The following is a 261,949-nucleotide window of genomic DNA, read 5'->3' on the forward strand; positions in this document are numbered from 1 at the left end:
GACTAATTTCTTCTTCAAGGCTGTCTAGATCTCCCCATCCTGCTTCTAGCCCAGTCAGAGTGGTTACTGCTGTAGAGCTGAAGCCATCACAAGGACGAATGTCCCAGGGGGTCTTGTGTCCTACCTTTTATTCACTTGTGGAGAGCAACACTTACCTGCCTCTGCTTGACTTCCTAAGCCGAGTGAAGTGCACAGTCATAGATTAAAAAGTCTACTGGATAGAAGACAAGCCCATCTTAAACATGTGAGCATCCCCCTCATCAATCTCACATGGAAGAAATGAAATAATTTTGTAGTATTTTTTTGAAATTACAATATGACATTTTCCAATGATCAGAAAAGGGATAAAAAGTTAGGAAGTAACTGCAGGTATGGGGTATTATGGTCTGCCACACTTGGGGAAGCAGTTGAATATCTTTGATGTTTTATTATATGTGGTAGAAATAGTGCTGAAAATTAATTCCTTATAGGAAATAATGAAGAAAAAATATTAAGAAATTCTTCCAGCCAGGAGCAGTGGTGTATGTCTGTAAATCCCAGTACTCAGGGAGACAGAGGCAGGCAGAGCTCTGAGTTCAAGGCCAACCTGGTCTAGAAACTAAGTCCAGGACAGTCAAGGCTACACACTGAAAGCTGTCTCAAAAAACAAAAACAAAACAAAAAAGAAAGAAAGAAAGAAAGCCTTCCAAGTGCTTACTTCTAAGGAAAACTTAAACCAGAAACTTGCAGTAAAATGAAAAGGAGCCTTTATTGCAAAGTGAAACAAGGAAGATATGCTCCAAAGAAAAAGCTACAGCTTTGGAGATACTCTTTTCCAGCTATAGAGTTTTGCTGTGTAGACAAGGCTGGCTTTCCACCCGTGATTCTGCTGACAAATGGACCACCAGGATTAGAGGTAAGTGCCACCAAGGCCAGCTGTACAGCTTCTGTTCTCCTTGAAACTAATACGTATTTTCTAGTCATCTTGCTTATACATACTTAAGTATCACCAGGTAAGTGGTGGTACACGGGCTTAAGCCCGTGGTTGTTTGTGCCCATTCAATGGCTGAAGCGAGGACAGCTTCATATTAATTAGTACTCTGTGGCTAGTGGGTTACCCCAGTCTTCAGTAGCAATCGGCTAGGCAGACAGAATGGGTACCTGCAAAGCTGAAGACCATAGGATAAGCATTAGTGAACTTAAAGATTCCTTTCATGCACCCTGAAGTTAATCTTGGGTCACAGCTTTTTCTGTGACACCCTGCCCTTCTTTTTTTAGGATCTCCACAGAAGTAGAACTCAGGAAAGACCTCCCAGGACTGCTCACGGGACATGTGCACAACTTCATAGCTGGTAGCCAACCTTGTCATTGCATCGTCAGAGAAGTTCACGTAGTGTAGAGTACAATTTGTGCTGTGCACAGCCATGGAGGGCAGACTAACACAAGGTGTTCAAAGGAAGACTAGACGTCAGCACTGTACCAGTGGCCACCAGAGACACAGCATATGCCACCTAGAAATCAGCCAACTTGGGAACGGATCCAGTCAGGATGGCTAGTGATGAGGCATTGATGTCTGCAGGGTGTCCACTGACCAGCAAGCTGCCTGAATTTTCCTCCAGGTGGTATTCCGAGATAAGATACAGATGGCAACATGGTTCCTCCTCTAGAGACACTTGGTCCACCTGGACATCAGAATTAGCCTCTATACACACGCCAGGAGTAAGTATACCTGTACCCCATCCATCCCATACACTGTTACACCCCCATCCCCCACACACTGTTACACCCCCATCCCCCCCACACACAAAAGAAAAACTCTACATAATTAGGACTAGGAAAAAGAAAGATCACCTTAGCAAACACAGAAGAGATGAAATATAAAAATTATATAACACGTTCATCTCCATTAACACATTTGAATATCTAGAGAAAATGGTAATTTCCTAGAAAAATATTCTACCAATTAAAGAAATTTTTGCATAAACTGATTCCACAGGTAGTTAAAAGGATAATAAAAAACGCTCTCAATAACAAGAACTAAAATCAGATGTGTCTGGCTTGAATTTATCCAGTCCTGGAAAAACTGATAAATTTAGTTTTTAATTATTCAAGGCTGTATTAAAGTATGTGTAAGCCTCTCCCAACTCTTTAATAAAGATGACTTTGCCATTACTAAGTGTTGAGAAAGGAATTTGAAAGCAAGCCTATAGCTCATTTTATATTGTCATGTATCATTCCCTGTGCATACTGCTCAACATTGCTAGATCTGACCTATTAACATTTTGTTTAGAATGGCTGTATTTGTATTCTGATAAACACACAATGGATGAGAATACTGGACACTTGCTATTCAGATGGAAGGGTCTTCGTAGAAGAAAGCTCATTAGGATGGTCTTTGATGCCACCTCACGTGGAATCGAGGAATCGAAGAGCAGAGGGCAGAGTGCTAATGCACTCAGCACCATCTCAGCGAGAAGCTAGGATCCCTTATCCTTGGCCAAGATGTGGGAGGAAGTTGCGCAAACACGAACACCTTAAGAACTTCTGTCGTTAATTTGGTTGTCCTGACTCAGCCTCTCCACAGGTTTGCATTAACCCTTTAAAATAAAAATGGCTTGGGCACTAGTCCTTTGAAACAGCAAAACAATGGAGATGTGGAGGCCAGTACCACAGGAGTAAGCTTTGGAGATGCTTGAGGGGGGGGGGGGTGGCAGTGCTGAGAAGTACACAGAAGGACAGCACCATGGCCTCAGCCAGAAGAGTGAGTATGGGGTACCAGGTGAGGGTCTGGTCAGGTCACATAATTTGCGGCCCTTAAGCAAGTACCCATAATTTGCTGGTACCTTACCTTCCTTCTTGCCCAAATAACCCTTCAGTCCCAGAACTGATTTCTTCAACTAGCCCCTGTTCATCTGTTACCATTACTTTTCAACGTGGTCTCTCTAACTCATTATTTTATTTCCAACAAAGCATAACTTTTGCTTACCTCCCCATCAGCCTACTTACACTCCTAATTCTCAAACTTGCTAAGTGTATTAAAATCCTTATTTCAGCTGGGCATGGGGACACACACCTGTAATCTCAGCCCCCTGGAGGACAGGTAGGAGGACGGAGAGTTAGATGTCTGTCTGAGCTTTGCAGAGACCTTGTGTTATAAACACACACACACACACACACACACACACACACACACACACACATCTTAGCCACAACTGGCTTTCAGCCATTTCCACTTCCCAATGCTTACTGCCCTTGAGCGCCTCTCTCTCTCTCTCTCTCTCTCTCTCTCTCTCTCTCCTCTCGTTCAGGACTTATCACAATCCAGGCCCAGAAGACCCAAATCTCTGATTCCCTCATCTATTAGGTTAAAGAATTGCATTAGATAATTTGTTTGTGCAGCTCAAAAAATTAGACTTTTAAGCCTTCCCTGGCCCTGCTCATCTGAAACCACTCTCCTCTAACACAGATCAAAGTTTATTTGTGCCTGCCATGTGTTGCACCACCTGACTCGCCCAATCACTTGAGCCTCCACTCAGTGTCAAGAGCTGTCAGCAAGGCAAGCACAGCCCCTACTCCCAAGAGCAACACTACCGGTATGCACAGAGGGTCAACCTCTCAATAGATAGGTTCTGCAAGAGCAGAAGCCAGCTGTGCATTCTCATCATGCATTGGCACAGAACACATACAACAAATACTGAGCCTTGCAAACTACCTACCCATAGCACTGCCCTTACGCAGAGACCAGGAGCTCAAGGCCTGGGAGAGGACTGGCCAGTGCTTCCCAGACCGCTGCCTGCCTGAGTTAGGATTCTAAATCAAATAGGAGAGTGTGCAAAAGATGCACTGGATTGTTATGGTTTAAAAAAAGAAAAGTACCCTTCACTCTAGATCGAGGAGAATTCGTATTTATTTATTTTTCTTCTTTTACTTAACTAAATCCAGATGCTCTGCTAGGTTTGACTCGTGCACAGAGCTCTATAAGGTGGTGAGGACAAATGATCATTTTTGTTTGGATCGCTAAATTACTCAAAGAATGCTCAAGTTAAGGTGTCAGGATTGCAGGCATGACAAAGCTAAAAGGTACTCTTGGATGAAACATTTAAAATGGCAACAAGGGTGTAGTGGCCAGGTTCTGTGAGGACTGTTGGACTGTGGCTTCCCACCAAAGTGACTCCTGGAATGTCAGCGTGGCCCTGAAGCTGAAAAACCTCCTGACGCCCAGACATTTGTCTCACTGAGGCTTGCGTTCCCGTTGCATACCTGACCTCTCTGTGTCCATTTGGCATGGAGGACACTCTAGGGACAGTGCTTTTGGCATTTTATTTTCCTGCTTTTTTTTCTCACTTGCTTATTCATTCATTTATATAATGTTGGGCCCGCAGAAACCAGGGTCCTATGCAAGGCAAGTGCTCTACAGCTGAATGAGATTCCTAGCTCTGAGATCCCATTTTTCAAGCCACCAAGTCAAGGGCTATGGGCTCTGCAGAGACTAGTTCTGTCAGCAAAGAAAATCATAGTGCGGATTCAACAGAGCCCACATCCTTAGGTACTAGCATAAACCTACCAGTTTATTGGAAATACTGGAAAGTCTATGGTTGGAAGGAAGATATAAGAAGACACACAGGTTGTTGCAATACACAAAAGTTTATTTATTTATTTTTTTTTTATTTTTTCATCAGTTTTGAAGGCAAAATAAAATAGAACTGAACATTGATAAATTTTGTACACCCAAACCAGCTTTTAATAAGGAACTGATAGTCCATGAACAGTTTAAAATTTCAGAATGGTTTCCCTTTTTCGAAGTCATGCTTTCTTGTGGTCCATGAGAGGTTGGCACGGAAGAGATGGCAGGTGGTGAGGAGAGTGAAGGATGGGGGCTCCCCTCAGATCCGCGTCAGCTGATGCCACAGGCTGGAGGGAAGGATGCTTTCCACTTTCTCCATAACAAAGTTCAAGGGGGCAAACAAAGTGCTGAGGAACTGCAGGGAAATGAAAAAAGCAGCAGTCAGGAGAAACCCTGTCCAGGACTAAGACCAGAGTTCAGTGCATCCCTGCATCTTATGATGGTGCATTCTGAAAGCCTCACAAGAGCACAGCCCTCTTCATGTTTACAGGAAATGTCTGGAGAAAGTGGAAGATGCATTCCAATCCCACCCCCCAGCATGACAGATAAGAAGGAAGTGTCTGCTGACAGCCTCCCTTGGCCCTCTGACAGCTGCCGCAGTTCCTAGAATCCTAGTAGTGTTCATAGTTTACCCCCGAGTATCATCCAAGAGGATGGTGGGTAGGTAGCAAGTGGGCATAGGAGCCACACAATGCAGACAACCTAGGCTACTTGATTGACTGGTTCTATGGCTTACTTTAAATGAAGAAGGCAATATAAAGGATCAAGTTTGTAATGTCAGATGCTTTGGTTTCCTTCCCAAGTATATGTCCAGCCCAAACAGCATGCTTTGTGTCATGTATCAGGGACCTGGGGAGAGGGCATCAGGCTGGCACACTGGGAACCTTGTCCTCCAGGAAGGGCTGTTGAATGGAACTCTGGGTGCTTTCTCACCTGGTTCCTAAGTACTTCTCTGTTTTTCATACACCAAGAGGAATAAAGATGTGTCTTTTAAAAGAAATACAATTTGCTTTATCAGACACTAATCATGATTTCAATTTTATTCTGATGATGTTCTTGTGAGCAACCAACTTCAATCCACAAATTTGTATTGTGCGAGCAGCTGTAGAAGAGGTTTGCATCCAGGGAGTAGACCAGTGTTGAGAAGGGCTCTGCTTTCTGTCTGCTGAGAACCAAGGCCTGGTCTTGCTAAGGTTTAACACCTGGTTCTTTATCGTGGAGTCTTTTGCCCTAATCTGTATCCGTGGCACAGTACTGCCAATACCAACACAGAGTCCACTAATAAGTTTAGTTCAGTGAATTTAAGTTTAGGGAGTAAATATAAAGATGGAGTGAGAACATGGTTCTGAGGTCAAACAAATTTAATAGATAATAGTAGACTTATAGCATTACACTTACTGGTCACATGTTTTATGGCTGTGAATCAAGTAAAGGGCATGGAAGCCAAGTGGTCCAAATTCGAGGACCTCAGATGGTGTTTGTGTGTGCACTCACAGGTTTAAATATACATATATATACATATATATGTGTGTGTGTGTGTATGTTGTGTGCATATATACATGTGTCTGTGTGTTTAATGAGTACAAAACATACTGAGAAGGCTGATAACACACATCGTTGCTACATTAACAAAGAGAAACTTGGTAAAGTTTTGCTATTTTGCTTTTTAAATCAATTACATACATTCACTTGGTAAGGCAATTAAGTGCTACATGAGAGAAAAGGACCCTAGGACAAAACTTCCCCTCCTGAGGACTTACAGCTGAGGAGGAGAGGGGGCAAGGACATGAAGATGTGGACAGAGTAAAGTAATACATACAGGTCATGGCAGCAGTCAGGGTAGCCACCCGGAGTGGGGGTCAGGAAAGGGAGAGAAGCCAGGCTAGACTAGAGGAGAGAAGTGTTGAGAAGATCATGAAGAACTCTGTAAATAAAGGAACTTAAATAGACGCCAACAGATGGGAGAAATGTCACCAGGCTTGACTATAGCACTAAGGATGGAGCCATGAGCAAAGTGGGCACTTTAGATCTAATAGTCAGAATATGAAAAGAAAGCCATAAGTTGGCGGATAGTTCAGTTTCACTGGAATACACGCACAGTTCAGACTGGCTGGCAGCCTTGAGCCAGGCTGAATATGCAGTTAAGAAATAGGCAACCACATGTGTGGTGGTTCCCCATTCAGTGGGTGTTAGCTTCACAGTAGTTCGTGATGATCTGAAAGAATCCTTTTGTGAGTGTACCAAAATGCTTGTGAGAGTTACCCTACAGCAGTGGTTCTGAATCTGTGGGATGTTACCCTTTCACAGGGTCACCTAAGACCATCAGAAAACGCAGATATATACATTACAATTCATAACAGTAGTAAAAATACAGTTATAAAGTAGCAACAGAAATAATGTTATGGTTAGGGTCACCACAGCGGTAGGAACTGTATTAAAGAGTCACAGCTCTGCAGAGCTTGAGAACCTACAGGATGGATGACTTGTTTCGCCCAGGTTAGGCATGGATGTGCTCCATCATGAAGAAGGCATTGAGGAAACACTGCCAGGCTGCCTCTAACAGCTCTCCCAAACTCCTGGTTATAAAAGGAACTGTCCTTCTATAGACCAAATACACTGATCTCACTAACACTATAAGACCGCATTTACAAAACCATATGGGTATGCGTATGCTGGGCACTATGAGAGGAACTCTACACAAAGGATGAGCAAGGCTGCAAAGGTGACAGCTTCATAAAGAGGATCCAAGTGATAAAACAGTGGATAAATTAGACATTCTAGCAGGCATTGGAAGGCACAGCTCAACAAGAAAGGCACTTTCTTCTGGTTATACTGAGCAGATACAGGAAGGCCACAGTTGGAAAGGCATACTGGAGGTTGAAAGGGCACAGAGGAGGAACTTCTCATCGGCCCCTGAGCAATGGAGGAAAGGGATTCTCAAAGGCGGTAGCATGAACAATTCTACAGCCTAAATTGTGGGCATCAGGGTCTCAACCAGAGTGCAGAATGGCGACAACTTGTCACAAAGTAGCTGTAAGCAAGGACCAGCATTGTTTGCTTCTTTGTGTCTGGGAAGCATTAACCTGGTTTAGGTCAAAGGCTTTACTCTAAGGTCTATAATTGCTTCCTATTCTCTACTGCATGCCAAGACACAGTGGTCTTCCTTGCTATTTTGTGTTTGTCCTTCACAGAGGTTCCATGGGGAATTGACACTCCAACCTTCCAATGTACGTAATAAACTACTCTTTCTTCTTCATTTCCCAGATGGGTGACTGAGAACGGCCTCCTTTGAGCATTTATTTCCCTGGATAGCCTCATTTATTTACTTACAGGACCTCGACTGAGATCTGCTCCTCTCATACCCAAGCCACCTTCCTTCTCAGCACCCTTCCTCTCCCCCTCCTCCCTGTCCACACCCACAAAGAAGAAGCTGTATAGAAGAGAGGCCACTGAAGTGACTAAGCCCTTCCACTTACTACCAGACCAAGGCTTTCATCAGGAGTTACAGTTTGCAGGAGCATGCCTTACTCCTCTGGATGCCTTAGGAGAGTCAGCTGTTTGTTTAGATGTATGGAAACCAATCAATACCTTTGACTTGAAACCCACTATACATGAAGAGAAATAGCAGTTTCATTTCTAGACTAAAAGGAAAATTTACTGCCTGAAGAGTTAAACCTAAATGAGCAAAACCAGGCAACTTGGATCAACTCATCTATTTCAACATCCAAAACCTCTATGCTGAGGGCAGAGAGACATGGTCAAATTTCTAACGCAAATACCCCATAACTCAATTAATGTCCACTGGTGAGAAAAAGCAACTGAGCTCATAAAAAGGAGAGAGTGGCACTTCAATCGCCTGATCTTCCTTTTCCTGAGACACCGTTACTTAGAGGAAGGTCACAGTTTGCTGCTCACTGGGTTCACCGTGGAAACCTCTTGCTTGTCTGAATAGGTTCCAGGTGCCCTGTCGCAAGCAGACAATTGACATCCCACTGTAATCAATATCAGACTTCAAAGAGCCCAGGCCTATAAATGAAGATGAGGCAGAAGTCAGGGGGTGCAGTCTCAGGGAAGCAGCAAAGGCAGGGGAGGAAAGCCAGGCCCTCAAGAGCAGAAGGGGTCATAGCGCTGACCTTCCCACGTTCTGGCCATAGCAGGCTCTGTATGATAGCTTACTCATATCAGCAGCCTTATCTTAAGAGCCAAACGCTCTAGGAAGAGCCAGCCCTAAGTCATCGAGGTAGATTAGATTGCAGGCAGCCAGTCTCGGCCTCTCTCCTCACGCCTCTCCAGTGACTCACTGTCTATGGGTGTTGGGACTGGCTGCGTTAGTGAACAAATATGCTAGGGTTCCCACGCTGTGGAGCCTGGCGGGTGGCAGTGCAATCTCTCTGCATCTACTAAAAGTCATCACACCCGGGGCATTATCTCAGAGGAGGACTGAAAAAAATCACTTTCTCAAGCTGCAAATGGCTGCAGACAGCCCTTGGGGCAGCTGTGATAACCCCCGGGTGTTGGGCAGATGCTTTAGGGGCCTGATGGACTGAGATGGACGTGAAAAGACTGCTGAGCACACATCGGGCTTGCCTTCTGATGCCACCCATCTTCCTTCCTTCCTAAACCTCTGCAGACTTGGACAATGCTAGATCTACATAAAGCATAAGACGGCTTTGATTCTCTGAGTGGAGGTTTAAAGGCACACTTGTTAAAACTAGGAGTAGTTGACCAAACAACCACACTGGGGTACAGAGCAGGAACACTGTAAAGCCAAACCTATTTCATTCAATCATTTGATTCTAGATGTAAGGCCAATGCTTTGTAAATAGAAATAAGGAGAATAGCCAGTGTTGAATGCCAATTTTTCTGAAGAGACTACTGTATGACCCTTCTAGAAAATCTGTTTGCTATCTGCTATCCTTCTGATCCTTTTAATAAATGACCTCAAGCAACTAGTTGTCACTCCATTTAGTACTGTGGTTCTCAGCCCTGACTGTATCTGAATCCCCAGGGGACAACTAGAAACCCCACATCTATGCTGCATGGGATTAAGTAGGCAAGAGGCCTATAGAGGTATTCATCAGTAATCTTTAAGCTTCCTTGGCTGTTCCAAGGTACAGGAAGGTTGAAACTACTAATTCTGGACAGCTATCACTGGAATGACTATGACAGGCTATGGAATAGCCTCAAATGACTTCTCAAAACTTTACCTTTACCTAAGAAGGGAATATAATCTGCGACTCCCACCATCAAATGCTTGTGGAGTCACTGCTAAAAATACAGACTCCTAGTGTGAATATCAAGATTCTGGAGTTTGATGGTATGGCTAGAAGCATTCCTGGCCCACCAGAGGCTAAGAGTCTCTGAGATCACATACCCCTACCAAGGGTTATCTGTTAGCTTAATAATGAACACTGGAACAATGTGGTGCTTTTGTACATGTTTTAAGAATGTTAAGGGGAAACAGAAAAGTGGGAAGAGTAATTGTCTACTTCCAGAGCTATATCCTGACTACACATTTTAACTATATCATAATCTGAAAAATTTGGCAACTACTGTCTCTCTGAGGCTAGCCAAAGAGAAGAAGGGAACATGAATAGCACAGGCCCTGGGACCAGAGGCATCCAGGGCAGCAGTTTGGGTAATGCTGATTTTAGAAAATATGTAGAAGATGTAAGAAAATGTTATTTCCCCAAAGCAAGAAGAGAGTTAGAAGTTGAAAGTTGCCTTTGCACAGAGAAACTGTCCTGAGAATTTGAGAGAAAAGCAATTTCTTTGGTATGCTCCCAGAATGTAAAAGGATCACAAGTAGAAGAGTGTGAAAGGATCACAAGTAGAAGAGTGTGAAAGGAACACAAGTAGAAGAGTGTGAAAGGAACACAAGTAGAAGAGTGTGAAAGGAACACAAGTAGAAGAGTGTGAAAGGAACACAAGTAGAAGAGTGTGAAAGGATCACAAGTAGAAGAGTGTGAAAGGATCACAGGTAGAAGACTGTGAAAGGATCACAAGTAGAAGAGTGTGAAAGGATCACAAGTAGAAGAGTGTGAAAGGAACACAAGTAGAAGAGTGTGAAAGGAACACAAGTAGAAGAGTGTGAAAGGAACACAAGTAGAAGAGTGTGAAAGGAACACAAGTAGAAGAGTGTGAAAGGATCACAGGTAGAAGAATGTGAAAGGAACACAGGTAGAAGAGTGTGAAAGGATCACAGGTAGAAGAGTGTGAAAGGAACACAGGTAGAAGAGTGTGAAAGGATCACAAGTAGAAGAGTGTGAAAGGATCACAAGTAGAAGAGTGTGAAAGGAACACAGGTAGAAGAGTGTGAAAGGATCACAGGTAGAAGAGTGTGAAAGGAACACAAGTAGAAGAGTGTGAAAGGAACACAAGTAGAAGAGTGTGAAAGGATCACAAGTAGAGGAGTGTGAAAGGATCACAAGTAGAAGAGTGTGAAAGGAACACAGGTAGAAGAGTGTGAAAGGATCACAGGTAGAAGAGTGTGAAAGGAACACAACTAGAAGAGTGTGAAAGGAACACAAGTAGAAGTGGCAGAAAGTAGCGTAAGCGGTACATGAAGGCGCTCTGAATGACTCCTGGTGCAATGGGCACCACGTTAACCAGGGGAAGCCCACGTACAACTGGCCCCCATGGACAGCAGTGCTTATGATGCACACAGATGTCCTCCTTTCCCACCACAGTTGAAGGCTTTGTGTGAGGCCCCTTCACCTCTAAGAGCTGATGACTACAAGAGAAGGGAAGAAACGCTAACAAGTATCTGACTTTTGTGCTGTTTGTTTTTTTCTGCAGAGGTTGCAGTTGTTCGGCTTTTCATTCATTTAACAATCATCTATTGAGAACCATAGTGATCAAGGCTCTGCCCACAGGGTTGGAGCTGTAGATGTGAGAAAGGCACGAACCTGCTTTTAAAGACTGCACAGGCTAACGGAGCATAGACAATTCCTCATCGACTACATGTGGCCTTCATGGAGCTCTATGAGAACATGCAGACACCCCTCTCAACTTAGGAGAGATAAGTATAATATTAAATAAGAAGTAGGTCTTTAGTAGACAAGTGGGGTGCTGGTCATACGAGGCATTCCATGCAGAACAAACAGCACGCATAAAGGCACTGGGGTACACAGGCCTGATATATCTAGGCACTGTGAGCACTTCATCATGGCTGAAAAGTGCGGTCTGTGTAATAACTGTGAGGGATGCGGCTAACAAGGCAATCAATGGGCCATTAGAAGATAAATAGCTCCCTTAGGCCAATCAACTGAGATTTTTGTCCTGAAGTCATTGGGAGCCAGTGGGTGAAAGCTGGGAGAAGACATGCCTATTGGAAACTTAGAAAGCTCTTTCTTCTGTTAATGTAAGAGACAGAGTGACAAAGATAAACCCTGAACCGAGACCAGCTGAGACAGTTTCGGGGCTTTGGCAGGAACAGGGAGGATGCAAACTAAGGGGGAGGTTATAAAGAGGGACAGGAAGGCAGGGTGGGGCGGGGCAGGCAGGTTTATAGCCTGTGGGCACCGAGGAGGCCAGAGAGCACTAGGAAGCTGCCTCAGACCACGTACAAGGCAGGGAGGGCCCTGAGTGAGCAGGGAGTTTGTGGCCTGAAGGACTGACTCAGGACCTGGCAGGGCCACTGTAGAGCAAGCACAGAGAGACCATCCTTCCTGAGCCCGCGCATCTTGAAATCAGATGGCCCAGAAGCAACAGTTGCTTGTCTCTCTATTGCTTCTGTTTGACAGCCAGCTGTAGCAAAATTAGGACACTGACCCTCGTGGTCTGACAGAAATGATCAGGCTCCTCCAGGGAACCAGTTCATAGCAAGCAGGGCAGATCGCTTTCTTATAGGGTCCCATTTCCCACTCTCTCATGAGGCGTTTAATGGGTTTTCCCATTTCTAAATGTCATGTTGGTACACTTCCACCACAAGCTTTCACACTTTCTCACAGTTCATTACTCACACAAGCCAAGGGTTTGCAAGCCATTTAAAGCATCACATTAATAATCTTTGGAAACAAAACTCTCATCTTTGATGAATGAAAGATTCACAATATCCAAAGACTAGAAAGTGTCATTCAGTACACACAAAGTTGAATCACGCCCCGCCCACCTCTCATTTGTGAGGCTTCCCCACATTACTTCATCCTTTTGGACTTCCTGCACTTTCCTTGGGAAACAAGGGGAGGCACGCACTAACAAGCTGCACTCTCACTTGGCCCTTCAGCCATCCACTGCTCTGATGATAATGGAACCTAGAGGACTTTTCAGCCTTTCACCCACTCTGCAAGCAGCCCCTTCCCCTCCGCCTCCTTCCTTTGGGCTTCTCCGTCCACTTGTCCACTGCCCAAGGCTCTCCCCTCTCAGTGAGCACTCACGGCTTTTGCGAAGACCCCCATAAGTTCTGGGAACTGATGTGTCAGGAGGGCCAGCATGGCTGTGAAGGAACACAATCCAGCAGTGAAGAGGATGAAGAAGGGAAGTTCCTTCTTTGGGTAAACTGAGACTTCATGGAAAGCTGAGGGGAGAAGCAGAAAGGGACTGTTAGGACTCAGGGGGGAAGCACTTGGGGAGTCTGGCTCCCCTTGGCTGCAGCATGTTGGAGATGAACTGAGGAGGACACTGGACATCCCCCAGCCACAGTTGCCCCTGCTGCCTTTGCTGCCTGGCTGCTTCTCCCAAATCCAAGTTCCACTGCAGCCCCTCAGCTAGAGCCACTCACATTCATGGGCACCATCTGTGTTTAATATATAGCGTTGTCTTCTCAAAAGCAAATACAAACCAGCAAAACCCTATCCAAATTACAACACATATTGCCAACGGGAACTCCCAAATCAAATGCGAGTTTGTACATGAGTATATACATACCTGTCCCATTTTTATTTTACTGCATTTTAAAATCATTATAGTAAGGCAATATGATTTTTTTCTTGTTTTTTCCCCCCTGACATCTCAGGATGTCAGTGGAGGATGCTATCCCAATAGCATTCAGTGAGGACCTCACCTACAGCCCTATTCAACCCACAGGATCGAGGGTCGAATTTACTAGGGTTATCTGACACAACTGTAGGAAACTCCTGATGGTAAATATACTTAAACCAATCATGAGGGTAGGCAGACTGATTGCCTTTAGAGTGTCCTCCATTGCATCCAAACATTAAACACTGGGTCCTTGCACACAGTCTGATTGGATAATAGCTTTGGTATTAAAACATAGAGAATGCAGTTAACAGCCTCGAGGGCATGGGGCTGTGTGCACAGAGGGTTAAACAACTGCTGCCAAGACCTTGACAGAAGGGGCTGTGAAGCTGCAGGTTTATAATATTGCTACAGCAACCCATAGTATCTAAGTGGCCTATTCACCATTGGAGATCCCTCAATAAGGATTTGTTACATCCATTAAGCTTTGTCACTCAGAGCATTAATCAACAGGGCTGGAAAGAAAAGAGAACAGAAACTATCATGGGGCATAGGACACATGTTAGCATGCTCCTTTGCACATCCCAGGACGTCAGACTGCTGAGGAGCACATCTGCAGCAGAGCACACATAGGGACTACCATGCCAACAATTATACTTTCAACGTGTAAAATATGAGTGGTGTTTACGATGGCTAAACCTCTTTATACCTCACTCTCAAAATCCAACCTACTTGAATCATGGCATCCATTTCAATAAATCCGAGCCATGCTTTTCTTTTTTCTTTTTTGAGGCTTATGGAGACTGTAGTTATAATGTTTCTTTAAAGAGCTGTGGTATTGTTCTAATAGCTAACCGATACTCATGGAAACTTAATTTGATTCAATTTAAACATTTTTGAAACACTGAATTTTTCAGAAAACTACCTTTCAAGCAGAAAACTGGAACTTTAATAAGGAACTCCACGAAGGGCGCATCAAAAGGTGCATTATGGGTGCATGTGGACATTTCTGAAGTCCAACTGATGTCATGTGATGCCACCAGATGCTGCAAAATGAAGCTCTGACAACAGCACAGAGCTCTCCAGGTCTTTTAAACAACAAGCCATAGGCTGGGCTGACTAGCAAGGACACAGGTGAGGCACTGCCCAGTGTGATGGCAGCGGTGACTTCTGTATCCAGGTGCCACCATGTTGAAGATTTATGACTGCAACAGGAATGCTGGTGTCTGGGATTTTAATATGTGCCAGCTCTCCAAAGTTAAGGGGAAATTCTTCTCTATGCTATAGATATTAGATATTGATATACCTCTGGCTAGTAAAAGGAAAAGAGGGTGATGGGAAGGAAGAGGGAAAAGAGCCAAAGGAGGATTAGTATGTGAGGGAGGGAACTATTCCCCAAGTCAGGGCCACATGAAGAGCTTGGATACGATCCTTGCACACAGTCTGATTGGATAATAGCTATTTAGCCTGGATTGTCAAAACAATGTTGTATTACAGTAAACCAAAATAATACTTTCCACATGTGGTATGACCATTAGGCTGCGAGCTCCTAAGGCACTCTAGGGCAGGGTTCTCCTGCACTCCCTGACACAGCGCTCAGGCTGCACGTGTGCTCTGCACATGTCAGCCAACTCACTAGGTGCAACCCACGAGCTGCTCACAGGAACTGTCTGGCCAAGAGCATTGCATCACCATGGACAGCACACCGCCCTTCTTCACCCAGGACTCTGCCTCTGGCCATGATGCCAGTGGCCTGGTCCTGCCCTCCTGCCCTCCCACCCATGACTCAACTGCAGCTTCCTCTGACAGCGACACTTCCTTTTCCAACCCCAGCTCGTACAGACCACGTCGGACGTGCAGGAGAGCCCAAGTAGAACCTTCCATGATGAACCGGCCTGAAGAGAAGCCACTCTACGTCAGGGCTCTGTATACACATGCCAGTCTATACATGATGCCTCTGATAAATTTCAGGCCGTTGGCATCTTTCCCTCTGACAAATGTGGAATGACTTGGAGAAGGAGGAGGTCCAAGCCATTTTCATAATTCCTTTCTATACATATACTATCCAATAAGGCAAAAGGGTTGGGAGAAACTTGTCACGTAATGTCACTGTCCCTAGACAAGGGGGAGGGGGGCTGTGGAGGAGTGACACTTACAGGGAAGCAGCTCCCGGTCTGCTGTTTCTGTACAGATTGGATATGGATAAAACAGGTGTCCCTTCTCCAGGGGGTAAGGGATCATCCGGAAAGCTACAAAGGAAAGACAACACACTAAATAAAGGCTTATATTTATCCCCTAACTTCCCAACCTGAAAACAGAACTTTTGAGCATTTTTCTAATGGAACACACAGCTCTAAGAGAGGCAAGACTTACCCGAACTCTGAGGCATGTGCCAGACAAAATGTCAGGGGTGCATTATGATGCATCACTCACACATTAATCTCACACTGCATATTCTGGGCTCACAAAACTGGGTGGGGAGAGAGGTGCAGAAGGGCAGGGAAACCATCAATATCAATGCCTAGGGTTTCATCATGTATAAAATATTATAGAAATGTTTTAAGCACTAATGCAATAAAGCCCAGCCAACGGTAATAACGCAAACCTGGACTGAAGGGTTTTCCCCAGAAGTGACTGTGGATTGGCTTATTGGAGCTTGCTGCAGATTGTGCAAATATGAAAGGCATTCTGCTGTGTCTAGTTTAAAAATATTTCTAAGTAGATTAGAACTCCAACCAGGATGGACAAATACAAGAACCTAAAAAACACATGATTTGAGAGGTATTTCTAAACTTTATGAAACTTTTAAATCTTTCAATATCATGCCGGGGAAATGGCTAGGAGAGATTGATTGTCTACATTTTGATGATGTCAGGCCACCTAAATTCTGTGTCTGTGGCATCAGATGACGTTAGGCTTTACACTGAATTATGGCTTTCCAATCAATCCATCTGTCCCCATTATCGCGTGTGTTTTTCTCCCTGTTCCAATGTCAGCAGCATGTTAGTCTCACTGTTCCTATGAGCAGTGTTCACGGAGTTAATTTTTCTTCAACAGATGTCCTTTAACGGCTGCACATTGTAGATACAGAATGGAAAAGCCATATACTACCATGGGAACATCAGTTAATAGCCCTGGCCTGTATTGCGTGTTCATAGGGATGGTGTCAATGAGCAACAGCATCTATAAGTTTTAAGTTTTGAATGCTGCATGCTAAGGAATCATGCTACATCCATAGCCCTATAATTAGTAAAGTCTTTACAAAATGCTGTTAATGTGCACATTTGTCTTTTGCATACTTATTTCAAATAAGAATCAGAAACAAAGAATGTTCTCCCTCACAAGAAATGACAAGGTCCTATTGTAACCAGCATCAGTGCACATATGGTATTTATTCTGGTGTCTGAATATTATTTAAAAGTAAAAACAGTATGTATGTGATTCCCAGCATTTGGAATGCAGTCAATCTCCACCACAGTGGTATCGCTGTGAGGTTATAGCACATTGCCATGGAGAATATAAATCACGATAAACGTGGGATTAGAGCAGAGCCAGTTTGCTGGCAGTTTGCTGAGGTAAAAATGTTACCAATTTTCTTTTTGTAACAGAAACCTCTTAAACAGATTAAAACATTAAAAACACCCCAGATTTTAGCTCTTCTTATAATGGAAGTTTCAGTCAGACCCTTTAACACAAACAAAGATGACTTTTGCCAGTTAGCACAAGTGACAGAAGAGTTGTGTCATGGGTCGTTAAGTCATGAAGAGGTTGAAGAGGAAGCTAACATCCCTTCCATCAGAACCAGGCTTGCAAAAGAATGAAAACAAACAAAACATCGGACAAAAAGGTTGTAGCGAATGTTTGGCATCCACTACTGAAATCTCATCTGGAGAACACCCATTCTTATATTTGAGCTGCAGTACTGCGGGTTTTCAATGCACCTTTTTACAGATGATGGTTTCTCTAAAAGCATCCCCCACTTCTACTCTGCGTGCATGTCTCAGATTCTCCACATGTAACTAGACTATTGCTTTGTAATCTATTTAGGTTCGTGAGATACAAAATGAAAAAGAGCCCCTCGTTTTCATAATGGCTACTAATTTTGAAAAGTAAACTTTATTCAAAATTGAAGTCAGTTTGAACTTCAGAAAACGATTTTAAAAAGAGAAATATAGAAGGAGCAAGCCCTTGAGAGTGCTTGACAATAGAAATATAATGGTTGACTTGCACCTTCAAATGAGAATTTTTCCTTCCATATTTGCTATGCATAGAGAACTTTATGCACCAATTTAGCCTTTTTTTTTTTTACTCAGTTCTCATCTTTTCAGAAAGGGTGGAAAGTTTGCTAGTATGCAATTTTAAATATATATATAGATATGCGTTCTGCATGTTTATGGTACCCTACAGATATGCGTTCTGCATGTTTATGGTACCCTTAAGTTCTCTTTTCCTCATGTCAGATATCATTTACATTAAGTTCACACAAATACTATTAAGATTTGGCTTCACTAAACAAAAGAAAATACAATTTCTACTTGCAATTCTATCCTTCACCCACCCTGCTGTGCAGGGTCCAACAAAGACTGAGATAGGAACGGGCAGCTGGATAAGGGGAAGAGACATTACACATGCCTTGCCAGATTCCCCTCCCACCTGTGGTTTTTTTTTTTTTTTTAACACAAATAATATGAACTGGTTTAATGGAACATTAAGTAAAAAACTTAAATAAATAATATTTTACTAAAACATTCTTTTAAAATTTTATTTTATTATGTTTCTTTTTTAACATATACATTTATATTATTACACATGAATAAAATAAACTACATACATCAGGAAGAATCATGAGACAATAATGAGTCTCGTCTTCAACCCCCATCAGAGACTTGGGAAGGATTAAGCACTTAATTGTTACTCACAAAGAAGGTTATTTTTAATTCATTGGTATAGAATTTTGTATATTGATGCAAATCATGGTCATGTCAAATACTAGCCTAATTTTATCACAAGAATATATATCCTAGGTCTAACAGAAAGATATGATTCTATAGATACATAAGGTAAAATAGTTAAATAAGAACTTCAAAAGACTCAGAGATCTATAGAATTTGGCATTTAAAGATATTTTTATTATTCTAAAGATTCTTTGACAACAAGATGAGTTAACTCCTGGTAACACACAGCAGACCTCAAAGATAATGATCAACATTAAAGAACCTCCTTATGGAGTTGGCTTCAAATGTGGCAAACAAGCCACTGGGCAAAATGTCCTAGTTTCTGCCACATACAGAATTCTGCCAAAAAATGGGCAAGCATGGATGCAGGCAGAGTTGATGGCCAAACTCTGCCAAGACAGGGTAAGCAAGTCTTCAGTAGTTCCTGCCTCGCAAATATGTCTGGTAGAGACATTGGGCCAGAAGACCGAAGATGATGCTCTAACATAAACAGAGTGTTGGGTGACCATGCAGGCAGTGAACTGTCTCAGTCATTTTTTTTTTTTTTCATTTTGGAAGGTGCTAAGATGCACTTGCAGTTCACTCACGCATTTAAGATTTATCCCCTCCTATCTCTTGTCCCTTTCACTGAGACAGGCACTGGCGTCATGAGCCTTGAAGCCTTCTTCAAATGTCCAGAGATTTTTGTCAGTGTAAATCCTGAGACCACATTTGTTTTGTGGTTCAAAAAAGTATAGAAATAGATGACTTGAAGATACTATTTTCAAATGACTATGAACTTCCTGAAAGTCTTTGGGAAACATGTTTTAGATAAAATAAAAATGTACAGATATCTTGTTCAAGACTAAGCAAGAAATCTAGGCTGCCTGTGGTATACACACACACACACACACACACACACACACACACACACGTGGCATTTCCACTTCTTCCTTCATGTGCAGCCTTCCTGACTTGATGTTGTCTGTGCCTTTGTTCAGAAGTGTAACTAAAATCCCAAGTTACCTAAGGAGTACACAAAAACATCCTGTCTGAGGCATGTACCTGTCTTGTTCCCTTGCTAGTCAAAATCACTTCCCAGGCTCCAAGATGCCCAGTGCAGTATAGCTTTCACAAGCATCCACGAGGGTATCAACAAACCACAGATAGACAGAAAGGGGGAGACATGAGAAAATTAACGAACTGTCACCCTGCCCATTATACAGACAGATAGAAGATACTTCTTGATATTTATCTGACATTTGTTTAGTATTTTTTCTTTCAAATAGAACATTAGTGAGATTATTTGTAATACAGAGAACTGAGAGGGAATCCCAGACATGCCTCTTATCATCAGACTCTTGTCAAAAGTGTATCTTTTCAACAGTGCTGCTAGGTGCGCTAAGGGCACACTGTCTCTCCACTGGTGGAGTTCAGACCTGAGTGCCAAGCTGCCCTGAACTGCTCAGGCTTCTCTTTACCTTCCTTCCTTCTAAAGTCTTCACCGTCTCCATCACAGCATACTCTCAGTGAAAATACTGCTGCACACTAACAAATAGACCTGCAATTGCTACAACAGAAAATTATCATCAAATACAAGTTTTACGTCCCATGTTGGGCTTCAGTGCAAGTAAGGGTCATGAAGGCCACATGTCTTTCATTAGTTATTACAGCGCAGAAATAAGAAAATGACACAGATCAAAGCCCGGCTTTTGATTTCTATTCTTTCAACTATAACAATGAAGTAAACTGACCTTGAAAACCTCATTTTCCTTTGGTTGTATTTAAGCATGGTTTGTCCTAATTTTGAGAAAGGACTCTGGGGTTTTACAGTGAACTTCCTGTCTTATTAGTGACCCCAGCACTTTAATTTTCTGTTCCCATTGCTATGCTAGCACTGCTTGTACTGTCTACCTATATATACAAATACACGTATAGTTGCTTATGTAGATACATGCATAGACATGTATGTGTAAAATGTATGTATACACACACAAATGCTTCCTACAAAGCATTTTCACCTTGGTATCTGCAAACATAAAGCCTGCTATAATGGAAGGATCAATAAATGTTTGCTCAGGAAAGTATATGTAATGTGGAAGACAAGAACTTCTCTCTAAGAACTCAGGTAAAGTCACAATATTGCAGGAACTCGCCTGTTGCACTATTCTGGAGACTGAAGCAGGATTATCACTGTGAGACCTGCAAGTGTGGGCCATCCCTAGAATCACAGGAAGATCTTGGAAAACCAAAATCTTCAGGTACTCCAAATTATGGTTTGTTACCAAAACAGAGCCAATTTAGGATCAGGCTGGCTCACTATCATGCCGCATCTGAAGGCTGGTTTTCAGTATGTCAGCTTGGGTCTTTACCCAACCACTTCCTTCTCCAAAATAATAAAGTGTATCCTTAGATCTGTTAGGGCCAGGGGTAGAGGTTAGCTAGAAGTTCAAACTCATCAGCCTTATGGAGAGAAGGTTTGGCTTGCGGAAATGTCCTAAGAACCACATCTTACAGTGAAGGGCATTTACCATTAGGTTCAAAGAGAATAAATTAGAATCATAATCTCACCCTATACTTCAACAATGGGCCATTTTCCCCTCTCAATGGAAACACTCTGCTTAGTTCCTTCTAAAAAACACCACCTTCAAATCTTATACATTATTTAGTGGATTCTTGGGGGGCGCTCCAAAAAGAAAATAAAGAATTCTATTTGGGTGAGTAGAAAAACATAGGCACAAAGAAAAGCTAAGTGGTTTACCCCATGGCATAGTCATCTTCTGATGTATAGAACAAGAAAATTAAAGTTCGCAATTGTGGTCAACAAACAACCATGCTTTCTAAGTAAATACTGTCAAAGTAGAGCCTTGGACAGATCAAGGTGGGAGTGAGATAAGGATGCATCAATGTTAAATATAGGTAAAACAGAAGATTTACCACTTAAAACAGACTGCATAAAGTGCATTACCAGTGCAAAGTCAGCTGAAATGAAACCTTTCTGTCATTCATTTGTGATCTTTGTATCCAGCTCACACTTGCAGTGCTGCATGTGTGTGAAGGTAACCAGAGCCAGCAGTATTTAAAGCAAATATAATCCTGATAAGGTGGCAGCTGTGCAATAATCCAAGAAACATACAAAGTCTAAAAGTTGAAGCTCGCCCCCCTTTCTTAATTATCTGGACTTTGAGGAACATATTGTGTAATTTTGGGGGCTGGGACAGTGATGAATCAAACATTTTGGAAACCTTTGAAATGCTGATGTATTTCTGGTTGAGAATTCAAGGATTTTTTTTTCCCCCTTAAACTACCATATGTTTCAAACACAATCTCTGTTATGTATCAGCCAGATTTTGGAGTTCATAAAAAGGAGGGAGGGTTAAACCTAATTGATGGAAAACTCATTTGATTCTGCAGAATGAATAATTCTCTAACATGATAAATTCATTGAAAGAGGGAAAAATGCCTTCTAGTTCTACCTCCTAATCAACACTTAAGATAGAACCAAGGTTGTTGTGTTTTGCGTTTAAGGATTTCTAAAACACAACATTTTTAACATGGGACCTGGTAAGAGCAGGTTCTATTATCTTCTCTCATGAGTTATCTTTCTACTAAAATTGAGATGTTGGGTGGAGTTAGGGAATGGCCTTACATTTCAGAATGAAGAAAATGAATGACTCAGAAAAAAACTGAATTCTGAGGCTGGAGATGTCAAAAGGCGCCACCAAGTGACATATTGGAGGAAGTGCAGTCTCTTTTGACCAAGCAACTTGGATGGCCTGCCATTGTACTAGAGGCATCACCACAAAGGCTTTAAGGACACCAATACAGTACAGTCAAGGTATGACATTTCATTTCGTTGTGGTTTACAATTTCCAAAGCTAGGTAAGAAGATACCACTATCAACAGCTGAGCCAGAATTCTACTCCAAGTCCTGTGATGCGAAAAACAGCTGTGGGGCTGGAGAGACATCTCCGTGGTTAAGAGTATACACTGTACTTCCAGAGGACCTGAGTTGGTTCTCAGCACCCGCGTTGGGCAGCTTGTTGGCACAGAACCCCCAATAACTCCAGATGTAGGGAATTCAATCAGCTCCTCTGGCCTCTGTGTGTACCTTTCCATCCCCACCCCATGTACATAATTTAAAAACAATAAAAATATTTGAAATAAGGAGCTGTGAATCTCTAATTTTAAAGTTGCAGATCTAGAAGAAATGTCAAAATATTGCAAACTAACGCTTGAAGCTGTCTTGATGATGCTTCTAAATGGCATGGAAGACTGCTTTTTTAAAAAGAAAGAATAGCTGAAAACACTTATCATGAAAGATTTTTCTAGATATGTGTATATGAATGCATTATTATATACACATAAATTCATATACATCTTTTGCTTATTGAAAACACATCTGAAAGTTGTCCAACCCATGAAGAATACAAACATCAAGAACAAAATGAAAGCACATCCACAGCTCAGCAGTGGCACCTAACGTGAGGAGTATTCCTTTCTGTTTCTATTTTTATACATATGTATTATTTATTGACTTATTTCTATTAAAATGTTTAAATCAATATTAAATAACTAGCAAATGTTAATTTTATCCAGGATGAGTAACTTTCTAAACTATAAAAGTACCAAGTATACTGCATATACCCTAGCTTATATGCAGTGATAGGTATCTATATTGTGACCTTCACTGCAGAGGACTAAATATGGATGTGCAACCCTCCTAGCTGTCTGAGCAGTGGCTATAAACCAACCAACCACTTACCCGCATCTTCCTTCTCCTGGAGAATGGAGGTAGCAATCTTTTTTCTGCCTAATCTAGAACCTTATCAGGGCAGCAAGCGAAAAGATGCAAATGAAAGGCCACTGGACACCACTGGGGTGTGAAAACGCTCTTCAGGACTCCGGTTCTCAGATTTTCTCATGTACTTCCTACGCAGTGAGCACACTCAAGCCTGCCTTTCTTTCTTTCTTTCTTTCTTTCTTTCTTTCTTTCTTTCTTTCTTTCTTTCTTATTTAGTCAATTTATTTATCATATACACACAGTGTTTTGCATGCATAGACACCAGAAGAGGGCACCAGATCACATTATAGATGGTTGTGAGCCACCATGTGGTTGCTGGGAATTGAACTCAGGACTTTTGGAAGAGCAGACAGTGCTCTTAACCTCTGAGCTGTCTCTCCAGCCCCCAATACCTTTCTATTCTAAGTTGGTTAACTTGCTTTCTCTGGAGACTGAATGACAGTGCAACTGATTTCGGCTGGGATCACAGCTATCTGATTGTTACAGGAAACAATCATCTGTAAGTATCAAATTCTCTGTTGATGCTTTCTATAGGCATATGGTTTCCTTGCCTTACTATTTTACTATAGAACTTCACCCCCTTAATCTCAATACTGTATTCTATCCATGTGGCTTGAGGTAATCCCTCAACACTCCTGCTCTGCTTGCTCTGGCAGTTTACCACATCACTCCATGCTTCTCCCTGCCTCACGAGCCTTCCCAGTTGGTTCAGAGAAACCCGATGCTGCTAGCTGATTACTCCCTTCCTGACGCTTCTAGTTATTCTCCAAAGCATTTTAATTTTATGGCAATATCACACCTAATACGATGTATTTATCACCCTCTGCCTTGTGCCACTTTGGGTCCTTTCCAAGCGGTTGGATCTTATCAATCAGGTCCAACTGATGAGCTCCCACTATTATTCCCAGGATGCCAGCCTATAGGTAGGTTTTTAGTTGCTAGGCTCATTGACCTCTTTAGCTTTTGACATAGATATGACATCTCATATTTGACTCTGTTGGACTTTTAGGAATCTTTCTCATGTTTAGTTAACATGTTCTCTTGTCTTTTTACCAAAGCACTGATCATCACAAGCTGAGGAGACTGTGCCCAGGCCCCTAGGCTTCTGAGAGGGGCTACTGACTGGGCCACCCAACTATATTGCTATACTTACCGAGCAGAGTGAGAGGCATTGGCAAGTCATATCTTTCAAGTTATAAGCAGAAAATTATACAAAGAAAGCCTTCTGTTCTCAGTAGTTCCTGCCTCACAAATATGTCTGTCAGATATATTGGGCCAGAAGGCTGAAGATGATGCCCCAACATTATAGTTTTGGGTGACTGTTCAGGCAGCAAACTGTCTCTATAATTTTCTCATTTTGAAAGCTCTTAACCTGCACTTCCTGTCTACTCCGATGATTAATTTTACTCTCTCTCAAGTCTCTGATGGGGTTGAAGAAAGATAGTTTAGTTTTACAATTAAGCTTAGTTGTTTAGGGGTTAAGATGTTTTTAGGTCTAGATAGATGTTTTAAGTTGATAATGATGAGATATGATAAATATTGATTTACATCCAGAATTTTAGACGCAGCAAGATAGGAAAGATGTTCTCTTCAAGGCTGCCAAATACAAATAGCCAAATCACTAAGACTGTATGTAACGTTTATATAATTCCTGATTTTGTGATTCTTCTTGCTGTAGGTAGCTTATTGTATATATGTATAATAATATAAATGTATATGTTAAAAAAAAGAAAAATACCTGTATGAAATAAAGAGGGAAGAAGAGAAAAAAAGAAAGCTTGGTAATTATCTGAGAAAATGTTCAAAGCAACAAAACAAAAGTTCCCAATCATCTTTGTAACTTGTTTCTCTCAACTTACTCCCACCCTGTATCACTTCCTGAACCAAGTTACATTCTTACCGGTCACAAAGGGCAGGGACAGGAAAGAACAGAAGCTTACCAAAGTGAAAATGGAAGCAGAAAAAAAAAAAAAAAAAAAACAAAAAAACAAAGAACAAAGGGAATTAAAAAGGTTTGTTTATGAGCCCAATCAAGGTAAAGGTAAGCTAGGAAAAAACTACCAGAGTCTCCAACATTTTTGGTATTCGTTATCCATGAGAAAAAAATGCTATATGTTGTGTTTGTTTTGCTTAAGTTGGCATTAGCCGTGTATCAATGTACACATTGTCCAATAGCATAGTGTTGGTTATTTTTCCTTAATTTACCACCTCCCAACAATCCTACATCTTGCCATTTCTTTACACGCCATCCTTGCTTATACTACTGCCCTGGTTTTCAGAGCTTGTTCACCTATCAGCTGACTCCTGCAGTTACTCTTGGTGTTTTACCCCCACCCACAGACCTCTCCCTTCTGAAAATAAAATCACCAGAAAGCTGGCACAGACAGCTCTCTACTCCTTCTCAGCAGAGAATAGGGAGAAGCAGGAGAGGAGCACACGGCACCTGACGCTGGAGCTTGCTTTCCTTACGCAGAAGGATGACAGCGGGAGAGAGCATGCCATGCTATCCTGTGAGCATTGAGCATTCACTTGGGTGCCACGTCTCCAATAAGACACCCCCACCATGGGTACCGCTGCTGTTTTCAAACATACCTAGGGTGCTTTTGGAGCTGGTCAGTCTTACTTTAGTGTGAGATGACTGTATCTTTCATCCAGCTCTACAGCTGAAGCTGTAATGAACTGTAAGCTGAGTCCAGGCAAGGCCTAATCCTAAGGCAACGGTTACTATGATGTGAATGGGGCTGTGCAGATTTCCAGAGAGGGTTTTCGAGGGGGTAAATTATTCCTCTAGAGGCCCAGATTCACCTATCTGCTGCATGGAGGTATGTCTCTAATCTAGAGATGGCACCAGCACAGCAACACCCCTATATCTAGGGATATGGAGCATCAAGTAACTAATCGCCCTGATGCTGGGCCATCACTGGAAACAACAAGAACAAGAAGCAGAAATTCTCATCGCTCATCATGAACTGTTGTGGCATTAATAGTTCTAGCACTCTATGTTCTTAAAGAATGTTTAAAGAAAAAATTACTTACTGCCTTCCCACGTACAATGCAAGAGATTCAAGGCCCCTTCTACCCGCTTCCAGTGTGCAAGATGAAAGAATGCATATGCTATTGCTTCACTGTCTCCTCTCTTCAGGATGTGTTCTGGTGGGAGGATTAAGCTTTTCATTTCTAGTAGATACTGAAATGTAAAAAGCAGAAGACAGATGCGTTAGTATACAGTGGTTAGGAATCTGACACTGAATTAGGCTGATTTCCCGAAAACCATCATTCGCAAACATTTTATCAAGCCTGCAACTCCATGGCTCCATTTGAAGGCAATTACTAAAACACCCAGCAATAGTCAGCTTGTCGACAGTTGATTAGCTTTGTGCTAGTTTCCTTCTAAGAAGACCAGAGACTTGTAGGATAAAATACTCTAACCAAAGAAATAAATATAGGCTCAAACAGCAAAAGTGAAAATGTAGGAGACACAGTAACTTGGTATAATTTTATAACCACAATGAAAATACATAATGCGGTCATATAAAACCAAACAGTTACATGGCTAAAGCACCTGCACTAAAAAGACCTGACATTGAGTGGCACTCTCCATGTATTTTTTCTATACATGTGTATGAAGAAGTAGCTTGCTTTGTGAAAAGAACTAGTGATAGAGTTTTCAGATGTGGGAACTATGAAAAGTGTCAGCTTACATGTAGGAAAAGCCAAGATGGAACAAACTGCGAGGACCTTTTAGACCTTTCCCACAGACTGAAGGGACTGAAGTTTACATCGCTCACTCCTATTCAATAGAAGTAATCTGTGGGTATGGGGAAAGAACAGGCGTCCCTTTCCTGGGGAGCACGGGAGGCCTAAATGTCCATTTCTATCCCTTTGTACTTCCTATAAGACAGAGAGGCAGGCTGATGTAGGACAGTTTCTTGGCACTACGTTCCTCACTTCCTTTTGTAATCGATCCCCAAACATTTCAGGTGCACACATCGCCATTACCACCACTCCGCACCACTACCACTTCTACTATCGTGGACAGCAAACAGTAGGCCTTGCAGTGGTATGTTTAATTACCATGACGTGAGTACAACAACAACAAAAATGCTATGACAAGTTTAAATAACGTTTAATTTTAAAAAAGAACTGTCTGGTTTCTTTCTGTCAAAGGAAATTTGTGAAGGAGCAAATTGTAGAAGATTCCTCATGTACACAATAAAGGCCAAGACACAGCTATTGCTATTTCATTGTCCTCTATGGCCCACGGAAGGTGTTTATCATGATGATTTGAACATGAATTCCCAAAGAACTTTTTGTCATTTGCTTTTTGCAATCCTACAAGCCACAGATTTTTCCTACATTTTATCTGAAAACAGTGTAGGACAAAAATCTGTGAAAAAGTAATGCTATTTTTGCAACCGGTACTATAGTTATAATAAAAATACAATTAAATTAACTATAATATAAATACAAAGGACACACTTTGTGCTCAGAGATAGCTGGTTATCCCCTCATGATTTTGTTACATTAATAAACTCCATTGTGAATTATATAATGGCAACAATAGTCTGATAAGCCGCCAAGGCTATGAATCATCACAAAGACCTAAAACTCTCATACAGTGTTAAGCCATATAGTTTTAGAGTAAAAAAGCATAGGAAGATCATTTTGTGGCCATCAGCAATCTTCAACAAAATTAATCAGGAGCAAATTTTACTTAATGAGAGTCTAAGAATAAGATCTTGATCTGAGTTTTTAGTAATGATTCATAAATACCCTGCCAATTAATCAAAATCAGCAAGATGCTATATGAATTTTGAAACTAAATAGAAATAAACTGGCTTAATTAACCCATGTGGAGAAAAAAATCTCTCAGGTTGCATAGATTCGGATGGTGCCTAAAGGAAAAGTATAAAGCACTTTCTTTTTTTTATTTCTAGGACTAAGAAAATCTCTTAAGACTGCTTCATTACAAATTTCTCTTGGGACCTTAAGAAATAGGGAGACATAAGAAAATATGTAAGTGGGTATTTCCCTATTTGTGGGTCAAAAGCAAAGTAGGATACAGAGAAGAGAAACCCTGGGTTCAGAAAGTTATCAACTGCCCTGTCAACTGTCCTATGTGGTGATTATGTAGTTACTTTAATTAATATTAAACAACATAAAAATTCAGTTAAAACCACTATTCATATTCCAAGTCCTCAAGTGCTGCATGTGGTTAACGACTACTGCACTGTTAATTTTAAAGACATATGCATAGTTGTAGAATAGGCTTTTGGCCAGAACTGCTGGAGTCAGGGGCTTCCGGTCTTCAGTGAACTAAGCTAGCTTTCAGATGGAACTCATGCCTACCACTGTCATCAGTGCTAAGAACTTGTGGCTAAATAGGACATAGGCCCAGGGGAGAATCTACCACTATTATTCTACTAAATGAATATATTATTAAATTGACTCATGATGACTTATCCTTAGACCAATAAATTAGTGCAGCTCCCAACCCTCAACAGATAACCTTCTCTTATCATTAATGGCAATTCACAGAAAGACTCACAATTGATCAACATTCAGCAATTAATACTGCAACAACAGTGCCTTTAGGACATAACAGGGCAGTTGGACACATAAATGCACAATAGTTGTAAGCACACAAGATACATACAACAATCACAACATGGAGGTGGGAGGTGATCACAAAGCCTAACCCCTCGCCATGGAACTACTAGAAATTGATCACTGGTAGGTGAGAGAGTTAGTTTTCTTCAAGGATATGGCTCCTGAGAGGCCATCCAGGCTTCAGTAGATGGCCTTTGACCCATAAACATACTGACTACATGAATAGATTCAGTGGGAGGGGAAGAAAGACATGATGTTGGGAGAAGATCATTGGGAGGAAGTGAGAAAGAAACTGAAGAAGAGGGAATGGAAGTGACTTTGATCAAACCACATATAACTCAATGAACATGGAGAAGTCGAGCTGGTGCCCACTTATAGTCTCTAATCATACTGTCTAGTGTTCATGGTGCTAGAAGGCACTTTATGCACTATCAGAAGATAAAGGTAAACACTAACCCAGCTACCAAGTCTTTTTGATCCATGTGCAATTGTGGCTCAAAAGTTGTTGGGGTAACCAACCACTGTGTGATTGGATTAAAGGCACACTTCATGAGATGAACCCATAGACGCTGGACAATGTGCAGAGAGTAAGAGACCTTGGAACACTCAGTCCTAAATGCTATGTCTCCATCAAATCCCTCTCTTTGTGGCTCAGGGAACTTTGCAGAAGAGGAAGTAGAAGGATTGTAAGAGCCAGTAGGGATGGAAGACACCAAGAAAAGAAGGCTTTTTAGAAAGAGACACAATAGGGCTGATGCACATGTGAACTCAGAGTGTGTTAACAGCACGCACAGAGCCTGCATAGACATAAGCCAGATGGGGTCCCTGTGCTGAGATGCTGAAGTTGACACAAGTCTCCATTCTTAGCCAAGAAGCTATCTCCAGCTGACAACCACTTGTAAAAGAAAAACTAGTTTTCTCTAATGTAGTCTCACTTGGAATTTACAAACCATACTTAAAGGCAGGATCCATGCTCAAATGGTCAACATGGAAAACAAATTCAAAGCTTAGTTTGGAGAGATTTTAGCTTATAATGTCTTATCTGGGCATATTTTGATCTTATAGATATTTTGCTTACATATAATAGTTTCTAATTTTGTGATTTTTAATGGAATTTCTGGGTGTGTGTGTATGTATGTCTGTGTGAGTGTATCCATGTGTCAGCATCTGCATGAGTTTTTTTATGCTTTGTATTTGGCTCTTTTCTGTTTGTTTTGTCCTATTCTGTTTTTGCCTATTTGTTTTCTAACGAGAGGGAGGAAAAACATGGCATGGATTTGAGTGGGTGAGAAGGATCTGGGAGGAGCTGAGAGAGAAATCATGAGCAGAATACATTGTATAAAAAATCTATTTTTTTGTCCTTTTTTTTTTTTTGTCTTTTTAAAAGTAATTTACTCAAATTACATCTCAATTGTTATCCCCTCACTTGTATCTTCCTATCCCTCTCCCTCTTTTACCCTATTCCCCTGCCCTAGGTATGTGACAGAAGGGGACCTCCTCCCCTACCATATGATCACAGGCTATCAGGTCTCATCCTAGTAGTCTGCATACCCTTCCTCTGAGTGCCACCAGGTCTCCCCATCAAGGGGAAGTGGTCAAATAGGGGGCACCAGAGTTCATGTCAGAGTCAGTCCCCACTCTCCACACAACTGTGGAGAATGTTTTGTCCATTAGCTAGATCTGAATAGGGGTTCTAGGTTTACTGCATGCATTGTCCTTGAAAAAAATCTATATTCGATAAAAATTAAAATTATATTTAAAAAAGCCACACTGTATACATATACAGAAACCTCAAACAATAAGAAAAAGATCTACAGATACCCATGGTAGGAACATATATTCATTGAAAATGAACACAAACTATAATAAAACTATAATAAATAAAGTAAAACAAAATTTTGTTTAAAAGCATGGTTGACCACCAGGACATCTACATGCACTTGAAAAATGATAGTGAATTTGAGTGAACATGAGTGAGACAGATGCTTATTTATTTGGAAAACTGAATGGAATGCATGCATGTGGCTTCTAGGACATCACCCATCGTCCAAAATGTAGGTTCTGAGATGATGTTCTGCCCCTGGAAGCTACCTCTGACCCTGATATATGGGGACGTCAAGCACATCTAAGGCAACTTGCTTACATGTGTCCCTTTCTCTGCTCAATGACAAAATCCTCAGGGATTGAATTTTGCCATGCGCATGTCACTTTCTCCTACTGCTCCCTGTAAAGCACCTTGCACATACATGTGACAACCTAAACTCAACCCTTGCTTCCCAAAAACACCCTCAAAAGGAGCACTCCTGACCTCGTCAGACTAATGAAGTTACCAAAAGCAATTCACCAAGGAGACTTAGCTCTGCCTTCTTACTTATCTATTTAGGGCAGGAATAGTTTATGTCTATAAAGCAGATTTATACTCCTGTACAGTTCAAGTATGTTGGCTGTAACCAACCAATGAAGGCTAATAACAACAATGTGCTATGTTTTGGGCCAAGCATAAAATGGCTGGCAATATCAGGTCTCAACACGTGCAACATTTAAATTAGAAAGGCATGGAACAACATTTCACATCCTACTTGTCAAGAGAAAAATAAATGAAAGAGGGCAGATCCCTATCCACAAGTATGCAGAAATCAATTAGGCTAACTCTACTTTGCAAATCAGAGAACATGCTCTGCCTGTCTGTTTTAGCAACTTGACTTCTATTAGCTAAGTCAGCATTCTGTGTTATCTTGCCTGCATCCTACCTCTAACTTCCTTCCCAAGTTCTCAACCACACTAGTTGAAGAGCAGCACTTGTAAAGGTTTCGGAAGCAACTTTTCAAAGTCAATTTGTGTCAGATTGTGTTCCTTATGCCCGATACATTAGCATGTAAATCCAGAGCATACACAGGGAAGTAGACAGTTCTGCTCTGTGAGTGAGTGAACGGGGCCTGCTCCTGCATGCATGGAGCAGAGGAATGCTGCACAGATACTACTCCAAGTGACGGACTGCCAAGGTTTCCCTTTTCAAGGTATAAAACTTTCCAGTAATTTGAAGAAAAATTATTCCCAAGTTATCCTTCACATAGATATTAACACAAAGGAATTAATTTGTCTATATTTCTGGAATGTTCAATACAAATGATACCATTAATCATACAAAAACCATCAGCAAAATACAGGAAATAATATGAATCAACAAGGTAATTAAATTACAGCACATTTACAAGACAAATCTCAAGTTACTCTTCAAAGCCCAACAGTGGAAGAATATTTATTAGCAAAAATATTATGATATATTGCTAAATGAAAAAAGTCTGTCATACTATATATATGTATGTGCATGTGTGTGTATGTGTGTGTGTGTGTGTGTATGTGTAGCAGATCGTTTTGATATTAAAATATGTGTTTGATATTAAAATATTAAAAAGTATTAGATGGGTTAAAAGTTAAGAGTAGCTAAATATTATTATGGAAGATTTCTTTCTTTTGTGTTAAAATTTCCATTATTGTTTTCTTTCATCTATGCATGTGGTTCAGCAGTTAAGAGCACTTACTGCTCTTGCAGGGGACCTCAGTTTGGCTCCCAGAGGCCACACTGTGGCTTACAACTACCTGGAACTCCAGTTCCAGGGAAACTGACACCCTCTTCTGCTTTGTGCCAGCCAAGTACAGGCTGCACATAAACAAATCTAGTCAAACACACATATGCATTAAACAAATAAATAAGTGAATAAACCTGGGGAACAGGGGAGTTCAAGGGGAAAGCGAGAAATGATGTAGACATAGCAGACTCGTTTATGAAATCTTCCTCAAATAAAAATACATAGTCACATTAGAAGAAAAAAAAAACCTAGTGACATGTGGAAGAGAAACAGTATATGCTGAAGTTCACTGGTGAGTCCTCCCCGGCCTCAGTGCCACACGTGAAATAGGATAAAACATCCCACGTAACTGCAGCTCATTCAGTTCTACTGTCCCGCAGAAGGAAGTGTCCACACCAGAGATCCTGTATGTCTGCCTCCTTCTGCCTGCCACCTGCTACTATGAACTGCTGTTTGGAATCCTGCTCGACCATATTGCTATGTCCTTGGATATGTTATCTAATTTCTTTGCTTTTCAGTTTATTCATCTGTAAAAACTGAGCAGCAAAAGCATGTTATTGGTGTCTGTCTTAGCTAGGGTTTTATTACTGTGAAGAGATACCCATGACCACAGCAACTCCTATAAAGGAAAACATTTAATTGAGGCTATCTTACAGTTTTAGAGTTTGGTCATGGCAGGAAACACGGTGCTAGAGGAGCTAAGATTTCTACATCTTCATCCGCACATAGCAGGAGACTGTGTGCCTTCTAAGCATATAAGACCTCAAAGCCAGCCCCAACAGTGACAAATTTCCTCCAACAAGGCCACACCTCCTAAAAGTGCCACTCCCTATGGCCAAGCATTCACACACAAGAATCCATTGGGGCCATTCGTCCTCAGACCACCACAGTGTCAGAGTTTAGAAATGACATATGATAATACAGGAAGTATTTACAAAGTACCAATGAATAAGTACCTGTGCATACACATTAACTGAAGAGAGGATTATTTTACTACAGTAAAGTTGAAATTCTCACGTAATTGTAAAGGTGAGTTCCAATTTGTAGGGGGATTCTCCATGTATAGCTGAGTTTGTTTCTAGGTGGAACACAAGAGCAGTTTTATCGCAGTAGCAGATCTGACTACTGGAGGCACCAATTGACCAACAAAGATATGAGCATGAAGCAAGGCTGAATGAAAAATGGATGCTGATTTACAGTCACCGGTACCCGCCTCTCCCTGGTTTGCTTGTCTATTCAGCAGTGAATTTCTTTCCCTTGAAAACTTGTAATTCCCACAGTATATCCTAAGAAAAAAAATATGAAAGTGCCAAACTAGGCCCTAGGGACAGAGCTGTGCATAGCCAAGTTCATACACATGGGAGCTTATGCAAAGACAGAAGGACACACTGAGTACTCCAAAAACATAGACATGAAAGTATGTAAAGGGGCAAGGAGAGATATAAGAGTATCACAGTGTGTCTTAAACACATGGATCTTGTAGTATGTACAGGGCGCCCCAAAGACAAAGTATTGGAGTCTCCAAAAACTGCCCCAAGGGTATGAATGTGAATCACGTGGTGTCTCTGCCTTGATACTCCATAACCTTTGTGAGGGAGAGAAGGAGGGAAAGCAAGGTCATGCACAGGCAAAGAAAGTAGAACACATTTATTAACAAAGAAACGAAGAGAACTGTGTGAGGAGGTTCACAGAAGAGGGGAGGGATGACAAGGCCAGAAACAAGGCTCAACAATGGCTGTGACACATTAAGGGAAACAGGTGGCACTTAGGGCCTGGGGCAGTGTGAGCAATGTCATGAGAGCAGCTGTCTACACTGACACATGACCCTGGAGACTCAGAGGGAAACTGGGGGCTCAGGAGCTTCAGGAGCTTGCCTAAGGCTTTACAAGCTGCATGAGACAGAACTGGCATTAAGAATTCAGCCTTTCTCCAGGTGGTGGTGGCACATACCTTTAATCCTAACACTCAGGAAGCAGAGACAGGTGGATTGTTGTGAGTTCAAGGCCAGCCTGGTTTACAAAGTGAGTCCAGGACAGCTAAGGCTACACAAAGAGACCCTTTCCTGAAAAACAAACAAACAAACAAACAGAATTCAGCCTTTCTACTACTATCTGAGGAAGAGAAACAAGAAATGGCACTCAAGACATCCTGCCGAATGTGACCTTTACTGTAGAGTTACCATATGTTTTTCAAACTTTCGGACACAGACTAGTATGTTCAAAGGTAAAACAAACACAAATGTGTTGAATATGTGATGAAAAAGAGACCTGGGACATGTGGAAAAAGACCTGAAATAGGTGTGAGGACATGTTACAACTTCTAAAATAATCAAAAGCAAACCAAAACAAACAAAAAACAAAAAATAAAAGACCCTACTGCAACAGACTCTAGGGAATAAGCCTGTGAGAGAAATGGGGAAAGGAAACGATGTGCCAGGCCAACAGGTGGGGTAGAGGCAAAGAAGCAGAAGTTAGAAAACCTCTAGAAAGTTCTTGTCATGGCCATGGGGAAACTAACTGGAGAGAAAACCACGTCCCTAGGACGGAAGTGTCTGACAGAACATGAGACAGGAAGAAGGAATGTAGTATGATCGTGAGTGCTGCCACTCAGGAACATGGGCTAACATAAGGTCCTTAGCTGGGGTGTCAACACCAGTGGAAGAAGTGTGTTAGCAGTGGGAAGGTGACAAGTAGAGTTTTAAAGTATCTGCATAACTTTCCTGGGCAGATGGCCTGTGGGATTCAGGTGCTAGGTCTAAAATCTGTGAAAGGAGTAGGAGACAGAGTCAGGTGTTTGGGAACACGGGCAAGAGCAGAGCCCTGTCTCCCATGAAATTCCACAGAAGACTCTGAAGCACAAGAAGAGAGGGGCTCCTTAGAGACTTTCTACTCTTGAGAAAGTAACTTTAAAACTGTTTTCTGTTCATTTTCCTTTGGGTTGTGCTTCTATAACATATCTCCTTACTCCCTTGCAAAAAGAGTTTGGAACAAAATGTGGCTCAAAGAAACGTATATTGAAATAATATTTCTGCAATATACCATTGATATACAATATCATAGACAATCTGCCAGGGTATTTTGAATTTCTGCTTCCATGCTTCCAGTATCTTGAAATGCTAAAACTCGCTACACGTTGTTTCCTAAATTGGATTAAAAAGCAATTTTATTCTCTGTCAATCAGCTTTACCAAGATACTGAGAGGATTGCTTTAGTGCATGCAGGAGTTTACATCGGTCTAACAGTGTCCTGCAGACACCTCATTAGCATATGCAGACACCTCATTAGCATATGCAATTACCGGAACATTCCCCTTCACGGGTCTTTTAAAATTGCTGTGAAATGAATTTTTAAATTGGCAATAGATGGTTTTTGAAAGGAAAACCAAAAGTAAATTTTGAAGGGACTGCATTTCCACCATAATTTTAATTCTTTTCTCTGTTTTCTCATGTTTTTATATTCAAGACAATGATTGAAAAATTTAGTCATCAATTAGGTGAAGTCCTTATGTTAATATTCTGAGCAGCACAGGCTATCCTGTGTGCTAACTCAGTTCTAGTGAACTCCTAAGGGAATGAATGCCAGGGATACCTCCTTGCCCCAGGATGGGCCTAGTGAGAAGAGAATATGGCTCTGTGGTTTGGGACTTCAGGAAAAATTAAGACAAAAGCTTTCTCCTATGGTTGATTGTGATTTCTCTCAAATATTGTATACACAACATTTTGGCAGCACAGGGTGCTAGGCATGGCCCCTCAGTCCTGTCTACGCTGTTCAGGGCAGGCGTGGAGCCTCCAGTTCTACACACGGGATTACAATCACTGGGAACGTTCTGTGACTGTGGTGACCTTTGGACATCTGTTGTTTCTTTTCTAGACTAGACGTGTACTAGATGTGAGCTGCTGGGTACTGTAGTCTAGCTATGAAATGCTCCCTTGCTATGTGTGAAAAGTATGGCCCCTAGCCCACAGAAATAGTGGAAGATGGTTGAACCTTTAAAAGCAGAGTTAAGGACAAAGGAATTTACACCACTCAGGTGTGACCTGGAAGGGTTACTAGGATCTCAGCTCCTTTCTGTCTTTGTTTCCCTGTGCCCATCAGATGGGCCGCACTTTCTTGTCATCCAAGGCTCAATTCTGGGGTTCAACAAGCTTGAGGGTTTCAGAGCTGAGCAGATGACTTACTTCTGCACATTCTGGGGCTGGGTTGTAGAGCACCACCCCAACACTCCAGCTCAGCAGTTCTCAACCTGTGCATCATGACCCCTGTGGGGGTCAATGACCCTTTCACGGGGGTCACAGATCAGAAATCTTGCATATCAGATTTTTACATTATGATTCACAACAGTAGCAAAATTATAGTTATGAAGTAGCAATGAAATAATTTCATGGTTGAGGGTCACCACAATATGAAGAACTGTATTAAAGGGTCACAGCATCAGGAGGGTTGAAAACTGCTGCTCTAACTCATTTCCTTGGGAATGAAGCATGCGCAGTAGCATAAAGACTTGGGAAAGAGTCTAAACTTAGCAGAAACTGGGAATATTTTGTTGGGGCAGTCAATAATGAAAGGGTTGTTTTCTGTCTCCCCTCCCCCCATGTAAATTAGGGACTTATTAAAGTATCTTCCAATCTTCCACTTAGTAAGACAGATGAATTTGAAATTAATCGTGGGAACAAAGAAGAGGTCAGTGCTGTGAGTTGAGGTAGTTCTGGAACATTCCCCAAAAGCACATGTCTTAAGGGCTTGGGACCACCAGGAAAAATTGCAACAAAAACAGGATATGTAGTGCTTAGTGAGGGGCCTCCAAACGACCCTCTGTATGTACAAGCACATTGGCTCAAATATCTGTATAGTAGCTCGCTCGTTATCCTTTCCATTGAAAGGATATCCCACTTTATTACTGCAGGAGTAATGAAGGTAGAAAAATGATACTTTATGAGGCAATGCACAAATGCTTAGAAAACCCTGTCTACCCTACAAGATATGGGGGACAAAGAGAAAAGAAAAGTCCTAAGTATGGAGAAATTTCATCCTAAACAAAGTATTATGCTAGTGGGACTAAGATAGTGAGGGACAGGGATGGTCCTATGTACAGAAAAAGAATATAAACCCAGATGAGTGACTATTGAGCCATGGACCCTAGGCTTCCAAATCCCTAGGGAACAACAGCTGTTTAAGGAAAACAACAGCTGGAGCCAGAGCATGTTAGCGCCTATATGAAGCCTGGAGCCTGAGGTCAGAGGTGCTGGAGGTACTGCTGCACTGTTTGGTTGTCCTTCTCTGGCTTAAGGTGGCTCCAAAAGTACCTGTGGCTTTTTGTTGGCTGTATTATTTTTATATTATTATTGTTGTTGTTGTTAACTTCATGGGCCCCAGGGTAAAATAGGAGGCAGCATTTATACCCCATTGTATTGTCTGCAGATGAAGAAAAATTTGAAGAGTTAGTTACTCCCCTCATGCCCGAAAACTAATAGTCTTTATTAGATAAGGGAATACTGACACTGTACTTTGCTTACTGGAAGACTAGAGGAACCTACTCTGCAAACAAAAAGGCAGTTCTCATATCCTGAGTAAATTGTAATTATGTAAAACCATGAACACAGACTAAGGATACTCATGGACATCCAATGACAACTTCTTGTGACAAATAAAAAGAAGCCATCAAAGTGACTAAGCATAATGTCTTCTAGAACTCTGAACTATCTAGAAGGAATGACTGTCTTGTGAGGTAAAGTGCCACCATCAACTGGAGGGTTGAAGACCCTCTGAACCCTCTGGGATTTGGGAGGTAATGGAAGATTACATTGAAGTGTGTGTAATCTGGAATCAGTTCAGGCTATCATTTCTCCAGGGAGTCACCATGAATAAACTACTGAGTTTTTTGAAATACTTAGTTTGCTCATCTGAGTAACAGATAATAATATGTACATTTATCAGTATTGTTATAGAAAATAAATGAGAAGGGTATACATATATTTGGTATACAAATAAGTAATAAAATTAGCATAAATAATTTTGAAGAAACTGTCAAGAATATGGTGGTGATTTAGAGGATCTTCAAGTATCCTTCAAATGAGTTGAAGGACTTATAGGAAGTAAGCTAGTGTTTGCTCATAAAGATACCAATGTGTGTGCATGTATGTTTGCTACAGGAAGTAGAGCATATATAAAAAATGTCTGGAGTGTCCTTCATATAGTATGCATACCAGAATTTGGTGGCTAATTCTAAACAGAAACCTTAGCTTGTGAAATGTGAAATATTACAGATGGAGTCATCCTGACAGTACAATCACCAATCAGGTGAGACTGATGGAAAACAAATGACCCTAGGTGCTCTAGCTATGATGGCAATGCTGATGCCAATTTGACTGAGTTGGGAAGCACTTAGGTAGGCAATTACTAAAACAGAACTCTGAGCATTCCAGAGAGGATTAACTAAATGAAGACCTACCCTGACAGTGGCCGCAACATCACACAGGCTAGGGACCCTGATGAAATAAAAGCAGAAAAGAAGAAAGCTGAGCAGCAGGGGCATATTCATTTCTCTGCCTGTTTCTCTCCTACTTTCCCTTCCTTCTCCCCCTCCCCGTCTGTACTTTTGCTTTTCTTTTCCTTCTCTTGGCTGCCAGGACGCAAGCTGCTCCATTCTGCTTGCTCTTCCTCTCATGATCCCCAGAACCCACGCAAATAAATGAATAAATAGATAGATGGATGGATGAATAGATAGATAACTAGATAGATAGATGATAGGGAGATAGATAGATAGATAGATGATAGGTAGGTAGATAGATAGATAGATAGATAGATAGATAGATAGATAGATAGATAGGTAGGTAGGTAGGTAGGTAGATATAGAGCACTGAGTGTGGCCATATGCACTTACATTTCCAACGGAAACAGTTGGATCCTTGGAGCTTACTGACCAGCCAGGTTAGCCCTACTTGGCTCCCTCCAGGCTACTGAGACCTGGTCTCAAAAACAAAAACCAAACAACAACATGAAGGTAATGGTCCGTGAGGAACAGTAATTGAGATTGTCCTTTAGCTTCCTTTAGCTTCTGCACAAATGTGCACTCACATTTGTATACACATACACATGTGAACATTTACACTCATACTTAAAAGAAAAAGATGGATATGAGCATTTGGGGAACCAAAGGTGACTGCTTTGATTTAAGAGATGTTTGTAAGTGTGAGTAAAGGCTCGTCTTGTTAGTCAACTTTACTGGGGAAGTACCTAGGAGACTGGATAAGGTTTAAGTGTGTCTTTCAGGGAAGTTTCAGAGAAAATGGTAACACCCTTTCATAGACTGCTGGCCCAGATGGATGAAAAGGAGGAAGACACTACACTACATAGGCGTATTTCCTTCCATCTCTGAGCATTTCCCTCTCACCCTCCCTCCTACCCTTGTTCCCTCTATCTGTGTCTCTTCTTCCTGAATTCCATGGTCTTCCATTATAATAGACTGAAACTTTGAACCAAAATCAGTAAATCCTGACCATGTAGGGGTTAAAAGTATAATAAACTCTCTTCTCTTGTTTTCATGATTAGAAAATGAAGCGGGATTAAATAATTGAAATACTCCTAAAGAAATGCTGTATGCCTGAGATGACAGATAGGACAATTTCCTTATAGTGACCATTATGCAATATATATATATATTCCATATATATAGAAATACCACATTCCATCTCATAGCTAGACATATGCAATTACCATGGAGCAATTAAAGCAACATTTGAAACATTTCCACTTTTAGAATAATTATAATTGGCAGGAGAGTGAACTGACTGTTAAATTCTTCTACAGCTATTTTTAACTATTTCTAAGAACTTTAATTATTTTTCAGGAGCTTAATTAACCGTTTCAGCCCATTATCACAGAATTAAATGACAACACCATCAAAATATTTAAAGAAGAACTGTAAAAATTTGCTACCCAGAATTATAGGGCTCTTAGTAGGGTAACTAGAAAAATCGGGACCTGTCTCCTAGTCTTAAGGGGCCTTTAACAAGTTAATATCAATTACCTTAAGCATTTATAAATATATAGGGTTCAAGTGTTTTGGTGGTTTTAATTAGAATGGCCTCCATAGCCTTATATATTTGAATACTTAGTCACTAAGGAGTGTAACTCTTTGATGGTATTAAAAAGAATAAGAGGTGTGCTTGATACCTAAACCTTACAAAGACCCAACAAAGAAAGAGAATTTCAGACCAATTTCTCTTATGAACATTGATGTAAAAATACTCAATAAAATATTCGCAAACTGAATCCAAGAGCACAGCAAAGATATCATTCACCATGACCAAGAAGGCTTCATCCCAGGCATGCAGGGATGGTTCTATACATGGAAATCCATCAAAGTAATCCATCATATAAACAAACAGAAAGAAAAAAAACACATGATCATCTCCTTAGATGTGGAAAAGCATTTGAGAAAATCCCACACCAACTCATGCTTAAAGTCTTAGAGAGATAAGGGATACAAGGCACATACTAAACATAATAAAGGTTATATACAGCAAACCAATAGGCAACATCAAATTAGATGGAGGAAATTCCTCTAAAATCAGGGACTAGACAAGGCTGCCCACTCTCTCCATATCTCTTCAATATACTACTTGAAGACAAAAAAGAAGATCAAGGGGATCCACTTCGGAAAGGAGGAGGTCAAATTATCCCTATCCAGAGATGATATGATAGTGTATATAACTGACACCCAAAATTCCACCACAGAACTCCTACATTTGATAAACATCTTAAGCAAAGTGGCTGGATACAAAAATCAACTCTAAAAGGTCAGGAGCCCTCCTGTATACAAAAATGACAATCGTGCTGAGCAAGAAATTAGGGAAACTACACCCTTCACAATAGCCACAAATAATATAAAGTATATTGGTGTAACTCTAACCAAGCAAGTGAAAGACTTATGAAAAAAACTTCAAGTCTCTAAAGAAGGAAATTGAAGATGATATCAGAAGATGTAAAGAGGTCCCTTGTTTGTGGATCAGGAAAATTAAGATAGTAAAAATGGCCATCTTTCATAGTCACATTGATACCTAAACCTCACAAAGACCCAACAAAGAAAGAGAATTTCAGACCAATTTCTCTTATGAACATCGATGCAAAAATACTAAATAAAATACTTGCAAAATGAATATAAGAACATATCAAAGATATCGTTCACCATGACCAGGTAGGCTTCATTCCAGGCATGCAGGGATGGTTTAATATACGGAAATCCATCAATGTAATCCACCATATAAACAAACTGAAAATAAAAAAACCACATGATCATCTCCTTAGATGCAGAGAAAGCATTTGATAAAATCTAACACCCATTCATGTTTAAGGTTTTGGAGAGATCGGGGATACAAGGCACTTTCCTCAACATAATAAAGGCTATATACAGCAAGCCAATAGCCAAAATCAAAGTAAATGGTGAGATACTCAAAGAAATTCCTCTAAAATCGGGAACAAGGCAAGACTGCCCACTCTCTCCATATCTCTTCAATATAGTACTCGAAGTTCTAGCCAGAGCAATAAGACAACAAAAGGAGATCAAGGGTATCCAAATGGGAAAGGAGGAAGTCAAATTATCCCTATTTGCAGATGATATGGTAGTCTACATAAGTGATCCTCAAAATTCCACCAGAGAACTAGTACAGCTGATAAACACCTTCAGCAAATTGGCTGGATAAAAAATTAACTCAAAAAAGTCTGTAGCCTTCCTATACACAAATGACAAGCTTGCAGAGGAAGAAATTAGGAAAACCACACCCTTCACATTAGCCACAAGTAATATAAAATATTTAGGAGTTACTCTAACCAAGCAAGTGAAGGACTTGTTTGAAAAAAATTTCAAAACTCTGAAGAAAGAGATTAAAGATGACCTGAGAAGATGGAATGATCTTCCTTGCTCATGGATTGGGAGAATTAACATAGTAAAAATGGCCATCTTACCAAAAGCAATCTACAGATTCAATGCAATCCCTATCAAAATACCTACACAATTTTTTAAAGACATGGAAAGTTCAATTCTGAACTTCATATGGAAAAACAAAAAACCCAGAATAGCTAAAACAATCTTGTACAATAAAAGATCCTCCGGAGGAATCTCCATATCTCAAGCTGTACTATAAAGCAACAGTAATTAAAACAGCATGGTACTGGCACAGCAACAGGCTGGTTCATCAGTGGAATCAAATCAAAGACCCAAATATGAATCCACACACATATGGTCACTTGATTTTTGACAAAGAAGCCAAATTCATTCAATGGAAAAAGGATAGCATCTTCAACAAATGGTGCTGGTCTAACTGGATGTCTATGTATAAAAAAATGCAACTGGACCCATATTTGTCACCTTGCACAAAACTTAAATCCAAGTGAATCAAAGACCTCAACATAAAACCAGAGACACTAAGTCAGATAGAAGAAAAAGTGGGGAAGAGCCTGGAATACATTGGCACAGGAGACAACTTCCTGAACAGGGCACCAACAGCCCAGGCCTTAAGGTCAACAATTAATAAATGGGACCTCATGAGGCTGAGAAGCTTCTGTAAGGCAGGAGACACTGTCAAGAGAACAAAGCGACAGCCTACAGACTGTGAAAAGGTCTTCACCAATCCTACATTTGACAAAGGTCTAATATCCAAAATATATAAAGAACTCAAGAAATTAAACACCACCAAACCAAATAACCCAATTGAGAAATGGGGCTTGGAACTAAACAGAGAATTCTCAACAGAGGAATATCAAATGGCTGAGAAACACTTAAAGAAATGCTCAACCTCCTTAGTCATCAGGGAAATGCAAATCAAAACAACTCTGAGATTTCATCTTACACCCATCAGAATGGCTAAGATCAAAAACTCAAGCGACACCACATGCTGGCGAGGATGTGGAGAGAGAGGAACACTCCTTCATTGCTGGTGGGAATGCAAACTAGTACAGCCACTTTGGAAATCTATCTGGTGCTATCTCAGAAAACTGGGAATAAGGCTTCCTCAAGACCCAGCTATTCCACTCCTTGGAATATACCCAGAAGATACACAACAAGGAAATTTGCTCAACCATGTTCATAGCAGCCTTATTCATAATAGCCAGAACATGGAAACAGCCTAAGTGTCCCTCAGTAGAAGAATGGATAAAGAAACTGTGGTACATTTACATTACGGAATACTATGCAGATATTAAAAACAAGGAATTCCCAAAGTTTGTGGACAAATGGATTGAGCTAGAAATGATCATAATGAGTGAGTTAACCCAGAAGCAGAAAGACTCAAATGGTATATACTCACTTATATCTGCATACTAGCCCAAGGGGCATGTCCCATGAAAGTCTTCACTTACCAGGAAACTGGGACAGAGGGGAGAACATCCTATTGGGACTCTAGATGAGAGAAGCATGGGAGAATGGCAAAGTTCAAGGATCCAGAGGATCCTAGAAATCTACAAGAAGAAAATTATGATAGGCAGATTTGGGCCCAGGGGTCCCACTCAAACTATGGAACCAGCTGAGGACAATACAGGCCATAAACTTCAAACCCCTACCCAGGTCTAGCCAATGGACAAGACATTCTCCACAGTTGAGTAGAGAGTAGGGTCTAACTTTCACACGTACTCTGATGCCTTATATTTGACTACGTCCCCTGAATGGGGAGACCTGGTGGCACTCAGAGGAAGGATAGCAGGCTACCAAGAAGAGACTTGATACCCTATGAGCATATACAGGGGGAGGAAGCCCCCCTCAGTCACAGTCAAAGGGGAGGAAAGTAAGGAAAAAATGGGAGGGAGGGAGGAATGGGAGGATACAAGGGCAGGGATAACCATTGAGATGTAACAAGAATAAATTAATAAAAGAAATTAAAAAACACTTCAGGCAGCAAATAAATAAATAAATAAATAATAAATAAATAAAATATAAAAATGGCCATCTTACCAAAAGCAATTTACGGATTCAATGCAATCTCTATCAAAATACCTACACAATTTTTCTAAGAACTTGAAAGACCAATTCTCAGCTTCAAATGGAAAAACATAAAACCCAGAATAGCTAAAACAATCCTGTACAATAAAAGATCCTCCAGAGGAATCTCCATACCTGATCTCAAGCTGTACTATAGAGCAACGGTAATTAAAACAGCATGGTACTGGCATAGCAATAGGCTGGTTAATCACTGGAATTGAATCGAAGACCCAGAAATAAGTCCACACTCCTATGGGCATTTGATTTTTGACAAAGAAACTAAATCTATACAATGGAAAAAGGATAGCATCTTTAACAAGTGGTACTAGTCTAGTGGTACATGTCAGCACGTAGAAAAATGCAAATAGATCGATATTTATCACCATGCACAAAACTGAAGTCCAAGTGGATTAAAGATAAACATAAAACCAGACACACTAAAAATTGTTAGAAGAAAAAGTGGGGAAGAGCCTTGAACTCACTGGCACAGGAGACAACTTCCTGAACAGAATACCAACATCCCATTATCTAAGGACAACAATTAATAAATAGGACCTCATGAAACTGAGAAGCTTCTGTAAGGCAGGAGACACTGTCAAGAGAACAAAGTGACAGCCTACAGACTGGGAAACGATCTTCACCAACCCTACTTCTGACAAAGGGCTAGTATGCAACTAACGAACTCAAGAAATTAAACACTACCAAACCAAATAATACAATTAAAAAATGAGGCACAGAACTAAACAGAGAATTCTCAACAGAGGAACACTGAATGGCTGAGAAACACTTTAGGAAATACTCAAGATCCTTAGTCATCAGGGAAATGCAAATGAAAACAACCTTGAGATTCCATCTTACACCCATCAGAGTGGCTAGGATCAAAAACACAAGTGACAGCACATGCTGGCGATGACATGAAGAAAGAGAAACACTCCTTCATTGCTGGTGGGAGTGTAAACTTGTACAACCACTTTGGAAATCACTCTGGTGCTTTCTCAGAAAATTGGGAATAGTGCTACTTCAAGACCCAGCTATTCTACTCCTTGGCATATACCCAGAAGATGCTCTACCACACAACAAGGACATTTGATCAACTATGTTCATAGAAGCTTTATTCATGATAGCCAGGATCTGGAAAAGAGCCTAGATCTCCCTTAGTCGAAGAATGGATAAAGAAACTGTGGTACATTTACTGTATGGAATATTACTCAGCTATTAAAAACAAGGAAATCTTGAAATTTGCAAGACAAATGGATGGAACTAGAACTGATCATCCTGAGTGAGATAACGCAGACCCGGAAAGACACACATGGTATATACTCACTCACAATTGGATATTAGCCCAACATGGATGTCCTCTGCAAGTCTTCACTCAGCAGGGGATCAGGACAGATGCTGGGACTTGCTATTGGACTCTAGGTGTGAGTGGTATGGAAGAATGGGGAGGTAGAGGGACCCAGAAGGTCCAGGAACCCCACAGGAAGATCATCAAGGCTGGCAGATCTAGACCCAGGGGGCTGTACAAACTACTGTACCAACCTAGAACAATGCATGCAGTAAACCTAGAGCCCCTGTTCAGATCTAGGCAATGGACAGCTCATTATCCATAGTTGTCCATAGAACAGGGACTGTTTCTGACATGAACTCTGGTGCCCCTAATTGACCACTTCCCCTTGGTGGGGAGGCATGGTGGGACACAGAGGAAAGGGAAGCCGACTATCCGGATGAGATCTGATAGACTATGATCATCTCGTGGGGGAGGAGGTCCCCTTCTGTCACAGGTCTAGGGGAGGGGAATAGGGTGAAAGAGGAAGGGAAGAATGGGAAGATACAAATGAGGGGATAACAATTGGGATGTAATCTGAATAAATTATTTTTAAAAAGATTAGGAGGTGTCACTTTGTTGGAGTAGGCGTGGCCTTGTTAGAGGAAGTGTGTTACTTGTCACTCGGGCTTTGAGGTTTCAAAAGCCCACGCCAGCCTAGGAGTTAGTACTAGTGCTCTACACCCCCTCCTGCTCCAAGCTCTGCCTATGGATCAGGCTGTATCTCTCAGCTACTGCTGCTCCCACCTGTGTGTCATCACACTCCCTGCCATGATAATGGACTAACCCTCTGACACTGCAAATAAGGCTCCAATTAAATCATTTCTTTAATAGTACCTTGGTCATGGTGTCTCTTCACAACAATAGAACAGTGACTATGACAAATATTTTGTAAGAATTATTACATGTTTTATCTCATTTGAGTCTTATCTCAAAAGATAGGCAATACTTAATTCTTATCTTCATTTGGAAGATGAATTCAGAGGCACTCAGTCCAGGGTTCTGTGGCCCAAGTTTTCACCTCAGAATCCTGGGCTCTGTTATTCAGTAATTCTTATGAATAAGCCTTATTTATGCTTACAGAACAGTTCTGTAGTTTGAGGGAGTATCCAGTAAATATTAATATATGACTTCAGTTTACTATAATTGAGAACAACTTTTATGCCTAGTTTTACATTTTAATCAGAGTTCAATCAACATTTTGGCTTAGACTCAAAATATTGTATAAAGATTCATGCTTATAGCATCCTATATATAACCCTTAAGCCTCTGTAAATATTTTGCTGATTAACCACTAGCACTGGAGTGCTTAAATACATCCTTATGCAAAAATGCCACTCTGGACCAGTCTTCTATTTTCCATTAAGTAAAAACATAACCTAGACTTAAGTAAAGCTTCAGGAATGATATTAGATCACTTATCTCTACCATTTTCAATATCAACAAAATAAATTAAAGTAGGTAACTCCATGCATCACCACTCCTCTCTCCCCTCCCTCTCTCCTTTTTCTTCTCCTTTCCCTCACCCCCTCTCCATATCCCTCTCCCCCTCTCCTTCTCCCTCACCCTTTCCTTCTCCCTCCACATTCTAGCTATGGCACTGCAACAATGCAAGCAAGATTTCTTTGTCATTTGCACCAGGAGGTCTTCTACAGATATTTTATTAAAACTTTATACCACGTAACATCAGATGTGAATGGCAGGATTAGGTTCTTAGAGGCTAAATGTGCTTAATATCAGACTGAAATGGATCCACAGCTGAATACCTACCACAGAGCAGATAATTTCAAGGCAGCCCTAAATATACATTCAGCTCATGAATAAAACATTCTAGAAATATCTTTTGCCTTTGTTTGATTTAGTTATATTCCACTTCAGAAACAATATGTGAGAAATATGAAGCATTTACTAACTGTACCACGGGGTTTAACAGCTAAGACAATCCTTTCCCTATGTGTATTAAAATGAAATACACAAAGCAAAACCTTACGTTCTCTGGGGTTCACCCTGTTTTTCTCTAGCCAGTACTGATTGCCTACATTTATCTGTAGAGACTTGGAATGTCACGTTAGTTGGTGTTTTCATGAGTTTTGCGCATAAGATTTATTTTCAGAATTTGCCTCATTCAAGACTAAAACTGATGTGAAAGATCTTATTAAACTCCCAGGATCTTTACTTCAGCTTATTTTAAACTTTCAGAACCCAGTTGCCTAAACAAAGTCCATCCATTTATTTTATTATATTTACCCTGAAAACCAGGCCCCTCCCCCAAGTTCCCTTGCATGTAGTTTTTGTTCAAAATTGAGGCTATAAATGCCTATAGACTGTACAAGTCCTAAAGTTCGTTGATTGCAGTTCACTGTTTTATAACTAGGGATCCTGGGGACAGAGCATGGTGGTTAGCACATGCTTTCTCTGCTATCATGATGAGCTAGCTCCTGGGGGATCCAGACTCACTTTTGGCACGTGCGGATTGAATTCCACAGCTCTGTGAATGGCTTCTACTGCGTTCATCTCTGCTGTGCTCAGCCCTCGCCGAGATGCAGCCTCTGGAGAGAATCTGAAAAGCACAAAGACAAACATCATGCAGTTGGGACCACTGCTTGGGCGGCTACCCAGGGAGCAAGTATACACGAAGGGCCCCTATGAGCACAGTGAGGCACTGGCACAAGCTCTCCAAACCTCCTCTGCAGGGGACCTCTGCGCTACCCCTTCCACCAAGGCCAACAAAAACCCCAGCGAAAGCAGAAAGGCTGCTTACACTGAATGACGGCAGGAATTCTATTCATCTGTCAACTCACTGTCTAAATAGCTAATGTAAATGTTCTGCGAGATACCTGCTTAAGTGGGAGCAGAGGGAAAACTGACAAGGGCAGACAGTGTAGGAAAAAGAGAAAACCAGGTTACAGAAGAGCGCACTTGGTTAAAAACAGAACTGGGGAGAATTTTAAGGGAGGTTCCCAACCCAATGTCAGTGCTGCCATGGAGGCTAAGTGGCAGCAGCTTCAGCAGCAGGCAAGCCTGCGTAGACTGTTCCAGCACAGGGGTGTGCATGCCCAAACTGTGGGCAAGACACCTCCCCAAGGGAGTGAAAAAAAACCAGACCATGCAATCTCTTTCTCACCTCACACCCAGGGCTAACTCCAGAGCTGTGCTTGGCAGGCAGACACCACAGGGGAAGCTGTGACAACCCTGGCCCTGCCCTCCCAAGCTGGAGTCGCTGTGTAGGGAGAAAAGATGTTGCAGTAGGTACTGGCGATCTACAGGATAAAAAAGAATGAAAGAAAATTACTCCAGTTTTGAAGTGCACACACACTTAACAGCAAACCTGTCTGATACCGCAGAGGCTATTACCAGCTCTCTGCTTTTAGATGCTGCAAAGAGGCTGGACTGTCTCAGGGAAATGTACTTATGAATTCAAAAACAATTACTCTGTCTGTTCTCTTTAACCTGCCCAGTCATCCCTTGGATACTTGTGGAATGTCTATGTGCCAGTCACCTGCCTGAGTACAATGGGCAAATGCCCCACTGAGGAGGCATCTCAAAGTAAACAGACTTATTGGAGCAGTGAGGCAAAGAATGGGAGAGGGCCACCCCACTGCCACTGTAGGGCCCAGCAACAGCTAGCAGAATAGAAGGGGACACACACACACACACACACACACACACACACACACACACACGAAAACCAGTAGTCACTGATTTTTTTGTGTAAATCCCAAGCAGTCCTTTTGTTTCTACTGTCTGACAAAATGTAGTATTATCAGTAGTAATAATAGTAGTAGTAGTAATAATAATAATAATAATAATAATAATAATAGTAGTAGTAGTAGTAGTAGTAGTAGTCACCCAGGGGAATGTAGTGTAATGTAAATCCATATTAGGGACCCATACCCCCTTAGAGTAGGTGAGGACAGATCCTCCTTCTAGTAGTGAAATAGAAGATCAGCAGGGAAATGCATGCTTTTAAGCAGGGTCAAAGGATCAAAGGAAGCTTCTGGAGAACACCCTCAAAGGTGACAAAAGTGTCCTTACATCTGGCCAGCATTGGAAGCCACACAAGCAACTGCTTACTTACTTGTCAGAGACAGCTCTTGCTTTGAGCAGGGCTGCTGTGTAGCATATTGTTGCCGACTTTGGTAAGCTTATATCTGCCAGAGAAAAACAAAGCAAGAATACTTGTAAGTTTGCAGTAAAAGGGACAATGCTCTAAAAACACAAGACTAAATAATATGAGTCCTAGACAGTACAAATTAATATTTAAACTATTACATAAGAACCCCAATTCTTTCTTACTGTGTCAAAAATGCTATGCATTATTTTGTCAATAATTCATGCTTAAAATTAGCCAGGCTCACTCTTCATAAATAATCTATTTTAAAATATGCATTTAAACCTTGAATTTAAGTAGAGAATATACATATTAATATATAAATTTAGTTATTACACAAATACCTTCATATAAAATATAAATGGGACCTTTTTGCCAGCTATAAAAATTACCCAAGAATTACATAAAGTATTAATGCAAGGAAAAATTAATCTGAGTTTAAAATACCTACAAAGGTAAACAAGGTATATTTTGTAATAGCTAGATTAATTTAAGACAAGTTTCTTCTGTATTAAGATTCAGAAATTCAAACACATTTTTTAAATAGGACTTTTCACAAATACAAAAGCTAAGGCCAAGCAGATACAGGTTCTCTCTGATATATTTTGTTAATTTATAATTTGTAAAGAGTCCATGGATCAAATATTCTGAAAAACATCAAAGTTTTCGCATCCAAATTCATGATCAGTCTCCTTTCATATTAAAGCCTAATTTGTCAGAAAACTACAAATGGGGCAGGGGTGGAGAAGCTGTGAGATACAGATAATCAGGTTACACACAGGTACAGGGCATGACTAAATGCAAATGAACTGAAGGGAGTGGTCTGTGTGTGGGGGGGGAGTATATATTTAAATTGGAATTCCATTCTTTTCAAAATAGACAGTTGGCTTTTTTTTTCTTTTCTTTTTTTTTTTTTTTTAGGACTTGTTAAACCAAATTTTCACTCTGACACAGAAACAATTTCTTTGTAAAAAATAACATTTATCTGCAAGGGGCATGTATGGAGGTCAGAGTGCAGCTTGCAGGTGTCGGTTTCCTCTCACTGACCTTACTCTAGTAGCTCAGCTTGGCAGTTAGTACCTCACCCACTGAACCATCTTTCCATTTCCCAAAATATTTTCTTATTTCAACATCAACTAGGGTTGCAGAGAATGCTTAGCCACTAAAGGCAATTACAACTATGCTTCCTTCCATATCCCTCAAAATTCATCCTTTATATCTGGAATGTCCCAGCTATCTCTTCACAGGGCTGTTTGTGACTTGAAAGGACTGCCCTATAGGAAAGCTGTAAAGGACTCTCATGACTGGCCAATGGCCACAGAAGAAAGTAATTCCTTGAAAGAACCGTTTCCTCTCCCACAACAGTATCAATTCCAGTGAGAGATTCCTCTTTGAGAGGAACACTCAGGACACTGGCAAATCAGTCAGTCATTGAAAACCAGAAGGCACACACTAGGTATCTGACTCCTGCTCTGCTACAGCTGACATTGTGCTTTCAATTCCATGGCTAAAACGTCTCTTTTATACCAGTTTCCCAGGGTACAAGGCTCCAGTGTCTCAACTTTTCACTCAGTTTTGTTCCTGATGGGTCCCAACGGGGGGTTTAAAGTAAGCATTGGGAATGGCAACAAGCCTCCCAGTGCCCCGAACCTGCCCAGGAGGCACCTCAAGGGACACATGCTGTTCAAGGAGCCACCGCCAACATTCCATCCAATACCAGCCAGGCCTAGTACTGAGCACCGGGGATCTCATTTGTTCCTATGATGGTGTGGCCAACCAAACACATCTCCAGGGTCTATCCAAATTGATTTCAGCCAAAGTTTTGTTTTCCCCTTGTCCACAGAGGCCACAAAATTTTTCTGAAAGTTTAAAAACCTCCAGGCAGGATATGATTTCACATATGACTCCATTAAATATTTCATCTTATTAGATATGCAGCATTAATTTTAGTGCTTTCACCATAGCAATCCAGCTTATTAGTCATCTTCCTGATTCAAGCTGTCATCCACAGCTTCACTCCATCCATGTAGTTCATAAGCACACCTTTCTCTCCACATCACTGCCTCCATCAAAGTTACTACAAACAGTTATTGAGGGCTAATAAGCAGAAGGCTTTGGTATTAGCTAATCCTTAGATTAACAATATATATTAGATGTTGTTTAAAAAGTGGAATGTAGAAATATGCCAATATCACAGCTGAAAAAAATACAAATCATCTGACATGACTGTTAACTGTACCATCTTGTCTCTAAGATGACTGTAGAAATACTGGCAGATGGGTATAGGGTGCAGGCCTATAGTCCTTGCACTCTGGAGGCTGAGGCAGAAGGATTGTGAGCCCAGGTCTTCTTGGCTACACAGAAAAGTCTTGTCAAAAAAAGTTAACATGTGACAATGGCAGTACTGAGAAGGAAATCTGGAACTATGTATGTTTCTAGTGATCATCATAATTTGCAACTGGCTGCATTGATGCATATACACAATATTGTTCCAGATTAGCTAAAATAATAGTATTTAAAACATTGACAAATGCTTTGTTTCAAGATATAACTATGTCTATGGCATCCCTCCAATTCAGAAACATGAAAGAAATTGGCCACTTACACTAATAAGATAAACATTTAAAAATTATTGTATACACTATAAATAGTTTCACAGCCACTATCTCATGTGTGTTTATTTGCTACAAATATCTCTAGTATACACATCCTGGAATTTCAGTCATCTCTATCTCTGCTAAATGCTCATAAAACACATAATTATGATTTTTAGAATTTTGCTGAGATTTATTTATTTGCTGAATTCTTTGAAAAAGAACAAAAAGTATTAAAGGACACAGATAACCAAATGAGTAGCTGTGGCTTTTTACTAACATTAACACAACACTCCCTGCTCCAAACAGTACTGCCATGAAATAGAGCCAAAGAATTAGACAACAGTTTAGGACTGTTATGGTCAATCTGCCCAAGTAATTTTCTTTTAAATTTGAAAACAACAACAACAATGTAGGCCAAAACAGGCAACTGTAATCTCAGTAGTGTGGGAAGTTGAAGACAAGCCTAAACTATATATAGTTAAGACTCAACTAAGAGAGATAAATAAAGTGAAGAGAAAAGAAGGCAGAAAGTCTGGCTAACCAAACTCTTGAGAGTTACCAACAAATTATCGAAAAAAAAATCAACCTTTAGGCCACATCTCTGTCATTATCCAAAACTACCAGTTGTGATATTCGCTTTTATTTTTCCTCTCATGTTATCTTGTACTTTATTTACTGTTTTGCATAGACCATGATGTCACAGAAGAGGGAAGGAGGGTGGGAATGGGAAGAAACAAGCCAGGAGAGAACAATCTGGATGTAATGTGAATAAATTATAATAAATAAATAAAAAATTAAGAAAAAAAAAGATTAGAGAAGTAACTGCTTAAAAGGGGAGGCAAAAGTGATTGTCTTAAAGACATCTTTTCGAGGATCCTCTGTTAAAACATTTATTCTTTTTTTTTTTAATTAATTTATTCTTGTTACATCTCAATGTTTATCCCATCCCTTGTATCCTCCCATTCTTCCCTCCCCCCCCCCCCCATTTCCCCTTATTCCCCTCCCCTATGACTGTTCCTGAGGGGGATTTCCTCCCCCTGTATATGCTCATAGGGTATCAAGTCTCTTCTTGGCTACCTGCTGTCCTTCCTCTGAGTGCCACCAGGTCTCCCCCTCCAGGGGACATGGTCAAATGTGAGGCACCAGAGTATGTGAGAAAGTCATATCCCACTCTCCACTCAACTGTGGAGAATGTTCTGACCGTTGGCTAGATCTGGGTAGGGGCTTAAAGTTTACCGCCTGTATTGTCCTTGGCTGGTGCCTTAGTTTGAGTGGGACCCCTGGGCCCAAATCTGCCTATCATAATGTTCTACTTGTAGGTTTCTAGGACCCTCTGGATCCTTCTACTTTGCTATTCTCCCATGCTTCTCTCATTTAGAGTCCCAATAGGATGTTCTTATTTGACCTAAGGCTCCATCTAGCATGCTACCTAAAATACCCAAAGGTTTATTAGGGTAGCATCATCTCTCAGCCTAGTTCTATCACATCAAACATATAAACTCCTTTCATTTCTGTCAAATCTATAAAATAAAACTGTTTTCTTCAAAAAACAAAACCAGACCTTTTCTCCCCTCAAATCTGCACTATCCTAAGCACTAGCTTACTGGAAATGCCTGATTTGTAGGTACTTTGTTATTTGTCACTTGATATGTTCATTATGTTTCTTTTTCTGTACCTCTCTGTAGGTTTATGTGCATGCACCCATGGACACCCACAGGGGCCAAAAGGAAGGCATTGTGGGTACTGTTTCATCAGTGCACACCTGATTCCTTTGATATGACGCTTCTTACTAACCTAAAGACCAGCGGCCACCACATCCCGCTGACTCCCCCATCTAGCTCTCCAGAGCAGGGCAGCCATGCTGACCTTTTCACAGGCTTCAACAGTTTGTATTTCCTTTGCACTTCCACTGGGAGTAACTATAATTTCATCATTCAGAGTCACCCATACTTTTAAAATATTTTCCTGCAAAAGAAATTGTTTCATGTACTCTACCCTAAATCCATCAACATCAGGTCAGTTATATTCAATGAATCTCCATTTGTGAGTGAACATTTATCTTTCCTCTGAGCTAAAGAAAAGACATGTGGCTTTGGCTTTTTGCTGTTATTTGTTTTAAATTCAAGGAACATTTCTATCCCTTATGTTCCTTTCTTGAACTTATGATACAGTTTCTTCTTTTAAGAATTGACCATTTGATTAAGCAGAATATCATTCTTGTGTTTTGAGTACTAGCAGTAACTAGAGTACCAGCAATGGTTTGATTAGCAAACAGAACTCATAGAACTACCTATGCATTCACTTCATTGTCATAAGTTCTGGCGTTGGGGTGTTTTACCAGTTCTCTGCCTCCCGTCACCACCCATGTGCTTGTCCTCGTGTTGTCATATAGCCCAGCAAAAGTAGATGGGTGTTGATGGACTGTGTCGCCAGGTAGCCTCCCTGTGTCTTAAGCACATTCCCTAGATGAGAATCTGAGGTTGCAAGTGTCTTTATAAGCCAATTTCCCAGAGGTAGGAGATTAGCAGAGAGCAAATGTGACAGTATCTTACAAGAAGAAGATTTGCATACCTAGAAAACAGAAGCGCATCTACACTAGGCCTGCCACTTCGCACAGACTTCAGTTGATGTTTACAAAGTCCTCCAAGTGCCCCTGGGGATCACATGGTGCTCAACTGTAGTGTTGGGAAGTTATTTCTTTTCAGATTATTTCACTCTCAGGCCTAAATTGCCTTAGTGTTCATTTACTGTCTTAGTTTGGATTTTATTGCTATGAAGAGATACCATGACTATGGCAACTCTTACAAAGGAAAACATTCAACTAGGGATGGCTTACAGTTTCAGAGGTTTAGTCCATTATCATCATGGCAGAACATGGCAATATGCAGCCAGACATGGTGCTGAAGAAGGAGCTGAGAGTTCTACATCTGGATCCACAGGCAGACAAAGGAGACTGCATGCCATAAGGGGTGTAGCTTGAGCACAGGAAACCTCAAAGTTTACCCCCACATGACATACTTACTCCAACAAGGCACGCCTACACCAACAAGGCCATGCCTCCTAATGGTACTGCTCGCTACCATGGGCCAAGCATTCAAACACATGAATCTCTGGGGGCCATGTACCTATTCAAACCACCATACTTCCCAACCACCTCAAGTCACTACGGCGAAGTGTGATCCCATTATTCTACGCTCTGCACACTAAGGGCAGATGGAAACTTTCCTTTGTGGTTGCCTCTAGATCTCTCACAGCCCTTTAGAACAAAATCCCAGCCAGACTCAAGGCCTTTGAGATCTGTTCTCTATGCATTTCACCCCATGTATCTTCTGCCACTTGCTGTGCATCTTGTCCATCCCTCTGCAGTGTGGAAAATGGGGAAATTCTCACACAAGTCATGCTGGTCATGCCCCCAGCTTCCATATGCTCTGTTTTGCACAACACATTCACTGCCCACATCAGTTCAGACCCTCCTCTGAGAAGGGTCTCCTCACTTCTCCTTGCTGGGAGAAAGAGCCCTTCACCTTAGGTTAAAAGATACTACCTTAGTCCTTATCCTTTCCAGTGCCTGGTTCTTCCCTTATTTGCTTCAACTGATGTTCTGTGAAAAGTAAATGCTGTGTATCTTGAGCTCTTTGTAACCACAACACCAAGCAAAGTCTGAAATGTACCTGGTTGTCAGTGTATGCTGAATAAAATTTAAGTTAATGTATCTATATCTCAAATTTCTCAATCTTAGCCTCATCTGATATGACACCATCCAGATTTAATTTATCTCCTGAAAGACAAAAGTAATCAGTGTTGATGGGAATTTTAAGAGGGGGCCATGAATGAGCTATTTCTCAAGATGTGTGCCTTGCAACTATATTTGCTTCTAGAGTTCCAATAGGAGATACAACAACTTGCTAGTGCTCTCATCCAGATGCCTGATTGAAACAGCGGTGGGAAGAAAACAGGCAGGGTGGAGGAAGCAGGGAGATGAAATAGGGATGAAGAGAAGAAGAATCTCCATCTTGCAACGAGGAAGGCAAAGCACATCTCTTCTGGCTCCTCCTAGAGCCTGCCCTGGAACACTGCTGAGGAAGGTCATCTTGGGGGGACGACTTGAATTTTCCAAAGTTATAAACGGCCCATGAGAACAAAAATTCAATGCAATAATCTTGAAGAGGAATTTATGGAACGAAACTTCAGATAAGATAAAACAGTTTAAGAGGCCAATCACTTTGATCTCATTTTCTTTTGTTCATCTAGCAATGATAATGATCAAGATGTGGTTTAATGGACCATTACTGTTCTTATGCCTGAGACAGGTCAGTTGGGGGTGAAGTCTCATATCTGTGGTTCTAAAGAGCTTTGAAGGGTAGCATCCAGCAGATAAATAAACCCCAAACTACCTCACAAATGACACTACCCTATAATGGCATCTGCACTTCTGATTCATTCACTAACAACAGATGTTCTGAATAACTACTCCGTTATACAGGAGCCACCCCCCCCAAAAAAACAAAACAAAACAAAACAGGAAACAGCTTGATCTCAAAGACATTCTTTGTCTACACATCTTATGGTATATTTAAAATATATACCAAGTTCTGATTCACCTTCATCAAATATATCATTTATTGAGGGGGGTGCGCACACACATTCATATGCATTATATAACATTTTTCTATACTACAGTAGAAACAAAGTTTCACAGAATAGATCACATTAAGCCCTGAACCCAGATGTACCTAAAAGCATCTTCTTTTTTTTTTTCCTGAAAGCATCTTCTATATATTGTTTTAATAGATCCTTGATGAAATTATTTGAAAAAGTTATCCTAACTACTCTCTGCAATCCAGAACCAAGCAAAGGTTGAGCATCTGTGCTTGCTCCAAAGTCCAAAACTTTAAGCACAATTCAAATAGCTTTAGATTTTTAGAAATGTTCAGATTAGGAACACTCAATTATGCAAAAATGACAAGCTTCAAAATAAACACCTCCAAATGTAAAACACATCCGGTTCCAAGCATTTCAGATATGGTATTCTGTGTCCCTCTTCTTGTGTTGGCAACATTGACATCACCTCTGCCAGACACACTTGAAGTTTGCACTAACTCAACAAAGGTAGTGCTCACAGACTCTCCTGGAGCCGTGAATCAAACAAACAGAAACAAAAGATGAAGGAACAAGAGCAGTTGCCTCTTTCATAACCTTTTATGGACTGTTAAGTGCTATTACTGCTACATTACGCTTTCACCTACTCAGGAGTACACAAAAAATGTCCTACTCTTACGCCTAGTCAGGATTCGATGAAAACAACAGCAATGTAGAAATCTATCTTTAAATCCTCGCTGTTAGTTCCAGGCAGTGTGAGGTCTTTTTGCCCCACCTTCTAGAAAGCTAATCCAAGGTCCCCTTTCAACCATACAGGAAAATTCACCAAAGAAATAAAAAGGATTGATATACAAAAACCTCAAAAAAAAAAATATGCCGTCTGGGATTTCAGTGATTCAATCGGGAAATTCTACATGGCCTTAGTAATTCTGGGCAGGGGGACGAGCAAAGAACATGCGCTCAGCTACACCCAGAAAAATTCATCTTCTGCTGCAAAGCCAAACACCAGATGTGATTTGCAACTTTTGGACTCGATTACCCCAGAAGTTCTGTCAAAAGGCCCTTCTGTGGCTGGTGCTTTGGAGCCAAACACGGCAGTTTCAGTGATGGTAATGGCTGGCTGGGGAGGAATGTTACCTTGGTAAATTATGATAACTGGGCAATAAGAATTACCAAAGCCAACATAAATTCAGGGGGTTTGTGAGTGTGCCAACTATGTGCATTACAGATGTATGTACTCACGAACAGTCTTCTCCATCATCAGAGACAGAAGTTCCTCATGCATGCAGTTCTTGTTGAAATGACATCCATTATCAGAACTCATGCTTGCTATGTGCACTGGCCATCATCTGACAGCCGATCATTTGGGATCTCAAAGGCCTAGACTTCTTGGCAGACCTGCTTCTGGTGTCCAAATCAGGAAGGCACCTAGTCTAGAGCTTGGCAGGCTATCACTCACAGTGGTTCATGCTTACAAACCTGAAGCCACAGCTCATGGTATCAGTGGTGATGATCATTTCCTTGTCTGAAGAACTAACTAGTTCATTGGCCCATCTTTTATACTAAAATTATATTTAATCACTTGCCTAATATACTTGACTTTTTCCATAGCAGCTAGTCCAAGGAATGGAGGTTAAGCATCACTAAATGGGAATGACAACCCTTCAAACCTTCATTTGCTAAAGCAGCCTAACTTTGTGGTAAATGTTTAAGAAGTTACTTGTGCCTGTGGTATTAAAACTTGTGTTCGCTGTTTCGCTAAAATGTACCATTTTTAAGGTCTGAATGATTTGATTGTGATGAATATGGATCTTACTCACTGGTCCTTCTGACACCTTGAATACTTCTTATTCCTGGCTTCTTCTAAGGAAGAGAGAAAACAGACTGACCACAAAGGCAGGGTGTCCAGTGACCATTTCACACAAACTGTGATGATAGATAATATGATCTTGCTGGGGGGAGGGTTTGGGCAGTCCCCCAAGATGTGAGAAGTAGGAGCAGAAAGCCTGCACCCCCACAGACCAAGCAGTTGTGCTGTACCTCCCCACATGGCAGACTGCAACTGTGAGCCAAACTAAATGCTTTCTCCCATCAACTGTCTCTGTTAAATGAATCCAGAGGAACACGTTGTCTTTGTACTAGGAGCAAAACCCATAATGCTTCTGTTTACAGCTTCCCAAAGTGTTACGAATTATTTTCAGATAAACCTAAGCAACTCTGTTTTTATAATCAAATATCTGTACATAAGTTATATTATTTCTATAATTAATTACCATAATAGGGCATACACTGGCTTTGTGGGTGAACAGGACTGACTCTTTATATTTCAGCTCACATTTTATATATAGCTTTCTATTTATATAAGATTGATCAAGGCTAAAAAAAAAAAAACCCAAGGAGCAGCAAACTGGGCTCTGTAAAACAGCTAATAGTTTCTCAACCCCTACTTTGTGCCCCAGAGCTCTCAATACTAAGAATGAATTACATTTCTCTAACCCTCACAGCAAATCACCTGCCATGTTATCTTAAGCAAGTTATTTCCACATAAGGAATGGAGGCTTAGAAGGCTAAGTACTCCACCCATGATGCTTTTTGGATCCCAAGGGTCATTAACTAAAAACAGCAGATACAAATACCTCTAATTACACTGTGTGTTCAGCACAGGCACATTCATTGGTGCTGTGAGAGTCTTCTAAAATTGAAATGCACAGGTTATAATAAATAAGATACATGGATTCTTTTCCACTCTACCATCTTAAGCTTTGAGACTAAAGTTTTCAACCTAGGTAGCCTAAAAACTTCTTTGAAGGGTGATTCAAATACTCAGTCATATATGAAAGCTTAGACAATGTCTGACACCAGCATATTCTAAGAACTTGCTTTGTTATCTGTTGCTCCTGTTGTTGCTTTAGTCATTGTGTGAAAGGTGTTGTGGTGGTCAATAAACTGAAAACTGAAATGGATGAAACCCTCTCAGAAAGGACAGGGCAGCATTTCAGATAAACATGTGACAAAATTAAAACTAGATTGTATGGGTTTTCACAATGCTTCTAAAAGAAGTTTCTGATTACATCATAATAGTAAAAATATTCCATGCATAACAAACACATGGCTGGAAAAAATATGATAAATCTCAAATGAATGCTATACATCAAATCATTTTTGACAAAAATAAACAGGTGCATAGAAGGTAGAAAGCCATACTTTGAAGATAGCATCAGAAAGCCAAGCAAATTTAGATAGAACTCTTCCCTGACAAATGGTTAAAAGGCAATTTAGGATCACTGAAACTCGGCACCGCTGTCCCAGCCCACATATTTCATGCCTTTGTACAAGAAGCAGAGTCCATCAATGCAGCAAGATTCACATTTATGGAAAACACATGACTAGAGCTAACCCTACATGAATTTGAATCCCAGCTCTGCAAGTTATCTAGGAATGTGTGATGATGCAAGTTACATACATTCACAACACCTCAGTTTGTGCATCTGCTGAAATGGAGTAGCCGCCTCCTTGCAGGGTTACTGTGAGGGGATAGCTAACATATATAACATGTGACGGTGAAGAGGATAGGCCTGGAGCGGACAACCATGGCTTTAATCACTGACTTTTTCTTTCTTATAAGATCAAATCATTTTAAGCAATGATTGCTCACAGCTGATCTCTTTTGTATCTATGTGGCTTTACTTTGACAACTTGGGGATTACTGTGAACAACATACTTCTCAGACATCGCACAATCCAAAACGAAGCTATGAGCAATACCTGCCAAATACTCAGTCATATATGAAAGCTTAGACAATGTCTGACACCAGCATATTCTAAGAACTTGCTTTGCTAGCTGTTGCTCCTGTTGTTGCTTTAGTCATTGTGTGAAAGGTGTTGTGGTGGTCAATAAACTGAAAACTGAAATGGATGAAACCCTCTCAGAAAGGACAGGGCAGCATTTCAGACAAACGTGTAGTGTAGCAAAGCGTGAGATGATTCTCAGTGACAAAATTAAAACTAGAGTGCAATGACAAAAGGTGACCAACTGATCCGTAATCCTAGGAAAGGAGTTCTCACAGGGTCCATTGGGAGAAAAATTTGTTAATATCAAGAATTTTCAACCTCAAAAATTTCGAAGCTAAATTTCTCCTTCTTTTTATAATAGTAACGAAGAATGAGGCAAGGGGAAATACATTTTGTTTTCCTCTTCTTTCCAAAGCATGTTATGTTTCAGGGTTTTTTTCCTCTCCATTCTTGCCATTTTTCTAAATCCTTTTTACAAAGGTCAGAAAAGCATCGCTGATCCCTTCATGTCACTTCCCAGAAGACGACTTATAAAACCGAGCCACTTACCAAACATTAAAGGCCTGCTGTACCCATAAACCATCCCAGAAACAGCCACCCAACCACAGCATTCCAACTGGGAGAGATAACATAATCCTGTTGTTTTGGGCGTGACGCTGAGAGGGATGGAGGGCTCCAATTCAAAATGCTGTCTCTAGCAACTTAGATAAGAATGATTGAACTTGAACCAGGGCAAAACACAGGGTGCCTCATAAGCTGTGTACTCCAAGAGCTCCAAGATACTCACTTCCTTGTACAGGGCAGATAAAGGGCTAGCAGCTCAGTCAAGACCCTTTCGGTCTTCAAGAACAGCATCAGGGATGAAATTGAAAGAACCAAGCCGTTGGAGGCACTAAAGAATAGGAGACATGTTTTGCCAGTCTTAAGGGGCTGCAGCTCACCCCCAAGAAGAGTAACTTCAGCAGGCAGCTCATTATATTTCTACTGTAAGCAATGCAAGCACGAGCAAGTCAGCACCAAGACTCAGCTCAGAGTTCAGTGGGGGTTAGGTCATCTGCACTCTATTGACAACTGCTGGACTCAAAGCCTCTAATGAGGCAGCTCAGCAACACTGTGTCCTGCCACCAGTGAGACTCTTTTTTCCATGAATAATGAACAAGAACATCATTTCTGTTGCCAGGTACACAACATAAACAAAGCTCAACACGGGCCTTGATAGGGTGAGCTTGTCCATTTGAAATAAAGGAATTTTTCAAAGTGTAAGCCAAGTTTTAGTGGAGGGTGGGACGGGCTGTTGTAACAAGCAATACGAACATATGTTATCAGAATTTAATAAATACGCTTTTGATTGTTGAGGAATGGAGGCTATGCAATGGGATACATCGAGACAATGAAAAAATCCAAGTGAGTTCATTTCTTTACTTGGCAATCGGTTTTATAGCACAAGGCTGATGATTTCTGTAATAAACTGAGATCCTCATGAAAGGAGTCTTGAGACTTGAGATCTCAAAGGCTTTTCTGGTTAAATCCTTACTTCTTAAAGCTCATCAAGCTAAGTGCAGATCAGCTCTGATGATGAGAACATGAACCCTGTGTTGGGCAAAATGCATTGCCAGGTAACTCATGGCATGAGACTAATGCCTTTGCTATAAAAGACACTCACTATATGAACACCGTGCCCACAGTGATGTAGACCTTACATCTCCAAGCTTCAACTGAAGAGTGAGATTCTAGAGAATAAACAGAGAATAAAAATGAGCTGATGTGAAGGCCAAACACTCTTCAGTATGTTTACTGTAAAGTGCTCCCCAGACACTTTAAAATCAGCTCCATCCTAAGCAGTGTGCATCTTGTTCCACAGTGTGTGCTTCTCTATACAGGCAACCTGAAGCCATCACTGGCTGAATGGAGGCTTCTAGTTTCCATCAATCTGAGCAAGACTTTGAGAAAAAACAAACAGGAACATGTACACAAAAGCTCAGTTTCCTTAACAGCACGGGATAACAACACCGTTCTCCCTTAGGAAGAATTCTTGTGTCAAAAATAAAATCCAAATGATATCGTTTGTTCTCTATGTTTGAAGAACTACAAGAAATCTGTAATCTGAATAGTTCTTAAGTGGACTAATAAAGCTTACTAAAGAAAGCATATTCTACAATGCAAAGAGATTATTATGTTTAAGTAACAATGCCATAATGTCAAATCTATAAGCAAACACATTCTATAGAGAGAATTACTGAAATAAGTCAAAAGAATGGGGAGTTTTATAGAGCCTAAGCATGGTAAGAAATTATATATATAATTTTGTACTATTAAGCAAATACTACATTCACAGATATCACTGTAAATAGACCAGTTTTTAATTCTCTAGACTGTAGCGGTTCATTTCCCTAACTCATTAGTAACAGGTAAAGTAGAATAAGCTTATGAGGAAGCAACCACAATGGTGAAGGGCTTTGAAGACATCATGTAAAGAAATGGGGTGTCGGTTATTAAAGAAGATCTACAGCAAGGGAACATAATTTGCTCTTTAAACAGTTACTGCACTGTCATATGTGCCAAGGCAATTAGTTCTACATTGCTCTAGAATATTTACAAGGCCACCAGACAGTGATCATAGTGAACCTGCAAGGTATCATGGGAAGATCTCTTGGTGCTGCTTGATCTCACATGTGCTGTGAGATTGATCAGGAGGGAATCAAGCAGAGAGCACACAGCTGCCTGGCTGTGCAAGAGTCTGTGCCAAGTTCTGGTAAAAGTGGAGCACAAGCTACATAATGGTTCTGCCCTGGTAAGTTCTAAATTGAAGGCGCTAAAGACTAACCACCATAAAACCATAGGTGACAATTCTTAGAGTATTATTAAAGTCCTGCTTGAAATTGTCTTTCCTATCTAATCACTGGATTATGTCAAGAAGAATGGAGTTCTCAAATGCATAAAAATACCCAAGAACTTACCATCATACTTTGCTAAGACTGCCTGGACATCAGCATAAGCTTGGAGTTCCAGAAGGGCTTCTAGAAGGTTCTCATGGATATTGAACATGCTTAAGAGGGGGAACTCCTTCATTAACTAGGAAAGAAGAGAGCAAGGGAATAATTAATAATATGTCTTATACTTTCACATTTATATTTATGGAATAAACCGTGTAGTAGGATGATTCTTATAGTCAAGTATTTTAAGAAATAGTTCTTGAGGCTCAGGAAATGGCTCAGTCAGAAAAGTGCTTCACATGTACTCATAAGGACCTGAGTGCAGTCTCCAGAAACCTTACTAAGAACAAAAATAAACAAATAAAACCCTCCAGTATGTGCCTGTAATCTCCATGCTCTGCTGGAGAGCTCAAGGCAAATGAGTCCTTGGGGCAGCTAGTTTAGCTGAATCACTGAGCTTGACATTCAGTGAAAACCCTTATCTCAAAAAAAGCAGCAGGGAGGAGAAAAAGAAAGGGAGAAAGGAAGAAAGGAGGTGGGGGGGGAAGAACTGGAAACCAAGATAGATGCTAGACATTGTCCTCTGGCCTCCACATGCACATGTGCACACACATAAAAGGTAATATTTATTTTTATAGTATAACTGATACAGAATTGTCACATATTTGTATAATATAAATATATAGGGACCGAGAAGATGGCTGTGCTGGTAAATCACTTACCACATAAATACGAGCACTTCAGTTTGAGTCCTAGCACGCATGTTAAAAAGAAATGTGGGTACAAGGACTTGTTTCTGTAGTTTCCAGACTGTGGAGGCAGAGAGAGAAGCACCCTGGAGCTTGCTGCTAGCCAGCCTAGCCCAGCCTTCAAACCTCAGCTTTCATTGAGAGATGCTAGGTAAAAGCCAATGTGTGTTAATATATGCAGCTGTCCTGTTATGTCAGCACAACATGGTGCAAGACTAAGTCAGACAAAACCCCAGCCTGGAGGCAGGAGGTGGGCATGAACTCCCCACCCCCAGGGGCAAGCTGGACGATGAACATGCAAAAGATCAAGAAAAAAATCTGTTTAGAATAAGTCCATCTTGAGGGGCTAACAAAGTGGAGACTGAATGAATAGAGGCCATATTGCCAAGGTTGTTGCATTTCAGAGAACAGTGGACAGTTAGGCACATCATCAAGTTACTCTGTAGTCAGGTTGAGTCTGGCAGACTGGATGAAGTTCTCTGAATAGGCAAAGAGCAAGAGCTGTGCTTATAACAGGAAAATAGATTAAAGGAACATGCATTACTTTCCAACTAGATACAGAGGACTGGACCAAAGGGATTAAAACATAATAGTGCTCAACTTCATGAGGAAGTAAGAGAAAGAAAGACAAAGCAAGAATTTCCTAGTAAATCCTCTCTTACAGAACGGTTAAATTGCATCTTGAAGGGGAGAGGACCAGACTATAAAGTAAATTCATGGTGATCTTTTTCAGTGGTTCTTAACCTTTTGGTCATATATGACCTAAAACCTTTGGGGCTCAAATGACCCTTTTAAGAGGAGTCACATGTCAGATATCCTGCATATCAGATATTTACATTATTATTTATAACAGTAGCAAAATTGTGGTTATGAAATAGTAACTAAAATAATATTATGGCTGAGTCACCACAACATGAGGCACTGCATTTAATGATCACAGCCTAAGGAAGGCTGTAAACAACTGATCTACTCAGTCTTCTATGTGGACAACTACTTTCAGTTATAATATGATGCACTTTAAGATGTTAATAAATCTTTTTTTTTTTTTTTTTTTTTTTGGTCATCATCCATGGTAGAAACAATGTTGGGATAAATAATAATGAAGTATAGGTGTGCTAGCTAGTTTTACGACAATTTGACACAAGCTAGAGTCATTAGAGAGTAGAAAGTCTCAACTGGGGTCACCACCAGGCCAGTGACCAACCTTGGGTTCTATAGGCTGAGCAAGCCATGATGAACAGTAAGCCGCAGCCCTCTACGGCCTCGCACGAGTCCTTCCCTCCAAGTTCCATACCTGCTTCATTTCTTATCCTGGCTTCCTTCAGTGATCAGCTATGATGTGGAAGTGTAAGCCAAGTAAGCCCTTTCCTCCGACTTGCCTTAGGTCACAGTGCTCCATCGTAGCAATAGTGACCCTAAGACAATAGGCTAATTTACAACTGAACAGGAAACCAGCAGACACATGGAGTTGACTGTCCACTTCCTTTGATAAGAACATTTTCAATATTCTTTAGGTTTTTTTTTTAAGCCATGACTCATTTAGCACATCTTTTAATTTTTTTTGTAAACCTAATAGAACATCATTTTACTGCTAAAAACACCTATCAAAACCATGCTGTGTCCAAAAAGACCAAATGTCTGAACTCCCTGAAAAAGGCCTGCAATATTTTCATTGCTATAAAGGAAGCCAACAAGACAACCTCACACACTGTGGATGTTCTGTAACTAATAAAAGTATTTCTTGTTCTGGTTCACTTTGATTCTGGCTGACATCATCCTTTGATTTTTTTTTTCATTTTTTTCTAATTAAAGTTTGTTAGAACTTAAGTTCTCTGTCATAAAGCAGCTGGAAACACATTAAAGACATTTTTTGAACTGTAACATTTAAACATTTATCACTTTTGACCAATTTTTCAAGTAATAATCAAATTTCAAGGACACAAGTCATATTATGTAATTTTAAAATGTAATTCCAAATATTAGTTGATAAAGCTTAAATGCTGATTTGGAATAAAAGCCTAAGGACACATGTGTACATCTGATCCCGAAAACTACTTTAGTGTAGCCGGGCATGGGGATGCACACCATCATCCCAGTATTTGGAGAGGCAGAGGCAGGCGGATCTCTGTGAGTTCGAGGCCAGCCTGGCCTACAAAGTGAGTCCAGGAAAGCCAAGGCTACACAGAGAAACCCTGTCTCAAAGGAAAAAAGAAAAAGAAAAGAGAAGACTACTTGAGTATGTAGGGCCCCAGTGCTGTCATCTCCATGTGAGGAGCTCCCATAGCAAACACCTGTTCTGCCCTCTGACCTAAGAGATCAGATCAATTTATAAACTATATTTCTGGCAATTTTACCTTGTGTCCATAAAATATGACACCTAATACTCAGATAAAAGTTTCCCTCTCCTAGACCAACCTTTCAAAGCTTTCCCTTATCCTTGGTATCTCCTGTATTGGAGCACAGTACTATCTTCCATTAATATCTGGTCCCTACCACTACTGACACCTTAGAAATTCCTGGTGGCTTTAATATTTAAAATGTATAGATAGCATTCAAATTGTCACAAATCTGTTAGGAAAATAAGTACATTAAGAATAAGTACAATCACCAGTGGTAAACTGAAAAATAAGTACAATTTTTTTATCTTGGTGTCATAATTTTACTTATACCCTCATACTTTGAGCTAAAGTGTACCATGAGAAACCTTATTTTTACCTCGGTATCAGCTCTTTCCAACTCAACCTCTGCAACCATGCTGGAAAGTTTTTTTAAACACACATTAAGATCATCTTTCATGACTCTATACGACTAGACTTTTCCTGTAGACCACTGACATGCTCATCTGTGTTTCTTCTAAAACACTAGTCAGATGTGAATATAAGTTTACAAAGAAGATGTTTACGATATCACATTATTTGTTACAGTAAAGAAAAATGCAATCACCTTAAATGTGATCCATTATAAAACAGTAATATATACTATGTGTCACTGTCTTTTGTCTATTATGTATAGTTATTAGAAATTAAGTTCTCCTTGGAGGTAAAATCCTATTGGAGGAACCAGCATACACTATGATCACAGGACATAGAGAAGTCAAATTGATACTGACATTTTCTCCCTGCTGACTAATTTTCATAGAACTTGAGGGTGCTTTGTAGGCTACTGGGGTAAGAAGTGGGAAGTCATTGACAATCTTACCAGCTGTGAATCCTGTGAACTACAATAAAACCCCATTTGGCAAACTGTGTCCATGGGTGTACTAGTGGTATGAATGTTCTGAGTGTACCAGATTTAAGGGGTGTTCCACAGGAGGAAACACGTGCATGCTACTTACTATAAATATGGCTGAGCACTCACAGTTGGGAAGCTCAAAGATGCCAAGGGTGAACCTACTATCATTACTCTGCCAAAGAGAAAAGTATCAAACTGCTGTCTAAATTTGTATTTCTATACCCACAGCTCTCAACCTGCATCAGAGTAGTGTTCTTGTGTGGTAGATGGTAGTTTACCTCAGAAATCTAGAACTGGTCAAAGTTCAAAAATGGGTATCAATGGAGTGCTCAGTCACAAACAATACATCTATAATACACACACACACACACACACACACACACACACACACACACACATTAGTTAAAATTAATTGTAAGAAAAAGTACTGGCTTCTTATTAAGCTCAGGCTCACACAGGCCATGTTCTACTCTGAGGTCTTTCAGTTGCTTTCATCCACTCATACCTTTGTCGCCTAGCCCTCTTCCTTGAGCATTCTTCGGTCCTAGCCACTCTGACCAACTCCTAAAACTTTAGGACTCCGTCTCTCTCATCCACCAGCTGCCAGAGTCCTTGTTACAACAGCCTGCTGTTCCAGCCTCCCTGCGAGCAGTAACACCATCTTGTTGCTTCATGCTAACTGACCCGACATGGATGCACAGTACTTTTCTATGAATGGACTGCTTTTAAAATCTGTTCCTTTGTGAAGAGGCATAGAATTTCATCATGTCCTGGGTCTGTGTCAGGCCTTTGAGTTACACAGCCCATAACACGTTCTGCTGTTTATGATCTCCCGTTATCTACATGCTAGAAGAGCTACAAGTAGACGCTGGAAGTTTTGACTCAATGTTCTGAAGACTTTTCTTACAGTAAGAGCTGCTCAGTCATGCAATAGATGATGCAGAGGTCTCTATCCCCAGGGCCAATTTTAGGAGAAGCCAATCACAGGACTAGTCATTACTGGACCTCTAAAATTCTACAGCTGCAGGAAGGAATTTCCAGACCCTAAACCTAACTTAAGGTGCTGTCTCAGTTCCATGCCCGATCCCATTAGGCTTTCCGGTTTGCTGCAAGGTTAAACCCTGGCCCTGTCAGAAAGCACTAGTATACACCATTCCTAGAATTCCTTCTACAGTTGCTAGTCACTGTGTTTTTGCTCAAACTGTTTTCACCACCTGGAATACCTTGCCTCTTCATTTACAAGGCAGCCTGTCAAAATCACCCCACACTCCGAAGCCCAGATCAACTGCCACCTCCTAAAGCCATGGCATCACAGAGAGCGAGAGGCAAAGGAGCCCACAGAGATCCTCAGACACCCTCCTCACTTTTCAGATGAGCTCCCTCCCACCGCCATTCCACGGCGACACAATGAAGGCTGGAAATTCAAGTGACTCAGCCAAGGTTAATGCTGGGACTATGATTCAAACCCAGTCATCAGTACTGAGTCCAAATTTCAACACATCACAGCTCCAGTCTCAGGACTGCCAAGTCTGGAGACCTGACCGACTTAGCTTCTGAAACAATGCTTATATTTCTCCTCTGCATTGTGTGTACACGGGTTTAAAGGAACAGCCGTACCACAGAGGGAAAAACCATTATTTTGGAGTTGTTTCTGAGTTGAAATCCAGCCCCACTGCCACTCACAGCCTGCTGTGTTTTATGCAGTTAGCCCCCTGAGCCTTGGTTGTCTTCTGTCTTGGGTCTCCATTCGCTTGGCATCTTCTCCAGTTTTCTACCATCTCCCTAACTCACTGGCCCCTCACACCCTATTTTCTACTACCTCTATCACCTTCTGCAGTCATTTATTTATGGGGATTCCTAACAGACAATTTAAAAAGGAGAACAAAAGGATTAAATAGTGATAACAGAGAATAGTATAACAGTAGGATAAGCCAAGAAGCTGCCATTGGAGGTGTTTCAAGACATATGGTCTCTATGGCAACTACTCAATACTTACAACCTGAAAAACAGCTGTGGGCAATATGTAAATGAGTAAGAAATCCTGTGTTCTCATAAAACTTTATTTAGAGAAGCAGGTAACAGGCTGTGTGTGTACCACAGTCTTTCATTTGCCAACCCACGGTTAATAACCCAAAAGGTTTTTCTAAAAAGTGTTTCTCAATGATATCATACTTTCAAAGCCCAACAACTCTCACCCACAGCTGACTTAGCAGACTGCCTTCCCTACAACCTACCACTTCCTCTTCTGGCTCAGGTCCCAGAGGCCATTCACCTCATCATCAGAGGGGTCATCACCAGCTGAGGTGCATACTACAGGAGAGGGAGCTGTGCTGAAATAAGGACTGCACGGACTCAATGACGCCAACTCACATGACAAAATGCTGTTCAGCAGACAGAAGGAATGAGCTGGGATCTAAGGTCTTAATGCGAACAAAAATCAAGCAGTTTTGAGTAAATAAGTAGCATGGAAAAATGTGCTCTAAAATACAGAATCATGAAAATGAGCTTAAAATTCACTCAACTCCAGGTAGTGTACACATGTTGTTTATATATTATTCTGTATTGCAAATTTCTCCAAGATGTTCAATATTTTTCATATATAACTTCTCAAAATCTGAAGGGTTAATTTCTATTAGGTTTATTTTGTTTTCTTATATTCTAATTGACCTTCTGTTATTATTTTTAAATCATTTTTTATTTTTTAAGATTTTAATATACTTACACTGTTTCCCCTTTCCTTTCTTTACTCCAAAGCCTTCCATTTGCTCTTCTTGCTCTCTTCCAAATGTACAGCCTCTTTTTTCATTAACTTGTTATATGCATATATGTATATACATATATATTTCTAAATACAGCCTATTTGGTCTGTATAATATTACTTGTATGCGTGTTTTCAGGGCCAACCATTTGTTATTGGATAACTAACTGGCATGTCTTCAGTCATGGACGTTATCTATTTCTTGCACTCCCAGCACTCCTTAGTTGTCTGTAGTTCTTTGTAGAGAGCTCAGGTTTCATGGTCCCTGACCCTAACCCAGCCAGCCACACATATTTTCATGTGTCCTATTGTCTAATTCACTTTGGAGGCAAAATTGTTCCTTTACATTAAGGGTTTGATTTGGTAGCTCCTTAAAGTGTTCTGAATGTGTTAAGAAGGTGCCTCAGTTAGGAGTGGTGGTTCACACCTTTAGTCCCTTGCACTTAAAGAGGCAGAGGCAGTTAGATCTTTGTGAATCCAAGGCCAGCCTGGTCTACACAGTGAGATACTGTCTTTAAAAAAAGTTGTATCTGAATAAATACTTAGAAACTTTCCTCCTGAAATAATTTGATCCTATAGAGTGTGATACACTGTACAATGACATCTTTACAATGACATCAAATAAGTGCTAAGCTCATATGACCACCACCTATAATCCTAAGTCTTCGGTTTTGACCTATGCTGAGAAAGTAAGTTTACTGACAGATCTTCTATGAGGAAGTACATAAATCATTAACTCATCCTGAAAGGGATTTGGGAGGCAAGCTTACTATAGCATAAGTCCCTTCTCTATTTGACTCTTGGGGGTGAAGTTGGGGTTAGGCTTAAATAAGACTGGTTAATTAATTCCTTTGTGGGTGTGTCGTAAAAGTTCTATCATTTCCAGACACACACGCACACGCACACACGCACACGCACACACACACACACACACACACACACACACACACACACACCTATTCATTTCTCATAGCCCATTGTTTTCCAAATAAAAGGATTCATCCAACGTGGAGAGAAGGCACATTATAGAAATCAAAAGTATGGCCATCGGGCACCAGATAAAAATATGAGTTGGAATTCAGAAGCAGTGGACCTTCTAGGGTGAGTTATCTTTTCACCAACAAGAGAGGAGTAGCGCCTAGTTCACAAGGCATACACATCATCCCAGCACACACTCCCAGACAAGCATGAGGCCATCATCTTTATACAATGTTGACATGGCTATATTGAATTTCTGATGTGCTATTTGTTTAGCTCTGGTATAACTGGTTTCCTTTTGAGTTTAGTTGCAGAACATAGCATACTCTATCTCTATTTACTTATTTATTTAGAAATAGAGTACAAAAAACGGCTTGGTGACATAATTTGCCTATTAAAAAAAGACCACAGCTCCCATTCAAGCTTGAATGAAAGCATATGATAAATGCTGAGGCCTGTTTTCTATAAGCCAAGTCATTCTAAATAAATCCTTGAATTTACTATCTAGCACAGTTCTGTTTATTTATTTCCCTCTGTCTTCTCCTCACTGCTAATTGCTTTTTCCTGGCAGCAAGAAATTTATATGTCCTGCTTTGCCTAAATATTACAGTTTCTGTAGAATGAAAACACTAACTTTCCTATGAGTCCTCCAGTACTGATGAGGAAGAACATGGGATGGGCCATGGATAGAGTTTCAGTTCCAATTTTACATCATCTGGCTATTGTCAGTTTAAGTTTATTTCAATGGAAGAATCTGAAACACTTCTGAAGTTAACATTTATGAGCTCAAATGGACGAAGGAGGAGAGTTAATTCACTGGATTTGAAATGCTCTGTGGACATAATTTAGAACTACAGTCTGTATGCTTTTTCTCAGCTGACTTACAGAATGAAAACAACAGTTTAAACTTTTCAAGTTTGATTTGCATCTATTTAAACACTTTATTAGTTTAGCTATCCATGGATTGTTTCTCAAGTGGGAAAACTTACATATTTTAAGGCAAAGGTAATTAACATAGAGCCTCAGCCAGATTCCTACTGAGGTCAGCCCAAGCTTAGCCTAATTAAGGTTTAAACAATTTGGCCTGTATTACATTTTAAAAGCAGACATTATTTTGTCAGTGTTGCATGTTTGACATTTTTAATCAGTTTCAAGTACAGGCATAAATAGAAAATAGAAAAGACATTTTACATTGCATGACTGTTATTTTGTCATTTATTTTTACTGACACTATGGGCCATGACAGGAAAGAATGAATTACTTATTAGAGTCCTCAGAGGCACAGGAGCATTCCATTTACACAGATACTATAAAATGCACCCTGCAGAGGCTCAAACATACACTAATAAGAATATGACACTTTTACAACTAATTAAAAGGCAAATATTGAACTGCACCTACTGAAAAGTCACATGTTCAAGTCTGATGTGCACAGATGCTGGTTAAAGAACTGGATCCCACACTGGAGTTGTACGTATCCATATGGAGAACCAGTTGCAGGCATGACCAGGGTCTGACAATAAAACTGGTATCTCACGCACTCCAAGGGCTAAAGGGCTACATGATTATTGATGCTTCCTGTCAAATGCACTGTTCATTCCATAGAAGGAACGTTTTCTTAAAATTTTCAGTATCTATATAAGCTGTGCGTTCATACAGTCCTAACAAAAATCCTTTCAGAATAGAATTTCCCTCTGTGTTTGCTCCTTGTGTAGAACTACCACCACTCAGATTCTCCGGTGAGGATTTTTTTTTTCATTTACTGTAAGACATTTAAGAACTCTCCTTCCCAAATCCAAAGTTCTGACAGCACCACTGTTCCATCTGTTACTACAGAAGGTATCTCCCAGAGATGGACTCCCCAGTCTCAGGAGCCTCTAGGATTGATACCTTTCTCAAAATTCCAGGTAATTCTTGGAGAAAATTTTTTCTGTATCATCTTGAACAACTTAAATCTTGTGTGGCATCACTCTGAGATAAGAAAGAAGCCTGGAATAGTCAACGCACACTTTGGATGACTGGAAGTAGGCCCAAGGGAAAGAGGACCTTGTGCATCCTTCCTTCTGAAATGGCATGGCACTGCTTTTCTGTTCCAAGAATGGTCCCAATGAGCAGCTAAACATACTAACTAGAAATGTCTGTTGGAAAGAGCTTTTCATGCCAAAACCACAATCACTGCTTTTGGCAGACAGTCTTCCACATTCATATGGGCAACAGTAAATAGCATGACTCGGGAGATTAACTTATTTGGTTACCTGGGGCTGAGTTAACAAATACTCTGGCAGGCAATTCACAAGGTATATGGAAAGTAACTACAACGGGAGGTTCTTTTAGGACAACAGGCATACAGAGCTATACTCCAAACTATTACATTCATCTACACGCTGCTCTGCAATCTCCTCGCCCTCTAGAACTCTCTTTCCTCCCCTTATCTTTCCACTGAACCTCCCTGTGACCTATGCCCATCCATGCCTATATATTCCCAATCATATGCATAGATACTAAGTACATTCATTAACAACTGGTAGCTAGTTAACCCCTGGTCTGAGTTTACTGTTTCATCTGCAGCTAATTGCTCCCACAACTATGGAAGAAAGTAGCACTGGCTTCTAGTTCTCCACAGTGCACAGTGATTTCCATTTAGCTGTTGGATGGTAGTACCTGCTCCTTGGAAGCTCATGCCATAATTACCCTAGCACCTGTTGTTACCTTTTCTAATAATTAGGGTTTCTGTTGCTGTAATTAAGCACCTTGATCAAAAGCAACTTGGAAAATAAATGGTTTACTTCAGCTTACATGTTTGAATCACAATCCACCATGAAGATAAAACAGGACAGGAACTCAAAGCAAGAAGCTAGAGGCAGGAAGTGAAGCAAAAGCTATGGAGGAATGTAGCTTACTGGCTTGCTCCCCACTGCATACTCAGCTATCTTTCTCATAGAACCCAGGACCAGCTGCCCAGGAGTGACACTGCCTCAAGTGAGCTGTGCCCTTGACATCACTAATCAAGAAATGCACTACAGCCTTGCTACAGGCAAGTCTTACAGAGGCATTTCAATGGAGAGGCCCCTCTTCCCAAATGACTCCAGCTTGTTTCAAGCTGATATGTTTCAAGTTGATATGTTTTATACTAGCTACAAACATCAACACTGAAGAGTTTGGTTTCTCAATGCATAGTCTACTTTTGACCTCACCGTATCCTTTATACAGATATCATGAAAGCCTGAGGACCTGGGGTAGTATCCTGGGCAGAGTCCAAACAAGAAGCAAGTTTGGCATAAAGAGCAACCCAATGTGGTTAACATTTTAACCAGTGAGGAAAATATAGTAATATAGTTTTACTTTGGAAGAATATGCAGCCATACTAAGAGTTTGAGTCTTCTTCTTCTGTCTTCTTCTTCCTCTTCATTTTCTTCTTCTTCTTTTTTTTTTTTTTTTTTTTTTTTTTTTTTGGTTTTTCAACCATTTACAGCTTCTAGGTATAATAATGACTAATTCTGATAAAAGTGTGAAAACTTGTTTGGGTTACATGCAGATAGCTACATCATGAGGGAACAAATGGCAGGTATTTGTAAGCTTAATAGTTGATTAAAAATGTAAATGTAGATTTTAATAAATTCTGGACACTAGAAGAATAAAATAAAAATTCCAAATGTTAGACATACAGAAGACATTTTTTCTGGAAGGAATAAAAGGGAAGAGTACGACAGACACAGAATGATGAAAGTAAGTGAAAACAATCAGTAATTATTCTGTTGCTTTCCACACAATAATAATTAAAAGTCAATAAGGAGAAATGGGATAAAAGTCTAAAACCTTCATTTCGGAGTGAAATAGTACTCAACAAAGTTTACAGAGCTGCATGACCCTTTGACGTGAGAGGAAGTTTGACAACATCGGGAAACCAGACCCACAGCTGGGACATCTGACTGCAAGAGGTAAATTGAGCGAACACACAAGACTGAAATCAGCACTGAGTGACAGAGGTAAGACTTAAGTGGCACAGACACATCAGCACACGTGCCACCATACTACACAGTTTAAAGATGGAGTAGTGAGGCTTCTCAGGAACTGGTCATGCAGCATCACCCAGGCACCATAGGAACAAGTGGAGCATCTCGCCAGCGGCACTTACAAGGCCTCTAGAAATTCAAATGCCATTACTTCATTCTATTTAGTAGGTTCTTTACTTCAAAAAATCCAGAGTTATTACAGGCTACAAAATGTCATGCCGTTATTTAAGGTAAAATTTTACAGGTGATTTCTCACTGTAACTATTCAAGACAGAATTCTTAACCTCCTTTTGGCTGTGTTCTTAGTTTCTACACTGTGGCTGACAGGACTGCTTTTCTGAAGGCAAGATCCTTAGATCATCCTGACTTCCACTTTTCCATACTGCACATTTGGTTAATTAGCAAGTTCTCTTGGTTATGCCTTTCAAATGTACAGACTAATAATTTTACACTCTCCTCTGCTACCATGACAGTCTAAGCTGCCCTGACTGCTTTTCCCTCTGCACACAGTTCTATAAAAATTAAGGCTTATCATGTCACGCCTCTGCTCAAATCCTTGCAAGGCTTTCCAATTCACTTATAGTAAAAGTGGAATTTGCCATCATCTGCACGTCTATATGACCTCCAAGGCCCTCTTTTTCTGCCCTGCACCTACTCTGACCTATTCACCCAGGACTTCTTTGCTGTTACTAGTACCTTCCAGGGACTCTCCTGTCTTGGGTTAGACATATAATAACCTCTTCTACTCACATGTTGAAGGCCTAGACCTCAACACAATTTTCATAGATGAGGATATTGGGGAAATGGATGAATCATGAGGGCTTTGGTATAGCAAATGGATTCATATATGCGTGAATCAATTTATAATTGAATGATCTATTGAGAGAGGGTGGAAGGTGTGGGAGGTAGAGCAGACTAGAGGAGGAACACCCCTCATGACATGCTTTTGAGGTTCTATCTTGTCCCTGGCGTTCACCCATCTACCTCTTCTTCCTGACTGCCAAAACCTCGAATACATCCTTCTGCCATAAGGAACTACCTTAACCACACTGAGAGACAACAGAGCCAGCTGACCATGAATTAAAACCTTTAAAGCTATGAGTCAGCATCAATTCTCCTCCTTTATGCTATCTCATGTATTTGTCATGGCAACTAGAGACTAGCACAGCATGGCTTTCTAAAATTGAGAGTATAAAACTTTCAGAAAGAGTATGACATCTGTGTCACTTGGGAGGTCAGGATATGAAAAGAGAAGTAATACTGCAGAGATAGTAAAACAACAATGGAAGAAAATAACTCAGAAACTTGAAGAAAACTACAGAGCGCAAGGCAAACACGTGGAGCTCTAGAGGCTGCAGATAAGGGGAAAGAATATAAACTCTGATCTGAAGGCGTGGACAAGGAACACAGAAGACCTCTCACCAGGGCCTCACAAAAGCTTCCAACTTATGTTATTCTTCCTGTTCTTGATCTCTCCTCCAGGAATTCTATCTGGACCAAACAGCCCTCCAAACAAAGCTGGTCAAGTCTAGGGGTGCTCTGGAGGCTCGTCCTCAAATAGAATTCAAGCTACAAGTAAAACGCATGAAGTCTTTATGGAAACAACTCTCCTCAGCCTCGGATTCTCTAGCCTGATACTCCTTAGTGAAGAATGGTTAGCCACTGTTCCTGTCACCACCACAGCCTAGGTGCATTTAGCAGTGTCCGTAGACAACCAGAGACTGATGGGACACAGGTCACTACAATACGCAGTCTCCCTCATTCTGCAATGCACAGGACAGCTCCTCACAACAGATGGTTATATGGCCCAGAATGTTCATAGAACAGAGCTTTGGAAAACCTGTTCTACGCAGAGGATCATGGGAGCTTTTAGGTTTTGCCAGAGAGGCAGATTATCCCAATCTTATTAATTACTCATGTCCAGCTTGACAAGTGTGATTAAGGAGTCAAACCAGACCACATCTGCCTTGTGAATTCCATTTCAAATGCATGAAAATAGGACCAGGGAAGACAAGTAGATGTTAAAAGGAAAAACAAAACAAAAGAAGAAGCAGTGTCATGCACCAAATACTACAGAGAAGAACCAGCACAATGGCTTTTCCTTTCATTTAAGACACAAGAACATGCAACATTATTCATTCTGAAAACGCACCACATCGGCCAACAGCCAGCATGCTCCCTGCGCACCACCCATTTCTAAACACGCTTTTGGCACTAAGGTGCTTCTGCATTATCGGTTGCAAAAGAGTTCTATGTAAAAGGAACTTTGGCTCTTAGGGGAAAAAAAATCCTTCAATACACAATAATAGTTAGCAGGTTGGTTTAAGAATGGAGACTCTCGGGACTGGGGCGATGGCTCAGTGGTTATGAGCACTGTCTGCTCTTCCAGAGGTCCTGAGTTCAATTCCCAGCAACCACATGGTGGCCATACCTATGTGTAATGAGATCTGTTTTCCCATTCTGATGTGTGTGAAGACAGAGCAACTCTATACATAAAACACATGAATAAAAAATAAAATAAAATAAAAAGAATGGAGACTCTCAATCTTGACAGCAGAAGGTCAAATGTGCATATACTTCATCAATATTTCATGACAAAATCCAATATTGTATCTGCACAATTGTATAATCTTGAGTAATGGGAATAAAGAAATTCTATTCAGCCACCTTCCCAGAACCCCTTTCATGTTCTTGCAATGACAGTGCAACAGGTAACAGTTTGCCCTTCCTTAAGGCTTCCCCAGAAAAACTTCTTCAAATGGTCCTGCATTCAATGTGGATGGCATTCTAAGCCTGGCATTCCAATTTCTACTTTAAAATCTCCTCAAGGAAAATTTAAATCCTGCATAAAAAGAAGAGTTAGTCATATCTCAGTGAAAAAGTAGATCCTCCAGTCTTTATCAGCTGGCTTCCTGGAACCCACTGTGCTATCTTATCAGAGGAAGTTTTATGGAGAGATGGTTTATGCATATGCTATTAAAAAAGTTAATTCTCAGAGATATATGACTCACCCAATTGAGTGGAGTGAGAGAGTCAGGCCTGTGTTGCAAGGCCCAGCATCAGCATTAACAAAAGAAATGTCAACCTCTGTCCTCTGTGTGGGGTGCAAGGGCACTTAATAGAGTTTCTGAAACCATCCCTTCAATATTCCCCTTAAAAACACATTTCTCCATTCTTCTACTGAGGGACACTTAGGCTGTTTCCGTGTTCTGGCTATTATGAATAAGGCCACTATGAACATGGTTGAGCATATGTCCCTGTTGTATGCTGGAGCATCTTCTGGGTATATTCCAAGGAGTGGAATAGCTGGGTCTTGAGGAAGCCCTATTTTCTGAGTTTTCTGAGATAGCACCAGATAGATTTCCAAAGTGGCTGTACTAGTTTGCATTCCCACCAGCAATGAAGGAGTGTTCCTCTCTCCCCACATCCTCGCCAGCATGTGGTGTCGCTTGAATTTTTGATCTTGGCCATTCCGATGGGTGTAAGATGGAATCTCAGAGTTGTTTTGATTTGCATTTCTCTGATGACTAAAGACGTTGAGCATTTCTTTAAGTGTTTCTCAGCCATTTGATATTCCTCTGTTGAGAATTCTCTGTTTAATTCTGAGCCCCATTTCTCAATTGGATTATTTGGTTTGGTGGTGTTTAATTTCATGAGTTCTTTATATATTTTGGATAGTAGACCTTTGTCAGATATAGGGTCGGTGAAGATCTTTTCCCAGTCTGTAGGCTGTTGCTTTGTTCTCTTGACAGTGTCTCCTGCCTTACAGAAGCTTCTCAGCCTCATGTGGTCCCATTTATTAATTGGAGGATGCATGGGATAGCAATTGAAATGTAATATGAAGGGTTTTATTTTTCAATAAAAAATTAAAAAAAAAAACATTCCCCTTCCCTATGACTGTGACTGATATGGATCGCCTCCCCTTGAATATGATGCTAGGGTATCAAGTTTCTTCTTGGTAGTCTGCTATCCTTCCTCCGAGTGCCATCGGGCCTCCCCATCAAAGAAAAAAACAAAACAAACAAACAAACAAACAAAACCCACATTTCTCCCAAGACTTGCAGTGTTCCTCACAGGAATATGGTCAGTGCCCTATTGATGGACATTTCAAAAACTGAGAGCCAATGTGTGTCAGTATTTTAAGAAATGAAAGGTTTTGTATAAAATACAAAAGTCTCTTTCTCTCCTCTCTCTCTCTCTCTCCCTCTCTCTCTCTCTCTCTCTCTCACACACACACACACACACACACACACATACATATATATCATATAATATGTAGGTTTATATGCATATATAAATAGAGAGAACCCAAAATAGATTATTTGATTGATTGATTAATTCACTCAAGAAAATGAAATTGAGTTGAGGTGATGAATGACCAATTTCTGTAATCTAATCAGTAAACAGTGAAGGAATGAAATGTTATGCTCTATCCAGTAAATATGCATAGTTATATGACAATTTCCAAATATGAATACTTAAATTTTAATTTGAAAATTGGAATTATCTCAAGATGTGCTCCAGCACAACTGGCAAGAATAGCATATGCATAACTTAAGTAATGGAAAACATGAAGAAAATTATAAGCACGCATATTACATACCAGTGTGCTCATATTATTTCACTGAATTCTCCTCACCAAGTAGTTTTCATAATGTAGGAAGCATCAGTCCCTAGCAATACAGTCTAAGTGGGGAGCCCACAGGAAAAAGTGAGCTGTCTTGAGTCAGCTGCATGGAAATAGCAGAGCCAGCTTCTTGGCAGCTCACTAGTGTCTCTCCCTCTGTGTCCTAGACTTTCTCTCTAAACCTATATTTGGGATAGATCAGTAAGTAGAATTGTAGATATAAAGAAATACAAAGCCAAAGGCCAGTCATACTAAACACATTATGGATATGTTGATTTTAAGCATATGAAATTTTATATGTATACACTGAAAATACACAGAAAAAGACCAAGGGAAATGGAATTTAAATAGCCAGCTTTTCCTATGGAAATGGGTAAGCACATATTAAGACCACTGAAATATGAGAGGAGGAAGAGGGGAAGGAAGGGAGGAGGAGAGGGACAACACTAACAATGCCAATGACAACAATAAGAAAAGAGAAGTTAAAGGCTTAATACAACTGAACCAGATTAAAATGGATAAAAAATACCCCAGTTCTGTTCAGCTGAGTAACTGGCAGAGTTTCCTTGCTGTGTCAGGAAATAGACAAGATTATTGTGAAAACTGTTGTTGCCTGAGAGATAAGGAAAGCAGAGCACAGAAATTAATTGCCCCAGACTGCTCACTCCGTCAGTTGGTCAGTTGGGAGCTGGCTTTGCCATCCAAGGACTATTCTGTCAGGTACATTGTGCTACCCATCCCAAGCAGGAATGTAAACTCACATCTCTCATCATTTTCACTGCCTCTCTGGTCCTCCCAAGTCTTCGGGCACACATTGCCAGCCTTCTTTTGATATAGACCAAGACATTGGTATCTCTTCCTGAGAAAGGAGAGATAAAACGTCAACAGTTACAAAATCAATAAAACCCAAGAGCTTTAATGCAGAGGATCACTTGCTCTACCCTTCAGGAAAACCCAAGAGAGAACAGTATGCTCCTTTGGCCTTCCTACTGCCAAGAGCACAGAGAACTCACTTTGTTAATAATAGAATGAGAGCAGAGTAAAGCAAAAGCACTGAGATGCCCAAAGGCCAATGTCGTGACTGATTACCTAATGCTTTTGAATTAAGCGTGTTGAATATTTGATAATAAATAAAATCTCTGTCACACAGAGCTAAGCAAGTGAACACACCAACATTGCATGCAGTTTACAAGCAAGCATCCCATATTCCATAAGTGTGCATGCTTTTGGTAAAGATGCAGAGAGGTGAATCTCAGGTTGCATCCTGATGAGCTATTTTTTTCCTGTTCTTGACATTAACTCTGGAGAAGCCTCATCTTGAACTTCTGGTTCATATTATTCTTTCTCTAACACTAGTGACATCATAATCATCTCCAGGTCCCAAAAGCAGTTGGTTTTAGATGGCAATATAACACATTCCAGATATGACAACAGAGTATGCAACAAAATGAAAAACTACCCTAGTGTTAGGGAAAGCACTGACAAGCTAAACAGTTATAACAATAGTCACGAAGACGGCCTTTAAAAAGTGTATTAGCAACTTCTTATCTTAATCTTTTATTTAATTATGTCTTTTGGATATGTTTCCAGACCAGTGAGAACATGCATATGCTTAATCCTCAATAAAATTACTGTGTTTGAGAAAAATATGACACACCTGTTATGGATTAAGTACATGTATGATACTCAGCTATTAGAAGATGTTGAGACCAAAGTCTGAACATTTCAAGTTTTAAACAATGAGAACAAGATGTGTGCTGAAAAACTGCCAAGTACCTACAAATTATTTTAAAGATGTGATTATATTTTTAGATAGATTTAAGCAACAGGTTGAAAGGATTTAATTTAGAGAAGAAAAGAAAGAAAATGTTTTAAGTTATATTACAGGTTGTGTAGTTTATGTATTAATTTTCATTTAGTTCACAAAATGGACATTTACAACACAACTTCAAAATACACTACTATATTTTTTTATAATGATCACAGGTCTTATTGCTATATATAACTCACTGTAGAATAAAAATGAAAACATGTATATAGATGGCTTGTATGGACATAGTCCCCACACATGTGGACTAAAATGTAATGATATTGTTGGCACCTGAGACCTAGAGTCTGGTTCAGTCAGATTCTATACCAAATCCAAGTTTAATATTAAAATTTAATTATGTAATATCAAGTATTAAGGACATATACCCCTATTTTTCAAACTAAAGGAGAGAGAGATGAAGTGAGAGAAATTCTACCTAAAAGAAACAACCCACATTTTTGTCAGACCATGAAAACACTTTTGTCCCACAAGGATCACTGGATTTCTGTTTAAATAACCAACCAAGATGAGTCAAGGAGCTCAGGGAACTCCAGTAATTACTTTGTCTTACTTCTATACTGTTCCCACAAAGTATCATGGGTTCTCAGTTTAGGGAACTGAATTAAAGAGTCTCAGCCTTTATGGCATTATTTTACAAAAAAAAAAGGTATTATTTTAATAAAATATCAACAAATAAGACCCGTGGTCCTTTCTCTCCCAAAGACAATACTAATGTTTCTTAAATAATAACTAAATGCTGTTACAATATAGCCAATAAAAAGTTTTATTCTAAATCATTCTCTTTCCACCATGCTTTTACTCATGCACTGCAAGGTTTAGAAGATAACATTTTTATGGTATTAAAAATCAATTTATGTTCAGTTACCAAACTCGGACTTAAAGCTACAAGATAGAGAAGCTGATAAGATGGAACTTTTGAACAGAAGAAGTCTCTAGAAACTCAGCAGAGAAGTTACTACTAAAAGTTACTGTGGTGGGAGGTGCCTAGGACAGTTGAGAGGAAGGACAGGGAAAGAGGAAACAATGGCAATGAAACTTGTGGGCATGAATAAGAGTGTGCGCATGCTGACAACCAAGTTGACTGTGCACTAAGAGCTTCATCTGACAGAATCTGGTTCTGAGCTGCACTGAACCTTTGTTCCAGTTAGCATTTGCCATTCTGATTTCCCAGTGCACCACCCTGGAGGAAACCTTACTGTGTTGAGCTTCATACTGGGAGCCATGATGTTGTAGCTGCTGAGAACGCCGGTAACAACCATCTCCAGCCTTCAGGGCCTGCTTAAAGAGTTTTTCTGCTTCAGCAATAGTTGTTGCTTCTTCTTCAGCCAAGAGAATATAAGCAGTTGCACACCTGTCCATTCAGACATTACAAATTACAAATCTAAGGACATTGCAATTGACTGTGGGAGTTCATGCAGAAGGACAGGGAGTTACGCCAAACATGCAGCATGGCCAACTGTTTCATGCACCTGTTTGTAGCTGTTGACACAGTAATGGTTCAGAAAAAAATACCTATAGTTTCTCTTGAGAGGAAGGGTGTGTAGTGTTAGAAGCATGGGGCAAATATATGACTTGGCTCCTTATTAATGTGTCACCTGGGGCAAGGTGTCACTCTGCCTCCCTGATGGAAAACATGGGACCTATTGCCTGTCTTCGTAAAGTCTCAATGAGATGCGTTCTGTGATATGCTTGGTGCAGCAGTCAGCATTGAGGGCATGCTAGCTCCGTGGATGTCAGCTAATGAGGATGAACAGAACAGCTGCTAAGGAATGTCTCCACCCAACACTTAGAGAGTTACATAGAAGTTTCCTTTTGCTTAACAGATAAAGATTGTTTTCAATGCAAGAATCCCATAACAATGCTGATTTTCTGCATCAGAAAACACAAGAAGAACCTGTGGAAATAGTTTCTGGAAAGGTCAAACTCTGACACAGCCACACTACCTAGGAAGAGTCCAACCTCATGCCTCTAACAACAAGCCATCATTTGCTGTTGAGTGTACACTAAGCACTGTGCCAGGTGCTAAAAGTGTCATCTCTCATAATCCTTTCTTTCAACAACCCTCTGAGGCAGGAAGCCAAGAAGGATATGCAGCTAACTAACCAGCACAGGAGGAGATACAAACCTCTCCAATCATACAAAGACCAGCCCACTGTCAGAGGAAGGGAGGGCCTGTGGGGGAGCTGGGGGCGGGGGGAACGAGGAGACCAGAACAGACCACTTGGGTGCTGATCTGCCCTCATCCCTTGTGTCTTCTTCACTGCTTCTCTGTGCCCCTCAGATCATAAGAAAGGAAATAAACAGAAATCAAAATGAAGTGCTACTGTTTGCAAACTGCAAGGCCAGCTAGGAGAAAGCATGAGCTTCACCGATAGTTAGGTTTAGGGCCACCTGATCCTTAGAGGAGAAAAGTCTTCTGGATTCTCCTTCCCGTCCCTCTAACTTCAAGTGAGGCTTTCATTAAATATGATGAGGCAGGGAGAGTAAAAGCTGAAGTCAGTCACTACGGAGGGCAGAATATATGACTCAGAAAGAACAATAGTGGAGCTAAAACTGCCTCATGAGTTACTGGAGGGAACTACTGGGGTAGGCATCCGAGAAAATATGTAAGGTTCAGACACCCACGTATAAATATAGGTTTAAAGCAATGAACTGAATATGGAGATAATCGTAACTGTAGACACAGCATCGGAGGAATTAGCAGTGAGGTCCAGCTGCTGGGATGGGAGCTCAAGAATAGTTAGGGCGAGGCTTCTTGCACTATGTGTTCTTATTTCAAGTGCTGTTCTTAGGAGAGGGAGAGTAGCAGTACTAGCCAAGAAACGTGTCTATGTGGAAACTCATGAGTTTTGGGTAGAAACATGCTAACAGCTTGTGCATGAGAGAGAGAGAGAGAGAGAGAGAGAGAGAGAGAGAGAGAGAGAGAGCAGTAGAATTACTTATGGTCAGGGGCAGAGCATGGTTCTCAGCTTGGGGGAAGATGGATAGGATGCATCTTTGTCACAACACAATACACACACACAGAAGCAAGAAGTGTGGTGATGGGGTGTCAACCATCCTGATGTCTGCTGTAAGTCTTGTTTGGTTAGAAGTAGTGTGCCCGACAGGTTCTTGACTTACTTTGGTAACAATTTTATCTCCCAGATGGTAGAGGAAGCAATTAGGGGAACTTCAACTCTGGACCTAATTCTGACCAAGAAGAAAAAAATAGTTGGTGAAATGAAAACTGATAGGAACATTCAGAGAGAGTTACTATGTCATCCCAGAGTTCAGGGCAGTCAGAGAGGAGGGGGTAGACTTTGAAAACTCATAGGAAAGAGGCATGACTCGATGGCACGAGATGTAGTATGGAAAATGGATCAAGAGGACAGAACAGCTTCCACATGTGCTCATGTAATCATAATGACAAATAACCTCTCAGGAAGGGTAGTAGGGTGGCCCTGAAAGAACCAGCATGGCTTCATGGATATCTAGCACAGGTCGTAGTCTTAAAGGACATGCAAACAAAACAAAAGAGGAAAAGAAGGTGTGTGATGGGCTGGAGGAAGTTCAATGGACTCATAAGAGTAACGTCAGGAGAGATGAAATTCTAAATTAACAAGGGTTGTCTAAAATAAATCCATAGAAAGAGAAAACATAAAAAAACCACTAAAGACAACTACTATCTATCCTCTGGTTAAAATGATATTTAAGGTCCTATTCCTCCCTCCTCCCAATTTCTACAAAATACCACAAAAACAAATAACCAAAAAGACCACACAACAACATTAAAACAAAGAAGGCTTATGGTTAATAGTGGGTGATAACAAAGAGAAAAGAAAATTCTCTCACTCCCATCTTATTCCTGGTCTCTTTATCAAGGAGAATGACTATCAGACTAAAAAGGAGAGAAGACATTAAACTCTAAAATGGGTTTAAAAAAAAGATGTAAGACAGCACATCAGTGATACATTCTGAGTGAACTACCCTTCTGGGAAGGGCAACTTCTTGGAAGCCAACTGCCCTTGCACGCAGCACATGAAACTGTACTCTATGGATAGCTGTGGGATCACAAAGAATAGAGACTACAAGATGAGATGACAAATGCGCCATAAATTTTCACAACAGCAAAGAGGGTTGACCTCCCAAATGACAGAACAGTGATTCAGAAAGAAATTCCAGTGACTATTAGAGAAATGATATCTAAGCACATTAAAAAAAAAAAAAAAAGCAGAAGCTAACTTAAATGGCTAAGAATAAATAACACAGGGTTACTGGCTGTGTTTTCCCTAATAGACTTACTATAAATTAAAACTCTCTATAAACCTGACATCGTAAGATCAAAATGGAGAGAATCACAGTGTAACTGTGGGCCTGGTAACTGCCTGAATAATAGGAAAAAAAGGGGGTGCATGCAGACATGTGCTACAGGGCAGTTTTTACATGCCACCGCCCAGAGTTCTGCTTTTGGCCCTGACACTTTTCTCAGAATCATAAATGACACACAAGGCAGGCATATTAAACTTGTATATGACAAGAAAGAGAAAGGCATGTTGCACGACAGAGTCAGAAACCGTGCAGAGTCAGCGTTAAGGTGAGAGGACTTGAAACTTAGTGACTTTTTTTTTTTTTTAACCATATTCATAACCCCTCTGGAGAAGATTCTGTAAGCTTCTTGAGAAAATCATAAAATAGTTTAACCATGACCATTTGGCAAGGGCCCTGTTGAGGTATTCAAGCACCAGATGGGTGGTTGAGATAAGTGACCTTTAAGGTCTCTGCCAACCCTAGGCTTTAATGACTCCAATATTAAGAATCTCATTTTTTGAAATCTCCCAAAGACATTTTCCAGTCTTCCTTGGTAACCCGTAGAATATTTAGCAACAGTAAAAACAGCATTTCCTCTTATTTTCATCCTAACATTTTAAAAGTTTAATGCTTTTTTCACCATTTATCTTTTTTGCAGTTGCTGTTTCTCCCATTAGCAGAAGTTACTTCTGGAAACGGGGATGCATAGATTGGCATTCTACATATAGAAAGATGGGCCCCTGTCAAAATGTTCTAGGTATCCCAAGAACTGTACTTAGCTTATGTTCTCATAATATGCCAAGTATCTCCTTGAATGGTTTAATCTGGGGTCACAGTAAAGGCACTGAACTTTGTTCTAAAGGAGCTACCACCACCACCTACCTATACACACACAAGGTTGTCCTTCATGGAAACAAAGCTTTAGAAAGCAATGCCTTCAAACATAGCCGTGCAGCTCGAATGCACAGCTTAACAGAAGTATCCCATCATTAGTGACTAAAAACACTTAATGTGAGATGTGACTTCATTTTAATAGCAAATCTGTTTCCTACTTACTCATTTATCTCCAAGGCTTCATGAGCTGCAGAAATCCTGGCTTGAGGGTTCCTCTCTCTCCAAGCTTTTTGCATTACTAGTTAGTAAAAAAAGGAACAACACAAGTCAACTAGTACATATAATTACAATGACAGGGGTGTCAGACAATAAGTAGCTGGCCGCTTTAATTGTAAACTTTTATTACCAAGAAAGCCAGCCCATATCCCCAAAGTCATACAAGCATTTGGAATTGCAATTTCATTGTTCTTGAGTTGCCGATAACAAACGTTTTGTGTGTGAGGATTAAATTACAAGCATAAATATCATACACTAAAAATGTCAAGAAAATGTATAATAGAGATTTCATGTCTTTTGACTTTAATAAGCATTTGCTGTTAGAAAATATATTTAACAGATTTTGAAATTACTATTTTATGGCTATACCATCCTGAATGTACCTGCTCCCATCTGAAGTGACACTCTCAGTAATTTATTCAGTCTATATTTCATGATTTCTATTCAATATGTTCCAAAGCAGTTGCCTCAAACACTGGATATTTTATTGTTGGAATTACATGGAGCATGTGAATTGAGTTAAAGTGCTGTAGAATTTTGCTTGACATGGATATTTGTGACTTAGATTTCCCTGAAAATCAAATTTTTTGTGTATCAGAAAAGTTTGTGAATATATTGGAAGAATCTTAGTGCTCAGGAATATTAATCACATTATGATATTCCATAATAGCAACAAGACTTTAAAAAAATAGCAATACCATTATATAATTTGATAATTCACATTTTATAAGTCAGTTTCTTAAAGGTATGTATAAACTGATTTTTTTAAAGGTATTGTTCTGTCTAGTTTTATGTCATCAGCTAGAGTATTTTGGGAAGAGGGATTATCAACTGAGAATATGTGTCTATAAAATTAGGCTGTGCGAGCCTGTGGGGCATTTTCTTAGTCCTGACAGAGGAGGGTCCAGCCCACTGTGGGTGATATTAACCCTGGGCTGGTGGTCCTAGCTCACTCTATAAGAAAGTAGGCTGAGCAAGCCATATGGAGTAAGCCAGTAAAGAGCACCCCTCCACAACCTTGGCATCAGCTCCTGCCTCCAGGTACTGGCCCAGTTTGAGTTCCTGCCTCAACTTCCTTCAGTGAACTGGGATTTAGGATATGTAAGCCAAATAAATCCTTTCTTCTCCAAGTTGCTTTTAGTTATGGTGTTTTAATATAGTAACAGTAACCCTAACTAAGCCAAGAATTTTCAGATATTTACTTTTGGCCAATTTAATAATATAAAATTTACCAATAGAAAAGTATTGAGTGTGAAATGCATGCTAAACAAAGTCTGCTCTGAGATAGAGAACACATATGGACTCCCATAGCCAAAGTAATGGGCCCTTGCAATGGTAGGAAGCCAATATATTAAGTATAATAGGCTGGCCATTTATATTTCCAGAATTCCAACTTGAGACAAACACTTCTCTATGTATCCCTGGCTGTACTGGAACTCACTCTGTAGACCAGACTGGCCTGGAACTCAGAAATTTGCCTGCCTCTGCCCCCAAGTGCTGGGATTAAAGCTGTGGACCACCATTACCACCCCAAATCCCGATTTCTAATTAAAATGTGATAAAGGAGACCCTTAAGCCCACCTCTCCTTGGTGTCTAATGTTGTATGAGATGCATGCCTTCAATACACATAAAGCTTACTTTGATGTTTTACAATCATGTTTTAGATAATAATAAGCCTCATTTCTATATGGATAATCGTTGTGAATAAATTTCATATAGGTATTCTTTAAGGATTCTGGGTTTTACTAGTCAGTTTAATATTGTATTTATTGGAGAGAAGAAGAGGTGTATGTGTGAGGGCAAGCCCCATGGGAGCCTATTTCTGTCTTCTCAGTCCTGAGATTACAGATATATTACCAAATCTGGATTTTGTTTCTTTTTACATGGGTTCAAGGGACACAAATCAGATCCTCTTGCTTACAAGGCAAGGGCTCTCCCCGCCCCCAGCATCTATCTCCCTAGCCATCCTTGTTCTTTTAATATAGCCCAGGCTGGCCTGGGACTCACTATCTAGGCCAACTGGTCCCAAACTAGAGAGCCTCCTGCCTCTACGTCCTGAGTGTGCCACCCAACCGAGCTGTAGAGCTGTAGACCATGATCTGGAACAAGCTGCAAAGCTTTCCCACGCGGAAGTATCTGGAAGGGTTTTCCATACTTGCATCTGCAGGACGAAGATGGTCCGAGTCACAAGTAAAGAATGTCTGGTGATCCTGGGCAGAGAGATTCATGTCATAGTATGTCAGAGGTTCTCGTCCTGTGACCCAAGTGTACCTGTCACGGGCATATATGATGGTTAGACAGTTTTGAGTAAGAAAAGACACCTATAAAAGAGGAAGCAGCAGAGCAATTGAGATGCAAACCACTACTGAGCATTAAAATAACTCTGCTCATGAATACCAAAGTATATTTTTAAAGCATCCTGCTCAGGCCTGGAGAGATGGCTCAGTGGTTAAGGACACTGACTGCTCTTCCGGAGGACTGCTATTGGATTCCCAGCAGCCACTTGGCAACTAACAGCACTCTGTAACTCCAGTTCCAGAAGGATGCAATGCCCTCTTCTGGCCTCCCTTGGCTTTGCAAACACATGATACAGATATATATCAGGCAAACTACCCACATATATAAAATAAACATAAATCTCAAAAAACCATTCTGTTCTTCCTTCAGGAATTATACAGCATCAAATAAATACATATTTTCTCTTCTATTTTTGCCTTAACATTTTAGCAGCCCTTGCTAATGAAAAACTTCTCTAATTAATATTACAAATAAGCATTTCTCCTCCCCCAACAGTTTGAGGGGAGAACTCCCACATGCAACATACACATATACACACACACACACACATATACATACATACATAAATAATTTTTTAAAGAGTAAGTGCAATAAAAACAATTATAACCCATAGTTTTGTATATTCTTCACAACTAGAATGTCAAAATGTCTATAAAACAGAAAAAATCAAAACATGTGAAGATAGTATCCCAAAGTCCTGTTGGACATAGTGACAGCCTACAATCTTAGCACTCACCTGTGCAGCAAAAGGATCAGGAGCAAAGGCTCACAGCCGCACAGCAGTTCTGGAGTATAAAAACCCCCGTCTCAGACAAAAGAAAAAAAAGAAGAAGCAGAAGAGAAAGAAAGAGGAGGAGAAGAGAGGGAAAAGAGGGGGAATGAGGAAGGGAAAAGAAGAAAAGAGGAGGGAGAGGAAGGAGCATCGAGGAGAGGGTAAAATACACGATTACATGACCCCTAAATGAACCAGCAATAACACTTGCTATTTTTGCTCTCTAAACCACTCATTTATTTCCTGGACCAACAAAAGACTCACCGATTGTATTCAGCACCCCTAAACAAATTTAGTGGATTTCGCCATACTTTGCACTCTGTAACAAAGAGAAATATGAAAATGACACGTAAGTCCACTGATATTAAGAACTAATTAATTCAGCAAAACACCCTTCCTGACCATTTGATAAGATAATTTTATTTTCTGTCATTTACATAGGAAACTGGAAGGCAAAACGCAACCCTTGAGCTTAATCAAGCACTTAAGGCTAATCAGGCACTGGGGCAGAGGAAACGTCACCCAAGTTTCCTCATTTTTCAAATCATAGTGCATGCCAATGTCAGATACTGTGGAACTTTCTGTGACTGTTCTAAGAGATTGGAGCAGATTTTACAAATTAACCTCCAACAAAACAGGTAAAAGGTACACACAAAGGGAAGGCAAACAGCACTCGGTGACATCATCCTCCACACACAGAAGCTCTGCAGTGTAATATAGAGAAGACAAATTTAGTCGATTAGGGATGATGCTAGGTTTTATTTGGAGGTAATTCACTAGACTGATACTGTTTTTCTGGAAAGGGATAAGAAAATTAATAAAGTTATGACAATTGCAGAAAGAAGTTCTATAAAGATAAATTGTTTTGGAACATTTATGAAAATGTCCTTTTACTTATGCTGACACATAAATGAGCCATCACCCTAATGTCACAATGTTAATTAATAATATGATGCCTTTTTGTTATATCAGGAACCCAGAACCTAAGACCACAGGCCTCCTTCTTAGAGAAGTCCATCAGTACTAGGTTTAGGGTCATGTGATAGTAAGCATGTGATTAACAAGATACAATGGCTTTCAAACATTCCGTTGATTAAGACTTTCTAATAATTCATAATACTAGATCTCTTTGGATAAATACAGTTTTTATTAGAAAATAAAACTCATTTAGCAACAATAAAGACATTAGTCCTAAAGGACCACATCTACTGGTATGTCCAATCACAACTATGACAGAAACACAAGAGACATTGAAGGCCAGATGATGATCACTGGGTGTGTCCATTGAACAGCCATGCCTCCACCCGTTTATCTAGCCATCTATCCAATAGCCATGGCTTTTAACCGTGGAGAAAACATGGAGGCCATTATTATGATATTCTCTAGGTAGTAAAGCATCCTTCTGTGTGATCACAGTAGTTAGCTGCTGAAATATAAAAGTCTATACTTCATAATGGAATATATGCTTTCTTCCAAAAGAGATGAACTTTTCTTTAAATTAAGCCAGTGTCTCATTTTAAATTTACTCAGTGCTTATAATGGCCCTAAATGTTTGTCATTTAACATAACTTATCATTCAATGCAACATCTCTGAATTCTGTTCTTAGGAAACAGAGATTAGATATCATTTCATATGACATTACCTTTAGTTCACTATCTGGTGTCCAAACAAAAAGCCCATAATTTTTAAGCCTGATGCACTGGCACATACCTATAATCCCAGTATTCAGGGAGGCAGAGGCAGGCAGATCTCTGTGAATTTAAGGCTAACCTTGTCTACAAAGCTAGTCCAGGATAGCCAAGGCTACAGAGAGAAGCACTGTCTCAAAACACAAACAAACAAACAGAAATATGATTTTTTAAAATTCTGGCAAATATTTTCCCAATCAAGTACATTAGTGTAGTGCCTGAGGAAATAATTAGTGTTCAAAACCCAATCGATGAATCAGGAAGAAAATTATCTTAGCTAAAATTTTAACTCTATTACATCACTTGAAACAAAATATTTCTAGAGAAGAAATATTTGGTATACTTCAAAAGTAGTATCTAATGACCACTTTATTTAGGAATTTCCACAAAACAGCCAGCAGGGGGTGCTGCAAACGTTCTAAAAAAAACGTTAACATGTATCACTTAGCTAAATCCTAGTTAACTTGATGTTGCAAAACAGTTCTCTATTCACTTCTAAATTATCCCTGAAACTCAGAAATTAAGATGCAATTAACTGCAACAGATATAAAGGGGTAAAGATGACTGAGAAATACAAAGAAATACAAAATATCTTCCAGAGTTGCATTTTTTTAAAACTGAGGGCACAGGACAGATTATTTTTCCTTAAGAAATAAGCAATATAGAGGTTGTCTATGTGCACACATCAAATTCCTGCCTTCACTAATGTGATTTATCTGTGCTGGTCTGTTCTATAATCTTTCCTATAGAAAATTCTTTTAGCATGTTATTAGCTCCAGAGAACACACACCATAAATATCAGTTGCCTCATGTGGCTTGGTGTAACATGGACAAACGACGTAAGTGCCAAACATGAAGATTCCAGAGAAACAGACCTCCACAGAGTGAGAGAGTTTTCACATAAATTCTTGTGTGTACTCTTGAGGAATAAACTTAGTTCAGATCATATTTCAAATTTTTCCTTCAAAAAGAATGTTCCATTCTTCATTATCTTGCAGTGTAGGGGCCATTGGCAAGCACTAAAAGTCAACTGGGACTCCATTAAGCTTTTGGTCACATCATTAAGAGTCTACTTATAAATATGTCCTTAATACAAGCACACTCTCTCTGCTTCAGTCTTCACTGTCCATAACAGAGTCGCCACTCAGCTCTGATGGAAACTCAGGATGTGTGAAAGGACATCAAAGCTCAAGACAAAGGGCCCCGGCCACCATTAAGACAACACCTGATATCCCCCAGCCTTCACAGCACAGACACTTCTTTGTCAAAGTGGGACAGTTGGAAGTTTCTATGTGGAAAACAAAGAACATAAAATTTAATCCATTAAGGATTTCTGAAGCAAGCTCTAAATGTTTCTGAAGCCTTCCTTGTCCCCAGGTCCTACTAAAACCCTCCATCAGCATTATCATTACTTTGTACCTTCTGACCCAGTTACTGTGCTGGCTAGGTTTATGTCAACTTGACACAAGCTATAGGCATCTGAGGAGAGGGAATCTCAACTGAGAAAATTCCTGCAGAAGAATGGGCTGTAGTCAGACAAGCCTGTAGGGCATCCCCTTAGCTCGTGGTTGCTGTGGGAGGCCCCCAGCCCTTCATGGGTGGGGACATACCCGGTTCTGAGTGCTGAGACACTGGGTTTGAGTGCAGCACACTGACCTCCAGCCCATTAGGTTCTTCATAACAGCAGCAGAAATAGCAGCTTTTATCATATTGTAAGCTTAGCTTTCATTGATCCTTTCTAAAGGTTACTATCTACAACCCTCATATAAATTAGTGAGAGGCATATATTAGACCTTCTTCTCCAGGGCCGTTGTAAATGAGGTTAAGGCCTCATGTCCAGACTCTTCTATTACCTACAACAGGCAACAAACCTGTTCCTACCAAAAGCATCCTGTAACTTCATCAAGTCAATTGTCCAATGGACGGACAGATTTCAAATTTCCTCTAGGGAAATGTCAGCTACTTCAAAGTAATACTTCCCAAGTAGCCAAAGCACTAAGAATGTAACATTCATATAATTCCTGATTGTGTCATGGGTATTCTTGCTATAGGTAGTTTACTGTATATATGTGAAATAATATAAATGTATATATAAGCAATTAAAAAAATTAAAAACTTAAAAATAAAATAAAATCCTTCGAGAAAAAAAGAATTCATGGATATTATTATTATTATTATTATTATTATTATTATTATTATTATTATTACTATTACTACTACTACTACTACTACTACCACCCTATGTGAATCCATCTTTGATGTGATTTGCCTTCAGTTACTAGCTTTGATACTTCAGAAAGTAATACCTAATCTTCTATACCATAGTGATCCATTTAGGCAATTAGAAGCACTCCTTAAAAAAACAAAAAACAAAAAACAAAAAACAAAAAAAACCTCAACCATAGCTACCTCATAGCTTTTCAAAATCGCTATTTTGAGAAAAAGTGACATAACAGCTGACTGTTGTGCCAGGCCTGCCGGGCCTGCGGCCTGCAAGAGAGAGCGCCACAACACCAGCGGAAGCTTCCTCCGAGCTGGACGGCAGGGGCTTTGGCTACCTGAGCTTTTAACCAACTTGCCCAGGAGAAGAAGACGGAGCCTCGAGCAAAGATCGCCTGCCCAGATTTGTGGCTGTCAGGACAGAACCCCAGGGCCAGGAAACACCTAAAGAACTGCCAGGGAGCCACGTGGGGAGTAGACACTGAGAGGGAGCGGCCTGTTCAAACCGCCATGCTGCTGGGAGTTGACCAGCCTGGTCCCACCACCCCAAGCGCCAGAACAGGACTGCGAACCTCCGGCCGCCGCGCGCTTGTCCCTCCAGAGGAGCCAGCCTGGGCTGGACACCATGATCCCACGGAGAGGAGGAGGGATGCGAGCCTGGAGCCCAACCACAGGCCCATGCCCGCAGCCGAGCCTGTGCAGAAGCCAGAGTGGCCCAGCGCGAGGCAGGCGGGAGGCTGACCCGGTGGACGAGCCCCCCCCCCCCAGCACCCCAGCACCCCAGCAGCACTGGCTTGGCCTGACCTTGCTTACAGCCTTTGACTAGTCGGAGCCGGTCCGCACCGGTCCCTGGCGCCACCGCTGCCGAGGGCTGGGTGGGCGCCATCTTCCACCTCAGCACAGGTGCAGCTCTTCACAGACTCGCCCGGTTTCTCAATCAGGGCTGCCTCCTTAAGTCTTCTGGGATTTTTTTTATCGGTATGTAACGTTGAACTCCATTTCAGCTTGGGTGTCAGTATTTCGGCAGGAGTGAAAATGAAACGCGTTTGTACTCGAGTAGATCCTTAGCGATCTACGTGTGTGCTTCAAGCTCCCCCAAAGCCTTGAGTGTCCGTCTGTCCCTTAGTGTCGTAGGCTTGTCCCTTCCTCCCCACACTCCGCGTCTCTGGGACCTGAGCTTTTGCTTATGCGCCTCAGATCCAAAGCCTTTATGGGTTTTGTGGCACTTTGTAAGCATCATAATTTAGAGTAAACAAACTGCTCGTGTAAAGAAAAGAGTAATTTTATTTTTTAAAACATTGGCAAAGGAAACATGGATAGTTTTCATTCAGCAAATTTTGCTACTACAAATTCTTGCATGTAATAAAAATAGGCATTAGTAAGTGTGAGGTTGTAAGACCACTTTTACTGCTTTGCTTTATTCAAAATAGTACTACTTTTGTCAAAATATGATGAGATCGCTAAATCTTTCTAACTGGCCATTTCTGATTAAATGAACTGCACCAAATAATGTGTTAGCTCTACGGCAAGTTATAAATACATTCACTAGAAACTAAAGCCATTTCAGGCTTTTTCACCATGTAACTAGAGATCCCTTTTGTACTTGAATATAAATGTTAATGGCAAATGATTTTGAAAAGATGGCTAGGAAAATCACTTATAGACTATGCATTAAATTTTGGCATGCACATACCTAGTTTACCATCACTGAGACTATTAACAAGCAATCCCAAAGATCCCTAGTGAATAAAAGTTCACAATTTTGCAAAGGGAAACATCTGAGCTGAAGGCTCTGAAAGGCTTGGGTGTAAAAGAGTCCCTGACCACGCAGGCATATCCTCAAGTGTGGTGGCATTCTCCCAAGTCTATTTATAAAGTCAGTTCGTCTGGGAGGCACTCTGCGTAAGAAGCTGTCCTCTGACTTGGTATTTCCGCATGGCCTCATTTAATTTCCAAAATACTCTATGAAGCTCTTATGGCTATTTTTCTCATGTTTTCAGATTAAGATACTAAGGCTTAATTAGGAAAGTTAAATGGCAAGCCTTAAGTCACTGACTGTCAAAGTCAGAGATACAGTTAGAGAGCCTGGGCTGCCAGTCACTGCCACTGCACTGCTTTTGAAGACATTTAATGTCATGTCACAAACTGTGTCATGCATTGTGTTACAGAGTATTAATACTATTGTTGTCAAGGGTTTCCAGGCAAGGTCTCACGCCATAGATTAAACTGGCCTCACAATTTTCCCTTTTCCTGGCTTTGCCTACCTAACAGTGATTACAGGTGTGAGCCAAGAAGGCCAACAAATAGTCCTTTAGTTGTTTAATACCTATACTAACTTTAGCTCGATTGACCTTACAGAGGGTCTGGGGAAGTCACTTACAGTATCCAGTGAAGCCTTAAGGGCTTGGGCTCATAAGGTGGTGGTGCACACCTACCTGTAATCTCCAACCTCTGGAGGAAAAGCCTGGAGGATTCAGAGTTGGAGGTTACCCTGAGCTATAGAGGAAAACACTGCTCAGGAGGAGAGAGAAAAAGGGGGTCTAGAGAGAAGACTACCCAGGTTGTGACTCATGTGACTTCTGTTTCCCGTACCTCAGCTTCCTCAAGCTTAAAATGGACATAATAGTTATCTGCTCAGTGGAGTTATTATAAGGATTAAATGTGGCAATAATACTTAAAACTGAGAGCAAATATTGAACATGTTAAACATTACTAGAACTGAATGGACTTCTATCGGGAGAATTGTTTAATTGTGACAATTGCCATCGATGACGGTTTTAGGGTTTATTATTTTAACTTTTCCCAAGATTGTTATTTCCATTGCTTCTTTAAACTGATTTTTTAAAATCAGTGCTTGAACTGCCCCTAATGATCCAATGAGCATTAATTTAGAATATAGAATATATATTTATATAGCATGATTAGAATTAGAAATTTAAATTTTTATAATTATCTAGAATTTAAAATATATTATGAAAATTAGTAAGGTAAAAATGAGGTGGCTTGGATAGGAAACCATGTGGCTGTGTCAGGGGTGTTTAGAGGCCCCGTTCTCCCAGGGGCTGTTAGAGCATCTCAGCAGCTAAGGGTAACTTTGGCACCACTGCTTATATGTTGGAGCAACTTGCACAGTTCCCAGTATCTATCTGGCAAAAGACAAAGGCTGCAAGCCTTGTCTTTATGATATTTTATTTGAGAACAAGAATAAATTATCAAAACAATGTTCTACTAAAGCCAAATTCTAGTTCTCAGTGCGCTGTGAGAATCCCCTCTCAGGGGAAAGTTGGCCACATTTTAAACCTTGTGCATCACCAACTCATACACTGCACTGAATTAAGAAATGGCAGCAGGACTCATAGTGATGTGGTGAAATACAGCCGCAGAGTTTATCAAAAAACATACACTTGGCAGCAACACAGCAGTTTCATTCCCAAATAAAATAAAACACAACAAAAATATCCACACACATGACCTTTGGCCAAATAAGCTGAAGTTTGGCTAAAGTAAGAAAGTATATAATCAACAACATTTCTCCACTGATCCACAGATAAGAATCATAGAACAACTTGAACAAGCCTGTGTTCCATCCATTATACACATCAGAGCTTTAAAATGCATTCATAACCTGCCCTGTTTTCTCATTCCTCAGCTAGTACCTTCATTCCAAGTCATTTGGACCACATCTGACAGATTTTGATCAAAACAAATACTACTTTAAGGACTCTAATGAGTTTTCATGTGACCGATGTTTATATCTATTGTTTATTTTATTTTTAACATTGTCAATTATTTTATTTTCCAAATAATGCCATTAAAACTTCCTTTGCATAAGTCCATGAGCTATACTTGCCAAGTTATATTTAATGTTAAAATCGGTGAAGATGTTTATGGTATTTAAAGAAAATCAACAGATTTCACCCTTCTGTTATGAGTTCAATAGCTTTTCTATTAGTTTAAAGAAAGTAAGAATTTTAACGCAGATCCATCTACTTTAAGAAAATACATAAATTATATTCAGATGTGGATATTTTGCCCCTTTATACAAAACTCAAATCAGACTATAAACAGAAAGTGATTAATAGTAGAAATAATTTCAGGCCAGGTGGTGTGGCTTTGGCCTATAATCCCAGCACTCTGGGAGGCAGAGACAAACAGATCTGTGAGTTTGAGGGCAGCCTGTTCTACAAAGTGAGTCTAGAACAGCCAAGGCTATACAGAGAAATCCTGTCTCAAAAAAGAAAGAAAGAAAGAAGGAAAGAAAGAAAGAAAAAAAGAAAGAAAGAAAGACAGGCAGATTATGTATCTCTTTAGTACTTTCCTTATTTAGAAATAAAAATCAGCTAGGCACAATGGCTCTTGCCATTTCAGAGAAATTGCCACTCAGCATTTCAGAGAAAGGAGGATTATAGTGAGCTAAAGGCCATCCTTGGCTACATAGCAGATATCAGGACAGCCTAGTAAGAATCTGTCTCAAACAAGCAAAATTGTCACACACACACACACACACACACACACACACACACACACACACACTGATAACATCAAGATTCACATAATAGTCATACATCTACTAAGAAAGACGTATCATCCAGCAGGATTGTCTGTTCCACAAGCCTGGTAACCTGAGTTTGACCCATCCCTAGACCCCACTGAAAGGTGGAAGGAGAAATCTGACCACAGGCTGTTCTCTGACCTTCGCTCATAAGCTGTGCACATATCCTTCCACTCCTGTTATACCAAAAAAAAAAAAATCTAAAACAGTGTTACTAAGGAAAGCATGGACTTTTCATTGCATTAAGTAATGTCAAGATCTTTAAATTGGATAAGGAGGAAGCTGGAGGAATTGCTCAGAGGTTAAGAGCACTGACTGCTCTTCCAGAGGTCCTGAGTTCAGTTCCCAGTGTGATCTGATGCCCTTTTCTGGCATGCAGGCATACATGCAGGCAGAGTACTATACACATAATAATATATAAATAACTCTTTTTTTTTTTTTAAGTTGGGTGAGGAGAAAGGAGGGTTTTCATGCAACTACAAATGCAATCATTTTAAAGAATGCCTTAAAGGGCCATGCTTTCTATTTACCATCTGCTAATTTTCTGCACCATGTAAGTATAACAGAAATTTGAGTCAGACAGCAATACAGTTAATTTCTGAAATCTTCAGAACAGACACAATGTGACAGCAATTATCTGCCCCTCCTTATGTGATAATGACTAAATGACCAATATTTCTCATTAGAGCAATGAGCCACAATTCTTTGCATTTCAGGTTAATGCAATGTTTTTCTGTGCTCAGGTCTCATTTTCTTCTCACAAGGTAATTAATTTACAAAGTCTCAAGCATTTTATTACCTACATGGTGCAAATCCTCATGGGTGTGCCATCATAGTAAGCACATGGTATGAGCTGCCCACTACAATTCATGTCAGGCTGAAAAAGCATGGACTGAAAACGACTGCCTCAATATAAGAAACAAAATGCTCCTTGGTGTTTACAGTCTGATTCAGTTGTGAAGAATAAAAATCTAAGTTGGGTCCCTAATCCCTTCCTTTCATCCTTCAAGTCTCAGAACTATTAGAACCTTTGGTTTGGTCAAGGATCTCCTCCCCTACCCCCACCTTGCTTCCTAGTGTGTTTCTCCAGCACAATCAGAACACTTAGCACTTTGTTTCCTCAAATAGTCCAATGGAGATGAAGACAAGACACTGATTTTTTATTCAAAAGAATCAGCAGAAACCAGGGGCAATTCACTGAGCTGACCTAGGAAATTAGATTCTTTCCTCTTCTTTGCACTCATCTGCTTATTGACTCTCCAAAAATACAGCAGTCCACTACAGATGCTACAGAGAAACACCCCCACCAATCACAATGCTATTTGATAATGTTGCTAAAGGTAAAATTATCACAGATCAATAAGGTAGAGAGGGCATGTATGTCTGTTAGAAAAGGCATTTGACTTTGGCCATGACAGATGAACAAACACAGGAACAAAAGAAACATTTGTAGTTCAGGTCTTAAGAAACATGCCAAAAAGTTGGAAAGAAATTCAAGGACAATACTATGGGTAGAGTCGTGAACAGATGTGGGCATCTGCAGGGAAAGGAATGCAGCACAGTGTAGGGAGGAGGGAGGAAGTAAAACAGCACAACCAGGAAGAAGTCCAGATTAGAGGTGAAGGAATATTCATCCAGCTTGGGAGGATCCTGATGCTCTTGGCAGAGCCTCCCATTGTGGTCCTGCAGGTTAATTTTCAAAGTCCTTTCTGCTAGAAGAATGGAGGCAGTAAAGAACCACTACCCCAGGATGCACCTGAGTCAGGACGTGCCATCTTGCTTGCCCATAATTGCGACTGAGTAACTGTTTGTTGATGAGCAGCTGAGTGAGTGAATGTGTAAATGCAGATGAAGAATGACAGCACTGTCATCCTTAGCACACCACATACAAAAAAGCTGTTTGGACAGAGGGGAAAAAGAAAGAACACATGTCAAGTACAAGCAGTGAAAAGCAAACTGTGACAGAAGTTGATGAGCTGAGCTGAGGTTAAAAGCAGCTTGTGCTGTGTTAAGGAACCCAGAATGTGGGCTTCACCTTCAATGAAACAGGTCAAGTAGGGCATTTAAAACAAATTAGCAGCGCAATCAGATCAAGTAAGACTCAACCTTCAGCCATCACTGTGGAAGGAAATGTGCTTAATGAGTACTCTATGAGATAGATAGATATATATATATAGTTTTAAATCTAAAACATTTTGCTGTGGTTATTTCACAAAAACATTGGAAGAGACGTTTCATACCTGAGACACTTTGCCTGTTGGAATCTGAGTCCCCACTACTGGAAGTAGAATTGTTGGAAGAGTTGTTGTCAACCCCTCCCAGAAGGGGGCGCAAGTGGCTTACTGAGACTTGTTCAATGAAAGATGTTCCATACTTTCGAAAATACCACCATTCAAATATCTAGAACAGAAAAATAATGCATATTTATGACCTCAGCTTCTATTTGTAATTTCAAGACACATTCCCTAAATATATGTTGGCTATCTCTGTCTACCTTTCAAAAAAAGTTTAATTTGGTCTAACTGTAATAGATTTAACTAACTAAATTCCCATACTACTTTGTTAAAATCGTTTTTCTCTGCTGAGGAGTGGTTTTAAAAAATAATCAGTAACTACAATGATAGACAAACGAATATTGTTAAGGTATATTTCTGATTGTTTTTCTCTAAGTTGATATAATATTCAAATAACAATGAGTACCAGTCTCCCCAGAATACACCCTATGAAATGTTTCAATTCTTGGCATTATATATTTTTGTAAAATCATCTCACAATCTTAAGTAATTTTAAGTAAAACAATGTTTTAATTGTAAAACTAAGACTTCTTTCAAGAAATGCAAACAAAAGAATGAAGGGAGACCTAGTGGCGTGCTGCTTGAGCGACTGAGGCAAGAGGAGCACCTGAGCCCAGGGATCAAGGCCAGCCTGAGCAATATGGTGACACCTAGGCTTTAAAGATGAAAGAATTAACAAACAGTACTCATTTCACGTATGGATGTCACTCAGGTCCCCTTCCTGCTGTGTGCCATACAACCAGCTTGGGTTATACAGCATCGATGCTTCTTATTCCAAAAGCTTACTGATTATTATGCACTTTTAATTCCAAAAGAGAATGGAAGTCACTTTTCTTAATAAAAGAATAAACAGACATACTTGTAAAACTAGCTGAAGTCCGCGCTCCCGAGCCCTGGGAACCAAGTGCCCTCCCATCCCCTCCGCAGTGACACTTCCACCACTGCCTGGTGTTGCTCGCCCATCCTCTCCTCCCTGCCCTATCTAATTACAATTTGTTCTTCCCCAGTCATACATCATTCAAGAGAAGAAATTTAAGAATCGCTACTAACCAAACATGGTAGCCTAGGCCTCAATTGCAGCCCTCACTCAGGAGGCTGAGGTCAGCGGGTCATAAGCTCAAGAACGGCGAGACCCCGACTCAAACAAACAAGCAAAAGGCCAAGTATGGTGGGCAGCTCACATTTATAATTTCAGCAATAAATAGAGAAGCTGAGGAAGAGGGCTGCCATGAGTTCTAGGACAGCTTGGCTACAGAGAGGAAAACAAAAACAAAGCAGAACAATGAGAAGCCAGAGTAAGTACACGCCTGAGTCTCAAAGGATAGCTGTACTATTCTTTAACCGCCAATGTACAATCAATGTGGAATTAAATATGTGCCCTTGTTTATTTCATCTGAAAGTTTCATTGTCGGCTCTGAAATAGACATTGGGCTTTTATTTAAAAACTAATTTTTTTTCTCTCTCTTATTTTCTGCTTGGTTAAAACAGCAACAGGAAGAGCATTTATAAATACCAGCCAAGTCTGACATTCCCAGTCGTATGTGGAATACACTGATTTAATTACAGTGAGTTCCTTCTCACATTGCAGTGTTTAATGAAAACATAGTTTGAAAGTTACGTGGATATGAGACTAATTTGTGTGAAAAAGAAAGTTTGGGAATAGTAAATGCCGGGAGCATGAAGATCCTTGTGCCCACATGTCTCCAGGGAAAACAGGGATGCTAAGCATGCAGGGCTGTTCTCCTGAGGGAAAGTATGTAAGACCTGTTTTCCACACAGAAGGCTGGGAATTGGAAGGGATTAACAACCTAATTATCTGTGTTATCTGAAGGGCCAGGCCATATCCAGTTCCACAACCAGGACCAGAGGTGGCTAGTTGTCTAAATGACCTTAACATTATCTGCATAGTCGGGGGCTTCCCCAAGTTCCCAAAACCAGGACCAGAGGTAGGTGGTACCCCAAATGACCTCTACGCTATCTGTACGAACCATGCCAGATCTGTCCCTATGCCCTTAATCTATACAGGTAATCTATGCCCAGAACTTATCTTCTTGAAAGAAATGACATATGCCTTGGGTTGAAGTTGAGTTTCAATGTAGTTATATCTCCTCTTGCACCAGGGATTCTAGTTTAACCAGGAAACTTTTTTTCTAATAGTTCTGTGTTTAAATATGGCGGTAATGCACCACCTTGCATCAAACGCTCTAGAAGTGTGATCTAGCCTGATGAAGTCAAGTCGAACCAAGTTTTCTTTTTTTTATTAATTTATTCATATTACATCTCGATTGTTAGCCCTTCCCCTGTTTCCTCCCATTCTTCCCTCCCTCCCACTTCCCCCCTTCTCCCCTCCCCTATGTCTGTGATTGAGGGAGACCTCCTCCCCCTATATATGCTCTTAGAATATCCAGTCTCTTCTTGGTAACTTGCTATCTTTCCTCTGAGTGCTGCCAGGCCTCCCCATCCAGGGGACGTGGTCAGAAAAGGGGCACCAGAGTTCGTGTGAGAGTCAAATCTCACTCTCCACTCCACGGTGGAGAATATCCTGTTCGTTCGCTAGGTCTTGGTAAGGGTTCGAAGTTTACTGCCTATATTCTCCTTGGCTGGTGCCTTAGTTTGAGGAGGACCCCAGGACCCAGATCTGCCTGTGATAAAGTTCTTCTTGTAGGTTTCCAGGACCCTGTGGGTCCTACTATTTCCCCATTCTTCCATGCTACTCTCGCCTAAAGTCTCAATAGGATGTCCTCTCCTCTGACCCACTTTCTTGGTAAGTAAAGTTCTTCATGATACGTATCCCTTGGACTAGTGTTTTGATATAAGTGAGTATATACCATTTGTCTCTTTTTGCTTCTGGGTGAACTCACTCATTATGATAATTTCTAGATCAATCCATTTGTCCACAAATTTCGGGAATTCCTTGTTTTTAATAGCTGAGTAGTATTCCATAGTATAAATGTACCACAGTTTCTTAGTCCATTCTTCTACTGAAGGACACTTAGGTTGTTTCCATGTTCTGGCTATTATGTATAAAGCAGCTATGAACATGGTTGAGCATATGTCCCTGTTGTGTGGTAGGGCATTTTCTGGGTATATTCCAAGGAGTGGGATAGCTGGGTCTTGAGGAAGCCCTATTCCCATTTTTCTGAGATAGCGCCAGATAGCTTTCCAAAGTGGTTGTACTAGTTTGCATTCCCACCAACAATGAAGGAGTGTTCCTCTCTCTCCACATCCTTGCCAACATGTGGTGTCATTTGAGTTTTTGATCTTAGCCATTCTGATGGGTGTAAGATGGAATCTCAGTGTCGTTTTGATTTGCATTTCTCTGATGACTAACGAGGACGAGCATTTCTTTAAGTGTTTCTCAGCCATTTGATATTCCTCTGTTGAGAATTCTCTGTTAAGTTCCAAGCCGCATTTCGCAATTGGGTTGTTTGGTTTTGTGGTGTTTAATTTCTTGAGTTCTTTATATATTTTGGATATTAAACCTTTGTCAGATGAAGGGTTGGTGAAGATCTTTTCCCAGTCTGTAGGGTGTCGCTTTGTTCTACTGACAGTGTCTCCTGCCTTACAGAAGCTTCTCAGCCTCATGAGGTCCCATTTATTAATTCTGAACCAAGTTTTCATTCTCACCTTTTCATGAACCATCTCGCTGCCAGCTGTAACACCTGCAGGGACCCCCACAGGTAAACACACAACTTATGGAGCCATAAAGATGTCTATAGCTCCAAGTGAGTTATTTCATTTATTTGGATACTGGTACCTTTAAAGTAAAAATTATATTTATCTTCAGAGGCCCTCTGTTTTCATAGCAGCTAAGTGTAGAGCACCAATTTCAGTGTCAGTTTTCAAAAAGTGCTAACATTTATGATGTGAATGCCTTGTGTACCGTCCTACTTATGGACACCATACCCCTGAGTCCTACCCTGAGGTACTCCTCTTTTGCTATTTGTTGGGTAGCAATTTCCTCTAAAATGAAACATAGGATGTTCTGATGGAAAGAGATGTGAAACAATCCATTCTTTCAGGACGTAAAATGACTCAGGGGTGACCAGTATCACTTAGCCTTCATTCCTCATGCTTAAATAAGCAGTAATAAGTGCTGAGAATCACCACCAGGCCAGTGATTCTCTCCCATCTGTCAAGCTGCCTGCAAGGTGTGCAATGTGCTTCAGGCATCCAGCTTTAGTGAGCCATGAACCATACTTCTGTAAGTGACCACAGAAAGCTCATTAGTTTGGCAAGCTTGACTTAGGTAGTATCCTTATCACTCTGTCATTGGGTCCACAACTGGGGTGAGCAGATGTTCTCCCCAAGAACAATGTTCTCCAATACCACTGCACAGTTCAGATTAGTCCAGCATCTTCCCTAGCACTAGGATGTTAACATAAAACATTGTGACAAGGTCCTACTCAGCTACAGCCCTGAGCAGCCAACTCTCAAGAAGTCAACAAAGGCTCTTTCTTCAATTACAAGAGGAAGAAGGTTCCAAAAAGTCCCTTATTATTGGTCACAGAATTGACAGTGGTTCTCAATCAGTAGCAGTGAGGTTTTTGTCCTGATTTCTTTCCTGTTTTGTGCTATTAGAGCATCCACTATGCCAAGGACTCATTCCATCACACAGTGCCACATGTTATCACCCACAAGTGATATCCCTGCAGGGCCACTAGAGTCACATCCCTACACTAGAAGTTAGAGCCATGGTACCCCTGACATGCCAGGATCCATCACATGCACAAACCTTGAGATTTCAGACTCCTTAGTTCCTCTAGAAGAACCATAGATCAACACTAAAATGGACCTTAAGGAACTATGTAGGCAAGATCACCTCTCTATACCTCCCTACCTAGTGCAGAAAGAACAGACAAGTAAGGACAGCTTAGGGAGCAGGGCACTCCTGTTTGGGAGCAGGAGATGTGTCTTCCCAGACTTGTCCTAGAACATCTGTGTAGAGGGGGCACTAGTACAAAGAATTGCTCCTGTCCTTGCAGTACGCATCAAAAGAAAAGGAAGTCTGAAGTAGTAGCATAACAATCTTTTGCATATTCCAAAACTCATCAGACTTTGAGGGAACACTTCACAATATTTTTAAAGTGTTGAATGCATCCAAACGGACAGATGGTGTTATTAATGCATACATATTTGGTGTCACTTTGAATACATTTCCCTGGTGCATACCTGCAGTGTAAACAGTAAAGCACTCATAAACAAATTTATATTTAAAAATAGATCTTACATATAATACTTTATTGGCCCCAACATACTGGGAGTCGGGGGTGCAGGGACTCTCTCTAGTCTGCCAAATTATATAGAATTTAAAATGCAAAGTTATACGTTTCTTAATTTTAAAACTTTAATCTCTCTACTATTCTTTCTCCTACCCATGTACCATTGCTAGAATAATACAGATTAAGTAGGATGGGAATTCAAACAATCAACAGAGTATGACATTTAGAAACCCAACATTGACTCTATCTAGTTTAAGGGCAAAATAACTTAACCAGAGAGCCAGGATGAGTGACCTTGGCTGGTTTGCTGGATTCTCTGGGGCTATTTTCAAGTCAAGGTGAACACTCAGTTAGAATGGGAAGAGGAAGAATGATACAGTGATTATAATGCTGGATGGATAGCTGATAGTGATGGACCAGTGGATTCATTGCATGGAACCTAAATAAACAGCATAATCAAAGTTTTTGGGAAGGGTGGGGGTTTTGGGCTTATTTTTAAAAAGAAATACTCACACACACTTTTGAAATGGAAAAACACCATTAAAAGAGAAAATCTGAAGATACAAAAGCACAAATGACCAAGAAAATGATGTCAAGATCCCAGGAAGCACACTCCCTGGAGAGGTTATATACCATGTGTGCATGTGTGCCTGTGCATGTGTTGTACACCTGTGCATGTGGGTGCACTCACTCATGTGTGTGCACATTATTTTCCTTAGCAAAAGAAGATTACAGAGCATATGAGATAAACCAAGGCAATTGACAATCATGGAGTGACATCCATAACTATTTTTTAGGATCCCTCTGCATCCTTCAGTGTGACCTCTCCTTCACACCAACTGGCCTTTTCAAAGCCCCTTATTCACAACTCCTCAAGACTGACACTAACTGAAAAGAAAGAAGAAAGGAGGAATGAAGGACTGAGGGAGGGAGGGAAGGATAGAGGAAAGGAAGGAAAAGAAATAAGAGCAAGCAGGTGTTTGTTACTGTGTGCTTTGTTTATAAATACTGTATAGCTAAGATGTGGGGTTTGGCCTCCTGCTTCCTAACTCTCAGCCAATTCTCATTAGCCACCTGTTTCCCTAAACAGCTGTGGCAGCTATGTGTGGAACACACCCCACACCCCCATTTCTGGGCAACGGCTGCAAAGATGAAAAGAGGCAGGAAGATGAGGCATTCTTCAAGGTCAAAGGCCACCTACATGCATATCTACATTGACCTGGTGGGGTTTTCATTATTACGGCCTGGAGATGAGGGGGCTAAAGAGTAGCCATGGAGATCTCTAAGAATAGGATGAATTTGGAATGCAACACCTGTCCCAAGCCCAGCAGTTCATGATGCTACCTGTCCTTAAAACTCTACAGATTCTGACTGAAGCAGTCCTCAGAATCCAAAGCAAGCTCCTCAGATAATTCTGACACAGCTAATTCATGCACTCACTGTATGATCAGGGACGTCAACTGCTATTCATTAAGCATCAACCATGGTGTTCAGGACACAGACACATACATAAAAACACAAATATGGGATCTGAAGAGATGGCTCAGTGACTAAGAGCATTTATCCCTCTTGAAGAGGACTCAGGCTTGGTCCCCAGCACACACAGTGTGGCCCACACCCATCCATAACCCAATTCCAGGGAATTCAACTTGTTTTCCTGGCTTCCAAAGGCACTAGGCACATACATAGTAAACATACATTAAAAAGTTCTGACAACATACATACATACATACATACATACATACATACATACATACGGAAATAAATCTTTAAAAAAAAAAACCTAAGTAACCCAATTCCAGTTTAGGGAAGAAGGAAGAGGACAATAAATGATTACAAAAATAAAATACAGTGAGTTATGCTAAGTGTTCTAGCCTAATATTCATATCCAAATAGGAAAAGAAAAAACTGTCTCCTCCTGAAAACCTCCCACTCTTTCACCCTACCTCTGGCCTTTCTCCTCTCCACATTTTTCTTCTTTCCCATTCTCCCTACTTATCTCTTTCATATGTACTTGGTGCATTTCTGTGAGTCTCTGAAAATGAGAAATATCATTTTCCCACACCTGCTGGTAACCACCTTCCCAAGCAGCAGCACTTTTGTGAATGCAGAATGACATGGCAAAGCGATGGACAGCTAAACCCTAGTTGCCGCCCCAACTACACTCAGCACAAATGGCTGAGCAAGCCCTCTCTGGAGGGCTGCCCCACAGGCCTTACTGCCTGCGTTCACAGCTTACTTCCTTACTGGTTGTGCTTTAATGCACATTAGAAAAGACAAGTTGGTTGAGTCTGTCTTTTTATCTATTGCTAGTTTGTTCATCTTGTCCAGCTTAGCTGTATCTAATTGTTGATCCAATGAAATGCTCTTGTTCACAGATCATGACAAGCTTCTGCTTATCCTGGTTGCCTGGCCCTTGCACTCCCTCAGAGGATGATGAGTTTCCATGGTGAGCCCAAGACATTGTAAGTTGGTAAGGCTCATCTTCCTTTCAGTCTCTGCAGAGATCCCTGCAATCTGGGCCCCACAACATCTCTCATTCTATGTGCCAGAGACAAGAGATGGGTTGCTTCATTCCTGACACAACCTCACAACCTGGCACCTATGTGCTACTCTGCACCATCTAGAAGCCCTTCTAGTCAAATGTCCCCAAGTTTTTTTTTTCTTTTCACCCTGAGCTCCAGCATTGTCATCATTTGATCTATATGAATAATAGGTCAAGCTCTTTAGGCGGACAAAGGGTTGAAAAGAGGCAAACCAGCTGCCTTATTCTGTTACTTTGAACATGGATAAATGGGAAACATAGAGAGATCAGGATCTGAATCTTACCATTTGTCTGCTCTGTAACCTTGAGACGAATTACTAACTAACTAAATCGTTGTGTCTGTTCACACTCAGTCCACCACTTTGAATTTCAATGAGCACTAAATAAAACAACGCATGCAAGATGCTTATTCAGTACCTGGTCCAATGGGAACTCAACTACTGGTGTGTGTGTGTGTGTGTGTGTGTGTGTGTGTGTGTGTGTGTGTGTGTGTGTGTGTGCGCACATACACTTGTGCACATGTGTGTGTGTTTAACTGATTGACAAGATTTTTTAAATTAAAATATGACTACGTCATTTCTCTCCTTGCTTTCCTTCCCTCCAATCACTCTCACACCCATCCTGCTTCCTCTCAAATTTGTGGCTTTTTAAAAATCAATTGCTATTACACACACAAGCATAAATATATAAGTACAACTTGTTTAGTCGATTTAACATTTTTGTATGTGTATGATTTCAGGGCTGATCAATTACTGTTAGATAGCCACATAGGGGGCTCATCCCTGGGGAAGACTCGCTTCCCAATAATCTTTTGTTTAGGGGTGGGGTCCCTTTCATCTCTCATCAAAGAAACTTTTCTTTAAAACAGAAAAGAGACCATTAAGAAAACCATAACTGATCAAAATTCAGAGAGCAACCCATCATGGGGAGTCTAGGCCCAGTTGATGCACTTGCAACACCTAAGGCTCAGGGAACAATCACAGAAGAGGGATCAGAAAGATTGCATGAGCCAGGAGACCAGAAAATCAGCTAAACAATATCTCCACAATGTGGCTTCCAAAACAAGCTCTAAACGAGGGGACCACCAGCAGACATGGTTCATTTCCTACACCCCAGTTCTTCCCAGTGCCATCTCTTCTACCAACCACTTTCCAAAAAGATGCTTCTTTTGCATCCAACCAGGACCAGTGTTTTAAATTTACTATTCTAATTTACTTAACTTTGTTACTTATTCTGACTTCTAAAAGTATGCTTTGTGCCAAGTACAAGTAGCCGAAAAACTATGAATGTAACATTCATATAATTCCTGATTGTTTCGTGGTTCTTCTTGCTGTAGGTAGTTTATTGTATATGTGTGTGATAATATAGATGTATATGTAAAAATAATTTTAATTCTGAAAAAAATGAAGACAAAAGTATGCCTTGCATGCCCTTTGTATACCCTACCACATAACATGTCCTCATGCTGTATATGCCTAAGTATAGGCTCAAGAGCACTCACACACAAGCTAATAGGGATGTAAGGATCCAGTTTCTCTACCAACATTTTGATTAAATTAAGTGGATCATTTTCTCTCCATGCCCACCTTTCTATATTCAAAGCAAAAACAAACCCCAATATGTTCTCCTTCAAAATAAGCCCTGCGTGAAGTGGCTACTTGGGAAGATTGTATGACTCTTTGATAGTAGATAGAGGGTGGACAGGTTTGGGGACAGGTGAGAGGACAGGGGCCTTTCCTGTGGCATGAGCAGCCTATGGTGGGGAAGCTCATGCCAGGCAGGCAAAGAGGCACCAGGATGTTAAACATAAGGAGGCTGTCTGCATGGGTGTGGCCACAGGAACCAGAGAAGAGTGAGATAGGTAGCTTGCAAATTCAATGCCAGTCTCAACTGGTGAAGAAAAACTGCCAGCAACATCTAGTCAAATATGACATTCTATTTTTAAAGAAATTTAGGTAAAAGATGGTAGATTTTATCAACTTAATTTTATTTCTCTACTTATGTGTTCAGTTAATTGACTTTTTCTTCACAATGGAAATACTAGGCTTTTATTTCTGCATCTCTTCTTAAACATCAAATGACATGGTGATTTCTGGTTCTAGCATAGGAATCTTAAGGTTCTCAGCCAATTCCCCCCCCCCCCCCCCGAGTAGCCCTGTACTCTCAGAGGTAGTGGCAGGCACGCAGAACATTGTAGGGCAGAGCAGTTAGCTATTGTGTGTCCGAGGCCTGAACGCAGACTGCTAAGCATTGCATGCACACAGCCATTTTTCAAAGCACATGATTCTGTACTCCTCCTGGAAATGCACGCAGAGGAGAAAGCAGTGGCAGCATAGAAGCCCAGCCCTGAATTCAGATTTACAGCCTAGCAAAGCTGAGGCCCTAGAGGAAATGTCAAACATCTGTAAGGCAGGAGCCTGGGGGTATGCATACCTATCACTGCACACTACCATGGGTTTGCCCTCAGAAAAGGCCAATGTTTTTTAGAAAGGCCATTCACATCATTTCTACAAGACAGGTTCTATTCTAAGCATTCCAACCATCAGAAAGAGTTTCTTCTTTTAAAATGTAGCCCAGCAGTGACTGTGCAGTTTTAGTAACTGCATGCCAAACACAGGAAAAAGCATGGGAGCCCAGATCTGCAAAGGCAGCTGAGGCCCAGGGAAATCCCTTTACTGAAGGGTCTTCAACCACCCCTGAGTTACAGGAGTGACAACCACTGAGCTGACTTACCAGAATGAAAGGAAATATCCTACAGTGTGGTAATTAATTTATTTCCTGCAAACCCACAGCAAGACACTCCCAGAATGAAATCCAGAACTGCCTTTGTGCAGCAGGCTAGAAAAGTAGCTGGCAACTTAACTGGAATAGCAGTGAGATGAGTGGTGAAAGATGGAATGCCTGGGTAAGACAGCCTGGGTCCCACTTCTGTTCTGCCCTTTGGCAACTATGTAGCCTAAAGGCAGGTTACTGGCTTTCCTTATTTGAAGTACAAAGAAAGAAGAGCAGCCAATTGTGCTGCTGAGGGAGAAAACGGGTAGCTGGAATCAGTGCCAGGCACATCCAGCATCATGCAAGCAGGCTGGGCTCTCAACGAGACCATCTGAGAACAGGAGTGCTTGAGCAAAGCTGACCTCTCCCCAGTCTGTACTACTGTATGATCCATGGTACAGTACAAATAATATCTCCCCAAAGTCTGTCTTTTCCTGTTGATTTAGGTAAAAGTAGTTAAAGTGTAAATAGTAACTATCAGATATTTAAAATACCTGTCCCTTCTTTCCCCAAAATATACATTGTACGTGTGTGTGTGTGAGTGTGATGTGTGTGTGTGATGTAAGTATGATATGTGTGTGATGTGTGTGTGTGATGTGTGTGTGAGTGATCTGTGTGTGAGTGTGATGTGTGTGTGAGTGTGATGTGTGTGTGATGTGTGTGTGTGATGTGTGTGAGTGTGATCTGTGTGTGAGTGTGATGTGTGTGAGTGTGATGTGTGTGAGTGTGATGTGTGTGTGAGTGTGATGTGTGTGAGTGTGATGTGTGTGAGTGTGATGTGTGTGTGTGATGTGTGTGAGTGTGATGTGTGTGAGTGTGATGTGTGTGTGAGTATGATGTGTGTGAGTGTGATGTGTGTGTGAGTGTGATGTGTGTGAGTGTGATGTGTGTGTGAGTGTGATGTGTGTGAGTGTGATGTGTGTGTGAGTGTGATGTGTTGTGTGTGTGTGATGTGTGTGAGTATGATGTGTGTGAGTGTGATGTGTGTGTGAGTGTGATGTGTTGTGTGTGTTTGAGTGCAATGTGTGTGAGTGTTATAAAATATGTTTTAGAATGTACTCAGCTGGAATTTATCAAGCCAGTGAAAGCATTTTCCTCGTGTGCAACTTCCTTAATCAACTTGTAAGCACCTCAGTGGGAACTTGTAACTATAGGTTGGAGGCCTGACTACTCTGCCACAAAGTAATTACATGTGCTGAATCCCAGTAGTTCCTTTTCTTTCCTTGAGAAGTCTCAAATTTCCTACCTGAAAAATAAAACCATTAGACCTAATGACCCTGGAGTCCTAGGAAGTTCACAGTGCTTGTTCCCTTGTGGCCTTCCTCCTTGGTGACTGGGTGGCTGGACATACCTCCCTCCCTGTTACTTCACACTACCATCCATGAATTGTCTTCTCCTGACTATTGAACAGGTCCCAGCAAGCTAATAGAATGTCTTACCTAGCGCTAAGTAGCAAGCATGCAGCCTCTTAATGAAAATCTTCCATTTAATCAATAAAAGTAGAAGCTTTTGGAGTGATTCATTCTCACACCTTTGCTATTTAGCTGAATTTTTCTGGGGTTTCCCAGCAATGCTTTATTCTGGCTTTATTCAATGGAGTCTTTTGGTCATTTTTCTCTGTACTATGTTTCTTACCTTGGAAAATATTTAGAGATATCACAGTATTTTTCTCTGTATTTTTTGTCTTAGTCATCATAAAATTATTTTTAGTTAATTATTTTCTCTTTTCATTGATGTTTTGTGTTACCCTACAAGTTCGGTTGTCCTTGGAGTTGGTGATCTCTCACCACAGTGGTTTTCAGGTTTCGTGTTCTTTTCAAATCTCCTCAGTTCTCCAATCACCTGACAAAGGCTGAAGATAAATGTGGAATTGCTACAATTTCTCCCATGTATTTATAGTAAAATAATACCATACTATTGTTTCACAAGAGAATTTTTAACATTAAAACCAGGAGGAAGTAAATATTAGAATAAAATACAGTCCCTGGACAGAATAACTTAATAACTAACCTGATGGCTTTATGAGCAACCCTGTGTAACAGTGCCCCTGCTTTTCTCAAATTTCCTGAGCAGAGACGAGATGTCAGAGACGCATGTGTGGGCAGTGGATGTTTAAGGGGCCGCACGCTAGCAGCGACAGCACCTCCCTTTTGTGCGTGAGTTGCACTATATGGTACCTTGCTTCGGGTTGAAGCTTGCATTCAGTTCTGAGCTTCCTATATAGATTTCTATCTTGGGATGGTTCCTGTTGATTTTATTCACATAAAACCTGACTACATAAAACCAACTGTGCCCATGTCACATGACCCAAGTGATAGAGTGTAACAAGCTAAACCTCGACATGCTCTCACAGATGTTCCCCACACTGCCATTTTCTACTTCCATCTGTTTGAAGGACTTGCCTTTCTCCACCTTTTAAGATCAGGCTTCTGAAATCTTCATTATTCCAAGTAACTACATTCTCTTTGTTCAACGTGTTTGTACCTACCACCCCTTAAATTTTTTCTACCGATAATTCATTTTCTTAATAATAATAACTATGTAATCGTTTACTTATGCCTACCTCTAAAATAATTAGTAATCACAAGATTATTAATCTTGCATACATAATTTTTAAAAAGTTCCCTCCCTTAAAGATTATTAAACTGAGCCAGACACAGTAGCACATTCGTGTAATCTCAGCACTCAGGGAGGCAAAACAGGTGGATCTCTGTGAGTTCGAGGCCAGCCTGGTTTACATAGTGAGTCCAGGACAGCCATGGCTACACAGAGAAACCCTGTCTTGAAAACCCAAAACCAAATAAACAAAGATTATAAAATTGTGTGAAAATGGTCTCACTGAGTTTAGACAGTCCCATACTGTTCACTAAAGTGAACTATAACAGGTAATATAACCCTGCATGTCTACAACACTATAACAGGTAATATAATCCTGCATGTCTACAACTATTACAGAATATAAGGTAATGAAGTTGTAAGATGATTTTATTTATCTGATTTTTTTTTAATGAAGCAATAAAGAAGTAGATGTAAACATTGAGAGAAAAGAAGATAAAGGAAGGAAAAGTTTAGGACTTCCGCAATCCATACCAACGCATTTAAGAACAATAAGCAATATTACTATTGATATTAAGTCCAGTAATCCATTATGATGAATACATGAAAAACATCCTTACTTGAAGTGGGCCACCTTTATACATCAGCTATATCTATCTGCCTGTCTAATTTTTGTGGTTATGGGGATTGAATCCAGGACTTTAAAAATAAGAGGCAAGTCCGTTACCACTGAGCTATGGCTCTAGCATATTTTATATGTTTGGATTCTAGAATTTGGCCTAGAAACACCATCTCTTATTTTCCTATATGTTAAGAGCTTTTTTTTTTTAACCAAACAAAGGATTGTGTAAATGTTTTAAAATATCCAGAGCATGTAGCATGGACAAGCACAGTCCTTACCCATCAGGAACACATGCAAAGTGAGTTTTGAAACCTGCTGATTTATACTCCCAGACTTCTTCCTTGAAATCATACTTAACACACATGTTAAATTTTAAATTAGAAGAATTCGATCACTTACCAAAATAAGTCCTGATATTAGTGAGGAAGTGCCTGTCAGGGCCACGTAGAACTTTGGGGTTAACGTATTCAAAAACATGCTCACTGGAAAAAAAGACAAGGGAGAAGATTGAGAAAGGCATGACTGTATCAGTGAAACTCTGTTTATTTCTTAAGATGTGTTTGTGTATTAAACATGATGTATGTATGTGCAGTACATGTATTCAACATCCAAGGGGGGAGGAAGCAACAAAACCCCTAGAACTGCAATTACAGAGGATGGTTGCAGCCATCATGTTGGTGCCAGGAACTCAACCCCTGCGCTCTGCAAGAACACTGAATTCTCTTAACTACTTCGTCTCCTTGATAACTCATTTATTTTTATTCCTTGTAAAATCACTTGTTTCTTATAACCATAATTCCGAGAACCACAGCAAAGTCCCAATAAAATGAAGACCTGGTATAATGATTCAGAAAGGCAGGAATCAAGTTATACCCTAAATGCTAAAACACCTGCCAAGTAAAGTACAATGACTGTCAGGCGTATAACCAATGGTTTTCTGCTTGGATCTGAGGCCTGTTCCACAGAAAAGAATTTATGTGTAGCAATATAAACCTGGCTAAAAGCCTGTGACTGATGAAGGTGTAGGTCTGAGTTATCTACTGCTATTAACTTGCTCAAAAGAAATGTTGTCAAATTGCCTTCTAATATACTAATGTTTGTGCCCATATATTAATGCTACTCCCAACATTACTCGGAGAAACTTCTTTTTGCAATAGATATCCAGCAATGCAGAGACTCATAACTTGTCAACATCGTGAGAATAAATGGCAATTGAGTGTTTAACCCTAAATCAGACAGTTATTGTACCTTCAAAGTTCAGGGACCATCACAGAAGAAGGGGAGGAAAGAGAATAAGGACAAGATAACAGGGGAGAGTGCTGTCAAATGTTTTCTTCTGGACAAGACATGGCCATTGCACTTATGAGCCCACAGTGGCTATGGTCACCTGCACAGGACCCATAGGCTAGCCAGTGGTCAGTATCCCTGTCCAGTTGGAAGCAGGGTTCATGAGGCTTCCACCCTCATTGAAGTGCTACTGGCAGTTGAGAGATATTCCGGGAGGATGAAATTTGTGAAATTTCAGAGGGAAGTTTAAAGACTCCATTAGGGTCAATTGCTACTTTGAATTAAGATTATGTACTTCTGCTTAGCTGGGGTTGAAAAATCATCTGTAATTAACAAGATACCAGAACCACTAAATGAAATCTTTTTTGTTGTTGTTGTTAGGACAGTCAGTGGTGGTCGGCTAGAGCTGAGAAATTAGTAGTGATTAAGGAAGACCAGCATGACTGAGGTGAAATCTTCTGGAACACAATTCCTCAGAGCCAGCACATAGGATCTGTGTTCCAGAGGAAGCCAAGGTTGTACCGTGTGCTGGCAGCTGAACTTGGTAAGAGTCACCCAAGTGTTGCTTGTTTTGAAGGCATGAAGGGGATGAGACTTGGCACTGTGAGAGACCAGAGGAGATCATTGGTGAATGAACGTGTAGTCTCAGGTGAAGGCCCAGGATAAATAGAGTCATGCAGAGAAGTTGAGACTTGGTGTTATAAAGAAAGCCCAGGCTATTGATGAAAGTGCAGCCTCATCACAGCAAGAGACCCTAGCATTTTAGAGATGCCAGGACCATAGCATGACCACCAAGAATGGCAGAGAGGAACCAGTGGAAGCCTACAAGTCAAACGGTGTGTGTGTGTGTGTGTGTGTGTGTGTGTGTGTACTGCAAATGGTGGAGTTAGAGAAGTAATCAAAGCCCTTTGGAGGAACCCAGAAGATCATGACTGAGTCCCAGACTTTGGACATTCAGTTGTTTATAGTTGGAGTTTGGTTTTGCTTTGTTCAAATTTTGACTGTCCTCTGGTTATTCCCTCTTGAAGTAAAAAAGTATTTAACTTAATTTTGATTTTACAGGAACCCACAGTTGAGAGGCTTAAAACTTTTTCAAGGGTCTTGGGGTTTTAATAACAATGAACTGTTAATGTGTTTGAATTTCTAAATATGTGGGACTTTTTATTATTTTTTTCAATACAGGGTTTCTCTGTGTATCCTTGGCTGTTCTGGTCTCACTGTGTAGACCAGGCTAGACTTGAACTCACAGATATCCTCCTGCCTCTTCCTCACCGAGTGCTGGGATTACAGGTATGTGCCACCATGCCAAGAAATACATGGGACTTTTAAACTTATTTATGTTTTATACTGTGAGTATATTAACATACATTCTTGGAGATAAATTAGAAAGGAAAGGTTCTAATTGAAAAGTGATGTGTTTGTGTTCAAATTGACAGCGGGTCAGTTGTGCTTGCTTGTTTTATGTCAACTTCATACAAGTCAACTGAGAGGAGGGAAGCTCAATTTAAAATGCTTCCATATGATCCGACTGTAGCCTAGCCTGTAGAGCATTTTCTTTAATTAGTAGTTGATTGGGGAGGGCCCAGTGGTGCCACCTCTGGGTTGGTGGTCCTGGATTCTATGAGAAAGCAGGCTGAGCAAGCCATCTGTGGAGCAAGCCAGTAAGTTGCGCTCCTCCATGGCCTCTGCGTGGGTTTCTGCCATGTTTCAGTTCCTGTCCTGACTTCCGTCAATGATGAACAATGATATGGAAGCATAAGCTTCCTCCCCAAGTTGCTTTGGTCATGTTGTTTTGTCACAGCAATAGTAATGCTAGCAAAGACAGGCAGCAGTGAAGACTTGAGGCAGTCACCAATATGGTGGTTTGTGAAAATGAAAGCTGACATGGGCATTTGACAATGTAGACTGTAACAAGAGCTTCTTTCTTGGCCATTCATAAATAAAATGTAGCCCCCTGTCTCTGCTGCCACTTAGCGTGCTATATGAGTCTCTGAAAATCTGCTAGAATAGCAGCTGAGGACATGCTTTTTTTTTTTTAATCTGGGAATAAAATATCTTCATAATACATCTGTAAAGAGTCTTTTTTTTTCTCTAAATACATAGCATTTGTATCACCTTAAAAAAAAAAAAAAAAAAACAGTTTTCCACCCAGTCAGTTTGGTTGGGATTAAGAGTGCAAGAGGAGCAGTGCTCACTGCGGCCTCGCTCCTCCTCTCCCCGCTGTCCTGCCCTCCTTGTGCTGAGTTGTAAGCTTTTATATATCACAGTCCTGTTGAGAAATCCTATGGCATTTATCTTTGTGAGGAAGAAGAACTGAGACTTATTTTTAGACTCCTTGCTAAGGTAAGAAACCCTCATAGATCACCCTGTCTAGTCTTCCTCAACCCTTCACGTTGCCTTGGCAACTTTACAGGTATCCTGGTTTTGCTTTACAGTGCAGCCAGCTCCACGGGGAAGCTGGCTGAACACATTCTTTCTTTTCTCATCTGTGATCTAGGAAAGTATTGTTGGAGTATGCTGCATTAGTATGAATGACATAGCAATAGGTTTTTATGTCACCTTCTCCTTTGCTAGGGAAAGGCCATCTGACACCTTTTCCTGCCATCAGGAAGGACTGCTAATAATCCTACGGGCAAGTGAAGTAAGATTGCAGATGGTGGGTTCCCTTTCACTTATAAATAGGAACTGTGAAGAACTGCATCCTGATGGAAAACCAAAGAAAAATGTGTATATTTCATATTCTCGGCTACTTATGATATGTCTTAATGTAAGTTTGAAGATGATTTCTAAAGATAAACGTAAATACAGCAAAATTGTTTCTGATGCCTGGAACTTTGTATTCTCTCCTTCTTCTCTTCTCTCCCCCCACCCCTCTGTGGTGTGTGTGTGTGTGTGTGTGTGTGTGTGTGTGTGTGTGTGTGTGTGTATGCATCTGTGCATGCGTGTGTGTGTGCGGTTTCCAAAGTTTACATGTAGGGTGAGACGCAGGTCAGGTAAGTTCAATGAGTATTTCTTTGATAAGCCAAGAATGTCTTAAATATTATAAGATACTAGGCCCAGATAGCAAGACATTGCTTATACAGAACCCTTAAAATAATCCTTTGGGAGGAAAGGAAAGGGAGAAATGATATAATTATATTATAACCTCAAAATTAAAAGACAACTTTTTTAGAAGGAAAGTAGTCACTTAGGATAAAGATTTATCCTACTATACTACAAGGACACTTTTCTTTTTAAAGCAATTTTACATGCAAATCTTTTAAAATACATTGTGTATGTTTGGCTTTACTCTGTAACAGAATGTCTTTAATGTAATTCAGTCTTTCAGTAGTCACTCTACCAAAGTAGACACACAAACTGCACTACTGTTAGCATGTAGCAATTTTTTCATGAACTGACTTTATTCAGAAATAAATGCTATTTCCCTTCAAAACTAAGTAATACAGCACAGACGTACTCTAAAGTCTTTTCACAGTCTTTTTACCATTTGGTGTGCCAATCCAATAGTAACTATTATTTTTCATTGTATGCCTGCTCTAATATGTTTTCCCTCCTTTCTGATGTGCTATTAAAAATCTGTTGTAAATTCAAAAGTAGATAATCAGCTATGGTTCAATGAACTACATATGTCCAATGTGTATCAGGCACTGTGGATTGTACTGAGGACTCAAATATGTTTGAAATAAAATTCTTGTACTTAAGGAACTTTGGGTAATTTCAAGAAACAGACATGGGAACAATTTAACAGGCTATTATGAGTGCCACTGAGGTACTATTTACTCAGCTCCAGCTAGAGTGGGAGAAAATGTGCATCAATGTGCTCCTTTGAGAAAGCCTCAAAAATAGTGCTCCAAAGTACATGCACGAGAATCATGCAAAATAAGAGCGCTATGATTGACAACCAAAATTAAGGGGTCCTTAGTAATCCTTTGAGGCTCTTTTGTATTCTATGCATTGGCTTTTTTATTATTATTATTCATTTAAGGCTTATAGTCTGGGGAGTTGAAAAGGCTGTACTGCTGCATTCCTGACAAGCAGAGAATCACTGGGATGAGTGAATCTTGTCCTCATAGGGCAGTGGTGAGGTGCGATGGGAAGAGCACTCGCAGATTTTCCTGTGCAAACAGTGGAAGGTACCTACAGTACAAGCCATGCAAACTGTGCAGGCACATTCTAGCATCTTGAAAGAAACTTGGCTGCTAACTTCCCATTTTCCCTCCTTCATTGGAATTACACAGAAAATATTATAGGCACATCGTGAGTAAGCTTAGGAAAACTGTATGCTGCAAAGTTGAATATAGGCATTCATTACTTAATGTGCCAGAGAGACCCGCCTAACTGAAGGGTCACAATATTGGTAACAATCATCTGCTTTAGCAAATAACTTAAATATAAAATTCATAGAAATAATAAGGCAAGAAGCACATTAACACGAGTAGATAAAAACCCATCTGTACTCTGAAACACTTCCTGATAAATCATCCACATGTATTAATATAACTAATTCATTTAGTTATATAAATGGTACTTAGTTCATCAAACATAAGATACAGAACCAACACTGTGAGTAGCGTATATGATATTATAATAATTAGATTGAGCCTATGTTTCGTCCCCTGGATGGGGAGGTCTGGTGGCACTCAGAGGAAGGATAGCAGGCTACCAAAAAGAGACTTGATACCCTATGAGCATATACAAGGGGAGGAAGTCCCCCTCAGTCACAGTCATAGGGAAGGGGAGTAAGGGGAAAATGGGAGGGAGGGAGGAATGGGAGGGTACAAGGGCAGGGATAACCATTGAGATGTAATACAAATAAATTAATAAAAAATTAGTTTTATTTTTGACAGTTTCATAAATGAATATAATGTTTTAATATACATGTCCCCCTTTATCTTCTTTTGTCTCATTGGCCCCTTTTTCTTCCAGACTTGTCCCCCTCTAACTTTTATGCCTCTTTTACAGCCCTCACATCTTTAGAGGGAAACCTGAGACGCTCATGGGAAACCACAGGATAGTTATATACCAGCAGAAAGGTTCAGATAAAATCTAGAGGGAGCAGGTGTCTCCTCTAACTAGACTGATGAAAATATTGCTCCTTCCAGACTTTGAAAGAGTTCACCCCAAACATGAGATTAAAGTGGAGGGAAGGACTCTTAAGTGGATAAGACAGTGTGCATCCATATGAGAAGGAATCTGGCAGGAGGATAAGGGCAGTAGAGAGGTACAGTGAAAGAAAGGCCAGGTCAGGTGGACTTCGGTTTGCTGGTGGTGCTGGAGATGAAACCCAAAGCCTCACACATGCTACTCACGGGCTTTCCCACTGTGTCACATCAGACTCCAAAGACAATGTTTCGTGTAGCAAAGTACAGAGAAGGTATTTACCATTGATGAACTGAATGGCAGGGAAGACAGAGGTGTCTGGTGGAAACAGGAGCCAATAAAACTGGCGGCTTTGAGAATTACTTTAGAGGCCACTCCTGCAATGTCACTAACACTACAGGAGTAAACTCAACAGATGTAGATAGCTCTTGAGAATGTCAGGTAAAGAGTGAAAGTCGAAGCAACATGGTTGAAGTGAGACCAACATCACACTGCCAGTGAGGAGACAGTGAGTGGTGGGCTTGTGTACAGGAATGCAAGCGGTGAGGCAGTCTGTGACAGGAGACCTAAGTGGGAAGACAATTAGTATGCACTGGATAAAGCCCCTACTCCACTGTGGGAACAATGAGCCCCTGGCAGAAATGAACTCTGCTTTATTTTCATACTACAGATTTAACTATTAGAAATGTGCCAACTGTTGTGAGTCTTCTCGTTATACATGTCTTTAAGAAAATTAAAGCACAGCAAAGGTGAAGCCTTTCAACGGATTGGACTTTAAGCCTACACGTATGTATATTGCCTTCTTAACAGATGAGATTATATGACCCCTCACACACACACACACACACACACACACACACACACACACATACACACACACCCCCTCCTTTCTGTCCCATTCTGCTCTTTGTGCTTTTTATTAACTGATGACTTGATTTGTTTTTTAAAATCCCATGCCAACTCAAAGGTAAATGGTTTGCTTCAAAGCAAGGTAACAGTTTGGGCCAAAGAAGCAACTGCGGGTACAACTCAGACTTAATTCCAGGTTCCAGTTTTCTTTTTCTTTGTCTTTCTTTTCCTTCCTTCGTTCCTTCCTCCCTCCCTCCTTCCCTTCCTCGTCTTTTCTTTCTTCTTTCTTTTTTTTCTTGATTCTCTAAAATCTCAGTAACTGATTTACTTCTCTTTGAGGGAGTAACCTGCTCCCCTCAAGAAGAAGATCCATTGGGAGCTTATTGTGGATGATCCAGAGAATTATCTAGAATCACTATATTTTCTTCTGTGAATGGGTGAGTTTGTTAAGTAATAAATCATGAGGGAAGGAAAAGAGAGCGAAACAAAATCTAATTGGTACTTAAGTTATCCATCAGAAACTGGCTGAGGAAGTCCCTTTAAAGTACTAGATGGAGTGCCAGGCAGAGTCAAGTGTCCCCTTCAGTGAGGCTTCTAAGTAAACTGCAATTATCAGAAGAGTAAGTAGAAATGGACTGGGGAAGTCGAGGCTGTCTGCTGGACTTACTGGCTGAGCTTTATGTTGAGTTCATGCCTGAACTTTCCATGCCTAACCTTCCTACTTTTATAGTGTTGGAGTAAAACAAACAAACAAACAAAAACCAAGTAACATCTATTAGAAGTGGTTCACCTTCTAGTTGTTCTCCGGGATACACGGTTTTGTTCACACTTGGGCTGTTTTGCTGTTCTCTGCCCTCTGTAGCATGAGGTCCAGCCCATGTCCAGGTATTAGTAGGGCAACCCCATTTCCAGACCCAGCTTCTTACTGAGACCCAAAACATGCAACAATTTTCCTATATAATTCCTATGTATATTGCAGAGCTGTCAAAGCTACGTTCCTCTGGCTGACTGTGTCTACAATCTAGAAGGAAGGAGCCACCAGGCCAACAGGCCACAGGAGTTCGGCTGCTCGCCCTACCTGGTTGCTCGGAATAAGCCAGGAACTTCACTCTTTCCAATTCTATTACTATATTTAGCTTTACCTTTGCAACAAATAGCCAGTTTCTATTCCAGGAGGCACCAGTCCCACGACTGGGAGTGTATCACCAAAGGGTAAATCACAAATGCACTGCTTTACATATGCTTTGAGTGAGAGGCAAAAAAAACAAAAAACAAAAACAAAAACAAAAAACAAAAAACAAAACAAAACAAAAACCTGAAACACTGATATTTCCAAATGTCTATAAGCCAGTTTCTTTAAAACACATTTTTAAAAATCTATAAAAGATGCACCTAAATCCCTGATGCTCAACGCTCTCAGATAGACATGTTCCCAGTGCCTGGGTGACATTTTTCATTTTCATCTCTATTCTTGTTATCTCAAATGTTTTTCAGCCATTGCTATTTCTCACTAGAATGTGACCTCTTCATCTGTGACAAACAAAGCCAAGTTGTGTATACTTAATGAGCACATGCCTGGAGCTGAAAAACCCAGCCAGGTATTTTAGAGATGGGTAAGCAGTTGGTTAAAGCCCAAGGCTACTGAAGCCACTCTTATTAAGTTGACTGAAGTAGGTAAGCTCATACCGGGAGATTCTGCAGCACAAACTCAGAAGGTACCTTCCACGCGGCAATATGATGAAAGAGTATCACCATGGGGACACAGAGGATAAAACATCACACCACTGTGAAAATCGCCCCCAGTGAAATCTTTTAAAATGGTAGGAGGTTGAGTAGAACCATACCAAAATAATAATAACTCTAAACAACCAAGTTACCTGTAAAAAAAAAAGGAAAAAGAACTAAGCATGGGGTGTTGTATTATCTATAGTAAAAATACACTACAACGCTATTATAATTAAAACAGTGCAGCCCGGGCATAAAAACAGATATGCATTCCACCAGAGGAGAATAGAGATCTCAGGAGTAATTCCATATATCCACAGGCTACTGACTTTTACTGAGGGCACAAACAATATTGACTGAGAAAATGGTCTTTCCAATAAATGGTTTTGGTAGCAATGCATTATGATAAAAAAACAAAAAACAAACAAACAAACAAAAAAAAAAAACAAAAACCTCTCACATTCTGAGAGACTGGAACTTTTGACAGACTTTACAGCCAGAGTTAATAATAAACTCTGCAGTCACTTGAGAGTACTCTCCTACTGTGTACTCAGCCTGTTTAACCCGCCTTCAAAAGAACAATGCGATGCCAACCTTCCTTGCCATGCATGCCCCATGTAATCAACTGTGGCAGCCTACGCTAGTGCATAACTATGCTCTTAACATATGTACTCCTCCATGCCCCTGGCCCAGAGTAATGTATGTGTGTTATGATAAGCATTTGCTGAAAATAGCAAACATAGGCTGAACGTGGTCTTATAAAATGAATTTCCCTCATAATTATTGAATGCAACATACAGATATAGCTTGATAAACAATGGTTTTTGTAATACTGTTTGCTATCTGGATCATTTAGGGGTTACTTGGAGTCATTACTTAATTCCTTGTAAAATTCTATAAAGACACATGGTATAACAACAAACTAAAAAGCTTCTTCAAAACAAATGACCTCATTCTTGTGACACTAAGAAGGTAGATATCATAGTATTTCAGAGTAAAACCGAAAGTGGGGGTAGGAGGGAGGAGGGAGACTTGGGCACAGGTTGGCAAATAGGTCCTAAAATATAGAGTAGAAATAGTTGATGGTATGCTGTTTCACATTGTTGGAGCTAAAATATTAAGGTACTACATAACCAAAAAACCTTAGGAGAAAGATAGTGGGTGTTTTATCACTATGAAAAGATGATAGCTACACACAACCCAATCTGACCATTACCAATGATATACAAATATAGAAATATCACATGGGTTCCCCATGGATAAGTAAACTAAATGAGTTAAAAGTCTAAAAACACTCAAAAAGAGAAAGGGTTTTTTTATTATTCCATTTTTTGGGGGTTTTGGTTTGTTTTGGGGTTTGTTTGGTTTGGTTTTTCAAGACAGGGTTTCTCTGTGTATCCCTGGCTGACTTGGAACTCAGATTGGCCTCCTGAGTTCTGCGATTAAAGGGTGCATCACCACCATCCTGTTAATTTTATTTTTAAGTGTGCATGCATGTGTGTGCAGGTACTCATGAAGTCCGTAAGATCACATCACATCCTCAGGAGCTGGAGTTACAAGCAGTTGGGAAAACTGACATGGATGCTAGAAACTGAACTTGGGTCCTCTACAAGAGCAGTATTTCTTAACTACTGAGCTAGCCCTCCAGTGCCCTCACTCCCTTTTCTTGATGCAGAAAATTTTAACGATTTTTTTCTTCCTCTACCTTCACCAAAAGAGAAAACAAAGAGTAACAGAGAGTGCTGCACGGGCTATTTTTCTAAAAGATAGAATGCAAATTAGCAAATGTAGTAGCTACCATACAAAATATTTAACATGACTAACAATGGTTTTTTAAAATGTCATCTTCAAGGTTATTCAGATTATTATTTATTAAATATACAATACCAATTTGGTGGGGACCAAAAAGTTATCTTAGCAGAGCATAATTTTATTTTATTTTATTTTTTGTAATGTACTTGTTTTATTTTAATTTTTTTAGTTCCTTACTCATTCATCCATTTTGACTCTCACCTCTAACAGACAAACTAAATAGCTAAGAATTTATTTTACATTTTTATAAAGGAATCAGAACAATGTTTAGAGAGATGAAAATTATAATAATACAAGATTCCAGGGTTAGTATTTTTAATTAAGGTTTTATTTAAACATGGGTATATGTTCAGTTAAATATTCTCTTTTTTATTATTTTTTACATATACATTTATATTATTACACATATATACATTAAACAACCTTCAGCAAGAAGAACCATGAAACAATCATGAATTATATAAATGTTATATTCATAGTGTTTTGGCTACTTGTATTTGGCAAACTTGAAGAAAACATCTTTCCTATCTTGGTACATCTAAAATTCTGAATGTAAGTCAGTATCATATCTCATCTTTATCAACTTAAAACATATATTTAGACCTAAAAACATCTTGACCCCAAAACAACTAAGCTTACTTGTAAAACTAAACTATCTGGTCTTCAACCCCATCAGAGACTTGAGAAGGAATAAAATTAATTATCTGAGTAAACAGGAAGTACAGTTTGGCAGCTTCCAAAATGAGAACATGACAGAGACAGTTTACTACCTGAACAGTCACCCAAAACAACATTGGAGCATCATCTTCAGCCTTCTGGCAAAATATATCTGACAGACATATTTGTGAGGCAGGAACTATTGAGGACTTGCTTACTCTGTCTTGGTAGAGTTTAGTCATCAAATCTGCCTGCATTCATGCTTGCCCATTTTTAGGCAGAATTCTATCTGTGGCAGAAACAAGAACATTTTGGCCAGTGGCTTGTTTGTCACATTTGAAGCCATCTCCATAAGGAGGTTCATCGATGCTCATCATCTTCTTTGAGGCAGGCTGGGTATTGCCAGAAGTTAACCTGGCTCATTGTCAATGAATCTTGAAAATAATAAAAACATCTTTAAATGCCATATTCTGTAGGTCTCTGAGGTTTTTGAAGACCTATTCTAACTAGCTTACCTTATCTATCTTTAGAATAATATCTGTTGCACCTAAGATGTATATTCTTGTGATAAAAATAGACTGGTAATTGAAGTAACCATGATTTGATCAACTAACAACTAACTTGTATAACTTACCTATCCTAAACAGCCTGCAATGGCACTTTCAAAGTATTGGAGGTAAACCTATTATAGTTGAGTTGTATGGGTAATATATTTCACATTAGAATAAATATATACATATATAGTGCATATGAAGAATAATCTTAAGATTTGAATTCTATATCAATATGTCAAAATTAAACTTATTTTGCACCAATATACAAAATTTTATACCAGTGAACTAAAAATAACCTTGTGAGTAACAATTAAGGCATTAAGTTGGGGAGTAGATTCAATAATCTCTTTGGCCTATCATCCCTATATTTCTTTATTCCCCCTTCTTTCTTTTCAACCCCTGTCTCCAAATCTAAGAAAGATAAAGGAAAAGAGAGACATCCTGAGTCCAACCTTGTTTCCTGCCTGAATAAGATCAATAATAACTTACAACTAACTTCCAATGAAAATAAACATCTATAGCTCAAGAAAACAACCAAAAACCTACCCAAACCCCCTTACGGGAAACAAAGCATAATTTTAAATTACTTCCATCTATCACAAACACAAAATCTAGAGAAAAGATCTGGCTGATGTTTATTGACAATCTACTGAATGGCATCATGTGTCAGACACTTTTTACATGTTTTAGTTATAGTTTTTGTCATTTGACCCCAATACAACCCAGCTAAAGTTAGTGTTACACACACTATAAAAGAATAAAAACTGAGTTTACCAAGTTCAGTAACTCACCAAGAGCATGCAGCTATTGGATTGCTGAAACTTGATTTAAATATGGCTCTCCTGACCCAAAGACTGCACTATTTTTCCTTGGACATGTCTTTCTTCTGAGAAACTGACAGTATGTCTGAAGAGACAAAAGAAGGTAAAGTGTCCAAGTTTCAGTCCTGCTCTTCTGAAATGATGGCCTGTTGTTCTGAGGCCAAACTCTTCCTGAGCATGAGAGCCTCTGGGTCTGAGAACAAGGGGATGCCTCAGTATGGACCACACAGGCCCTAAGTGGCCTTATCCTGAGCTGATCACAGCCATTTTACACACTCAAGCTAAGTGACTCTGACCCTCCCGCAAGCCATCGTTAGCACTAAAGCTGATATCTGCACACTCAGGTGCCCTCCTGCTATTCTGTCTCTTGTTCATTTATCTTACTATATGTCAGGATAAAGATGTAAAGACTCATACAGAGACAGCACTAATAATCAGGACATGCATATGGGCACTGCAAGATCTAACTCCTTTCTCTCATTCTCGGCTAGGTACCACTCATGTTTTTAACTTAACATCATTTTGTCACCATGTTCTAATGTCAATTAAATATTCTCTGAAAACATTATTTTGATAATAATGTTTCCCTTTGAAGATGTTGTCTAATTTGTGTAAACATTTCCACCATTGGAAGTTTGGGTGGATGCTAGCTTTCCTGTATTGAGAATACCTGAAGCATCAAACTGAAAATTAGCTCTGGCTAGCATCCTAGTTTTCATGCTTATTTCCTTAGAGTTTGGTCTCTGGGTAATGCCTGGTGCATGCAGCTTGTCTGTTTCTCCTGCTGGAATGTCACTCAGCTCTAAAAACTCTCCTCTAATATGCATTGGTCTTTTGCCTGCAAGTGTGTCTGCATAAGCGTGTCAGATCCCCTGTAAGCTGGAGCTACAGACAGGTGTGAACAGTCACATGGTTGCTGGGAATTGAACCCAGGGCCTCTGGAAGGGCAGCTGGTGCTCTTAACCACTGAGCCATCTCTCCAGGCTCTATTTACAGAATTTTGACAGAGTATTTTCTATGTAAGAACTAGAATGGCCATTTTTTGAGAGAAAACTGCTACATACAATTTGCTCTAAAGTATAACTTGGTGCAATTTTCTTTTCTACCTGCTAGTTGTTGTTGATGGAGAAAATACAAGGGACACTGAGTATTCAGCTACACAAAATAATAATATTAACCATTACACTAAATACATTGAATTGCTTAGTGTCCTAGGCAACTGCATAGCCAAGAAGGATGGAAAGTGCATGCAAAAATCATAAATACTATTCAGTAAGGACATAAGTGGACAGACACATCACAGGACATGGTACAACTATGGCTTAAATATCTTCAAAAAATGAAAAGCAAACAGACACAACACATGTACAGTATTTAAAGGATATTTGTCAAGCTTCATGATAGGCAAAACCAGTTTTAGAAAAGATGGGTATATAAGACAGACCCACACCTGGAGAAAAAATTAAATAAAAACCTCATTGCTGCAAAAAAATGTTCAGGAAAACTCCAAGTTGAAGGATGCCGGAGGAAAGTGTGGCTTTGTTTGCTTCTTTTGTTTGCTCTCTTGTTCTAAATTTTTAAAATTTATATGTGAATGAGTGTTATGCCTGCATGTATTTATGTGTTTCATGTACATGCCTGGTACTTGTGTTCAGAAGAAGGCATTGGGTCCTCTGGAAATGAAGTGGTTGTAAGCCACCATGTGGTTGCTGGAAGCTGAACCTCGGTCCTCTGGAAAGGCGGCAAGTGCTCTTAACAACTGAGCCGTCGCTCCAGCCCTGGGCACTGCATTCAAACCTAAAGCTGTGCATGGAGTGAGCTCATTCTCTGTCACAGCATCAGCATCCTGTGCCTTTCACCTTTCAATTTGTTCTTTCTCTCTTCCTTTCTACTCCTGCTTAGAGAGAGTGGAATTGTACCTGTCTCCTCCTTCCTCTGAGTTCCTTAGACACCATTGCTATGAATGACACTGTATGACATGGATGGACACAGCCAAATGACAGAAGATAGGAACCTGCTGTCCTAAAGCCAGCCGTTATGAGGGAGAGGACAACCTGAAATCCATTTGCTCCTATCAGATCTCATCAGAGAAAGAACATATAGTGTGTTTCTCTCCCTATCATACTAGAAAACAAAGTATAGTCTGAATTAGAAAAATGTTTATAAATGTTAATTCATAAATGGCCAAAATTTTCAATGACCCTAACATTTTGTTACGGCTCACAAATAATGCTAGGAATGGCAGCAAGTACTTGTGGGAACTTCATGAAACACCCACTAATGGGTTTCATACTTTCTATGCATTGTCTTGATATTTAAATAACAAATTTAAACAAATATCACTACCCTGCCCATTTTTACAGACAAGCAAAGTAAAGTTCCAGCCACTTATTGTTCAAAGGCACACAGTGGGGAGGGAACAGACATATAAACTCAGGGAAACTCTCTCTAAAGGCTGAATCCCAACCAGTGTCCTGAAATTTCCTCCCACTGGGTCCCTGATCTGAGATTTCCTCCCACTGGGTCCCTGATCTGAGATTTCCTCCCACTGGGTCCCTGATCTGAGATTTCCTCCCACTGGATCCTGTTCTGAGATTTCCTCCCACTGGATCCTGATCTGAGATTTCCTCCCACTGGATCCTGATCTGAGATTTCCTCCCACTGGGTCCCTGATCTGAGATTTCCTCCCACTGGATTCTGTTCTGAGATTTCCTCCCACTGGATCCTGTTTTGAGATTTCCTCCCACTGGATCCTGTTCTGAGATTTCCTCCCACTGGATTCTGATCTGAGATTTCCTCCCACTGGATCCTGTTCTGAGATTTCCTCCCACTGGATCCTGTTCTGAGATTTCCTCCCACTGGATCCTGTTCTGAGATTTCCTCCCACTGGATCCTGTTCTGAGATTTCCTCCCACTAGATCCTGGTATGAGATTTCCTCCCACTGGATCCTGGTCTGAGATTTCCTCCCACTGGATCCTGTTCTGAGATTTCCTCCCACTGGATCCTGGTCTGAGATTTCCTCCCACTGGATCCTGGTCTGAGATTTCCTCCCACTGGATCCTGATCTGAGATTTCCTCCCACTGGATCCTGTTCTGAGATTTCCTCCCACTGGATCCTGTTTTGAGATTTCCTCCCACTGGATCCTGATCTGAGATTTCCTCCCACTGGATCCTGATCTGAGATTTCCTCCCACTGGATCCTGATCTGAGATTTCCTCCCACTGGATCCTGATCTGAGATTTCCTCCCACTGGATCCTGTTCTGAGATTTCCTCCCACTGGATTCTGTTCTGAGATTTCCTCCCACTGGATTCCTGCCTGATGGCTTCTTCATCAGGTGCAGTCCAAAGCAGGTCTCATCCTAGATGCCCAGAAATGCTGCACACAAACATGTCGTCACATATACCTACTAAGATCATCCCTGTCACTACCAAGAAGAGACTTGATACCCTATGAGCATATACAGGGGGAGGAGGTCCCCATCAGTCACAGTCATAGGGGAAGGGAGTTGGGTGAAAATGGGAGGGAGGGAGGAATGGGAGGATAGAAGGGATGGAATAACAATTGAGATGTAATATGAATGAATTAATAAATAAATAATTTTTTTAAAAAACCAAAAGGTTTATCTTCACATCCTCGGTGATTTCTCTGTAACTGAGGGAGATGCACAATAAAATAAAATTAGTTTTAAAAAATCATCCCTGTCCACCTGCCCTGCATTTTGTGTCCAATATCCTTTGTCTTACCTGGACAACCACATCTCTCATCTGCCTTCCATAAGACACAGTTTAGCATATAGGCTTAGATACTGTGCTCCACTACCACTCTGACTGCCTTTCTGAGAACTACTGGATTCCAGATTATAGACTACTGACAAAGGTGCTACATGAGAAATTAATGCCCAGAGATTATATCATCATAGATCTTTTTCCTAAGGACTAGAAAGATCAATTTAATGCGCAATAGTAGAGCAGAAAGCACAACTTTCGCTGCTGAAGTTAGAATCACAAACTCAAGCATTTAGATGTCTATTTTTCTTTCTTGCAGTCCTGTAAGAATTCATTTTAAGGAGATAACAGTGGGAATGTGCACATACCTATCTCCAGTGTTCACAGAACACAACTATACATGCACTATCTGTAAAAACTAAATAAAAACTCCCACAAAAAACCAAAGAGGTGAGTATCCAGCATAAGTCATTTTCTAAAGCAAGGATGTAGAGAAAGTTTTACAAGAACACTTAAACTTAGTTTAAACAAAGATATTTTAAAAACTAATCTAACAGAGCAAACAAACAATGGTGAGGAAAAAAAATGACCTTCTTGGGTTTTCTAGAACTAAAGAGAAAAGTAACATATGTATATCTATGTGCCTGAATCTCAACTTTAGAAAGATGGTCTGAACACTGAGCCATTCTAACATTTACAGACATAGTCACACTCTTCCGGAGTCTTTCGTCTCAATATATTTAGTACTACATACGGATGCCCCAGGGATCTATTCAGGAACCTAAACTGTGCTCCAGTGCCAGAGAAAGAACTACTTACGAAGTCAGCAACTGATTTAATATGCACAGAGTGCACTGAGCAGTGTCACCCACGCAAGCAAGGTCCCCTTCCTTCAGTGCTACTGGAGGCTGTGTCATGACTTCACTACTGAGCGACAGCTAATTACAAGGCACATGAAATGCTAAGGGAGAATTCACTCTAGACAATTAACAGACTGGACATCCATTGTCTTGGAGTGTTCTGCATATGCTAATTCAAGCCTCATCATCCATAGAAGCATCTGTACAACCAGGACTCTTTTTGTTCTCTTCTCTTTCAAGCTTCATAATAGCAGGAGTGACCCTGACATGGAGCATCCTGCTCACACCACGTAGATGCCATTCATCTCCATCCAGCTGGGCATGAATTTCTGTCTCACTCTGGGCTTTAAGTAGCATTGTTCAGTGCAAGTTGCTGTGAGTTAGGAGAGTGGTAACAGCATAATAATTCAAGGAGCAAGAGAGTAGCACAGTGGCATGGGTTCCCGATGCTCACATGTGAACAGTCAGGGTAAACAGCAAATCTGGAGCTGTATCACCCGCCCCCCCCCCCCCACCATGAGGATGGACTATCACAGCTGAGCCATCACTTCGGTGGAAATATGACCATAGTCCCTACGGCTCTTCTACTCTACTGTTAGGCTGTGGAGGTGCCCAGCTGTATTTTTTTTTCTTCCTTTCTGTGGTAATAGAGAGTGAACCTACCATCTAAGCACCCAACCACTGAGCTACAGTCCTAATCCTCTTTTTATTTTTATCCTAAGATGGCATCTCAATAAGTTGTCCAGGCTGCCCTTGAATTCAGTGTTACCTGAACTGGCTTTAAGCCACCAGCCTCAGCCTCCCGGGTAGCTGGGATTACAAACTTGTGACACCAAGCCCGATTCCCAGTTATATGTTTTCAACATTATAAAGCTACAAAGTAAGCTTCAAATTCTATGCCAATGCTGTGTAAAACTGCTGCATACACACAGCTGCAGCGAGGTGTTCTTTGTTCTGCCTTCCACCCCTTAGTCATGTGGCATTTCTTTCCTAAAAAGAAATGGACAAGGTTGATTTTCTCCTGGGTCAATCATTTCATATGTCTTGGTCAGGTTTTCTCATAAAAAAAAAAAAAAAGTTGAAAGATTCAGAGTGTGAAGTTCTTTTCAGCCCTACAATAAATAAATCAGCACAGAAATTAAACTAATAGTTTACAACTTTGTGTAACCTCTTTAAAAATGTTCTTATAAACCAGTATTTTTCACAACCCACACTGGGACACCCCCTCTCAGAGATTACAAAGTGCAAAAGCCTGATAGCATATGAATTTATTTCAGATTTGCTTAAAAAAGAAACAAGCACACAAGCTACCTACAATAACAATTATTATTTTGGCTGCATATTATCTGCTCCTAAGTTGTTAAACACATGACAATCACCTACAGAGCTTTTATGGCTGGTACCGCAATGTCTGGGCTGCAGCATGCTCACGGCACTATAAATGCCGCTTGAGCTGCAGGCTCCCTGGAAGGCATGTCCTTTCTGGTTTAAGGCAGTCCCTTGGGATCCTGAATAAATTCACACATCAGCCGCAGCTAGTCATGAATGTGCAGTTGATGCTTCCACGTTTCTCAAAGAAAGTTACAGAAATATGAGACAATGTTTGTAAGTTTCTCAGAATTCTTAAAAGAAAACCAGAATAGAGTTTGGAGTGTTTATACACATAAGAGATTAGCTAATTTCTGGATAGGCATCTTGATTAGTTACTTAGTGAATTATAATCTGGGCAAGAGAGGTCAATTTCCAGTTTGCTACCAATTTATCAAGACTAATCTTGTTTCGTTGACTCATGACCTAACTCACAATGAGGTGTTGAGATCCTCATGGCCCTGTACTGTATACAGTGCGGCTCTGGAACATTCTAGGACAGGAGCTCCTTCCCCAGCTCCTCACCCTGCAGACACGCTTGTGCCTGAGAACATGAAGGCGCACCAAGTGGCAGGAGTGCAAATGCCTGAGGTGACACCCTGCTGCTCCCAGGTTTCCAAAGCTGCAGGGGGAGCTGGCTGCACAGGAGTCTAAACTTCTCAGGCTTCTAATGAGTTTAAGTATCTTAACCTGGGATCAAAGAAACACGTAAGCCTGACTCCCATTTCATGCCTCTCATCCACTTAGAACTCTTTTTTTTCCTGTAGGTCTGACTTCCGCCACAGGACAAAGCAAATCACGTCAGCATGACGAATTCAATAGTCTACAACACACGCTTGAAATAAAAAATTATAAGCCTTGAACTATGGGGCATGAATTTAAACAGCATGGAGGACAGTAGTCATAAGTATAATTTTCTATCAAAAGGTATATTTTATAGATTTATGGTATTTTAGGTAATTCTTTCCATCTTTATTTTTCACAACAATATTTATTCTGATCTGATCTCACCCTCATCTCCCAGGAAGAATTCTAACTGTTCAGTTTCTTGGAATTAAAGTAAGGAAATTAGCTAGTTTTACTAAAAGGTAATAAATTCACTTGTAAACCAAACTGTGAGGTCTTCTTACAAGCTCACTCAACTGCAAGACTGATTAATTTGAAATCTATAGGACTGTGACTTGATGCTAAGAAGTATACAAAGAGCAGTGTTAGTCACAGCTCCCCTCCTTACTGGCAGACAGGCCCATCAGCTCACCCTGGAGCGGCACCTAAGCAGCTCTATGTTGCCCACTGCTGGCTTCCTGAACTTTTCCCGACAGCACGACAAAGATTTAAGCAGTTCACCTCCCAACATCTAATTAATACGAAGTTTATTATCTTGCTGTATTACTTGAAGCCACACTGTATCAAAGGAGTCTAACATCAGATCCAAAAAAAAAAAAAACTTGAGACAGATGGCTAACTGTGGTGCCTGTTAGCATATCACAGTGTGTGTTAACCTCCATGACCACCCAGTCCCTGTGGCTCCTCTCACCCTGCTCTCTACCCTAACTGTCTCCAGCTCACGGGCTTCCCTTCCCCCCCAGTCTCTCATTCCTATATAACCCTGCCATTTCAGCCATGAGCTCTCTTGGCTCCTGGTCCCCTCTCTTGGCCCTTTCTCTTTGCTCTCTCTTGTGTTCTCTCATTTCCCTGACCCTCTCTCCTGTTTCGGCCAGGTTTCTCTTCCTGCTCTGGACTCTTCCAGATGCCCTTTGGTTGTACTCTCCCTCACATCTACAATCAAAACCTTACCCTCAATCATACCTTGGAGTGGTCATGTCCTCACTTTATACACTATGTACTAATCAGGCCTAGGCACTCACAGATATATTTAAATTTTGTATTCTTTTTGTCAAACTTGCTCCTAGTGTGTTTACAAACTTGGGGGTCTGGACAGTCTGGATTGGTTTACTTTCCTCAGTACCAGAGTGTGGGGAGGTGTACAGAAAGGGTTAAGTACCTTGCTGATTTCTTTCTTTCATTATTGGTTTCCTTTGCTTCCTCTCCCAGCAGTCACTCCAGTCTCCAGGTTTCCCCCCACTCCTTTCCAGAAACTGAAGGCCAGCCTGTTTCCTGCACGCTACTAGCAGAGCAGGCCCAGACTTCTCCAACTGTGAGTCTGCAAGTGCTAGTTCACATGGTCCCCTCTCCTTGTCCCAGGCTCCCTCTTCTGCATTTTCAGCGTGTTCTGACTACACCTCAGGTCGGCATACTATTTGGGACTCTGGGTCTGACCTGACTGACACATTGACCTTCATCCGCATGGAAGCTGGACTAGCAGAAGTGGCTGTGTTTCTTTCCCAACCCCAGCTCCCACCCACTAACCTTGTCCTAGGAAGAAGAATTAGCTCTGCCTGAAGAGATTCCAGAAGTGACAAATCAGTCTCAATAGGTGGTAGTTATCAGAGCTGGCTCCCAAGCCTAGAGTAGGCTGTCAACTGGGACTTTGCATTGAAACCCACGACCAAGCAAATGTAATGTTCCACATTTAGTTTTTAATTCTTAGATTTAATTTAAATCTTAATTGTCCAATGAGATAACTAGAAAAAAGTAGTCAACACTTGGAGGTACCTGGCATTTATTAAATTACCAAGTAGATCATGACTAATTTAACTTGGTTTTCTATTAGCTGAAATTAGTAAAAATACTTACTTGTTATAACATAGGTCGTTTTTCACAGTTATTTTTGTTGCCAGTAAATATTAATTATATAGAACAGTGGGCCTCACTGCTGCATTTTCAAATGTATAAAATATACTTTGTATCCACCCTGTTACCCTGCACATATTCACACTCTTCAGTAGCTCTGCTTCCATATAGATTTCAAATCTAATCAATTCTCTTGCTATTTCCTCTATTCCAGAATCGCTGTGTAAACCATTTGGAAGATCACAATGACACCAGCTGAAATGCCTCAAAACAGACCTTCAATACTAGCTAATCTATAACACATTTTGAAGAATGCATTAATATGAATATGCTTTTCTCTCACTGAATCCATCTGATTGTACCAAATTATTATTCCTCTAGGAAACATGAATTTGAAAATCAAACTCTAATAAGTGAGAATTATGTTTATGTTGTCTAGACACTAATACACATATTCTTATTCTAAAAATAGGATGCCATATATCAAACAGATAGGTAATACCAGTATTGTAGACTTTAAAAAGTTGTAGTAGATTTTAAAAACACAAAATATGAAATAACTGGGGTTTTTGTTTTTGTTTTTTTGTTTTTGTTTTTAGTTGTGCTTAGATATCTGGCATGAAGCATTTGGTAGCCTAAAAGCAAACTGCAGCTTCCTGAGGCCAAGCACCACCTAGTCAAGCGCAACATGCCCATGCAAAGTGGTCCTCTTCCATTACACAGGGCCCTTTCTCTTCAACATGCCTCAGAAGATCTGCATCAGAATGCTAGTCCTGGCACTGGGTTCTGGGTGCTCACTCTTCCCCAGCTGCTCTCTGCCCGCACCCTCTAAAATCACAGTTACTGAAATGAAAGGCAAAACAGCATATTAAATAATAGAATGAGTGTGTAAGGCAAAGGCATGCTCCGTGCACAGTACTATAAGCCAAGCAGCCATCAGTAGTTGGCTCTACTTCTTTTGACAGAGCCACGCAATCAGAACTACTACATCTTAGGTCCCCATACAGAGGAAAAGTTAACCATAGTGAAATTCCAGCTCTGTCTCTCACAGGCCTTCATTTTTCTAATTGTGTAACAACTGGGTTCTCTGCTCCCCAAGATAGACAGCATTGTTAAATTACTAAAATCGATCTGAATTGCATTAACTAAGGCATGGGTGGGTGGGTGGTGGTTAATTACAAAAATACAGGATGAAATATTTTGGGAGAAAGTTAAAATTACTTTTCATAGTAGTTTCTGGTTAATTTTTAAGCATCCTACAGTGTGCTTCAGTAAGTGGGTACAAGTAACCGAACTGGAAACATGTAGTTCCATATGGGAGCCATAGGCATAGGAAGAAAAGAGGAAAGAGAAATTGAAAAAGGAAAAAGAGGAAAAGAACAGGAAAGCAAGTCAAAAAGGTAAGGGGCACAGCACAGTAATTTAACTGTGACCAGTGTTATAAACTCTGAAGTAGACAACATATGATGTTGCCTTTTACAGTTTATAGATAAATTAGATTTCCAAAGAAGACTAAAATATTAGACTAGCCAAATATTACCATATAGATCTTTTTAAAAGAAGAAAGAATAAGATAGCTTTACCAGCATTAAGGAATGTTTTGGCAAATACATCCCAAATTAGCTACACCAACTCAACCAATACCGCTAAACAGTATTGAATGAAACATCACTGTGATCATTTAATAGCCTTGAAGAGAAGCCTCCTTGCCTATGTATGTGGAGAGGTTGTCACCTGAATATCTGTGCCACGCTTTAAAAAAATAGTCTCCTTGATCAATCAAACCAGGTTCCTCTCCCCAGCAAGGGCTCAACATCTGGATTGCTTGTTAATTTTTTTCATCTTTCAATCTTGACAAGGGTCTAGTTAAACCACATTAACAACAATCTTACACTGCTCTCAATTTCTTTTGCTGTAAATTTCCACTTTTCCTTATTCAAATTTGAAATTAGTTCTTTCCCAGGGTCTCTGTGCCCCTTCTGGAGCAGTTCTGAATGAAACTCTTTTTACTACTGAAATACAATCAGCTGCGCTCTCCTTAGTCTCTGTGCTACTCTTGAAAATGAAAATGTGCAAGTTCTTCTAAATGTTAAAAACAAAACAACAACAACAAAAGGACTGACTGCAGAAGAAACAGTTGAGTTGACGTGGTTGTTGGAAAGGGGATGTCTCCCATAGGATCGTGTATTTGAACATTTGGTCACGGGATGGATGGTAGCACTGTGTGGGGGAGGTTTAGGAGGCATGGCCTTATTGGAGGAAGTTTGAAAGTCTAAAGATTCAGTTCACACCATTTCTAGTTCACTCTTTGTACTTTGTGTTCAGGGTTCAAACTGTGAGGTCTGAGCATCCTGCTCCAACCACCATGCTTGCCTTCTGCTTTATGGGCATTTACTTTCTGGAACCATAAGCTCAGATAAATTTTGTCTTCCATAAGTTGCATTTGTCACGGTGTTTCATCACAGCAACAGAGAGTTGGTATAGTCGCTAAAGTGCTCGCTGCATATGCATGAGGACCAGGTTACAGTCCCATCACCCATGTTTAACCCAGGCACAGAGGTGTGGGCCTGAAATCTTAGGGCTGGGGAGGTGGAGACAAGAGGTGCCCAGGGACAGTGCTGAACAACTTATCTAGCCAAACCTACCAGCTCAGCGAAAGACCCTGATTCAAAAAAACTCAATGGAGAGTTATTGAAGAAGACACAGGATATTGACCTCTGACCTCTACATGCATCCTCACATATGTACAAGCACACATATACATATATATTAGAAGTAAAGTTACCTTATGACCCATCAATTCCACTACTTGTTATAAACCCACAAAAACCTAAAAATATGTCAACACAAGTTTCTGCAAAAACATTCAGAGAATATTTTTATTAAACAGAGTAGAAGCAACCCAAGTAGTCATTGGTTGATGAGTAGAGAAATAAAACATGATACACGTTTTCAAAAGTCAGCAATAAAAAGCAGTAGTGCACCAGTACATGCTGCAATGCAGATGGACCTTGAAAACATTACACTAAATAAAAGGGGTTACCATGCATGGTATGATTAAGTTTATATAAAAATCCACAGACACATGAAGAAGATTGGTGGTTTCCAGGGAATGCAACCAAATGGGATGAAAAGTGACTGCTCATGGGTGTAGGGTTTCTCTTGGAGCGATGAAAATATTCTAAATTTAGACAATGATGTCAGCTGCACAAGTCTGTGAACAAACTGAAAACCACTGACTTGAACATCTTAGTCTGTAGTTTTGTTGCATGTGAATTGTATTTTAATATATCTATTATTTTAAAAGTCATCGGTATAGGTTCCTTTGCGAAATATATATTTGTTGAGAATCTACTGCATGCTGGGCACTACAAACAGTAAATGTATAAACACAGTCTCTGCCTTCTTAGGTTGTACAGTCTTTCAAAAGAAATATGATGGTTAATCATTATTGCCAAGTGAATTGGACAGATACTAATATATATGTTATTTATTTGTTGATTTATAATTATTTTTTGTACGTCATATGTATGTGTGTGTTCATATGTGTGTGATTGTTCGTGGATGTGGAAACCAGAGGTCAAAAATCAGAGCCCTCTACCTTACTTTTTATGGAACTAGGCTTTTCATAAAGCCAAGATATTGCTAGTTCAGTAGACTGGCTGGCCACCAAACCTGCAGAATCCTTCTGTTACTGCCTGTCTTTTTCCTCCTAGCGATGATGACTATACCCTCAAACTGTAAGCCACAGCAAACCCTGCCTTTTGTTGTTGTTTGTGGTGTTTTTGGTTTGGTTTTGTTTTTGGTTTTTGGTTGGTTGGCTGGTTGGTTTTTCAAGACAGAGTCTCTCTGTGTTAGCCTTGGCTGTCCTGGACTCGCTTTGTAGACAAGGTTGGCCTTGACCTCACAGCAATCCACCTGCCTCTGCCTCCAGAGTGCTGGGATTAAAGGCGTGCATCACCACGCCCAGCCAAACTCTGCCTTCTTTAAGTTGCCTTTGTTGGGTATGTCGTCACAGAAACATGAAAGGTAATTAGTATAAAAATCTGTGCTTATGTCTGCAAGTGACATGCACACTGAATCTTATTAAATGGTAGTTTAAAATGATAAATACCAGAAACAAGGAATAAGTAAACTGAACAAAATAGGCCCTATGATGGGAAGTGGGAAAAGATAGTTCCTTTTTTTTAATATAATATTTTTATTGATGCTTTAAGAAGTTCACATCATGCACCTCAATCACACTAACTTCCCAGTCCTTAAATGTCTGCCCCACCCTTGAGACCTCCTCCACAAAAGAAAATTAAAAATTAAAATTAAAATGTCCAAATTGGGCTATCTATATACTCACTGGAGCATGGTCAAGCTCTCAGTAGCCGGCTCCTTAAATAGAACTGGGTCGTTCCCCTCCCCCAACAGAAGTCACATCAGTCGTAGAGAGCTAACTTCAACATCCTTATCAGAGAGGGTCGTTCTTCAGAAATGATCCTTCAGATGCAATGTGAATTAGAGATCATCAAAATGAACAAACTTGAAGAAATGAAAACCACGAAAGAGTTTGAGGCATTCCAGGACTATGGTCAGATGACACCAGGCAAGCGAGGGATAGATAAGCAGGAGCCAGAAGATGCTGGGTTTGTAGACCAAAGTCAGTGTTTGGATTCTATCCCAGCACAATTGAAAAATCGCAGGAGATTATGAAGCAGAACAATGGCATGATCTGAATTACATTTCAGAAAGGTAACAAGCTATCCACATATACGCATATAAACTTTAAAGGGAGGGCACATGGTCCCAGGGCTGCTGCTGCTGTGCTCCAAGAAAAAGTATTGATGGCCTGAACTTTACTAGCAGAGATTTTATAGCCCTGACCAGTACCAAGAAGTTACACAGGGGCGTGATGCTTTCTTTCATCCTCTGCCCAACACACGCAGTATACACAGACTAGAATACTAAGAAAAGGGTGAACAGGTATAGAGAGACTGGGAAGACTTCACCAACAAAACCCACAAAACTCAATTCCTAGTTCTGTTTCTACCCAGTATGGGACTCTGGCATATACAGAGCATCACTGAGACTGCTGGTGTCGATGAGGATGGCCCCGTAAGTTCATGTAATTGAATGCTTCGTCACCAGAGAGTGGAACTGTTTGAAAATATTAGAAGGACAAGGAGGTGTGGCCTCTTTTGAGGAAGTCCTAAAGCTAGCCTGCAGCCAGGTTTTATGAAGGCATCTTCTTAATTGAGGTTCCTTCCACTCAGAATAAGATTAGCTTGTGTCAAGTTGACACAAAACTATCCAGGACAAGCCAGGTGTGACAGTGCACATCTTTAACCCTGGCCCTCAGGAGGAAGAGGTAAGCTGATGTCTGTGAATTTGAGGCCAGCCTGAGCTACAAAGTGAGTTTCAGGACAGCCAAGTCTGTCACAAAGAAAAATCCTGTCTCAGAAATAAAACTATCCAGTTTGGCTCTTACAAGGCCCCTGCCTTGAAGTCAGTGTGTTTTGTTTTGTCCAGCATAAATTAAGCTTTAAAAAAATACACTATTACATTATGGTTTCTCTGGAGATCACATAAATCTTTCATCTATTTCAATATATAATGCACTGTGGATTATATATTGCATCCCATCTACTCCTGCCTTTGTGGCATGTTCCTGCTGTTACAGGTATTGACAATAAATTACTGGAAGTCATTCTTGTCTTCTGAGCTCCTGAACTCAGCCTCAACAAGCCTGCCTAAAATACACATGAGGTCACACTGGAGTTGTGATCACAGAGCTGAAACAGAGCTTATATCTGACGTTTCAAGGAATCGGACTAAATAGTAACAACCAGTTTTCCAAGTAGGCCAGCCACCTTAGGTCACAGAGATAATGAAGTTCCCTCTGCATGAAGCTCACACAACATACAGAAGTAAAATGAAATAACCCAATGTTAACCAATAGGTTTTTTCTTACTGTTCTGTGTTCCTATTCCTGTCTCAGAAGGAAAGTAACTCTGGGACGATCAGCCCACTTTTCTGGGTTTTTATTCCCTGTTTCTTTTCTCCGTGGCTTTTTCTGATAAATCATCCCCTTCTGCTGAGACTTGCTGGAACACTTAAGTGTATTTTAGAAAATGATTCATGCTCTATGTTTTACAATTGTGGTTGAGTACAAGATATCGCAGCTTCCTCCTCCTGCCGCCATGTTTGCCTCTACACCTGCGCTGGCTGCCATGCCTCCGAGCTATGGTGAATTCTTACCCATGTGGAACCATAAGCCAAAATAAACTCTTTCTTCTATAAAAAAAGAAAGAAAGAAAGAAAGAAAATGATGCGCTGCCCAGTTACATTACGATCTATCAGAGTTCCAATATAAATGCAAACAAAGTCAACACAAACCAAGTCTTAGAGCCATCTCTACGGAGAATGTGCTACGAGGAGAAAGCATGTTCCTAAAAAGTCCTAAGCCAGAAAGCAGCAGCACCCGGGAAGAGGTGGGGAAGCACAGCCCCCGCCCCGAGACAGCTTTACTGTTCAATGGGCTATAAAGAGGCTGGCTGAGCACTGAGGTCAGCAGCAGATACTTTGGCAAAGTTCATACACAAATAATCTGACTTACATGCTTAAAATCCCTCCGAAATCACTTAATTCTTGCCTAACTCCACCTGTGCAGCACCATACTTTGGTCTTGCTTCTGTGAAGACATCACTGACTCCCTAGAGGCTCCAGCTGCGGCTGGAGTGTGTTTGTACTTAAGGTCCCCCTGAGACAGTTCTCAAGTTAATTAAAAAGTGTTTTCTTTTTCTTTTTCTTTTTTTAAGCAAGTTCTTCTGAGACTTTCCTGGAAACCCCTGACAGGAAAGTAATTTTTTAATTACTTTGATATGTCATTAATGTTTGCTTTTATAATTGTTATACCACATTTCTTCTTAAATTTTTCTATGAAAGAATTAGTTAGCTAAATGAAAAGCAAAATTATGTGTAATAATTTACAAGAATGTTGAGTATGGTGATAATAAAAAAAAAACCACGTACATTGTCTCATTTCACACTCGTCTTCAACAGAACAAAGAAGCATCTTTTGATATAAATAAAATGCTATCAAAATTATCAAAGATAGGCAAACACCTTTAAGTAAATTTCATATGATGTTATCATAGCTACACTGTTATTAGTAAAGAAATAAATGGTACTCAAGTGTTTCTCTCAAACGGGATTTGATGTTCCCAAAGTTATTATATTAAATCTTTTAAACAAATACTGATATAAGTAAATTGCCTTTTAAGGAATGCTACAAACAGCACAGCGACATTACATTGTATCAGCTGAGTAAAACAAAGACACTAAAGCATGACAGTATCACGGGTGCTTTCCAAGTTCGTGTCTAGCTGCTGTGAGATACAAGCATAAGTGGTCACTTTTGTGTGTTTTGGCTTGTTGTTTTGTGTTGTTTTGCTAATGATCAAATCCAGAGCCTCACACATTAAAAAAAAAAAAAAAAAAAAAAAAAGGAAAGGGAAAAAAAAAAAAAAAAGGTCTCTATCCCCATAACTATAGCCCAGGTCCTCCAAAATCACTTAGTGTAATTTTAATTGATAAACCATGTAATTTTACCTTTGAGGAGACTATACAAATGTGCACTATCATAGGAAGTTTGCTATGGTAAATATGTGAGTGTTCTAGGAAAGAGGACACACATGGACCGCATGCATACTCTCACTGACCGTTCTAACAGAACATGAGCTCACTGGCGTGCCTTCCATCTGTTGCTAGAAGGTCTGATTGAGTTTACCAAGATGATCAAAAGTTTAACAAGTTATCACTTGGAATCACAATGCTGATGCTGAACTCCATCCCAGCAAATACACCACAGTTGGAATGAGCTTTCAGGGTATCAACTGTATAACACAGGGTTCCTATCAGCAAAATTACCTTAGTCTCTAAATGTTCCCCTTTGTTTAAACCAGTAATGCGGTGATATTTGAAGATGGGGCCTTTGGAGGATAATTAGAACTAAATAGGAGCACAGGGAATCTCACAGTGGGATTAGTGTCCTCAGAAGAGACATGAGGGACTTTCTTCCCCTGCCCACATGTGAATACATCACAAGAGGGCAACACACAAGCCAGACCCTTACCAGAGAATCAAGTCAGCTGGCATCTGCATCTCAGACTTCCCAGCCTCCTTAGTGTCTCCTCATTAGACGACGTCTGTATTTATGTGAGCAATAAATTCCGAGAGTTGGCATTTTTTTATGGCAGGCAATGCTTACTGCTACAGGGACACAACCAATGATGAACTAATTACCTTTTGACTCAGACCAAACCAGAAATCTATTCTGAAAATGTATTTGTGGGTTTTTTGTTTTGTTTTGTTTTTTGTTTTTGGTAACTTATGAATTGTATTTAGAAGAAAACTGGGAGCCAGCATATGCTCCTAAACATTTATTACATTCAAGTTCTCATGATTTCTAATGTGGCACACTCCTTGTACTCCTTACATATTTACACTCTACTTTTATATGTGAGGGCTCTATCTGCATGTACACCTGCAGGCCAGAAGAGGGCATCAGATCACATTATAGATGGTTGTGAGCCATCATGTGGTTGCTGGGAATTGAACTCTGGACCTCTGGAAGAGCAGACAGCACCCATTAACTGCTGAGCCGTCTCTTCAGCCCCGCTACAGCCTACTTTTAAATACCATCTCCAGTAAAATATTAGTGCCCCCCTCCCTCCTTCCATCCCTCTCTTTATCTCTCTCCCTCCCTCCTACTTTTCCTGCATCAGATAATCATATTTTATTTTTTGGATCTTTTTTATTGAAGTTTTTATATACACATTTATATTATCACACATATATACATAAAATTACCTACAGCAAGAACAACCATGCCACAACCAGGAATTATATAAATGTTACATTCTTAGTGTTTTGACTATTTGTATTTGGCAGCCTTGAAGAAAACATCTTTCCTATCTTGGTGCGTCTAAAATTATGAATGTAAATCAATATCTCTCATATCTCATCATTATCAACTTAAAACATCTATCTAGACCTAAAAACATTTTAACTCTTAAACAACTAAGCTTAAATGTAAAACTAAACTATCGGGTCTTCAACCCCATCAGAGACTTAGGAGGGAATAAACTTGATTACCTCAGTATGCCAGGAGTGCAGGTTAATAGCTTTCCAAATGAGAAGACGACAGAGACAGTTTGCTACCTGAATAGTCACCCAAAACTCTCTAAGATGTTGGAGCATCATCTTTAGCCTTCTGGCCCAATATATCTGACAGACATATTTGTGAGGCAGGAACTATTGAGGACTTGCTTACCCTGTCATGGCAGAGTTTGGCCATCAACTCTGCCTGCATCCAAGCTTGCCCATCTTTAGGCAGAATTCTGTCTGTGACAGAAATGAGGACATTTTGCCCACTGACTGGCTTGCCACATTTGAAGCTATCTCCGTAAGGAGGTTCTTTGATGTTCATCATCCTCTTTGAGGTAGGCTGGGTGTTGCCAGGAGTTAACCTGTCTCATTGTCAATTAATCTTTAAAATAATTTTAAAAAACATTTTTTAAATGCCATATTCTGTATGTCTCTGAGGTATTTGAAGACCTAATCTAACTATTTTGCCTTATCTTTTTATAGAATCATATCTATCTGTTGCACCTAAGATGTATATTCTTGAGATAAAAATAGACTAGTAGTGTTTTGTGTTTTTAAGCTCTGTCTTAAATATGTATTTCCCATGAGTAGTACAACTATTATTTTCTTTTTCTGACACAGCAATGGCTGCACAGATTTGTTTAGTGCCAGTGCCACCCTCTAACACTCACTTTGCAGTGACTGTGGGTCCCAAACACCCGTTCTCATTACTTTTTCAATTTGTATTCTGCCATGTTTTCTCAGTGTAAGTACAAATACTTCAACTAGCATTTTTTGGGAAGTAGAGCATTTACACGAAGATTTTCCTTACCACTTAGGGATTTACTGCTCCATACTTGGAGTATCTAATATCTTTGAGCGTTAAACAATCTGCATCAATTAGCTTTTTGCAAGTAACCCCTTTCCAACACAGAGGTTGTCGAAAGCAAGGTTCAAAGAAGCTCAAAATGCAGGATGGAGATAGCACTGGGCCAGTGGGTTGAATCCTATGACAACTGCCCCACCACCCTGTTTCCAATTTTAGAGTCTCAGGGCAGAACCGTGCAACAGGAACAGTCGGCACAAAGCCAAAGGAGCAATCTGTTGATTCCCTACACCCCACTCACCTCAGGGACCTGAAGTCTCCCATTTGCCATTAACTCCATGATGCTTTTAATTGGCAAGAATTAGATTTCCTTTTTTGTTATTAATAGAAAAATACTATTACACTGAACATTAGTTTAATTATCTGAAAACCCCCTTTAAACTATCCTCTTGATGAAACTGCTTCACTGCCTAATAGCTTTCAGATAAACAGCATACTTGAAATCATATCATAGGCTCTATTGTATTGGATGCTATTCCTAAACTTCTTTCCCACGTATTTGTTTTTCATGCTTTTCATTTTAATGACCTGGTTATGTTCGTTGAGTGTCACGAGTGCACCAGCTCCCTTGTTGTGAACACTGGGACTGTTTCTAATGTTTTTTTATTGAAGACAATAGTTTCCTCATTAGGTCCATACACATTTCCTTGGGGTAGTTTCTAGGATGGAATTAGTGAACCAAAGCATTGCCTGCATTTTTGTCCTCCCCACATCCCAAAAGACTATCAGTTTTTTTGCTAGACACAAAAGATCTTCCTGGTTTTGTTTATGGAATCTATTTCTTTTTTTTCTTTTATTAATGTATTCATATTATATCTCAATGGTTATCCCATCCCTTGTATCCTCCCAATTCTCCCTCCCTCCCATTTTCCCCTTACTCTCCTCCCCTATGACTGTGACTGAGGGGGACCTCCTCCCCTTGTATATGTTCATAGGGTATCAAGTCTCTTCTTGGTAGCCTGCTATCCTTCCTCTCAGTGCCACCAGACCTCCAAATTCAGGGGACATGGTCAAATATGAGGCACCAGAGTTTGTGTGAAAGTCAGACCCCACTCTCCACTCAACTGTGAAGAATGTCCTATCCATTGGGTAGATCTGGGTAGGGGTTCGTAGTTTACTGCATGTAATATCCTTGTGAAGGACTTGTTTGAATCTATTTCTAGACTCCACAACTATTCCAGAAATCTGAGTTTATGTGTTTTCAGCATTATTACCCATTGTTCTTTTTTTGATTTTTCACTTTTAATTCTTCAGGAGTCCTTCACTATATTTCAAATTTCCCCCCAAGAAACACAGAAGGATTTATTCCTACATTAGAGTTCAAGTTTCCTTAAGAAACACAGAAGGATTTTGGCTGAAATGGGCTCTGCAAAGCGACATTAAAAGTATTACAGACTAAGACACTGAGTGTGGGGCTGGAGAGATGGCTTGGTGGTTAAGAGGACTCAATGTTCTTCCACATGACCCCCAACATCCACATGGTAGCTCACACCCGTCCATAGCTCCAGTTCCAGGGATCCAACACCCTCTTCTGGTTTCTGCAGGCACCAGGCACACATGATGCAGAGACATATATGCAGGCAAAATACTCATTTATGTAAAATAATATAATATTTAAATAAAACACTGAACATACTTAGAAAGACATGTGTCTGCTTTCCAACACCTTCTTTTAAGGTGACCAGCCCTTGTATCTGTGGCCATTGTGTAAGGCTGGTGTGCGTAACAACAGCCTTTATCCTATTTTCATGGCCCACCTTTACTTCAAGATATATCAAAGGCCCCTCACCAATCGCAACTGCAGATGTACAGGGGAGGAGGCAAGGTTTTCCTCACACTGCTTGATCTGCAGAAGTGGTGAGGAAAATGAGCAGCAGTGCCCCCACAAGAGTCCTTTCCTTTAGGAGCCGCAGCTCGCCTTCTCTGCATTGCCTGCTTCAATCCATTCTGCAGCTCTCGGGCCAGTTTAGGCTCAGTGTATTCATAGGAGCTTTCAGGAGCTTTCAGTAGCATGTGCTTAGACCCATTGAGGATAACCTGGAGCCGGCCCGTCTCCCTGTGCATGCAGAGTGGCAACCCCACTCTCCACAACAGAGTAGATGCCCACGTCCCTGGTGTCAAGTGACTATGTTAATCAAATGCATATGAAATTTTGAAATACATATTTTAATTCTTAAAAAAAATTATAGAGGTTGGTGGAAATCCAAGGTCCAATGTCAAATTGTACATTAAAACACGGGGGGGGGGGGCAGTTGGTGTGTAAAGTTTTGATTTGATGTCAAATGTCAGAGGCCCACATTCTAACCAGAGGCTCAACCTAGATGAAAAGTGTCTGAAAAGTGATTCACTCTAAACTCTGGGATATCTAGATCAGCATGTCCACAGTTAAAAGGAATTCCATATTATACACTCATGTGCCAGAAGACATGGATGTATATTGACATATATTGCTTATACACTGTACACTCACTCTCATACCCACAAGACTGAATGTCTACTTGTGTTCACTCTAGCACGTGTATGATGGGAAGAAACACCTTTATTACTGAACCTTCTTTTCCTTTTAAACACTAACCCACCTGAAAGTAGAAATTATGTACACTATTTCCATTGCACAGAAGTTGTGAAGTAAACCTAGATAATCTACTGATTTAAAAACTAAGTAAGTTTTTCTACATTGTGATTTCTCACTAAAATGCTGAAGATGAGCATGAAACTGCATTTATAACTCTCAGGCTTTTCTTTTTGATGATGCTCTGGTTTCCTTTTAAGAATGACACTAGTTCTACAATCCTATAGTCAATATAAATTCAGCCTTCAAGTCATGTGCCTTCATGAAAGAGAGGTCTCTTAACAACCAATAGGTATACAGAGCAATGGTTCTCACAGACTAGAACATAATTACTAAGCAACGGCCGTGCTATTTCTAGTGTCTGGCAACCCAAAGAGACAAATGTTTAAATTCATTGGGAGATACTAAAAATAAAAATACCACCATGCAAATTGTGGGGAAATAACTGTTCATGTACCAAAGAAAATGTACTATTGATTTCCCCATCTTAGTTTAGATACAGAGCTGAATGGTCAGAGAAAAGTCTAGTCTCCAAAACAGAAAGTGGGTAGATCTCTAGCTTTTTATTCACACAAGTTAGTCAGTATTCTTGATACTTACACCTGCAAACATTATAAGAAGGAATAGAAGTAGAGTTACGTGTGGTGGCATATACCTGTAATCTGAGCACCTAGGAGTGGTAAAAAGAAGAGTTCATAGTTGTTTTAGTTAGGGTTTCTATTACTGTGAACAGACAGCATGACCATGGCAACTCTTATAAAGGAAAATATTAAATTGGGGATAGCTTACAGTTAGAGACTTAGTCCATTATTGTCATAGTGGGAAACATGGCGGCATGAAGACAGACATGGTGCTGGAGAAAGAAATAAGAGTTCTATGTCCAAGATGCTGGGACTTACTGTTGGGACTCCAGGTGAGAGTGGTATGGGAGAATTGGTATGGGAGAATTGGGAAATAAAAGGTCCCAGAGGGTCCAGGAACCCTACAAGAAGACTATCAAGGCTGATGGATCTGGACCCAGGTGTGGGGGGGGTCTGCACAACCTTCTGTACTGCAAGGAAGGACAATGCATGCAGTAACCTAGATCCCCTATTGAGATCTAGCCAATGGACAGTGCGTTCTCCACAGTTGTGTGGAGACCTGGGACTGACCCTGACATGAACTCTAGTGCCCCCTATTTGACCACTTCCCCTTGGTGGGGAGACCTGGTGGGACACAGAGGAAGGGGAGATACGGTGCTAGAGGCTATCCGGATGAGACCTGATAGACTGAGATCATATGGTGGGGGAGGAGGTCTCCTTCTATCACAGGTCTAGGGGAGGGGAACAGGGTGGAAGAGGGAGGGGGAAAGGGAAGATACAAGTGAGGGGAAAACAATTGGGATGTAATCTGAATAAATTATTTAAAATATAAAAAAAAATTTTAAAGAGTTCTATGTCTGGATCAGCAGGCTATAAGGAAGAAAGATGTCAGTAAAGATAGCCTTGTACTATTCTCTAATTGGTTATTTAGAATTGGTTTAAAATACCACATCCAGCTAACGGTAGAGGTCTTCCATCGGTTACCATTATGTTTGGTCATTTGAGGCCAACCAATTGAATATAAACATGTTATTACATAGAGCAAACAATGTCTTCCTAAGACAAGCCCTAATGCAAGGCAGGTGAACCAATAGCACATCTCTCCCTAAGGCTTAGAGGCTTGGTTTTTGGGTTTTTTGTTTTGTTTGTTTGTTTGTTTTCTTTTCTATTTTGGGGGGAGACAAACCAGTGTGCACCCACCTGTGGAACAAAGAGCAGAACACTGCACATATTCCTCTACCACTGTCTGCCTTTCTATCTTAGGCCAGGATCTACACTCCAGTCGCTGTTCTAGCTAGAATGACTAGCCAGAGAACTCTCAAGATCCACCCGTTTTACACCCTCCCTAATGCTGGGGTAACTTTGTGACCAGGTTTTTATGTTGAGTATTAGATTTAAACTCATGTCCCCAGGTTTGCAGAGCAAGTACTCTTAGCATTTCGTCTCTCAACTCCTAAGGCTTTGTTTTCAACTTTTAAAAATTCATATCAATTCAATAATATAGGAAGAACATTCAAAGCCTAACACTAAACATTTCATGGAAAGGAGGAAAACAAACTTCCCATTTCCAGACGAGATAACCATTTGGGTGGGGGCAGTGCTAGAAAGCATGAACAAAGCCTTGCACAGGCTAGAAAGGTGCCCTCCTATTGAACAGTATCTCCAGCCTGGCAGAGTCTTAAATAGAGAAAACTCTACTCTCTTTACAAAAAATAAAAACTAAAAAAACAAAACAAAAATGTGTTGGAACTGATAAATCATATTCAGTAAAGTAAAAAAAAATAATAAAGTAGCTTATAATACCAATACACAAAAATTATTTTTCTATACACTGAACTAGCTCACAAGAAATCAAGGAGGCAACTCCATTTACAATAGCTACAACATATATAATATCTAAAAATACACTTAAAGAGGCAAAAGGGTTTTCAAGGAAAGCTATGAAGCACTGGGGAGAGAAACTGAAAATCTCTCTTCTCTCTTCCTGTCTCTTCTCTCCTCCTCCTCCTTCTTCTTCTTTCTCTCTCTCTCGCTCTCTCTCTCTCTGTCTCTCTCTGTCTCTCTCTCTGTCTCTCTCTCTGTCTCTCTCTCTCTCTCTGTCTCTCTCTCTGTCTCTCTCTTTCTGTCTCTCTCTGTGTCTCTCTCTCTGTCTCTCTCTCTCTCTCTCTCTCTCTCTCTCTCTCTCTCTCTCTCTCTCTCTCTCTCTCTCTCTCTCTCTCTCTCTCACACACACACACACACACACACACACACACACTATAAAAATACCATAAGCAAGAACTGCAAGATTTTACATTGTTAACATATCCAAACCACCCAAAATAGCTTACATTTTAATTCCATCACTATAAAAATACCATTGCCATTTTTCACACAAATAGGAAAAGAATTACAAAATTCAAATGAATTATAAAACCCCCTGAGTAGTCAAAGTAAACTTAAACAAAAAGAAGGATTGTAATGCTCAATTTCAAAACATAGCATGAGCAACAGTAACCAAGACAATATAGCAGTGGTATTAAAAAGAACACAAAGCAATGAAACAGAACAGATAGCTAAGAAATAAAAACATGTATTTAGAACAAATTGACTTTTAACAAAGACAAGACACATATTAGAACAAGGAAAGCTTTTTAATTAATTGGTGCTGAGAAAACTGGACATTAACAAAAGGAAGAATGAAAGTTGGTCCCTATCTCTTACAACTACAATATCTAAAAATCAACTTTAAATAGATCAGCGAGTTAAATAGAAGACTCAGAACTTTGAGCCTACAAGGAAAAATCAAGGAAATACTTTGGGGCACTTGTGAAAAGACTTTTGGAAATGACCATCAAAATATAAGCAACAAAAGTAAAAGACTGACCAAGTCTGACAGTTAATCTTGTCAGCAGGATTGCACTGGGAAACTTAAAGATTGTTAAATCCCCTTGTTGAGGTGTTTATGATGAGCAAATGAAGATGGCGCCAGCATTCCAAATGAACCAGTGTGATGGACTTGTTATCTGCAGTCTGGGCATGGTGTCTCATGCCTACTATCCAAGTACGTGCAAGGCTGAGGCAGGAGGATTTCCACAACACCTAGGCCAGGCTATTCTATAAAAAGAGTTCAATGCCAGCCTTGAGTGGGCAGCTGAATGAGATCCTATCTCAAAGTGCAAAAGCATCCCTGAACTCACAAATGATTTAGTCATAGGCCACCTCAACTTCTCATCTAATCCAGAGCCTTCAAATAGTTCTCCAGCTGCCATTTGTTTGAATAAGAGTTAATAAGATGTGGAGATTTCAGTGGAAAGTTTAAGATATAAGATGGCAGAGACAATGGAGCATCTTATGAACAGTTGTTAAAAAGACTAGAAGAAAACGGTTTTTGTATGGGAATTAGAATATTTGTACAACTTTCTTTACTTTTCAGTTTGACTGCAATAAAAATTGTGCTTATAATAAGAAAAATTATTTATTACTAAAATAAGATCTGATGAAAATAATCATTTTCCTAAGGAGTAACTATTACAGAGACTGCAGAACTATACCTAAGACCGTTTCTCACTGTGAATGGAGAAAACACATCTGAGTGCAAATCACATCAACCAACCTGCTGTGTTCCTGTAAATAGAGCACAGGTGTTGATACAACAGGTTCTGGGGACAAATGACCTGTCCAGGTAAATTACACAGGTCCAAACAGGAGGGTGAGCCCGGCTATAAGTCAACTGTGGCCCCTTAGGTTGTTGCGTAGTAAAACGTAGTGATCTTTGTGTTTTCAGACCTTCCCTTTCACATCTGTCCGTGAATTGTTCTGTATTCCAGGAAGCTAGATTGGTATTCAGCCTGAGATGCCTACGCTTTTACTTGAGGATACTGCATAAACTATTAGTCACATAGTCAATACACTGTGTTCAAAGAGTCTGCAGCAGATGAAAAGCTATAGTTTGGTACAAAGCAAGGAAACGGGAATAAAACCTGTGGGTACAGGACTCTCCTAAAGACTGCCAAACTTCAGAATCCCGTTGTCTCCTGTAACAACTTCAGATGACTACTATGTTGGTCAGCAGTACTTCTGGTACCCACTTACTCATGCTAGAAACGGAGGCATCATTCTTTGGATCTACACATCCTCACTCCCCCTTGTCTCCAACCTCATGGTTCGCCTACTCCATCTAATGACTAGCATTCAAATGATCACTCCTGCAACTGAATTATTCCTACAAAATATACAACTCAGAAAACTGGCTTAGGGTCAGCAGACCCTTCTTCTATCTGTTCCTCTTCCCAATGTGGCCACAATGAATAAATTTCATTTCTGTTCCTTTACTCTTACTTTGTTTATAAAGGATCTACTGGGGATGGTAGGTGACGATGTCTAACTTGGAGTTTCTGGAGTCCAGGCTTTTCACCAAAAAACACTGGTTACAACTTTATAAGCTGGGGGCAGGATATTTGCTTTGCACCAGCAAGTTAGTCTCAGGTGGAAAGGAAAGACTGAGTGGTTCCACTCAGCAGTCGAAATCACTTTTATGCTATGGATTTTTTCCTATCTTTCCGTTTTGTTCAGCACTGGGTACTTTCAACCACTCTTCAGCAAAGCAGACAAGTGTTTGGCTGTCTGAGTTCTCCCTAACAAGTGTACATGGGTCTATTCTCTTTCTTTTCCTGGTCAATTCCAAGGCACTTTGAGTTGTTTAAGTTCTTTTTTTAAACTAATTTTAATGTCTACCATTATCTTCCTATAAGGTTCCTTGTCTTTGCAGGCTCTTGGGCCAATCTGAAGCTAAGTTGAATCACTGTGTCTGTCATTCATTGACAAGCCTTGCCTTGGGGTCTATTTAGGCATCAGTGGTGCGACAGGTAAGCTTGGCATCTATGAATCTGAGCTTTTTAAGTAGCACACAAATGATATGGTGTATACAGACAAACAAGGATGAACGGGAATCTCTGCTGCCATTTTTGTAATCACAGGACATGAATGGGAAACCTAACGCAGTACTATTTTGGTGCTCTTGGAAAATTCTAGCTAACTACACCTTTGTAATTTCATGACAATTTATCTAAGAATATATCCTGAATTAATGTAATATTTTTGTGTGTAATTTTGTGTCTAAAACAGCAATGGACAAAATTTAATCTGTCTCTAGAATTCCTGAAAATAAATAAGTTGATGAGAAGCCTGTGGACAGATCATTCTTACATTTTTAACTTACCAAACACTAAAATTACCGTTATTGGTATGCTTAATTTAACATGTGTGTACGTTTCACTACAGTAACATATAAATGCTATATTACCTGTCTTTTTGTCTGTCTTCCTTTTACTCACCTCTATTACTGCCTATTTTGAAAGAAAAATAAGGGAAAAAGGAAGAGAATAAGTTGAGAGACAGACAGACAGAGAGAGACAGAGAAAGACAGAGACAGACAGAGAGAGACAGAGAAAGACAGAGACAGACAGAGACAGACAGAGACACAGAGACACAGAGAGAATGTTTATTCCAGGTCCTAATCTCAGCTAGACATAACTAACACTATCTCATTTAAGAGTTAACTGTAAAATTTGGGGCTGAAGGGGAAAAAAGTAGTTGTCTTAATACGAGCTTTAGTTGCCATTTAGAGACTTACAGAGGCATATTAACACTGTGACGTCTGTCCATGGTCATGGATGGCAGAGGCATATTAACACTGTGATGCCTGCCCATGGTCGCAGATGGCAAAGGCATATTAACACTGTGACATCTGCCCATGGTCACAGATGGCCTTACTCCATTCCATTCTGTCATGAATATAGTTTGGATCAAGTCGCTTCTACAATATATTTGGATTTAGTGACAACTGTTTTCTCATACATTTCCAGTGCACAGGAAAGACGCTTAAGACAGCTTGTTTCGTATACATTTGCTGAGAATGAGATTAGCTAGAGTGAAGTTTTTAATTAGCATATACAATTCTACACACAGAAAACACCAAAGAAATTGATCATGTTTTGATTGAAAAAAATATTTTTAAAGTGTCTTTTATTTTAAGAAGTAATTTTGCCTAAACTTAAAATTTTGTAAAAAGTTACAAACTGAACATTTATCTAATGGATTTTCTAAATCTAAAATTTAGTCTACTGATGTAAATCTAGAATATAATTCCCTGTCTAAAGCGACAAGAAGCTCTTTTTTAAAAATTATCCTAATTTATGTAAGAGCCAGAGGGGACAGGGGACACCAAGAAAACAAGACCCTCTAAATCAATACAACCAAAGCTCATATGAACGCACAGGTTGTGACAGCATGCACATGTCTGCACCAGGTCCTTGGCCTATATTACTGATCACAGCTTAGTGTTTTATAGGACTGCTGATCGAGTGAATGTGTAGGCCTCTGAATTTGTGTACTTTCTCTTGGGTTCTTTTTCTTCTGTTGGTCTTGTCCAATTTCAGTGTATTAGCTTTTGTTTTATCTTATTATGTTTTATTTTCCTTCTTCCAACAGCAATCATTTACAATTCCTCTTTATTTGAATGTTTAAAACTCTCAGCCCTAACTCTTTATTTCTTCAGTCTCTCTAAAGAAGATGATATTCCCAATATGTTGTCAGAAACCCTTTATGTAAAGAATAAACCCTCTACAAAAGCACCCAAGACATAAGGTCCTGGTACTCTGCATGTCCTGCAATAGTGCAATAAGAAAAATAATGGGGAGAATGCAGAATATTCTAAACTTTTGGCCAAGAGTATGAAGGAAGTGGAAGAAAGAGTCCAGGAATGGATCACAAAGAGTTAAGCTGTCCTTGGTCAGAGTTTGTACTTCTAAGTCTAGTCAAAATTAATCTTTAAGAGTAACAAATACATGATCAGACCTTAAGCATTAAAGAAACAACAACTAAAATCTATTCCAAATGGGTTCTCCTTGAGGGGGGTGTGTGAATTATTGGCAGAAATTATTCTAAAGGATGATCCCATTAAGTAACACACACAAAAACTGACTGTACTTAAAATGCCTTAGTATTTCTGTTCAGTCTGTCCAATATAATTTAGATATACGACCATGCCCTATAAACACATATTCTAATTCCTAGATAAAGGCTTGTAGTTACTGCATATGTTTGTGTGGTGTTTACTATGTGGAAGGCATTTCTATTTATTGTCATTAAGTCCTTTTCCCAATGGTTAGGCAGTTACCAGAACTTAAAAATAGGTCTCAGAGAGATAAGAAGGCAGGCAAAGTTAAACACCAAGTGACAGGGCAAGTTGGCCCAGGAGGTCCATGGCCTGGGTGACTCTGCTCCAGTGATGAACACTAATGAGCTCTTCCTCCGGAGCACTCTGAGGGGTCCTCTTGCCTTTCCTCACATCCCCTTACATCCCTGACTCCCCATTCTTCCACTTTCAAAGTCCTTGGATTATTGTATCACAGACTTAAAGCCACTTAGGAGTGTGTGTGTGCCTGTGTGTGTGTGTGTGTGTGTGTGAGAGAGAGAGAGAGAGAGAGAGAGAGAGAGAGAGAGAGAGAGAGAGAGAGAGAGAGAAGGAGAGAGAGGGAGGGAGGAGGGGGATCTCACTTCATCTAAGGCTTTAGCAAAGCAAAGAAGAATAAAACAAAGTGCCATTGCTGGAGAATTCACTGCAACATACACATGGAATGACAAATCATTTGCAGTGGCCAGAATCTAAGTACCTTCCCAACCACAGCTTAAGAAGCTTTCACCAAAGTAACCTGTGCTCTGCGATTCAAAGGTCAAACACAGAGTCCCTAAGCAGAAAGAGGAGTCACGGGCACTGTGGCTGAGGAAAAGCACTTTGGCAAACATGTGAGACTGCAAGCACATGGCCTTCCCGGTGAAAGGAGACACATTTTCAAGACACATTGTAGCCAATGGAGCCCTTGAGGACCAAGGGAAAGGATAAGGTTCCCAAGCAGACTAAATGCGTAGAAGGAAGGGGCTTATACTCCAGGATGGAGAAATGAGGCCTACCGGACAGGTAGAGTGGTGAGAGCAAATGGGAAAGCAGTTAGCAGAGCTGCAGAGAAAGTGCTGGCAAACATGGCTGTAGATCTCCCTATGCCACTTACAGCAAGGCTGGCTTTCAGAAAGGCGCATAATCACTCCGAGGAGTTTCCTGATCTCCAACCTACAGATCACATGCCTCATAGAGGTTTGTAAGGTGTAGGTGAGTACCTCTTATCTGTCTTCATCAAGCATCTGATACCAACCAAGGAACACACACACACACACACACACACACACACACACACACACACATCACTTCCACCATTGGACATTGGAACTCTTTTGATCTCATTTTACTTTTAGCTAATAGCAGAAATCCTAAAAAGGTGGAATCAAGTAAGACGTGAAAAGTGGTGGATGGTTTCTCACTCTTAGCACAGAGATTGATACATGTCTGTAAGGGACTTTTTCACTTCATGGACTCTATTGGCCAGCAACAACATGCCAGGCCTTGACATAAGTACTAAGACCACAACCATGAGCCAGGCAAGCAAAAGTTCCTGCCCTTAGAATGCTTTTATTTCAGTTAGGGCTCAAAGGTAGGGAAAGATAATTAACACAGTTAAATAAACAAATGACTGACACATGTGATGGGGGGAGATTAAACAGGATAAATTAAGGATCAACAGAGTAAGTGGGCAGGGTAGGCCTCACCAGGAAGGCACCCTTTGCAGTAAGCTTTGTAAGCCTTCAGAAATGGAGAAAGACCACTCCAGGAAGAGGGACTGTTACCCTAAATCAATAGAATAGCTAGCGCTCAGTGGGCAGCAAGAGGCCCTAGCTAGTAGAGCAAGCTGGCAAGGGGCCTTGAGTGGAAGTTAGCATGGGAGAGGGAGTGGGGTCAAGTCCGTTAGGTACTGTAACTCAGGATCTGCCCGGAGCTGGAGAAGCCTCTGTCTGGCTAATGAATGGTCTGTGGGTAGGCAAGCCTGAGGACTATTCACAACACCTCCACAGTGATTCAGGGAGATGGCACTGAGGCAGCAATGGTGGAGGCAATGATGTTATATTTTCAAGGTAAAGGCAACAGGGCTCTAGTGTTAGACAATGTGTGTGGAGTGTAAAAAATAAGGACTCGTGGATTACTTCAATGTTTTTAACCTGAGTAACCAAAACAATAGAAAACCCATTGCCTGAAAAGGGATAACTGGGTGAAGAAGAGAGGGAAAAGGCAATAGACTCAGGTTAGAAACTGAGTTCAACTCCAGATACTCAGAGAATACAGGAATATCAACTAACTAGAAATGTCTATGCATTTCAGTCTACAAATAAACTGTTTTAGAGAAATAATTCTAGATGGCTGAACAGCTATTAGCTTTGGTTGCTTCTTTAAAACCTGCTGAATTCACTTTATCTTGTATGAAATGGGATAATAAAACCTACCTTAAGAATTACATGAATCAAATAGTTTGTGTAGGCATGTGGATGGTGCCTGGTACATGTCAAGCTTTCATCGGGTCCTGATTTTTCCAGGTGTAGATAGATAGACAGATAGATAGATAGATAGATAGATAGATAGATAGATAGATAGATAGATGATAGATGATATAATTTATTCTTTGAGAAATTCATATGTGTATACGGTGTACTATTATTTCCTCCTGTCTCCTCTCTCCAACTCCTCTGGGCACTCCCAGCACACACCCCTTGAAACTTCCTCTGTTTTTAAAATATATCTCATCAATTCCAACTATTGCTGCTGCTATGTGCATGAGGGTCCACCCACTAGAACATGAGCAATCTACCAGTGGCCACATCTACACTCACCCACCCCAAATAAATGACCATCTGTCCTCAGCTACCAACAATTGTCAATAGCTCCTCAATGGCGGAAGGGGCCTTTGAGCAGGCACTCATCAGGTTGGAATTCTGACTAACTTGACCCTGTGAGTTTATAAGTATGGGGATGGTGTGAGTTTATGAGTACACAGCCATGGCGTGTGCAGAAGACAACATTTCACAGAGCCCCTTCCTATCCCCCAGCTATTAAATTCTCTCTGCCCCTCTTAAGCAACTGAAAGATATTGTAAAATTTGCCTTCTTAAAACAATAAGTTCCTCCTTCCTCCTGTCTTCCATTTCCCTCTCCCTTTCACTAAAATACTAATAAACCAGGCACAATGGTCCACACATGTAATCTCAGCACTTTGGGAAGCACAAGCAGGCGGATCTCTGTGAGATAGAAGGCAGCCTAGTCTACAAAGTGAGTCCACTAAAGCCAAGGCTACACAGAGAAATCCTGTCTCAAAAAGCCAAAACAAACAAACCAAAACCTAATATGGAACATTTGAAAAAACATGCAAATCAAAAGTGCAACAAACTATTTTCTTGTCTTTATGATAGCAAAGTAAATGGTCTAGGAAAGGAAGGAAGGAATAGAAGAATTCGGCTTCTCATTCCAGAGCTGAGAAAAGACAGTGCAAGTTGGAAACTAGATGAAGGGAGGCCCAGGGCAGGCATGTTCTAAGAGGAAGAGCAAGCAAGCATCCTCCAGAGCTGCTGCTCTAGCAGTCAGACTGGTCTTTCCAAGCCTCTTGGCCCAAGAAGTGCAGACAATTAAAGAAAGGGTTTGGGTTCTTAGTGTCATCTTCATCTTCAAAAAAGCAGGCACTAATACTCATTCAACTATAGATTGCTTTTGGTAGGATGGCCATTTTTACTATGTTAATTCTCCCGATCCATCTCTGCAACTGGAATGCAAACTATGCTTGCTATCTTGTGGGTGTGATGGTTTGCTTCACTTTGCATAGTTGGAATTGAAGATGAACATCAGTCAAAATCAACTCTAAAAGAGTAAGGTGGCATCAGTAAACATTCCAGGAGAGTCCTGTGGAGAGGGCAGCAGCACACTGCGACCGACAGTGGAGGCAGCCTCTTCCTCACCTCAGGAGATGAGGTCAGCCTCCTTTCAGAGCCCACTCATGATAAGCCTTAATTGTCTAACAGTAGTTCAGCAGCACAGAAAATACTCTACCCTCCTCTGAGACTTTTGAAATATCAGGCCACTATTAGGAAGAAAAATGAATATTTAATCAAGAAAACATTTTGAACTGACAATTTGTCCAAACATGACTTTTTCAAACAACAGAATTTTATTAGGACACAATGGAAAAAATGAAAAGGAATGGCCACAGATGTCCCAGCAATGTGTACTAACACTTGTTTCATTTGTCATTATTTTTGTCAACACCAGTTTCAAACAACACTAAGACCATACAGCTCAAAGAATGTGCCTTTAGTCTTCCACTGGAAAATTAAGTTTAAAAGTTCAAGCCAAATAAGATAAAAAAAAAAAAAAAATCAAGTGATACCACATGCTAGCAAGGATGTGGAGAAAGAGGAACACTCCATTGCTGGTGGGAATGCAAACTTGTACAACCACTTTGGAATCTATATGGCGATATCTCAGAAAACTGGGAATAGGGCTTCATCAAGACCCAGCTATTCTACTCCTTGGAATACACCCAGAAGATGCTTCACCACACAACAAGGACATATGCTCAACCATGTTCATAGCAGCCTTATTCATAATAGCCAGAACCTGGAAACAGCCTAAATATCCCTCAGTTGAAGAATGGACAAAGAAACTGTGGTACATTTACACCATGTAATACTACTCAGCTATTAAAAACAAGGAAATCTCAAAATTTGTGGACAAATGGATGGAACTAGAAATAATCATCCTGAGTGAGTTAATCCAGAAGCAGCAAGACTCACATGGTATATATTCACTTATAATTGGACACTAGCCCAAAAGGCATGTCCCATGAAAGTCTTCGCTTAACAGGAGATTGGAATAGATGTGAGGACATCCTACTGGAACTCTAGGTGAGAGCAATACTAGAGAATGGGGAAATAGAAGGATCTAGAGGGTCCTAGAAACCTATAAGAAGAATATCATGATGGATTGATATGGGGCCAGTGGAGTCTGCTCAAACTACTGCACCAACTAAAGTCAATAAACAAAAAAGTAGTAAACATCGAAACCCCTACTCAGATCTAGCCAATGGACAGGACATTCTCCACAGCTGTGTGGAGAGCAGGGACTGACTCTGACATGAACTCTGGTGCCCCATATTTGACCACTTCCCTTTGGTGGGGAGGCCTGGTGACACTCAGAGAAAGAATAAGCAGGCTACCAAGATGAGACTTGATAGCCTATGACCATATAGTGGGGGAGGAGGTCCCCCTAAGTCATAGACCTAGGGGAGGGGAATAGGGTGAAAGCAGGAGGGAGGAAGGAACAGGAGGATACAAGTGATGGGATAACAATAGAGATGTAATCTGAATAAATTAATTAAATTTTTTAAAAAGTTCAAGCCAACAACACCAGACTGAATACACACACACACACACACACACACACACACACTGAGAAAGTAGAGCGCTAGCAGTCAGCAAGGTACTGATTGGTGTTATTATTGTCAGCATTTGGTGATGACTCAACAAAAGCTCATTCTTGAATGTCTGTTTAATTGTTTATGAATTACTACATCAATGCTTTTTATTTCTTGGCATTATTATGAATGGAAGCCAGAGGCTCCTCTGATAAGTTACCCAAGTGCTCTCCCTTGACCTATACCCTCAGCCCTAATGCATTCATTCTAAAACAAAAACATGATTTTTTGTGTGTTTGTTGAAATGACTGCTCAAAACATTAGTTGTCCTATTTTTAAATAGTTCTGCTTTTCAAAAGTAAAAAAATAATTATTTATATAACAGCTTGATGAAAGAACAGATTAGAAATACTAATATTTATGTATTTATACATATTTAACAAAAATATAGATTATGTTAAAGAGCTTTTCATAAAAAGAGGGAAATTGCCATTACTACATCAAAGATTCAAAAGCAAAACTGAGAAGAATGTAGGCAGCAAGAGTTAATATGGGAGGGGTTATGGGTCTTTGATTTGAGAGAAAACCCAGCCTTTAGTGGTAAGATGCAATACAAAAATCACACCACAAGTGACAGTTATAAAAGCTGGTTATATTGATATTAAAAATGTCTAGAGCTGATAAAAATGTGAGAGAAAAAAAGACACATTCCAAAAATGTATTTTCAAAATACATGACAGAAAAAAGTAACCCTCAATATAAAGTAGCTTATTATATATTAATAAAACAAATTTTAAATTAAATATCAACTTAAACAATTAAATGAAACTCCTCCAGATCTAGGCAGTTAATGGTTACTTGTGAGGGTAGGGGGCACATTTTCTTCATCCCTGGAGCCACTGGCTAGATGCTCATGCTCCTGTAAATAAACCAGCAACTCTACTGACTTCAGAAGGGTGAATGGTTGGGAAGAGGGGATTAGTGGAACTGAGGATGAGGACAAGCAAGGGGAACAGAGAGTGGGCATATTCAAAATAAAGTATGCACGTGCATTACAATGTCACAATGAAACTCTTACCCTACTATATTGTATGCTAATAAAAGTTTTTAAAATGCTAAATGAATGTTCAACCTGATTTCTAGTTAGAAAAAGAAGTTGAAATGAGATGCTATTTTTATTCCTGGGCTTAAGAAATCTGATAGTTTAATTGGACCATGCTGGCTGTGCACTAATGTCTTCACTGTGGGTGAGAAAGCTGTGGGATCTTCTTTACATCTCACAGGGGGGAGATGGGGGAGCTGGCATTTTTGAAAACCTGTTAATACAGAGCACTGGTGAAAGTGGCTACAGCAGGCACTGCTGTACATCACTGCTGATTATTTCATTGAAGAGCCCATGTTCTCTGTGTTCTACAGGGGCTCAAAGGCCTCCATATGTGCAACATGATTTCTCCTATTCAGAGTCTCATTTTATTGTCTTCTGTCCCCTTCTAAAGATAAGTGGTATGTTGCCAAAGGAATAAAACTCATTCAGGAACAGTACTCAGTACTGTTTCTATGTGCATCTGTGCCACAAATAGGGTAAGAGACAACGCTGGATGTCATGAGGCTTCCCTCCCCTTACAATGACTATGCAGTCATCCCATAGAACCTGGGCAGCAGCACATGGCAGAGTGCCCATGTCCACTTCCGTTACTGCTGTAAGAACCACAGGGTTCCTAAAGCCCAGACCAGCTGGACAAATGAGACTCTTTCCTTGCAATGCCATAATATTTTGATATTATATTTTTAAAGTAATAAATATAGATCTTTACTCTCTTAGTGTTCTACCCTTTATCTTCATTGTAACTAAATCCAGATACAACCTACCCAGAGCTGGGCTACAAATAATATAAGTTGGAATGATTTCTTTCAAGTAATTTAAATCCTAAACTCACAAATGAGGAGTCCATTCATACAAATATTATGTACAGCTGCAGAGATGTATAAGAACACAGTCAACAACTATGAAGCTATTTTTTACAAAAAAAAAAAGAAAGTATTTACATCTCTTTTAAAAGCACATTTTAAAAAGAAAACTAAAGGATATTAATATAAATATTTTATAGATTTTAAAGATTTAAAATATTTTAAAGATTTATTTTGATTTTCACTCATGTAAGGTGTTTGTGTCCTCCATACATATGTAGGGCCAGAAGAAGGCATGAGAATCCCTGGAGCTGGAGTTACATGTGGTGTCCACCCACCCAACATGGGTACTGGAAACAGAACTTGGATCTTCTGGAAGAGCAAAAAATTCTCTTAATCATTGGTCCATCTCTCTAGCTCCCACAGCCAAGACCTCTTATTTAGCTAAGCCAAGGGAGAAAGAACAGCTATACGGGAATTTTTATAAATATTTCTGAAATGTTACATAAAGCCATCAATATCTCTTGCTTAATGATCCTCTTCTTCCATCTTCAAAGGCAAGGAAAGAAGGCACTTTGTCTATCATATTACTCCAATCTCCGTCTTCCCAATCCACACTTAAGAACCCTCATAATTATACTGATCACATCTGGATGGCCTAAGAAAACCTCTATTAAAGTCAGTACACTGAAACTTTTCTTCCACCTAATTTTCTGTCATTTAATGTAACAGGTCTATAGATGCCAGGGATGGAGATAGAATGTGCTACATTGTAAAAGAAACTTTTATTCTGCTGGCTCAATTGTCTGGGAGGCTTACTGCCTCCTTCTGCCAACCTAGGCCTAGTCCTAGAAGCTTCTAGCCTCCATACAATCTAACCTAGGCCTATAATGTTTTCAGCCTCTGAGACTTACTACTTAATAAGCTCACCCTTTCTGAGCTATGGGATGGCTGGCTCAGCTCAGCTGTTCTGGCTCAAACTCTTCTCGCAGTTGACTTATTCAATCTGGCTTCTCTCTTGGCCCAGAATTGTTCTGCTTGGCCTCAGACTAACTCAGCAATCTGCTCTAACTTTCTGGCTTCTTCTCATTTTCTGGCTCATTTACCTGAGTTTTTACCTGAGTTCTTTCTCTTCAACCTCTCTATTACTGTCCTGGAAACTGCCTCTCTCTTCTCTTGAGAGTTGAGGGTATACTATTCTGTCAGTCTTCTCTGATTTGTCACCTTTTCTGCCACTCAATTAGACATCACTTTCAAACATGGGTGCTTCCTTCTACAAACTAACTTTACCTTTGTTTGGGATTAAAGGCATGTATCACCACACCTGGATCTAAGATTTTCTTTACCTGATACTTGCTCTATACCTGGCTGGCCTTGAACTCAGATCTGTTTGCCTCTGTCTCCTGGATTAAAGGCGTGTTTGTATTAGAGCCAGATCACACAGACCTAGATCATCTTTGGATGTGACCTCTTGCCAGAAAAGACATGTTCTCAACTCACATTCTTCACACTACATCTCCTCTAAAATGTATGTTGAAATGTCATAGGTGTTCTACCAGAGCTGAGAGGAAAGATCAGTAAGGAGGACTGGGTGTTAGGAGTTATGGCCCCAAGAATGAATTAATTCCTTTATCGCATAGCTTAGTTAACGTGAAAGCCCCTGACTTAAGAACAGAAGATAAAGCTGCACATCCTCTCAGTCTCGGCCACCCATATTCTGTGATGGCATATCACAGATGTAAGACCCCTCAAAATGACACCCCTTGCAGTCTTGGATTTCCCCATTTCTGGAACTGTAAGCCAAAGAATCAGATTGCTTCTGGGCTGCAGTGTTTGGTCACAATAGCTGAAAGTAGATAGCAACAAGACCATTAGCTGTTTTTCAAAGGTTTGGGTAGTTTACGGTAAATTATTTTCTTATTTTGAAGGCAAAATTGCTTCATTAAAATAGCCTACTAAGCCATATTGTGAAATAAGGGATAATTATGTAGAAAGAAGGAACATTTGTGTGTAAAAAGAAAAGTAACTCTATTAGAAGATGCCTGTCAAAAGTAATAATACAATGAAAAAACAACATACAGGGAACATGCAGAATTGAAGGGAACATCCCAATAAAATAACTGTCCCCATAGCAACCAGTTTGCAGTCCTTTGTCCTCTGCAAATATTTTTAAAAAGTATTTGTACCACTGTGCTGTTGCTGCTGCTCTGTGTGTTCACTCCTCACTAGTATTAGTTCTCTTTTTAAAAAATCCATTTCACTGTTTTACAGGTCTGGGTAATTTAATGACTGTCTTTGTTAATATTCTGATACTGTGAAGACATCATGAACAAAGAGACTTATAAAAGATAACGTTTATTAGGGCTCATGGTTCCAGTGGGCTAGAGTATGGCAAGAGGCAGATAGGCATGACACTGGAGTAGTAGCTAAGATCTTACATCTTAATTCACAAGTTGCAGGCTGAGGCAGACTGATAATGGCTCTAGTCATTTGAAACCTCAAAGCCAACCCCCAGCAACACACCTCCTCCAGGAAGGCCACATCCCCTAATGACCCACCCCACCCCCAGGCCTTGCACACGCAAAAAAAACAAAAAAAAAAAAAAAAACAAAAACAAAAACAAAACAACAACAAAAAAAAAAACCCTCTCACCAACTGGGGGCCAAGTATTCAAATATATGGGCCTATTGGGGTCATTCTCGTTCAAACCACCTGTTCATTATTCATTGACACACAAACATCTCTAGACTTCACTGGAAGAAGAAAGGGTTCATTTGGTAGGAACAGAATTTACAATATGTAACAACCCTGCTTGCTACAAAAGTAAGTACTTCTGTGTAAAACATAAATGAATTTGAAGGAGAGTGACAAGGGGCACATGGGAGTACTTGGAGAGAGAAAAGACAAGGCAGAAATGTTGTAAGTATGCTAATCTCAAAGAGAGAAAAAAAATCTCATAAATTTGTGGCCAGGCAGTGGTGACACAAGCTTTTAATCCCAGCAGAGGCAAGAGGATCTCTGAGTTCAACGCCAGCCTGGTCTACAGAGCAAGTTCCAGGACAGTCAGGTTACACAGAGAAACCCTGTCACATGGGAAACAAAATAAAACAAAAACAAAAACCCCAACAACAAACAAAACATTAAATTTGCAGTAGAGACTCAAGCCTACATTCCAGGGTGACTTGCTCATTTCTAAACCCTTAAATGGAAACTAATTCTAACTCGAGTCCTGTGTCCTTCCACAGACATCAGCAAGGTTTTCCTGTTCATGGTCAGAGTCCCCACATCCTAAGGCTGATATAGTTCCAGAGAATGGTTCCCCATCGAGGTCCTTGAATATTCCAGAAGAACTCTTCTGCTAATAGTAACCAAAAATCAGCACAGCAAAAAGGAGTGGGAAAGTGTATAGTGAAAGTAGTAGAGTTTATGGTTGCAGTTTTGTGTTGTTTGTTTGTTTGTTTTGCCATAACAAAGGTAAATGGTTGGATGGTATGTACAGCAAAGTATAGTTTTATGGAATAAATTCGACCAATAAAATTACAGGCTATTCTTCAACATTAGATTAATTCAGAATTTACCATACACTCTTTTGGCAATGATACTACAAAGACTACCTGAGATATAAATATGAAATTCTAAATGTATCAGAATCTGTTCCATGGACAATGTTTTATTTTTCCCCATAAGAGGAATGGGTATGAATCAGCTCTCCACTAATTAAACAGGTATAGCCAGAGTCACTAGTTGAAAAAAACACTGCAGCTGGAAATGGCATTGCTCACTCAGAATCCCAGAATTTGGGGGCTAAGATGTAAGGATCACAGGTCCAAGACTAGCCTGGGCTACTTAGTGAGACTCTGACTCAACAAATAAATAAAATTTAGAAAGTCGGATCAAGACCCCAGCATTTAAAATAAAGTTTACCAAGGAGCATCCTATGAAGAGGCATGACACCACAATGTGCTCTGTATAAATATGCTGCCCAGGGAAGAACAGATAAGTACTTCCTCACTGACGGCTGGACTTCTTACATTAAACTGTTTTTTATGTGCAGGGCTTATCACTGGCAAATCTTGTGTTCTTCTAACTCCTAGAACAAAATTTTGTCTTGGAAACACTGTCCAAATCTATAAGACGGTGGGCTAGCTGAAGCAGTATGTTCCGTAGACATGACAGAGAAGGAACAAGTGATTTAGACTGAGTGCAGCCAGACTCCAAAGACCACAGCCTAGTTTTCAAAACAGTTCCTTGGGAACTAACTACTCAGGAACAGAAAGAGGGGAATAGATTTGTTTTCAGCCTTTATATATATACATATATATATATATATATATATATATATATGTATATATACAAAATAAAAAGTAGAAAGTAAAAGATATCTCGTGTTCTTTTATGTCTTGGCGCCTTTCCCTTGTCTCTTTAGTCAAGAACTTCACCATTCACAGACTAAACACAAATGACCCTAACCAACTGGAAACCTACCGAAGCACATTATGTCCCAAACCACCCATCTGCCAGCTCATGCTGGAATGAGATGAGCCAGACAATATCAGGTATTAGATTCAATCATATCCGTAAGTAATTTCATGATGTCTAAAATGATACTTTTTGCCATATAGCCAAAAACCATTTACATCCTCCTTCATAGAAGCATATGCTTAGTGGTAAAGAGCTCTTGGGATCATAAAAAAAAAAAAATCTTTAAGTGCAATGCTGAATATTTTAGAAGATAATCTTAATAGTTTTATGAGAACGAATAAAATCATACATTGCTAGCAATAGGAGAATTGAAAAAATAGCACCCAACTTTCTTGATTCTAAAAGACAATGTCTACTCCTAGCTTGGGTTGCTGGAGGTGGTTTGGAGGGCCAGCAGCAGCCTTTCTTGTTCCAGTCTTTCTATTGGCTTGTCTATTGAGGGAGGAGGGCATTCTGACCTTTACATTTGAGTGTGCTCAGCTTAACATCATGAGATTATTTCCTCCTCATCTTAAAATCAATTCTCCACAGACAGCTTTTGTGGAAGAACTGTGCATGACCCAAACTTGCCATGCTCAAGTGCCATGTTCTCCTAATTATCTGCATAAAATACTAATTGGGGGAAAAGCTGCCTCACAATACACATAACTGCCCTGTCTGCCTATGTATTGCAGCTAGTCAGGGCAGAATATTCACTTCTCAGATTACTAACTTTCCTACACCAAGAATGAGAGCTCAATCAACAGCTTTAAGTTAGCTTAGAAGAGGAGACATTATAACATGACTGTGGGCTTTTGTAAAAGTTTAAAATAGGGCATTAGGAAAGAAAGTCCGGGCACTTGGGAGGCAGAGGCAGGCAGATCGCTGTGAGTTCGAGGCCAGCCTGGTCTACAAAGTGAGTCCAGGATGGCCAAGGCTACACAAAGAAACCCTGTCTCGAAAAACCAAAAAAAAAAAAAAAAAAAAAAAAAAAAAAAGGAAAGAAAGTCCGACTCTGGCCATGTCTACTCATCGTCCTGGGAAAGGATCTGGAGCTGAGTCTACATAGGTGGACACTCAGCCAACTGGTGCTTTCCCACCCAATGCTAGGCATGCGTTTATTACACAACAGCTACTTAAAGGCTAAAATGGGCAGCTGAACAAAAAGGTATGTGAATGTCATACAGGATGCCCCAAAGATCTGAGTGTATTTCAGCCCTTTACCTGCTTCCTTCCTGTTCAGTAGGGTTCTCAGAGAAGGCATTGCAAACACTTATGGCTCACATGTACAAAACAGTGGCTGGACAGAAACCAAACAGTACAGAGCCTATCATAGCTCATACTGAGGATTATTCCTACTATCAAATCTCAAAAACAAACAGAAGTCCATTTACTAAATGAGTAAAACATGCAGGAATTTCCTGTGCAGATAAACCAACTCCACTGAGTCATGATCATGTTGTGTTATCCATTTTCCCAGACCTGATTTTTTTTTCACCTCCCACAATACAAATGATAAAATATCCTATGCTGATTAGGCTCATTTCCAACCGTCTGTACCAGTGACATGACCACCTCCACAGCAGCTCAGCTGTAGGAAGAAAGTTGAACTGAGTGAAAGGCAGTCCAGAAATGTCACTGTTCCAGGAGTAGAGCATTCTAATCAACATAGGGAAGTCAGGTCCTAACACAAGGAAGAGCTACAAGCATAATAGACATTGCCAAGAGGGCATTTTTAAACAGCAACCAACTAGTTTACTTGTTAGTCTGGAACATCCACAAATGTAAAACATCTCAGGAAGAGAAAAAACAGTATCTCAAGCTCATGATGCAGAGAGCTTCAGCACTTTCCAGAAAAAGTTATATAACAAGATGAAATTTATGCTCACTTAAAGAATTCACAATTGTTAGTTTTTGTATTAATTATCAGTAGATATTTATGATTCACATTAGAGCTTGAGCTAATAATTTTAGGGACAAACAACTAAGAATTTACTCACTCAAAAGAAGCAGGTGTGGGTGGGAGGATGGGAAATAAAAAAATAAAAATGAAAGCAAAGAACACTAACCTTAATTTTAGAGGCATTCAGTGTCAAAAAAGAAATGGGGAGAACATTAACTCCACAGCCAGAACTCAATTTTATTTACTTAAAAATGTCAAGTCAAGAAAATCCTGCAGGTATTTGTGAAAAAAATGCCACAATGCCTAAAATATAAACATTCCCATTATTAAAAATGAAAAAAAAAAAAAAACAAAAGAAATACTAATTAAGTCGCTATGGCAAGAAAGAGTCTGGCAACTATGGAACTGCCTCTGTTAAAATGTTTATGGTTGTGTTTTACTTTAAGCAAAGTAGATATGCCAATGAAAATCTTAATTTTCAGATAAGTTGCTTTTTGAAGTCCACAGCCACCCACCAAAAACTATAAATAGAAAAAGTTGCTTTCATTCATTTGAAATAGTTTACAAAGAAATCAATGCACAATATCAGGAAACAAAGACAAACCGTGCTCTGTGTCCCTGAATTATCGTTCTGGTCTGACACTACACACAGATGGCATTTGCAGACTTCAACTTCCTCAGCCAGAGACGCTGCCAACAGTCGGTTTAGCATTAGAAACAAATGGACTACAGTCAGGGGGCAGCTGATAATTTCCCAGCAGATGAAGACTTAAGTTCTCAGGGCTGCAATCATTTATTAATAGCTAAAGGGGAGAGAGACAGAGACCCCGAGAGAGAACCCACCTCTTTTGTGTCCTACTGTGAATTCTGAAAGAAACAAACGCTCAGGCTTTTTATTTTTCTTCCTAAATAGTGATAGACTTTGTTCACCCTCATCAAAAAATCAAAATGTTTGGGTCAGTGAGGTATCTTAATGAGTAAAAGGCAACTTTCCGTGCAAACCTGATCACCTGAGTTCAAAAGTTCAAACCCCTGAACCCATAGTGGAAGCAGAGCAACCAACTGCCAAATGTTGTTTTCTGACCTCCACATGTAGGGCATGACATGAGCATGTGCACACACACACACACACACACACACACACACACACACACACATCATCATCATCATCATCATCATCATCATCATCATAAAACTTTAAATTAAAAAGTTTGTCAAATTCCTCAGAATGTAAAACTGCCAGTGAATCTACCTAAATTGCAATTAAATATTTGCAAAGCCTGCTATAGTATCTATATAAAAGTATCACAAAACTTTTAAATAAAGAATTGCAAAAATGCATGGCTTTAAGATAACAATGAAAGTAAACATAAAAACATAAAAAAAGCAATCATATACTAGCTGGTGACTCTTTGTATTTCCAAAGACTCTCTTTACAAATCAATCTTAAAATAATTTAAAATAAAATGACTATATATGTATGTGTGTTTATATATATATATATGTTTATGTGTATATATATATATATGAATTCTATTTACATTTCGGGCACGTTCTTGCAATAAAGAGGATAATGGCATTACCATTTAATTCAGCACATAAAGCTCTGTGGAGTGAAACTAGGTATACTTGGTATCAGGATAGAAACTGTAACCACTAAGATTTTCTCTGTGAAAATAACTCTTAGCCTCCCTCAACACATATAATGCCAACCAACAAGTGGACAAATTATTCTTAATGGTCAGTTAAACACACATCAAAATAAACTCCTGGCTTAGGGAACATACAGTGTAACTGAGAGGATAAAGCACGAACATATGTGACCGAGAACAGGCAGTGTTTACTGAGCCTTCACTAGAAATGGCTAGCTTAAGGCACTTAAAACAGTACATACCATTACTTGTATCCTCAACTCCACAGAGGCAGACACTGAAAAGTTGATTAATCTGCCTAGGGTCATTTAGCTAGTAAGTAGAATAAATACTCCAGTCTAGAAAGTCCACAACATAAAAAACAGTATCCATGCTGCCTCCACTATAAAATACAGCAGGGTGCTAAAAAGTGTGGGGTATTTTCTGTAGGAGGCTCAGTGGAAAGGTATAAAGGAGAGATGATATTGAAAAGAAAGTTGAGAACATCTGTTCTGTGTGGTAAAGAGGCATTTATGATTTTGATGACGGGGTGAGATTTAAAAGGAGGGTTGGTAATTGCATAGGAGAACCAGGAAGTTCCTAAGCAAGTGGTACTCAAGAACATCAAAGAAGGAAAGACTGCTACCACTGTGGACAGTTCAAAACAGAGCAAGGCCCACATGGAAGATTTGGTGAGAAAATGCACTTTAGCAATGACAAATAAATTCTGTTTCCTTATAATGTATACAAAGAAATGGGAGTTAAGACAAGACAGGGAAGTTAGGACCATATGGTGGCTAGCTTGGAACAAGCAGTCAAAGGGTTTATATTTAGCTCAAAAGGCAATAAGGAGCTTCTGAAAATGTTCTGAACAGGTGCTGGTCACCGAGGATCGTGGTCAACAAGCTAGCTCACACAACAAAATATGAATTCTCTAGTTCCCAAGCCAAGCTAATTTTAAGTCACAAAAAATAAAGAAAATGATGTCTCATAAGCAAGGAAACTGTTCAGAAGCGGCCCAAGGCGGCTTTCTAAAGTGACAGAAGTGCCATGTGTTTTACTTTGGGTGAGATCGACCATGTCAGCCATCTATCAACAAATAAGAAAGAAAACTCACCGCATAGAACAGGCCTGGGTGACGCAGTGGTTCTGAAGCACCCTACTATTGTACCCTTAATACAGTTCTTTATGTTGTAGTGACTACCAACCTAAAAATGATTTGTATTGGTACTTCATAACTTTAATTTTGCTACTGTTACAAATTATAATCTGATATGCAGATAATGCAGATATGAGGCAACCCCTTGAAAGGGTCATTTGATTCCCTCCCCACAGAGGGCTGTGACCCACAGGTTGAGAAATGCTGGCACACAGGAGGGAAAGTTTAGGAGAAAAGGTAAAGGTGACTATTACCAATACCCAGAAGACTAGTACCAGAAGACATGAGATAGGATAAAAAGAAAAACAAGAGAACCAGTTAACGTGTGTGTATGTGTGTGTGTGTGTGTGTGTGTGTGTGTGTGTGTGTGTGTACACTTCAGTTCAGAATGGATATGAAAGTATGCATGCATAAATTACAATTTCATCCCTACCACATGGCAGAGACCAAACCTAATGATTTTTTTTCAATCACATTGTGTTTAATGTTGGTGTTTCTATCCTTGTTATACTCTATTTCATATCAACTAAATGTACTGATGATATGACTACAAAATGTGTGTGTAACATGGAAAGTTTTAGCCATGCAGGAGATTTATCTACTTTACACATTATAACAATTCCACAAAGTTAACTATTATACCCATTTTTCAGATGAACAAACCAAAGCTAAGGAATAAGGTGCCCAAAGCAACATCATGAACCTAGGCCATCTTATTAGTTGACAAAAACCACGGCTTTCTTAACATTGTGCTCTATAAATATATATTTATATAATACAAATAAACTACCAAGGACCAACTCAGAAAAGGAATGGGAAGATCAGCCCAAATGAACCCAAAACATATTAAATACCTTCAGCTTGCAGGTTTCAAAAGACTGCATTAGTTACCTAGGCTTGATTTCTTATAGGACCACTACAAGAAGCTTCTAGAAGAGTGGAGAGTTTCATGTTAGTACTTTAGGAATTACATAACTGAATTCAGAGATTCATATTTGTCATATACCACTTCAGGCAATTCAACCTCTGTCAAATTAAAAAAAAAAATCATGAAACTTGCAGACTTTGAAAATTATTACAGGTAATGGCAAATAATTAGAAAAGGTTCTTAGAAATCTATTTTAATTTAATTTTTAAAGGTGACAAATGTTATGGTGACTCTGTTTCAAGGGAGGTTTTGCTTCAACTCTCCAGATCAGGAAGAATACAGATATATTAGAGTCTCCAGAAACCTGGTAACGCCAGAGGACAACAGAAAGGCTAAGGAGACCTCTTTTATTTATTTTTTATACTACATAGTACTTTTTCTAGGAGCATACAGTTGGTTTAGAGACGTGAGTTACTTCTACCCACGTATTCTCTTGTTAATGAATTTTTAAAAAAACCAGCTCTGTGCTCTAATGTTCGACCAAAGTCAAGGCATAAATGAAGAAACAAACAAACCATCTTCATGAAAGCACAGAAAGCACACAGCTCAGCTGATGAACATGCTTGCCACCAGGCCCGACCACCTGGTCTCAGCTCCAGGTCACAAAAGTTGTCGTCCTCTGACCACTACACACACCATGATAGGAACATGCCCATACCCATAAAATACATAAAGAAAACTCAGACACTGGGTGAAAAAAAAATGAGCAACCACTATGAGCAGACACTATGGGTAAAAGTGTACTCACAGTGGATCGCTGAACATATGGAAGCAAAACATTTAGAAGAAAACACAGAGGAAATATCTTTACAACCTAAGAGTAGACATACCTTTATACATAGCACATTAGAAATTGATAACTGGGCCTGGTCAAAAATTAAAATTTAACATAGTTCAGAAAATACAACAACAACAACAAAAAAAACCCCTACATACTACAAAACAGTATTGTTGGTATCTATTGCTAACAAAGGACTGTATTGAAATATATGAGTAACTCTCAAAACTCAGTAAGGATCTAATTTTTAAAATAAATTATTTAAATGCTTTTCATCAAAAGATGACATTCAAATGACCAAAAGTATGTGAAAAGCTGCTCAACATACTTAAGAGTGAGAAAAATGCAAACCAGCACCACAGCATGCCATCATACATTCACTAAATTGCATAAATTAAAAAGCTGACAATAGCAAATATTGGCAAGAATGCAGACAAAAATCAATTCAATCCACTGCTGTAAAAAAAAGATACAATGATAATTGGGAAACGGTTTGGCAGTTTCTCAAAACTGCATTTCCAGGTATACAACTGCTGGAAAAGAAAAACAAAAGCACAGGGTGTGGGGATGTAGCCTGATGCTAGAGCATTTGCTTAACACACAGCTCTGAAAAGTAAAATAGCCAAATAGCATTAAACTGTGGCTGAGAAATGAAACCGTGTCCACACAAGGAATTACCCCTGAGTATTTTATGGCTGCTTTAGTCACAAGAAGTAAAGACAGGAATAAGCTCAGCCCTGACAGACAGGTGAAGCAGCACATTTACTTCTGTTATCCAGCAATAAGAACTCTCAAGAGCTCCAACAACATGGCAGAACACGCTGAACAAAAGAATCGTACATTATATCGTTCCATTTGTATGAAATTGTAAACATGGGCGTTGGATGTGAAGCAGAGGGGAACTCTTTGGAGTGATAACAGCATGTTTAATCTTGGTTGTAATAACGCTGCCTACATGAATAAACACATTTTATCCAACTACACTCTGAAAGGGAATACTTCATTTGTAACATCAATCATGTTATTTTAAAAACTGATTTCCCAGGGATGGAAAGAAGGCTCAGCCGTCAAGAGCATTTGCTGCTCTTGCAGAGGACTTAGGCTCTGTTCCCAACACCCACAGGGCCTATAGCCACAACCACCTGTGACTCCAGTTTCCAGAAACCCAACACCCTGTTCTGGCCATTGGGTGCAACAGCAATAAACATGATGCAAACACATATTCAGGCAAAATACATATAAAATAATAATAAATAATGAATAATAAAGTGATTTCCCTTAAATATTCTGCATATTTGGGGTTGTTTGCTTGTTTTGTTGTTTGTTTTGAGACAAGGTTTCTCTGTGGAGCCCTGGCTGTCCTGGAGCTCACTCTGTAGACCAGGCTGGCCTTGAACTCACAGAGATCCTCCTGCCTCTGCCTCCCTGAGTGCCACCCGGCTTCTGCATATTTTATAAAACCAATTTAAGTAAGAACCATTTTTCCTTTGATTCATTGCACTGCCATAAAAAAATAAATTTCAACCACATGAGTGTAAATTATTTGTCTATGCTAATTTTGTTTTATAATGGCAGAAATAAATAACTAAAAAAGAGATAGTGTACAAGTCTAAAATATTAACTTTCTGAAACTTTATATAAAATGTTTCCAAATCCCTGAGGAATGCCTCGGTAGTCCAGAAACTACTTGTGGAAAATTCTATTTTCCAAATAAAGCCACTATTATAATTTCCATATTAAATACTTTTCTGCAATATGACCTTGCCACTCACACCCTCACCACAAAATGGCCTTTATTCCTCTACCTGTGACTCTGGCTCATCCTAGTGACTCATGTGGACCTATTATATATGAAAGTGACACCTAACTCCTTAGAAGCTAAAGCCTAAGAAACAGCACAGCCTCTACCTGGTCTCTCAGAATGCTCTGCCATGAGCCATTCCTTCCGAGAATCCAGCGGCATGCTGTATGAAGCTTCGGCCACGTGAAGAAGCTAAGCACAAGTATTTATACCCACAGCCCCAGCAAGCCCCCAGTCAACAGGTAGGAACCACAGCAATTCTGGACCTCTGACTCACATGAGCCTTAAAAACAGCTATGGAAATCTGGCCATAACAGCTCAAGAGACCTAAGAACGGGAGCCACAAGTGGGTCTTGCTTAATCCAGAAAACAGTGAAAATTAGCAAGGCACACTTATTTACGCTGCTGTGCATGGGTTACTAGACAGCTATAGGTAACTGAATAACATTATACTAAAGCCTACAAAGGTTCAGGTGAGAAATTGCAGGCTTCTGAGTGAGGCAAGGCTTGACCACCTTTGTGTTTTCCCCAGGCCAGACCCTAGCAAATGCCTTTCCTCCATCTCTGGTGTTCTGTAAGCAGCCAGGGTGCAGGGAGGAGCAGAATGTACAACAGTGAGGGCTGAGATGCCTCAGTCCACGGACATCCTCAACAGGCTTGCTGTTGATGCCCCAAATGTCTGTAAAGCCCCGAATCTCAAATACATGCTTAATTTTGATTCACAACAGGAATACAATTTTACTTTCATGATGTAAAGAAACTGATGGCTAGAGTAACTTCTCATTGCTGCTTAACCTTTAAAAATGGCAATTCAACTTAGACCTGGCACACTAAAGCCATCAGTATATGAGAAGTTATCGGCTCATTTCAGCTTCTCTAGCCATGAAACATCTGCACCTTGTAATTAATGGCTCTCAAGCTGGTGCTATTTTGTGTCACTTGGTCTTGCTCTAAAGGATGACAAGTAAGAGCTGTTCACTGACATACTTCTGACATACTAGAAATACATGAAAAACTCCTTAGCCTAAAATATGTTCTTAAAGCCAATATAATTCACATATCATTTTTCCAATAAGAGTCTTTAACCCACAGCAGATGCAGATGTTGAGAATAAGCAGTAACTAGTGAAATCTTAGCTTGGGTGGTGCCTACCACGCTCTATGGATGCATATAAACTGGAGGAACCTTCGCTCATAAGAGATCAATACTAACTGACTCACTAACCCACTGACACTGTTGAGAACCACAGTGTGACAGACACTTTATTTTACGTCGAAGAGTACACATCTGGGACACTGAGGATTCCTACATTTTCTTATATTGACTTAAATTACATATTAATGTAACTATGGCACTGATCTGAACATTTGCCCTGATAAAGTATTTTAAAAGGCGAACATTGCAACTTAATGTGCTTAAGCCATTTCTGCAAGACTGTTGTGATTGCTTAGTGATGCCTGCCATGGGAGAGACCACAGGGAGCCAATGCACAGGGTATTTCCCAAGCCAGGCCCAACTCATCCTGCTCTACGCAAACTCTTCCCTTCAAAGGTTTTCTCCATGAGACTTTCTGTCTCCCATCCAGTCTGAAGAGGTGATGGCTTCCTTTCTTTTGTTATTTTTTGCCACTCCCGGATAATAATGTACCGAGTTGCCCTTTTGAACTAGTGGATAAGCATGTACCTCCCTAGGGTACATGTCCAGATCCTAAAAAGACAGTTCTCCTAACACTAAGATTCCATTTCATAAGCCACAATTTAAATGCGCACAGCGAAACTCCGCTACTATGTGTTACAGACGCCATTTGAATGCAGCCAATTGAGAGCCCGCAACGTCTATACTGCACTCCTTATCTGTCCTGGCTGACATCTCTCCTTCATGTATTAAACTGCACAATCATTTTAAATTCACAATTACCTCTATGAGTTAAGACTACAAATGAAACATAGTGAAAATCTTACAATTTACTATTGCAGTACAGTAAGCATGACTTTTAACTAATACCAAGTGTGTATTTTCTAGGTAAAAACATAAAGGAAGGGGGGAGGGAGTTGGAGAGATGGCCCAGAGGTTAAGAGCACAGTCTGCTCTTCCAAAGGTCTTGAGTTCAATTCCCAGCAACCACATGGTGGCTAACAGCCACCTGCAATGATATCTGGTGCCCTCTTGTGGTGGGCAGGCACACACATGGGCAGAATACTGTATAAATAATTAAAAAAAATTTTTAAGTAAGCACCCAATTCATAGTCTGGTATCCCAAACAGTCCCATAATGAGTTAAAATAACTTATAACTTATATAACTGGATATTTTGAGTGCTTAAAAATACATATCCCCCCCCCAAAAAAAATACACATGCCCAGTGACTTTCCCAGCTCAGAATCCATAACAATTATTCTATTCACATCCTGTGTAATTCCATGGGAATTCTATGGGGAAAGTTCCATATATGGTAATTTTCCCCGATGGGTTTCCCACAGTTTAGACAGGATATGAATCTGGTCCATTGTAGCAGTGAAAACAACAAACCACTGGACACTTGTGTAATTTTGCTGCCCAAACTATAGCCTAACAGGGAGTCCAATACTGAGGTGAAGGTAAGAAGCCAATGGATATTTTTGTTCCCCCTTTGAACTAGTGGATAAACATGGATATATCCACAAAAGAAATTTTCTCCTGTCTTTGTTTAAGATATCCTCTTGGTTTTAAAAGTTACAATGTTAAGTATCAACAGAGAAGAGACTCAAAAGGAACTCTCACACCCCCACCCTCCTGTTAGAATGAAAGTAGGCAAAGTAAAGCAAGTCAGAAATACTCACAGGCCTTCCCTTCCCAAGCTGCATTGCGAGTTTGTCCCAACATAAATCCCATGAGCCAGAGTTGCTTTCTCGTACCTACATACCTTAGCTGTCTGTGGTGCTCTAATTATCCAAAGCAATGCAATAATAACTCGCTTTTACATCCAGGTTCGAAATGCATATTTGGGAGTTTAGTATGACCCCAAGTATACCCCTACACCCCTAGTGTTGCTTGGAGATGAAAGCATCTAAAATCCCATGTAGTTCAACACTAGCAGCCAGATTAATGTTGTAAGAAGGGAAAATTCATGTAAGAAGGTGTTCCTAAATTACCAAGTTACATATGGCAAATACTCAGAAAGGGGGAAATAAGGGTAGTACTAAAATGTCTAACATACTACCAGCAGAAAAACAGTTCCTAATAATAATAATAAACTGTTTATATTGAGAAATGGCCCATTTTAAAGGTGATTTGGAACAACTATACTCCCTGTTTGTATTTCAAGTTATCCACAGATGTCACAGTAAAACAACAGAACCAAAGTTCACCTTTACACATAGCCAGTTCTCAAGAAAGTGCACGCACTGTACACAAAGGAGTGTGTCTCCTGTCTCCTTTCCAGATGCACCTCATTCCAGCAGCTCTGTGTCCTAACAGTGCAGCTGTATTCATCTGACTGTCTCTCATACCACTGCTCACAATTTGAGAGAACAGCCTTGTTTCTGGTAACATGACACCATGTTTACTATTACTACTAAACTGTCCAGTCCCAACTTAGTGAACACATCTATAATGAAAGTAATGGCAACAGGTGAGCTTTGGTACCACCACCGACAAGTAACAACCAACATCTTTCTCATTGTCCCATCCAAGGTGATGCAGGCACATCAAAGAGTAACTCTGGACCTCCTGTCATCACCCCACTGCTGCTATGATCAGATGGATGAGTCACACACAAGTTACTATTTTGTTGGTATGCTGGTGTTTTCCTCCATGCCTCACAAATACCTTATTCTAGAATGTTCTCTTTCATAAATCTTTAACAGAATGTAGAAGGAGAGATTAGATGATGCTATTTGCCTTGGGGATATCCTATTTCTCAGCAGGTAAGGTACTAATCTAATAAGGCAGGTGCTTTGGGAGACACATTAACGTACCAAGGCACAATTCCCACCACTGTGTATCTTAAACGCTCCCTTTCATTGGCACCCTTGAGAAATGAAAATGTTAAATACAAGAGGAGGTGCAGAGCAGACTGAGCCCAGTCAATACTGACTGAATAATGTTCACTGCAGTAAAGTGTCAACTTTTTGGAGAACAGCGGCCTTATGAGAGAGGGTGTAACAAAAGGGCAGCACTACATTTCTCCTCACATAACAAAGAGACAGGCTGAACTAATTTTTCTCCTGTTATACGTTTGGTTTTGTTTTTTTACTTCACAAAAGCTGAAACTTTGTTTTACTCTTTAAAAGTTTCCAAAAAGATTTTTTTAATTTTTCAGAATTCAACTGATTTTTCTAAATAAACTTCATTAAATCAAGTACTCCAAATATTTAATGATTGCTTTACTCAATGAAACTTTATTGGGACCATTTTCTTCTTACATTTAAATTACCCTTACCTCCAAAATAAAATTGTATTTCTTGAAAGCAAATAAAAAATAAACGCATTTGTCTCGTTTTTAGATGTGAAAAATGCCAATAAAGAAATACTTTATTTGAATACATCCAGACGGTAACAGAGGGACAAAACACCTCAGGGCCATTATATCTCCTACTTTATCATGAGTCTCCTAATGCTACAGACAGCCTCATGTGAAAGTAGGACCTAAAGAGATGATGGCCAGTCTATATACCCACAGGGAACTGACATGTACTAGTCAGAAAGGTGGGAATAGGATTGTTAGAGAGGATGATGAAATGATGGTACTGGGCTGGGAATGGAAGAACGTTGGCCTCATATATAGAAATTTCCAGGCTGAATCACTTGCGCTATAAAAACAGACCCAAAACTAAAGTAAATAAACTGTGTCGGTCATTAATTAAATGTATTAATTATTTTTGCATTTAAGTCTTCAACTTTCAAGACATTTGCTCTTTCAGATAATTTTTGTCACTTAAAAAGGCTGGTGCTTTTTTAATGGGGGTTGTTTAGAAGGGAGTTATTTAAGATAAGCAATATCTTGGTGAGAGAGAGATATAATAATGTAGGACCAGGTCATTGCATACTTCTGATGTAAAATCGACTTAATTATATATCCAACAAGTTAAAAATGAGGATGTGCTTCCTTGTTTTATATAAAAACAACAAGAAAGCAAGAAAAAATGAGAAGAGCCACTAACAATGTGAGTTTGGGAAATCAGAATGGTGGTTATTACCTGGCAGGAAGGAGAAGTAACAATGAGTGGGAAGGCTGTAATTCTTCTTGAGGGAACAGAGGTGTTCTCTGCCTCTGTCCAGGTAGGGCTCGCCCAGCACCAGCAGGCACACGTGCTTAGAACCCACACTAAGACTTATGCACCACCCCTATGATACACCAATCATACACCTCAGTTTAAACAACAAGCAAGAGGACTGCTGAGAGCAGAAGAGAGTCTTCCCCAGGGAAGAGCACACCAATTGCTTGTCCAATACCAAACAGTCATCGCTGAAAACACAGAACCAAGTGACGGTACACAGATGGAGCATATTGTATTTAGGTATCAGCAATAGATATATCAATAAGCATACACACATATGCATGTTAACAACAATTAATGAAGAAGGAAGCCATAAATCTGAAAGAGAGCAGGAAAGGGTATGTACACAGGGAGAGCTGGAAGGAAGCAAAGGAAGGGGGAAATGCTGGAAGTTTATTGCAATCTAAAAATAAAAGGAAATAACTCTAAAGAAAATCTGATTCAAGGAAGGCACAGCGGCCAGAAACACAGTGCTTCTGAAGGAAGTGTCTCCCAGCCTTCCCAGGATCCACCACAGCCCTGCAAGCAAGGTAGACAAAGACCTCCTTGAGACAGGTCAGTCTAAAGTAAGGAAAACTTCAAAGAGTGCTACTTCCTGCATGTTCTCAATGTGGAGCATCTTCAAGCCCAGCCAACGCCACCCGAGGAGAAGCGATAAGGATGAAGGGCTGTAGCCACAGATAAAGCACACACTTAGCACAGAGCGCACAGTATCTCCTCATCTAAGAGGAGGCAGTCACTTCCAGTCCTAAATGCCCTAGAAGCATGAATACCTGTGTGTGTTTCTAGAGACAAGCAAGAGATAAAAATTAATCCCCAGCCAAAGCAAAAAGGTTCTCAGTAAAAGCAAAAGAAAAAAACAAAAAACAAAACAAAATTAAAAAAAAAACCTTCCATGACAATGTTCTGTTTCCTGAACAACATTCAGTTCTGTTCCACAACGGTAGCTATGGAGACCAAATGCAGTTTTCAAATATACCACATAACACATGGGTGAGACTATCAAAAGATAAGGCTTGGTGATTTAAAAAAAAAAAAAAAAAAGCTGTTTCTTCTTGGAAAAACAGGCCAGACAATGGGAGAGACCCTAGTACAGTGCCAACCATGGATTTCAACTGCCACTAACTGCATCCATTTTTCTTTAACACACAGTATAAATATTTCTGTCCTCATCTAGGTTCTTAAATCAATAAAAATCCCATTTCTGAAATCAGAAACTGGGAGATCTCTGCCACTGTTTCTTGGATGACAAGAATTCTAAATGTTCCTTTAAATGAATTTTAAAAGTTTCCAATGATTAAGAAACGCCATTGCCGTATGTTGAATGGACACCGAATCTCACTGTGAGTGTCTTGAACCTGATTAGAAACTATGGTAGTATCAGAGATGAGCGGTTTCCACAGTAACAAAGTGAACCTTTATAACACCCGGCGAAGAGACAAAAGAACTCAGGGTTATTAGCTCTCTTCAAATGCTGTTCTTCTACAATAAGCAGCAGCTACTCCACAGTCACATGGAAGACTGCGACCAGAAAGTTAAGGTCACATTACAAATCCATCAGAAATAGGTTTCCTCCATGTCCTACCTTAACCCGGCCCCCTTCCCCCTTGCAAAGCCAGGCCAGTAGGTCAAATCTCTCAAAATCCTTAACTGTCACCTTTGCTTACTGAAGATGACAAAATGTTCTGCAAAGCCGGTACAAGCTCACTGACGAGCTATGTTACTTTATATCAAACATTAAATAGTTCTCAGATAGGTTGGCTACCACCAGTTTTTAAATACCTTATTTAGTGTGTCCACAACTGCTATCCAGCCCAGGCCACTGTGCAGGGCCTGCTCTGCACCAAAGCAATTTCACTGTAGAAGTTTAAAACAGATATAATGCTGCTGTTCTGTGATGTTAGCCAACACACCAAAACTGAAGCCATTGCACAAAAAAAAAAAATAAATAAAAAACACTGTCTCCAAGTACAAAGTATGTATTGTTCTTAAATCTACATGGAGCATCTACAGATGTGCTTCTGTAAAAATATGGAAGAAGATATGTAAAGGCACTTTTATCTCTCCTTAGATGAAACATGTAAGCCCTTATCTCATATTCCTCTAGCATCTATTTTAGGGTTTAAGGACATTAGGAGCCTCTGACAACGGATCAGTGACAGGCCTGATCCCATCAATTAACACGGTCTGGGAGGCTGCCTGGATCCTGCCTTCTTACCTCCTCCCTCTTGGAGGCCTGGTTTTGACCACATTGACATCCCTGGCTTTAAGAATGAATAATCCACTTCAGAGAAGTCTCTTACCCAAGACCAGCTCCTCTACAATTAGAGGCAAAAGCAAATATTATTAACCTAAGGCAAAATGATATGAACTCAAGCTAGTGACTCCATGACGGCATACAGATTCTATAGAACAGAGAAGTAGGATCCATTTACTTACAGGAAGATTCAGTACCAAACATGGCTGGCTCCAGAAGCTGCTTTTTTTTTTTTTTTTTTTTTTTTTTTTTTTTTTTTTTTTTTAATTAGAAAAAAGGTAAGAAAGGGAAAAAGGAAGTAAGAAAACGTAAGATGTGCATGTGCTCCTGAGAGTGAAGAGATGAGCCGGCTACACAGCAGGGGTCATGAAGCCAGACAATGCAGTCCGAGCTAGGTCCAGCTGCCAGATTCTTCTGAGAGCTTCAGCTTTCTCTCGAGAGTGGAAAGCAAGGTCTGTCTGCTGCACCACCCCAAATCGAAGAGCTGATTTTCAAAATCCACCAGGCAAAGAAAGGCTGACGCGGCTCTCGTGAGATGCAGTGAGGCCGGGCTAGGTAGCGCAGGGCAGGTCTGGGAGCAGCAGCACAGATACTGCAATCCTCAGCCCTGCTGTAGCTGTAAGACAATAGCAGGGCTTATGCATACGCCAGATGACGTCAGGGACACTGCACAGACTGACTGCGCTGCTTGAACCAGAGGCTCCAGGGTTTCAAGGGAACAGCGCGATTCAAAAGGGAATTCCTTTGTCACAAAATTCACAAGACCAAGAACCACAAGCACATTCCCCCTCCTGAAGTGCTCTTGATCCTGTGATGCCACTCAGCAAGAGATCTCAAAGAAATTTAAATGCCGGCCTTCTACCAGCTAACCACAAAGATATGCGGATCAGGGCTCCGGGCTGTATTATAGCAAATAAAGCCTTGCAAGGGAATTAACAAGTATCAGAAATGAGAAAAATAATCTACATTTAAAAGTAACTACAACAGAGTTCAAGATTATTATCTCTAAATTATAGTGGGTTGACATCAATGATTGTACATTTAATTGCAAATAGATAAGAAGATCTATGCTACATATGTTTGCAGTATTTGCATGCATGTGAATTTATCAGCAAAACAGTGGTTGGCACACAGCCTCAAATAGTAGAGGTTACATTTTTACTTATTGGCAAACATTATTCAAATATGAAAACCACAGATTTGTGTACACACATTTCTCCTTCTTATTCCTGACTTATTTTAAAATTTACTTTTTGTAAAGTTCTGCCACTCTGGCTTACTGAGGCTGTGTTCACAAACCTGTGTGCACTTGTGGATGAACAGGTATTTGTGATTAACAAATTTTTTCTTAAGCCACTGAAACAAAATAATTGAAAATAATAGCAATATGCTTCTTGACTCACTGAGCAAATAAAAGTCTTCCTGCATTATCTTATTCTTCTAAATCTAGTTTTAAAATACATATATCAAAAGTATATGGACTTTCTTTAGAGTGCCTACTTATCACAAGATTAGAAGGAAGTTTGTTACAGTGTTTCAAAAATTCTGAAATGTATAAAAAGGGTATTGTGTACATAACACCACACTTTAAAAATCCTGTTCAAGAGGAAGCTCCACAGTTCAAGACACCCCTCTACCTGATCTCAATATGTATGTATACCTTACTCAATGTTTATAAGGAAAGTCAATATAGATGCAGCTTTTAAACGTCAAATTTATGACAGAAATGTGGAAGTGCAAATTACTATCCAAAAGTGGCATTAGCAGTTCCTCTGGTTATTAGATGTAGACTTGCCTCATCACCATAGCTGTTTGCATAATAGTTCATTATATTCACAATACTACTTATTCAAGGTAAATTGGCATAGCACACAGAAAATGCTGAACCATTATGAAGATTGAGCGTGAGCAAAGCTGGTGTTGCACAAATAAATATCAACATATAATGTTTCTTTGCTTACTGTGTGTCAGGCAGTACTTAATATAATTAATATAATAAATATAAAATAATTAAGACTTCTGCACCTACTCATTCACTTAATCTCCATACTGACTCCATGAGAAGATACCACTGATTCCTACATTGGAAAGTTAGTCTGAGAAGACTCAAACCCAGGAGGTCTGCTTCCAAAGCAAGGCTGTTGACCTGTTACCATAAGACCTCTTGAAAATTGAACAAATAACTGCCAAAATTATATAGCATTTTCAAAGCTCAAATGAAATAAAGGGAAAAGAAATGAGTAGAAAAACGTGGATAGAGATGCTTTTTAAAAGTCGCCAAAGAAAACTTAAAAAGTGTAGAAGTGGTAAAACTTTCACTATCAATTAAATTATAAACATATAAAAATGTCTCCATTCAAAAAAAAAAAAATCTTTCAAGCCAACAGCCAAGGAAGAATATTAATAATATTGAGATGTTTCCGCAGCAAGGGGGATACACCACTTAAAGTGGTGGAACCGTAACACTAAAGGTTATCTTAAGTGCGTTAGTTACTCATGTGTTTGGTTGGTTGATTGATTGATTGATTGATTGATACTTACTTGTACCATGGGAAAGATCTACTTTGAACTGTGTACAAGATGCTGAATATGAAGTCACTGAAGTAAAGGTGGATACAGCCTTAAAAAAATTAGAGAAGATAGAAAAGAAAGCAATCCCCTGGGGATGAGAAACTTTCCAACAAAGGCCATGATGGTTTCTATGCAGTAACGACTTCACCACTCCATGTCTCAGCTCATAGATGAGCTCACTGCACACGTCACAGATAGACGTCTCTTTCTTGCCTCAGGTTATAACAATAAGGTTAAAGGTTACAATATTTTTCAAGACATCAGGGTTTTTTTTTGGGGGGGGGGGTATTGTTTTGTTTTGGTTTTGTTTTTGTTTTTTAAGATAACCTTAGAGGCACCAGTCTGTTAAAAGCACGAGGCATCTAACATGTCACAGCAGTGGACAGGATCCCCACACCACCTGATTCATGTGACCTGGAGGCCGGAGGTCGTTTCTAAACACTTTACAAAGTTTGAGTTGCTCGTCACTGAGTACTCCTCACTGACAAAAATTATTTCAGAAGCTTCTCTTGCTCTAATTATCTCCCCAAGTATGTTAAGAGATTAAATGCAAATTTTAACATTTTTCCTAAGGAAAATGTAATGAAAGAAAATGAAAAAAAAACTAAAATTTATTTGAAGTTCCTAAATATTCTACTCCCCCTGTCAAAAAAAAAAAAAAAAAGGTCACAGATTTCAAAACCAACGTAGTCATTGAATTCATTTTGTCTAATTATTAATGCCTAGGACTTTTCCCTTCTGCTCATAACTACAGTTTTGTGAAATTCAGAATAAAATTAGCAATGAGGGCCAGAGAGACGACCAGTCAGTAAGAGCATTTTCTGCACAAGCCTTAGGGCCTGAGTGGGTTCACTCTTAGATGTCACATACCAGTGCAAAGAGAGAACCAAACTTGACATCTGACTTCCACATGCACACCACGGCACATGTGCCCACACACACATATAGCACAAATACATGCAATAGTAACAATAATAAATATGTTTACCCATTTTTAATCAGATGTCTGATTTATAAATGAATTAAACTTAACAATGAAAGAATATACCAATATTCCAGATAATTTATTGTTCAAAATAATCATAAGGGGCTCAGGGGATAGCTCAATAGTTAGGGCAAACTGGTGAGCTGCTATTCATATTAGGAGGTTCTGGATTCGATTCAGAGGCCCTCCCTCAGTGAACACATTGGCTAGTGACTAAAGAAGCGTCCTATGTCAACCTTGGGCCTCCACATGCACATGCATGCACATACAGGCAAAAATTAGCATGCACATGTCAAACATACACAGAAAAGAAGAAATTATTATAAAATTTGAAACGTACTGATAAATGTAACAATAACATCTTTTTAATTTAATTTTCCTATTTATTTACCGCTGTGTGTGTGAGAGCACATGATGGAGGGGCACAAGCTACCGTGCATAAGGGAAGGTCAGAGGGCCTTTGTAGACGTGGTAATCTCCCACCATGGGACTGCCAGTGAATGAGATCTGGAAGCACTTTTAAGAAATGCCCATGCCCCTCTGTCCCACTTTCCTGTTAAGTGAAGACTTTCATGGGACATGCCCCTTGGGCTAGTTTGCAGATATAAGTGAGTATATACCATTTGACTCTTTCTGCTTCTGGGTTAACTCACCCATTATGATCATTTCTAGTTCAATCCATTTGTCCACAAATTTTGGGAATTCCTTGTTTTTAATAGCTGAGTAGTATTCCATGGTGTAAATGTACCACAGTTTCTTTATCCATTCTTCTACTGATGGACACTTAGGCTGTTTCCAGGTTCTGGCTATTATGAATAAGGCTGCTATGAACATGGTTGAGCATATGTCCTTGTTGTGTGGTGGAGCATCTTCTAGGTGTATTCCAAGGAGTGGAATAGCTGGGTCTTGAGGAAGCCCTATTCCCAGTTTTCTGAGATTTCCAGATAGATTTCCAAAGTGGTTGTACTAGTTTGTGGATGCTAGGTGAGAGAAGCAAAGGAGAATGGGGAACTAGAAGGATCCAGAGGGTCCTAGAAACCTACAAATAGAACATTATGATGGGAAGATCTGGGCCCAAAGGTCCTGCTCATACTATGGCTCCAGCCAAGGACAATACGTGCAGTAAGCTTCGAACCCCTACCCAGATCTACCCAATGGACAGGACATTCTCCACAGCTGAGTGGAGAGTGGGGACTGACTTTCACACGAACTCTGGTGCCCCATATTTGACTATGTCCCCTGGATGGGGAGACCTGGTGGCACTCAGAGGAAGCATAGCAGGCTACCAAGAAGAGACTTGATACCCTATGAGCATATACAGGGGGACGAGGTCCCCCTGAGTTACAGTCATAGGAGAGGGGAGTAAGGAGAAAATGGGAGGGAGGGAGGAATGGAAGGATACAAGGGAGGGAATAACAATTGAGATGTAAAATGAATAAATTAATAAAATATGTTTTAAAAAAAGAAATGTCCATGCATGCACTCGCTTGGCTCTTCCCTCGGAGCCCACTGCTTTATTCTATGGGCACCTTTCTCTGTAGTGCTTATTCCAGTCCTAGTGAATGGACCAAGAAACAGACATGCAGCATGTGCCATGGTGGTACATATTCTGAAGACGATAGATAGAAAGGAGCCAGAGGAAATGGGGTGAATTTCCAGGTGAGTCCTAAAAACGTGGCATTTTAACAGAGATCTGAAAAGGAAAAGGTGAAGCTATATGGATCGCACGGACACCAAGTGGAAAGCTGTGGCAAAAGTCCAGAAGAAACAGGAATGTTTGTGGTCCCTTCATTTTTTTAATAGTAAATCTATTATTAAATGGGTTTTCTATGGGAAGCTATCCCTTTGGGGTGTTTTGTGATGTAGTAGGAGAGGGGTCACACTGAACTGTGCTGACAGCACAAGGCAGCCTCCACTACTACATGAAATAATCAACTGCCCAGGAACTGAAAACAAGAGCTGCTCTCCTCATAGGTAGTGAACTAAATGTACCCACGTTTGGAAATGAATAAAGTAAAATAGTTACAGAAGCTAATGCTCAAAATTGCATTCTACTCATCTGATAGTTAATCTAATGAGTGCATTTATTAATACGGTAGAGCTTAAACCATATATTCTCTCTGAGCATACATACAAATTCTCAAACTGTCAATCTGAATGTTCACCTTTCCCTTCTATTAGAGTTTCTCTTAGTATCTCATTTGATATCTACCTGTTAAAGTTTCATCTTAAAAATAAATTATTCAAATATAAAACATTACTTGAAAACAACAGAGAAGCGTGTTAGTGGCAATATACAAGCAATTAAAAATGAAAGAGTACGCCTAGTATTTGGGAGGAGGTACAATTTTATTGCTGAAAGCATACTCAGGCAGGCAAGATAGCTCAGCTGGGAAACCACCAGCCATGCAAGCCTGTGACATGCTTCCCATCTCTGGAAGCCATGTGAAGGAAACAGAAGGAAAGAACCAGCTCCATAGTTATTCTCTGACCTCCACATGATTGTAGGGATGTGCACACCTGCAGTCAAACACACACACACACACACACACACACACACACACACACACACACAACACATTGTCACACAATAGCAATAACATTTTCAGAAAATTTAAAGCATACTTAAAGGAAGGCTGTTAAAATGTTACCAATTTGACTGCATTGCATTGAGCTATCCTCTTTCAACATAGTGTTACAGAAAATGAATCTTCTAAATCCTAGGTAAAGTTAAGTGTCCCAAATAGACTTGTTCTATAAACCTTCTATACCCTACTTTAGGTTTTCTCTAAAGCAAGTACAACTGCATCGTGTGTGTGTGTGTGTGTGTGTGTGTGTGTGTGTGTGTGTGTGTCTTCTTTTTCTACCACTAGTATACCAAGACTTTTGTTCCAGAATTGTGCATAAATTTTATTTTCTATATGGCATAGCCTGAATTCAGATGCTTGATTTTAAATATTTGGCCAAGAGAAGAGAAATGTGAATTCATTGTGGGCTGCAGCTTAAGTCTCTATGAGTGTGACTTAAACTGACGCAGAAGAAACAGAACATGTCTGAGAAATTCCCTTGCGTGCTTATCTGAAATTAGTCACAATGAATATATAACAAATTCACACGTAGTAAAGTATAAACTAGCATATATTTGAAGCTTATATAAAATGCAAGGCAATTTTAGAAGAACAAATTTAAGTATTATATTTAAAGTTATCCTATGTAGTTAGGGTCTATTCTAAATATCGTTTTACCTGCATATTCCATAAAGAAGCAGTAAGCAGGAAACTGGGTATTTCTCAGAATACAACTCGATCAGCCACAAAACCAGACAGTTGCTCGAGTAGACAACATGCCCTGGGAAGCCTGCCTCGTGATGTGCGCATGCGCACACAGACTTTTGCTTATCTCAACTCAGCAGTAACCGCTGTGGCTCTGCACCTCTTTGGCTATTTTTGTAAAGTCGTGTTTAGAAAAGTCTCCCCAATTCTCATTTGTTTCCTGTTATTCTGGGTTAAAATCAGAGGGAAATTTAACTCTTTAATTTCTCTAAGTGAAAATTTAAAAACAACAGGCTCATTTATTTGCCCTGGATCTCAGAGTTATGAAGTCACATAACTAAATGGAGTCAGGGTCCAGGCATTTGGTCACTGTGTTCACTCACTGTATGATATGTATGTGCGATTGATACATTTCGAACACTCTCAACCAAAATCTAATAAACCTAATAAAAGTGATAAAAGAGCAATCATATAAAGCCTATCTAGAACCTAAGACCACCAACTCATTTACCCATGACCTGAAATAGATTCCAACTGGTAAGGGTACACGGTCATTGCTGAGTCGGTTCTGTCTGATATGACCTTTAATATCACACTGCCAAACACCCTGAGCCATCTTTTCCTTCACTGCCAATTATTTATTTGTTTCTTTGTTTAAATTTTTTTGAGACAGGGTTTCTCTGTGTAGCCCTGGCTGTCCTGGAACTCGATCTATAGACCAGGCTGGCCTCAAATTCAGAGATCCACTTGACTCTGCCACATGAGTGCTGAGATTAAAGGTGTGTGCCACCACCACCCAGCCCTCCCTCACCAATTGTTATGATCTTGAGTATATGGCTCCTCCATCTCAATATAATTGTTTACCTTGCCTAAAGATAAAACAAACAAACAAAAAAGTATTTTCCCTAACTTTCCTTCTCTTTCCAAGTAATTTGAACATCTGGACAATTTACCATTTAGAGTTACGTTTTTTAAAACACCAAAACTGTGAGCTCTTTTCTTTGTTTTGGTTTGGTTTTTGAGTCAGGAAATCACAATGTAGCCTTGGCTAGCCTGAAGCTTGCAATATATAGACTAGGCTAGCCTTGAACTCACAGAGATCCACTGGCCTCGGAAGTGCTGGGATTACAAAATTGCAGCTACTTTAAAGAAAGTGTGGTGTTGGTTGCTAAGGATACCTGTAAAGTACACTGTCTTCTTGGCACAGTGGGGTAGTTACACTGTGCACGCCAAGACAGAGGACAGCAACAGCCCAGGGACTGGCGAAAGCGCTGCTCTCTCCCTTTCATGACATTCTTACTTAAAGTAGTTCTACCATGTGAGCCTCTGGCTCTCAATTTTCCCCAGAGGAGAATGATTCCAGCTCCCACTTCTCTGTTTTCTCCTAACCCCTCGAACCACAGCTTTACCACAACAGCTTACATTTCTAGCCCATACAGTAACTCACTTTGTAATTAAAGGTTTGAAAGCCCCAGGGTTACATTATAGGCACTCACCCTCTTTTTCCACATGGTAGAAATGATAATATTGGGTTTCTCTATATTATCCACGACTCAACGCTTACCCTCCTCACTACACGGCACTGCTAAGCCTTAGATTAGACCTCATCCCAACTTCCTGTTGCTAATGCACCAAGATCAGACTCCACCTAGGAAGTCTCCCGTCACCACTCTCCTGGCTTTAACTCTAGTCTGCATAGTCTCACATTCCCTGTCATCTTTGGCATTTCCAACTTTTTGTTTACTAAGCATCTTGGGCTCTCATCAAAGTGTGAGAAGACGGCATTGCAACAAGGGGTGTGTGCATGAAGCCGATTCCTCCAGACTGAGTCCGACTTCTATTAGTAAGTTCAACCCACATACCTAACCTCAAATCTTCTAAGTTTAGATACTTAATCAAGCACCAACCAGATAGTAGGATAGCCTTCTGAAATAAGCAGTGTCCTCCCATGCTCAGCTCATTCCTGTGACTCAGACTAGTACCTTCCCCAAGGTGTGGAACACAGTTATGAGCAAATACAGGGGTGAACCCTGATAGAAAGTCTGCTTCACCAAACCCCAAGTCATGAGTTAGGGACTCTTTCTAGACGCACAGCGCCTCCTTCTAAGGTCCTCAGTAAGTGGTGACAGTGCCCAAAGCTTTCAATGGTAGCAGGGGCCTCTCTACTCACATGGGCCTCAAGGGAGGTGACGGAAATAGATGACCAGAACACGAAGGAGGCGGATAAAAATCTCTATCAGAAGATTAGGGGGAGTATTTTAAGTATTAAAGGCTAATCGATAAGAAGAATACACATCAATTAATCTTAATGTAATGAATCATGAAAAACATAACTAAAGTAATTAAAATGCTGGTAAAATATGAATAATTAAGATTTTTTTTTCTCTCTACAAACACAAACACAACAGTAATAGTCTTATTTAATTCATCTACATTATATACATTTGAATCAATGATCTACTATGAAGAATCAAATTCCAGGTTTCTACAACAAGCAGGGAGGTAACATATCAGATGCCCCCATTTGTAAAATAGCTTCATTGGGTGAACCAGAACCCTTCCCGTGTGGTTTTGCTCTGTTCACCTGGTTTGCAAAAAGAACCACTAGAAAGTGATGAGATAAAGTCAGGAAAATAGTCATGAATGGTTGTTCTGGAGGGGAGAGAAATATAAAAATTCTTCAAGCAAATATGGTAGGATTCAGCTATCATCACAGATAACCAAAGAGGTCACAAAGTTCATGGCTCTCTGAGACACAAACCATTCTCGCTGCATTATAATGGGCTGGCCAATGCGCTGTGGCAGGCCAAATCATAAATATGTTAGATGTGTCAGCACCTTCCCAATCTCCATCACATCTGAACCCTGCTGCTTAACACCAAAGTTCCCATCAACATTCTACATAAATGAGGGTGGCTGTGATGAAACTGCATAGACTTTGAGCACAATGTCTTATAATCATCATGTCAGATAGGATCATCCTTTTGAAATTTTAATCAATATATTATAAGACATCATTTGACACAAAAACAACCCTGCGTTCTGCATGTTGTACTGTCATTGATTTGAGCATTCCCTAGAAGTCTCGGCCACTGGCAAGACTCAAAAGCAAAAGACTCCACCAACCACTGTCTCAGGTATGAGGGATGGGAACTCAGAAATGTTGATCCGGTTCCCTGCACTTCAAAGGACTCTGTAAAAAACTGCAGTTTTGATAGTTGAGGAGTTGGAGAAACGGCTCAGAGGTTAAGAGCACTGCCTGCTCTTCGAGAAGTCCTGAGTTCAATTCCCAGCAACCACACTGTGGCCCATAACCACCTGTAATGTGATCTAATGCCCTCTTCTGTCATGCAGGCAGAGCAGTGTATACATAATAGATAGTTGAGTACCTTGTTCAATGTGTTTGAGTTGGTGGTAGGTAAATAGTAAAGGAATTTCTAAAAAATCCTGGGCTACTTTCACAGGATTAAGCCACTTCTGCTCATTTTGTCCCACATATATTTCTAGTCATCAAAAATCCTTAATAAATAAATATCACATAAGATTTTCAAGTTTCCTCACAATTACATTATAAGCCAAAACACACTCTTGCTGTATATACAAACAACAGTTGTTCTGCTATGAGGAAATTGGGCTCTGTTCAGTACAAGCCTGAAAGAATTATTGAAAAACAAGAAATTTAGGTTAAGTCTCAACCACACAGTTAACTTTTCTAAGAGAGTCAGCATTTCAAAATAAAGCCTGATTTGTGAAACTAAGAAGATGGATTATTTCTGAGGTACTTTCATCTCTAAAATACAATCATTGTGTAGTGAGCTACATTGGTCACAGTATCTAACCAAGCTAGTTTTTCTACAAAAGTTCCTGGAGGCAGCATTTCCACTTTCCCTGGTCCTTTCTTAGAAATAACAGAATCTAGACATAGATGGAAGTGATGCCAAGAGAAAATACAGTGAAGGGTAATGCTTGGAAAATGATTTGTGCTTCCTACAACCACACGATCCAAATTACAGAGTCTCTATAACAAAGCATAAGGTCACATATATTTTTTGGCTTTCAAAGAAACTTTTGTTTTTCACTGTTTCATTTAAGACAATCACACTCATAAGATTTATATAATTCTTGATTGTGTCATGGCTCTTCTGCTGTAGACAGTTTATTGTATTTATATATATGTAATAATATACATGTATATATAAAAATAAAAAATATTTAATAAGAAAATTTAAAAAAAGACATTCACACTCCTGACCTATGTGACCCACAGCTCATAAACCACGACTCTAGAACCACACAGTCCTAGCATAGATCTGCAGTTCTTACTTACAAATAAAAACTCTTTCTCCTCCAAGCCTCAGTCCTCAATCCACAGAAGACTATCAGATCAGCCCAAAGAAGGAAGGCTCGGTGGTTCGGAACACAAACTTGTTACAGTGCAATCATGCACATCAAATGAAAAAGTCCACACCTGACCTCAACCAAGATATTTCAGCCAAAATACGGTACACCAAAAGCATTATTTTAAAATGCTCTCAGACTATGTGTATAAAATGTCCATGAAAAAAAAATCCACGAATCATAAATAACTTTATGTCTACACATGGGCCCCACGCCCAAGATTTCTCACTATGCATACACAATATTCAAAATCTGAAGACTCATTATATCTAAAACAGTTTTGTCATATATATTTCAAAAAGGGGATACCCAACCTGTAGGGAATTAAATGATATATACATGATAATATATAGATATTGATATTGAATAATATCTGTAACATATTTTTGCACATGATAAATAATTTGCACACAAAAAATGATACAAGGAAAATTCTGATATATGCTCTATAGATGAACCTTAAAAATATAATATAAAATCAAGTCACCGAGAAACAACTTGATTTCACTTACAGGTGGCACATAAAGTACAAAGAGACACAGAAGTTAGAGGCTGAGAGAGAGAGAAAGAAGGGAGTTGCTGTTTAGTGAATATGGAGTTTCAGTTTTGTCAACAAAATTGGCAGAACAGTGTGACTCTCCTACACCCTACTATTGAACTGCATGCTTGATGTCCAAGAAGGTGACTTTGAAGCTATGTATATTTTACCACAATTAATTTTTTCTTTTCTTCTTTTTTCTTTTTTTAATATATTTTATTAATTTATTCATATTACATCCCCTGTATATGCTCATAGGGTATCAAATCACAATTAATTTTTAAAATACTTATCACTGGCCCATGGCTCTGCCTGCATCTCTGAAGTCCTGCTACCACCTGGGACAATCAGATGAAGACACCTACACCCCAACCTCCTGCCTGTTGGAACCCCCCCCCTCCAGACAAGCTCAGCAGTATCAGCTGCACCCTGTCCACTGTGTGCTATTTCCTGGGCCACAGGTTTACCTCCATTACTAGAGGACTGACAACACCAGGGGCAACCAGATGGCTAAAGGGCAGCATAAGGACACAATCAACAAGAGCCAGAACAGTGTGGCACCACCAGAACCCAACTATCCTACTACAACAAGTCCTGGATATCCTACCACAGCAGAAACACAAGAAAATGGCCTTAAATTAAATTTTATGAAGATGAGGGAGGACTTTAAAGAGAAAATGAATAAATCCCTTCAAGAAATACAGGAAAATACAATCAAACAGGTGAAGGAAATGAGTACAACTGCTCAAAATCTGAAAATGTAAATAGAAGCAATAAAGAAAACCCAAACTAAGGCAATCTTGAAGACGGAAAACTCAGGGAAGAGAACAGGAACAACAGACACACGCATCGCCAACAGAGTACAAGAGATGGAAGAGAGAATCCCAGGCATAAAAGATAGAATACACCAGTCAAAGAAAAATTTAAATCTAAAATGTTTCTAAGGCAAAAACATCCAGAGAATTTGGGACACTATGAAAAGACTAAACATAATAATAGGATGAACCAGGAGTGGTGGCTCACACCTTTAATGCCAGCACTCAGGAGGCAAAGGGAAGAGGATTGCTGTGAGTTTGAGGTCAACCTGGTCTACAAAGCAAGTCCAGGGCAGTCAAGGCTACACAGAGAAACCCTGTCTCGAAAAACCAAAAAGAAGAAGAAGGAAGAGAAGGGAAAGGGGAATAGAATAAGGAGATTCCCATTCAAAGAAAATATTTGCAACAAAATCATAGAAGAAAATTTACCTAAGATAAAGAAATATCTATAAACATATGAGAAGCTTACAGACCACCAAATAGATTGGAACAAAAGAGAAAATCTGCCTGCTACATAATCAAAACACTAAATGCACAGAACAAAGAAATAATATTAAAAGACACAAGGCAAAAGGGCCAAGTAACATATAAAGGCAGACAGACCTATTAGGATTATACCAGACTTCTCAACAGACTCTAAAAGCAAGAAGGGCAGGGGCAGATGTCTTGCAGTCCCTAAGAGACCACAAATGCCAGCCCAGACTGCTATACCCAGCAAAACTTTCAATCACCATAGATGAAGAAAACAAAATATTCCATGACAAACCAAAATTAGACAATATCTTTCCATAAAGCTAGCCCTTCAAAGGATACTAGAAGAAAAACTCCAAACCAAGGAGGTTAATTGAACCCAAGAAAACACAGTAAAAAATAATTTCACACCAACAAAACCAAAAGAAAGGAGGTACACAGACATACAGACACACACACACACACACACACACACACACACACACACACACTACCACCACCACAAGAATAAACAATCATTCATTATTAATATCTCTCAACATCAGTGGACTCAATTCCCCAATAAAAACTCACAGGCTGACAGAATGGATATGAAAACAAAATCCATCATTCTGCCGCACACAAGTAACATAGTAACAAAGGTAAACATTACCGCAGGGAAAAAATGGCTGAAATTTTTTTCCAAACAAACAGACTCAAGAAGGAAGCTGAAGTAGCCATTCTAATATCTAATAAAAATAGACTTTCAACCAAAATTAACAAAAATAGAGGAGGAAGGACACTTCATACTCACCAAAGGAAAAATCCACCAAGATGACATCTCAATTCTGAGTATCTATACCCCAAATGCAAGGGCACCTACATTCATAAAAGAAACATTACTAAAGCTTAAATCACACACTGAACCACACACATTAATAATGGGAGACTTCAATGCCCCACACTAACCAATGGACATGTCATCAAGACAGAAACTAAACATAGAAATAATAAAACTAACAGATGTTATGACTCAAACGGACCTAACAGCTATTTACAGAACATGTCACCCAAACACAAAAGAATACACCTTTTCCCCAGCACCTCATGAAACCTTCTCCAAAATTGACCATATAGTTGGCTACAAAGCCAATCTAAACAAATACATGAAAATTTAAATAGGCCACTGGATTATATTAGACCACCATGGATTAAAACTGGATTTCAACAACAGAAGCAAAAGAAAGCCTACACACTTGTAGACATCGAACAACTCTCCTTGATGACTATTGAGTCAAGGAAGAAATTAAAAATGAAATTAAAGACTTTGTAGAATTCAATGAAAATGAATGCACTACATACCCAAACTTATGGGACACAACAAAAGCAGTGCTAAGAGGAAAGAAAGCTTATAGCACTAAGTGCTTTCATAAAGAATTTGGAGGTATCCCATGCTAGCAACTTAATAGCACACTTGAAAGCTCTAGAACAAAAAGAAGAAAACACACCCAAGAGGAGTAGATGGCAGAAAATAATTAAACTCGGGGCTGAAATCAATGAATTAAAAAGAAAGCAGAGAAAACAAAACCTGTGGGTGGGGGCATCTCTGTAACAACCTAAGTCAGGGTAAGCTCCTGGGAGGATATGAGGGGGGCTATAGCAGAAACTCCTAGTAACAGGGGCCATAGAGACTGAAAAGGACCCCCCTAACTATAAAAGACTCTTAGTAGAAAGAGGAAAACACCAACCCACCAACAAACATTTTGAACCCAAATTTACCTTGCCCACAAAGTCTGTAGGATTAAAGATAGAGCAGATACAGCAGAGTTGAGAAAATGCCTGGCCCAACCCAAAACCCACCCCATGGGAGAGAACAAACCCCTGACACCATTAACAGTACTCTGCTATGCTTGCAGACAGCAGCACTTCAAAGCAGATACTGAGACTCAAAGCCAAACATTGGGAGATGCATACAGAGTCTTATGGGAAAGTGGGGTATGGAGAAAAGAACCTAAGGGAGACAGGATCTCCAGAAGAACAACAGAGCCAACTAACAAGGGCCCAGAGGGGCTTGCAGAGATGGAAGCACCAACCAAGGACTATGCATTGACTGGACCTAAGCCTCCTACACAGATGTAGCCAATGGGCAGCTCAGGCTTCATGTGGGTCCTCTAGTAATGAGAGCGGAGGACTGTCTCTGATACAGACTCTGTTGCCAGCTTTTTGATCACTTCCCCTGGTGGGACTTGCCTTGCTAGGCTACAGGGAAGAGGACAAGTTCAGTCTTGATGCAATTTGATGAGCTTGGATAGAAGGGAAGTGGGGCTCCCCTTTTCTGAGGAATGAGGGAAGAAGGATGGGGAGAGGGAGGGAGGGTGCAACTGGGAGGAGAAGGGGGATGGGGCTATGACCAAGATGTAAAGTGAAAAAACAAAGAAAAAATAAAATAAGTACATAAATAAATTAGAAACAGAGAACAGCATAAAGAATCAATGAACCCAAGAATTGATTCTTTGAGAAAATCAACAAGCTAGACAAACCCTTAACCAAAGTAACTAAAAGGCAGAGAGACAATATCCAAATTACCAAAATAAGAAATGAAAAGGGGAACATAACAACAGACACTGAGGAAATCCAAAAAAATCATTAGGTCTTACTTCAAAAACCTGTACTCCACCAAATTGAAAAATCTAAAAATTGGATGATTTTCCTAATAGGTAACACTTACCAAAGTTAAATCAAGATCAGGTAAACTACTTAAATAGACCTATATACTTAAAGGAGATAGAAGTCTTTAAAAGTCTCCCAATGGCAAGGCGCAGAGAGTTGTAGTGCAAAATTCTACCAGACCTTCAAAGAAAAGCTAATACCAATACTGCTCAAACTGTTCCACAAAAAAAGCATCTTCAACAAATGGTGCTGGTCTAACTGGATGTCTGCATGTAGCAGGATACAAATAGATCTATATCTATCACTTTGCACAAAACTCAAGACTAAGTAGATCAAAGACATCAACATAAAACTGAATATGTTATATCTGACAGGAGAAGTGGGGAATAGGGCTGGAGAGATGACTCAGAGGTTAAGAACACTGTCTATTGTTTCAAAGGTCCTGAGTTCAATTCCCAGCAACCACAGGATAACTCATAACTATCTATAATGAGATAATGAGATCTGGTGCTCTCTTCTGGTGTGTAGACACCCACAGGCAGAATACCAAAATTTAAGAAAAAAAAATTTTAAGTGGAGAATAGCCTTGAATGCATTGGTACAGGATCCAATTTCCTGAGCAGAACACCAACAGCTCATGCACTAAGATCAACAATTAATAAATGAGACCTCACGAAACAGAAAAGCTTCTGTAAGGCAAAGGACACCATCAAAAGGATAAACCGGCAGCCTACAGAATGGAAAAAGTTCTTCACCAACCCTTCATCCAATAGAGGTCTACTATCCAAAATATATAAAGAACACAAGAATTAGACAATAACCAGCCAAACAACCCAATTTTTAAATTGAAGTATAGAACTACACAGATAATTCTCAAGAGAAGGATCTTTAATGGTCATGGCTGAAAAGCACTTAAGGAAATGTTCAACATCCCTACAGATCAGGGCAACGCAAATCAAACCGACTCTGAGATTACATCTTAAACCCATCAGAATGGCTAAGATCAAAAAGTCAAGTGACAGCACATGCTGGTGAGGATGTGGAGCAAGGGGAACACTCCCCCATTGCTGGTGGGAATGGAAACTTTTAAAACCACTTTGAAAATCAATGTGGCGCTTTCTCAGAAAATTGGGAACAGTTCTACCTCAAGACCCAGATATACCTCTCCTGGGTATATACCCAAAAGGTGCTCCACCATACCACAAAGACATTTGCTCAACTATGTTCATAGAGGCTTTATTTGTAATAGCCAGAAACTGGAAAAAAAAGCTTTTATGTCTCTCAAGTGAAGAATAGATAAACTGTGGTACATTTACACAATGGAATATTATTCTGCTATTAAAAACAATGGCATCATGAAATTTGCAGTAATTAGATGGAACTAGAAAAGAGAACCCTAAGTGAGGTAACCCAGACTCAGAAAGACACACATGGTATGTACTCACTTATAAGCAGATATTAGCCATTATGTACAGAATAGCCATGCTACAATCCACAGACCAAAAGAAGCTAAGTAACAAGCAGGGCCCAAAGGAGAATGCTTGAATCACACTGAGAAGTGGAAATAAAATAGACATCTGAGGTGGAAGGAGGGGCTGAACTGGGTGGAAGAGGGGATCAGGAGGGGAACAGAGGGATCAAGTGGGGGGGGATGGTAGGAGAGAGAACTGGAATAGGTGGGGTGGAGTGAGGTAAGCTAGAAATCTTGGACAATCGAAACTCCCAGGAATCTAGGAATCTATGAGGATGACCCTAGTCTAGCTAAGACTCCTGGTAATCGTGGGTATAGAGCATTAAACAGTCACTTCCTGTAACCAGACAAGACTTTCAGTGGAGGGACAGGGACATCAACCCAGCCATGGACTCTTTGACTCACAATTTTTCCGCCTATAAAATGTGCAGTGATAAAGAAGGAGCAGAAAATGGCCAACCAGTACTTGGCCCAACTTGAGTCCCATGCCATGAGAGAGAGAGCCCATTCCTAACACTAAGAATAATATTCTGCTATACCTCTAGACAGGAGGCTAGCATAACTGTCATCTGAGTGGCTTCACCCAGCAGCTGATGACAACAGATTCAGAACCCCACAGCCGAACATTAGGTGGGTCTCTGGGAATCCTGTAGAAGAACAGGGTAGGGGGTGGAAGAATTGAAAGAGCCACAGAAGTCGAGGACCCCACAAGAAAACCTAAGAACCAACTAACCTGGGCCCACAGGGGCTCGCAGAGATCAAACTACCAACCAGAGAACATGCATAGGACGGACCCAGTTCTACTACAACTTGATATGCCAGGGTGAGTTGATTGATATCCATGGGAGTTCTCCTCTTCTTTGAGGAGAAAGGGAGAGGGGCATAGGGGAGGAGAGGGGAGAGGGAGGGACTTGGAGGAGAGGAGGGAAGGGAAACTCTGATTCAAATGTAAAGTAAATAAATTAATTAAAGTAAAACACAAGGTATAAGGCATAAGCATATCCAATGTTACATATACAATAAACATAAAAATAAAAAATGATTTCAGTTTTATAATAAGAACTGTTTATAGGCATTTATCATTAAATGAGGAAAAAATAAAGTCCACATTTATTTCAGAATCTTCTCACTTACTGGAAACTGCAGAAATTAAGCATTTCTATCCTCATCTCACATAACATCTATGGCATTGGCTAGTTTTTGTCAACTTGACACAAACTAGAGTCTCCTGGTAAAAAGGCACCTTAGCCTGAAGATTGCCTCCATCAGATTGGCTGGTAGAGAAGTCCACTGGGCTTTTTCAGGATAATGATAGAGATGTGCCGGGACCCAGCTCACTATAGGCAGTGCACCCCTGGGCAGGTGGTTGTGGGTGGTTTAGGAAAGCACGGTCTCAGCTCCAGGAGCTGACTTCCGCCCCTACTCCCATTGCTAGGGGACTGACATAAAGACCGTGCTGCACAACTGCTACAAATGTGTAGGGGGCTTAGGTCCAGGCCATGCAAGCTTTTTCGTTGGTGGTTCAGTCGCTGTGAGCCTCCATGGGCCCAGGTTAGTTTGCTCTGTATATCTTCTTGTGATGACCTTGACTCCTTTGGCTCCCTCAATCTTCCTCCCACTCTTCCTGAAAACTCCCCCACCCCACCCCAACCCCAGCTTAGCCTATTGTTTCGCTGTGGGTCTCTGCATCTGTTTCTATCAGCTGCTGCATGAAGCCTCTCAGAAGACAGTTATGCTAGGCTCCTGTCTGCAAGGATAGCAGAGTGTCACTAATAGTGTCAGGGGTTGAGAGGTCTCTCCCATGGGGTGGGTCTCAAGTTGGACCAGTTATTGGTTTGGTTTGCCCTCAATCTCGGCTCCATCTTTATCGCTACACTTCTTGTAAGCAAGACAAATTTTGGGTCAAAGGTTTTGTGCATGAGTTGGTGTTGCCCTCCCTCCCCTGGAAGTCCCACCTGGCTGCAGGAGGTGGAGTATTCAGGTTCCAGATCCACTGCTGCTAGGGATCTCAGGTGGGATCACCCCCATAGACTCCCAGGGGCCTCCTGTATCAGCTGGGAGATTTTAAAAGCTGAATATGTCGTCCCTTCTGGAGACTTGTCCATGGTAAAGTGGTAAGATTACGATCCAAATGGATACTACAAAATGAGGTCAAAGCACCCTCTGGTTGCCTCCCTGCACCTCTGGTGATTACTGTCCACAAAACCATTGTCAGAACACTGGTGGCTTTGTCCATAATTCAAGTTTTTGTTACATATCCAAAGAACAAGCATTTTGTATCTGGAACAAGCTATTCTACTAAAAGTTATGTTACTTATACTTGTCAGTATTCACTCATACGAATGCAGAGAAACTTCAGGAAAATCCTAAGTGGGGTACCATAAACATCAGTTCTTTCTATTTTAAAAGCAACAGACTATAGCAGCACCATTTTAAGAGATTCTGAGCTTAGAGACAACAGAAATGAGAGACAGGGAGCTCTAAACAGAGTGTAGTCACTCTGCAAATACATTCCCTGCAAAGAAACTCAAGTCAGTAGCTACTAGAGTTAGGGACAAAATATACACCTCTTCCTTGGAAACATTTTAACATCCTCCAGTAGACCAAGAGGGAAAATCCATATTCTAAACATCAAATTCAGTATATGTATCCGATTCAGTCAGTAACATAATGTTCAATGTATTTAATTTGGACAATTTTTCATTAAATAGCTTTTAAAGAATTATACCTTTAATGTATCCATAGTTAAGGGGGTAGGGAGGTAAAGAAGGAGAGATGGAAAAACCAACCACGCCCACACACATGTAGACGTTGCATATACCTGCCTATAATTTGCAGTATAATGCACTGAAAACATATCATGCTATTTATTGTAATTACTCAAATGAACCTTGAAAACATAACCAAATACTACATCACCAACCTGAAATACTAAAATAATACATCTTAATTGATTTACAGCTAAAATTATATACACAAAGTAGTTTTCCATATACTCTTATCATACTTTTTTCTCTGGGTATAACTGAAATTCCAATTCTATTTTGTTAGAATAAAATAAGAATCTTGTAATTACTGTGTTATTAGGGGGAAAGAATAAGAAAATGGTCAACTCTGTCCTTTGAAATACATAGCCTATATTGATATTAGTACAATTATTGACACTAAGACAATTATCAGTCTATCACAAATGATTGTCCAAAAAATGAAAATAGTTCTGAGACCACGGCACACTGTCTCCGTATAAATGAGTTACAGAGACAATATCTTCTTCTAAGTTTGACTCAGGAAAACCCCAAAGGCTCATAGGATCTGTTAACATCTACTAACAGACGCTTCCAAAAGTACCATTACCTGCCCTACAACTCTATGACCTCACTAACTTTCTGTAACTCTCACACATATGAAGCTCCTCACTGAAGCTGACCTAACAGAGAAAAGGTTTCTTTGCAGGCTGACACCTGAAGTTCACGTGACAACCGAAAGCTGGAAAGTTGTTCAACCTCAGTTAGCAGTGGTTGTTTTCTTTCCTATGGTGTTCTTTGAAGAAGGTACCCTGAAAATTTGAAAATATAGTTTATAGATACACTCTTAGACAAAGTACTGCTAATGATGTAATTTGTCTTCTAAGATAGAGATAAACAGTAGATGGTTGAGGTTTCAACTAACATGAAATCTATACCTCCACCCCTACTTTTTTTCTTCTACTTAAAGAATACATTTTCCAAGCATTTCCCTGAGTTTTGTGTCTACCCTAGACAAATATCAATAAATTTCTTATGTTTTCTCAAATACTCTACTAATTATTTGACCCAAGCTAAAGCACTGAAATTTCTCGGGGCAAGAATTGTGGGCAATGTATACCAAATACAGGAGCTTTGAATGTTAGTATCTCTAAACTTCAATAAGATTCTTACCTTTGAATACAGCCACCAGCAATTCTGCAATTGGATGCTATAAATGTTTTAAACAAGACTAAATAGGTAACATCCCTAGTCCCTAGGCACCAATGCCCAGTGACACTGACCCGTCATTATGACAGCACAAAGACCCTTTTTGTATTTCCACATGGTCTCTGGTGGGATGGTACTCCCCTCCGGACTTTCTGATACATCATCAGTCCTCCTCAGGCCCCCAAACTTAGAAGAACTCTCTGTTGCTGCCTTGGTTATGTTGCAAGCCTACATAACTAGCTGCAAATGCAAATGAAGACAATAATGGATATTGGATGGCCACTTAAAGGGATAGTAAACAACATGAAAAAAGTCCCAAAGTCACTCTGCTCTTTGACTTCTTGTCTCCACCCTGATGGGGGCATTAAAGCTACTTTGAAGCCTGTCTTGCCTAATAGCTAGCTATATAGAGAGAGATTTAAATTTAAAATGCAGAGCCAGACACTGTGGAACACACCTGTAATGCAGCACTCAGCAGCTGAGGAAGTGGGCTTGGAAGTGTAAGTCCAGCATAAGTAACAGAGATGCTGTCCCCTCTCAAACACACACACAATTTGGTCCAAAGCTATGGCTGATGGATTCTCATGGCTAGAGAGATGACACAGCAATTTAGAGCTGTTGTTTCTCAACAAGAGAAAACAAACAAATGTTCAGTTCCCAGATCCCACATGGGGCAGCTCACAAACAGCTGTAATTGTAGCACCAGGGAATCTAACACCCCCTTTGGCACATGTGGACACACACACACACACACACACACACACACACACACACACACACACACACACACAGTATGCATCCACAAGACACATACATATAAAAAAAATACATCTTTTTTAAAAATTTCCAATGGCAATAAAAGAAAGTATCTGCAGTCAACAATTTATCTTCAGTCTAACAATTGGCTTTAAATAGAAACTTCTGGCAAAAGCAACATTAAAAACAGAAACTTTAATATTAGAGCTAATGATTTAATAGGCAGCAAATTATCTACTCTTTTACAATACTGCTTAAATAAACGGATGTTCAAGATAATTCTGGTCACAAAAATAACATTACCATGTGCCTAAACTTTCTGTCTCTGGCCTTTCTGGGCCATAGATATGCCTGTTCCAAACTCAGAGATATTTCATCTTCCCTTTTATCCCTCACTGGTTATCTTATCACAGCTTGGGACTGTGTCTCCAAAGGGGCTGAAAAGGCTTCATGCCAAATATCTAAGATGTTTATAATACAAATTCTTAAAAAGTTGCAGGTAAGTCTATGTTTCTATCTCTGGACTTTTTGCAGCTCCAGACTGAAGGCAGTGGTTTGGCTGTAACTCCTATAAGCCAGAGCTCTCCAATTTGAAGTACCTAAGTTTATTAAAGGCCTTAATGTTTAAACTGGAGAGAGGAGATTTACCAGTCTCGGTGGGAGTGATAGACAGAGATCTGTGGTTAAGAACACTAGCTGAAAAAAAAAAAACAAAAAAACAAAAAAACACTAGCTGCCCTCCCAGAGATCCAGGGTTCAATTCCCAGCACTCACGTGGCCGTTCACAACCTTTTATCTGTAACTCAAACAGTTTGGGAGGCAGTACTACACAGGCATGCCTGACTCCCCTGGGAAGCCAAGTTTCTCATCTGCAGAATGGATGAAGGATTACTATGCAAAGGGCTTAGACATGGAGGGGCACAAACTCTGGAAATGACAATTAACAGACTATAGAAAGAATAGAATAATGATTTCATATCCTGCCTGGCTAGGGACAGTCGATCTGCCCATCGACAAGTCTAGTCTAAGGAAGCAGGCCCATGTTACCTATCACCAGGCAGACTTCTACAAAAGTGGGCAGAGATTGTAGCTCAGTTTCCTACACTGCCTCCCCAAATGAACTACCACAAATTAAACACAGCCAAACATAAAGAACTAGCAGTGTGCAGAGTTATTACCAGAAACCAAAAAGTGGAAGACGCATCCATCTGCTATAAAGGTGTAAGGGGACAGGAACCCCCAACACAATCCTAGGTCACTAGGAAATAAAAATTGCAGACCCGTAGTTTATACCTAGCTCTTTGATATATGCTTTATTAAGTTCAAATGATATTAATATTTAACTAGCTTCTGACATTTCTAAATTGAAGGAATTTACATTTAAGTTGACAATTCCAAGATCCCATAAAAAGCTGGAAGACAGTCCACAGACGGCCCACACTCCACTATAGCAGCAACAGACTAGGATAAATAATTCATTGACTTATTTTGTGTCTCTGACTCTGACCACAGGATTGAGTAACCACTGCTGGGTCCTCATTAGGAGCTAAAGACTAGGAGCAAAGAAGAAAAAAGCACAAAACTAAGGAAAATTAAACAAAGTGGTTAAGTAGATAAAGGAGCTTGATGCCTGTCTTGATGAACCAATTCCTACATGTTCTCCTGTAACCTACATCCATGAACTGTGGCAAGCATGTATACACACACAGAGACACACAGTTTTTAAATGTAATAGACGAAGGAAAATTAAGACTCTATAGTTTATGGTTCCATCCACCCAACTCTGTATGCCAGCTTCTCTCTCACAGGGATGCCTTTCATACACTCTTAGTCCAGTGCTAGCCCTGGCCATATAATGCTCTGATGCCATGTTCTTGACCATTCATGTCCCTTAGAAGCAATAGCTTCTTCCTCCCAGCTGGAAGTTCAAGATACTAATGAGCACAATTACCATATTTCATTTGTGCCACCTGTTTTTAAAAATATGTTTAGGAGAAACATATGAATAGGCATATATATGCTTATATACAGACATATAATCATGCTGCCACACGAAGTGGAAAGATTAATATTATTGCTTCTAACTTGTCAAAGGTAAACTCTACTGAGTTGTGTTGGTGGGTTCACCCTTCCTTCAAGAAAGCAATTGAGTGTGTTTCGTGCATTGGTCAGAGTGCTAGAAAAAATACGACCCTACATGCAAATCAAAGTGCTTTAAGGAAATCTTAACAATAGAACTGTATAAAATTGCATAAATGGCTTAAGATAGCGGAGAGGCGTAACTAGATGATTTGCTGTCTTAAAGTCCCATCTTCCTGCCAGTGTTTTTCCCAACACAATCCTCGGTCACTAAAAAAAGGAAAATAGGTAAAGGCAAAAGACAGAAGCAAGACCACTACTTGAACAGGTCAATTTTGGTTAACTTCTTCCAGAACACACACTAGAAATGGTGGAGAGTTAGGGCTGGAGAGGTGGCTCAGTGATTAAGAGAGCCTGATGCTCTTACAGAGGACAAGAGTTTTGTTTCTAGCACCAATTCAGGAGCATACAACTGCCTGTAACTCCACCTCCAAGTAACCAACACCCTCTGCTGGCTTCCTCAGTCATTTACACACACACACACACACACACACACACACACACACACACACACCAACACCAACAATTAAAATAACAAAACTTTTTTAAAAATGAATTAAAAGGTAGACAGCATCTCTGTGATCCACTGACTCAGAGTCTGTTGGTAAATACCCAAGAGTGGAATCACTGGATCATATGGTAGATGTGCTTTTAATTTTGTGATTAATTTTTATATTGATATCCTGAAGTGGCTAGGAAAGTTTACATCACCACCTGCAGGTTTCTTTTTGTCTATATCCTCACCAGTATTTTTTATTATCTGTTTTCTTAATGATTTCCAGTCCAACCAAGGTGAGAGAGAATGGCTATGTAGTTTTAATTTGCACTTCTCTGATGCCAATTGAGGCTAAGAATGTCTTGATGGGCTTACTGGTGATTGTACTTTATCTTTTGAAGCTGCATGCTTATTTCATTGGCCTATTTATTGGCATATATATCAATATGAATGTATATTGACATATCAGGAGAAGCAAACTGTCTAGGGAAACAATAAAGGGGATGCTGGGAGGAGGGGAAATAAAGGAAGAGTGAGAGCATAAAGGAGACCATTCTCATGTGACACTTATCCTGTACAATTAATACACATAATAAACGTCAAGTTGAAAAGTGAATCTGAACAAGCATGCAGAAAATGACCACTCTGTAGTGAAATCTTTAGTCGTTTATTTAAATGGGAGGACATTATGAATATTTAAATGAGGAGACATTACATTTACTCCCAGAACTGGTTTCTCAACATAAAATATTACTAAATTTTCATACATAACCATATGCCTACTTCCGTTTTTTCTTGTGGAATCTAACAGAAAGTTTCATGTCAAGATATTTCCTCTAATGTTTTGTAGACTTGATAAATCTAGTCAGTTCCATCATAAGCATCAGAGTAACTTCCCCATAGGGTTAGAGTGGTTTCCTCAGTCAATTAGTCTGTTGTATGTAAAACATAAAACACCCTGGGACTGGGGAGATGCTCATTGGATAAAGCACTGATGAGCACGCCACACTAGAGATCAGATGCAGCACCCACATACATCCCAGGTAGGCTACCTTCTCAAAAATGTCAGTGCTGGGAAAGTGGAGACAAGAGATCTGGGAGCAAGCTGGCCAGCAAGGCTAGCCCCCACTGGTGAGTTCTAGATTCACTGGAGAAAAGACTGCCTCACTAAATAAGGTGGAGATTAACTGAGGACCTCCAGGCCGCCACACACACGCTGCAGGTAGGGGCTTTAAGTCAAGTCTCGCTGATGCTGGAGCTTAGTTTTCAGCTAGGCTGGCAGCCAGTAAGAACCAGTAATCCAGCCGGGCGTGGTGGCGCATGCCTTTAATCCCAGCACTCGGGAGGCAGAGGCAGGCGGATCGCTGTGAGTTCGAGGCCAGCCTGGTCTACAAAGTGAGTCCAGGATGGCCAAGGCTACACAGAGAAACACTGTCTCGAAAAACCAAAAAAAAAAAAAAAAAAAAAGAACCAGTAATCCTATCTCTACCATCCATCAACTACCTCTGAAGTTACAGGCATTGCAGGGTGGAGCTCAGCTAGTCATGTGAGCACTGGGGATCTGAACTCAGGTCCTCACATCTGTGCAATAAGCACTCTTATGCACTGAGTCTATCTCAATTTCATCCATTTGTCTGCAAGAAATGATCAGACACCCCCACCTTTTTGTTTTCTTTTTTGCTTGTTTGTTTGTGACAGAGTCTCACTATATAGCTCTAGCTGTCCTGCTATGTAGACTATGTAGACCAGGCTGGCCTTGAACTCATGTAGATCTGCCTGCCTCTGCCTTCTGAGTGATGGAATTAAAAGTGCACACCACTCTGAATTCCCTATGCATTGGGTAGTGTTCTGTTGAGAAAGCAGAGACCAGGGAGGGGTGTACACTAAAGGGCTGAAGGTTGGGGAGCTGGAGATTGTCGATGTGGAAAGACAATGTGAACAGTCTCACCAAAAGAGACCCTGCTGCTTTCCTCTTTCTTTCTTTTTCTTTTTCTTTTCTTGGCTGGCTCGTCCACATCTTCCCAACCACTTTGGGTTAGAAAGCTCAGAATACAATTAACACTTCCTGTGTACAATTACTTCTTCAGTAAGCACACCTACTCTGGGGACTTCAAATACACTAGCCAGGTGATTGTATACAAAATTCTACTGTCTCCACCTCTGACTCACACATCCTCCACTGTGAAGATCTGAGCTCCTCCAAGCTAATACAGCATCTTCACCCAGGGCCTGCCCCACCCTCTCTTATCTGATGCCAGCAGGGCTTGGGGCACAGCTGCTCACTTTCTCCAAAGACCTGTATGTATCAGTCAATTAAGAAATAAAAACAATGACAACAATAAAAACTGAACTATTTGATTCTGAGAAAACTGTCCACTGCTTCCTGTTACGTCGACGTCTGGAGACATTCTAGATTCTGTCCTTTCTAGCACAGGTCTTCGCATTTTCATTACACTAAAGTTTTTTTCACCTTTTCCAAATACAACAGACTCTAATCACATGTGCCCAAGTCTACTCTGAGTGCTACTTGGTACATTCTAAAAATTTTTAATTACCTACTTAGCAAAGTATTAAGTCCCAAACTGGTTATGTCTTCTCTCCATGGAAAATACAGAGTAAGAAATAGCTCACCGGCTTCCCCTCTCAGGCCGTCTCCAATTGTCCTATGCCACAAACGGGTAATTTTTTCCCTCTCTTTATATGTTGTATCTGCCAGAACAACTAACTTCAGTCAAATATAGTTAAGTACCCCTACCTTTATGCAAAGGAGGGACCAGTCTTATCTGTGTGTCATCAAGTGAGGCAGGTCTGGAATGTTATCAGGTGATAAGGCAGAAAATACTTCAAATTTTTTAAGGAGTCACTAACTTGGAGTGATGTGAGCTCCTTGTGCGTACACTGTGTTGATTATTCATTATCAATAGGTCTCACTACCTGCTACGGGGTGTGGCCCTGCCCTGGGCCATATAAAAGAACAGACCCTCCACATGGCAGTCTCTCTCTCTCTCTCTCTCTCTCTCTCTCTCTCTCTCTCTCTCTCTCTCTCTCTCTCTCTCTCTTCTTTACCTTTCACTACTTTTTGACACACCCCCCCCTCTCTCTCTATATATATATATATCCACCCGTGTCTCCAGAGATGGCTCCTGTATTTCCCTATTAAACCTCTTAAGTGGAAAAAAAATATAGGTCTCACTGGGAGCTATATGCTATATTTTCCAGATCATACTGAAAAAGGAAATTACATGGGATAAGGTGTTTTCAGACTCTGCCCTGTTAGTTTGTAACTCTGATAGTTCTAACTAATTCAGGAATTAGCCTCATTCCAATTTTGAATACATCTCTGCAGTATGAATATCATAACCCTGTTGTTTCCTCCTCTCATATTTTTGTTTGTTTTCAACATCCCATGTTTACACTTAGAGGTTGGAAATTAAAACAAATAAACACTGATTAACAGAATGGTCAATCTGAACCTCTTAAGTTCTCAGATAATTTTTCCCCTACAGTGGTTTAAACATAAAAACACCCATTGTTGGGGTGAGCATGAGCATCAGCACCACTATACAGTTCTCAAAGGTCTACAAAGTATGTTTCCCCCCAAAATATTACAGGCTCCCATCCGAGAGTCTCACAGACAGACGGACAAGCACCATCTAGTGGCAGAAAGACTTACTGACAGTGGGTGCAGCAGAAGCAGAGGACTTAGGATCCAAACCCAAGCCACAGACAGCTCTTGTGCAGGACCTGATTTTGTTAACAAATGTAATCACGCAGCTACTGTTTCCAGGGTAGGCCAGGTTTCAGGTCATGGTAGAGTCCACAGTGACTGGGACAGTGCAGTGAGGGTTGACTTAGCATCCTGTGAACTGCTTGAAGGGCAACAGAGTAAACAATGTATGTACTTAGCATTCAGTCTGCCAAGAATGAGACCACAGTTACATATGTTATATCCCATTTAACTCTCAAAATAACTAGTAAACAATGATTAAATTACCCACTATCTAAGATACTGACCCTCTGATATTAAATAATTTAAGTAACATAGGCTAATAGCGCCATCACTCCTATATTGATTATCAATCACTGTGTCCTGAAACAAATGGTGGGTAAATCAAGTACAACAATAAGAAGAGTGTCTAAAAATACACATTAAGCTGTGTATAATATGGGTGGGAGACATACTTGCTAGATAGCAGAAAATCTCTCAGACTGAATGAACCACATTATAGCTAAAAGGGGACAGGCCCCGTCTTAGTCTGAAACTTGGTGAGGTGAGTTTAAAAGACCATGGAGTTTAGGATCAGATCTAAGTAAAAAGCAAGGCTAGCAAACAGTATAACTCAAGCCAAGGCCTCCAATAGCTGGACACAGTGCTGGACCGGGACCACAAGTGTCCATGCAGACACAACTTCTTCTCACCAAGCCTGCAAGTCTGTCCTGAAATAACTTTTGGTCTGGTGGAAAAATTGACAGACACAGAAAAAGGCGGATTAACCTATAACAAGCTTCAGGCAAAGGGGAGAAGTTTCCCAGAGATTAAAAAAAAAAAAAAAAAAGTTTGCCCCTTCACAATAGAGGCCTTTGTAAGTCATTATTCTAATGTTAATATCCAAACACATTCTTTCTCTGCCTCCCTACCTGAGAGAGAGATGGGTGTGGGCTGGAGCTTGCTTTTAGGGTGCTGCTTCCCAGCACACAGGATCTTTTCAGAATAGTTTCATTCGCTGAGTCCTCTCACAGTCACAGAATTAGAGCAATCTCACATTCAGAACTGAGGTGTGTAACACGATGGCACAGCTTAATGAAAGGGGACAACACTTTCTAAATCCCAGGGCTGGGGCTGGGGCTGGGGGCTGTAGCCCTTGGTAGGGCTTGGCTATGTTCTGCAGGGCCCCAGGTCTGAAACTCAGAACCACTATTTTTTGTAAACTAGTAATAATGAAAAATGCAATCCCAAATCTGCAATAACCATATAATAGACTGTTTAGGTTTACAAGTAACAAGAAAGAGAATGGAAAGTAGGTCTTCCTCTCTCCCTTCCTGGAAATGTTAGTTTTGTCATTAGTAAGAGGATCAGTAAGGTATCTCTAAACATTGAAACAGAGAATGACGCATAAAGATAGCTCTGAGGCCCAGAGAGGTTAAAGAGAACATCTATGGTGGTTTGAATGAAAGGGCCCCCATAGGCTCATAGGGACTGGCACTATTAGGAGGTGTGGCCTTGTTGGAGGAAATGTCTCAATATGGGTGGGCTTTCAGGTTTCAGAAGATCAAGCCAGGCTCGGTGTCACTTTCTCTTCTGGGTGTCTGCTGATCTAGACGTAGAACTCTACATGTACGTGTACGCTGCCATGCTCCATGCCGTGACGTTAATGGACTAAACCTGTGAAATGGAAGCCAGCCCCAGTGAAACGGCTCTCTTTTTAAGAGTCTCTGTGGCCGTGGTGTCTCTTCACAGCAATAGAAACCCGTACTGGGACCGCACCTGTGTCTAGCAGTAGCCCTGCCGAGGGTCTAGAGCCAAAGCAGGAGACTAGAACAGTAGACCATGGCAGTGGTGTCAGGAGGGTAACAGTGTGCCAGAGAGAAGTGTGCAAAAAATACTGGGTGCAAGACCCCATGAATACTGATTCTGAGTGATGCTGTTCAGAGACCAAGTATGTCAAAGGACCAAAGTATGTCAAAAGGAAAAGAGACAGTAACAGAAACTGGTTACACATAGATACTTAAAAAGGAAGGGAAGAACATGGAAAGGAAACAAACTAGAAAATAAGGCTAGAATTTGAGTTAACAAATACATTCATGAAAACAAGACAACAGATAAGACAAAGACTAAACAGATAAGAAAACAATTTCCATGTAACACCCTGTGTGTACGTCTGTCTGTTTTTCTCTCTCCCTGGCTGTATTTCTCTCCTTTCCTTTCTTTTCTGTCTCTCTATTGTCTCTCACTGTTACTGTCTCTGTGTGTGCATACATGTGTGTGTGCACATGCACACACACACACACACACACACACACACACAGGCTTGCACATATGAAAGCTCCTTCACTCTGTCCTGAAGATCTAGGAATGACAACTTACAAATGGCAATAATCATATCTTGTGCCCAGATTATCTCTTCTATTTTTCTCCAAAACAAATAGCTAGAAACCCAGGAGAAATTGCTGATAATGATGCAGAAGTAGAATAATGAGACTGAACACCTTAGAAAGTAATTAAGTGCTCAAAATGTGATCCACTGGCTGGGTATGGTGGTGGCACAGGCCTGTAATCCAGCAACTTGGGGACATCGGAACTGGAAGATCATGTGCTCAAGATTATTCAAGATGACACAGGAAATTCCAATCCAACCTGGGCTACATAAGATCTTGTATAAAAAACAAATGAACAAAAAAAAAATCACAATACACATATGCCAAAGAATTACAAACTTCACTTCAGCCTGGGAATCTTTCACAGGGACCACTGAGTATGAAAAATGGTAACAGAGGCCGGAATGGTGGTACATACCTATAATCCCAGCATTTGGGAAACTAAGCCTGGAGGATTGCCACAACTCTGGCCTGTTGCTACACAGTGATTGCCAAGTCAGTCAGACATAGAGAAACTTGACGGTAATAATAAATACAACTAGCAAATTATTCTCTACTTAGTAGAAAGGGAAACCGAGAGTCTAGAGCACCATGAAGAACTAAGCAAACATGTTAAAGGCTGACGCAAACATGTTAAAGGCTGACGCAAACATGTTAAAGGCTGACGCCAAACTCCAGAGCTGCAGCGTGCCTTTCCGAAAGTGCTCATTAACTACCAAAGGAGACAACTTCGCAGCAAAGAAAACTGTTAAAAACAAACTCAGTCCTAACCATGTCATTGGAATGAGAATCATCAATGCAAAACACATGAAAAATTAAGCGCTATCTAATAGGCTACACTAAGAAACGCCCAGCCGCTCCTGTGATAATCTAGCCAAGGAAACAAATACCTCAAACTCACAGAGAACAATGGACAGACCCAACGGAAGGGACAAAATAACCCCCTGAAGCCCTCAAAAGTATAGTCATAGAAGTCCAAAAGAGATGGAGGAACTTTCCAGATTGAAAGGGTGCAGAGAGACAAGCACTTCAGTGCAAGACATGATCGTAGATTAAGATTTTGTTCCAGATCAAACTCCTGGGGGCACTGGTGAGATCTGAGCCAGGGCTGGCACTGACATGGTGGTACTGTACCAGGGTCTGGACGCTTAACGCAGTTTCTCATTTGGATGTCCATCTCCAAATGGACATATATAAGAGAACATCTCTGTGCACAGAAAACACACACTGACATGTTTCACTCTAAGAGTGAACCACATCATGGGTGAGTGAGCGACTGAATGAATGACTCAAACAATTGAAGGGAGGCTGAGCAGAAATTTCACATTTTCTGTAATTTGAAGTTATGTTAAAATAAAGTTTCTAAGTAAAAAAAAAGTGCCAGGCCTGTGAGAGGGTTGTGCATATGAAGTATTTGTTTTTCTTTGGAACCAATGAAAATGGAAGCGTTCGGCTTAAAGAGATGCACGTGCACTGGGGAGAAAGGCCAAGGGCTGACAGCCTGACAGTGCACCATGCCTCAGAAATCACACTGGAGGAAAAGGACAGGGGAAGATGAGAAAGCAATGGGTCATGCTGGTTATGACACACTAGGACTTGAGGTCTTTGAAAGCACTAGGATTCAGAGAGCTGCCGGACCTGCAGACGAGCCGACTAGCCTTCACAATAACTAAAGGGAAGAATGTGTAAGGCGATGTATGTGAACATGATGAAAATGGTGACACATAAAGCAACACATTCCTGAAGTGGGGTTAGACTGAGAAGGAAAGTCACACTGATATCAAGCTGTTCCCGTCCATCGACACTAAAGCTAGAGGCTAAGATAGTAGGTTTAGATTCTGCATTTTGCTTGCTAGGCAACAGGAAGATATTAAAGGATTTGAAAGCAATATCCTGGTTGCAGGAGAGATTAGGAGAGATTAGAGGCAGGAAGATCAGCTAGGAGATTAGTGTAATAAGATTATGAGGCTTGAAATAAAAGCAGAAGAGAGAACTAAAGAGCGATTCATAACGTGCTATGAATTTGACAGGATTTTCTAACTGAAGACAGGTAAAGGGAGGGATGGATAAAGGTTGTTATGATTGTATGTGGGTAACCTTAAGAAACGCTGAGCTCCATCAGGAGGAAGACAAGTTGAACCACAGGTCTCAATCAACAACCGATCCTTCAATGGCGTAGTCTTTCTCATCATCCTGACCACACTGTTGAAAACAGTTATTTCATCACAGCCTTCTGCGGGGACTTCATTAACACACAGCTTTATCCTCGCAAGCTGTATCTATCCCCATCGAAACCCTTCATTGCCCACATTAAGGACTCACAACATTCTACCACTTAGGAACCCTTTCTGGTATGTCTTCATTTTCCTTTTCCTCTCTTTCCTTCCCCACCCTCCAGGGCTGGGGTTGCCGAACTCAGAGTTTCACTACACGCTGGGTAAACAGTCTAGCACTGAGCTACATTTGCAGCCCCTCTGATTCCCTCTGTTGTTGTCTACGGTACTGGAGTCTAGGATTTCAGAAATGGAAGAGCCCTTGTGGAAATTGGTGCCTAAAAATTAAGGGAGGAAAGTTTACACCAGCGGATAAGAAGCAACGTCTTACTTAGGAAATTCTCTAAAGCCAGGAATGAAATTCAAGTTTTACCAAGACTAAACAAAAGTCTAGCACTGAAAGTCCAAATGATCAAGAAATAACTATTTTGTTATATTAAAATAATAAACAAAAGTCTAGTGTGAGTGAATAAACAAATAAATTTTAAAAAATAGTTCCGAGGAAAGAAAGGGGCCCCTCCTTTATCTAGTAAGAAACAAGTCCCAGCCTTCCAGGCCTTGTTTTCTCTCTGAAGATATCTACCAAAGGTCTGTAAGTCTATACCTGCCTTACCAGTGGTTATGAGGCTGCCAGAATAATTCAGCTAAGCCACTGGCCAAAACCAAACAAACACCTTCCACTCTTTACATGGATGAAATGCACTGATCATGAAGAATGCATCAGATTGCCAAAGACTAACATGTTTATTAAAACAAACAAACAAACAAACACAAAGTCGCACAGGATTGGCCATCCCACTTATTGAAATGGGATCACAAGAGCCAAATTCTGCTGTCATCCAGAGTTTGAAGCTATGTTGCAGATTAAAATCTCCTCTTTAGGACCCAGGCCTGTTTGTCTTGACATCGTAGTGAAAAGAAAATGCAAATGAGTTGTATTGTGTGCTTGGAAATTTGCCAAAAGTGATATTGTAAACTCAAATTATCATCAGGAAAGACCCTGGTGATTGGAGTGCCAGGGCCACTGTGGCCTATATAAGGTTTTCTGTATGTCCACCTTCCTATTTACATTTTTCCTTTTGTCATTTCCCACGAGGAGAACATGTTCTGCTTAGCAGTCTGCCCAAGAAGAGAGACAAGGAGTAGACTTGAATCCAGCCACAATTAGATGTGCAGACAGGAACCCAGAGCCCAAAGTCCAGACTCTAGCGCAGATCAAGTGAGTTACAGGCCACAGATTAACAAGGAAAAAGACATACTTATTGACTTACTACACCGAGTTTAAATTTTATTTTATTTACTTATTTTATTTATTATTTTACTTATTTACTTGGCGGAAGCTGGGGTAGGGGACAAACATGTGCCACAGCACATGTGTGGGGGTAAAGAACAACTTTTGCATGTCAGTTCTCTCCTTCTACTGTGTAAGTTCTGGGGATCAGACTCTGACACCATGCTTGCTTGGTGAGTGTCTGAACCTGGGGAGCCAGCTGGCTCACCACAGTCCTAACATCTCCTTTCATAAACAATCATTTTAAAGGCCCTCCAGCCTATAAAAATTTTAATTAGAAAACAAACTTCACTATTAACACATATAAACCTCAAAAAAACATCCACATCGTATCCTAACTATAATACAGAAGAGAAATAAGCAAAACATAATTTATAATCAGGGAAGGACAGAGGTGTGGTAAACAAGGCACTTACAGTACAGAATCAAACCTGTACTTGCAGGATTGGGAACTTCTTAGATTCTGCAGCTAAGCAACCGCACATGCCTCAACTTAGTCCTGGCTCTGCTTAACATAACAGCAATTGTGTTAAAATGCAAATGTTTATGATTTTGGTAAAGGACTTAAGGATGTAAACAGACATTGGCATCCCTACAGAGCACCACCAGGAACTCAAACCTACAAATACAAACTGAGACAAGCGTGTTAAGCCGGTGACTCAGATACTACGTATTGCTACTAGAGTTTCTCAAATGGTAAACAGTTGTCAGTAAAGTTCGGAGCAACTAAAGCCTTCATCTATTTTGTATGGAAGTTTGTAATACGAGAAGCAGCAACATATATGACAGCCTGTGGCCTGGGGCCTTTGGAGGTACTTGGGTCCTGAGAAGACAGCATTCACAGAAGAGCTTGTTGTCCTTAGAGGAACATACACAAGACAGCTCACTTCCTCTTCCTCTGCTCTCCACCGTGTATGGACACAAGGTGATGGTTATCCATAAAGCAGGAAGCAGGGACTTACCAGACACCAGCACCTTGATCTGGGACTATGGTCTTCAGAAAGGAAATAAGCTTGGCTGCAGCCACCTTGTCTACGTCTATTTGTCAGAACTACTGAACTCACTGGGCACACATCTTTTCTACTCCATAGCCTGATGGTCAGGGTCCGATCAACACCTTATAGCCTCTCTAATCACTATTCCCAGTTGTAACTCAGGGCTGACCACACAAGACCATATTTGTGCCACTAGGTATGTACACGTCTACTTGGCCCACGCTAAAGCTTCCATTCCAAGAAAAGCTGAAGCTTCCCCCTGCTTTTTCCCACTATAAAATGTTTGTGCTCTTGTGACTGCCTTTGAATCCCTGCCAAGCACAGATCATGGTAGCTACTTCCCTAGTTAGCAAGCTCTGAATGAAAAACAGCCTTTACTTGTTCTTGCTTGAGTGCTCTTCACTTATCTCCATGGATGGAAACAAAACCCTTTATTCTCTGAATGTTGTCTGCAGAGAGTGAGGCCTTTTTACAGAGAATATCATGGGAGAAATAAAGGGTGTAGCTTCGCCGAGAAGAAATGGGCAGAACACCAGTGTGACTGGAAAGTAAGCGGTGATGAATGGTGCTTTACCACTGTGGTCTCCTCCCCAAACTCAATAAGCCAAAAAATTTTAACAAGGAAAGCTCAATGAAGGGAGAGCAAAAGATGTCTTGAGCAATACTCCTGAAAAAGGTCAAGACATTCAAAATCAAGGACAGTCTAAGAAGATGTGACCATTATGCTAAACGGCATGTGATATCCATGGACAACAAAAGGCATCACACAAACTAACTAAATAAAATATGAAAGTCAGTCAATAACAATAATATCAGTTTGTTCATTGAAACAAATAGCCATCAGATTTGCTATCTCACAAGCCATACACAATGTTACTAACAGGGAAAACTGGGTGCGGAGCATGCAGGAACTCTCTATACTATCTTCATAATTCTCCTGTACGTCTTAAAATGTTCTAAAATATGGTTTAAGTCTAAAAAACGGAAGGCAATATGAACAATTGTCACAAAATGTAAGCATACTTTTTAAGGGGCTGTGAACTATCTTGCTATTATTATTAAACGCTACACAGCTCCCTATTCTTTTCCATATGACTGAAATCCACCAGAGTTTAAATAATTTTATTGAGCAGAATGAGCACAGATATGAGTCCACCAGATGGTGCCTTTCTGCCCTCATCTACTCTTCTGTGAGCCACCCTCAGCTGCCTATAGCCACATTTACTAAGTGGTATGGGTATTCCTAAAGCAAGACGCAGCTGAACAACTCTACCAGAACTGAAAGATTCATCTCTTTCTTTGATATTTGTGGTGGTTTGAACAAGAACGGTATCCATGGGCTCACATATTTGAATGCTTGAGCATCAGGGAGTGGCACTATTTGAAAAGGTTTAGGAGGTGTGGCCTTGTTGGAACAAGTGTGTCACTGGGGCATGGCTTTGAGGTTTCAGAAGCCCAAGCCAGTCAGTCTCTTTCTCTCTCTCTCTCTCTCTCTCTCTCTCTCTCTCTCTCTCTCTCTCTCTCTCTCTCTCTCTGTGTGTGTGTGTGTGTGTGTGTGTGTGTGTGTGTGTGTGTGTGTCTGTATCTCTGTCTGTCTCTGTCTCTGTCTCTATCTCTGTCTCTCTCTCTCCCTCCCTCCCTAGCATATCAAGATGTAGCCCAGGGCAATAAGTGTAGCCATGTTCACCGCCATGATGACAATAGACTATATCTCTGAAGCTGCAAGCAAGCCCCTAAAAATTGCTTTCTTTTATGAGCGTTCTCTCAGACATGATCTCTCTTTAAAACAATAAACAGTGACTAAGACACTATTCTTTTTCTTTTTTAAGTGTTCCATGCTCTACGTAATTATTTTAGGTCACAGTTAAGTTGGTACTTGCTTCTCTTTTTTTCTACACTAAACACCTCAGGGCAGCAAGGGCAGCAGATACCACATCCTGACCATCATCTCAGTCCTCCCCTCCATACTCAGCACTGACTGGTTGTCCTAATGAGCACCACGAGCCAGCAGCAGCAGTACAGCTGCTGTGCCCAGAAGAGGGGACAGATAGAGACTATCATTGAGGTAAGGGCTATGAGACCTTGAACCTCTAAAATGGATTCAAAATTGTCATTACTCATTCTTACCAATATATACATAGCCTTCTTCTACTAAACAAAGAAAAGTATAGGAACTGAAATTTGTTTGTTGCTTTGTAATTAATGCCTACAAAACAACAACAATAATAATAACAGAAACACAAATAGTAGAGTACATCCTTTCATATTTTGAACTCATTTTTTCTAAGATATTTATTTCTAAAAGTAATCATCTCTAAAGGCAACAATTTCTAAATGTAACAGTTTCTAAGAGTAACACATTTTCTATCTCTAAAAACAGCCTATGATAAAAATTTTATTGACAGAAATTTTACTGTCCTGTTCTGCAAACTCTAGTCCCTGCTGCCATAAGAAGCCAAGAACAAGAGATTACAGGTTGGCAGTGCTGCCCTGCAAGAAGCACTGGTTTGTTGTTCTCCAGTGCCCCTAAGAAACAAATGAAAGTAGTGTGCTAAGGAGAAGAGTGAGGCTGACATAGTCTTCACTGAAGTGCACGGTGGTAAGAAACACTTCCCAGACACCCGGGCTTTCCACTTAGGGGATATCCCAACTCAGATATAGCTGATAAAACTTCCAATAAATTCTAAATTTAGAGGACTGACACTATCTGCCTGAATTTATTAACCTTGCCTGGCTAGTCAGTGCTAAAAAGTTTTTATAAAGCCAAGGGTCAAAAACACTCATACATATATACCATGATTTAAATGAAATATAATATATGTTATAAGTATAGTAAATGACAGAAACAAAGATATGTAATTCACCAAAAAATAACAGCTATACATCTTTATAGATTTATTTCACTATCATAATAGAAAAACAAAAAAAATCTTGTTTACTTCATTTAAAAAATATTTTTAGTTTATTATTTGGAGAATTTCATACATGAATACTGTATTTATATCACTTCTATCACTCTCCCACCCATATCTTTTCATGCCCCCATTCCTTCTAAAATTTTTGATTGCTTCTTTAACTATTATTGATACACACACACACACACACACACACACACACACAATCTACCAGTTTATTTAGTGTTGCTTGTACGTACATGTGCTTATGGCTGGCCACTTGCAACTGAATAACTTACCAAGGAAATGTGTCACCACCGCAGGGTGAGTGAGATCCCAGGTTCCACAAGAAAGCAGGCTGAGCGAGACATGAGGGGTGGGTCACTAAGCAGTACTCCTCCAAGGCCTGCGTGTCAGTTTCTGCCTCCAGGTTCCTGCCTTGAGTTCCTACCCTGGCCTCCCCAAGTTGCTCTTAGCTATGGTGTTTTGTCACAGCAATAGAAATTCTAAGACATCCATGACCTACAAGTTCCTTTGAAGTTTTTAAAAATCCCCACAAGCTTACTCAACACTCTGAAAGACTAACACTCAAGATTATTTATTAGCTTTGGAGATCAACTTTGAGAACCAAAGTTTTTCACAGAGCATGTATGTAAAGAGCACACTTTCAGTTTCCTAAAATTTAGAGGAGGAAAATAAATGCTCTCTTAGATATGAGTTGCCTTATTTTTTTTTTCATCGTCCCTGCCTTAAGCTGTAATAGTCATAGCTGACAAAATATTGAAAGAGCATAGTGGACCTGTCAGTTTCTGATGTTAGCGGTTCTGACTCTTCTCTTCAGTCAGGTTTATACCATGTGGTCCAGGCTCCCTCCTCCCACTCCTACTGAGCTTCTCCAGTGGTTTCTCCTATGGCTTTTTCTTCCCTCATCTGTGAACTTTTGACTAGTAACTCCAAGGAGAATGCTCTAAGTTTCCTTTGTGATACAAATAAGCCCAGTGTTGAGAAAAGAAAACCTAGGGTATTAAGGTGAAGCAAGAAAAGGCCCCATGTGCCATCAATCTTGGAAAGTCTTAAGGATGACCAATCTAAGTCACCCATCTTTCTATGTGTCATCACTGGACAATGACCATACAATGAAAAAACAAACATTTTTTTAGAAAGTCACAGGCCTTGCACTCAGCTCTTTCAAGTACACTAAGGGTATGCTGTCTTCCCAAAGTATCACACAAATCTATAGCCATGAGAAGCACTGGATGGCACTGTTTCTGTTTGCCTGTACAAGATAGTCAGCATCACTAAGGTGACCAACTGAAGGATGACATAAGCAGAATGGGCATAAAACCAAAAAGTCTACATGTAAATTTGAAGACGGTCAAGGTGCTCAGATGATTTGTTTCATCCTGGAACTATCAAAAAGATGAACATACTGAAGCAGGCTCACTTCATCACACTTGCAGATGGTTCTAACTTCTGAGTTCTCCAGGACATTCAAATGGGAAGCACTGGAAGTGAGGGAAAGGCCTGAACAATAGTCAGACAGACCATTCAGAAGCTCCCAATGAAACAGTTATATGTGACAAGAATAACCAAGGCAACATCAATTCTGTCATACAGACATCTTGAGTCTGTTGATTCACATGAAAAAAATATAGCTCTGTCCATGGTGTGTTTTTGCAACAACGGGGGGTGATGTACATTAAAAAGGACCACATCTGAAAGCACTACAAGTTAGGAAGCAGATATTGTGGTATAATATGCCTTGAACGGGATGCAGGTCATAAGGTGTCCAGCAGGGCTACTCCTACTGTGGGGCCCTGGACACAGGTACTTAACAGTGCACGCATAAGCAGTAGTTTCATGTGGCTTATGTGCAATGCCTTTAAAAGCTAGTACTGAGAGATAGGCTTTGTGCATGTATTTTTCCTGTCTGCAGTTCTGGATTTGAATACCTCAAATATCTACCATCACAGTGGGCATATTCAGTGCATCTATGCCTTTACAACCTAAACATTATATACAAGAAATACTTTGATTCTGAAGTTGAACTTATAGCATATAATTAAGACTGACATATACTGCAGTTTGGAGAGATGGCACACATACCAAAATCTCAAAGACATGATCATGTTCTTGGGGTAGTAAATGTTTATAAGACCATGCTTATGTCTGGGAAGGAAACAATGAAAAAGGAGCATTTGTGGGGTTGCAAGTTGATGCTCTTCATGTGCCTCCAAATGTTGCCTTCAAAGTAGAGAAAGAATCTGAAGGAAAATAAGCATGAATTTAAAATTAAAGACAGGACTGCATCCACATCTGTATCTGAGTCAAGGAAAGTCAGCTGTGAGGGCAGAAGTCTGTAGGTCGCCAGTCTGAGCCACACTTGGATAAGGCCTCAGGTCCGAGGGCTCTGATGCTGGATTTATCTCATCCTGTAGCAGCACTGAGAGAACCACACATTCATCCAATGCCTTGGATGTGAATTTCCTGGGCACTTCCAGTGCAAAAGAAACTATCTGTCTCATCCAGCATTTCTGAGTGTTGCCCATTATCTGACCTTGAAAAAACCCAGCCCAAGGAGACCTTGGCCCACCACAGTGCGCATTGCAGAGAGGAAGAGGCCGCCTCCAAGAAAGGCACTGCAGATCAGAGCTTGGAAGTTGTAAAAGATGATGAAAGTAAACAAGGTTATCAGTTCAAAAGAACTCAACTCCAACTCAGACATCCTGAATCACCAAGTATCAAGTAGGCAACTCAATCTCCTCAAAACTCATACCATGTTTTTCAGTGCTATAGGTAGACTAGCATGCCAAGAGAAAACGACAGAGTTTTGGCTCATCTGGCGACACTTCCTGGGAAGCTGTTGGTGTTTTCCAATGGAAAAAGCCTCAGCATCCTGACTGCCAGATCACACAGTTCAAGGCTCTAAAAGAGTCTGCCTTTTACTATCTTTTTTTTTAATCACAAAAGGAGATACTAGCTTTAGTATGTATGCATTTGTCAATGTTACTAATATAGTTGTAAAATAGTATCTTCTTAAAATTAAAAAAAAGAAGAAACTCTCACCAAGTTCTCATCCTCACCCACTGACTAAGCTGCTTTTTCATTAAAATGTACCTTTAAATGTGTTCGCTTGCATTATTAGAATGGTATTCATTTTATTTTGAACAATCTTTATTCTAGACATGCAAAGAGACCACCAGGGACATTAACGGATATAAACACATCTTTATAAATCAATCCTGGATGTGCAACACTCATTAAAGCAGCCAACGTCTGACTCATATGAGAACTTGATAAGGATGACGGCCTCGTCTCTTCCTAGCTCCAGTCAGCAGATCTCGCTCAAAGCCGTGGTGAGGATAGGACAGCTGTGTAGAGTTCCTGTTCATGGGAAGCGGACATCTGGAGGCACAGGTGAGCAAGACAGCGTACTAGATGACCCAGAAAACAAGTGCAAACATCTGGAGGAAAATACCTGACATGAGATGTCTCTGTCCAAATAATAACTGACAGGAAAAACACAGCTTCAAGTTTACTGGAGCCTATGTAGCCAAATGACTGGATAAACTAACCAGTAGATTAATTATTAATGGAACACAGGTCACAGTGAACGAAGCGGACTAGTACAAAGGTATGCAGTGTAGGGTGGCAGATGTCCCACAGTGCACTCTGGTCAGGGCTGGCTGACTGCTAACTGCTACTCCACTTAGATTGCAAAGCCAACCTACAACAAAGAGGTCACCTCCCCCTACTGTAAAAAAGGAATCTTATGAAGTAATTTGTCCAGTTACCTTAACACTTCAGAAACTAGAATTTCAACTGAAATCTCCTTGTTCAAATACAACACTCCTTTTCTTTCATCACAGCTAGTGTTCATTTTTCCTAATTCACAATATTTTATGTAGAGAGGGACACTCGGGTACAATTGTCTATGAAGCAAATCTCTATAATGCCAAAACTATTTTCACTCAGGTTCCTAGGATTTTAGAAATGGCTCCTAATGTTAGAAATGGGGACAGGCAAAGATTTTACCTTCAGTGGGATACGGCTAACCACCTCACATTGTACTTTTATGTGGTGGTTAAATTTCACCATGCCTGAAACATCATCCTGAAAATGTACCAAACAGGCCTTCCTCTACTCTCTGTCTTCCATACAGACAAGAATCTTAGCTGTTGGTAGTGCCCTAAACTACATCCTGGTTGTGTAAGGTACTCTACTTTGCAAACCGCTGTGATTGACACACCAGGCTATGCTACACATTCAGCTCCCAAGCTACCAATTATTGTTGCTTAATTCTCTACATCATACTTACAGAAAAAGACTAGAATAGTATTTCTTAGGTTCTACCACTAAAGAATGGATCCAAATAAATTAATATTTTGGAAGCCAGTCAACAAGACAAATCAAACCAGTCCCTACCTTTATATGTTACAATCACAATCATATGGGGGACAATGCAACCATTTAATAAATAAGGGTTATATTCAAGGGTACTAAGTGCTGGACGGTAAACTCAAATATGTTGTGGGTAACAGTGAAAGAACCTTAAAGGCAAGGTCATCAGGGAGAGCTTCGAAAGAAGGAGACTTAAGCAGAAATGTGAAGAGTAAGGAGACTTCTATCCAAAAATCAAGTTGGGAGGGCTAGAGAGATGCTCAGCAGCTAAGGGCACTGGCTGCTCTTCCAGGGGACTGGGTTCACTTCCTACCATCCACTTGGCAGCTCCCCATGGACTGTCACTCCAGTTCCAAAGAATCCAATGCTCTCTTCTGGCTTCCTAAGACATAAGGCACTCAAGTAGTACACAGACATAAATACACGCAGGCAAACATTCATACGCATACATGTGTGTTGGCTAGTGTTCTGTCAACTTAACACAAGTTACATTCGTACAAGAATAGGAAACTTAATTGAGAAAATGCCCCCAACAGATTGGCCTCCGGGGTATGTTCTTGATGAAAGACAGAAGTGAGAGGGCACAACTCATGACAGAGCCATTGCAGGGCAGTGGGGACCGGATGGTATAAGGCAGCTGAGCAAGCCAGTAAGCAGTGTTTCTCTGTGTCTACTTCATCAGTTCCTGCCTCTAGGCTCTTGCCTTAAGTTCCTACACTGACTTCTCTCAGTGACAGACTCTCACCTAGAAGAAGAAGATGATGAAATAAACTCTTTCCTCCCCAATTGCTTTTGGTCATGGTGTTTTAGTATAGCAATAGAAACCTAAGACAATAAGCATTCAAAAAATTTAAATTTAAGAAAAAAAGAAATCAAGTTGAAAAGCATTCTGATAGAAGGGTTACCAGGAGAAGAAGCCACAAGTTAAGCCTATTTAGGACTGTGAATGTGGCTCTCTGTGCCAGGGATAAAAAACACAAGAAGAGACTGGCGTTAAGACTTGAGGGGAGGAAGGGGCTAGGTCACCAGGCTGTCTGAGCACGAGTGCTTTATTTTCAGTGCAATGAGAAGCCATATAGAATTTGGAGTTGTAGTCACTAAGAATTTAGAGTCAAAAATGAAGAGGTTAAAAAAGAAAGATATATATTAAGTTCACTTACACGCTTGCTGCTACACTCTGAGCTCAGTGAAATTTATCTCAAGACACTGACACAAGCACCAGTCTCAGAGCTAGGAGGACCCTTTAAGAGCACAAAATTATTACCTGACATATGCAGGAACTAGGAGCTTGAGAAAAGGCAATAAAAAATCCCATTGCCTCATCAGCATGTGAGAGAGAGAGATTCCCAAAAGAAAAGGAAATGGGTGTATATGAGCTATGTCCTCACCTCAAAGCCGACATGAATCAGATAGCTGTGTTTTTATATATCGGTGAATGAGACTTGCGACCCCATCAAAGAACTCAAGTTTTTGTGTCAGCCTCTGACCCCAATCTAATGTTAAAAGCTTAAGAGGAGCCATATCTAAGAATTGATCATCACTACTCCCACCTCACTATACATACCCTTGCTTGCACACTGAGCCAGTGAACAGGAAGAATCTGTATGTTTCCATATGCAAGAAATTAATAAGATGACAAATTACTAAAGGGGAAAGAATGAGCATGTATACAGAGACACATGCACACAAACAATGATACTAGACTAGAAATACCACACTTGACATGAGGTAAAAATGTCAACATGCCTCTCAGAGTTAGAGGACAATTGTCATTCAGTTCACGGGATCAGAAGACAGCTTACAAACCTGTCCGTCAAGGGTGGGTGGGACTTACGGCCAGAGGAATGATTTTATACAACAGCAAAGGCTCTGTGTGTGTGTGTGTGTGTAATATAATATATATTGTGTATATATCATAATTAAGCCTCCAGAAAAGAAATCTGATGTATCAACTAATTTTAAAGCAGCCATCTCCAACTTGAAGAAAACCAAAACTGAGTATTAAGTAATATGAATTTTAAAATTGAGTTGTATATTGGCACTCATTATCACAATACAGAAATAGTCAAAGTAGTTTTAGGATAGGCTTTTGAATGACACCGTTGTTTTCCAAATAGACAAATAGGATTTCAAATCTCTTTTTTTTTTAAATTTTTTATTATTAATTTATTCTTGTTACATCTCAATGGTTATCCCATCCCTTGTGTCCTTCCATTCTTCCCTCCCTCCCTTTTTCCCCTTATTCCCCTCCCCTATGACTGTTCCTGAGGGGGATTTCCTCCCCTTGTATATGCTGATAGGGTATCAAGTCTCTTCTTGGCAACCTGCTGTCCTTCCTCTGAGTGCCACCAGGTCTCCCCCTCCAGGGGACATGGTCAAATGTGAGGCACCAGAGTACGTGAGAAAGTCATATCCCACTCTCCACTCAACTGTGGAGAATGTTCTGACCATTGGCTAGATCTGGGTAGGGGGTTAAAGTTTACCGCCTGTATTGTCCTTGGCTGGTGCCTTAGTTTGAGTGGGACCCCTGGGCCCAAATCTGCCTATCATAATGTTCTACTTGTAGGTTTTTAGGACCCTCTGGATCCTAGAAGCATTGTCCCATGCTTCTCTCATTTAAATTTTAATTTTTGGAAATTGAATTGGAAAATTACTTTAGCTGATTAACGCAAAAGATGGCAAGAGTACATATTGTTTTCCAGGTATACTGGGCAAGGTGTTTCAAACGCAGCATCCAAAACTTTACAGCTTAGGGCGAATGAGAAAGTGCTATTAACAGCACAATATAAAGTAAGTTACTTTTCTTTCTTTTCCCTTTCTTTCTTTTCTTAATTTTTGATAAATCTATTGTTTTTTCTAAATAATACCTGTTCTAATAAGAAATAAATTTTCTGCTTCTCTGGAAACAATTAACTAGGAAACCAATAAGTAATATATCTTGGAGTATACTCTATAATCTTACTAATATGTCCATCATTTTCAGTAAATCATAAAATTATTTAAAGATTCTACACCTAACTTCAGAATTGAGCATCAATTCTCTATGGTTATTTTCTTCCCTATCATTTTCCTTTTTTTAATATTTATTTATTTATGTATACAGTGCTCTGCCTGCTTACACCCCTGCAGGCCAGAAGAAGGCATGAGATCACATTATAGATGGTTGGGAGCCACCATGTGGATGCTGGGAATTGAACTCAGGACCTCTGGAAGAGCAGTCTGTGCTCTTAACCACTGAGCCATCTCTCCAACCTCCCCTACCATTTTTCAAATTCATTTTCCATTATAAGATTTTGTTGCCCTTTGTAACATGTTCCCTGCGAGGTCTGCATGTGTCATCAGAACGCTGTGGAACTCCATCAACTGTCCCCACACCCTTAACAGCACCACTTCAGTTGCCATGATGGTCAAGCCCAGATGGTGAAAAGTGGGGAACAACATAAAGACCCTGGGCTTTATCTTGAAAAGAATATTACAGTTATTTGTATATGGAAAGCTGCATGTGATACAAGGGAATTTTTTGTAAATTTGCTCATCAAAGTCCCTCTCTCTTATTGTTTAAGTTCCACATGACTTCATGGTTCTCAGGACCATGAAGAGCAGTCAGTGCACTTAACCTCTGAGCTGTCTCTCCAGCACGACCTCACGGTTCTCTACATCTGTCCTGCACTTTCGTGTTTGTGTCGTCCACTCCTCTCCATGCCCAACTCAGAACCAGAATTCTCCTCACTATCACTCAGAGGCTCAGCTCAGGGGACACTCCCATTAACCTGCTCTCCTCCACTTTATGGGAAATTGCACTTGTGTTATAAACTCCCTATTTAGTCTCACATTTACACATATGTACATATTTCTCATCATATCACCTATGCCACAGTGTCCTATACAAAGACAGCAATGAAAAAATTAATTGTATGCACATAACTACATACACAATATAATTGTACATGTAAATAAATACATAAGTATATAAAGCACTTTAACACAGTCTAATGGGGTTATATAATTAAAGTTATCACATGCAATCAAGATATTGAGGAGACCACCAAAAGAGCAAGGGTGGACTGCCGACGGACCGTCTCCACTCTTTCTTTTCCCCTACACCCAATCCCTCAGTCCCCTCTCCAGTGCTGCAACAGCTGCATCCTCCCTTCCCTTCTGCCCAGGCCTCCTGTATAATTCCGTCCTGACCTCCCTCCCCCAATTCTTCACTGCATCCTGGCCTCCAAAACCAGCACGCATTCATTCCATGTGAACATTTCAGCTGAGAAGTTCAGTAAAACAGGCAACCACAGCTACCACACTCAGAAAACCCAGAGAGGAAACAGACACCAAGTGAAAAGCACACACCCAACAAAGACAAACCCAGAAATCAGCACCAAGACCTTTAACCACCCCAAACCCAGATGCCTAGATGCCAGCGTGAGAACACAATCAATTATAGCCAGGACAATGCGTCTATCCTAGAGCCCACACCCCACACCACACCCCACACCACCACACCCCACACCACCACACCACCACACCCCACACCACACCCCACCACACCACCACACCCCACACCACCACACCACCACACCCCACACCACACCCCACCACACCACCACACCCCACACCACACCCCACCACACCACCACCACACCACCACACCACCCCACACCACCACACCCCACACCACACCACCACACCCCACACCACCACACCACACCACCACACCCCACACCCCACACCACCACACCACCACACCCCACACCACACCCCACCACACCCCACACCACACCCCACCACACCACCACACCCCCACACCACAACCCCCACCACACCACCACCACCCCACACCACCACACCCCCACCCCACACCCACACCCCCCCCACCACACCACACCACCACACCCCACACCACACCCCACACCATCACACCCCACACACCATCACAACCCACACAGCACACACACACCCACACCACCACACCCAGCACCACCACACCCCACACCACCACACCCCACACCATCACACCCCACACCACCACACCCCACACCCACACCCCACACCACCACACCCCACACCACCACACCCCACACCATCACACCCCACACCACCACACCCCACCAGCACACCCACACCAGCACACCCCACACCACCACACCCCACACCATCACACCCCACACCACCACACCCCCACACCCCACACCACACCACCACACCCCCACACCACCACACCCACACCAGCACACCCCACACCACCACACCCCACACCCCACACCCCCACCACCACCACCCCACACCACCACACCCCACACCACCACACCCCACACACCACACCCCACACCAGCACACCCCACACCCACCACACCCACACCAGCACACCCCACACCATGCACACCCCACACCACCACCACCCCCACACCACCACACCCCACACCAGCACCCCATACCACCACACCACCACACCCCACACCCCACACCACCACACCCCACACCACCACACCCCACACCAGCACACCCCACACCACCACACCCCACACCAGCACCCCCACACCACCACACACCCCAGACCACCACACCACCACACCCACACCCCACACCACCACACCCCACACCATCACACCCCACACCACCACACCCCACACCATCACACCCCACACCACCACACCCCACACCACCACACCACCACACCCCACACCACCACACCCCACACCACCACACCCCACACCATCACACCCCACACCACCACACCCCACACCACCACACCCCACACCACCACACCCCACACCACCACACCCCACACCACCACACCACCACACCCCACACCCCACACCACCACACCCCACACCCCACACCACCACACCCCACACCATCACACCCCACACCATCACACCCCCACCACACACCCCACACCAGCACACCCCACACCAGCACACCCACACCACCACAACCCCACACCCCACACCACCACCACCCACACCACCACACCCACCCACCACACCCCACCCCACACCCCACACCAGCACACCCATCACACACACCCCACCCACCCCACACCCCACACCACCAACCCCACACCCACACCCCACACCACCACACCCCACACCACCACACCCCACACCACCACACCCCACACCATCACACCCCACACCACCACACCCAACACCACCACCACCCCACACCCACCACACCACCAACCCCACACACCACACCACACACCCCACACCAGCACACCACCACACCACCACACCACCACACCACCACACCACCACACCACCACACCCCACACCAACCACACCACCACACCACCACACCCACACCACCACACCCCACACCACACACCCACCACACCACCAACACCCACACCACCACACCACCACACCACCACACCCCACACCACCACACCCCACACCACCACACCCCACACCACCACACCCCACACCACACACCCACACCACCACAACCACCACACCACCACACCCCACACCACCACACCCCACACCACCACACCCCACACCACCACACCCCACACCACCACACCCCACACCACCACACCCCACACACCACCCCACCCACCACACCCCACACCATCACACCACCACACCACCACACCACCACACCCCACACCACCACACCCCACACCACCACACCCCACACAACCACACCCCATACCACCACACCACCACACCATCACACCCACACCACCACACCACCACACCACCACACCACCACACCCAACACCACCACACCCCACACCACCACACCACCACATCCAACACCACCACACCCCACATCACCACATCACCACACCCCACACCCCACACCTCACACCAACACACCCCACACCACCATACCCAACACCACCACACCCCACACCACCACACCCCACACCACCACACCACCACACCACCACACCCCACACCACCACACCCCACACCACCACACCCCACACCACCACACCCCACACCTCACACCAACACACACCACACCACCATACCCCACACCAACATACCCCACACCTCACACCAACACACCCCATACCCCATACCACCACACCCCACACCACCACACCCCACACCCCACACCACACCACCACACCCCACACCAACACACAACACACCAATGTATCACCATACCACCAACCACCAACCACCACACCACCACATCATACCTGAAATATTTCAACACAGATGAGGCACAAAGACTTTAAAAAACCAATTATATGAAGGTGCTAGAGGTCCTGAAAAAGGAAATAAAAACACATCCCTTAAATTTTTTCAGGAAAACACAAACAATTGGAGGAAATGAATAAATCCCTCACAGAAAACCGGAAAAACACAAACAATTAGAGGAAATGAATAAATCCCTTAAAAAAAGGGAATGAATAAAACTACTCAAATCTAAATATGGAAACAGAAACAATAAAGAAAACACAAACTGAGGAAATTCTGAAAATGAAAAAGTTAGAAATTCAAACAGGAACTACAGGGGCAAGCTTCACTAACACAATATAAGAAATGGAAGAAAGAATCTCAAGCATTGAAGATACAATAGAAGAAATGAATATATCAGTCAAAGAAAATGTTAAATCTAAAAGGTTCCTGACACAGAACATCCAGGATATGTGGGATATTATGAAAAGACCAAACCTATGAACCGATGAATACTAAGAATAGAGGAAGAAGAACCCCAGCTCAAAGGCCTAGAAAATATTTTCAACAGAATCATAAAAGCAAATTTTCCTAACCCAAAGAAGGAAATGCCTATAAAAGTACAAGAAGCATACAGAACACCAAGTAGATTGGACCAGAAAACAAAATCCCCTCACCACATAATAATCAAACCACTAAACATACAAAACAAAGAAAAAATATTAAAAGCTGCAAGGGGAAAAGACCAAGTAACATATAAAAGCAGACCTATTAGCATCACATCTGACTTCTCAACAGAGACTCGGAAGGACAGATGTGCTGAAGACTCACACAGACCACAGACACCAGCACAGACTACTATACTCAGCAAAGTTTTCAATCACCAAAGATGGAGAAAATAAGATGTTACATGATAAAGTCAAGTTTAAACAATATCTATCTATAAATCCAGCCCAACAGAAGGTGCCAGAAGGAAAACTCCAACCCAAAGAGGTAACTACACCTGTAAAAACATAGGAAATATTAAATCTCACATCAGCAAAACCAAAAAGGAGAAGCTCAGGCACTCGTGCACACACAACAATAACAACAACAAAATAACAGGGATCAACAACTTTTTGATATCTCTCAGTACCAATGTCTTTAATTCCCCAATAAAAAGACACAGACTAACCGAATGGGTGCAAAAACAAGATCCTTCCTTCTGATACGTTCAAGATACACACCTCAAAATCAAGGATTGATATTACCTCAGGGTAAAAGGTTGGAAAAAGAAAAAGATCCAAGAAAATGGCCCTAAGCAGCAAGCTGGTATAGCTATTTTAATATCTATCAAAATAGATTTCACACTAATTTACTTCAAAGTATCATTATTTGCAGATAATATGATAGTATACATAAGCAACCCTAAAATTTCTACCAGGGAACTCCTACAGTTGATAAAAACTTTTATTGAAGTTCAGGGACACAAGATTAACTTAAAAAAAAAAAAAAAAAAGTCAGTAGCCCTCCTCTGTACAAATGACAAAGGAACTGAGAAAGAAATCAGGGAAACAAAACCTTTGACAATACCTAAAATAATATAAACTATCTTGGGGTCACTCTACTCAAGCACGTGGAAGACTTATATGATAAAAACAAAACAAAAAAAAAAAAAAAAAAAACAGGCTTTGAAAAAAGAACCTGGAGCTGGGTGTGGTGGTACATGCCTTTAGTCTCAGCATTTGGGAGAAAAGGGCACGCAGACCAATGTGAGTTCGAGATCAGTCTGGCCTACAAATTGAGTCCAAGACAGCCAAGGCTACACAAAGAAACCCTATCTCAAAAAAAAAAAAAAAAAAAAAAAAAAAGAAGAAGAAGAAAAAAGAAATTGAAGAAGACATCAGAATATAGAGAGATATCCCATGCTCATAGATCAGTAGGATTAACATACTAAAAATGGATATCCTACCAAAAGCAATCTCCAGATTCAGTGTAAATGCCCTCAAAATTCCAACACTATATTTTACAGACTTTGCAATGGCAATTTCAATTTCATATCGGGAAAAAAAAACCACGATAGCTAAAACAATCCTGAACAATAAAAGGACTGCTGGTGGTATTACCATTCCTGATTTCAAATTGTATTACAGAGAAATAGTAATTTAAATCACATGGTATTGGCATTAAAAAAAAACAGATACAGCCGGGCGTGGTGGCACACGCCTTTAATCCCAGCACTCGGGAGGCAGGCGGATCGCTCTGAGTTCGAGGCCAGCCTTGTCTACAAAGTGAGCCCAGGATAGCCAAGGCTACACAGAGAAACCCTGTCTCGAAAAACCAAAAAAAAAAAAAAAAAAAAAAAAAACCAGATACATTGTTTAATGGAGTTGAAATAAACACCCAGACATAAATTCACATATCCATAGACACCTGATTTTTTATAAAGAAGTCAGAAATATACTGGAAAAGAGAAAGCACTTTAAACAAATGGTGCTGATTAAACGCAAATCCAAGTGGATCAGACCTCCACATCAGACCAAATACACAGAACCTGATAGCAGAGAAAATGGGGAGTGGCACTGGACACAATGGCACAGGAGAAGACTTTCTGAACAGAACAGGCACTAAGATCAGCAATTAATAAATGGGATCTCATGAAACTGAAAAGCTTCTGTAAGACAAAGGACACCATCGTTGAGCAAAATGGCAGCCTACAGAATGGGAAAAGATTTTTTACCAATTCCACATCTGATCAAATACTAATATTCAAAATATATAAAGAACTAAAGACACTAGATATCAACAAACTAAATAATCCAGTTAAAAACGGGGTAAAGATCTAAACAGAGAATTCTCAATAGAGGAATCACAAATGGCTGAAAAGCACTAAAAGAATTGTTCAACATCTTTAGCACCAGGGAAATGCAAATCAAAACTACTTTGAGTTTCATCTTACATCTATCAGCATGGCTAAGATCAAAACCACAAGTGACAGCTCATTCTGGCGAGAATGTGGAGCAAGGTGTGAGCCCATTGCTGATGGGAGTGGAAATCAATATGGCAGTTCCTCGGAAAATTGGGAATGCATCTACCTCAAGACCCAGCTCTACCACTCTTGGGCATATATCCAAACGACACTGCATCCTACCACAAGGACACTTGCTCAATTATGTTCATTGCATAATAGCCATTATGAACAGTTCATAATATCTAGAACCTGGAAACAACCTAGATGCCCCTCAACTGAAAAATGGAAAAAGATAATGAGGCATATGCACACAATGGAATATTACTCATCTATTTAAAAAGTTGACGTTATACAAAAAAATGCAGACAAATGGATAGAACTAGGGAAAAAATCATCCTAAGTGAGGTATTACAGACCCAGAAATACAAATACACTGTATATTCACTTATAAGTGGATATCAGCTAGATAGGAAATGATAAGCCAGCTACAATCCATAGACCCAGGAAGGTTAGGTAAAGAGGAGGGCTCTAGGGGCAAATAAATGGATCTCCCTGAGATCAGGAAACAGAATAGATTTTGTGGGTGGACTGAGGGCGGATGGAGCCAGGAAAGGGAGGGATCGGGTTGGAAGAGATGGGATGGAGGGAGAGAGTATGGGGAGAAATGGCTGGAAGTGGAGAGCATTTGGTGGGTAGTGTGGAAACCTAGTACATAGAAACTTCCTGGAATCCATGATGGTGATCCTACTGAGGACTCCTAGTATTGGGGAACATGGAATCTCTACTGGCCATCTCCTGTCACCAGACAGGGATTCTAGTGGTGGACTGGGTTGCATTCAATGGAGCTGCTGGCTGATGGAGGTCCCATGGAGATCCCCAAACAACGCAGGTTGGTGTTAATGGCAGAGGGTTGCTCTGCACAAATTGACAGTAGGGCCCCATTACTAAGGACGACATCCACAGCCAGTGCAGAGTCTGAATTAAAGATCTCCATTGGGTCCCTCCCCTCGGAGGGAAATCAAGGTGGCTAAAAGGTTGTAGGGGTCTGAGGGGATGGGGGGCACCGGGAGAACACAGCCCACAGAATCAAGTAAGCAAGGAACATGTGGGCTCACAGAGACTGAAGCAGCAAGCACGGGGCCTGCATGGGGTATACTGCAGGTCCTCTGCATATATGTTGTGGCTATTAGCTTGCTGTTTTTATGGGATTCCTAACTGTGAGAGTAGGTATGTCTCTGACTCTTTTGGCTGTTCTTGGGGCTCTTTTCTTCCTTTGGATTGCTTTATCCAGCTTTCAGGGTAGGGGTGGGTGGGTGTTGCTTTGTCTTATTGTATTTTGTTGTGTTGTGCTTGGTAGTTGTCTCTTGGAGGTCTGCTTTTTTCTCATGGGAGATGGAGCAGGCATGGATCCGGGGGATTGGGGGAGAGAAGCTAGGAGGAGTGTGGACAGGGGGTATTATATGAGATAAGAGTCTATTTTCAAAAAATGTATATATACACACACACATATATACACATTATACACAGACACACACACACACACACACACACACATATATATATAGAGAGAGAGAGAGAGAAAGAGAGAGAGAGAGAGAGAGAGAGAGAGAGAGAGAGAGAGAGTTTGCCACATAGCATTTAAATCAGAGTTGGACCTAGGTTGTGTAGATTCATGGCTTTTAGTTGCCTTATTGCTCTGCCTTCTTTCAGTGGTGTGGAGGTCTGTAACGCCTGCAGCAACTCTAAAAAGCAGCTCTTGCCCCAAGGCCACTCTGTTTTATCACAAGAGGAGAAAGAACTACAGGGATAAAGAACAACAAAATGAGTTAAGCCATGGTGGCCCACATGCTTAATCGTAACACTTGGGAAGCAGGTGGATCTCTGTAGGTTCCAGGCCAGCCAGGGGTACATCAAGGAATCCTGTTTCAGAAACAATCAAGAGAGAGAGAGAGAGAGAGAGAGAGAGAGAGAGAGAGAGAGAGAGAGAGAGAGAGACGGAGATGGAGACACAGACACAGACAGACAGGGAGGGAGGTTGGTTAGGGGGAAAGGAGAGAGAAATGGATTAAATTGGTTAAGAGTCCTTTTAAAGAGCTCCCTGCAAGAACCAGTTTGACCACAGGAGGGCAGTTCTTGGAGGTGTGCAAGCTAGCCAGCAAGTTCTTTCATTATAGAAAGTTGTTTTCATGGGAAAGAGAACTTGGCAAGGAAAGGAGGAAAATAAGTTGACAGGAATCGCTGGCAGGCTTCCTACAAGAACTTCTCACTTTTACTTAAAAGGGAAGAAAAATTCCATCCGATGTCTGCCACCGCCTTTTGAAAAACCTGATCTTGACTGTGGTGGCTCACTGCCACAGTTGGATATCTCAAGACCACTGGTGCTAAAGCTTGTCTTCATCTCACAGAAATATCAGAAAGATGAATATTCGCCAAGTGCTTCTTTTTTAAATCACTTTGTGCTTCTCCCTTTATGACAAGAATGTGCGTAAAACCCCAGGACAAACTGAGATCCTGTACCACAGAGAAAATAGCCTCTACATGGTGTCTAGGAAGGCACAGCCGGACAGCCTAGCCCGGCCAACACCAAATGTGGTATACAGACATGTTTTCTGATATATGTGTGTTATACAAAATGTTCAAGTCTTTAAAAATTCTACAACAAAGTTTCTGGGAGGAAAAAAATTGGATGTATCTTCCAATAAATAGGTGATAAACATATTTAAACTTTAAAGGACAGGCTTTTTGAGACTAGATATACCCTAGCCTTTAGTCACAAGAAAATGCCTGACTCTAAAGCACTGGTCCTCAACTTTCTTAATGCTGCAACCCTTTAATACAGTTCCTCACGTTGTGGAACCATAAACTTATTTTCATTGCTACTTTATAACTGCGATTTTGCTACCTGTAATGTAAATATCAGATATGCAGGCCCTAAGTGGTGGTTGTGACCCACAGGTTGAGAATCTCAGCCCTAAGGCAAGGAACACAACAATGTAGCAAGCAGTCAGATAAAAAACAATGTGGGATCTTTGAAATAATGAGAGCCAAAAGGCTGAGCATCCGCTTTGGAAGGGCTAGATGATTCTATGTGCTGAATCCTGCCTGCCTTCCAGAGAGACCATCCAGAGAGTACTATAAAACAAACATATCAGGAAGCAGGTCACAGGACACTTACAATGTTAAAACATTGTAATGTACAATGTTAAAACATTGTAATGTACAATGCCCAGGCAAAATGAGTACATTGTGGCAAGCATCTAAAAGGAGCCACCTCCCACCCACCCCCACCCCTACCCCTAGTTACCTCTATGGGAAATTCATTTCCAACCTTGGTCTTATAGACTATGTAAATTAAACGACAGAAGGCAGATCTATATGAATGTGTATCTATTTCTGTATAAGTCAGAACTATAAAGACTTCCCCGAGTGGTAAGAGGAGAAAAGGTGGATCCACAATAATTTGCAGACTTGAAGGGCTGTAAACGTCCCTTCAAGTACTTTTTGTTTATGAATTGTCCCTCGGGTGCTCTTAGTCCGAATTTGCCCTCCATATGTTTTTAACAACTAGGGTAGCTGTCTGCAAGCTTATTAAGACCATAATCACCACACTGCACACTTGTTTAGCCCGACGCGCTTTAGACAGAGCTCAGCAGAGAACGTGAAAACTTCATCTGGAGACGTCAGAAATCCCAGATCCCCGCGCGTCCCTCCGTGTGTCCCCTAGACATTCCGTTGGGTGACCTGACACGACATTCTCTCTCCTAGAAGGACCTACGGACATGCCTCCCCGTCCAAATCACAGCGACACCCTCCGGGACAAGGCTCCAGCCCCGGGCCCCCGGAGCGCGCGCCCACAGCCCCCGGGCAACGCGTGGGCCCTGGCCGCGCAGCTGCGAGCAGGACGCCTCCTCGCCGCCGTTCCTACGCTCGAGCCCAGGCTAGACCCGGGAGCTCCCCGTGGCTCGGCGGGGACACCCTGGGGTGACCCTGACACTCCCGCGCGGGAGTGTAGGGAGTGCTGGTGGTGGTGGTGGTGGGGAGCGATGCCGCGCAATGCCGCCCGCCGCTGGGTACCGAGGGCCCGCGAAGGCCGCGGGGCTCCGGCGGCCACCTGAGGCGGCGCGTCCCCCGAGCGCGCGCGCGCGCGTCCCCCGCCTCGGCCGGCCGCGACCCCGCGCGACTTGCACTAACTTTCCCGGGGCGACGGGGAGGGGGGGGGGGGGGAGGGGCGGCCGGGCCGGGCCGAGCCTGACCTGTGCTCAGATTGTCGTTGATCCTCAGGGGCACCCTCAGGATGTAGACCAGGAAGAGCACGACGAAGAACCACACGGTCCACAGATAAGTCCACGACCACACGATGCAGGACTTGAGCTGTTCCAGGAAGCCCGCGGCCGCCTCGGCCATCTTCCGGCGCTGCTGCGGGCCGCTCCGGCGCTCGGTGTCGGCCCGGGGTGATTCACCCGCCCCGAGGCAGCGCTCGAGCAGCAGCAGCAGCCGCCGCCGCCGGGGCACGGCGCCCCCAAACCTGCCCGCCCGCCCGCCCGCGCACCGGGATGCGGCGGGAAACCGCGCGGCCTGCGCTCCGAGCCCCCGCCGGTGGCCTTCGTGGAGCGGTCACGTGGGCCCGGTCCCTGCACACTCCCGGGCCATTTATACTTCTTATACTAGTATTTTAGGAGGACAGCCCGGGCGCCGCCGAAGGGAACCACTGACGTAACAGCTCGCGCGTGTAGTGCGCTTCCGAGAGCCGGGCGTGTTCCACACTTTGTAACATCTGGGTGACAGGCTGCAACAGTTGCCAGGACCCCGGGTTCCTGTAGGTAGGGAAACTGAGGTACTAAGCGTTGCCCAGTCTACCTTAAGGTGGAGCCAGAATTCAGTTGCAATCAAGAGTTCCAGGAGAGTCTTAGGGCTCTATTTTCTCTCAGGACTGGGCTTAAAAGCACCTATACATCCAGAAGAGCTAGAAGAGATGCGCTCCTGGTCAGCAGGCCTGAGGAGAAATCTCCTTGTTTGCTTTTGTTCTCCAGCAGCTCTGTGAAGGGTTTTCCAAAGACACTGACAACTTACAAATTTTTTTTTACCAGGCCAGGCGTGGTGGCACATGCCTGTTATCCCAGCACTCGGGAGGCAGAAACAGGCAGATCGCTGTGAGTTCGAGGCCAGCCTGGTCGACAAAGCTAATCCGAGACAGCCAGGCCTACACAGAGAAACTCTGTCATGAAAAACAAAGACAAAAACAAATTTCTTTACCTTCCTATTTTTCAATGGATCACCATTCAAACAACTCTTTCACTTTTTTTTTTTTCATATAAACAATTTCCTAGGGTAGGTTTGGTGTATTTTATCTGAACCCACTAAAAAAATAAATAAATAAAACACATTGTGAGTATTTTTCCCACTGCTGAATAAAATAGTATATTTTATACAAGGCTTTAGATGACATCTCCAAGTCTGTTTCTGTCCAGAAATGATTTGACTTTTAATGTGTTCGATGTTAATGAAGCAAATGTAGGCTTTCCCAACTATAACCAAGACATTAAGTTCCATCATTGAACATAATAATTTATTTTACATTTTCCTTTGTTAGGTTCAGGCTCAGATTGCTCTGCTTCAAAAAGGGACAGCCTGCGCTGGCCTGCTGGGTGCCATGAATGGAAGGGAGTTGGAAAGGCCTCTGAAGCAAGGTGTCTCAGAATTCCCATTTCTCAGCAACCTTTTGTCCTTCAAAGCAAAGCCAACCCCCAGAAACCAAACCTCCCCTTCCCCAAGGTGAGTTGTAGAAATTAAAACGTATCTCCCTCAGACCAAGCTATAAAAGCTAAAAAGACTGTCTCTCCCTCCCCCCTCTTCCTTTGAAGCCCCTCACTCCGGAACACTCTTCCTTGTAAATCCCCAGAAGGAATGTTAGAAAGAGACCAAGAATGTGGACATTCTGGCTCTGCAGAGATTTCCCCCTCAGCCTCACACTCAACATTTAACCTGAGCCAGGAAGAAAAGCAAGTTTTCACAGAGACTTTCAGTCTTCATTTCTGGCAGCTCCAGTGTCACAGAAGCCGTTGGCCCAGTGCGTTTATCAGGCTCTCCTCTTTCAACCTGTTGTGTTGGCTGTGGCCTTCACAGTGAGTGTGGAGAGGTGTCACCCCTTTCTGCTCCCACAAGTACTTGCAGTTTCTTCCATAGTAAAACGGCATCTGTTTATGACAGTCTCAGGTGGCAAACTCAGTTGCCCTAAGGAACAGTGTGTCTGGGAGTTGTCTGGGAGAATATTTCAGGAAGAGACAGAGAAGTGAGTCTGTGTACACTAGATGGGGAATGTTCGCCTTCACTGTTTGTAGTTACCATTCAGGAACCTGGAGACAATAAAACTAGGAAGAACGGATTCATCTCCCAGAATAGAGGCCTTTTTAGCTTTTCTTCTATTGACCTTGGCCATGAGAACCCCAGGCTTCCTAGGCTCCCCTTCCCTAACATGGATCTCAGGCCTTTGAAATTAGACTGATTGAACTGTGCTACCTTGCCCTGGTTCTCGAGTGAGCCGGAGGCCTGCATGGAACTTCTCATCTTGTAGACTATATGAGACAATTCCCCTTAACTCACTCTCTCTTTCGTCTTCTTTTTCCTCTCCATTCTCCACTGGACCTTTAAGACATCCAGATTAAGATCACCTTTGTTCCCCAGCAACAGCCTTTAGTTACAGCCTGATACTTACCCACAGGGAACCAGGCAGTGGGCTCCTACCGCCATCACTGTCCCATCGTCTACTTAAAGCATGAAATCTAGATGGTATATGGTGCCTTCTGCAGGGCACTTCTGCCCACCTGCTCCATACTCCCTGTTGTATATTTCTCTAGCTACCCAACCCAGCAGAGCATCCTATACCACTGTCTATTAGCACGCTCTTCAGAGTTTCCATTGATGTATAACCCCTTTGACACATCAGTTCCATCAGACCACCAGACTGCTGGACCTTTTCTTCCTTCCTTCCTTCCTTCCTTCCTTTTCTTTTTTTAAAGATTTATTTATGTATACAGTGTCTCACCTACATATACGCCTGCAGACCAGAAGAGGGCACCACATCTCATTATAGATGGTTGTGAGCCACCATGTGGGTACTGGGAATTGAACTCAGGACCTTTGGAAGAGCAGCTAAAGCTCTTAACGTCTGGACCATATCTCCAGCCCCCTGCTGGCCATGTTCTAAAAGATGCAGCACCAGCAGACTTGTAGTGGCCACTGGAGCATAGGCCTAATCAGTGTGGGGCTTTCTTCTTGATTCTGCAGTTTACTAGTGAAGTGCTTCTTGCCAGTTGCTGAGGGTCCCTAGGCTACAGTTTCTTCATCTGTACAATGAGATCCTTTGTGCCTATTCCAGAGAGCCTCGGTACAAACTGAATGAAATATAGACCAGTGGTGCTGAGCACGACACCTGGTCCTTAGCTTTCCTCTCTGTTAGTAAATTAGGACTTTTAGTGTGAAGGAATTTGTGGTCAATTTTAGTCTTCCTCACTTCCTAGCACATACAGCAATGTTTGGCACGTGGTACGTGTCCAGTAAATACTCAGTGTCATATAAAGGAATGAAAATTCTATCACACCAAACACAGTACATTCCTATTCCTAACAAACAGATTTAACTAACGGCTACATTTTAAGATTTAGTGTGTTTTATTCCATGGTATGCTGCTTTGAGTGTTTGTAATGTGGGCACAGTCATATCTGAATTAGATAACATGAGTTGAGTGACCATTAACCCATGGGAATAATGCCAAAATATTATATTCCTAAGTTCCTCTTAGACTGATTTATATACAGTCATGTGGTGAGGTTTGGGGAAATGCTCTGGCCTCATATACAATGCTAGTCTTGGCAGAATATCATATAGTGACATGGTAGCCACTTTAGTGCAAGTATACTCTGTGACACTTACACAATGACAAAACTATGTGATGGTGAGAGTCAGATAATGTGTGTGCATGTAGGTACATGTGCACATATTTGTGGAGACCAGAGGGCAGCTTTGGATACCATTCCTATGGTAGTTTGACTGAGAATGGCTCCTATAGGCTCATATGTTTTGAATACTTGGGAGACTGTTTGGGAAGGATTAGGAGGTGGCCTTGTTGGAAGAGATGTGTCAAGGGGAACAGGCTTTGAAAAGACTGTTAGAGCCATCCCAGTGTGCCTCTAGACCTCTGGCTTGTGTATCAAGATGTAAGCACTTGGCTATCAGCCACCATGTCTTCACTTAGCAACCATGTCTTTGCTTAGCAACCATGTCTTTGCTTGGCAACCATGTCTTTGCTTAGCCACCATGTCTTTGCTTGGCTATCATGTCTTTGCTTGGCCATCATGTATTCTAACCCTCTGAAATTGTAAGAAGCCAAATCGAACACTTTCTTCTGTTCAGTTGCCTTGTAAGCCTGTCTGTCTAGGCTTCCCCAGGGCTGGGATGACAAGTGCACACCACTATGCCTTCCTTTGCTTACATGATTTATGGATATTGAGTTGAGAGCCTCATGCTTGCAAGATATGCACTTTTCCTACTGAGCCATCTCCCCAGCCCAAAATGTATATAGTATTGGTAAAATACCTGAGAGGAATAAGAAGCCAGTACTTATTAGCAAAGAGCTTCAAACTTTCCTTTAAAGTAACTCTCTTTTACTTTTCCTTTAAGTGGCATTCGGTAGTATGTATGTTATAACAGTTTTGAACCTTGTACTTAGTTTCAAGTAGATTAAGACTCCAATACTTATTAACAAAGTATTGTTTTTAAACAAAATCCCAAATGTTGAATTTACCAATAAAGACTCGGGAGCCAGACATTAGCATGAAAGCCTTCTAACTCAGAGAGGCAGAGAAAGCACCCAGCTGACCATCTTACTCAGCAGACATCCCAGAAGGAAAAAGCCTCTTCTTCTCCATGCTGTGTTTTGTTTTGTTTTGTTTTGTTTTGTTTTGTTTTGTTTTGTTGAGACAGAGTTCCTCTGTACAGCCTTGGCTGTCCTGGACTTGCTTTGTAGACCAGGCTGGCCTCAAACTCACAACAATCCACTTGCCTCTGCCTCCCGAGACCTGGGATTAAAGGACTGTGCCACCACGCCCAGATCCATGCTGTCTTAAATACCTTTCAACTGAATGGTTCTCCTGTCTACTTTCTGTGCATCTCTCTAACCTCTCCTTCAGACTTCCTCTACTCCCTATGTTTTTTTTTCTATATTCATTTCCTGTCACCTGGTTGCTTGCTTTGCCTCTTGAACTGTGGTTGACTTTATTTAATCCTGTTTGTAGAAAGCATGGATTAAAGGTGTGTGCTAGTGATGAGCCACACCACTACTAGAAACAAGTTTTTCCAATACACAGCCTCGGGGTTCATAGTATGATCAAAGATCCTGCAACAACAAAGAGCCTCAAAAGTCCTTTTAAAGTAGGCTGCTTTTATTTATCTCATAAGGGGCATGTGATAGTATCTACACTATAACCTTCTTTAACTGTGTGCTTGGTTTTAAAGTTTCTCTTTTTAAGTTGTTTTCAGAGTTCATCTAAGATTTAAACACCAGGAATAACTATTTTTGATGGGTTTTTTTTTTTTTTGGTCTTGTTTTAAAAATTGTAACCATGTTCATTAGTGGAGTTTATGAATTAGTTGGTGGGTATCCTATATTCATGAGTAACAACCAACATAAATGGCTATTCTTATTTAGGGACTTACATAGAATTCAGTAAGTACAACACCAATCTTGTTTTTAGAACAAGAACTTCCCCAAGCCAACATCCTCTTTCACAGGGTGTTAAAGAGATGAAATTTCAACTGTCCACATGTGGTTGAAAGGATTTTCAGATAGCATAATGCCTGGGGGGAAGTCCTTCATGTACAATCCTGCACATAGAGAAGAATACATGCTCATAACCCATATATGTATATAAGCCAAGGCGCAAATGAATGGTTGGCAGGGCTAGCTTTAGAAATTACATGATGAACTGTAGTTGTTACCATTTGTTTCTCTGTTCCTAACAAAGGTATCCATTTCTGTGTTAATGTTTATCAGAGACAAGTCAGTATTCAGTAATGAACACCAGAATTCCTGGTTTGTTTTAAAATGTGAGGCCGACCAGTCAGCTTCTTCTGTTACCTTACTGGCATCTGTATTAGCAGAATCATTCTCACAGCAATAATGCAAAGCATTCCAGAACAATCAGAGCCTTGAATAAGTACTATGAAGGCAATAAGCCCGTTTCCTCCTGGAAACCTCCTGCTGCCAATGAAGGGTCCTTCCTTATTTTCAAGGAAAAACCAAACCATGAAATTCTATAGAAAAGAAATAGAGAAGTCAGCACAGCCTTCTCCTTTACACACTAAAAACATAAGTGAAAAAGGTCAGCTGAGTGAGATATCACACACACACACACACACACACCTGAAGGGATCATATGTGTTAACCCTCTGACATTTGGCACATCTCTTACTTCTAAAACTAATCATGACAGTAACACGTAGCCCACACTCTTCATATGTTCTCTGCTTTTACTATAATGTTTAATGTCTCTTGGGAAGATACAGGTTAGTGTTTCCATTGCTCTGTAAATAATGTACTGTTGATGTGATCATATTTTATTTTGACACTCAGACCCAAGAGTTTTAATTTATCTTCTGTTTTAGTATAAAATTTCTAACCCAATGTATAAATTCATTTAAAATGTATTTGAGTGTGTGTGTGTGTGTGTGTGTGTGTATGCACACGCACGTGTGTGTGTGTGCACATGTGCACGTTAGTAGATTTAATTATCCAGGTTCTGAATATCAAACTTGGGTCATCCAGCTGGTGGAGGCCTCCCTTACCCTCTGAAACAACTCATTAGCCCTAAGTATTGCTTTTTAAAACATAGGAGGTATATGAAATATCATCAACTGTCTTGTTGTTGCTTTATTTTAAAATTGTGTAACTTGGTCCATACTGACGCAGATTTCAAGGGGCAGAAACACAACTAGAATCTTCTGGTTTCAGAGTCATGTACATGTGACCGATGTAAACACCTAATTCAATGGTCAGAGAGAAGGTTAGGATAATGCTACAGAATTATCAGTAGATTCAAGAAAAACTAAAAGCTCACATCTGTTTTTTACTCACACAACATGTATTGTTTAATTTCTGGAAACTGGTTTAAAGGAGGTATCCTGACGTATACTTTGTGGGTTATATTTAATTTTGTTTTCATATCTAATACAGAATACTATATTTAGGCAAGTAAATTCCAGTGGAAATTTTATGGTCATCAGTAACCTATTTTTATAGCGAGAGACATGAGGACGTTGCATTTTTGTTGTTGTTGTTGTTGTTGTTGTTGTTGTTGTGCTGGGAAGATAGTTCAAAAGCTAAAAGCATTCACTGCTCTCACAGAGCTCTTAAGTTCAGTTTCTAGCACCCACCTCACATCTGGTGGCTCACAATTGCCTGTAACTCCAACTCTGAGGGATATTACACCCTTTTCTGGCCTCCATGGCATAGACACATGCATGAACATACATATACACAGACACACATACACATACAAATAAGTCAAAATAAAAATATTTTTTAAAACATTTCAGGGAAGTATTAAATAATGTGACATCACACTACCTAAGTTAACTGTACTTCTAGTGCTAATTGTAGCCTCTCTTCTCCACATTGTATGAGAAAACTCACCCAGGTTTTCATTTTACCCTGTATCTCAGTGTCACTGCATCGTAGCTAAACTGAATACTCAATGCATATTTAACCACAAGTGGTTTTGTTTCCTTGTTGATAATGGAAGTTACTATGGATTATAGTTGAAGTTATGAATTTCCTTCAGTTTTTCTTTCCACCTCAAAACTATCATCACAATATCAGTTTACAGTACGATTTTGTTGCTTGTAACAAGTATGGGCTGAATTTGTCCACATACAAAAAAGAAGCCAGTTTCAATTAACTTGTCAAGTATGGCTTGGACAAACCAGACTAGATAATGTTCTGTAGTCTAAATGTAATATTCTGCATGTCTATGTCTTTTATTTCTCGCTTCATACACGTTTGTTTTGCAACTCAAAATCTTTCCTTAGCCTTCAGATGCTAGAGTTGCAGACATGTGGCACCTGGCCATCAGGCGTTTGTTACAGGAGTATTTGTTGGCCCATGTTCCTTTCTTAGATCGCTTCATGCAGCCAGCACAAGTATGGTGTACTAAACAGAACTAGGATGAGTATATTGAGGTGGAGGGCAGTGAAGGATAGGTTGTGCCTTGATTCCTTGATCTCTCACCAGTATTTTCTGTACTTAACAAATAGAAGACCTTAGGTGTGGGGGCATACCCTTGTAATTGCAAGACTCAGGAGGCAGAGACAGGGGGATCTACAGAGTGCCAGGTCAGCCAGAGATACATGCAGAAACCCTGTCCCCAAGAAATAAATATTGAACAAACAAATATTAAACAAATAGAAGTCCTGTGTAGTTTTCAGGTAAGAAGGACCCCCATGTTCCTTCCCATCCCCACCTGGCCCTAGCCCACCCACAATATCTATTTTATTTCCCCTTTGCAGCGATATCTGTGCATCCCACCTTGAGCCCTCCTTGTTACTTAGCCTCTCTGGGTCTGTGGACCATAATATGGTTATGCTGTAATATATGGCTGTTATCCACTTATAAGTGAGTATACACCATATTTGTCTTTCTGGGTCTAGTTCCATCCATTTCCTGTAAAATTCATGATTTCTTTGTTTTTAATAGCTGAATAGTTTTCCACTATGTAAATGTTCCAGTTTCTTCATCCATTCTTTGGCTGAGGGACATCTAGGTTGGTTCCAGTTTCTGGCTGTGATGAATAAAGGTGCTATGAACATAGTTGAGCAAGTATCTTTTTGGTAGGATGGAGCATCTTTTCGGTATATGCCCACGGGTGGTATAGCTGGGGCTTGAGGTAGATGGAGTTCTAATTTTCTGAGAAACCACCATATTGAGAAGATGGCGGGAGAGAGTACACTGTATAATAATAAATAAACAAATCTTAAAAAAAAAAAAAAAAAAAAAAAGAGGGACCCAATTCAAGTGAAGACACTGTAGTTTGAGAGGGAAAGAGAGATGGTTCAGTCAGTAGAGAGTCTGGCGCATAAATGTGAGAATCTCTGTTGGATTCCTAGTGACCATAGAAAACTGGGCCCAGGGGTTGCACCTGTAACCGCAGCACTGGGCAGGAATGTGGACAGAGATGAGCAGTCTTGGAGCTCAGGAGTGGGCTAGGCTGGCTGATCTAGTCTCAGGGTCAGTGAAAGGTCAGTGATGGTGGGGAGTGACCCACAAAGACACCAAGCATCACACACACACCACACACACACATGCACACATACACTCCTCACACACACCACACACACACTACAAACACACCACAAACATACCACAACACCACACACTACACACACACACACCACATACTACACACACACTGCACACACACACCACACACACACTGCACACACACATACCACATACTACACACACACACAGTATACACTACACACATACACACACACCACATACTACACACACACCACACACATACACACACACACACACCACACACACCACATCACACACACACTGCACACACACACACCACATACTACACACACACTACACACACCACATCACACACACACTGCACACACACACCACACACACTACACACACATACACATACCACACCACACACACACACACACCACATCACACACACTACACACACACATACCATACCACACCGCACACACACACACCGCACACACTACACACACACCCACGCACCACATACACATACACACACCACACACACACACACACACACATACTTCCATCTGAGGGAGAAGCATGCAACAGAAACCTTAACTTAGTTTTGCATTACCGAAAGCATTCTAACAAAAAAGGAACCAACCACTCCGCCTTGTCTGTTACATTAGAACCAAAATGGCCGTATTATCTTGTCAAAGGGGATTCTTGAAGAAGGTGGAAGGCTGCATGACTGCCCTATCCTGTTTTCCTGGGACTTTCCCAGTTGTAAAACTGAAAGTCTCATCTCTGGGAAACCCCGCAGTTGTGCTAAATGATCTCTGAGGGTTTTTTCCCTTCAAATTTGAAGCTAAAATTTGAGGCCTGAGGAAGTTTATTTTCTTTACCTCCTGGTGGGTTTTCTTTCCTCACCCGCACTGGGACTTTATTTCTTTCTCTTGTCTACTTTTGTTTGTTTGAGACAGGGTCTTTGCTATGGACCACTGGCTGGCTTGGAGCTCACAGCGATCTGCCTGCCCGCTGGGATTAAAGGCATTCACCACTACGTCCAGCTCTTGTCTGCTTTCCAAATCTGTTCTCAGCTATTTATGCAAACATTAATTACGTCAGCTTGAAGTTACTCTTTCAAGTGCTATTTGATACCAAATATCAAAGCCATAAAATAGAGCAGTGCATCTGACTTGTTTTCATGTATAAGTACAGTTTAGGACTCATGAGACATGTAGCAAACTTTAATAAGGCGACACATTTAATTCTATCATACAAGCCAGGACAAAAATTTGTAAATATATTATGTTTTCAACAAAAAGTCACAAGAACATGTATCCACAAAGAGCAAAAAGGGGGCAGGGGGCAGAACCCCTGCTTATTCATTCCTTTATTGCTTTATTAAGATTCCAGAGGGGAAATGCCATCATGTACAGCTTCATGACAAGACTTGTTTTGGGAAATGTGCTTTGCTGAGCAATTTCATTGTTGTGTCAACATCATGGAGCCACTAAAATGGCTACAGGCACTAAGAAGTATGACCTTCTCGGATCCGCACTGGACTTGTGGCCTGAGGTGTGTTAAAACACACAGCACACAACTGTAACAGCACTGAGCCCGGGCTTAATGAAGAGGTATAAGCAGTGGGTGTGGTGATGCACGGCTCTAATCCCAGGCCCTGGGTGGCACCGAACTACACAGCAAACCCCATGATGACCACAGCTCCGTATGAGACACCATTTGGTTTTGTTTATTTGTTTGAGGTATGAGAAAGAAACTCAAAACCTTGAGCAAACTATTCTTCACAGAAGTTAAGAATGCCATTTTAATCTTACCCACAAAAATACTTCAGTTTCAAAAGATTACAGGTAGAAAAGACAAAATTAAATTCAGAATAAAGTAGATATGCTGTGATTTTAATTGTGATAAATAGGAGCACTGTGGCATTAAGTAAATAGAAAAAAATGTTTTCCAAACTTTGGACATCAAAAGCATAGGAAAAACAATCTTCCCCATAAAGAGCAGAACAACTGATTATCCAATACAAACTGGTCAGCCCTGAAAACACACATATAAGTAACATTAAGTGGACTGAGCATGTTGTATTTATATATTTATCAACACACACACACAAACATCAACAGTTAAAGAAAAAGAGATTATGAATTTGAAAGAAGGCAGGTGGGTATATGAGAGAGTTTGAGGGAAGAAAGGGAAAGGGGGATGATGAAATTATTATATAATCTTGAAGTGTGTGTGTGTGTGTGTGTGTGTGTGTGTGTGTGTGTGTGTGTGATTTTGGTCAGCAAGAAAACTGATTGAAAGTTATTTACAAATTATGCATATTATTTCATCTAAAAGTTAATATGCATCAAAATACCAAATACACTAAGTACAGAAAAATAAGTCCATGGATAATGAAAACATGACATAGCATCAAGTTTAGCGCTGCACCCCACTATAAGGATTAGTGTTATGGAGAACTTTTACGTTACAAAGTTTATTGTTGCCAAGTTCTTGTACAGCAACAGCAATGTTCTGTTTGTGGCAGCTAACTCTAAGATAAGTGTGGATAGGCACCACGCATGCATCTTCCATTGGACTTTTAGAACATCCCAACATTTACAAAACAAAAGCATTCTACTGCACAGTACAGAATGTATTGCCAACCGGACACTTGGTCCTGTGGTAGTTGCATACTTTCAAGACTTCATCTTCTCATTGGCTAATAGTCCAGGGAAGTCCCCTCTGAGGTGCTCCCCTGCACAGCAGTATGCTCTGCTGGTAAAACTGCATTCTGTGTGACCACAGTCTATTTCTTAGGATCTCTAGTTCCTTAGTCTCCTTGGGAACCTAGCTATTTTAGTCTCCTTAGTGCCCTCAGCTGGTCCCCAGCTCAGGGCTTCTGCTACGCTTTGCCTCTATGTCTCTTGCACATACTGGGGCCTGGAAATTCTGGTTAAAAAAAAAAAAAAAATACCAGCCCATCAAACTATCTCCAAAGTAACTATAATAAAACTGATAATCAGATGACCTTAGGATGAAACACAAGGCTGGACCAGGTGGCTCAGTGCGTTAAAGGCCCTTGGTCGCCATGCCTGAAAACCTGAGGTCAATCCCAGGAACGCACCCACCTGATAGAACTCATGCCCACAAGTTGTCCTCTGACCTCCCCCAAATGCCCACATGCATACAAAATTATGTGCATATAATTAATTTATTCATTCTTACCTTTGTATAGAACACTGTGGCATAGGTAATATGATGAGAAAGATGTACAGGAGTTTAATAACAGGAGTGCACTTTCTCATGATGTAAAGTAGAACACTTTTTTTTAAAGGGTGCTGTATTAGTTACTTTTCTACTTTTGTCATAAAGCAGCACAACCATGACAGCACTTAGAAGGAGGGTTGCAGAGGGCGAAGAGTCCACCACCAGCATCATCGTCATGGCTGGGAGAGCGCAGAAGCAGGTTGGCAGGCATGGTAGTAGAGCAGCAGCTGAGAGCTCCATCCTCAAACAAGAAGCAGAGCTAACTCTAAACCTTATAGCCCAACCCCAGTGACTTACTTCTTCCAGCAAGACCACACCTTCTAATCCTCCCCAATGGAGGTAAGCATTCAAATGCACAAGACTTATGGGGGACTTCTCAATCAAACCACCACAGGTGGGCTGGTAATTTTTTGTTAACCTGACACAGGCTGACTCTAGCCTAGGAAGAGAAAACCCCAATTGCCTCTATCAGGTTGACCTGTACATATCTCTGTAGGGCTTTTTCATTTCTCTTTTTAATTAAAGCTTTACTGTAAAGAACTTACAAATAAAAAACTTTACATAGAAAGACTAGCCAGACTCAAAGTCTGTAACCTCTCCGTAATTTCCAGAAATGTCTGTGTGATTAGGATAGGCATCCAGAAGGCGTGGAACTTGACACTTGATTTTCACACTTTCAATTATATGTTTATAGTTATTCACCATGAAAAGAAAACCCAAACCAATATCAGAGTTAAAACTAGAAGAATTAGCTTTATATCTTCTTTCATGGATTGGTGTCCATTATCTTGATTATGATTGGCATGTCATTTTCCTTATTAAAGACTCAGGTGGGAGCCGGGCGTGGTGGCACACGCCTTTAATCCCAGCACCCGGGAGGCAGAGGCAGGCGGATCGCTGTGAGTTCGAGGCCAGCCTGGTCGACAAAGTGAGTCCAGGATGGCCAAGGCTACACAGAGAAACCCTGTCTCGAAAAGCCAAAAAAAAAAAAAAAAAAAAAAGACTCAGGTGGGAGGAAGCCCACTGTGGACGGTGCCACCCCTGAACAGGTGGTTCTGAGTTGGATAAAAAGAAAGATGAACAAACCATAGAGAACAAGCCAGTAAGGAGACATCCTCCCCAGTCCCTGCTTCAGTTCCTGCCTCCGGGTTCCTGCCTCCGAGTTCCTGCCTCCGGGTTCCTGCCTCCGGGTTCCTGCCTCCGGGTTCCTGCCTCCGGGTTCCTGCCTCTAGGTTCCTGCCTCCGGGTTCCTACCTTGACTTCTCTTGATGATGGGCTGTGGGCCTGTAAGCCAAACAAACTGTTTCCTCCCCAAGGTACTTTTGCTCAGTGTTTAATCACAGCAGCAGGAAGCAAACTAAGTCAAAAGGGCAGTGCTTAAAGTATAGGTGGAATCTGGAGTTGGAGAAAGGGTCAGAGAAAAGAGAAGGAGAAGTGGAGAAGGAATTAAGCACAATGGAAACACTGCAGGACAGGAAGCCCTGACCAGGAACTCTTTGCCATACATGAAGTAGCAGAAGTCACCACTTAAGTATTGGTGATTGGCTTGAATTTACTGAACAGCATTGTGGTGAAGAAGGCATGGCAGCAGGAGCAGCTCTCAGCTTTGTAACTTCCAGAAGAATCGGAAAACTATCAATGTCAAGGGCAGCCCACAGTGACCTACTGCCTCCAGCTGGGCCCCACCTTGTAAAGGTTACAGAGCCTTTCAAAACAGCACCACCAGTCAGGGACCTACCGTACAAGCATAGGGTCCTGTGGAGGATTACTTTACATCCAACCCATTAACAGAAGTATTTTTCTTTTCTGGATAAAATGATGTATCTTAATATTTTTCTATAGTTTAAATATGATTTGCTTATGTACAAGAGTTGGTTATAAGAAACATTGATGCCGCCAGGCACGGCAGGCACACACCTTTAATCCCAGCACTTGGGAGCCAGAGGCAGGTGGATCGCTGTGAGTTCAAGGCCAGCCTGGGATACAAAGCAAGTCCAGGACAGCCAAGGCTACACAGAGAAACCCTGTCTCAAAAAACCAAAAAAAAAAAAAAGAATGAAAGAAACACTGACACCAATGAGGCCCTATTGAGAGGTGCTATGGAATCTTTAGGAGGAAACTAGTCCGGGCTATTTTTTAAAGTAGTTCTTGGAGGAACCTACCTTCCTTCATTTTTTTAAATGATTATTTATTTATTTATTTGTGTGTGTGTGTGTGTGTGTGTGTGTGTGTGTGTGTGTATAAGCATGTGTGCACATGTACTAACAGAAGCCAGAAGAGGGCGTTGGATCCCTTGGAGCTGCAGTTAGAGCTTAATATGGTGCTAGAAACCAAACCTCAGTCCTCTGCAAGGGCAGCAAGCCCCCTTAGCCACTGGGCCATCTCTCCAGCTCCCTGACTTAGTTCTTTGCATAACAACTGATTATAGGAGACAGATTCTCAGTTCTCATTCTCTCATTAGCCACTAACTGCTTGTAGCTCTTCAACTAGGGGGAGGGTCTTATGAAACTCCCCCTATCCATGTTGGGATGTGAACTGGCATTGGCGTTGTGTTGGCCTTGTTTACCCGACTATCTTGTTGAGATTTCATGGATGTAGCATTCCTGTTGTGTCAAGAGAACACAATCTCTAGACAGGTTCCCTGGTCCTCTGGGTCTTACAATTTTCCTTCTCCATCATGTTCTTTGAGGTACAGAGATAGCACCGAGGAAGCACCAGGCGGGGTCAGGCACCCGACTGTCGGCTGTTCTCAGCATTCTGACTGAGGCCTTCTATTTCGTTTTCTTATACACCTATTACTTCCGGGCTTCATTTCGTTCGTTTGTCTCTAGCCCAGGCTAGCCTCCACGTTTTTATGTAGCCAGGAATGAATAAGAACTCACTGATCCTTCAGCCTCAAACCCCTGAGTGCTGGGATATAGCTTTGCAGTCTGTTCTATGCTGTGTTGAGAACTGCACCCAGAGCTTTGTGCCTGCTAAGGAAAACACTTTGTCAGCTGTGAAAATCAGTTGCCTTCCCACTCAACTAGAGCCCAAAGGTACTTGGGAAAGGTAAGTAAATTATGGCAAAATTTTCACAGTGGAGATGTGCTAAATTTTTTAAATGATTCAGGTTAGGGATTGGAATACAAAGCTCATGAAACCTCAATATATGAAAAGGTAAGTAGGTATTGTAAAACAGGAAAGGGAGGGAAGGAAGAAAGGCGGGAGGGAATATACATGCATGAATACATTTTTCTGACAAGAGGGATAATAAGTTCTCAATGAGAAATAACTTCAAAGCAAACTCTTTGTAGAAGTATTGCTAGATAGTGCCACATCTTAAGGACCTTCTCTTCAGATGCCGTGGAAAAAAATACCTTCCCTGCATCCTTCTGCAAATAACAGCCAAGTTACAACAAGCCCAGATCTTGCGGAACTGGGATACCTCCAGGACATCCAGAGGGTGTCCCCAGTCAACAGTACTCAGATCTGATGGGCCTGGAATGAGGACACTGACACCTGCTGGCGTCTTTGAAGAATTGCACCAGATTCATTTCCCACTCAAACATACGCCTAGAATAACAAACCACCTTCCCTTTTATGCAGAACCTTAAAACACGTAGTGAAGTCATTAGTGACATCTCTAGAAACAGAATCTGAAAAACATAGAGTAGGTAAAAAGCGGAAAAGAAAAAAATGTGCAGCCACTAATAGGTTCCATGAATGTGCTGTAGATCCTGTCTTAGTTACTGCTTATCGCTGTGAAGAGCCACCGTGACCAAACAAACTGCTGTAAATGCAAACATTTAGTTAGGGGTTTGCTTAGCGCTTTAGAGAGTTAGTCCATGACCACCACGGCTAGAAGCAGACTGGACCCTGGTTCTGGTGGGGGCTTATGAGACTTGCAGTGACACACCTCTTCCAACAAAGCTACACCTCCCAATCCTTCCACACAGTTCCATTAACCCCACACATTCAAACATGTGCGCCAATGGGAGTCCTTCCCATTCAAACCACCACAAATACTTAATTCTTCCTGTAATTACACATTTTCAGTGTGGCCTGCCAGATGACTCAGTGAGCAAAGGTACTTTTCAGAGCTGACCATGTAATTTTTAATAACTCTTCCCTTGGGGAGATGGTTTCTCCATCCCTCAGCATTTCCTGGTTGCCTGTAGTTCTCTGTGTTGCTGTCTCGTGGTCTTTCCCCATCTATGTAAGCGTCTCCATTGTTGTTTTCCTTGTTTGGCTCATGTTTCGGCAGCCATGCTGGTGAGACTATGGTTGAAGCTTCTGCCTTTACTAGAAGATACTTTTTTTTTTTTTTTTTTTGGAAAAAAAAATAGTAAATGTCTCGAGAGAAGACACTATCTTTTTCTACCTTTTCTCCTTTATATTTTTTGAAGGTTATCTCTGAGTAATCTTATAAGTGAACATGATTTTTTTTTTTTTTCTTTTTCAAGACAGGCTTTCTCTGTGTAGCCCTGGCGTCACTCTGTAGACCAGGCTGGCCTTGAACTCACAGCGATCTGCCTACCTCTGCCTCCCAAGTACTGGGGTTAAAGAAGTACGCCACCACTGCCTGGTGAACATGACTCTGTGGGTGAGTATAGCTTATTAGTTCTAAAAATGGCCATCATTTGATTTAGCTGGATCTTAAAGCCCATAAGGCGGGTTATTTCTTTTTTCTTAATTATCAGGTGAGATGGCGTGAGAGGGAGAGTTAGATTCTATTTTGAAGATTAGTTTAAGATGCATGAGACAAGAAAGACAAAAAATGATGTCTTCAAACAGAGAATTAAGCTCTCCCAGTACATATCCAAGTAGATGGGCCCAGCTGACGGGAGCTTTGGAGAGTGGAAGATGAGGTTCAAACACCGTTTGTGCCAGAGCCTCATGAAAGAGGATAGTGCTGAGGTTTCTGGCAGCGTGGGGGCCAAAATGGAGATATGGCAAAGTGCCAAGGTTCCAACACGTGGCGGGGCGGGGGATGACCCCCAAAGCTGCCCTATGTATAAACACCTTTCCCATTAGCCTTAACGGCCACATAGCCACCCACAGCTCTAAAGCAGAATGGAAAATGTCTCTACTCCGTAAGGTCTGATAGATTTCACAGGAACTGTTACCAGTTTGTGTCATGGGGTACCTGTCTGGCCTCTGTGATGCCACCTTCCTGCCACACATTGATGGTGTGTTTGCCCCTCCTCAAGACCCAGTCTCTTTCTACAGTCTGCTCAAAGTCCAAGATATCTGGGAGAATATACATCTTTTCATGAGGAAAATAAAAAGTATTAATAGCAATGTAAAAATGATAAGATATTACCTGCCCCAACACTATGAAGAGTAAAGGTAGAGGGATAGGGTTACAGTTCATAATGAAACAAAATTCAAACAACATGACATCTGTGGTGGTTTGAGTCAGAATGGCCCTCATATGTTCATGTATTTGGATGCTTCTTCCCTGGGAGGGGCTCTATTTGAAGGCTTAGGAGGTGTTGTTGGAGGAAGTGGGTCACTGGAGGTGGGCTTGGCAGTGTCAAAAGCCCATACATTCTCTCTCTCTCTCTCTCTCTCTCTCTCTCTCTCTCTCTCTCTCTCTCTCCCTCCCTCCCTCCCTCCAGATCAGGCATTGTGTCATACTCCCAGCCATGATGAAACTGTAAACAAGCTCCCAGTTAAATGCTTTCTCTTATAATAGTTGCCTTGGTCACGGTGTCTCTTCATAGCAATAGAAAGTGATTAAGAAAACATCATTGAGCAGCAGGGCGTGGTGGTGCATGCCTTTAATCCCAGCACCCAGGGAGGCAGAAGCAGGTGGATCTCTGTGAGTTCGAGGCCAGCCTGGTCTACAAAGTTAGTCTAGGACAGCCAAGGCTACACAGAGAAGCCCTGTCTTGGAGAAGAAAAAAACGAAAAAAGAAAACATCATTGGTCAGTCCTCTGCTGGGGTGCAGTATGAGAGATGAGAGGCGAAATGTTTTACAGCACAGCAGAGCTTATGACTGACAGTTAATGGGATATTTCAAAACAGATGGCAGGGAGGATTTTAAATGTTCCCAGAACAACAACAGAAAAGTGTATTTGAAATGATAGTAATGTCTGTTACCCTAATTTGACCATGACCTAGTATACACACGTATTGAAATAACACAGTATATGCCAAATACATACAATTGATATGTCACAGAAAGGAATTGTGTCTGTAAGAATTTCAGGGTCTCCCTACTCTGGCAATGGAGTTCTTTGGTTAGTGCCATAGAGCAGCCATGCTCTGGAAAACATGTATTCACTGGTCCTGGACAGGTCTTCACTATCCATTCTGTTCCTGGCTCTTGTGGGCTCTCAGCTTTCAAAGTTCACTGTAGTTTGTGTGATCCCACATGACAGCTTCCCCAGCATAGTTCCTGTTTACTTTTTGCTATTTCAATGTAATTATTAAAAGCTTTCCCTCTCTTAAATGTATTTTGTAATTGGGTAATACATTTAGTAGTCAAACTGTTTCTGTGTTCAATACCCAACGGACTGATTTTTGACAATTGCATGAACTCTTAAGAGGATTTCCACTCCCACCCCAAGTCAGTCCCCCAATTAGAGAATCACCACAAAAAAGGGATCCTGTACACTTGGATCAATGGAAATGGAAATAAACAGATCAGGACAGTAGCATTGTGGTCATTTGTTACACAGCAATAGAACACTGTGACACTGGGCTCAGGTCTGAGCCAATGCTTATTCTCTTCAAAATCATGTGCTATTTATTGATGGTATCACGTTGGATATGAAGCCCTTAAGATACAAGTGAGAGAACAAATAGTCCTAACAGCCAGGTTTGGAAGCTTTGGGGACACGTTTGGATCTGCCATTGGTATACAACAATCCTTGAACTATTTAATTTCACAAATTAAACGGACACAGATATTCCTTTGAACATTTCAGAGGTGAGAATGGTTTAGAGGTGCCTTTCTAGCTGCAAAGGGATTAAAAGATGCCATCAGCATTTATCTCAGGGCACAGTGACACACAGATTGAACTGTACCCAAGTGCTGAGACACAGCTTTTGGCAGTGCCATACTTTCTTCTCTATAGGACCCCACTTCTGGTACCAGATTCTGAGATTGCAGAGGATTTCCAACCTTAGACACACACACACACACACACACACACACACACACACACACACACACACACACACACAGTGGGCCCAAGCAGTTTACAAATTATCTTTCCAGATTCTGAGATTGCAGAGGATTTCCAACCTTACAGACACACACACACAGTGGGCCCAAGCAGTTTACAAATTATCTTTCCAGAGAAAAGTCTTTGGCTTGAGTTCCTTAAGAAACTAGCTTAAGTCAAGTCTGAAATTGTGTGTATGCTGACCAGAGGTTGGTCTAAATGGGTTCCAAATGTACTAAGATATTGGCCCTCCTAACAGGCTATGGAAAAGCAGAACTACCATTTCCAGTGTGCCTTACAGATATCAGCATCTCTGAATATGCTGTAATGTACCAGCGCCTGCATAACACTATTGTGGTTCCATGACCTTTACCATGTTTCATGTTTGTCTAACACCATAGCTCTACATAGTTTATCTTGAGTAGCTTGTCATTAACTTTTTCTCTCCATCTTTATCCTGTAACATTAATTTTCTTAAGTCTCACTGGCCATTTTAATTGGTAAATTAACATTTCATTAATAGGTAGCACTCAATCATGGCTGGTCCTACACTGCTTTTGCATAATGCTTAAAACATTAAATAATGCGATACCTATCCATCAAAGCCAGTAATGGTGGGGCAACACTCCTCTAAGTCCAGTACTTAGGAGGCAAGGGCAGGCAGACCTCTGGAGTTGGAGGCATGCCTGGGACCAGTGATCTCCTGACAGCCAGCACTACAAAGAAAAACCCTGTGTCAAAAACCAAAAAAAAAAAAAAAAAAAAATCCCTTCTATTTCAAGCCTCCAAATACAGAGATTCAGAATTATAGAATATGCTGTGGTTCTGTCTTTACGTAATCCACCTTAGAGATGTGAAAGAACATCCTTACAGAAATACATGTCCTCACTGGGGTATTTACACAAAACACATGACTCTCTGCTAAATGTGTCATGGCTAGCAAGGGCACAAAACCAAACATCAGTACGTAAGACCCTTTGAGTGTGTCTTTCATTACTTCAAAACTTGCACTGTGGTTACTATTTTAAACACAGAAATGATCACTTAGATCCTTTACAGCTATCTACAGGTATTCTTAACTAAGAATTATTTTCACGAACATAGTAAGCCAGAGCTTTTTAAAGCTCATTTCTGTTTCCAAAATCTACAAGAAAAGCCTCATGAGTGTATGCTATCACATATGGATCTCATGTGTAAAGACGTAACAGAAATACCCACTGCAAGTCAGAAAACATCTGAATAATCTGTGACAAACAGTGCATGTGCTGCACACCTAACACAAGTCCCGGTTTCAATATCTACAGCTATCCTTCTACCCCAAATTCATAGCTAGCTATGTTCCTCCGTGTGTTCCCCCAGTCACTGCCTTTGCTGTATTTGTCAGTCTAACTCGTCCACATGTTTTAAGCATTCTATACTAACCATAACTTACATACTGATAGTTAATTCCTTCTAGCCCACTGTTTCTCAGCCTTCCTAACGCTGCCAACCTTTTTATACAGTTCATGTTGTGGTGACCTCCAACCATGAAATTATCTTCATTGCTTCTCATAACTGCAATTTGCTACCACTATGAATTGGAATGTAAATATTTTTGGAAAAAGAGGTTTCTCAAAGGGGTCACAGGCCACAGGTTGAGAAGCACTGTGGTAGTCCTTCACACTGAACACCCATAGTGCCATTTTCCTTATACTTTCTGTCTTGGGCCATTTCCTTGCTAACCTAGTTTAAATT

At 40.8% G+C, this 261,949-nt stretch overlaps 1 protein-coding gene across 8 annotated transcripts; it reads right to left on the reverse strand.

Moving 5' to 3' along the window:
* Positions 1 to 4,637: 4,637 nt before the first annotated feature.
* On the reverse strand, positions 4,638 to 240,986 carry St7 (suppression of tumorigenicity 7). Of its 8 annotated transcripts, none has more exons than XM_051151888.1 (16): positions 240,753 to 240,983; positions 115,312 to 115,394; positions 101,142 to 101,301; positions 90,705 to 90,759; positions 89,526 to 89,641; positions 87,316 to 87,391; positions 85,093 to 85,161; positions 83,169 to 83,323; positions 80,903 to 81,000; positions 63,810 to 63,924; positions 49,833 to 49,905; positions 48,212 to 48,314; positions 26,297 to 26,447; positions 15,679 to 15,771; positions 12,982 to 13,121; positions 4,638 to 4,958 (listed from the first exon to the last, which is right to left on the reverse strand). In XM_051151888.1, the coding sequence occupies exons 1-16, from the start codon at positions 240,901 to 240,903 to the stop codon at positions 4,863 to 4,865; spliced, it is 1,734 nt and encodes a 577-aa protein (XP_051007845.1). In that variant the 5' UTR covers positions 240,904 to 240,983; the 3' UTR covers positions 4,638 to 4,862. The 8 variants fall into 8 exon arrangements, 7 of the variants coding, with proteins under 7 accessions (XP_051007845.1, XP_051007847.1, XP_051007849.1 ...); XM_051151890.1 differs by lacking the exon at positions 240,753 to 240,983 and adding an exon at positions 217,909 to 218,013; XM_051151892.1 differs by lacking the exon at positions 240,753 to 240,983 and adding an exon at positions 190,751 to 190,778.
* Between the last annotated feature and the right edge of the window lie 20,963 nt (positions 240,987 to 261,949).

This window comes from Acomys russatus, chromosome 10 (genome assembly GCF_903995435.1).
Source record: "Acomys russatus chromosome 10, mAcoRus1.1, whole genome shotgun sequence".
Classification (NCBI taxonomy): domain Eukaryota; kingdom Metazoa; phylum Chordata; class Mammalia; order Rodentia; family Muridae; genus Acomys; species Acomys russatus.

Bases quoted from the DNA above. Each gene is read 5' to 3' on its own strand.
- St7 (XM_051151888.1), bottom strand. From the start codon at position 240,903: ATGGCCGAGGCGGCCGCGGGCTTCCTGGAACAGCTCAAGTCCTGCATC. The intron at 87,392-89,525 runs GTATGGAAAACC...TTTACTAACTAG, and splicing joins TCTTCGTCCTGCAGATGCAA to TAATGCAAAAAGCTTGGAGA. The intron at 48,315-49,832 runs GTAAGTAAGCAG...TGTGCTTTTCAG, and splicing joins GCAAGAGCTGTCTCTGACAA to ATTCTCTCCAGAGGCTGCAT.